The 250,680-nt window shown below is 37.3% G+C and overlaps 13 protein-coding genes across 19 annotated transcripts; 6 read left to right on the top strand and 7 right to left on the bottom strand.

Moving 5' to 3' along the window:
- Positions 1–5,851: 5,851 nt before the first annotated feature.
- Positions 5,852–13,639, bottom strand: LOC121656752 (LIM/homeobox protein Lhx9-like). Of its 2 annotated transcripts, XM_042011852.1 has the most exons (8): positions 13,535–13,639; positions 13,363–13,426; positions 12,316–12,448; positions 10,892–11,094; positions 10,685–10,793; positions 10,478–10,607; positions 7,211–7,449; positions 5,852–6,821 (listed from the first exon to the last, which is right to left on the bottom strand). In XM_042011852.1, exons 3-8 carry the CDS (start codon positions 12,439–12,441, stop codon positions 6,420–6,422), a joined length of 1,209 nt encoding a protein of 402 aa, XP_041867786.1. In that variant the 5' UTR covers positions 12,442–12,448; positions 13,363–13,426; positions 13,535–13,639; the 3' UTR covers positions 5,852–6,419. The 2 variants fall into 2 exon arrangements, with proteins under 2 accessions (XP_041867786.1, XP_041867787.1); XM_042011853.1 differs by lacking the exon at positions 13,363–13,426 and having other exon boundaries at positions 13,535–13,627.
- A 2,625-nt stretch (positions 13,640–16,264) lies between these two features.
- Positions 16,265–78,826, bottom strand: LOC121656751 (tenascin). 2 transcript variants are annotated; one of them, XM_042011850.1, is made up of 19 exons: positions 78,759–78,826; positions 70,676–71,046; positions 68,290–68,344; positions 67,969–68,178; positions 61,424–62,419; positions 55,647–55,762; positions 30,939–31,092; positions 30,037–30,306; positions 24,122–24,244; positions 22,488–22,631; positions 21,933–22,052; positions 21,525–21,674; positions 21,237–21,373; positions 20,972–21,110; positions 20,736–20,887; positions 20,324–20,420; positions 18,914–19,069; positions 18,619–18,782; positions 16,265–17,935 (listed from the first exon to the last, which is right to left on the bottom strand). In XM_042011850.1, the coding sequence occupies exons 2-19, from the start codon at positions 70,808–70,810 to the stop codon at positions 17,837–17,839; spliced, it is 3,417 nt and encodes a 1,138-aa protein (XP_041867784.1). In that variant the 5' UTR covers positions 70,811–71,046; positions 78,759–78,826; the 3' UTR covers positions 16,265–17,836. The 2 variants fall into 2 exon arrangements, with proteins under 2 accessions (XP_041867784.1, XP_041867785.1); XM_042011851.1 differs by lacking the exon at positions 78,759–78,826 and adding an exon at positions 76,230–76,308.
- A 40,569-nt stretch (positions 78,827–119,395) lies between these two features.
- Positions 119,396–136,138, bottom strand: atf6b (activating transcription factor 6 beta). Its single transcript, XM_042012633.1, is given in 18 exon segments — positions 119,396–120,432; positions 120,434–120,558; positions 120,707–120,791; positions 120,901–121,000; positions 121,512–121,579; positions 121,820–121,919; positions 123,237–123,344; positions 124,053–124,259; positions 124,746–124,828; positions 125,459–125,638; positions 126,085–126,254; positions 126,828–126,992; positions 127,719–127,926; positions 127,995–128,071; positions 128,178–128,237; positions 129,046–129,127; positions 131,808–131,887; positions 135,822–136,138. Coding segments are annotated over 18 exon segments (2,163 nt in total). The 5' UTR covers positions 135,895–136,138; the 3' UTR covers positions 119,396–120,240.
- Positions 136,139–145,155: 9,017 nt separating this feature from the next.
- On the top strand, positions 145,156–149,973 carry LOC121656371. Its single transcript, XM_042011422.1, has 7 exons — positions 145,156–145,216; positions 145,957–145,983; positions 146,541–146,792; positions 147,124–147,246; positions 148,042–148,074; positions 149,430–149,470; positions 149,759–149,973. The coding sequence occupies exons 1-7, from the start codon at positions 145,156–145,158 to the stop codon at positions 149,873–149,875; spliced, it is 654 nt and encodes a 217-aa protein (XP_041867356.1). The 3' UTR covers positions 149,876–149,973.
- Positions 149,974–151,339: 1,366 nt separating this feature from the next.
- Positions 151,340–179,984, top strand: LOC121628318. Its single transcript, XM_041967338.1, has 11 exons — positions 151,340–151,419; positions 152,279–152,557; positions 153,086–153,337; positions 155,181–155,459; positions 156,184–156,435; positions 176,077–176,355; positions 176,879–177,130; positions 177,862–177,969; positions 178,283–178,348; positions 178,637–178,693; positions 179,769–179,984. Exons 1-11 carry the CDS (start codon positions 151,365–151,367, stop codon positions 179,822–179,824), a joined length of 1,935 nt encoding a protein of 644 aa, XP_041823272.1. The 5' UTR covers positions 151,340–151,364; the 3' UTR covers positions 179,825–179,984.
- A 4,427-nt stretch (positions 179,985–184,411) lies between these two features.
- Positions 184,412–191,275, top strand: LOC121656370. The gene is made up of 10 exons (XM_042011421.1): positions 184,412–184,546; positions 184,900–185,023; positions 185,240–185,269; positions 187,037–187,339; positions 188,419–188,688; positions 189,045–189,113; positions 189,575–189,619; positions 189,730–189,843; positions 190,725–190,784; positions 190,867–191,275. Exons 1-10 carry the CDS (start codon positions 184,412–184,414, stop codon positions 191,022–191,024), a joined length of 1,308 nt encoding a protein of 435 aa, XP_041867355.1. The 3' UTR covers positions 191,025–191,275.
- A 1,676-nt stretch (positions 191,276–192,951) lies between these two features.
- On the bottom strand, positions 192,952–203,777 carry LOC121628128. 2 transcript variants are annotated; one of them, XM_041967042.1, is made up of 5 exons: positions 203,528–203,777; positions 201,774–202,139; positions 199,358–199,480; positions 195,544–195,602; positions 192,952–194,014 (listed from the first exon to the last, which is right to left on the bottom strand). In XM_041967042.1, exons 1-5 carry the CDS (start codon positions 203,559–203,561, stop codon positions 193,871–193,873), a joined length of 726 nt encoding a protein of 241 aa, XP_041822976.1. In that variant the 5' UTR covers positions 203,562–203,777; the 3' UTR covers positions 192,952–193,870. The 2 variants fall into 2 exon arrangements, with proteins under 2 accessions (XP_041822976.1, XP_041822977.1); XM_041967043.1 differs by having other exon boundaries at positions 199,358–199,477.
- Positions 195,768–198,345, top strand: LOC121628127. Its single transcript, XM_041967041.1, has 2 exons — positions 195,768–196,488; positions 197,036–198,345. Exons 1-2 carry the CDS (start codon positions 196,168–196,170, stop codon positions 197,543–197,545), a joined length of 831 nt encoding a protein of 276 aa, XP_041822975.1. The 5' UTR covers positions 195,768–196,167; the 3' UTR covers positions 197,546–198,345.
- On the bottom strand, positions 198,674–230,115 carry vps52 (VPS52 subunit of GARP complex). 2 transcript variants are annotated; one of them, XR_006008102.1, is made up of 22 exons: positions 229,862–229,972; positions 229,317–229,398; positions 229,186–229,238; positions 228,245–228,320; positions 227,427–227,494; positions 226,817–226,992; positions 225,909–226,059; positions 225,384–225,484; positions 225,005–225,137; positions 224,823–224,880; positions 224,146–224,279; positions 223,866–224,021; positions 223,614–223,732; positions 223,002–223,125; positions 222,791–222,886; positions 222,349–222,456; positions 222,039–222,104; positions 221,163–221,274; positions 220,057–220,175; positions 216,637–217,131; positions 208,221–208,226; positions 198,674–198,685 (listed from the first exon to the last, which is right to left on the bottom strand). XR_006008102.1 is itself a non-coding variant. In XM_041967037.1 (20 exons), the coding sequence occupies exons 1-20, from the start codon at positions 229,955–229,957 to the stop codon at positions 216,985–216,987; spliced, it is 2,175 nt and encodes a 724-aa protein (XP_041822971.1). In that variant the 5' UTR covers positions 229,958–230,115; the 3' UTR covers positions 215,643–216,984. The 2 variants fall into 2 exon arrangements, 1 of the variants encoding a protein (XP_041822971.1); XM_041967037.1 differs by lacking the exons at positions 198,674–198,685; positions 208,221–208,226 and having other exon boundaries at positions 215,643–217,131; positions 229,862–230,115.
- Positions 204,690–215,424, top strand: LOC121628125. 2 transcript variants are annotated; one of them, XR_006008103.1, is made up of 8 exons: positions 204,701–204,807; positions 205,600–205,643; positions 206,852–207,217; positions 207,691–207,781; positions 209,513–209,691; positions 211,705–211,873; positions 212,501–212,551; positions 212,817–212,905. XR_006008103.1 is itself a non-coding variant. In XM_041967040.1 (7 exons), exons 1-7 carry the CDS (start codon positions 204,782–204,784, stop codon positions 212,897–212,899), a joined length of 840 nt encoding a protein of 279 aa, XP_041822974.1. In that variant the 5' UTR covers positions 204,690–204,781; the 3' UTR covers positions 212,900–215,424. The 2 variants fall into 2 exon arrangements, 1 of the variants encoding a protein (XP_041822974.1); XM_041967040.1 differs by lacking the exon at positions 211,705–211,873 and having other exon boundaries at positions 204,690–204,807; positions 212,817–215,424.
- Positions 230,116–230,210: 95 nt separating the features above from the next.
- On the top strand, positions 230,211–233,931 carry rps18 (ribosomal protein S18). The gene is made up of 6 exons (XM_041967044.1): positions 230,211–230,305; positions 231,174–231,272; positions 231,379–231,465; positions 232,592–232,693; positions 232,867–232,958; positions 233,810–233,931. The coding sequence occupies exons 1-6, from the start codon at positions 230,303–230,305 to the stop codon at positions 233,883–233,885; spliced, it is 459 nt and encodes a 152-aa protein (XP_041822978.1). The 5' UTR covers positions 230,211–230,302; the 3' UTR covers positions 233,886–233,931.
- A 1,397-nt stretch (positions 233,932–235,328) lies between these two features.
- On the bottom strand, positions 235,329–241,228 carry LOC121628124 (E3 ubiquitin-protein ligase RING2-B-like). Of its 2 annotated transcripts, none has more exons than XM_041967038.1 (7): positions 240,927–241,228; positions 240,108–240,214; positions 239,020–239,180; positions 238,514–238,738; positions 237,653–237,973; positions 236,860–237,115; positions 235,329–235,789 (listed from the first exon to the last, which is right to left on the bottom strand). In XM_041967038.1, the coding sequence occupies exons 2-7, from the start codon at positions 240,183–240,185 to the stop codon at positions 235,622–235,624; spliced, it is 1,209 nt and encodes a 402-aa protein (XP_041822972.1). In that variant the 5' UTR covers positions 240,186–240,214; positions 240,927–241,228; the 3' UTR covers positions 235,329–235,621. The 2 variants fall into 2 exon arrangements, with proteins under 2 accessions (XP_041822972.1, XP_041822973.1); XM_041967039.1 differs by having other exon boundaries at positions 238,523–238,738.
- Positions 241,229–242,954: 1,726 nt separating this feature from the next.
- On the bottom strand, positions 242,955–247,786 carry LOC121656369 (mucin-19-like). Its single transcript, XM_042011420.1, has 2 exons — positions 247,750–247,786; positions 242,955–247,622 (listed from the first exon to the last, which is right to left on the bottom strand). Exons 1-2 carry the CDS (start codon positions 247,784–247,786, stop codon positions 243,277–243,279), a joined length of 4,383 nt encoding a protein of 1,460 aa, XP_041867354.1. The 3' UTR covers positions 242,955–243,276.
- Positions 247,787–250,680: the final 2,894 nt, after the last annotated feature.

The raw sequence follows: 250,680 nt of genomic DNA, 5'->3' as shown, positions 1-250,680 counted from the left end.
TTTTGATCGTTTAAAGAAGTTTTATTATAAAACAGCACAGATTCTGATGGAAAAATTCTGACATTTTTATGGAAATCGTGTCCAATGGGTCTGAAGAAAATGGAATGAACTTCAGATTCAGACAGAATTTTTTCTTTAGAAGTGGTGTAAATGCTCAAGATGATATGATTTTCCTGCAATTTAATGTAATACCACAAGGTGGTCCCAATTTTCCTTATGTTAATATTAAGCTGGTCTTGAGCATTACATAAGCCTCTTTCACATATGAACTACAGTCTTGAAAGAGATGTTCAGGAGTGGTGGTAGCCTAGTGATTAGAGATGTGGGCTTTGGTTCAACTTTCAAACTCTGTTGCTCTTTTCTTTTTTACATCCCTTGTACTTGTACAGCTTTTGTACTCTCTTCAGAATTTTTTTCAAGACAAATATGTAAAACTCCAAAGTTAGCCACATATAGTCCAAGTTACAAACAGATATTATAAGCTACATGGATTAATTCAGCTATTTTGGGAATTTAGTCCTTTAAGAAAAAAAAAAAAAAAAAAGGTACTTTTAAGTACTGTATGTCATGTCAATATCAGACAAATAATTTACAATCATCAAATCTATGTTGGGAGTTTAAGATGATAGTCTGAATCTCTATTTTAATAACTATTTTATACGAAACAAATTAGCACAGTTTTAAATTCCTGCTGCCAGCATGTGTATATCTCAGTGCATTTGAATGTGATGTTTACCATACATTCACTTTTAAACAATCAAGCCAATATGATGCATCCTTTTCTTGTCTCTCTATTTGTGATTTAGAAGCTGACACATGAAATAGATGCATCTCAGAAAAAAACTGATGTTCAGGGTTGAATTAATACATGCACATATTTGTTATTGCATATTTTCTTTGGATATTTTTATTCTTAAATTCAAATCATGTGGACATTTGATTATAACACAGTTTATTTTCTTAAGGACACTGCCCAAAAAACAGTACACCAGGTTGGTTTTTTTTCTTTCTTTTTAAAGGCAGTGATGCACATAGCAACTTGTCCTGCACCTTTTGACATCCATGATTCACATTATTTGATTTTTTTTAACTCTGAAATGTTTTGGTCATTGCTGGCTGTCACTTTTTTTTTTTGCCAAAATAATTTTGAAGTGTATCACCAGTTTGTTGAGTCATCTCCACAGTTTCACACTTTCTTTCTTCCATCAGTCTCTTCTCTCATCTCTCACTTGTTGCTATTACTTGGTGTCCTCTGTGCCCCTTCCTCTCTCTTTTCCTCTGCATCCAACCTTCCCCCTTCAGTCCTCCTTTTCCTTCCAAAGCGGAAACCAAATCCCCCTTTCTCGCGGCTGACAGCTTGGAGTCCTCCAGCCATGGAGGTCAGAGCATCATTTCTCTTCCACCCCTCTTCCCCTTCTCCTCCATTCTGAAAGTGCATGTTTTCTAAAGAATTATCCCCAATGAAAGGGGAGAGTGGCAGATCCATGAAGTCTCTCTCAGCCCTAAGCAGTATCTCTTCTTCCCATGGCTCATCCTTCTCCTCTATCTCCTCCCCTGGCTCCAGCAGGGTTGAAAGATGGTCTTGAGGCCATTCTGGTGTCGTTACAGGGTCCTTCAAGTCCTCCAGAGCAGCTTGAAGATTCTGCAATGCAGACTTCAGCTCAGGTTCGTTCACAGTGGGTAGAAGAGCAGTGGATGACAGGGGATATGTTGTGACCAATCGTGGGATGGGGCAGAGGAGGGCGAGGGAGAGGAAGGTGAGCTGTGAGGCCCCGAGATGGAAAAACAGTCTCATCTGGAAACGGAGACAAGTAAAAATGAGGATTATTACTTGATGAAATCAATTCAGATCTTATTTGTAAAGCACTTTTTATACAAAAAGCAACACAAAGTTCTTTACATTTTTACAGGAAATGTTATGGTTTGAGTATTTACTGGGCTGTTCTGCATCATATTGTCATGGTGTAAGTTTGAGAACAGCATCCAAATGCAGTACCAGGAAAGAAGATAAAGAAGTCATGTTTAATGGTCGAAAGCAGGATACCTGGGGTGTCTGTGTTTTTATGTGCAATGAACAGCTGACTGGGTTATTTCATATTCGATGAGAAACTTCATCCATGGCAGGGCAGTGGTGTCTGTGTCTTTAAGAACCATGTAGACATGTGTATACATTTACACAGATCCTCGCCACAAATTTCTGCTTTATTTTTGCCCACGTTAACCGCACCCACCTCAAATGTCCGACCAATCACAAAAAAATTTCTCAAAACTCCACAATAAGAAAGTTTTGCTTGGCTGATGTGTTGAGAACAAGCCACAAGATGTCCCCATTTACGTCCGCGAGAACAAAAAGACTTAATTTTATTTTTTGTGGCCTCGTGAGCAAGAAAAAGGTTCTTGCTTCCTGAGGAGTAAATAACAGCTTTAATTAGAGATGTGACGTTCATGAATGAATTGATTCTTTTGAACGGCTCTTTTAAATGAACGAGTTACAGCTGTAAGCAATTCATTTGTGAGCTGTTCGTTTTATATACAAATTTTCCACACTGCCTTCATCACATTTGTGACATCATAGAAGTCTGATGTCCAACACGCTCCATTCATGTGAAGCATCTATGAGCAGAGAGTATTGTTTGGAAACAAATACTGTGAGTTCTATCCAAAACATTTACAAGAATTTGCACAGACTTCTCAGGTTTATCCTTTTATTAAATCTATATTTTTCCTATAATTTTTTAAATTTTGTATAGTAGATTTTTATATAGGTACTTATTTTGATTGTTTGTCATTGTTATATATTGTGAAACTTTGTAAGATATTGTAAGAACGAGCCAGTTTTTTTAATTGGCTTTTTGAAAAGAACGGCTCCTCAAGATCCAGCTCTTTTCAAAGAGCCATAAATCCCATCACTAGCCTTAATGACTGGAAACAGGGAATAGGAAATAAAGCAGACAGAATACACAACTCTGCAAAAATAAAACAGGACAAAGTTAAAAAAAATTACAAAAGACAAGAAACTAAACAGATCACAGTATACTAACTAAAACCCACCCAAATCCACAGATGAGGACACATATAAAATAAGTCTGATAGAGAATGAAGCTGATAAAATAGTGTACATTTTAACAATAAAATGATTCTCAGCACTACAACAAATTAGCTTAGAAATGCCTTAAAACAAGAAAAGAATTCTTGTGGAGTACCTCTATTGAAGTAAAGTATGTTTGAATGCAGTTTTGCGACCATGTACACTACTATTTAGCTACTCTGGACAAAAATACACATATATACATACATATATTAGAAAAAAACCTCCAATGTATATTTCATATACAGGAGGAAATCATTTACTTACAATAAAAGCAATAAAATAGACAATAATATTTAGTCACATCTTTTCTGCCACTTACCTTGTAATCTTTTTGTACTGACTTTTTGTATCTTCTCCAGCAATTGTCTCTTAAGGCCTTTTTAAAAACTGCCAACCTCCCCCTACCACCCATCCGTTGCCTATTGGTCCCTCACCTTCTTGACGCACACGAAGATTTGCATCAAACGCCACAAGCATCATTCTTTAAGCTGAGAAACGTTGGCACAGTTCAACACAGAGGACAAGTAAGTTCACGTCATTGTGGCATCTTGAGTGCGGGAGGAAGGACTCAAATAAGTCATTAAGATGTTTCTGAGATGAGAGAGTGTCCAGGAGGAAGACATCTTTGTGCTCTTAATGAATTTCGTCTCGCAGGGATAACACAGACACACTGGAAAGAATGTCATAATCATCCAGTGACAAATCCACACCTCAAAACAAATGGCACCACTAGCTGATTTAAAATACCTCCAATTATACTAAAGAAAGACCCACAGGGCCGGATTCATCACAAGGTCCTATATTTGGATAACTTGAGATTTCCAGGTATTTTAATATTGAATAAAAAAAACAAAAAAAAAAACAAAACAAAAACAACAACAACAACAAAAAAAAAAAACACATTTTAAGATAATTCTTTCAGATTACTCATTGCTGCACAGGTAACGGTAAAGAAAAAAAATATTAAAGATGGGAGAAGTGAAAAACAGTGTAAACAGCTTTACTCATGCATAGTGTGTATGTATACATATATATATATATATATATATATATATATATATATATATATACATATATACATGCAATTCCTGGTGTCTGGTAAGTGCTCTGGTGCCCTTGGTGTCTCTCAAGTGGGTGGGGGTGGGGAGGGAGTAGGTTGGAGATGTGGGAGGGAATTGGCTGGGCGGAGGCATTGGACGGATTGGAAGGTTGTACGTGGTTGGGGTGTAGGGTGGTTGGGTAGGGTGGTTGGGTGGGAGGGTGGATAAGTGGGGCTGTTGGGTGGGTTGAAGGACAGGTAGGGTTTTGGGCGGATGGAGGGGTTGTTGGGGTTCGAGTGGGTGGAAAGTAGCCTGAGTGGGCTGGGGAGGGATGGCGCTCTTGTGCTATGTGGCGTGGGTGGGGATGCGGGATGCATGAGTGATCATTAGATGTATGTTTGGGAAGGCAAATGTATATGAGTGTTTGTATATGTGTATGTGTGTTTATAGGGTATACATTATTATAATGATTAATTATTATTATTATTATTATTATTATTACTATTATTATTATTACTATTATTATTATTACTATTATTATTATTATTATTATTATTATTATTATTATTAATTTTGGGGAGCATGCACATTGCACATGGTGTGGTGGAGGGGGCCTCAGTTGCTGCTTCTGCTGCACCCTGATGCCTTGGTCCTCAGTTTTAATCACACATAGTCATCTTTAAATAAACAAGGCGAGTGAGCTGTGTTTTATATGGTGAATGGGCCCCTTTGAGAGGTCTTCCTGGAGGGCTTCGCCACCAGAGCTGCACAACTGTGTGCTTCTCAATTTTATCAATTTTAACTGCCCTCTCGGTCTGCCTCAGATCCTTGGAGGGAGTGGGTTGCATTTGCATGATCACTCAGCACAACTCACCCCTAATGTTTAGTACACAGACCTACTTACACTCCCACACCCCTGCACACAGACACATACACACATGCAGACACACACATATACTTGTTGCTGTTGTGTTTGATGCAGTTCATTGTTTTTACTGTTTTTCTTCTCATTGATGTTTTTAAAAAGAGGCTTAAGACCTACCTTTTTAGCTTAGCTTTTAACTAAATTTTATTTGATCTTAAGCTATTTTTAAATTTTATATCTTATTTTATTTTCAGTTCATTTTACTTGACTGTATTTATTTTATTTATTTGTTTATTTATTTATTTACTTACTCTTAGCTTATTGTTTCTTAAGGTTATTTGTTATTTGTTTTAACTCCAGTGTTTTCCTCATGGGGATCCTCCATGCCGGGGGCTCTGCCTGCTCAGTTTGGGGGTTGTTGCTGTGGTGATCGCCCTTGTCTGGGTGGCTGGGGCCCTACACCGCAGCCTTATGGCTGTGGTGTGGGCCCCGGTCTGCCCTGATCGGGGTGGTTGCCGGGATGGCAGCCTCTGTAGGACATGGGTGGACTAGCTCCTGGTGTGGTTGGATCCCCATGATCTGCTTTGTGTGTATATATGCATGTTCGTGCGTGCAACTGTAACTTTTTTTTAATGTAGTTTCTTTTTTGTTTTAATATGCATAAATTGATTTTTCATGTAAAGCACTTTGTGTTGCCCCAGCATGAAAAGTGCTTTGTAAATAAAGTTTGATTGATTGATTGATTGACAGGACAGGTTCAAATAAATAAATAAATAAATAAAAGTTATTTATTTTTTGTAGAATAGATAATAAATAAAATTAATAAAAATTTTTATGTGAAAAATATGTTTCACTTTTTTTTAAAGAATTCATGCATGAAAAGGGTTAAAGCAATTTTAGGATGCATTATTAGCAAGGAAATATACATGCTTACTGGATTTGTGATAACAAATTTCCTGAAGCAAAACGTTATTACAGAAAGTACATTTTGTCTGATTAATAGTTCATGAACCCAAGGAAAAATGTGCTAAATTAATGGATAAAGTAGCAAAAACAGACTTTTTCTCTAAAAACGTTATTACACTCTTACTGCTGGCTCATCTCCACCCGATTCACACACACTGTGAATGACAGAAAACTTAAAAGAAGGAAATTAAATGAATGTGCAGCTGGTTTATTTACTACTCAAATGAAACTGTGACATCTCTACTATACATTTATGGTATTTCATTAACCTTGATGGTATTACAAATCCATTAATAATGAACCCCACTGTTCTCTGTTTTCACCTGCATCTGTACTATATAGTAACTATACGATATAAGTAAAAATTCAACAGTTCAAGTAAAGTTCTTTTCACATTAACTACCAAAGCCTAAACTATTATCTAAATTTAAAAAACTTGTTTCTGCATAGCCCTCATCTAACAATAATCCACCCTAAAATTAGCAGGATCATCTTCCCCTTCTACTTCTACTACTGCCTCCTCAAAGTCCCCACGGTACTCTAAAGAGGAGATACACCCTGGTACACCCTGGGAATTGTAGTCCAGGTAAAAGTTAGGACTTTGCAGCAGCTGGTGCACTGGCTGATCGACGACTGGGCTCATAGATGGCTCACTGATTGGAGTGGTGAGCAGGGAGAGCTGCATCTGGTCGATGGTGCTGGTGGGGAAGGGCTGTGGCTGGTCCAGCGGGGAGCAGGTTGGCGACAAGGAGCTGGTTGGTATGGTAACAGCTCTAGGGAGAGCAATGGGAGAGTTGACCTGAGAGTCGTCAGAGTTGAGGGAACGCCTCAATTTGGCCCGGGCATTCTGAAACCACACCTAAGGGGATAGAAAGATCAGGTAAAGATGAAAAAGAGTTTGAAAATAACAACAATCAGACATAATAGCCAAGAAGATAAGAGAGATGCAAACAACCAAAAAAAAAAAAAAAAAGCTGGAAAAAGCAAGTACATCTAGCAACTGGACAGAGAAACTGATCAGAAACAGAATAAAAAGAAGCATCAAACAAATAAGGAGATATTAAATAACCACAAAGAGCCACCCAAAACAATATAGATTCACCCAGCTTTTTACTGTTCTCACTTCTAGCCAATGTTGTTTAGCCATCCCTAAACATATGCAGCACATATTGGCTGCTTTATTTTGACATGAAAGTCCCAAGGCATAAGGTTATCCCTTTAACATGAGGAATATTTAAGATTATGTACCTGCAGGACTCTCTTTGGCAAGCCGGTTTTATGTGCAAGAGAGGTCCAGTCTTTTCCATCGGGGTTGTGCTTCTGGGCAAAATATGACTCCAGTGCTCTGAGCTGCTCGCTTCGGAAACACGTCCTAATTCGCTTAGTCCGCCTGCGGGTCCGCCCACCTGCCACCCTGTCGTCCAGTCGTGGCTCTGGACTGCTGACAGAGTCCTCTCCTTCACCTGAGACCTGGTTTTGACTTGTCTCTGACATTAAAAATGCTTAGTTAGATGAGTGTGCCTTTTAGCCCCTTTTAGCACATTGTTTTGGTTTTACAGCAGATTTTCTGACAGTTCAGCTAGTTTTCCAACAGCAGCTGATTAGGATAAGAACTGAGAGCCATCCACAAGAACCTAATAGTTTCTTTCTTACCTGATATTATGAACTAATTGTTAAACTGCATTCCAACTTTTTAATTCATCTGTGTTTCAATCCTTGCACTGAAATTGGTCCTGACTGATGGTTGTTAATCTCTGTCATGAATGGTGACCTGTCCAGGGCATACCCTGTCAGCTGGGATGGGCTCCAGTCCATCTGGCCCTGAAATGGGTCTCAAAAATTGATATATGGAAACTAGACATCCTAGACATCCCAAATTCACCACAATGTCTGTATCCTTGGCCTCTTGCAGATTCCTATCTGTGTATTTTGTTTTCTTGTTTTAGCCTCATTTATGGGAAACCTAACCCTGCCAATGCACCCAATTAATTTATTTATTCATTCTATGTAAAAATGTATCAGGTTCATTTTCAGGTCTGTTGTCTAATCCTACGTATGTACTAATGTAACTATAATAATAATCAAAAGTGAAAAATCAGGTGTGCTTTCACCAGTTTAATGTAGTTTTATGCCCCCTACAGGCCAGAAACAAATGAACATATACAATTAAGATCTACTGGAAGAAAATACATCATCTACAGCACAAAATATGGACAAAATAATTGACAGCCAAAAGCTAAACATGTGGTCATTTGCAATTATAAGAAATCATTTAAAAAATTTTTGTGATATCCTTTGAGTTTTTACCAATAATATTGCCAAAGAGAAAGAAAATATTCTCTGTAGGTATACTGCCAAAGGACTTTAAGGGAAGAACAGTCCACTGTTTTGCTTAAAATCATATTTTAAAGCTTCTTTGAAAGTGTATTCTCAACTTCCAACTTGTTACTGATTTGTCAAGGGCTCTTTGTGCCACGTTTTGATGCATGGGATAGCCTTTAGTTTCAGTTGCCAATTATTAAATAAACTGCTTTACAGTTTCTGTGGCAGTAAGTGCTGAACCAGCTGTGGTATAGCTGCAACCCCTGTCAAAAATAATGGAATTACCACACTGGGTAGAGGTTAATTTAGCTTTTATTTTGTGATTAAAATGAACAGAATAGAGCACACATATGACTCAAAACAAATTTATTTATTTGCTCAATATTCATAGCTGATAAAAATTTTGACTATGTTTTTGTATTTTTGCTATTTTTTCTGTGAGATAAAATGGAGGAAAAATGATGGAATCAGTCATGACCAAAATAATCTAGAAGTAAATTGTAATTTACATTTCTTAGTAATACCTGCAGTTTAAATATGCACAGTTTAAAGCAGGCTCTTGAAGACCTTAAGTAACACTTGCATCTGGCTGGTTGGCAAAAAATATGACCCAAACAAAAGAGCCATCACTGGAAAGAAATGTAAGGATGACAAGTCTCTTAAACAGGCAATTCAACTCAGTAAGTGGATGTTTGCCTTTCCAAATCATGTCTAAAATTAGCTGAAAGTAAAAACAAAATTGGAAAGTTGTAAGAAAAGATAGACTTCGAGTCAGCCACAAATAATATAGGAGCATCAGGATGTAAAAATCAGTCATATCCCTGAAAATATACATAGTAAAAGAAATAAAAAACAAAAAACAAATGGGCAGACAGAGGCATGATTCAATGTTTGTGACCAAACTGTAAGAAATTAGTTGAAGGAAATGAAATTCACATGCAGAAAAATCAAACATATACCATCAATAACAAGGTGACAGAGGACTGAGAAGCAGTTCTCGGCTATGGATGATAAAATGGAGGATATTCAGTGATGAGTCACCAATTAGTATCATGCACAAAGATGATGGTGCAACTTTGGAACTTTGTTTTTTGGTGCAGGACACATGGCCTCATCACATCTACAGCACATACACAAGTTTACATTAAAACCTTGGACACTTTGCATCAGTCAAAAGAAGGATTGGTGACACGGAGGTCATAGCTCAGGCTGACAATGCGTATTGCCACAGAGCAAAGAGTGTTCAAATCTTTCCTCAGGAACAAAAAACCTATTGATTTAATAACACTGCTGGCAAACAGTCCAGATTTTAACCTGAACAAAAATTATTGATCAAACTCAAAAAAAAAAGGGATGCATGACGAGGCTCTATCCTGCAGCAGAACTGACAACATAAACAATAAAACTGGAGCCTAAATAATGAAGAAGATTGTTTTTCATTTATTAACTCTATGCCAGAAAGATTTCAGGTGATAAAAATCATAGGAGCTGAAACAAAGAACTGCTTTTATTTACTTTTTATGGTTCTTGACTCCATACTGTTTCTTTAAAATTGGGTGATTTTTTCCTCACCTTTAATTAAATGACAAAAACAACAAAAAACAGCAAATTTCAAATTTTTTTATTTAAAGTATGCTGCTTGTCTTTAAAATAAATAAATAAAAACAAATACAAAACTAACTGAAGACCTGTCATGTGTGGTGATTTCCCTATTTTTTTCCAGGGGTTTTAAACAGTGACAGGAAAACATGTTTGGTAAAAATGCACTAATAAAGACATGGTTGCAATAACCTTTGGTGTAATTTTTCATGTTGGTTCTACAAATGTTATGTTACCAGCTTGGAAAACGTGCATGTCCATATGTGAATTTATTTTTTTTTCCAAAAGTGATTCTTTAGCTGAACCCATTAAATAAAACCAGAGCAGTAGGTCCTTGACCAAGTGTCAGAAGGTTATATGATGAGTTTTACAGATAGATTGAAACCGGACCCCTAACAAGCATTCAGATCCCAGAAAAATTAAAAATGTGTAAAATAAGAGAAGAAAGGCAACATTTATGAACTAGTATATAATTTATATTTTTTAGATTCCCTCATTTTTCTAGCATCACTAATTAGTTCTGTTAATTGGCAATGACTCTTTTTCCATAAAAATTTTCCCTTTCTTTGTAAAATCACAGAAAAACTCACTCACCTTCGTTCAGATTGAGTGAAGGGTCTTGTGGTGGCAGAATGCCCCCATCATTGTAATAATGTGACTGGCAGTAAAGATTTTGGCCCTGCATGCAGTACAGGTTCCCTGGCATCAATTTCATATCACACTCCTGCAAAACATCATGAGAAATATCTGTATTTATTTGACATTTTGTAATTAAAAACAGGTGGAAGCTCTTAAACTAACCTGGCAGGAGAAGCAGTGAGGATGGAAGGTCAGCTCGCCAGATCTCATGACCAAAGCAGAAGGCGGGATTGGCTGGAAACAACGAGCACACTGACCACCTCCGAACATCCTGGTCATCAAAAGCAAGACACAGATGTCAGAGATTCAGTTGATGTGTTCTGATTAGTTGGGAAGTAAATTACTTCAGTGTGGAGAATCGTTTTTGACCTGCAGTAATCCTGCTGGCAGTAGATGGTTCCATCTCTCCAGTAAAGGGACGGGTGCATCTGTAGCTCACAGTGACACTGGCTGCAGCGAAGACAGACGCTATGCCATACCTTCCCTGCTGCCAGTAAGAAGAAGCGGTCGCATACCTGCTCACCACATCCAGCACAGATCATTGGTTCATGGATGGATACAGCCGTTGTAGCCTAAGACAAATACACTGCCACTAAATATAACAGGACATTGTGGCAACATCCAGAAATATACTTAGTTACTCAGACATCAGAGCATTATAACTGTTGATTTTAGTTTAACTGGTTTTGCAAACATTGTTTGCTAAGTGAAGTTAATTATTATTCAGCTAGTGAGCTTCTTAGCAGGGGCAAAGCTAGAGGGAACAACTAGGGTGATTCTAGCCCCATCTGAAATATGATCTGACCCCCCGGGTGACACCTCCAGTGACTGACTAGTTAGTACAGAAACGTCTTTTCAGGCATGCATGAGTCACCAGTGTCACCACAGCGGTTTGCAGTAGGTTTTAAAGTGGTTTCCTAATTAGTCATCCTTTAGAAATATTGAAATTTGGCTGGAATATGTCTGGAAGTACAAGTACAACTAATGTTACGTAAGGCTATTAACCTAATGAAGCCAATCAAGTACTGCTATGTACCTAATCCAGTGCTACCATTATATGATAACACTGGTGTAGCTTTAAGATAATGTGAGGAAACCATGTCATGTTTGTTTTGCAGCGAGTGTATCAAGGGACTTCGCAACTAACTTAATCAAGATTTTCACATTGGAGCTGAAAAACAACTATAAAGATGCTCAAAGAGAATCTAAGTGTCCTAGATACTGAGCACTAAGTTAGAGCTGCACGATCCAGTTTAATTTAAACAGGAGGCTAGCAAGGCTGCTAGTTGATTATAAAGTAAGCTACAGCATGAAAATGTGGAGAAATATGTCTTGTAATCAGCCTTATTTTGTATAGAAAGATATAAGAGTGAAGACAAAGGAAGATATTTCTGACTTTTTTTGTAAAGACCACCACCAGACAGTAGACCAGAACTGCAAAGGGTATAAGCCATTGATCCCTCTACAACTACATCAAGCACCAACACTGTTTCTATGGACCTTTTTGAACTTGTTGAAAATTTGGCCATTTGGTGTTCCATTTTAATAATGTAAACATGTTTTATTTCTTATGTCTGCCTAATGTGACCAAACACTGTCAATAATTACCTTTCTTAGTAAAAGGCCCTGCAGATAAAGTCTTGCTAACCCTCTGGCGACCCCATGTAAAGTCTAGCTCTGCCACTACTTGTGAGAAAACTAGTATCCTACATTAGCAGCGCATTTCTTCCTGCAGAAGATTTTTTCTTTAAATTTTCACATGGTTTGGGTTGAAAATACGGTCACACAATCACATTAGCTGCTGCAGAATTTTCCTCCACAGCCGCTGGGCTGACGTCTAGCTCCGCCCCTTCCACCTCTTCACCGAGCTCACTGCCGAACAACAGGTCCTCCAAGGCTCGGTCATCTGGAGACATCATCGTTTTCCTGAAAAGCAGTGGGAGTAATTAACTGTCCTCTTCACAGTTATACATCTCTTCAGAGGTTTGAAAAAGTCACATTTAATGTTTCTATCAATAAACAACAATTTGACAATAAAATCCAAATATTGTGTGTTAAATGTAAGAGTTGAATAAAGTTTGTAATATTTTGTGTGTAGACATGACCAATTTAAAAGGCTAAGAATATTTTTTATTCTCCATAATTATACAAGGGTTAATATTAAATCTATTTTTTCTTTTATTAACTCTAATGGCATGTTTATTTATTTCTGTACATATATTGTGAACAGAGATACTTCTATTAGTATTGCTATTGGAATTAAAATACCTCTACAAAAACAAAAGTGGTCTAAGCATCTGTATTTTGTACACAGCACTTTTGTTGTTTAACACTTTGCAACCAATTTGTTTTAAAAACTGCAAAGACTGGGTCCTTAAAAATATTGGTGATTTATACCACTTCTTGCATATCGGCTTATTTATGAAGAGTTAAAAGCAATTAGTTGCATCAGAGCTACACAGTGCAAAGTTTGGTAAATAGGGGAAACATTAAACAAATTTTCCACAAACATGATTCCATTTTGTCATGGGTTACAGAGATTTGAAAGTTGACTATCAACAGTGTGGTGAGAATAAGCATGAATGTCTCAAATTACAATTTCTAGATAAATCCATTCATACATTTAATTTATATAAAAGTATTTAAACTTACTTATGTGCGTGTGTGAGCAGCTTATTACAGTTTTGAGTTATTTAGACATTAAAGGATGTATAACTGAAGCACTTCACTATAAATCAACAAACTTAAGTAGTAGACAGATAAATGAATAAAAGTAATTGCAGTCCTAAACAACTCAACTAAAAAAAAAAAACACGTTTAGGTCTGAGAAGAGAACTTACCAGTACCAATTAGAAGCTCGGTTGGCTTTCCACTGAATGTGTGCTGAGCTCTATAAACACCAGCCTTTAAGAAGTGGAAACTCCAGTTTTATAAAGTCCTGCACTTTTGTCCTGATTTTTAACACCTTCTCAGCATTTTTACATCAACTGTAAATCACATAAACATTCTCACCTTTTCAGGTGTCTCTGCAGCCTCCTGTCTTGTGGTTTTGGGATCAGTTTGCTCAGCCTGAGATCTGCCTCTCCACCTCATGTTCAGCCAATCACTTTCACAGCGTCAGCCGTCCCAGGTGACACACACCTGTAAACAAGAAGACCTGCAGGTACAGAGAGGTGCACTGTGATTGGCTACTTGGTGAGCAGGTGGGTGAGTGGGGTGTGGCTGTACCCTGGGGACCAATTAAAATACAAAAGCTGTTTAAAAGGACATCTGGGACCTGCGGTGGGAGATGAAAAGACACCTTTACCACTGGGTCTGCTCCTTTTCAGTCAGCTGCTCAATGACCCAGGGAGAAGTGTTCACGAGCGGTGGGAGGAGTTTGCCGCTTATGTGGAGGGGAAAGGGTTTGTACTGATGGAAAGATGGTTTACCAAAACAAAGAAGACATGGATCTTTGAAGTTGATCATAAAATAATAAAAAGTTAATAATAAAGAGATCAATTTTCATGCATTTGTTTCAGGCTCTAGTCTGCCAGGGGCAACAGTGTCCAATAAAGCAGAAGTTATTTGAGGAATCATTTTAATATGCAGTTATCTGCTGAACAAGGAAAGGCAAGTTTATTTGCCACAAGGTGGTTCAAAGTGCTTTACGGAAACACTGAAAAAGAAAATACCAGAAAATAATAACAAAAGAGAAAAAGAAAAAATAAAGGGCAAACATTAAGACTATTTATCAATTTGGAACATTTTCTAAGTTTGATTTGTTTGTTTCACTCATGTCATTAAAAAGAACAAGCCGTCAGATCTGAGCGGGTTATCCGGCTGATGCCCCGGCTGATTGCCCGGTTTAAATGGACGGAAAACCCTGCCCACCCGGCTGATCGATAGTTGGTCCAGGCAATAAATGGTGGGGACCCACTGATTCCACATTTGAGCCAAACCCTCCATTCATTTGGTTTTCTCTGTTGAAGAAAACATGGCTGATAACTTTTTACAAAGTTATTAAATGAGAATATCGTCGGCCATCTAAGATCAAAATATATTTTTATCATCATACATCCCTATATATTATACTCCTAAGAAACAACTGTAATAAAACCATATGCTATCCTTTAATCAATGCATAAACCTCTCAATCTCCATCCAAACCCATGGAGTGTTTAAAACAAATGTTGCTGCAGCACCCCCTAGTGGTGAACAGAAGTGTTTTCAGTTTCTTTTACAAGCAAAATTCATTAAAAGAAAGTTGACATGACCACAAGTCCGTATTAACCAGTAGTTACTCTGAATTATTTCATCATTTATACCTCACCCCCCCACCCAAAAAAAGCACAATTGATATTTTATAAGTTGATGTTTTATGCTTAATAAAATGAGTTTACTTGTAAACTAGTTCACTTAATGTATGTAAAAGACCATTTATATGTAAAAACTCAACATTTCTTGCACCACACAAAAATCATTTATAAACAGAACATTATTAACCAGTTGCATTAATTTTAGTTTCATATGTTAATCTGGCATCACAGAAAGGCTAGTCTGAAAAAGGTTCATTATAAGCAAATAATTTTCCAAATCACTGTCCTCATCCATTAAACTGTTATTGTTAAAAAAAATGTAAATTAATGTCCAAATATACAAGGTAATTAATATATACATCTGCAGCAGAGCTAAGCCTGTACGGCAAAACATGACTTACTGGTACTCGGCAGGCATCTTCTTCCTTTGCTTCCTGTAAAAAAATGCCTTAAAAACTTACAAATACTTTTACCTAAATGTAGTTAATTACTTCTTAATCGGTATTAATAAGAACTTTCACTAAAACCAAAAACAAGAAAGTGGTAAATTTAATAAAGGATTTACTAGAGACAAATTTTAGACACTTTACTTTGGACGAATCAGTTTGTCTCAGCTTCATTAAGCTAATAAAATAGAAATTGGTAGATTAAAAAGTGAAAGTTTTATTGTATGTGCAGTAGATAAGAGTGATGAGTTTAGCTGAATATAATTAATGCATTAAATACATTTTAGAGTCGATGCAATTAAGATTAATAAATTAACCCATTACTAATACTCAGCAATCAATTCAAAATCCTAAAAAACAGCAACTTTTCAATCTTCTAAAACAAAATTAGAAGAACCAAATACCATAGACTTTTCATGAATAAGGAACAAAAAAAATGAGCCTTTTTTACAGTTAGAGAATTGTACATTACAACATGAGCATTTAATGTGCTTCATTTTTCATAATTTTAGTGAAAAAAAAGACCACTGTGGTTTTCCGTTTCATTATTTTTATTGTTGTATTCTCTTAGGAGCACCATACATAGTTAGGAAAGAAAAATGTTTACAAATAAGACAACAAAGCAACACACGGACAAATGCTGCAACGATGGCTGACAGCTGAACCACAACAGATGCAAACTGCACTACTCACCTGTCACCACATATTAACTGAGAAGCCATGGAGCAGCTGATGTGCCTCACAATGAACAGTGGGGGGCGCTGCTGAGCTTTCAAGCTGAGCTGAATAGCTTTGCTAACAAATGGGGAGTTCAAACAAAAATGGACTCACAACCAGGGTCCTGTGCTTGGTTTGATTGTGTGCAAATTAACCAAAAAATAAAAGATTTTTCACCTACTTATATATATATATATATATATATATATATATATATATATATATATATATATATATATATATATATATATATATATATATATATATATATTCATGTCTGACATGAAATGACAGAAATGTTTTTAGCAGTTTCCGAAAATCATTATCCAAATAATAATGAAAATAAACAAAAACAAAACATGCATGTATGAACATAAAGTTTTCTCTAAGTTGTAGTTTTGTTTCATTAACCAAAACTACGATCAATCAGCTTATTCACAAGAAACAAAAGGTGTATGGAGCTCTCAAACTGTCTTTTAAAACTGCAAACAGACCACTGAATGAACAAAACCACATCAACCAACCAACAAGTGGAGCTTTATTGACAAACTTTGCAATATTTTTTTCGGTTGACCACATGGACCAGATTTTAGCAGTGCAGAGCCAGAGCCACCTGACTCAGGGATGGCCCTGAAGATAGTGTTATTTATTTAATACAGTTGGTTAAGCCATAACCAAATGTGTCAGGAATTTAGTTTGAGTGACAAATCTGACAGATGGATGAGATGTTCAAAGTTCTCCGGAGTTCATCATAAATTTGTCCGTATGTAAAATAGTTTAAAATGTGCCAAACTGAACAGAGGTCTGTAGACTGCGAATATCTATTTACATAAAGAGATGATAGATGTACAGACATTTCAAAGTAGCTTTGTAAAATCATACTCTCCCTCAATACCCATACTATCTAAAGGTAGCCCGAGTAGTTGAGATTTGTCCGTCGTACATATATTTTTATCTTTCACAAGTATTATTGAATTTTTCAATAAAATATCCTGTAACTCTGTAATCCTTGAAAGAGGCATACATTTCTACCAGAGTGTACAGATGAGCAATAAAAAGCTTGAGTTAAAAAAACCTTGTGTTGTTTGCTAAGCTAAGCTAACTAGCATTCAGTTAGTTAGCTTCTGAGAGACGCAACAGTAGTAGCTTAATTATGCAGCTTCATTTAAGTTTTGTGTGTTATTAATGGTTCACTGGTTTAAGGAATCAGTTCTTGGCATTGATGGGGTCCAGATTTAACTCTGTCTAATCAGGTTTTATGCATAATGTCTCATTTTGTTGCTGTAGGTCTACATGTATGCAACTGGAACACATGGATCATTTTCTAACACCTTCTACTGTCGATGCAGGACTTATTTCTTATGAAAAGTTGTTTTCATCTAATGATCTGATCTTCTATGTGCTTTACAAAAATAATAATAATAGAAATAATAACTAATCATTATACTTTGTCGTCTGTATGTGCAGAGAATATGCACTCAAAGTACTTTTTAAACAGCATTGTGGGTCAAATCTACGCTTTTTTTAGTCAGGTTTTGCATAAGTTGACTTTGGATTTATCCAAAGGTACAATTTATGTTTAAAATCTCTGAAACTATGAGCACAGAAAATCAGAGTCGGCTGCAAAGTGAGAAGCCAATTGTAGTGAAATCTGCGAGACCTACAACTTTACATACTGAGAAAATCACCCTGTCAGAAAATGCTGCTGAAGGAATCTGTACAATCTACAGTAACATACTGATAACTGACTATACAAATGAAAAAAAAGGTCTTCATATCTTAAAATGTGTGTACACACACACGTTGAAACACAGCTGTGTGTGTTTAACAGTCCATCATCATCTTTCTCACTTTTATCCTGTGGTTGGAGGCCTGAAGGTTGCTGGTCTCATCTTCATCTCAGTAAACTGGATTGAATGCTCTTTTCCTTTCCATGAGGTCCAAATCACACCCTGACACACACACACACAGTCACACTTAAAACCATGTCATCATCATCATTAAAACTTTGTATGATTAGTGCTGATTAATGTTAAAGTTTTGTCTTTTTTATTTTCAACTAAAATATCCAGGATGGCAGAACATTAAAGTAGACTGAGTCAGCCTGGCTAATTTTCCATCTAATGCGCTATGAAGAATTTTACTCATGAAAACGTAGCTTTCTCCACTTTCTTTGTAATTAGAACCAAACTTTGTAGGAATGTCCTGCTAATAAACTGTAATTTGCACCTAATTTCAGGAGTAAATTTACACAGAAAATTTGTGTTATTGCTGCTCTGCCTTCTTTCTTTATTTTGAGTCATGGAAATTCAGGCCTATCTCCACAGCTCTGGACCCACATTATTCTGGAATAGGGCAAGGAAACACTCCGGGTTAACTGTGGTGGCACTAGACATAATATAGGCTATGAACTTAGCATAAAAAGTAAGAAATTTGTGTTTGGTTGCTTATTTCTCCCCTTTACTAACATAAAATGTTGTTGTATTATACATCCTTGGAAACCCTGATTAGTTACCTTTACGACAAGGTAAAACTTGTAATACTTGTACTTCCGTGAAATGAGTCACACACACTCGCAGCATGAACACATCAATATAAACACAGTCATGTTTCCAACTTTGTCTGATTAGGTTACCTGATGTTTGACGTCGATGCCGTAGAGGCCGTTCAGGTTTGCCTCATGACAGTTTTTGTACCACCATCCTCCTCGATAAGACATGGCACAGCGGGTGATGAAGGGTGTTGGGTCTCGGTCTTTGGTGGAGAAGACCCGGTTGTTATGGTAACTCAGAGAGTCACCTTAAACCATGAGACATATCAAAAGCAAAGAAAGAGAAGATGAAAGTGAAGTTTAAGCCTTTATTTTGTAGTGGTGTTCCTCCTGGTTAGCATGAACAGTAGAATTTTCCATCTGTTCATCTTCGTCTCACCTGCAGTGCCGCTGTACCCGCCCACAGTCAGCTTGTAGTTCCTCTTGGCCACCTCAAATGTTGAGTACTTGGCAAAAACAGTCTCGCCTTGATCTCGTAGGTCAACACGCAGCATCATCTTCGTCATCCCTGTCAGATTGTGGAGTTTCTCTAGACCTGAAAGACCAAAATCAAATTTGTTTGAAACTTGCAAGATTTTCCATCAGAAGCCAGTATTGTTGCATAGAAACCAATAGCCATAGAAGCCAATATCATGTTGCATAGAACAACATATATGATGGCAAAACTTCCTGCATATCTTACAGAACCAGGTTTAAATGTTTACTTTCAAGTCACTTTACAGCTCGCTGGACTGTTGACATTATCTTTTACTTCCTGCCAAACAATCACAGTTCAGTTGTGGAAAAATAATCACTAAACTGATTGTTGACTGCTTTTTTTTTTTTTTTACCAGCATGTGCAACATGGGCCAACAAGTCCCTGAAATCTATTCTGCCCTGACTAGCAAACTCTCAGGGCCGATCGTATAATATCCATATCACACTGCACACAGTCTGCAGCACATTGACTTTAAAATGCATCCACTTGTGACTGAATCCAGCCTTTTAATCTACTCTTTATGGTATCTGAGTACATTTTAGCCAGCAGAAAATGGGAAGTTAATGCCAGATTTCAGTTTGTTTAGACACCATATTGTACCCTCATTTGCCTTTTGTATGGATAGATCTTCAAAGATAAGATATTTCTATGCTTAATCTATAGGATCGATCTCTAAAGTCATAGATCAGTTAATGTTTAGTTGTCATAACCAAATGTTAAGCGTATTTGGTCACTGCATCTAAAGGGAAAATAATATTGAATCTCTATCTTAAAACACGTCTTTAATATCAGTCAAGCGCCTGAAAATTCCACTTCACATGACTCCATAAAAGAAAATCATTCCTGAATATATTTGGAAGTATTAAGATTTGCTGCAATAAACTGGCTACAAAAACAGGCAAATATATTCTGTGGTGCAATTCACTTACTTCCAGTAAAATCTGTATTCCTTCTCTGTTTGTCTTTCTCCATCTTTTCTCTGCTTCACTAGATTTGACTGTTTTAGCCAAACAAAAGAAAGTCTAACCAGGAAACAAGGGTTGTATACGGAAGTAGTGGGAAAGTGTTCTTACATGAGCAAAAGACATAGCATGATATAGCTTTTTACTCTCTCCCTTTAAACAGATATATGTATAAAGATTTACAGTGTTTAAACATTAAATTTTTCCACCAACTATTAAGAGATAGCAATACTTATTTATTAATTCACTCAATTATTTTTTAAAAGGTGACCCTGCCATGAGCAAAAACTATTTTGTGTATTCTCAAAGAATAAATGTGTCAGTGTCACGAAGACTCTCTTTCTCTCACCGAGCCAAAACTCTCCATTCAAATCTCCAAATCCATTCAGGTAATCTTTCCAACCTCTGAAGAAATCCACTGAACCGTCCTTCCTTCTCTGGAAGACCTGCATATGAGAAATAAAACAGACACTGAAAACCTCAACAACACAACAGAGACTAAAGGGCTGAGACATTTCAATTTTAACTCATCAAGATATGCTGCAACTATACAGCACAGAGAGCAAACTCATTACAATACATGAAATTGAAACTTTTATTTGTCTTGCGACATTAAAGCTATAAACAATCCATGATGCACCAGTCCCTTCAGATAAATGTAAACATGTAATTCCTCCAAAGCCTGAGTATGACAGTTTTATGCATTCAGTATGTTTGCTAGAGCTCAGGGAAACATGAAAACTCTCAGATGTGAGTTGTACCATCCAGCCTCCACCATCAGTCTCCATGTCACAATAAACCATCATTGATGCTCCAAGTTTCCCCTGAGGAAAGATCTCTACTACGCCTGAAGTGTGGATGCCATTCAGCAGCTCCTGAGTGCAGTCAGTGGGGAAGGGGTACCTCAGTGTGCCTGGGATGGAGAAGAAAGAGGAGAAAATACTGAAGAACTCTTCCAGTTAAAAGCTGTGACATTCATGTAAGATCAGAAAAGTACCGGTGGTGAATTCAGTGGAGATTGTGGATACATATCGTCCTCCTCCTCTTCCTCCTGCCTGTAGCTGCACTGTGTACAGGGATCCAGGATGAAGTCTGCTCAGGCTGTACTGTGTTAACGTGCCGTCCACAATCACTTCCTGTCACAGATAATACAGAAGAGTTGTCAACAGAAAAAGGTGAAAATCTCAGGAAATAACATTCCCATCCAGCTCTGGTATCCTTCGTGAAAAAAAAGAGTAGTCAAGAGAAGTAACTTTTCTCACCTTTATTTCTTGGCCCTTAGTCTGATAGGTCAATATGTAGCTACCCACAGGCTGTGATGGTGGTTTCCATGACAACATAGCAGTGCGAGGGGTCACATTACTGGCCTGGAGGTCTCGTGGTCCATCATCCCTTGAGCCTGAAGAGGAAAAGTAAGTTTCACTTTGTGATCAGTTGTTATTTTAATATTGACATTGCAATATTTAGTGCTTAGATACATTTATTCATCATTAACAATGTAAAAGGGAAGGCCATGGTGTGATTGTGTGTGCGTGCGTCTGCATGCTGACCGGTGGTTGTAGTGAAGCTGGTGGTGGCTGGGGAACTCTCCAGATTGTCCAGCTGGCTGGTTATGGTGACAGTGTAGGTGGTAGATCCTTCCAGACCGCTCAGCTGCTGCTCGGCTGCGTTTCCAGACACTGTAATTCTCATCTCTGAACCTACACAGACAAAAACACAGACAAACTGCACCTAAGTACCAGCTTTCTGCAATTTACTGTGATCGCCTCAATGATTTGGTGCAGAAATTATGGTTAGAATTCATGTGAAACAGCCAAAGAAGAGCACTAAGTAGTTGGACTAGTTCCTCTTAAGTTATCCAAAAAAGGAAAAATGAATCTAAGAGAACCGGCACAGTCAGGTTGCAGAAACATTTATTTAACAGTTGAGAAAAAAAGCTAAAAAATGTCAGTGCTTACCTGTTCCCGAGCCATAGACAATGGCGTACTTATCAATGGTAGCCAGTGCTGGCCGCCACAATAACAAGGCTGTGGTGTCAGTGACGTTTATGGCTCGAAGGTCTGTGGGTGGGTCAGGGACTGAGGGGCATATTAAAAATGAGGAAAGAGCAGCAATTTAATAAAAACAAATAAATGTTAACTGAATGGAATTTGAATATAAAAAAAGAGCCAAAACATCCAAGAGAAAGGACACAGTAGAGTTAAAAAAACAAACAAACGTATCTATGATGGGAATTGTCTGAACTTGTGTAGCTTTTGAAACAACACAAAGCATTGAAATGTGTCCAGGATTAGTTCCCCCGGAGAAAGCTAAAATTAAAGCTACTCATCCTTTCCAGATTCACCAACTGCTACATACATTATGAAACATGCAATTTACTGCCATGAAAAAAAAACAAAAACAAAACAAAACAGCATCGGCTGTCCACAGTCCTAACATTTTTCCATGTATTTTTCCAAATATGCATTAAGGACTCCCTGTGCTAAACTCCAGAGGGAATCTACAGAACTCACGTGTCATGACAAAGTCTTTGATGGGATCACTCTCATCCAGTCTGAGGGTAGAGATGATGGTAACCTCATAAGTGGATCCAGGAGAGAGTCGAGACAGGTCGAGACTTGAGTCCTCCGAGTCCACGGTCACCGACACCGGCTCACCTGTGTGAGAGCTGAAGATTAATTTAGGTTTCTTTACACTCTTTGGGCTTCATTAGGATTTAAAAATTAGCAACACATGATTAGATTAAAATATACAACCAGGTTTTGTAATTAAAGAGAGATTTAAATTTTAGATTTAGAGCCTTTTCAATGAACTCTTCCCAAATGTTTTGGGCTCAAAAATAAACTGAGCAACAATGTGTAGCTTTAAAGTTACTTCATGAACCAGCGAGTCAACTGTGGCTCAAAGATAAGAGTTGCTAGTTAGATTTAGGCAAACTTTTATACTGTTGTGAGGAGAAACAAAGATTATACAGGCTCGTAATCCCTTATCAGCTTCTATAGTGTTTAAAATACTGAAGCTCTAACTCAACTAAGTCAAATTTGATCACATATTTCTGATATGAGATAACACACACACAAACAAATTTATATATATATATATATATATATATATATATATATATATATATATATACACATACACATTTTTATTTGTTATAAAACAGACACACAAACACAATTTGGGACCTGGGAAAATAGATTCTTAAGTAAATGTAAGCTGCACATAAATAATAATAATAATAAAAAAGAATCAAACAGCTTTGTGAAGTGTTCACAAGAAACCTAGAAAATGCTGAACAGAATACAGCTTGTGCAGGTTGTCCAGCATATTGTAATATCTCTGGTGAAGAACGGAGGTCACCCCCCTCTCAAACATGGAAGGTGCTGGGTAACATATATCACAAGACAAAACATTTATAAATACTCAAACATCAGATTATAAGGGTTCAAAAATGTTAACAATGAAGAGAAAAAAAAACTACATGATGGCTTATGATTTAGGTACGTATGTATGGCTGCCAGTGGAAGTGCTGATTTCACTGCTGAAAGTTTTATTGCCTGTTATAATTTCTCCATGTTATCAACAAGCAAAATATACAGAATCCCCAGAGGATGCAAATTCAACTAAAATATAGGCTTCAGTTAAAATTAATCTGAAAAGATGTTTCTGGATTTATATCACACTACCTATTACACTAACTTTAACTCTCTAAGGCCCGACCCATGAAAAAATGGTGAGAAAAGTCCAAATTTCTTTTAATATGAGGTCTTTATTTGACCCTTTAACAAAATATAACAAAAAAAAATCCATTTCTTTTGGGGGGATATCGACCATTTATTATCATGGGATAGTTTAAAAATATTATAATGTGGTTATCTGCTTCTGGTTATCTATTAGGGGACAGAAGACAAGTCTCAGATTGTGTTCAACAGGATTTTGAGCAAAGTTTATACCATAAATTGAAGCATAATGTCTCAGAAACTGTATGTAACAAATATGTCACATCAGGCTGCCCAAATATACATAAAAAAGATTTTAACTTCAGTCATAGACAGGAAACTGAATATGCATTCTTGCCAACTTAAAAGGCTCTCTAGCTGATTAAAAAAAGGAAATTAAATAAGATTACTTTTTTTTTACTCACCATCATCTGCGTGGGTGTACGTGACTTTAAAACCACTCACAGGACTCTTTGGTTTGGTCCATGACACTGTCAGAGAGCTTTCTGTCACCTTACTGAAGACTATGTTAGTTGGAGGCTCTGGGCCTGGAGGGTAATAAGAAGACAATGAGAGTGGTATTTAAAATAAAAGAAAGAAGGGAGAAGGATAACTGTAGGATGAAATAAAAGGAACAACAAAAAAGAGAGAAATTGAAGACATACTATATACATAAAAGAAAAAGAAAAGAGGCAAAAAGACACGAATTTCAAGAAAAAGACAATAATAGACACTGAAAGAGTGAAAACAGTGTGTGCACATTATTATTTATTCATCCACACATTTGCTATTAGTGCTCCAGTGAGTTTATGTGTATATATGTACAGTGCAAACATATATACAGTATACAAATCATATACAGACAGTGTAACAATTGACTGCAGGTAATGGATCCTGGGTAGCAGCAAATGAGAAAATTAAGGCTTAAAACAGCAGTAAGCTGGTCAGTCAAACCTGAAAATGAAGGCACAGCAGGAATAAATGATGATGAAACAAAAGAAGAGATTATTTACAGTGAATGAACACAAATATGTTTAGGATATTAATTGGATAAAATAATAAAAGCTGGAAATAGAAATTCACATTTAAAGCAATGGAAGTTATTTTTATTGTTTGAATGACTTCGTTTTTTGGATACAATTTTTCCTAAGAATAGACTAAAACTGTAAGAATGGTCAAATATCACTGGACAAGTTAAACCGTTTTACATATTTAGAAATGTGTTTTACAATAATCTGATTCTGTAAAGTCAAATAGTGTGTGTACTACACTGTTAAGCTGAACAGCACTGGCACACACTCATATCTGACAATATACAAGCTAATCTAGTAAGAAAATAAATCAACTCGTTGATTTATTATTGTCTTTTAAAATTAGATCAGAATTTCCATGTTTTGTACTTCAGAAAGATGGGGAAAGACAGATCAAATGTACAGAGACCAGCCGTGGTCTTACCCTGGTTTGGGTGAGAGGTGAAGGGGGTGTCAGTGAAGCTGGCTGTTAGCTTACCCTGAATGAGAGAAGACCAGAGCAGCAGTGAATGACTGGCGTTATGTTGTTACTGTTGGTTTTGATGTCAACTCAGTTGACTGTATAAAACAACTGAAGAGATGTGAAACTGGTATTGGGTTTGGGTCAGTCCTACTCTCAGGAACTGCTTTGTGTGAGTTATCTGAGCAGACTGTAGTGTGGAATTCCCCAAGGCTCAGTTTAAGGACCTCTTCTGTTTGACATTTAACTGCTTTCAGTACTTTCAATAGAACCATTTTAGCACTTAATAAACTTCATATTATAACATACCTAAAAAAATGACAACTTTAACTGGTTTAAAATGGTTTACATATTGTTCCCACAGCTCTTTAAATTTATGCTTATTTGTACATATGCTATTCGTAGCCCCACGTTTGGCCTCTACACAATGCCTCACCCTTGATCTTAATTAAACCATAGACTGGATATAAAAGTTGGATTTACCCACTGACCCACTGACATAAAACTAAGTCAACAAAAGGCCAGCAATACCCTTGGCTGCTAAATGCTAGCTCCAATAAGAAAATAACTAAATGCTTCCCACAAGTTTATAAAATGCGATTTACTGGATTTAGTTCTCATAATGGTTTTAACAGGCAAATATCTCCCTCCAGTCAACCCAATATGGGCACTTCCGGCTCTGAAAAGACCAAGATGGCTTATTGTTAAACTTCAGGGTACAAAATAGAAACCCACAATCAAAGGTCTCGCCAGATTAAAGTGTCAACTTGCATCTGAGGTTTGACATCAAATTACAGTGTTTACAATAAAGAATGTACAGCTTATTATGATGCGATTCATGAATATGAATATTCCACATATTCATGAAAGCTGAAGAATGAGCGCACAAATACAGCATTAACACAAAACAAATCTTCATGGGGATTGCTCAACAGCAACATGTGCGGATAAACAATGAAAACAGACATGTCAGTAAACATGTTTAGATTAGACAACACACGAGAAAACACATCTGAAACAGAAAATAAAGCTCACAGCTTTCAAGAGCAGAGGAGCACTTGAGCTATTGAAATTGAATTTCAAGAAGCGTTTAAAGGAAAAACATATATTACCAGTTGTACTAAAGACAAATGATTAGTTAACACCTGAATGTGTGTTTAAATCAGAACAACAAAGAGAAAAGGCATGAACAACCGTTTTACCTTGAACAGACTGAAACTTACGGAGGGACGAGATCAAGAGGAAGGCGACAAGTTTTCTGAACAAGACGTGACAACACTGAAAGCAACGTTGCAGCATTGCACAGCAGAAATTCATGTTGTTCTACTGTCGCAATGGCTTGTACCTGTACTGATGACAAGCTTGTGCAGTCTGGACAGAAGACCAGGACCCTTTCCAAGCAGGGTCAAGGTGTATTCAGTCTGCGGAGGAAGACCTTCAAACTGGAAAGAGCGAGCTGAACCGGGAAGCACTTTTTTAAAGGTTTTATCTGTCATTGTTGGTTTGACTTCTTTGCTACTTTGGATCTTTGGAACCTGAGTGACAGAACTTTCAGATACTGTGTTATCATCTTCAGGACCTTGAGTTTCTAATTTTGTTTTTTTGGTACGTTGATCTTCATCCTGTTCTTGTTTGCTTTTCTCATGTCTCGGCCTTTCTTTATTCTCAACTTCAGTTACATTCACAACAAAGCTTTTGTACTTCCCATCTGGTGAGTCCCATACCACTCTGAATCCATCAGAGGTCCGGTTGGTGACTCCAACAAAGTCCAGAGGTTCTCTGAGGGCTCCAGAAGTAACATTTGTTGCTGTGTCTTTTGTCTGGTCAGTTTCGGTGTCAAATCCACGTTTCTCTGTAGGATTTGTTTTTATATGCTCTCCCTTTTGGCTCTCACCGACACTGTGGATTCTGGGATGCTGTGTTGTGACAGTTCTCAGTGGTGGTTGTCTCTTTGCAGCGATGACTGGTCTTGAGGCTTTTGAATCAGATTTGATGGATGGTGTATCTCGATCTCTAGTACCAGTATTTTGGCCAATATCGATTCTCTCTTTATGGATGTCAGAATCTGAGGTTTCTTCTGTTTGGATCAGATTGTCATCTCCCTTTCCTAATTCATTGTTCTTTGCGTTGCCATTCATTGTGTGGCGATCTGTTTGGGCACTTTGATTAAGTTTTGGCATTTGATGCAATTCTTTTCCAGATTGATTAATTTGGGACTGATGAGTAGACCTGTGTACATTATACTGTCCTGATTGGGTTTCAGGGTTGTCAGTGGTGCTAGCCTTTTCCAGTTGATTATTCCGACTTCCTGTAGGAAAGCGGCTGCCTGCATTTAGCTTTCCGGTTGTGGACGGCTTGTGCATGGGACCTCTTTGTGGAGGAAGTCTGATGTTGGTACGGGTTTTGTTATGGAAAAATCCTCCATATGGTTGGGGCCGCCGAAAGTGTGGACGACGGGAGAAAGTCACTCCACCATCTCTTGTGGTCTGATTAAACTCATTGGATAAACTTGTTGGAGTGATCCTTGTCCTGTTTCCTCCTCCTTTCCCATTTATCACTGGCACACTACCAGATGGAAGAGAATCTTTGGAAACGGGCAGTTCAGAGGGAAACACCTGCTCTCTTTGTGTACCTGCTTCACTTGTTGAAGGTTTAGAGGAATGAGTCAAACTTGGATCAGATCGATTCGGAAAGGGGCGACGTTGGAAACCCCCTTTTGGAGGTGGACGGCGAACAGGAATCCGTTTTCCTGTCATCATCCTCTTTTGGTTTTCTCCAGAAGATGCATCTGTACTTATTAGGTCTGCTTCCCTGCTTGTCTCCTTTACAGGTGCATATTGAAGTGAGGATAATTCATCTGAAGCAGATGAAGATGGTGACAATGATAATTCCCCTGTGGACAAAAGTCTGGTCTCATTCTCTCTTCTTGGGATGTGGTCGAAATGATTAGCGGAACGATGAGGAACATTTAAATTTGAATGGGTTTTGTTCAGCTGCAGATGATGTATGTGTCCACGTTTTGGAGGTGTGTGGCGCAAATGATGTTGATCAGATGCTCCTGATGGTGGAACTTCACTGTTTTCAGGTGATCCAGAGTCAATAACAGTCTTGGTTTTATCAACATCCAGTTCATTGTTCCCAAGTGAATCAGATTCATCTGAGCTGGAAGAGGGCAGAGCCCGAACAGATGAAGGAGGTGATGAGGAAGGTGATGGTAATGATAAGGCTGAAGATGAAACTAAATATGTTAGTATAGATGTTTGTTTAGATGCAGTTGATGTAGGTGAATCCGAGGTTGATGGTTGTGATGATGACTGTGATGTCAATAAGGATGATGAAGAGGATAAGGATGAGGACAGTGGCTTTAATCCCCCTAAAATATGCCTCCTTACTGCTTCTGCATCTCCTGAAATGGTCGAAGGTTTGGACAAGTGAACTGATATTGTTGTGATATTTGAATTATCAAAAGTGTCTGTTATGAGCTTATGTAAAGGATCTGTTTTAGAGACAAGGCCAGTTTCTCCATTAGGGGGTGTATCACTTGGGTCCAAGCTTAATGTATTTCCTTCCAGCTCTGCCCCACCCTCTTTACACCCATTTCCTCTGTCCTTCAGGGGGAATCTGAAGTGTGTCACTTTAATTCTATTCATACATTTCTTGTTTTGGCTTTGAACAGTCCCAGTTGGCTCTGAAGACACTGGATGAGTGTCATTTCCATGCTCAGCAATGCCAACATCTGGTTGTCTTTTTGAGCCAACAGCAGCAGTTGGTTCCCCTGAGCTCTGTTGCCTGTTTGTTTCTGAATCAGTCTCAGGAATTACAGCTGCAGGTTTACCATCCATCCTTTCAAAGCTTGAATCATTTACATTAAGGTCTCTCACAGAGTCTCTAATATTGAGGACATCTGGTTTCAGTTTTTTCTTTTCATCATTTGTCACCACCACTGTGTCTTTTTTCAAAGGGCCAGTGACAAACCTTTTCCCTCCAAACAAAACTCCACTTTCATTGACACGGAATGAGCCTGGGACCTTTGGTCTTGACAATATAGGCCGTCTGAAGACTCTAGTGCCATTTCTTGCCAACATTTTGCCAACTGATGGCTTAGTTCTGGCAGTCCCAGTGACAGACGAACCTCTATCAGGGTCATCATAACCTCTGCCTCTTGCAGGTTTAGCATCAGAGGAAGGATTCAAATCTTGGTTCATGCTGCCAGCATCTTGTCCAGGTGCTTGTGTGACCTGCATGGGTAAAGCCTTTGTGGAAGCCCCTGGAAATGTCTTGCCTAAAGATGTGAAGAGAGTGAGCATTTGGTTTAAATGTTAAGGTCATCATATGAAGCTGTTAATAATCCAGAAGATGTTGTATCTATTAAAGGAAGAAAAGCAGTTTTAATATTTACAATTACACTGTAAAGGAAGCCATATTTAAGATGGTGTGTCAGTTATTAAACAGCAAACAAATAAAGCCAATGGTATCCATGTTAAACCTGTGAAGAGAACATTAAAATATTATTAATATTTTAGTTGGTCGGACTTGGAGTTTGTGTCACTGGTAAGAAGGAAACATCATGCCTGAGCTCAGCAGGAGCAGATGGGAAACATTACTTCATTAACTTTAACAGACTGCGGTGTAATGTGTTTTATATGATGTGATACAGAGAATTATGAGGTGTTGGGACACAAACGTTCACTAAGCAGCACCGAATGTGTATTCACTTGCATACAGCTAGAGCAAGAAAGACTTTAACTGGACTGTTTTGTGTTTATTTATTTCATTCATTTTCCTTGTGAAATTGATTTTGAGTCAGAAAGTGATTTTAGGTTGTTTAACTAGTATGTTTACTACTTACCAGGAACTGCCTGTGTGGTTGATGGTTGGCTCTGTCTCATTCCCTTCTCCGCAACCAGTATGATGTCATACAAACGCCCGGCCTCCAGCTGCTGAATGTGGGCAGAGTTTTTGCCAGCTTCTATGGTCATTTCTTGACTTCTCCCTGCTCCGTCATTGGGTGTGATGGTCAAACGGTACCTGTCAATCTCACCCATTGACTCCTCCCATTGGACCACTGCTGACGTTGTGGTTGTCTTGACAACTTGGAGGTTTTTTGGACCAGAAATGACTGAAGATAAAGATGATGCAGAGAAAGAAAATGCAAAATACACATTATGGTTTTTACTCTCTGTGTTCTAACTGGTAAGGTAGCTTTCGGGGGGACTCCATGGGGAAAAATAAACACACTGAGATCCATTCACATTTTTAATTTATCCTGCACGCTTGGCTCAGCTAGACTCACAGCCTCAGTCTTCCTCTTCCCTGCAGCTGCCACAGATTACATCTTTCACAGGAAGGGCAGCAATGAGGATGTTTAAATCTTGCTGCCAATTTGTCATTTGAGCTGCACACATGTGCCAATGTGTTGGTCAGAGCTCTCGCTCCTTACCAGCACACTTCAAAATTAAATTTTTTACATTGGAAGCTATTTACATTTTTAAGTATTACTGCAAAGTGTTTTTTTCCTCTCTGATTTCAGCTTTTGCTGTAGATGAAAATGCCCCTTATTTCACAAAATGCACACGGTGAAACAGAGAGGCTGAAGTAGATTAAAATCTATCATACTGCTTCAGTATGATAGCATTAAAACTCCAGTTTCAGTCTAATCTTTATGATTTGGATCATATGACTGTTTTGTATTTCTCAAAAAGAAAAATGTAGGTGTTTGTCATTCTGAAAAAACAAAGGCAAGAATCTCACGGGTCATAAACTCAGTGGAGCTCTCGGCTCCCCTCTGGCCATCGATCAGCCCGACAATGGTGGCGGTGTACTCCTGACCGGCTGCCAAGCCTGTCTGGGTGAAGGTTGTCATGCTGCCATCCACCTGCACAGATATCTGCTGGTCGCTCTTCTTCTGCAAAGTCAAAACAGACAAAGTCCTGTCAGTTAAATGCTGCTAATATTAACCGAATGAGCAACTGTTTACACCATGTCTGGGGATTTAATCTAGTCAATCTGTGGTCTAAAGTAAGGCCAGCAGCATTTTCAATTTGCCATAATAACCATGCATTATGTATGCATCTGTATTGTTGTTTCCAACATTTTCACTGCTGTAATATCAACCTCCTCAGACGTTGATGTGAAGTCTGCAGAATTCTACAAAGAAAAAAATCAGCTTTTAGTCCAACTGATCTCTGCCTCAAGAGTGGAAAAAAAAACAACTGTTTGTCCCTTCAAATGCATAAAGTACTGTACAATAGTTGTGATGTGCCCTCTTCTTTTCTCAATATTGAGCTTCCTAGAAACCAAACAAGCTTGTAACCTTTTAAAAATGGTCCTTCAGGCCTTCTGAAGGTCGTTATTTATTTTCATTCTAGTCATTGTACCTGACAATTTTCAATAACAATCTTTTTGTTTATTTATTTTTAGGTTATGTAACTTCAAATTGGCATATGAATCATTTAAACATAAAAAGGCATAAAATATCTACAACACATCAGTGTCTACAAGTGATATTTTAAGAATAAGAAGAACAAAATCCTGCAAACACCTGACATGGGACCTGAGAGGTGCATCTGGCCTGATGAAAGAGCCCGGATTGCAACATTATTGAAGCAGAGTGGACAGAGAACAGAACAAAAAGCAGAATCATCCAAAGAAGAGCTTTGGAAAGTCTTTCATGCAGCCTGGAGAACTATTCCTGAAGACTTTTGTCAAACAAATTTCAGTCATTCAAAAGGTTGACTCCAAAGTTCATTAAATTTGTGCAAAATCTCATTTTTTGCCTCATTTATTGCATTTCATTTAAGTTTTCAAAGTTGATGCTGCCGTGTAGCTGCTGTAGAAGAAGTTCTGTACACACTGCAAGTGGCTTTGAAGGGATCACAAAAGCAACAACTGCGAATGCACAGTGATGATAAATCAGTTTTAAAGTTTTGAATGAAGAAAGAATCACAAAGATGGCCTTATGTAAAAAAACTAAATATGTTTATTTACAGTTAAATTAATTCCTACTTACATTTTAAATCACTAGTTAACTGCTTCTGTTATCTTGTGATTTGACGTTCCCTCTGGGTTTCTACCGTTTAATGAAATGTGATTTACTCTTTTAATTTAAAAGTGGTGCTTCTTCTGATTGATGATGGTTTTTTAGCCCAAATGATGACAGAATATTTTGAGTTCTGCACAATAACCAGCAGATGGCAAGTTTCCTCCCTCATCAACCCTGACTGATAATCAGACACATTTTTATGTCCGTCTGTTGACTTGAGTTCAAACAAACACATTCCCTGAAATAACAGCAGAAATAATCCGGATGTGATCACCAGCCTGATCAGACTGAATGGAAACACTGCGCTGTCTGCAGGGCATCCACATGTGGGTGGGTCGACAGCACAAACACACTGATGTTATTGTTTCTCTTTTTCCTTTTTGGGGTTTAACAACCTAATAGGATGGAGGAAAATCATTAACCTCGCAGAAAGTTTTGAAACTGCAGTTTTTAACCACACTTTGGAGCATTTCTATCTGTTTTTGTATGAAACTAAATGAATTCCTTTTACTGCCACAGTTAATATTCACAAGAAAAATTAATTTAAAGTTTATATGTACAAATGTTTTGTTTTTCTCAGTCAATGAAATCAAAGCAGCAGTTCTTATAAGCTTTGAATTTAAAATATTATATTGTATTTGTTGCCCATTGGTTCTTATGTACAGATAAAATTCAGTCCCTTGGTTGAAAGTTATATATTTTATCCTTTTTAAAGTTAGATTTTGTTTTGTAACACTATTTTGGCTTTCAGGTATTTTAGAAATGCTAATGATTAGAGTTTCCCGTGTTGTATTTTTCCACTAATAATGAGGTTAACTTATTTCTTCAGACGAAAGACATCGAGATATATAATGCATCACTGCTCAAATGCAGTGGTTGGCAAGCATGTTTGTTAACTTCTAAAAATATAAAAAAAGGAAGCAATTAAATCTGAATCTGTTTTAATTCTGTTTTGCAGTTTACTGTGTCATTTCCCACTAAGGAGATGTTTAATTCAGAGGCAAGGAGTTTAAAACTGATATGAATTAGCAGCTAATAGAGGAAGAAACTCAGTCTCCAAAACTCTTTGGTAAAATGATCATTTTGGTACACCGTGCATTATTTTTTCACAAGCCTGCAAAGGTACATTAGTCCTAAAGTAAAGAAAAGAGAAAGCACCAAATTCCTATTCTTCAATTTATGTATTATCAATTGTGAAACCTGCCATGAATCAAAAGCTGCAGCTTATTAAACTGTTACCTAGCTGAGAGTGCAGAGCTTTCTAGTGAATGGATACCATGTTGTAAATTAAACAGAACACAGCTGGTTGCCATGTTGATCACTATGCTGGTTGCCTGGATCAGTGTCCTCATGTCAAAACGCTTCCATTCATTTCCATATAAATGAGGGTGACCTCATTATAACTGAAACTTCCAATAAATTCATGCCACACTTTAAAACAAGCCGAAGCTATGTGGCGTTCAAAGCTGTGGATGATGAGAAAGATGAGGAGAAGTGACCAGGTCATGCAGTGACTGAATCTGCACGTCTGTGATTGTTTCCTTCTTGGAATATAAATGTCATTGTGAAAACCAGACTTTCTCTGTGCTTCCAGCTAGCAGAGGTTCAACTACTGTACAGACATTTCAGTAGTAGTATTTAGGTAATAGATTAAAATCCTTCCAGTACTGAAATATTAGAAGCAAAATAATTGATTACTTTTGCTTTATGACTGGGAAATCTTTGTTTGGGCAAAACAAATGGAAGTGAAAGTAAATTATTTGCCTGTTAAATGTAGTTAAGGTTAAATATTAAGTTAAGGGAAGTGGTGTCTTTTTTTTGTCCTTTCAGTTCCTTTACACACATCAAATAGAGTATGAGCTAATGATTAAGTCTCACTTTAGATGCATCAAGCTAATGTGCAACTACAGCCCAGAGTTAAACTGACTAAGTTATTTAATTTAGAAAACACTGCAACAAAGATGGACGCAATCTGATAACAATGGTTGAATCAGAGGTTAGACCTCAACACCCTCATCTCAGCAAACAGGGACATGCAGTAGAATGCTATTTGGTAGATTTTAGTTTTGCTTTCAACACTAGCTATGTTCACATGGACACAAGTATTTGGATTAATCTGAAACTTCTGATCCAATCACACTCTCTGGGATCAAAACTTCATCCTGGTCGAGGCAGGTGGGTTATGCCGGCCCTGATCGACGTGCATGAAAACACATATGCCGAAAATCAGGAAGAAATGATCTTTACTGTACAAGTCTGTTTCATCTGGTGTACCTTAAAGTAACTTATACCCCACTTTACGTTATGGTTTGTGTTGCACTGTTAGTTTAGCTCAACAAAAAACCAAAATGTTACAGCAAAAAAAAAAAAAAAAAAAAAAAAACAGTTGACACTATTTTTGTCCACCAATTACATTGCTTGAGACTGTAAAAGAACTTAAAATTATTAAGGGAGGAGAAACTGCAATGGGTCTTTGTCTTTAATGTACAATTAGCCTGGTTATTTACTTAAAGTGTCACTACATTAGCTACTTATTGCGTAACTCAACCCATTATCAAATTTAAGATAAAATAAGATAATATAATCCTTTATGTGTCCCACAGTGGGAAAAGTTTGGTGCTACAGCAGCAGCATTATAGAGATAAGAACAAAAACTGTACAGAACAAAAACTATATAAAAAGTTTTTATAAAAATCTATGTGAAAAGCATATATGAATTTACATTATTGCACAATAATAATATTGCACATCTGTGCAATATCGCTGGCCTGTCAGCAGCTCTGGAAAGCTGTGGCGACTCGCAGCAGGTTGTGGCAGCTGCAGGAAGTGCCGCTGTATGTTGTCGTTGCCACAATTTGAGCTGCTGTCTGTCGCCAGGATCAGCAGGTAAAGAATAAAGTCCTGTGTTACTTTTGCACCCCTCAAAAGCACAAATCCATCCCATTGCAGCAATATTTTTTCAAAGGCTCCATGAAGAATAGAAGTCTGAAACTAGTAAATCTACACCAGATAAGTTCACATATGTACATATGCATTGGTGGCCTGCAAGGCGAGGACCCATCTATTTGCATCTGAAGGGAGAGGGTTGTGAGGTTTTTAAAAATTTCTCATGACTAAGAGAAGCAACAATAGGCAAAACCTGGTTTTACCCTGTAGGGGGCGTTATGAGACATTTTTACCCACAAAATCCCAAGTTTTTAAAAGAAATAAAAAAAATACAAATTGTATCAACAGTATAAGTGGTTTTCATCACAATTAAGTAATACTGTGTTGTTTACAGCTCAAAAACACATTTTTGGGTGCACTACCCTTTAATGAGAAACATTGTCCGTGGCAGGGCGGTGTTTTACACGTGTCTTTATAGTCCACATTTTTTCTATCTCCCTCGTCGCCTTTATTAAATGTAAACTATCCATTTAACCTTGTTGAATCATTTGCATCAGCGGAAGAGACAACTTTCCCCTTCACGCTTTTCTGTGTTAGCCACGCCCACTTCAAATTCCCAACCAACCACACAACTTTTCTCAGATGCCACACACACACACACACACACACAAAGTTTCTGCTTGGCTCGCAGGCTTAGAGGACATTTTCAGCACCTAACATCTGTATGGAACCTTCTTCAATACATCAATCTATTTCAACTACTTCAATCTGAAGGTGCTACAGATTTTTCTTGCATGGAACCAAAAATGTAGCCCCAGAGCCATATCACACTTAAGCAGTCCATAAAGTGGCTCCCATTAAAACTGTTCTGGATATTCTAAAAATAAATAAATACCTCAGTATTTGCATGATCATCAATATATTTCAATTTGCAAAATTTTATGCTGCCACTGATGGAGATGTTGCATTTTGAATCCAACTGTATTGTATGTACAATAACAAAGGAATACAGTTTCATAATGAGTCAAAATAATACTGGAAAGTGTCTGCACTCTCCAATTAAAGTTTTTAACCTCACACATGAGCCAATAAGAGGCTTCTAGCTTACCAGTCTGGCCTTCATGTTGCAGGGCCTGCTGCAGATGCTCATTAGTGCTCCTTGGCTCACTCTGCCAGCAATTTCCAGCTTGGCTTAAAGATTTTATTTTATGATGCTGTCATTTGTTAGTGAGACTAACCTTTAATTTTGGGGGAAATTTTACAAAACATGAACCTCAATGAATGAAAAGTTCACAGTGAAGTGAAAACAGTCCAGCTAGAGATTCTTAACTTTAGTTTTACTCACGTGTCTTTATAATGGATGTCTATGGGCTTATTTTTTCACATTGACTTAGTAATGCAATTCCACTAGTGACCAATGGCACAAACCTCCATTGAGTAAATTGTAAAAAAAAAAAAAAGAATGACCCGCCTGAACTGCAGTGGCCTCTAATTTATTTTGACTAATTTAGCTCATATGATTCATCCACATAAACTCAAAAGCCTCCAGTTTAGCTCTATTTTGTCTCTACTTCATACAGAAAGCCAGAATCTAACCATTGCTAAGCAACAATGATGGCTGCACTGGAGGCTGATTCATGTTTCCCACTGACATAAACTTACTTCATCCCCCTAAAGAGGTCATGCTGGACAGATCTTTTTACCCACATCTATATAAATGATGTGGGTAAAAAAGATCTGTATGCATGTGCTAATGTTCTGTGGGGCAGAACATAAGCTCATGTGAAGTCATAAGTATGGCTTTTTTTCTGAAAAGGAGAAATAATTGATGTTCTAAAATTATTTAATGCTGGTTGGAAATTATAAATCAAAAGGATGTTAACCCTATGAATGTTGGCTTAGCTCAGTTTAACCAGCAGGAGTTTCTGGAGGCTTCCATTGTGTCCTCTGCTGCCACGCAGGACGTGGATGAATAATAACTGAAAACGAGTTCATCAGTCAGTCTCATGATGTCTTGCCTGCAAAAATGAAGCTGGGAAAACTCCAAATGGCCAAGAGTTACAGCTGTCACAGAAGGTGGGCTCAGAGGGACAATCTGAAAATACTCTCAGAGAAAATGATGCACAGAGGGGCTGGTGGCTACACCCACACAAAAGATGACCCACATACAGATGCACAGTGTAAGTGAGAGGAAATTCTGGTCAGCAGCTACAAGCTGTTGCTCTCGTAAATGATTATTGCACAGTTTTTCTCCCGGGCAGCAGAAAACAGCTAAATTTTGATCAGAAATCAGAAACCTCTTTATTAAGCCACATCTTAAAGGCATTTCAGTATTTTAAATTCATGTGCAAAAGAAAATGTGTGTAATTTTATTTGTACATTTGTATTTTTTATAGGTGTTTGTGCACTTATATACATGCATGTATATGTGTACATATGTTATACATATAAAAAAGTACATATGTTATTTTTTAATGAAAACTAAAGCTAAACTTAATAGTCCTCTCTGTGTTTTCTTTGGTCTTTGATTGTAAATATGCTGATTTTGTTTCGCTTTGTTGTTGCTTGGCAATAAGAACCTGCTTTATATGGATGATTAGAACACAAAGAAAACTGAAAGATTTCTTATCAAAATGTGGCTATCTTGATGTCTTTGACTTGCCAGTGTGGCTCAGGTGTTTCTGTTTTCTCTCACTACACAATCTTTTTCTTATATCTGCAGTGGTGAACACTGATAGCCACAAACTGTAGACATTTAATAAGTAAAGTGAAAAGCAAAATCCCTATTAATTCAATATGAAGCAAATTTGCTATGAGAATGACCTCCTTCTTGGACTGTATCTTCAGCTTTCACTATCTTTTTACTGAGGGAATATTTCCACTGAGAACAATGCTGGATGTCTACAGTAAATCTGTAGCCTGATGTATCGCTGTTGCTAGTAACATGTTGTTTTGATAAGTTTAAAAAGAAAAACAGATTGAGGCTGTAACCTGGAAACAAACTGTAAACACAATATATCACTTTCCTTGTGGACAAAACTGTTTTTTGTATCAGCCGCATCATCTGCGGACTGACACAGAAATCTTCCTTCCTGCTGATAATCTGCTGTTGCTCCAGCCGCTGTTGTGACAACCTGTTATTTATTTGTTGATTATCTTCTGGTCTTGATAACTCTTGTCTGTCTCGCCTTCTCTTACGGTTTGTGTGTCTCTTTCTGTCACAGCTGCTTGGCAGTGATGTCATCCTTCTGGCAGTCACCATGTTTTTGACAGTGTTTACATGTTTCCATAACAACAAGCATCCCACATCTGCATCTTCTTCTCTGGACCTCCAAGAATTCACTTCATTTACTTCTCTTGTGTTTTGACTGCACCGTCTCTCTAAATTTAAATTCTTAGCCCTGTTTGTTTGTTATCTTACCATCTGTTATAATTGCTGACTATATTTAGAAGATATGAAAGAAACACAAGGAATCCTGTGGTCATCCTTTTAAAAACACTGTGGAAACAACAGATACAGTCACTGGAGACTAATTTAGACTCCTTGAGATCTAAGACTGTCTAAAGTCTGAAATTTGAAACATGATTCTGGAAGTTTGACCAGGGCAAAAAGTCCCAAACCACACAGTAAAACACTGAAATTGGACTTAATTTGCTAAATTACATAGCTGAAATTTTCTCATGTGATGGCCTTACTAACAATGTTTTTTTTCTTCCTGAACTTCTTTATTCTTTTTTCTTTTATATGCATTAGAATGTGTAACCTCAGACATAAGTTTGTTTAAACATCACACAGCATAAAGTGACAGCCTCTACAATCAGCTTGGAAGCCTCTTCTATTCATCATAATGAAATGTTAAAGGAAAAAAAAAATCTTAGAAATTAAATGGAAATTGGGATTTGCTCTGGAGGGAGTCTAAGGGGGGATAGTTTGGTCATTTACAAAGTAGTTACCATTTCCAGACTATTTAATAAGGTAACAATTTGGCTACAGCAACAATACTGAAAACAGCAATTCTTGAACAAAAAAGTTTCAGTTATATTAACATCACAAATAAGAATTTGTTAACCTTTACAGTCACCACCATAATAGAAGAGTAGGAAGAAAATACATTTACTGTAGTAGGTGTTCACCAAAGGAAATGGGGAGAGATGCTATTTAGGAATTACTTTAATCTTTAATTTTATGTTGGAGGAGAGGCTGTTTAGCTATTTTTATTTGTTGGTGCAGACCAAAAACAGGTGATAAAACACTTGGGATAATTGTTTTGCCCGATCAGAGATGATTTGCTAAGTTGTTCATCTGAGCCTGAGATTAGTTGCTTTGGTGATCTCTTTTAAAAACCAGCTGAAAACCCATCTTTTAAACATGCATTTGTTTAGTTTTTGCTATGTTTTTATATGGCCAGGATTTCTCTATTAAAAGGTGCTATATAAATAAAATGAACCTTTAATGAAAGTCAAGTGTACTCCAAAAAAAACAAAACAAAAAAAAAACAAAGAAAAACTAAACTTTTCCCCTCCCAAATTGTTTATTTTTCTATTTGTTTAATTTTTTCTCACTCAAATGTCATAAATACAAATCAAATAGAACAATGAAAGACAATAGAAGGGAACCAAATAATGAATAAAAAATTAACCAAAAAATGAATAAAATATTTATTCACATTTCAATATTTAATATCACTGTGCAGCTTCTTAAGTCCGTACTTTCAAATATGAGGGCACAATACTTGTCTGTCCTAACAAATTAAACTGAGTTTTTTCTTAGCTTTATCTAAGTGGAGAACAATTTTCATTTCACTTCTGGTTTAACTCATATTCACACAAAGGTCTTTACAACATAGGATGTGTTTGTCTTTTAACATGTGGCTTTCAAGCTGGGATTGATGCATCTTTTTTAAGTATTGGTGTCATGTGTGAAAGCACAGAGGCGTAATAGGGAGCTTCAGCTGAGCTACAGCTGCATCTGTTTGGCATGTGTGAATACCAAAAAGGAACAGCGGCGTTAACAATGACATCTATTTTGCACATTTTGATAAATCCCAACCGATATGTGAAAACGCCTCTTGATTGAACCCTCTTTATGTGCTGCTTCACTAATGCATTTGTAACCTGGTGGTTCGAACTGCCACTTAAACCCAATTATCAGGTTGCATTATTTCATTCATCCTTGTTTTTATGCACCAACAGCTCCCCCTTGTGGTGAAGCTGTTAAGCTGTGTCAGTGGATGCGTGCGTGATGACGTGTTGAAGCAGACGTTTTTTAAAAAAAAAAGCTCGAGTAGGGAGAGAACGCAGTCACCACGTTACACAGCAGAAGCAAAGAGTCGCAGCTCATACCTGTCCAGAGAAGCGGAAAGGAGTTGTCAACCTTAGAAAAATTGATCCATGACTCATAGATGAAGTCACTGATCTGCTGAACCACAGAAAAGTGCTTGTTGGTCCAGATTAGCGCCAAGCTAAGAAGCTACAGGGCAGCCACGGAGTGTTGCCTCGTGCAGCAGCTAGCTAACAGCTTAAAGGCAGCAGCCGAGCATTGCCTCGTGCAGCAGTAGCTTTGATATTCCGGTGAGTTGACTATTTACAATTATTATTCATAGTTACAGTGAGTTTATACCTGAAATGAAGAATAAACCAGTCGGAATAGGATTATTTAGGAAACTGGGTTAGTTAATATTTATTGTGTATGTTGAACTGTTATGTCAAGCTATGTTAATGTAGGTATTATTGCTTATTTTGAACCCATTTAATTGTTATGTGCCATATGTTGTAGAAAAAATGTCTGTTATCCGTATAGCTAAGCCGGAGATATGTGGTTGTATCCATGTAAATCAATCGTATTTTTCGTTATGTTGTTAAAAAAAAGAATGTAAGTGGTAGAAATGGACAATAAGTAGTTCTTCTGCACATTTTGTGCAGGCTGGTTCTTGTTCACGGTTAAGATTCCAGACCCTCCGAGTCGCCACCACCTTCTGCCTCCTGGTCGACATCTTCATTACCATCATCCACATCATGCCACAGGATCATCACTTCAACTCCTCGTCTTCATAACTCATCTGTCGGCAGTCATCTTTCTGTGGATCCAGGATGGACAGTTTTCATTCTCATAGGTGATGGTATGGTCTGCTAACTGAACTGACTGTAAGAAACGTGGACTCTTCTTTTGTGGTACATGGTGCTGAGTTGTGCACTGTTCAATGTTTGCATACCAGAATGCAACATAAATTTAAACACATTATTGCAAGGGGATTCAGTAGTTGGTGTGTGGTTTTGTTTTCCCATGAGGAACACACAAGGTCTGCAGCATTTCCAAAATAAGGAATCTTAAGGTCTTCACTGGTTCGTTTTATACAAAGTCTCCTCATAGAACCTAGGATCTGCTGATACACCTGCTGGTTGAGCTTAAGCAGCCAGTGGGGCTACAAAGTGGCGAGCCAGCCAGGAGGCATTTTGTGTTTATGGAACTAGTTTGTCCAGAATTTTGTAGATCCACACCAACACTGAATACCCAATTTTGTTTCGTTCATTTTTTGTCTTTTCTTAAGAGTTGTCTAGACATGTGGTAATGGATCTTTGTAACAAATACAACTTGAAAGGACAGAATAGCCTTTTTGTAACAGGAGTTGCAGTTACATACACAGAGAAAGAAGTATCTGACTTTTTTGGAGTCAATGGAGAGATAGCAAAAGTGGTCAGAATTCCAGATGAGCCAGAATTACCCTCTGGGAGAGTTCTGATAGAATATGCATCTGATAGAGCCATTCCAAGATTAGATCCTGCAGCTTTAGGTGATTTACCAAGCCCTCAAAACCCGAATGTACTTTGGCATGTGGAAACTATCCGTAGTATGTGTCATGATGAGTTGGGCAAGGAATTAGCTCAGAGGTATCTAGAAGAACTGCAAGCTTTACATGGGGCTAGTAAAGCGAGCTTTTACACTGCACTTCAAACTGAGCTCCAAACTTTTCATAGTGGCACAAGTGCTCCCCAGCCAAGTGAGGTTCACTTACCTCCTCAGCTGTCTGCTTCGAACCAGGCGTCAGCAAGCATAACCGGTAACATTCAGCATGAGGCTGAAGGTGCTGCATTAGGCCCTGCAGGGTCACTCAACCATTCGCCACGCATCGATGAGTCTGTTTTTAACCCCCCACAGATCCAAAAGGTGGTTGTTGAACATATAATGCGTAGCGAACAATCTCCATCCAGTTACAGTCAGAGTAGGGTTCGCATATTTTCTGGCAGGCATCCGAAACCTAATGGGGAGGTGGATTATGATGCATGGCGCACGCAAGTTGAGCTCCTTCGCTGTGACCCCACACTTTCAGAGAACCAAAAGGTCAGGAGAATATTGGAGAGTCTGCTTAGCCCCGCAGCAGATGTTGTAAGATCTCTTGGCACTCAGTCTTCACTTGAGTCGTATCTCGTTCAGCTCGAAGCTGCATTTGGAGTAGTCGAAGATGGGGAAGAGCTCTTTGCAACCTTCTTAAGCTCAAATCAGAATGCAGGAGAGAAACCCTCTGCTTATCTCAACAGGCTTCAAGTTTTGCTTACAAAAGCCATATCTAGAGGGGGAGTTTCACCCAAAGATTCGGACAAACACTTGCTCCGCCAGTTTTGTAGGGGATGCTGGGACCAGGATTTGATCGTAGGTCTCCAGCTTGAGCACCAAAAGACTAAACCACCATCATTCCCAGAGTTACTACTTTTGCTTAGGACAGAAGAAGATAGGCGCACTGCTAAACTTGATAGGATGAGAAAACACTTGGGGAGTACCAAGGCTGTTTCTCATGCTCACTCAGTTTATGATTATAGCAACTCTGAGGTGGCATCATCACATAAACAGGACAGCACAGGAAGGCTGGAGAGAGAGGTGGCTGAACTAAAGAAACAGCTGGCATCTTTGACACAAAAAGATATTCGTGATAGGCAGGGAACTGGTAGTCCCAATAGACCAGCTGGAAATGAGAGCAGCGTGCAAGGGGAGTGTCTAGTCGCTTATGCAGGAAGTTCGCAAAGGGTTCCTAAAGCTTCCTCCGCTTTAAAGCCATGGTTCTGCTTTAAATGTGGCCAAGATGGCCATATTGCAGCTAAATGTGATAATCCAGAAAACCCTGCCCTTGTACGAAAGAAAAACTCTGAGCTTAGGGCCAGACGTGAGAAACATCAGAGTAAACAACAGACTTCCCAGGAGACGTTAAACATGTGAGAGCTTCTAATGCGGGACGACTAGAAGCTGATGATGAGAAATTGGTAAGTCCCAGAACGTCGGTTCATAACCTGTATCATGAGTCCCTGACTTCTGGCAAAGAGAGTGACTTTAGTCCTCCAGATGGTCTCATTGGACCACGCTGTTCTGCTACAATAACCATTGAAGGTGTGCCCTGTGAGTCAATTTTAGATACTGGGTCACAAGTTACGACCATTTCTGCAGCTTTTCATGCTGCACATCTCACTTCTCTGCCGATGCACTCTATTGATTGTCTGCTTGAAATCGAAGGCGCTGGAGGACAAATGGTGCCTTATCTTGGCTATGTGGAAGCCAATTTGAGTTTCCCTGAGACTGTCACAGGTAGAAAAGAAGAGTTGACTGTTTTGGCTTTGATTGTTCCCGACTGCCATTTTAACAGTAAAACACCGCTGTTGGTTGGCACCAATGTTCTGCATCGGCTCTACCATCATGCTGTGGAACAGGGTGAAACCAGATTCCTTGAAAGATCTGATCGGTTTGCACAGCTTCTCCAACACCTGCGTTACAGCAGCTGGAGTGAACCAAAGCCTTACCCTGTTAAGCTTTTCGGTAAGAATGCTGTAACCATCCCTCCCAAACAGAAAGTTCAGATTTCGGGAAAGGTCCGGTTAGGCAAAGCGGACCGAGGCCCCTTTGTCCTTGAACCCTCGGAATCGTCAAAGCTTCCTGGTGGCCTGATGATTGAATGTGCTCTACTAAATGTTTCTTATGGGTCTACAAGTAAGATTCCAGTGATAATCCAAAACATGACGGAGCGCCACATCACCTTACATCCGAAACGGGTCATTGGGGATATGTCTCCAGCAGACTCTGTTATGTGCCTGAAGGCTAATGTGCCAGAGCTGTCCCTTGGTGAGAACCACAGCGAGACGCTCGGCGAGAAACTTTCTTTTGATCTTAACAATGAACTCCTTAGTGACGAGTGGAAAACTCGGATTACAGACAAGCTTAATTCCATCCAAGATGTTTTTGCCGTAGATGAGATGTCCCATGGGCACACTACTGCTGTTAAGCATCACATTAAGCTACGGGATGAAGCTCCTTTTAAGGAGAGACCCAGACCGATTCATCCCAGTGACAGAGAGGCTGTAAAGCAGCATCTGAGAGAGCTCCTTGACTCTGGCATTATAAGGGAATCTGAAAGTCCTTTTGCATCGCCGCTAGTTTTGGTCAGGAAGAAAAATGGGAAAATAAGACTGTGCGTTGACTACAGAAAGCTTAATGCACGTACAATAAAGGATGCTTATGCACTCCCGAACATTGAAGAGACATTCTCTGCTCTCAGCGGTGCTAGATGGTTTTCTGTGATGGATTTAAAATCTGGTTATTACCAGGTGGAAATGGCAGAAGAGGACAAGCATAAGACAGCTTTCACATGTCCTCTTGGCTTCTGGGAATTTAACAGAATGCCACAAGGTGTGACAAATGCTCCCAGCACCTTCCAGCGCCTGATGGAGAAGTGTGTGGGAGATTTACATCTGAATGAGGTGCTGGTATTCCTGGATGACTTAATAGTCTTTTCTGAGACACTTGAAGAGCACGAGACCAGGTTAATGAGAGTGTTGCAACGGCTCAAGGATTTTGGCCTAAAATTGTCGCCAGATAAGTGCCATTTTTTTAAGTCATCAGTGAAGTATCTAGGCCATGTTGTGGATGCCAGTGGTGTACATACTGATCCTGACAAGATCTCTGCTTTGAAGAGTTGGCCTCGTCCTAAAAACAGAGAAGAACTTGAGAGGTTTTTAGGATTTTCGGGCTATTATAGACGCTTTGTAGAAGGCTACTCGCTGATAGCCAAGCCCCTGAACGCTCTCAAGTCCGGGTGCACCCATCCCCGTAAAAGAGGTAAGCGGTATAAAAAACACTGTCCCAAAGGGCCTGTAAATTTTCGGGTTCCTTTTGGTGATGAGTGGGCCATTGACTGTGAAAATGCTTTCAAAACCCTTATTGAGAAGTTGACATCTGCACCAGTCCTTGCATTCGCAGACCCCAAGCTCCCTTATGTGTTGCACACTGATGCCAGCGGAGAAGGTCTTGGTGCTGCTCTCTATCAGGAACAAGGTGGAAAGCTCAGAGCGATAGCATACGCTAGTCGAGGGCTATCTAGAAGCGAAAAGAACTATCCAACCCACAAGTTGGAATATTTGGCATTGAAGTGGGCGATCTGTGAGAAGTTTAACAGCTACCTTTATGGCTCTGAGTTTGTTGTCCTCACGGATAACAATCCTCTCACATATGTGCTCACGTCTGCCAAACTGGACGCAGCAGGACACCGCTGGCTAGCGGCACTGTCGACTTACAACTTCAGCATTAGATACCGGGCAGGTATTTCTAACAAGGATGCAGATGGTTTGTCCAGGCGGCCACATGATCCACCTGAAGACGATGTTGAATACCTGATGGAAAAGGAAAGGATTGAAGGTTTTAAAAACCAAGTGTTGAGCAAAGAGTCTGAACTGTTTTCCAGTCAGGCGATTCATGCACTCTGCCAACATCATTGCACAAGTCCAGGACTGGATGTATCAGAACATCCTGTTCTAGTTGAGTCCATGGCTTTAGATGCATCTGCCATACCTGAAAGTTTTTCTCATCCTGGGCAGGATACTTTACCTGGTATCCAACAGAAAGATTGGTACAGGCTTCAAAGGGAAGATCAGTCGATTGGTAGAGTTATATCTCTTCTTGGAAAAATGAGCAAGCCACATTCCAGGCAACTGAGCTGTGAGCTGCCTGAAGTTAAGCTGCTTTTGAAAGAGTGGAAAAAACTGGAATTTAAGGAAGGAGTGCTTTACAGGAAATATCTTGATCAGGGCTGTGAAGTGTTCCAGCTTGTTCTTCCACAGCAGTTCAGAGAACGTGCGCTAAAAGGCATACATGAGGATGTCGGTCACTTAGGGGCTGAACGTGCCCTCAGTCTTGCTCGGGCCAGGTTTTACTGGCCAAGAATGGCCAAAGCCATTGAGGATAAATGTCGAACATGTGAAAGGTGTTTCAGGAGGAAAGCATCTCCTCAGAAAGCTGCACCCATGCAAAACATACTGACCACCTATCCATTAGAACTTGTGTGCATGGACTACTTGACACTAGAACCTGATTGCCATGACACAAGAAATGTGCTCGTCATTACCGATCACTTTACCAAGCTTGCTGTGGCGATACCCACAAAGGATCAGAAGGCAAAGACCATTGCCAAAGTGCTGTGGGAAAATTTCATATCTGTTTATGGTTTTCCCCGTCGCCTCCACAGCGATCAAGGGAGGGATTTTGAATCCCATGTCATAAGGGAGTTATGCTCTGTGATTGGAGCAGATAAGGTTCGAACTACACCTTATCACCCTCAAGGGAACCCCGTTGAACGATTTAATCGTACGCTTTTGAGCATGCTTGGGACCCTCGAGGAGAAAGACAAGCTTCACTGGAGAGACCATGTCAAACCTTTGGTTCATGCGTACAATTGTACGAGAAATGACACCACTGGTTACTCACCTTATGAGCTGATGTTCGGAAGACAGCCATCTTTGCCAGTCGACCTTATTTTGGGAACCAGTCCCACCTTGAGTTCCCATAAGAGTCAATCCGAATATGTCCAGAAGCTAAAACAACGTCTCCAGGAAAGTTATGGGCTAGCTGCAGAACAAGCTCGAAAGCGAGGAAATCAAAACAAGGCTAGATTTGATGCAAAGGTAAGGGCAGCTGAGCTGGTTGCAGGAGATAGGGTACTAGTACGCAATGTCAACATTCGTGGGAAACATAAGTTGGCAGATAGATGGGAGAGACCTATTCATGTTGTTGTGAAAAGAATAAATGATGGACCTGTCTATGTGGTCAAGCCAGAAAGTGGCAAAGGCCCCTCTCGTACACTCCATAGAGATCTTCTCCTTCCATGTGGGTTTTTGCCCATTGATGTAGTTTCAGAAGGAGGGACTACCCCCATTACAACAAAGCGAAAGGGTCTGAGGAGCAGCACAGTCCAAATTCAGGGACCGGGCCAAAGTGATCATGAAGAGATCACAGATGATGAGGAGGAAGATTTCTATTTCACCAGAACAGTGGAGGTAACAGCAGGTCAGCCAGTCTTGTACTCTGTAAGAGATGAGCAGACAGAACAGCCTGTTGTTGTTCTTGACCCTGAAGCCAGTGAATTTGTTCCTGAGGTTCCAGGGATCATTGAGGTTCAGCCACAGTCTCCTTCCAGTCCCTCCGACTCAGTAGCTGAAAGGCCAGGTGACTTTCAGTGCTACCCTGAGACAGCCATTGATCATGTTATTATAGATATTCCTGACACAGACTCTTTCACGCAATCTGACGAGCAGACAAGGACGCATACTGAGTCATCTGATTCAGAAGTAATAAACAGCATTGAGCCAGAGCAGTTACCAACGAGTGCAGCTAGCGAACCAAGGCGTTCTTCGAGAGAGAGGCGTCTACCTCAGAAGTTTACCTATGACGAGCTTGGTAAACCACTCATCCTGGCTATAGGCACATTTTTAGAAGGGTTGCAGGCCATGTTTCCCCAAACTTCAGTTCTTTCTGATGGATGCACGCATGCAGGGACGCACGCGGTTTAGAGGGGGAGAATGTAACCTGGTGGTTCGAACTGCCACTTAAACCCAATTATCAGGTTGCATTATTTCATTCATCCTTGTTTTTATGCACCAACAGCTCCCCCTTGTGGTGAAGCTGTTAAGCTGTGTCAGTGGATGCGTGCGTGATGACGTGTTGAAGCAGACGTTTTTTAAAAAAAAAAGCTCGAGTAGGGAGAGAACGCAGTCACCACGTTACACAGCAGAAGCAAAGAGTCGCAGCTCATACCTGTCCAGAGAAGCGGAAAGGAGTTGTCAACCTTAGAAAAATTGATCCATGACTCATAGATGAAGTCACTGATCTGCTGAACCACAGAAAAGTGCTTGTTGGTCCAGATTAGCGCCAAGCTAAGAAGCTACAGGGCAGCCACGGAGTGTTGCCTCGTGCAGCAGCTAGCTAACAGCTTAAAGGCAGCAGCCGAGCATTGCCTCGTGCAGCAGTAGCTTTGATATTCCGGTGAGTTGACTATTTACAATTATTATTCATAGTTACAGTGAGTTTATACCTGAAATGAAGAATAAACCAGTCGGAATAGGATTATTTAGGAAACTGGGTTAGTTAATATTTATTGTGTATGTTGAACTGTTATGTCAAGCTATGTTAATGTAGGTATTATTGCTTATTTTGAACCCATTTAATTGTTATGTGCCATACCCATTTAATTGTTATGTGCCATATGTTGTAGAAAAAATGTCTGTTATCCGTATAGCTAAGCCGGAGATATGTGGTTGTATCCATGTAAATCAATCGTATTTTTCGTTATGTTGTTAAAAAAAAGAATGTAAGTGGTAGAAATGGACAATAAGTAGTTCTTCTGCACATTTTGTGCAGGCTGGTTCTTGTTCACGGTTAAGATTCCAGACCCTCCGAGTCGCCACCACCTTCTGCCTCCTGGTCGACATCTTCATTACCATCATCCACATCATGCCACAGGATCATCACTTCAACTCCTCGTCTTCATAACTCATCTGTCGGCAGTCATCTTTCTGTGGATCCAGGATGGACAGTTTTCATTCTCATAGGTGATGGTATGGTCTGCTAACTGAACTGACTGTAAGAAACGTGGACTCTTCTTTTGTGGTACATGGTGCTGAGTTGTGCACTGTTCAATGTTTGCATACCAGAATGCAACATAAATTTAAACACATTATTGCAAGGGGATTCAGTAGTTGGTGTGTGGTTTTGTTTTCCCATGAGGAACACACAAGGTCTGCAGCATTTCCAAAATAAGGAATCTTAAGGTCTTCACTGGTTCGTTTTATACAAAGTCTCCTCATAGAACCTAGGATCTGCTGATACACCTGCTGGTTGAGCTTAAGCAGCCAGTGGGGCTACACATTATTTTATCATTTTTATTTAATGTCTTTAGTTATTAATTCTGATGATACAATTAACAGGCTAATGCTTTGGGCTCCAACCCAAACAACCCAAAACAAAGTGTAAATAAACCAAAATGTATATGTTTTTGTTTTTTTTTCTCATTCCCTTTCCTCTTTGGTTTACATGGACTCTAGCAGACAAATGTATCTCTATGGGTTATCCATCCATCCATCCATCCATCCATCCATCCATCCATCCATCCATCCATCCATCCATCCATGTCCTGTCTCCCTGCAGTTGTATATAATTCCTGGTGCTTTTCCCACTCAAATCTCTTTTAGAGTCATTAGAGTGTCCTAATCCCTTAGTGATGTCATCACAATGACATTGTTGGCATGTTTTGTTGAAAAGAAGAAAAAAAATATTACAATATGAGGCGACCATAGTGACTGTTGGTGTGTGGGAAAACATGAGGGAGAACATGTGCAGTGACGCCATGATGTGTCCAAAGTGCACACAGTAATCCAAGCAGTGTGGCGCTTTCTTCTTTTCTCAGCAACAGTTTTGAATCCAAATGATTTAGAAAGAGAGGTCAGTGTTTTCTTTGTTGGGCTGACTTTTCTGTCTCAGTTTGTCTCCTAAATACAACTCAAGAATACCAACACAATTAGTCATTTTCCACTTCTTTAAGGTCCTCTGCTGCAGATTGATCACACATGTTTGGAGCAGAGGTTAATCTAATGGAGAGTTTAGTGATTAGAAGCACAACAAGCCATTGGTGTGCAAGACAGACTTCAAAGCCGACTTTTGTTTTACACAAATATTAGTGGTAGTCTGAGTCATGAGGGTTACTGAAGATATTCTTAATCTGGTTAATACAAATGTAAGTCAGATGATTAAACTGGCTCAGAAATTCCACACCTGACCAAAGCAAGATTAGTGAGTTATTTATCATCATCACCTTGAAACATGAAGAAATTTTTATTTCTGCTGAAAATTACAGGACAGGATAAAATTTAACCAGATTGTAGTAAATCACAATTAATCCAAGTTGTCATTAATCTTTAGAAAACTTACAAACATTGACTAACACTAATCCAATATTTTTGTTTTTTCTTTGAGAACAACATTCAATAACCTCATAAACCCTCTTCCGTTTATGAAAGCAAATATTACATGTTTTTTAGCAGTTGTACAGTCTGTTACAGTCTAGTTTTGTGGGATATGTGCATGAAATTACAATGACCAAACAAACCTCATACAACAATGAGAGTAGGAGGTAGAGCAGAAGGTTGTTGAACTTGGCTAGTAGTCCATTTCATGAAAGATGTTAAAAGACTATCCTTGTGCACATTACACAACTTCCTATAATTTCTATACTGTTTGGCCTATCATGGTTCTTTATGTGCATGTTGGCCAACAAAAAATTCCAGAGCCACCTGGATGGTGCAATTTGTAATGAGGAGGTTTTCCAGTAATTGGCGAAGTTAAATGGCGGCTCATGTTGTTCTGTGTGTGTCGTAAACAAATGACTTCAGTGGTGCCTTTGATGATTCTGCAGGCTTTGCTTTGGCAGCGTGACCTGTGTATGTCTTGTCATGGGAGGGGGAGACGGTTGATTTTCTGAGCCGCGTTTGCTACTGTTTGGAGAGAGCAGCCCTGTCTGCTTTTATGCGGTTGACAAACCATGATAAAAAGGAAAATATAAATATGCTTTCTAAAGAAGAATGGTAGAAGGTTTCCAGCAGACCTGGGGAGATTTTCTTCAATATCCTGACACAGTCTCTGGTGGGTCTTCTTCACTACAGCAGCAGTGTTGCTGCCCCAAGTCCCACCTTACTAAAGATTCTGTCCTTTATTTTAGGAGTTTTTGTAATTTACTTTTCGATTTCTAGCTGTTTTAATGGCTGGGTGACTCATGTTTTAAACTAAAACAGCTTCCAATAACTACTACACCTACAGATGTGTATTTTTATCTGTAATTACCAGGAGAATGACAAGTTATTTCATCACTTATGGGCACAGAACACAAAAGGTCAAGTTTTTAGTGATCCTAATGGACTAAAACACCCCCCAACAAAAGATAAGCAAACCAAAGTTTGTCTTGTTACTTAACCTCTCTGACAGCTTGAGCTGGTCTGCCTGACGGAGACTTTGTTGCTATGTTGGTGTTTGTTTGTCCATTACAACCAGAGTAGCAGATGCTTTGAATTTGTGTGTGTTGCTAAAGCAGTCTCTAACAACTCACTCTCTGCCTGCTGAGTTTTTTAAGGTTCCTGTGAGGAAGGAAATGAAAGTCTAAAAATCTGGTTAAAGAAGAATTATTGAGGAAATGCAACATGTGTGTTACAGGCGAAGATGAGGTGTCATCGTCATCCACAGGGGTTCTGTCTGTTGACTTCATCCCATTGGAGATAGCTCAAGTCTTGTCTTGGAAAGATTATTTAAAAAGAGAAAAGTAGAAAAAAAGACCAGTTCCTTTTCCACCTGCTGTTATTCAGCTCAGAGAAAACATTCTGTATAATCTGTCCTAAATCCAAAAGGTTTGACTTTTTGCAACTGAGCACAAAAAACAACAACAATAACAAAAAACTGTTTGAGGTTTTGTTTTCGTCTCTATGTGCATTACAGCTAAAAGCCAAATGAATCCCCTAAAAATCATAATTAATAAAATGAGTAATCAGAAATAAAAAATGCTACAAACAAATAAAAAAGAACAAATAAGTTTTTGCCATGGAGCGCTCATTAAATGGCAATATATCTCATACAGACTATTGTTTAGTTATGAATAAATCACAGTTTTACTTTTAAACAAAAACTAAAGTTGGGGTCACACAAACGCTGCTCTCAAAAGATAGACTACAGAGACTTTTGTGCTTAAATAAATATTTATCTATTGAAGGAATGCTTCATTGAGTATTCAATGTCCCCATTACTAACATAAATTGTGTTTAAACATGTAATACAACAGTCTCTTCTTCAGTTTAAGCCAATAACCATCATCAAGTGATATTAAAGTGTAAAGTTTTTACCATTAATGCAGGAATGTTAATGTAGAAATAATGTGAAAAGAAATAAAAAGCATACCTTTTAGATGGTTTTCTTTTTCAGACCTTGTGATTAAAAGTTTTGATGTTTTCAATCAAATCTGTTCTGAACTCAGAGTTTGTCAAATAAAAGTTGTAGCAGTTTAAAAAGACCCTAAAAAATACAAATAAAGCTATCTGACATTTCTCTGCTTATGTTAAATTTCTGTAATCGAGCTTCTTCTGATTCATCTTGAGCTCACATGCAGGGAAGTTTCAATTGCAAGTGGTGGTTTACTCCCAAAGATGCATCCACTTAACTGTAATGTCATAAAATCCTGCTGCAATTTTCTGTTCCTTAAAGGATTTGACTTAGTTTCACACATAATTTTGTTTCTAGTGTGTCATGGAAATTACAAACTGCTCAGTTTTTCTTTCTTTTTCTTCAACATGTCCTGTAACTGAGATGAGTTTCCCCTCAAAAACAAAGAGCCCAAACTAGTTTGAAATGCTTTGCAGATGTTAATATGTCCTTCTTTAAGTATCTGTTGCAAAGAGATTCTTACAATAATATTTTATTCTAAACTTGCTGCTAGATAGTTACAAAGATACAGTATATAAAAAAAACATTCACAGTTTTAATTAAATAACGTAAAGCAGAAAACAATCTGTTTAAACTAAATAAAATGATGCCTGAAGCATCTCTGTAGCTGTTTGAGATAAACACTACTTGTAGAAAACCTTAATGGAATACTACAACGTCTTTGAAAACAAGATCTTTTACAACCTACAGCTTGACATCATGCATTTGTTGTGTGGACTATATGTTATGGGGATTATCAGAGACTATCATGTTGAATCCTGGATATTTACTGCATGATTTTTTTCAGATGTGCTGGCATGCAGTGTGAGAACACACTCATGGATAGTATGTCAGTTTTGTGTGGTTCTGTGATGTTTCTCTAATATCATTTTGTGTTTCACTTTAAATTTAAGCATCAAGTAAGAACTAAATGTTCAGTCTTCCTTCCAATATATGTCAAGAAAATGGTAACTACTGTTAAGATCTGCCACGTTTTACTGGAATGACCATTTCTATTATTTAGAGTGATAAGCCACAACCTTTCGACCACTAAACTACTGAGTAAGGATCGATAATGATTTTATAATTTTTGAATAGTCATTTAATTGTAAATTAAACAGTTTTTAACAGCAACTAATAGAAATCCCAACCAGGAAAAAGCAACATTAGACGATATATCGCCTGGCTCTGGTATAAAGTATGTGGCACTGTGAGATTTAATAATAATAATAATAATAATAATGGATTAGATTTATATAGCGCTTTTCAAGGCACCCAAAGCGCTTTACATTGTGTGAATCCATTATTCATCCACTCCTCACTCATACCTGGTGATGGTAAGCTACGTGTGTAGCCACAGCTGCCCTGGGGCAAGCTGACGGAAACGTGGCTGCCATTCTGCGCCTACGGCCTCTCCGACCATCACCGAACATTCATCCACACATTCATACACCAGCGATGCCAACACTGGAGGCAAGGAGGGTTAAGTGTCCTGCCCAAGGACACAACGACAGATGACTGTGGGAGCGGGAATCGAACCGCCGACCTTCCGATCATTGGACGACCTGCTCTACCGCCTGAGCCACTGCCGCCCCAAAGACAAAGTAAGATTGATGTTAGGCATGAAGAGCTACGTAGTGGATAGTATCTCATAGGTGATAGTTCAAGACATCCTTCCCATCAGTTTGTTGTAGGTGAAGGTTTACAAAGTTTGATGGAAGAGCTACAGCATGTGTACACAATCATATTAGCAACACAGTGTTAGCGAACATCAAAACCTGATGATAGGAGGGCATGGAAGGGGGATTTGAAACAAGGTGGAATAATTCTACATGATTTTAAATTGTATTTTTGCTCAAAATTCCCATTCTTAATATCGAGTTAGCCCTAATTTTTCTGATTGGCATTGGTAGAGAGGATGTAGCTAGCTTCTTAGCTTCAACTTTGAAAATGGGAGATTCTACCAGCACCTCTAAAAACCCTGAAATTGTGACAGAAATGACAATTTATGGAATTTTCTTTTGATGAAAAAAAATGATTTCATTAACAACATACTTGTCTACTGATGCATTTCAGCAACATGTTTGTTATTTATCTTCCTGTTTGAGCACAAAAAGTGTTACATTCCATTGTGAGGAATATTTATCATCAGCAAGCTTTTGGAGATTTATAGTTTTTCACTAAATTTTAAATATAAATTTCAGACAGTGTCTTTCCAGTGTCTGCTACATCATGCTAAGTATTTATCCATATTTTATTTTATGACAATTGTATATATAGCCCTTCCCAAAAGGCAATCACACACCTCAGTGCAACTTACTCTGTTGATTTATGGCTCTAAAACAATCCAGACTTTATTTATTGGACATTGTTTTTGTTTTTCTTAAAACTGTATTTTTACTTCAGGAGATTTGTGGAGCTGCTGAGGCTTTGCTGAATTTATCATCCTGCTTTCAAGGTTTGTTGAAATTTTGTGGACAGTTTTTCTTGCTCCTGTTGTCATGAAAAAATACTCTACTGTGAATCATTTTCCAAGATGATCTGCACAGAGAGCTGCCACAAACTCTTGTCCAAACCCTCACACAGAAGGGTTTCTTTTCTTCTCTTGGATGTTCTATTTTCATTTTTTTTCTTGTGGTCTAATGTGCAGAGCATTAATTGTAGAACTTATGATGATGAGATCAGAGGTCAAACTTTTGTGTTTATAATCTTTGCATGCAGCGAAACTTCACACAGCAGTTTTATGGATCTGTCTGCAGACCTCATCTCACATCAGACACATTTTAAACCTCCCTGAGGATCCTGTGAAAACAGCTTTTCCTGCAGACTTCTCCATGCTCTCAACATGACCTGGCAGAGATTTTAACCCCCAGAGTTCTGGATAAGGGCACAGTGAGGACTCGATGAGAATCAGCTTTTTGTTCCCCCCTTAATGTCGACAAATACATCTGCTGTCTGAATGACCTCTAAAAGTGTGTGTGCATTGAATTTAGCTTTGATAATATTTTTTTCTGTTGTTACACAGATTGTGAAAGAAAAAAGAAACAGTATAAGAGAAATGTGAGAAATGATAAAAGAAGATTACAACAATTTCTTGAGATATATGCAAACTGTGAATTGCAGAACTGTACCTGGAGGAGACAATGTGCATTCTTAAGCCTCATATCCTCATTTCTTTAATGCAAATAAATATTTAAATCGGCCCAAAAGTTTGAGCATTAAACATTAAAGGCACCAGATTGCTAAATTAACCTATTATATTACATACCTTGCTGGTGAAAGTGATTTCATACATTTCATACAGCACGGAAGGTGAAGTCCAAATCAGAGTGGTAGACGTCTCTGTGATGTCCCGAGTCCTTAGCTTAGAGACACCCAACATGGCTGAAAGAGAGACACAGATATCAGTCGTTCATATTGCTGCAGCCCAGTCAGCTTTTAGGATGGTTAAAATGGAGAGGCTGAGTAGTGAAACAATGACTATATGTGCAGTATTTCTGTTTAAACAGAAGTACAGTCAAGACAAAGACAAAAAAAAAGGCACAAACAACATCAAAGAGGCAAAACGAAAACAACTATCACAATAAAAACAACAAAAGAAACAGACAAAACTTCAGGGACACAAAACAACAGCAAAAATGTACAAACTTTAAAAAAAAGATCCTAACAAACAGACAGAAAACAACCAAATATTTGAAATGACTATGAACAAAAACAAACCACCGAAAAAAACTACAAAATGACATACAAAGAAGCTGTAAAAAGACCCAAAAAGACAAAAAGAGCACTAAGAGAAGAAACAATGAAGAAAAGGAGACATGAAGTAAGTATGAAGAAAAAACAATTACAAAACAGGAACAATTGCAATGAAACACAACATACACAAAACAAGAAAATAACATAACAAAATTGTAAACAACCACAAAAACCCCCAAATGTATTAAAACAAGCCAAGAAAAAACAAACAAGCAGAAAAAAAGACATTTCGCTCCAACACAAAATGAAAACGGAGCTACAAAGAAACCGCTAGCAACCAAAACATCCTCAAAGAGACGAAACACAAAAGACACTTTACACTAAAGACATACTGTTAAAATGTTCTAGAGATGTTCTGGCAGTACAGTATGTGAAAATGCAAATATCTGCAGCCTTCATTCAGGTGTTTAATGAAATCTCTGGAACATCAATGGGGAATAATGTAAAAACATATTGGTAAATATTCTAGAGTATTTCCAGTCACTGTGCACGTGCTGATCTCTGTACTGCTTTCTGCTTGTTTCATGCTATTGTGGATGAGCAGTACACATATAATCAGAATAAGGAGCCTCATCTGCTGTTTTAAACATGTTAATTTTCACAGCTGAATTAGCTTCTTCCTGCACACTCTCAATGCTAAACGGGCTACTTGGGTGTAAAATCAGCAAACATGTAAAGCAGTTACAGACTGACATAAAGTCATGCACAAGGACTATAAAAAGACAGATTCACACAGTGAGTTGAGCTTTAATAAGGTGATAGAGGTCTTAGTAGAAAAATGTCATTACATTCTCTGCTTTTTCATTTTTGTCTTCTAAACCTGAAATCCAGCAGGATAGTTTTTACAATGAAAAAACAAACTATGTTTTTCTCCAGCAGAGTTTTATTCTTTTACTTATATATAAACTATCTCAGTTTCCAAAATCTTCTTGCTAATGGAGTACAACAGTTGGTGAGCGGAAATACCAAATCTTTTTAAGATTTTAGCTTCATCTGCAGCTGTGTCATGCACATGGATCTGATAAACAGATTCTGCCCTCAAGTGTATTATTACAAATCCATGAAAGGCAGTATAGGGTAATAAATGAGGTAATAAATTAGGTCTTCCTCTCTCTGGCAGCCAACTGTAGTTTTTAATGTCTCCTTTTCCTTCTTCTCTGATTGAAACAGTGGAACAAATGGACCAGCAGGCACCCATTTGTCATTTCACTAATTTTCTTTCCCTCTTGTGTAGATCCAGTTGAGATGTCCATCTTAACAAACGTAGAGTGATGTATCAGAATTTGCCATAAGCCTCAATCAAATCCTAAACCATCTGCTCCCTGGCACCTCAACAATAAAAACAGACCGTTCAATGTGACATGTTGGATGAATGATACAGCTTAGATGACAAGGGCTGGTTTTGTCATCAAGAGCCATATTTAGATTTATGATTTGGGAGCCACAAGGTCCTGGTTTTAGATTAAATTGCCAACATTCAGTCTTTAAGATGAATCAAGCTTGAAGTACCCAGATAGTTTTCCCAGGAGCTGGTTGCCACCAAATCAGAGCTAAAAGAAAACTCAAAGCTGGAGTTTATTGGGTGGACACAAATGGCACGTCAATGGGATGATCATGGTGCTGATGGTGAAGCATCAGCAGCTTCTTGCCTACATTACAGTCATTTAGCAGACACTTTTTTTTCAGTGGTTAGGCTGAAGCGTTAAGGGTCTTTCCTAAGGACCCAACTGGAAGTTATTAATATTTGCCCCTCAGGGGGACTCAAACATGCTCCTCGACAATACCGAAGAATGTGTGCAATACTCAACATAGTCCAACACAGAACCTACCAGAATCATAGCTAGTTTTGGATAAGACCCTAACACATCTTTGTTGGTTGAAGAACTTTGAGAATTAGGTCAATTCTTGCAAATGAACAATTATCTGTCAACTTATTAAGTTCTGATTATATATAGAGTTTATTTATAAATGGATGTTTTTAGAGAATGGTGCCAAGTTTCTGAACTCTTTATGACAAAAAGAAGTACTCCAACAAATGTACCAAATGACTAATAATAAAAATTATATATAAGGCCAATTTCAACCTTTTATTTCCTATTTCACATCTTACACACAACAGTTCTTTCCCTGTCGTCTGTCAAGTCCTTTTACTAGTTCAACAACCCAGCATAACTCAAAATGTTCCTGTTTAAGTCTGGTGGAGCCACACAGCTGACAATAACTGTCCATAATGACGACCTACTGTGATAATAATTCACAGGTTAGTTTTACGGCCCCAAGTCTCTCATAAATTTAGTGCTGAAAAACACACCACTAGCTGAGAGCATGATGTAATATTCCCGTAAGCAATTACCAAAATCCAACACGCATGTCACACAAGCACTACACAAAGACATCTCCTTTGACCAGACTGCCTTCAGAAAAACACAGTTACTCAGCTTTATCCCATCTTTTGCATCTGTTGATCTTAAATAGCAAACAAACCACGTTGCTGCATGTGCAAAGAATAAAACAAAGAAAAATAAATCATTAAAGGAGGGAAATCTAAATGGTTTCCATTTACTATTTCAAAGACTTCTTAAAACTTTTCAGACAATAGTACATTTTTCTCCATGTAGCTAAGGCAAAGCTCTTTTTTTTTATAATTGAACATGGTTTTTATTAAATTTATGTTTCTTTATGATCATTGGAGACAGCCTCTAAAGGTCATGCTGATGTAATATTCTCTGTTTTAGTAGCTTAGGAGTTGACTAAACCATTAAAGTCTCCAACTATGCATGCAGCCCTGTGAGCCTAGTACTAAAGCACAGCTGTTTGTTGAACTTGATGCAGGATGCTAATTTGCTCACAGTGTTGTTGTTTATCAAGCATAAATTTGCAGTATATTACATTATAAAACCAAATTAGTTCATCAATTCAAACATAATACACTAGATAAAAAGACAAGTGTTCACTAATGATATGTAGTTAATCCAGAAGTGAAAATTACTTACATTTAAGAACATTTAATCAGTTGTTGAAACACGGCAGAGAAGAGTAAGATTTAAAAGTGTCCCAATGAAAAGACAGCATTTATTTATAGAAATAACTTGTCAGTTGATAAAATGTAATTTAGAGTTTTAACTTTTTCTTGGCGTCTCGTCTCACTTTTCCAACAGGGGAAAAGTAGTGCATTGCAGAAGTTTGACTTTATAATTTTCCAAATTTCCTTTCAATTGTAAAACTGTCAGGACTGCATAAACTAGAGGAAAGGATGACAACTAAAAACTAAAGAAAAAAAAAAGTTTTTTTTTCCATCAAGCTTTTTTTTCTGCATCGTTTAAACAGCATTAGTTGTTTTCTCATTTAAAAGCATCACAGCTGAGGTCTTTTTGCACTTATTCCAAATGTACAAAAACAGGTGGATGGAAAGATTGTCAACAGTTTTTCCTGCTCGCTCCATTTTCTCTATGAGACTGAGGACTGTGGGACATACCTCCATCAAATTCAATAAGTGGTTGGTTACATTTGGGGAAACACTTAACACTCTTAAATACAGATGTGTCTGTTGTGCGTCAGCCTCAGGCAGCTGAAAAAAAAACATTACATTACACAGCAGTCTGAGTGACTTTTATGGTCTGGGTCCTGTTTCTCTGTTAATAAAATCGTACCATCACTAGAATCAATGCTGCTTAAACCGGCTCCAAACTGCAGAACTGATGCTAACAAACACTGACAATAATGATAGTAACACAAACAACAAGAAAACATAGCTGGGAGATACAGTATCCTGATTGATGCTGCAAATAATGATGTATTAAAAATAACAAGAAACAATAATCTAATTAAGATTTAAATATAACTGTTACATGACTTACAAGTAACCTGAAATAAATGTTTTTATATAGAAATAAACTGCATGCTTGTGTGTGATTGTCCTATTAAATTATTGTGATAAAATACAATACACCACAGGACAGCATTTGTAATTTGAACAAATGTTAATGTTCTTCTTGAGATTAAAAACCACCAACACATGGGAAAAACCATAAAAAAATGAGACAAAAATATAACAAATCTCAAAGAATGTATGTGCCTAAGTTATATTGCACACAGATGACTGGTAAATATATGGTATACTTTCATACAAAATAAAGCATAGTGATTGGTAAAGTTTATGCGTATATAGACGTGTTTCTTAAAATTCTCTCTGACCAGCGAGGAAACAAGAAACACTTGTATTAAGCCAGTATTAAGGGTGTGTGTTAGCCTAACCCTAACCCTTAAAAGTTGAATGATCTGAAGAGCAAAAACTATATTGAAGCTTTTCAGCCTATTTATTGTGGTTGGAAATGGTAAAATTCCTGTAACACGAAAAACAGCTGTGTTAATATTTAGATATGTCAATTAGATGCATAATAAAATAGAACATGCAATTTAAAAAAATATCTAAAACACTATCTAGAGGAAAAATCTATTATCTAAACAATAGAGAATCCAGAACAGAACCTTGTGCACAAGTGAAATTACTTTTCATCACGGCAAACTTTAAGAAATGAGGGTTAACAGGCAGAAAGTTTCTTGATAGACCTATAAAGTAGTTTTTTTTTTCCTTTCTTTTTGAGAGATGAGACAGTGACGACTCATACACTGTTCATTGCACCCTCACACTACCCAACTTCAAAAAACACTATTTGTTGTGTTTAACATTTAATCTGCTTCAAACAATACATAAATCAAGGTGCTATTCAAACCTTTAAGCTCTGTGATTTTCTCTGAATTGTCAGATCCAGCACCTAGGTGTTTAACCCCAGGATCTTTGGTAAATGAACAGGAAATAATAATAGACGTAGAGATATAAAGATTAATCCAAGTGCAATAAAATATTTGAGATAAGGGTGCATATAAGTTCTTTATCACATCATTTATTTGGCACAGTTAAACATGTAGATAAAGGAAATTTCAAACTGTGTTCATCCCACTTCCAGTATTTTTGCTGCAATACTGTGCTGGTCAAGCTAATATGAGTTGTCATGGCAACATGACTTGTAGAAAGAAAAAAACTGACTTCATGCATTACACACCAATTTACACACTGTTCAGTTTCTTGTTTAATGCATATTAACTTATTTTTTAATTAAGCAATAGGGAGCACTAATGTATAATTTACCAACAGTATATCTGACTGTCAGAATAAGGTCACTTTTACAGACTGATGAAGCTACTAGTAGTGTATGTCTGGATGTACATGACTGAAAACATGATTAGCCATTGAACTAATCACAACATATTTTGGTGGATTTGACTTACCCATATCACAGTTGGGTCCAGTCATGCCCTCCTGACACTGGCTGCAGTCTTCTCCAGTGAACCCACGCCGGCATACACATCTTCCTTTGATGCATCGACCTTTGTTGCTGCAGTTGTTGGGACAGCCTTTAGCAGCACAGTCTGGCCCAGTAAAGCCAACTTCGCAAACACACTTTCCGTTCACGCAGTTCCCACGGTTGCTGCAGTTGTTGGGACAGGCTTTTTGAAAGCAGTCTGCACCAGTGAATCCTTCATCGCAAACGCACTGTCCATTAATGCAGCGCCCCCTGTTGCTGCAGTTGTCAGGGCAGGAATTCTCAGAGCAGTCTTTACCAGTGAAGCCACTGTCACACACACATTTACCGTTAACGCATCTCCCACGGTTGTTACAGTCGTTAGGGCATGTTTTCTCTGAGCAATCCTGGCCAGTGAATCCATCATCACAAATGCACTGTCCATTCACGCAGCGCCCCCTGTTGTTGCAGTTGCCAGGACAGGCTGGCTCAGAGCAGTCTGCACCGGTGAAGCCGCTGTCGCACACACATTTACCGTTGACACATCTGCCACGGTTGTTGCAGTTATCAGGACAGGCCTTTCTGGAACAATCTGGATCCATGAATCCAGGATTGCAAACACACTGCCCGTTAACACAGCGCCCCCTGTTGTTGCAGTTTCCAGGACAGGATTCATCTGAGCAGCTGGGGCCTGTGAAACCACTGTCACAGACACACCTGCCATTCACACACCTGCCTCGGTTGTTGCAGTTGTCTGGGCAGGTTACCTGGGAGCAGTCAGGACCAGAGAACCCAGGATCACACACACACTGTCCGTTGACACACCTCCCTTTGTCGTTACAGTTCCCTGGACAGTTGGACTCGCTGCAGTCTGGCCCACTGTGACCAGGGAAGCAGACACACTTGCCGTCCTTACAGCGACCCTGATCACTGCACTCATTGGGACATTCGGAAGTCTCTGGTTTAATGGTGCAACCTGCACCTGAAGAAAAGGAAAAGAGTCAAATAAGGTGGGTGAATATAAAACAAAACAAAGCAACATTTCACAATCACCAAACACCTACGTCATGTGGGTTCTTATGGAACCCTGAAAAGACCCTGCCTTTGAGTAGGAGCTAAAATGGTTATAGGAACTGAGGGCCGTGAAAAAAAGTTCCTTCAGTGGAAAAACAGCTATAAGCTCAACTCACCTGAAGTAATTTGCAGAGTTTCCTGGTTTAAAACGCCTCACGCTATAGCAGAGGAGTTGATCATTCCCTCTGCAACTGATATGGTTTTAACTATAGTTAATGAAGAACAGCCATTAAACTAAAGACTATTTCATGGCACATTTCTTTGTACATTTCTTTGTAAACATCGGGGTGCATGTGGTAGTGGGATAAGGGAGGGCGGGTAAGGGGGTACTTGACATTATTGTTGTTGATGAAAAGGGGGCCCTGCTGAAAAAGTTTGGGAACCACACATAATCTAACCACAATCACCAGCAGCTCAGTCAAAGTTTTAGGTCATTGTGGTTGGTGAAGTTTTGTAAAACATGTCTTGAATAAATTAGAACCAATCCCTTTTCCTTCATCGCCTCCTTTAGGTTGTTTTGGGGGGATAAAGATCTAATCCTCTCTAATTAGACCATAAATGCAGCCTAGTTTTGACTGATTATACCCATGTGGGTGTGTTGTTAGTGTTGTTGAGATGAGGGTGGAGGGGGGATTTGGACAACACTGAGATCACCGTTAGCACAGAGCTGGAAGCTACACACACACGCACAAACAGCTATGTTTCTAGCACTTCAGAGAATATTTATTTGCATCTATATCCTGAAAACTAACCCTAACTTAAATGATAACCACACTGGTTTTAATTCAAAGATCAAAACATTTTATACATTATTAAAAAATGTATTTCTATTGGTATCTAATCCCTTTATTAAAATAACTATTTTGTTTTTATTCTCTTAAAATGAGCAATTTCTATCTACCTGCTGTGGTAGCTGCCTTTTTTGTGCCACCATTTTTATTATGGTGTCTCTGAATGGACAAACTCTGTGGGTGAATTGAGAACTATCTGAGCTTTAAAACTGCACTACCGGCTTTGTTTGATAGATACTAGAGCACCGTTTGGGGACAAGTAACACCTTAAAAAGTACCAAAAGTGCGCAACAGTGCTCACTTTATGGAATCTCAGAGATTGTTATCAAAAAAACACAGAAAATCTCTGACATTATAAAAAAATATGAGCTCCATATTAAGCATTTTTATTGTGAAAATTTTCAAAGTACAAGTTGAGCATCTTTCTGAATGGGTTGTGTAATTTCTACATAATGTGCAAGAAGATATATATTAGCATGCAAAATTATGATTTTTATAAAAATTATAATTGATTATTTTAGGGCACATTATTGCACAAAAAGTACAAAAGAAGTAAATATTTGTGTTTTCCCACCGCATAAGTAAAATTACTTAAATAAAAAGAGAGAGAATCTTTGCTCTGAGGATCCGAGAGCTTGTTTTGACTGCTGGATTTATGTGTCACCTGACGGTGAACTGCAGATGGAGATCACGCTTTAATGCATGTGTGTGTTTGTGTTCAGGATGACTCAGTGCAACAGGAGGAGCATCTACGGTGAACTAATATTATGAACTCATGCAACTGACTCAAACAGAGGACATGTCCCCATGGTCTCTTTCCAGCTGTAATAAGGATATAGTATGAACTGCAGTCACTTTTATCATGGAGTAATCACATTACTTCACAGGCAAATTGTGCATGCACAGGAAGGAGGTAGGTGATTTGTTCAAGGGGAAAATTAGTAGTGAAACGACCAATATGACAATATCTCTTGTTTATGTCTTTTACTCTGAATACCCATCAGTTTATTTATCACTGCATTACATCAGAGCTGCAGTTAGAATCAAACATTTTATTAGGGTATTAAAACAGAAACCTCACTATCAACAGGTTTTGAATCCTGCGCAGAGTTTCTTTGCTCTTGATTCCTGTGTCAATATTCAAATAAATGCTAATGTATCTTTTACAGTTTTGTTAAAATTTGTGAAAACGTTCTTTATATCTAAAAGAAAATGTTGTAACCTAAATTGCACTGACGGCCAAAGAAGCCCCAGTGTAATTTGATGCTAAGTACAAGAGAACTGGTATTTAGGACCTTTAGGAGCTTTCAGTGGGCTTTCTTTGATAGATTAAGAACTTTGTGACAACTGATGAGCCAGTGCTGGTGTAATGAGTAAATATACAAAATTGAATTGTCTTATATGATCAGATACATCCAATTATCTTCAGAAATCCCATAATATGTTAAAGTAACTCCACCTGTATGCAATCCAAGTGTCACATGATCTCAGTATAGATGCATCTGTAAATATACCCCCCAGTCTGCAGCTAATAGTGGGTACCACCAAGCTGAGAAAAGATAGACCACCAAAACTCAAGGACCACACAGGCAGGACATTAATCAGGGGTAATAAAAGGCCAAACACAAGCCCGAAGGAGCTATAAAACTGCACAGCAAAATTGGAGCATCTATCCAAAGGACTGATTTAAACTGAGTACAATACCTCACTATGCTGGTCTTTAGAGAAAAGTAGACAGGGAGAAAAATGATCAATTTAAAAAAAACAAAACAAAACAAAACAAACAACAAAAAACAAGTATTAAAACATCTGGAAAACTCTTCAAACATGTGGAAGAAGGTATACCAAAATTAAATGTTTTGGTCATTTCAGCTCTAAAACTCCATCCTCACAGTGAGGCATGGTGGTGGGAGTATAGAGATGGGAGTTATTTACCACCAGCATAGACGGAAAATCTGGTTAGAATGAAGAGAATGATCGTACTATTAAATACTGACACATACTTGAGGAAAAACTCTTCCATGTATGCAACATGCTCTTCAGTTAGCTCAGGAAGTTTTCTTTTAATACAGTAGATAAAACTAATAACAAAGCATCGGACTTCAGATGATACTAAAGCAGAAATTCATGAGTAAAACAAGAAGCAAGTGCTTGGAGCATTAATCTGACCGTGTCTCAGCCTCATGGCTGCACACATAACTTATTTAGTGTTTTCACTGCCTGTTAAATTTTATACCTTCATAAAACAAAAATAAGTAGTTTAAGTGGCTCTAGTGTGCAAACATTTTGTTTGTATAATAGAGGATATAAAGTTTTCCTGGAGGGACTATATTTAATTCAAGACCAACGTTGTTGGAGGTCTCTTTCTGCTAACCACAAGTTTTTCCTGTTTGCTTAGTTAACTGTTAATTTCTGACAATAGTGATGGATTGTCTTGATTCTATGAGCCTTAAGATATGTTATTATTTGGTTTATGTAAAAGTACAAAAATTAAGTGTTAACACTTTGTGTGTGACAGTGAATGATTTCTTTCATCTATTTATTTCTTTTAGGTTGCTTTCTTACTCCTAGATCCTTCCAAATATGCTCTTCATCAATAATTTCATTATCTGTCCTTAAGTATAATAAAAATGACTACAGAAATAGTAAATTTGATTTCTCCCTTTTGCCCATCAATATAAACCAATTGCATCACTTTATTTAAACCTTGTTTATAATCTGATTCTTGTCTCCTGCCCCTGATAGAGACTTTTTGCACTACGTTAATTCTGGCCATCTTTACAAATGGAACATGAATGCAGATTTTTATTTATTTATTTATTTATTCATTTATTTATTTATTCATTTATTTATTTATTTATTCATTCATTCATTTATTTAGAAGGGCCAAATAAAGATTTCAGATTAAAACTAATTTAATTTTCTACCCATTATTTCTTGAGCCAGGTTTTTTTTTAAGGGTTAAAAAAATAAAAATGACGAGAAGCCTGAGTTGTGAGGGGTAAAAGCCCAAAAGCTTCATTCAGTGATTAAAAGTGAGATAAACTTATATGCCATGTCTGATCTTTGAGGTTTAATCAGATTTTCTGCTGCACATTAGCTAAATGCTTACTCATTCGAACTAACAGTTTTCAGATGTATATAAACTCTTAGCAACTCTTTTGGTTTAAACACATAAACCTCACTCTATTCTTTCATATTTCTTTTTCAGAAGTTACATTTTCTGTCTTTGTAAAATAAAACTCAGTCCAGCTTATTTATTTTCTTATCAACTGTTTAGATAATTTGTATATTTTTCTGGAAAATTAAGATGACAAGCTCAGTTAAACCATTTTTCATTTATAGTACAAGCATTTTTTTCTAATCAGGTGACTTAATGAGGCAAATAATATATTCTCAATTTACCTGCATACAGCCATTTTACACCTCCTAACCTCTAGAAATAAGGGGAAATTAAAAAATGTTAGTATAATCAGGGAAATAAGTTCCTGCAGCAGAGAGAAAGAGAAACAGGAGGTTTATTTCTGCCTTGCTCTTTTATGCTCACTGATCACTGATCTACAGTTTCTGTGCAATTAAACTGTTTGATCTGCTGTTAGTTTTGAACTATAGTTAAATAATCAAAAACTAAAAAATGAAACAAAGAAGAAGTTAAGGATTTGAACACAGCCAAAATAAACCCATAAGCCTCAGTGTGTGTCTCAGTTGTTTTATAAAAATGACATCATTAGGTCTTGAACATTTAACGTGGGCGGCTGTGTGTAATTTTAAATATGAGTCAATCTGATAATAAGCGTGATGCTGGCTTTTATAAGTGTGTCGAGTGAAGCCTCTTTTGAAGTTTTGTGGGATCATTGTATCACAAAACAGGAATTGAAATGCAGAAAGTTGAAAACATACGGGGGATTTTTTTTTTTTTTTTATCAGCCAAAGTGAATTCAGTCCAGTGTTTGTTAAACATGTTGCTGAAAAGCAGCAACATGTGTCATATCAGAGCATTTCACAAAGGAAATTAACTAAAAAGAAAAAAAAATCTCAAAGGAAACAAAATTTAATAAAAATTTCCACAAAGAAAGACTTTTGTTGTTGTGGTATTAATGTGCTCGTCTTGCAGCAGCTCTTTGATCAAAATCTACAAAATATTATGAGTGTTTATTTTCGTAATAATAGCATTGCTCATGTTTAGTTTTTAGTCTTTAAATGACCTGATTATTTAACTCGGTACTGATTGTCTTTGTGCTTAAAACATAAGAACAACATTCATGTTGCTTTGGAGTTGAATTTTGGCTGTTAGAGCAGCTCTGAAGAGTTGCCTGCAAGTCATCATCGGGTCTGCACGGATGACTTAACTCATGACTTTGGATCAATATGATGTAAATTTCCATGCTCCCAATGGATGAGAAACACACAAAAATCTTTCAAACGTTAAACCCAATTAGATTTTTCTTTTTTGGGCTCAGGCAGAAAAGCATGACATCACCTACTTATGAGTTCATGACAAACTCTTAGTTTGGGCCGATTTCCTCTTCCTGAGTCCTATTACAAGTTAAAAACAACCAAAAAAAACTTATATTTTACTCTGATCCTTCATTGCTTGCAAACAAGAAGAAAAAGTCTTAATCTTAAATCTTTTAGTTTTAAGAAAAACAACCATCTGGTTTTTTACCTTTGCTCTCAGAGGTGCAGCAGCTTCCATCAGCTCCTCCACACTTCTCCCGAAGTTCAGACACCTCCTTCTCCAGCCTTTCCAGACGTTCTCGTAAGGCAGCAAAGTCCCCCTCGCAGCCACAAGACCCAGACCCTGACCCTGATGGGACTAGTTTGATCTTGTGGGTCAGAACCAGAGGAGAACCAGGAGCCAGGTCAATTTCTTTACCTGTGGAATGTAGAGATGAGCTTTGGTGCTGATGGAGCTGATGAGCACGCATGGTTAGCGAGTTGATTGTGTGTTTTTCTCAAATGAAAATTTTATTTTATTTTTTGTCACCTTGGCTCACACCGGATGAATCTCCCTGAGTGGCGCATCCCTCTGAGATCACTACCTGCAACAACAACACAGAAGGCCAAGCATTATGTTTCACTGTATTCAGTAAGAACCAGGAAACTTTCTCATTGACAGAAATTCTGCTTAGGAATGGCTCACATGCTGGAGCTGACAAAAGACAACAGCAAAGGCAGACAAAAAAAATCTACTATAGACATAATTCACTTGTAATCAAATAAAAAGTGACTAGTGCAATAAATAAATGTTATTAAGGTAACTGTTACTAAAGAAGTGGGAATAAATTAATTTCTGCAGCTGTTTTTCTCAATAGTATCTTAAACATATCCAAGGATCAGATATATATGTCATATGTCATTGGGGCCAGTTAATGATTAAAAATAACTAACGTGATTAGTAAATAGCTTATCTACTTCGTAATATTCTGTTTTTGGAATACATGCTGTGTCCCATGGGAATGACTTTCTAATGCCCTGCTGTGAGGAGTCACCTGCCTTCAATTCAATGAACATGAACATCTGGGTACATCTGGGAGGAAGCGCATACTAAGTATTTGACAGTATTCAAAGCTTAGGGCTCATCAGAAGTTTGCTTTAGTCTGCAATGTTTTCCCGTGAATTGCAGTTCCACATTGTAACCTCACAACTTTTCAAGGCATCCCTTATCCTAAATACAGCCATCTCAGATGTATGTAGAAACTCTAAAAACTGGAGCCTTGTTGTGGCTTAACAAGATGGACACAAGATTTTGTTCTTAGTTAGGCTAATAGTTTAGCTATGAGAAACTGGTTTCAGCTCAAGGTGAGTCATGTTCAGTTCTTGTGGTTAAACCAGCTAAAACTGGAGAACCCCCATTGTTATGGCCCCAGGCTTGTCGACCTGCTGCTGTGTATGCAAATGCTGCTGTGCCAGTGCTTCCAGGTGATTGGCTGTGGGACCTTCACCTGTAGACCTCCCCTCCTCCGCCTGGATTGGTTGCTGGCAGTTCAGGACTCGTTGTGGCTGGCTATTCGGGAGGACTCCTCACCCTCAAATGCTGTGGATTGCCATCATTCAGGGCAGCTGTGGACTATTGGGACACAGCTCACCACTTTGGGACATAACTCTTTGTCTGTTGGCTGTTTTCTACCCGACGTGGGGTTTTTGGTATTTGATTCGTGGACAGATTGTTGAGCTTATTAGCTATTTGGGTTTGGCTGTTTTGTGTGTCTGTGCAAGACCCAGATACTCTACCTTAGTGGTGTTCTTTCTTTTGTTGTTATTTGTAAATTACCTATTATAGGACACCTTGAGTTACAATTGGTTTTGTGTGTAATAGAGCTTTAAGTTAAAGGCGGAGTGTTTTTTGTTTTTTGTTTTTTTTTTGTATGTTGTTGTTTCTTTTGTTTGGGATATCTTTTGTGTTTGGTTTCCAGTGTAAACATTGTAAATAGGACCCCATTGTTGGGAATAAATTTATTTTCTTATACACATCCTGACTCCATCTTGTTTTGTTACTGGCCCTTTTCCCCCTGCACTACAAGGCTTCATAACACGCATAGTTTAACCTTTTTCGTAAAGGATCTGAACACTCAGTGTGTTTCTACATTCAACACATCTTATTCTACACTTGCAGCTGTTTTTTCCTTTCGCGCACACACTTTTCAATAAATGGGCACATCAGGGACTTGCAAATGACTGAAATGGCTCAGAGTAACTTTGTTCTGTTATTTTCTTGTTTCTTTGTTCTGCCTTTATCAAGACAGTAACAGGAACACAGCAAGCTCAAAATAGGATTAAACACAATTTTGACAGAAATTTAAATTATTCTAAATACCAGAAAATTAGAGATTTTGTTTTGGGCTTCTGGAAAAATGATACAGTAATTTCACTCACTGTGTTGTTTTAATGGATTTATCAAAGACATCTTACTGAGTAAGATGTCCTTCAAATTTACAGGATGCAGTGATGCAAAAAATAGCTTCTCTGTGCTCACACACTGCACATGTAGTAGCTGTTGCTGTGTATTTGATGGGTTATAGAAGGAGCTGCCTGTTCATTTCCCACCACCAGTTTTACAGTCACTTTTGTGCAGCCTGAAAACTTTTTTGCTCTATGTGTTCTCCATAAAACCTGCTTGTAACATACATTTGTTTACAGATGGACTGTAAACAAACATAGACAATATGATATAGTGAGAAGTAGATAAATAAAACCATTAAATCAGGTTCTTTTGAGAAATGTCAGCAAAACCTTACTTTATTCAAACCTATCAAGTAATATACATGACTTAAATCAAATTTAAGTCATGCATCTTTAAGTTTGATTTAGATTTTAATATCCTTTGACCTGCCTTCACTGTGTTCATTCATCTTAAATAACCGATGAGTCACCTTAATGGAGTCCTGCTCAGCATTCCTTGGTGTCCTTTCCCCCCTGACCTGTAACTCACTGGAGGTTGTTGGGGTCAGGAGGGCTGGGCTGGCCAGGAGAAAGAAGAAGAGGAGGGAGGGGATGAGGGGCAACATCACTGAGATCAGACCAGGAGAAGTCTTCCTCAGGGAAAGATGCTGGATTGTTCAGGAAAACTGAGCTGATTGGTTGATTTGAAGCTGGTTGCGTTTCAGAACTTTCAAGCTGTTTTTAAGATGGATTCTTCAGTAGCACTGCAGTTCAAAGAGATCTGTCAGCTGCTGTTGCTTTGTTTCAGCTGGCTCCACATACGATGTTTTTCCTATCGCCTTTTTTCCAGAGATTTTCCCACCTGGAAGAAGAAGAATAACTCATTTAAGCTCACCTTAAATTTCATGTTAACTCAGCAGACTCCACTTTGGCTGCAATTAGCACAAATGAGGACCATTACCTGTTTATGGGCCTGTCAGTGTAGCATGTCAGCCAATAAACCCCATGGAAAAAGTAACTTAGTCTGAAAGAGTAGTCCAATCCAACAGCTAGTAACACATGGAGCAAAATTAAAGCTGGCATTATGGAATATTTGCTACTCTATTGTTGATTCTTTGGGGCAATTTGGCCAGTGTTATAGACAATTTAATGACATAGTTCCTGGTTTAGATTTTCCTTACAAATAAAAGGACAAAAACACAAGTAAAAAGGCTGTGTTGATGTCATGCTCAACCAACTCTTTTTGGCATGTATAAATCACTAGAGAGGAATAGTAGTGGATTAGTGTGTTTTGTTCCAAGAAGGCAAAATCTAAATATACATAAAAAAATACTATAGTGTTAATTCTTTCTGCCATGTTCATGTTAAAATCAAGCTAATATCATGTAAACTGTAGGGGGAGAGAAAAGTAAGGTGGGCTATTTTTCACGTATGTGGTCCCCTAGATAAGTGTAAATAATACAGTACACTTAAAGTATAGTACTTAAGGCAGCAGGAAATTAAAACTAATTAGATTACATAAATAGAACCCAAAAGCCACATATATGACACAAAATAGATCAATACCAAAAGGTTATAGAAAAGAAAAAAAAAAAAAAAAACATCTAATAAAAGTATTTCTGTGGTTTAAATTGCCCCAGGTAGGGGTAAATTGGTCTGAATCAGTGGGTACTTTACTGTCTCTAAGTAAGCCTGCCATTACATCTTTTAAAGATAAATTTCATTCTCAGTTTTTTGTTACTAAGTGACATATTTCTTCTCTTCAAACCGACTTCACCAAAATAAACCCATACAAGTTTAAGATAAGTCACTTGAGTTTGTGGGATTTCTAAACATTTTATCAAACATCATTGTTTTAACCTTCTAAAAAATAAACTTGACAGAAAGTTTGTTGGATAAAACAAAAAAACAGACCCTGGAAAAAAGACTGTTAATAATAAATACTTTAGTCTAAACGTTGTGTTGAACTCTAATAAAAACTGTTGTCCAAATTAACATGGACCTGATGTATGTCACATGAAGAAAATGTCCTTTCACATTCACAGCTTGACAAACAGTAAAATGCACAACGACTAGTCAACACTCAGTTCATTGAGGTTGAAGTGAAATGTGATTTACGGTTTTTTTTCCTGATTTAATATAGCTCAAATGACCACAGAGAATTTGACTCATTTTTCCCCAGTTATATATTATGAAAAAAAACTAATATATATATATATATATATATATATATATATATATATATATATATATATATATATATATATATATATATATATATATATATATATATATATATATATATATATATATATATATATATATATATATATTTAGGTTATTGTTTTGGGAGTCCCAAACAAATTGTGAAATCCCCAATATGACTGGCTTTCCCAAAGCCTGCAGAAATAATGCATGTTGTTTTCTCACACCTTAGTTCACCTGTGTCTTTAAACCAGTGTATTTTATTTATGTGGACACATGTATCTATCACAGGTTTTATAGGGAGACTGGGCTGGTTTATAGTTGCCATATTAAGACTGTCCTGCTGTAGTTGGTTACAGGAGCATTTCTGAGAAAATGTTAAAATGTTTAGTTAATATTCTCAGTTTTTTGCCCTGCATGTAAACTGCATGTTAAATGTCTCCAAAAGCCAAGGCAAGTTTATCTTTGCGGCACATTTAATATACAAGACAATTTGATACAAGTTCTACCTTAAAGATTTTATTTTAAAAAGGTTAAAATTATATCCTTCCAGAGTTTTTGTGATTTAATCTGACTCAAGCTGTGAAAGTCATCCAAAAGGTGATAAAAACACATGAAACACTCAAAGAACAACATTAACCTGATATTAAAGGGAAAGATAAATCCTACTGCACACACATTTTACCCCAACATTTCCTCCAAGACACAAACAGTAGCCGATCACATTTGAAAATATGACTCAGACACTGAATGATCTAACCACCCTAATCTCCCCTGTGAGGTTTACAAAGCAAAGCTGGTTAATACTCGAGATCTGCTGTTTAAATCCACCTTCAGCAGCAGCAGGTCTGAATGATTAAAGCAGCTGCTGAGAGTTCACAACAGCATAACGTCATTCTCCCTGCTGGTGGAGCAATAAATGCAATTTAGGAGGGGATGTGTACCTATTCATAAATGTCCCTTAACTATAAGGGCAGATTAGTTTCCTACTGTTATGTAGGAAGTTCTGTAATTACTTTCAATAAAATTATTTTAAGAGGGCGCACTGAATATGATCTACAAAAATTCTTTATTCAATTTATTGATGGCTGAGGAATTAGATATAGTTAATAAAGTCAGTGAAGGTGACTGACGTCGAGGTTTGATCCAAATAGATTCTTCTCTTAAAACCGAGAGTTTTTACAGTTTAGAGTTTCTAATAGAAGCTTCTCAATCTCAGGTCAAGTTCAGGTTGTCCAGTTCAGACCATGACTGATCAGTATCAAGGGGCCAAAAGTGTCCAAAAAGACAATCCCCCAAAACATTACAGCACCAGAAACCTAGACAGTTAACACACAAAGCTCATAACACCAGACTGTGTTTTTCCATCTTCTGCTGTTAAATGTTGGTGAGCTCGTGCCCACTTCTGTTCTTGCCGTTTTCTTCAGCTGTTGTCACCCATCCATCCACCTCAAGGCTGGACCTACTGCAAGTCATAAAGACTTGTTGTTCAGGGTTTTTAAGTTACTCTGTTTGCTCCAACCAGACTGACCTTTGGCGTTTCTATCTGCAAAACAGCTGCTCACTGGATGCTTTCGGTTTTCCACCATTCTGAATGAACTGTTAGGGTGAAAATCCAAGAAATCATCATGCACAGAAACACTCAAACCAGCTCGTCTGGCAACAACAATCAAACCACTGTCAAAGTCATTGAGATCAAGTAAAGCTATTTGTTTATACTTGTAGGATTATGAGTAAAAACAGTTGATACACAGATGTTCATAGCAGAGCTTTTGGATCAATCATACACAAAGTGTAATGTGGGATAAACCTGCACTTTCTTAAATGCTGATTTTGGATAAATTACAAAGTCAAACAACAATCAGGTGCTGAAGTTGAGGGGTTCAGGGTAGTCAACTAGATCAGAGCATCTCCAGAACAGGAGAGAACATAATTAAATGGGAAAACTTTCAAAAATTGGTCCAGGGAAGGACAACTAGTGGACCTACTGCAGGATGCTCTGCACAATGTTCAGCTGGCAAATTTAGGGTCCTCGTATTTGTTTGGATGTCCCCCTGACAAGTACCACACACCGAAGTATTTATGCACATGCTAAACTTTAGCAGTGTACACACAATAATTAAGGAATTGTCTGAGGAAGAATGGATACGATTCTAGACCTTGACTTGGTCTCGAAAGGCACCACATCTCAATTCAATAAAGCTTCTGTGGGGTGTGTTTAAAAAAGAAATCTGTAGCACGAAGGGCCAAAGTTACAGCTTAGAAAATCCCTTTATGGCCTCTGCATATTTTTTATGGTTTGTGCCTGAATTTGTGCTAACTCATAATAAAATGATCACTTTGCAATGATGCAGTTGTAGCTCTAGATCTCTATCAGATCAGATGTTGATATTATCTCTGCAAAGGTAGCCCTGATAAGCTAAAGCAGGACAGAATTAGAGAGGTTTCAGGTGAGGTCTCTAAAAAAGCTATTTTAGCAGAACTTTTTATCATCTGTTCTTAAAATCCACCAATTTGTGAACCTCAGATTTTAGAAGGTATTTGCTGTCCAACTGATTATTATTTTTAATTAAAAAAACATTTTTGCAGCATATTCTGTAAATCACAAATATGTGCAGGGCTAACACCCGAGTCAAATTTTTTTTTTTTTTTACTTGCACAAATGGCTTTGGGGTCATAGTCTACCACAGGAAGAGGCAAAGTCGCCCTCAACAACTGCAGTCCTGCAGGTTTTGGATATTTTCTGCTGTAGCCTAAATCAGATTAATTGATGAACATGATTGGGCAGAGCCTAACTATAAGCTGTTGATCAGAGTCATTTAACTTGAATCAGGTGTTTTAGAGCAGGGAAACATCTGAAACCTTCAGGACCCCTCTGGTCCGGAGTTCCCCATCCCTTTTTTAACATCAGCTTTCTCAACCAACAAAGCAGGTCTTTTTATTAGGTAGGCTGGGGTTGTGGGTGTGTTTCTGTCCACTCATTCTTGTTAAAATACCGAGTTATGGTCAGGGAAAAAAGATCGCTTGACCTTAAATACCAGCCCCGTCACCACATAGTAAGACGTGTGGGCATGGTGCACTTGTAATGTCTATACGGAAGTACTTTTTTTTTTTTTTTTTTGTAATCTTATGTACAGATTTATGCAACAATTACACATGTCAATGAATAACATCACTGTGGCTTTAACAAACCCAGAGGAAAGTCACACAGGATACAAATCAAGTGTGTGGAGACACTGGTGCAAGAACATTTCTTCTATACTCTGTATTCAGGCATTAGGCTAGCTTCCTCTGTGTTTTTAGGTATTGTTTAAGTATTGTATGTATTGTGTCTGGAATAAAGCATTATAATTATTATTATTATTATTTTATCCATTTCTGGCCTAAAGAAATAGCAATCTATTGGAGACTGGGCTGCATTTTAAGACTCATACCGATCCATTAACTGCAAAAAAAGAGGTTGTTTGGAAAGTGGATAACCAGTTTCATTAGCTGCCAAAAATATATTAAAAGAAATATCCAATTATGTTGCATGGCACAAAGATACTGTCTGAAAGTTTCTCTATCTCCTTAAAATCTAAAATGTTTGCATTCCAAACACGTCATCAGATGCCTCCAGCTTTTTAACTCTGTATTTAAATATCTTTGTTCTGTAAAATCATCTTTAAACTGCTGCATTTCAAAGGTAAACCTGCTACCTTTAACACCGAATAATACCAGTTCAATTTGACCTGCCACAAAGACAGTTCATCATCTGCTGTTTAATGTACATCTGTGAACCTCAGCCAGAGAGGGAACCTGCTCTACAGGCTTCAGTAGGAAAGACCAGCTTGTAAATACCTGAGTTGCAGGTGTTCCAGCTGCTTTATGGTTGAAGCTCAGGAGGGCAACAGAATCTTCTAGAAATCTTCCTCACTTGCTCCTCATCTTTACTTTTTCTTTCTGCTAGTGAAACCCTTTCCTTTTTACTTGGGTTTTAGCAGCCAAAATAAACTCCCTTTGACAGCCTCTTTAAACACAAACTTGGCACAACGCACCGAAACTCAGCTTAATCATTTGATAGTATTAACCAGGAGGCGTTCGTGAGATGTGGATGATGTATTCCTTCCTTGCACATAATCACTTCCAAATAAAACAGACCAATCCGAAAAATGAAACTTCATTGGTTAGATTTACACTTTTCAACAACTTATTAATAATTTTTCTCGTTAAATAAACCAACTCTTGATGTGTTTGTTCAAACTTTTTGCTTCCCTGTGGAGTCAAAAGTAGATCATAGAGGCTAATGTTGCCTGTAGTTTACTGTTCAGTTTATTGATAAAAAGTTACAACTCAAAAAAAACCAAACAAGTCCTATTAATGAGTAAAAAGTAAGCAAATATGTTCTAGAGATAAATGGGCAATAAAAAAAATGTTATTGCAGGATACATAACAGGAGTTCATTTACAATTTTACTGTTTGTTAAATCACAATCCATCCTTTCTGAACCATCTTTTCTAAGTTCCCATTTAACTGAGTGAGAAGTTTCCAGATTTCTCAAAGTATGACATAAGAATGTGATGTCTGTCTGTGTAGGTGCCAGTGCATACTGTACACTGTAAGATTTATTCACATAAAAAGATTGGAGGCCATTCTGTCTGAAATATCATAACATAAATGTCACAACTATTCATGTTTTATTCTACTGTTTGGGTGCCGTCAAAAAAGGCCACAAAACACCAGTAACAATTCCAACTGTACATGAAGATAATGCCAGTAGGAGCCTCAACATGAATAGAAGCTAATTCTGTGTTTAAATTTTAGACTGATCAAGGAAAACAAAAATGAAAATTAAATAAAATAGTATTAAAACAAAAACACACAAGTCAAAAGATGTCATGGATGCATTGATGTTTTGTGCAACACCTGGAGGCACACACCAATCTGGAAAATCAGTTTGCTCTAAACATCATATAAAGAAGTTTATTTCCCATCCATCACCCATCTGTTATACCTGCTTCAGCTTTTCAGGATTCGATGGGGGTTTGAAGTAATCCCAGCTGTTAGATTAAGAAGTGGGGTGCAATCCGGAGGAGCTTCCTGTCCACCACAGATTTAACACACACACACACAAATACAGACACAAACATGCACACTTGCACTGATCCTTACAGACAACTTAGAATCACCAATGAACCCAACATGTCTTTGTACTGTCGGAGGAAATCAGTCTGCTGGAGGAGGACATGCAAACACAGGACTCCATCCAAGGTGAATGACAACAAAAACAACAGCAGCACAGGACCACAAGAAAAGATATTTTGGTCAAAGACTCATGATTTGGTGCTGCAGCCCCATTACAAAGCTTTGATCAGCCAGTGATGTTGAGTTAATGAGAATGATTGAATGCTCTGCCTGAACCCTGGCAACCCGTGAAATCCATCACAGACCAGGACAAACACCTCCACAAGCCAAGCTCATTGATGCCACTAACTATGACATCTTTTTGCAAGAGACAAAGCCATGCAAAAACAGTCTGAAGCAGGACTGAGGTATCATTCAACATTTCCATAAGGCTCAAAAGGTTTCCCACGCTGCCACAAAATTTAATTTTGCATCAAAACTTTGTTTACTCTGTCATTTTATTTCATGGTACGTTTGGTGACCTGAGCTGACTAGTTCAGTGCAAAGTCTGTGAATGTGGGACTCTTCAGGTATCATTTGCCTCACAGTGCTGCAGCAGCCTGCCTCCCTCTGTTTTGTTTTGGAAAGCACACCCTTTTTAGTTAGTTCTGTGGGGAATAATGTAGAACAAAATCATTGCACTGTCTCACCAGTATAACTACCACTAGGTTTCTTAAAATATTCCCTTTTTCTATTTGTATGAGTGTTAAATATTGCATATCAAAAGCATTTAGAGGGTTTATGTTCAGTTGTATGGTTAACTAATGTTATTGAATACTAAAATGTAAACAGGAAAAAAAAAAAATCTATTTCTTTATTACAATAATGTGTATATGACCAACAGTTTAGACTGGAAAACATTGCAATTGTTTAATACGTTTTCAGAGTAATTTAACATTATTAGTAGTTTCACTGACCAAAATAATTGAAAACACTTCATAAATTTGAAAAATTGAAAAACTGGAATGAGAAAATGCTGATTATTTTTTGTTTGCTTGTTTTAAAATTTCTGCAGTCATTTTTACAAATGTATCAGTCCCACTAAATAATTTGCAAATTTAAGTTACTTCTCCATGCACATGTTGATGCAACAGGCACCATATATAAATAATCTTGAATAATGTATAATCCAAATGATCAAACATGCAAAAAAGAAGCATTCTCATCATTTTTGCACCTCATCGCAGACTGTTAAAAATGCCTTACCTGCTCAGAGGTGTGAGGAGTTTCTCTCCTCGCTGGGCCAGAAGTGTTTTTGCTTGTTTCTGTCAGGCTCTATGAACTTCTATGATCTGACCAGCAGCAAGAGAGGGATGAACAGAAGGAAAGAGGGAAGGAAAGAAGGAATGAAAGAGAAAGAGGAGGAGGAGAGCAGTAAAATTTTCTCATACTTGAAGAATTTTTCCTCCCTCTCTCCTCTCCTTCTCCTCCTCTCTTTCACTGTGATGTCATTCTATGTGCTTCACAGGTCCCTGCTGGGCGGAGGATTTGCGATGGAAAACATCTGATTTTTTAGATGCTTTTAAGGGGCCTGAAATCCTAAATGTGTTTTGAAGGGGTCTCTGTCCTCTACTGTTGGACAGAAAAGAGAAAGAAAGACAGTCTAATCTTTTTTTTTTTGTTTTTGTTTGTTATCTGGAGTCTGATTTTGATGCACCTCGGACAGACCTGACCGCCCATTAAGTGTCAGAGGAGCAACTCCAGGGTCTGACATCAGACACTTGGCAGCAGTCGTTCTTGTTTTGCACAGATAGAATGTAAAACAAATCCATGGCATGTAATGCAGCAAGACTTTCATTCATTGGGATGAGGTTTGTTCAGGAGCATATGCAAGAGGATCAACAACATCACAGGGGAATCACTTTGTAATTAGAAAATTGCAGCAGAATTCCAAATGAATCAAATGCATTTTTTATTTGATCGGATATAATAAAAAAAAAAATTGCAATAGTTTCTGCTGAACTTTATAACAGATGACTTAATATGAAGGATAATTCTTGGGTATTCAATCCTAAGTTTTGTCTTTAGTCTTTAAATATATATGTTTTTCTGTACAATGACTGTTGAGGTGACTGAGTGCTTGTTTTGTTAGACTGCAAAATGTCAAACATTCATTAGCGTCAGTGGGGATGATTTTCACGCTGTGCTTTGTTTTCAGAGGTCGAAATTTAGTAAATTCTGTTGCGTTGTGAATGAGTGAAATGACTTGAAGTCAGAGGTCAAATATGAGAGCTGTGAATCACACTCAGGGTGTGACAAAGGATTTTTGATGGTTCAGGTTGCCCTGTGAGAAGGAGGAAAACAAGGAGAAAAATGACAAACTTCATGATTCCACTACCTGGGTGGTTCCGGTTGCATTTACCGTTTGAATTTTTTCCTTTTCTTTTAGTCGTGGATAAAGTTAGGCAGACAATACAAAACGACCAACACCAAGTAACTCTAAAGGTTTCATGTTATCCTAAAATACCTTATACTGATTAATTTTGTTCATTGTATTTTTAGCTAGATGATGCATTTATAGTTTCATTAACAGCAACGTTTGAAAGTTTGAGAACTTTTCATGATTATCTGTGGTTCACTTGGTGTCATATTGGGGCAGATTAGTTGTGATATCACTCAGCATGGTGGAAATTAAAGAAAAGGTAAAAAAACAAACAAACAAACAAACAAAAAAACTTAAGCTGGAGTTATACTGGCACAGTGTCTGTGTCAGGTCAGGTCTGCATAGGTGACGCAGATAGATTGTGCGTATATACTCGAGCACAGGGTAACAGCCTCATGTTGCAGTTTCTTTTCTGGATCTAAAGGTGGCAGTAGGGCTGGTATCGGCTGGTAAATGCACAGGGTGGAGTTCTTCGATGGTTCGCTTCATTTCTGGAAAATAATTCCTGTATTAGAACAACTATGGCTGCCAATATGGTGCTGTGTCTTTGAGAGATCGTGGAAGCAGACGAAGAAATTATCCATTTGCTGAACATTCAGAAAAAGAGGAAGACATCGTTCTGCAGTCATTCAGCAAGAAGATCCAAAAATCTGGAAACACGTAATCAATCTGACCAACCACGATGGATTACTTCCGCGTCCGCGTAGCCGGACTATGCATCTGGTTGTGAGAGGGACACGTCAAGCATCCGCGGACCTATCGTGCCTATGTGATGGCGCAACCAACCTGATGCAGATGCCACATGAGTATAACTGAGCCTTTAAATGCAACCTGAACCACCCAGATAGTGGAATCGTGTTAAGTTTGTGCAGAAGAAAAAGTGACATCAAACGCAGCATGCTGTGTTTACAAAGGTAAATCTGGATGCTACACTTGTTAGCGTGTGTATCAGTTTCGAAGTTGCAGTTGTATTTAGCATTGTTCCATCCATCGTTTACATTTGATCTTTGAATTGTGATGGTCTGTCTCACGTCAATGACATAAAAGTCAGATGAAATGTGATATGACCGTTTAGACTATTTAGATTAATTTAGGAGAGAAAAAAAAGAAGCATCGGGACAAAATTAGTAGTAACCTCATCTTATCTGTAAACTAAGGTAGTAGTAGAATCATGGTTAAGGTTTTGTTTTCTGCATCTGAATAAGGGCATCTTGTCGTCACAGATTGAACAATAAATCTGAAATTATACCAGCAAATATACCAGCACTATTATCAAAGAATGTTTGTAGAACAACAAATGTTCAATGTTTAGAGTGTCCTGATGAAAACTTTTTCTTTCATCCAGCAGAAAACCACATCCTAAACATCTCAGAGTAAATACTTGAATACCAGGAATGATGAAGGAAACCGCTGCAGTTCTTACTTTACAAATGAAACTACAACACATACTGAGAGCAGATGTTCATATGATTAACAGACACAGTCAGGTGTGTTGACACAGTTATTTTCCCAATTAAAAAAGAGTAAATATATTTTTTCATGCATGTTTAATTGGTTTCTTTTTACCTACAGTCAGGTCTGTTTTGATGTATCTTCAGTTTTTAGTTATGAAGAAATCTACGAGACAAAACAAAGAAAAAAAAAATAAATAAAAAAAATAAATAAAAAAAACTACCAAATGCTGCTAAATTTCAAATAAACATTTTCTCATTTGCATCAGGTTCATTAAGAAATTAAACAAAGTAAACTTTGCTGGTCATGCCAAAAAATCAGCAATCAGTAAAAGTCTGTGAGACCTGAGTAGTTACCTTTATTTATAACCAGGTGAGTCAATTCAAGAGCATCACATCAACAGAAGAATTAGTAAATAAACTCAGTTTTTTTGCCAATATACATCAAATATCCAAGACAAATGTTTAAGAGACTTTATAAGCTGTAATTCCATTGCTAAAATGAAAGCAAAGTTTCTAAAATTTCAACAAAGTGCAATTACGATTTGCAGATGTTTCCACTTAATGGTGTTTAGCATTTAAGCCGTTATTCTCATAAAATCTCATCCCACGAGACTCCACTTTGAGGAGGAAGGAGATTTCTAATTCTTTTTAAAACTGCATTTACTTTTGTTTGCTATCAAGGATGGCAGTTATATTTATGTCTTTAATTATTTGTAAAAAGATTTTTGTCTCCCCCTGAGTCTACTCATACCGCGCCATCTTTAGTTTAAATGAACTGGTCATGTGACTCCTATGTCACGTCGGGGGACATTAAAATCCAATCAGTGTCCTTCCATTACATGTTTGCAATACACTTCTTTATCGACATGTTTGAAAAACTACCTCATGAGAGCGTAAAACATTTTAGTAATATTTGAGGTATTTTAAATTTAGATGTTTTCATTACTCGTTTTTTATTTGCGATTTTTAGGTTTTGCTCAGTTCTTGGGGTAATGGAAACGCAGCTACAGATTTAAGGCTGTTCATTGCCCCACATCAAACACAGCCCTTTTGGGTTGGTGGGTGTAGGGATTTTGCAGTAAGCACCTTACATATAGTAGGTTTTCATCATTTTGCTTTTGATTTTTGTACAATGACAATAAAGGTAATCTTGAATCTTGATATTAAGGATACATCAAACATCATTCAATAATTTACTAAATACTTTCAAGAGTTGTGTACAAGAATCCAGCAGGTTGCATGTAAATTGCTTATGAGACTTTGTTTTTAGGTTTTACTCTTTCTGTTACACATTGTGAGCCGTCCACTGCACTGACATGTGAACTGAGGTGGGTTCAGGCTAAGCAATCAGGGTCTAAAGGTCGAGCAACTTCACTATCAAGTTTATTACCTGGGCCCAAGGCCGAACAGACCTCCAGAGTGCTCTTCACTCATTGCTCACCACTCCCTTGAGCTCCTCTCCTGGCTGCTTGTGTGGCAGTGGCTGCTTCAGCAATGTAAATTGATTTCCATTTCATAAGATTTTTTTCCATTTTAAAAACTCATAAAGGAGGAATTTACATCTATACACATCCTGGTAAAACATTATGATGAGAATAAATGAACAAATTTCTACATTACTTTATTCCCCTTCATCCATTTATGAGCATTAATTCACGTAGACCTCATGAACTCATGAAAATCTTAAACTAATTCCCTATCCATGAGAAAACAAATAAAATGTTGAAGCCGAGACATTTAACTCTTTAACTGTCTGCTCTAATGTTTGGTGGAGCAAAATTTTCAGTTAACATAATAAAATCTGTAAACTTTCCTGAGTAATTTCTACCACTTGGTTTGGTTATGTAATTCATTTCTATATCTGCTTATTACAATGTAAGGTAATTTAGTGGACAAAGTTAGCTATTTCGGTATGCATCAGAGTGTTAATAAACGTTCTCACTATTCCAAACATACTGTATTATCTGTGGAAGTGACAGCTCAGCTTTAATGGTGCCTTTCCAGCAGTGCATTAATCTGTCTGCATAATTTTCTACTTTCACTCAGTCAAAATGGGTTTTTGGCCCTAAAAGGAGGACAGCATTGCTTGATCATGCTCACATATGGCTTCTTCTTTGCATTAATCCATATTTGTGGATGGCGTAGTGAACTGTGGTCACAGATGACCATTTTTACCAACTGGTTTTTGGCAATATAACATGTGTATAAAGATGTGTCCAAATTCTGCAAATCTTTTGATACTTTGTCCTGTTAATGATGGAATATTCAAATTTCTCTGTCATTTTATACTGAGGTTGTTGTTCTGACATTGCTCAAAAATTCATAGATGTACTTTTTTTTAATATATATATATATATATATATATATATATATATATATATATCCAGCTATATTGAAAAAGTGTTGCTAATTAAACTGAAATATTTTAACATTTCCTCCAGCTGTTTCTTTTTATTACCATTTTCAACTTCAACTTCAACTTTTCAGATGTGTCAAAATCATGACGAGCTCCTTTTTTTTGCAAATAAATTTATCATATTTGTCTTGCTTTAGCAGATGAAGGGGTGATCGCAGATTAACAATGACTGCAGGTTTGTCATCCTGGAAAACAAAGGTTGTCGTCTGTGAGTGAGAACCTTCTGTTCAGTACATGCGTAAACAGGCAACAAGGTCATAATGTCTGCACCTGATTCTCCTCACATTCTTCTATGTTCACATATTTAGGTACCAAAACTAATCAGAGCCACGGTTAATATAATCAGTTACACTGAGGGTTCTTCTGCTAATGTGAATCCATATGTTAGACACCTTTCTGCATATATCAACAGCAGAGTAGAAATACACTTTTACACAAGTCTTTAATGTGAAAACTCAGGATGCAGAAAAACAATGCAAACTGATCAGCAGTTCATACAGCAATCCTCTCACTGCTGATTAAATAGGTAACATTCACTGACTCTTTATGAAGACGTGTTTACTGTTACTCTGCCAGTGAGAATTCATGTGTTCTCCTCAATGTGATTCCAAGAACTGATGCGCTTAACTGTCACTTTTAACTACCAACCTCAAAGCCTTAAGTGTGCTCCTGAGACTCCTCTTTGGAGCTTTCGTGATCTCTGTGGGAGCTCCAAATGACTGAAATGCCTCAGAAACCAAGAACACATGCACAATGAAGCGAAAGCTAATTGTACCACATGTCAGCTGAACCAAACTGGGTCTGTGGTGTGCAACAGGCCAGCCAGAATATAACGTGTGGATCTTGTAAAGCTGGAAAATGCTGATTGAAACCGACACCTACGTCTTGATTGTACTGTCAATAACTCTGACAGATTGAGTGTGTGTGAGACCAGGAAACAGTCATTTCCACTGTGGGTCATTTACTTATTTTTTCCATGTGGAGTCTGGCAGTTTTTGACCTACGAATGACAAAGTGCAAGACCACAAACCACTCTGGTTTCACTCAAACCTCAGGCAAAGTGTGGATCACTGTTTTAGGAACATATTACTTTAATTCTGGTAGAATCACTTTGGTGTGCTTGATTAATATCACAGGGTATTTGTTTAGGTATTTGCCTTTCCAGTAAAAAATGAACAACTAGCAACAGTTAAAGCCTGGTCTAATAGTGAATTCATTTCTACTCTGACACCTTATGCTGGTGCTGAGAGGTGTCTGTACAGAAAAGTTAATGAGCTTAATGCATTTATTTCAAAGGAGATCACTATTGACAACCACAGTTATTGCATTTGGAGTAATTCTGCTTAATTTTGAATAGTTTTGCTGCCATTTTGCCTCTATCTGGTTCAATTATTTAATGAATGTTATATTTAAGGCAAAGCATTACATAATTAGCATTTGGCTCCTCGTAAGTAATACTGTGCAAAAACTATTGAGCTGAAATTCATGAAACTAAGAGAATTAGAACAATGGTGAAGGATGAGACAACTATAATTTAGATTTATTTTTATCAAGACTGCAAAATACACCATTTGCCTTGCTGAAGGTTCAGCTATATGATTGTAAGCAGTGTTATGTATGGGGAATTATTATTACTGTAATTATACTTAGTGCTGACATGACAATAGGACAAAGGAAAACTGTACATTTTGGTGCTGATCAGGATTGATAATGTGAATGTTCCAGCTGATCAAAACCACAGAAAGAGCCACCCTGTTCATGCACATGAAGATGTGTGTCAGTGGACATTTTGTAACAACAAAGTTTTACGCACATGGTGATCTTTGAACAACCTTGCCCACTTACTGATGACAGCATTAACTGCACATCAATGAGACCCCACTGCTTTCTCAAATGTGCATAATGTATCCCTATAAGATGAGGACAGAGTTTAACCATTGTAATAGTACAGACAATACTGCTTTCTTAGCGTGCTGAATGCATTGCTTTTGATACCGTTTCATGTTTATGTTCCTGCTTCCTGACGGGCAAGAGCTTGATTGGATTAGCCATAGTAATGCTCTTCTGTGATGTTTTAGTAAGTTGTGTAAAGGCGGATTTATGCTCGCGCAGCGTCTGTGTGCAGTCGGCTACGGCGTAGGTGACGCTGGTGAGTTTGCTCAGCACTTGAGCGTAAGGGGGTGTGCGTCGTTTTGGTGTCATGTCGCAGTTTCTCCTCCTAATCTGAAGGTGGCAACAGGAGTGGTATCGGCCAGTAAACTCACCAGGTCGGAGTTCTTTTGATGGTTTACTTCAGTTCTGTAGGTATTTTATGTTTTAAAACAACAGTGGCGTCCAGTATCGTCCAGTGTCTTTATTAGCTTGTGGAAGAAAACAAAGAAATAATTCGATCAGCCTCTCATCAACTTGATCCACTGGTTATTGTTTTAAAAACGGTGGTTCCCACACAAATTGAGATATCCGGCAACACGTGATCCCAAACTGACCAATCACAAGGGAGTACCTCCGCGTAACCGTCTGCGAAGCAGAGGTGCACGTCAGATCTGGAAGAGGTGCACGTTGAGCCTCTGTGGAGCTATGTGACGCCTACGGTGGTTATGCAGGACCAGATGCCGTGCGAGCATAAATCTGTCTTAAGTGTCTGCTCACATTTAATGCAAAAATACATGCTGTGTGATCTGATCACAAATGGTAACAGCAGCCTATCCATCTGTCCAGCAGCGTGGCATAGGGCTAGCTCCTATGCCTACAAAAGCACACAAACCAAATCATCAGGTTAACATGCCACTCTACCTGTAAGGACAATACCGTCTTACCAGTGTATCCCCTCCCTCAAGGAGGGAAAGGAGTTGATGAGCTGCCCCTGGCACCCAACTCAATCCAGCCAAGCAGTGCACCCCTGAGGGGAAACTGCCTGGCTTGCGGCTGTCAACATGGCCTCAACAGCCAGTGGACCGCAATGCTGCAGAGACATAAGCAGGTGTAACTACTCAAGGGCCGTCAAAGCCCCAGCAAAGAAAGAAAAGGATGGCACTTACGATTACGGCGACATTGCCACTAGGCCACACCAACTGCCAGCAAGCATGGCATACTAAAGCGCGCACACACACACCTACCCAGTTATAAGGGTGCTCTACTCTGCCCAGCAATCAGGTACAAAAAAGCCACACCTTGAGGTTGCTATGTGAAATGAGGAAATTGGAGTGAGAAAATCCCACCCTACCACACTATCTTTGGTACATGCTCCTCATGCCACTTTTAGGGGCAGTAATTCACAGGATGCAATTATGAGTTGCATTAACGACATGAACTAATAGCATTTGTGACTGTGCCAGTTGGGGAACTTGAAGGGATGCCACAGTGCCTTTTACCTTGATCCAGTCTCTCATCATTTTGTGCATCAATTTAATGGCATAAAACCATGAGCAAACAACGTGCAGTTTGGTAAATACATGAAATGTGCTGGAAATGACAAGATGCGTTAAACGTTTTACATGAGGCTGTCTGTGTAGATTTGACACAGTTATATGAAGCTGTGACAATATTAGATGCTGCAATATATTTGAATATCTTCCTGTTGGAACAGCTCTGACTATGTTTCAGTATCTCATTTAGTTTAAACTGAGGGACAGCTAGGACTGTGCTGACAGAAAGTTGACACAAGGAGCAGAATGAAACTTCAAGCAGTCACTGGTTTCAATCTGACTGTAAAGCTCATGTGAAACTGAGAAAAATCGCTCTGTGGCTGGTGGTTAATGTGAGGTATCATTGCTTAACTTCCTGTGCTGCATGGGACTCACTCTGTGGTGTTTAAATGAGTAACAGGCTCTTCTCACCTCAACCACAATACCACATCCAACATATGCAGACAGTTACAGAAAAAAAAATCCAGCATTTATGCTTACTGCTTATGGATAGACTGACTTTAAACAGTTATATTAAAGATGCAAACAAACTATAAACAGTTTTTGTGGACAACTGTGTTACATGGATACTTAAATAATCATGTTAAGTACATGTAATTGTTTGTTCTTCTATAATAATTCCTCTGTAAGTTGTTCTCTCTGCAGCTGCCGTGAAATATGACTTCATGCTGAGAATCTATTAGTGACCAGAGAATCCAGCTCGCTCCCTGTTCTCCGCAACACTCAAATCCAAAGTGACTGTAGCATTACATCAGGGCGGATCAGATTTTCATTGCAGATCATGTACAACAAGCCCATCAGGACCTGTCTATCTGTCTGGCTGCAGGCCTGCCCTCTCCTCAGCTTCATGCAACACGCAAAAAGACACTGAGGTAATACTACCACAAATAAATACATATAACTCATCTGTTGTGCCCCCCAGACTTCTCTTACTGAGTGGAGGATTAATAGACATAGCAAAGGTCTTACTGTATTTTTAAAGGACACAAGACGAAGTCTCAACCCAAACCTCAGCGCTAAAGAAGCAGACAAGTTTTTGAGCTGTTTACAAGGAGGCTAACACTAGACTGGAGTTTTATAGACTGTGGGACATCAGATACATGAGTTATTATGTCAATTATGTTATAATTTTGCCACAGAATGTTTCCATATGCTCATACAGATAAAGGTTTTCCAAGGTTCTTACAAAGTATTAAAGCTCATAGGCACAATCTGTTCAAATCTTCAGACAAAGCTTAAATTTCACATCTAGGCAGTGTGTGATGCACTTCACTTTAAAAGGTGGCAGTAATGAAACTTTAAGCTTCATTAAAGACAGAAGGAACACATAACAACCCCTAATCTGTCCTATAACATGGCATTTATTGCTGTCCAATGGGGAAAAAAATCCAATATGCTACTTATGCAATAAAAATAATTGGAATATGGTCAGTAACTGAGTAGGTAAATTATTGCTGTAGATTACTTTTGAATCCAGATGTCTTCTGGATTCAAAAGTAAAAAAAAAACAAAACAAAACAAAAAAAAAAAAAAAGAAAAAAAGAAAAAGGGAGAAGGATCTTCCACTACAAAGGTATATTATCTTCTTTTAAACAGCTATTTTTAATATTGTACATTGTGACAGGCAGCACAAGTGTCAACTCAAGACCATGTCACAAACAACTTAACAAAATTCAACAGGACAACATGAATTTCATCTTTTTCCTGTTTTTTTACTCTTGTGGCGACTGAACCACTGGATTCATTCACTCGCTTCAAAAACATTCATTTGTTTGCTGTTTACTTAATTTTCCCCAGGGTCTAATCATCAGCTAATAATTAGGCTTTTATTAGTCCTGAACAACTGCACAGTCTTTGTGTTTAGTTTCTCTGGACTGCAGTCCCACTTAACAGGTCAAAGGTCGATGGTCGAAGTAGTTTACTGAAACAACTCCTTATCCAGCGGTAAGAGTTGTCCGTAGCTGTGGCAAAATAACCAAACTAATAAAAGTAAATAAATAAATAAAATAGAATCTGCAACATTTAAACTTTTATTTTTTTCTACTTTTTTTTTATTAAATTAATTAGAATCTTTCTAAATTAAAGCAAGCACGTTGATAGGAACAAGTAACAATAAAATTGCATCTACAAGTCTCATTTAGCCAGAAAGTTTTTAGGTACAATGTCACAATATACCTCCACCTCAGTGAGAATAACAGCCAAGACACACTTTTAAGGCTCCAAAATGAATTTCTCATTGTTCCAGCTTTATGTGCAGGATTTCTGCTGTTTGTCCTCCCTGTGCAATGACCAGTTGTCTTTATAGTCTGCAGTGCAGGAAAGAATTCATCACTGTGTTGTGGGTCACTGCTGTCTCACCATAAATCCTCAGTTTGACACCCAGTGAGAGAAGTCACCGTTATGGGATATGCACCTTTAACATCTCTTCAAAATAAACAACACACACGTATGAGGGAAGCAGCTGGCCAGTTTTACACATCTTACACACAAGCTGCAGTTGAACACATGTTAAGACTTTTCTCTTTAAAGTAGCTACAATTGTTTGGCTTTATGAGACTTGTCTAAGTCTATGTTGCCTTGATCTCAAGGCAGACACAAATTTTTTTGGGAATTAATCTCTGTAATAAAATGAGGCATATTCTATCCAACAATTCTCTTATTTGGCTGTCAAAACATTTTAGCAAGTCAACATAATCCTCACAGTCATGAGTGGTTCTTTGTTCTCAGTCAGGAAAGAGATGCTGCTGCCCTAGAACCAGTTCCAGTTGCCAAATAACGCAACTTTAGTTTTAAAAACCCAAAGAACTGCTTTGAAATCAGGCACTAGCTTCAGCACTGGAAGTACCCCAGAGAAGAAGAGTAAGAGCTGAACTTTTCAAAAGTTTATAGGCAAAAATATTTAAACTCTTGCCATATTAAGTTCTTTTTTTTATCTTCCAGAAAAAATAAAGGATCTTATTATATAAAGATATATTCAATATATGCCCTCAATATGTTGTTTTTTCCATGTGGTACTAGATAATGTCTCATATACATGTAGGGGTGATTATGTTTCTCAACATGACTGAATGAACTGTAATCCTCTGTTAAATTAGTGAGTTTATATTTAGTACACAGTAACATATGAGTGGCAAATGGTCATAAAGTAGAAAGTAACAGGTCTTCTAATGCTCACTAAATGTGTTTTAAAGAGCAAAAAGTGCAGACCTCAGATACTATAAGCATTAAGGCGCATAAGCATCCCAGAGATGCACTCTGTGGTGCATGACCATGACAGAGGCAAACATACACTGGGTAAATTTCGGGGGCATGTGTCAGTCTGATTCTCTGATTCACAATTTCCACTGAATCACAATGGTTAAGTTTCAGGAACATATGGACAGTTAACATGAAATATCCTCTCAACTCAAATCCAAATACAACCCACATACACAGCACAGACGGAGACATATAAACCCATGTAGCACCGTGGGGGACATTTCTTCACCAATCTGCTGCCTGCCTCAAGGCAGATGTTGAGTTCCCTCTAATTCATGCCAGTGTTGGATTGGGAAATACTATAAGGTAGCTGAATAACATGAATATGTCATGAAGCATAAAACAAAACTATCACATATTTTGCCTTCATTATTTTTTTATAACCTAAAATTCAAGAAAATGCTTTCAAGTCAGGCTGATTGTGTCCTACAAATCCAGTAAAATCCAATAAACTGAGTTCGGACCAGAAATGGAATTAAAGTGGCACTACTGAACTTTAGAAGATTTTACAATTTGATACCCCCTAACAACTACCAATTTGGCATCCATCATGCCTCCCTTCTCCTCTCTGAGCTTTCTGTAGCCAGTAAAACTCAGTCGAACATTGACGTTGCTTTTCACTTTTTTTCACTTTTCTTGTCCTTGCTTCCTTTGATAATGTCCTCTTGGATTTTTTTGATGAATCGGCCATGGTGCACATTCATAACAGTCTGTTGATGTCAAGTTGCAGGTGTGTGACATAGTACTGTAAAGTGAAACAAAGTAGTCAAATCATACCCCAGGCCAGAAAAAAAAAGTGACATGGTTTCTTAGCACATGCTGCACAGCAACAATCACTCCAGAACTGTGATAATGAATGTCATGTGTGCCATCAAAATAAGTCAGGAGCACAGATTTAGGGTCATATACCTATGTGTTATTGCTCTAAATATCTGACATTATAAATGTGACGCACATCATTTGCACATTTTAGTTTATTTTTCTTTTTTTCTTCTGCGTCTTACTAGAAAAAAACATACTTGTCAAAATCCAAAATATAATTAATGTCACAATCCTCAGTTGTAAATTGTAAAATGGCAACATATTCTTTGCTGATATTTGTTATATTTAGAGATTTCACACATTTACATCCAAACCCCATGTACATTCATTTTTCCTCTAACCATGTTCTTTAAACTGCAACAGACCAGACAACAGGTGGAAATGAGAGGTGGTGTATGCAACTCAAAGAAAATGCTTAGCTAGTGCAGCTCACCCAGGATGGCACATAACTGCGAGCTGTGGCAAGAAGGTTTGCAGTGTCTCCCAACAGTGTCGAGAGAACAGAGGAAATACCAGGAGCCAGGCCAGTATACGAAGAGATGTGGAGGGGACTGTAGGAGGACAACAACCAAGCAGCAAGACCGCTATCTGCTCCTTTGTGCAAGGAGGAGCACCAGAGCCCCACAAAATTACCTCCAGCAGGCCACTAATGTGCATATTTCTGCTCAAACTGAAGAAACAGACTGTATGAGGGTGGTATGAGGGCCCAATGGCCACAAGTGCGGCCTGGGCCCACAGTCCAAAACATCAGGATTGGCAGATTGGCTGCTGATGCTCTTTGCTCTTCACAGACGAGAGCAGGTTCAGACTGAGCATATGTGACGGATGTGAGAGTCTGGAGATGCCGTGGAGAATGTTCTGCTACCTGCAGTATGACCAGTTTGGGACTGGGTCAGTGACGGTCTGGGAAGACATAACCTTGGAGGGCCACACAGACTTCCATGTGCTAGCAAGAGGTATCCAGACCATTAGGTACCAGTATGAGATCCTCAGAGCTATTGCTGGACCATACTCTACTGCAGTGGGACCTGGGTTCATTCTGATGCATGACAACGCTTGGCCCCATGTGACTGGAGTGTGTCAGCAGTTCCTGCGTGACGAAGGCTATGATGTTATGGACTGAGCATCCGATCGAGCACCTCTGGGACATCATGTCCTGTTCAGTCCACTGGAGGAATTTCCACAGATGTTGGTTCAGCCTGTGAACTGACCTTTCCACTTTTATTTTGAGTACAATTCTGAATCCTCCATGTGGCAATGATTTGGATTTCCTTTTATTGTTCTTAGGTTATTTGGTTTTCAACACATTCCACCATGAAATGAATAAAGATTTTCAACTGAAATATTTAATTAATCAGGATCTAAGATGTGTTGTTTAAGTATTCCCTCTATTTTTTAGCAGTGTATTATACAGGACTATGCCCCAAACTCTGTGGTTTATGAGCATTTATGACTAAATGTGCTCCCGCAAGATGCAGAGTGTGAATTACGATACAGAAAAGTATATTAAGATGTAACATGCTGAAATGCTGACAGATCAAAAACTCATCTGTGTAAGGAACAGATTAAGAAAATGTAATTATACAGTTTATTGTAAGATTGCAACAGTATTATTGGTATCAGACCCTTAATTGAAACGTATAGTTTTGATTAAATACATCTTGAGTTTGGATTACGAAACATAACCTCGAGGAGGAGCAGCCTGCCTCAAACACTGACACATAGAGACACTACAACTATATTAGCTACAGATGCTCTCACGTCCTTCAGGCATCAGATTCCTGGGGTTATATCCATGCAAAAACTAACTGACATTTACTTTTACTTCACACAGTATGTACTGAGCTGTCCAGAATTGAGCAGCAAGTTCTTATATTCATTTAATATTTACATTAAATATTTAGTCACTTTTCATGTGAACCATGAAGTGCATATTGATAAGGGTCTTCTAGGACATGCCTAAAATATATATGTTGTGTTATTCCTGGATTCATACAGTCTTTACTGTCCTTATGAGAAGCAGCTCTTTATTCAACTGTCATGGTTTGATTTCTTTTAAAATTCCCTCACCTGAAAGGACTTAATTGGCGTTTGCAGCAATTTTTTTATCCATCTTTTATATTTTCAATACCATCTTCACTCAGTTGTTTTGCATTAAATTTTGCATTAAGCTTTCCACTAAACGAATAAAACAAAACTTTTACTTAAATACTGGAATTATCAATGTCTGCAGAAGAACTTGCCAACATGGCGAGCAGGTAGGCTGGTTTGTCAAACATATGTGAAATAAACACAACTTCTTTACACACTATGGTTAATGTTGCAGATGGCTGTTGGCATTTGTTGCACCAATATGCAATTTAAATATGTGAGGATGTTAAAACAGAGAGTACTTGCAGAAAAAAGCCAAGTAAAAGATACTTCATGTCTCACGATACAGATTACTTATAAGTTAGACAATAGGCGCCATTGTGTCTGAAGAAAACTGATGTTCTTATATTCACTTATTCATAGTAAAAATCTGTATTCAACAGATTTTTTTTTTTCATGCTTGTTCTGTTTTCCTTGCTTTGGTTGTTGCACGCTTTCCATAGAGTCAACTTAAAACTCTGGTTTGTTCATCTCAAAGGAAGCCTGGAAGAACATCAAGAAACAGCACAGCTATCACCCCTCAGAGAGAGACAAAGGCAAAACGGAGATGCAGGAGCAGATTTTACAAGACAGACAAAAATCTCTGCCCACCTTCGTCTTTTCTCTCCCTTCTCTCAGATGTACCTTTTTTTCCTCCTTCCTCTTCCTCGCCTCTATCATTCCTCTACCATCTGGGGTTCCTAACCTTTTGTCTCATAAAAAGCTGAAGGATAGAAAGCTGGAACAGTAAAAGGTGGAAAACGTGACCTCTAAAAAAGAACAGAGAAATACTTTACCAAAAAAAGACTTTCATTAATATTTTAGTGTATGTGGACTTTGTGGTAAAGCTGAAAGGTCAGTTACAAAATGGCTTGATGTGTTAGAAATATGTGCATCAGTTTTTATTTCATAAGTAAAGACATGACTGTCAAAAAGGCAAAAGGTGATGATTTTCTAGTCATTCGGGGGAGCTTCTCTTTCCTTCTGTCCCATCCGTCTGGCTGTTGAGGAAATATTTAATTTACATTGTTAAAGGTTAACAGTTTCTCAGTGACAATGACATTCAGCTGTGGATCTGGATGGAGTCCAGCGGCGGGGGCAGCCTTTGTTTTCGCTGAGTAACACTCTGGAAAAAAAGCCCCAGTGGGCCGACAGACAGATGCTTGTTAAGTTATTCATATGACACAGAAACAGTCTGTTGTAGCAGTCAGCTACAAGAGTCAAGATATCAGCCTCCACTTGGACCAGATCCAAGGACAAAATTTTGTATTCATCCACTCACACCTGAAAGGTTACAGATTACTGAGAAGGAAAACTGAGATAATTCAAGCTGTGGTGCAGAGCAAGGAAATGATTGAAAAACACGTTTTCAGAAGGTCAAAATTACAAAGGGAGTCTCACACCTACCGTAGAGAGTCAAACTAGCAAGATGGACATGCAAACAAAAAATAAACTGAACGCAAACAACTGCAAAATCATGATAAGAGACAAAAATGACTGCAAAGAAAGGAAAAGATAAATGAATTAAAAAATAAATAAACACAAAAAGTGCAGTCTGTACTGAATGTTTTTCTCCAAACTCCAACATGAGTTGCTTCTAAACTACGTTTTTTTCCTTACATTCAAACTTAAATTTGACATTAAGTCAAACATATATGTGGTCCCTAGGTCTTAACTGGATTTTAGTTTTAGATTACTGTAATGGTCTTTTAGCAGGAGTTCCTAAAAAGAGCATTAAACAGCTGCAGCTCATCCAAAATGCTGCTGCTAGAGTTTTAACCAGGACTAAGAGATCTGAACACATCACACCAGTTTTTAAATCTTTACACTGGCTTCCAGTCAGTCACAGAATAGATTAAAACCCTTCTGATTGTTTACAAATCCCAGAATGGTTTAGGCCCAGAATACATCTGTGATATGTTCAGAGAATATAAACCTAGCAGAGCTCTTAGATCCAAGGTCAACTAGTCCAGACCAGAGTCCAGACTAAACATGGAGAAGCAGCATTTAGCTGTTATGCTGCAAACAAGTGGAACAAACTGCCAGTAGAGATTAAACTTTCACCAAAAGTAGACATTTTTAAATCCAGGTTAAAAACATTTCTGTTCTCTTCTATGCATGAAATCTGCACGGTAACTTTTTTTTAACTTATCTTGCTTTTAATCATTTTAATGTAATTTATTATTTTATTGTGATTATGTGTTGATGCCTTTTACTATTCTAAATATCTGTAATGCCTTTGTTTTATGTAAAGCACTTTAAATTGTCCTGTACATGAAATGTGCTATACAAATAAACTGCCTTGCCTTGCCTTGCCCTAGTTTGAATTTTCTTCATCAGCGTCTAGACAGAGACAAGTCTGTGAGGAAAATGACATCAAATCTCAGAGGTTGGCGTGGGCAGATAAAAAGCTATGTTCCCAGAAAGCTGAGGGCCAGCATTGTTCTGTCAGAGGGGAGGAAGAGGATTTTCCTTTATGTAATTCTAATTATTCAATTGCAAATGGGGGAGAGGGAGAATCCAAATTATGCTTAGATAGATATGCAGAGTGAGAGAGTTGGTGTAAGAAATAAGAAGTAGCCTGGCAAACTGATAGCAGACATTTTTTAAATGCAGCTCTTTAAGTGAGCATCTGTAAAGACCAGAATGTATTTTTTATTGGGGTTAATCTCATCCTAAAGAACATGGGCCATTTTAAATGCATTTAAAATGAGAGAAAAATGCAACATTATCTGCTTTTGTTTTCACTAATAACTAAAGATTTTGCAAGCAGCAAAATTGATGTTGTGAAGTTAGTGTCAGAATTATGGAGATAAAATGTTCAGAGCTCTTGAAGTTGGTGGACTCTTGAAGGAACAGTTCTGGTTCATGAAAGACTGAAACAGAAATAAAGAATAATTTAATAAAGTTTTTACTTAAATATCATCAAGGGATATTGGAGTTAAAACCCAAATGATGTTTGAAAGCCCTTTTCAAAATTTTAATACGCTGAATAAATGAAATAAATAATGAGTTATAAATAAATTACCTCCAAAATTAAACTTTTCACCCAAAAATGAGTACATACTGGAAATCTGGTAAAAACTCTTAACACACGTTCCAGCAAAGTTTAGCTGAATAAGGTACCTATTGGCTTCATGGCTGCAAACCTCCAAGAAATAACAACCCAATGATGTTAACTGTGCAAACACAGCCTTTTAACACCCTTTTGCCTTCATCAGAGACAAAGTGGACACAGAACACTGTGTACTATAGTTAACCTAAAACAGGTGTGCATATGTCACTGGAGAAGTGTTGAACAGGAATTCACAACTACTAGGCAATGAAAGGTGGAGCTTGTATTAAACGCCACATCCTCAACATCATGTCAGACACAGAGGTACAGATACCCAGCATAACCTGATCATCCTGACCGGAACAAGGTCATATTTAAAGTAAACAATGATCAGATAAAGGTATGTTATGTAAATGTGAGGAGATGAAAATCATAAAATAAACAAATTTAACAAGTCCAGAGGACCCCCAGGGTTAATGGAAAGGAGTAAAAGCACAAATGTCACATAGTCACTTTTGTCATTTCACAATTGTCACATATTAGTTGAGTGGTAGCCTCGTTGTTACCAAGGTGGGCTTGAGTCTCCAGGTTTGAGTCCCTGGAGTGCAACAGAGGTGAACCACTGTGGGCCCATGAGCAAGGCCCTTAACCTGGCTCACCCCTGCGACCTGCACCCTCCTGTCTTAAAGACAAAGACTTACTTCTACAGTCATGGAAGGGTGCATTGCAGACTGCATTGCCTTGTAAATATGAATGATAGTCCTTTTGGAAATACCATATTGTTTTATGATGTTATTTTTATGTTCATTAAAAGAAAGAATTTCTAGAAAAATCCCATTTCTGAGCGCTATAGCTTTTGAGATAGTTTCAGACTGAGACTGGGACTATCTTCATGACATTAGAAAACAACATGATTTCATGGCAATGGATAAGTAAGTAAGTGTTGTAAAAGAATGTGAATTTTGTGTCAGTTGCTTTCTGTGATATGTGAGCATCTGTATAAACTATGGAAGTTAAATGGTGGCAAGAGTAACTTTTTATAGCCATGTTTTATTTTAATTCTTTCGGAATTGTGATCAATGATCAACACTGCTGACAGGTGACAACATTTAGTCTTTTTCTGTAGAGTCCCAATATTTCTTTCGTTTTTTCATTTGGCTGAAATTGATACACAGCTGCACAATGTTCAAAACAGTTTCCTGATGTCAGGAATATTTGGCTTTCTCAGTCATCACATGCTCCATAAATGTGTATTGTGATTGAGGTCAGGTAACAAAGAGGCATTACTTGAATAATTTTTGCGAAGTAGGTGCTCTTGAATTATTTATAGAGAATATTTATATGTAAACATTTATTCTTCATTTTCTATTTTGTAGATTGATTCTACTACGTCTTGGTGGTCTAGTTCCACCTGTTGTTGGCTGATCCAGGTGCAGCAGGAGGGTATAAAACCAATAGTTGCTGGTAGAAATGTAAGGGTGTTGGTGTCTTTGAATTGTTAATTCATTTTGCCAGTCAAGCTTGGAAAAATCTCAAAATTCTTCATAGAAATGTGGTATAATTGACAGTCAAATTGACACTTAGGTTCATCCTTCAGTGACTGCCACATATTTATAACTATTTGTGCCAAGAGACCAAAACAGACTGCATAAGACCTTCTGAAAAATCTTGTGCAGTCTGCAGTCTTGTTGTAACTCTTGTCATTTTTGTGCAAATTCAGTAAATGTGAATAGGTTTTTTTTCTGTCTCTCACTGAACAAATATTGTACTTTTCTGGCCAATTCATCTTTGGATACAACTGATCCAGCTTTCAGGTATCCAGGAGGGTTATAGCTCCATACACTACCCACTCAGTTTATTATTTGATGCTGAAACAAAAACCCCTCTTTACTCTTAATAGCAATCTGACATCACTTAATACCTGTGCTATGATGGTGCTGCCTGAAACTCGAGGCAAAGCCAGGTAAACAGTGACTGCAGCTTGATTTACGCCTCTGATCATTCATTAAAATGTCAAAGTCAATGCCATCTGAATGCTGCCACAGTGGAAAAATATCTAAAAAATTATAGCATCTTGAAACAGAGTAATGGCTTAGTTTTATACAGGCATCAATCATACTGGAAAAACAAAATCAAACAAAATGTATTCTGACAAATTCATTTGTGAAACATCTACTGTAAAAATCAGCTCACAGTGAACTTTCATGGGATGGCTGCAGCTGAACATGTGGTGCATGCTGACTGACGCTCAGCTTCTTTAATGGTTCCAGTTTGACATCCAAACGTGAAATGCAACCCGCCATCTGAGAAGTGAGCTCGTTAAAAACACAACAGCGCTACTGTTTGCAGATGCCAACAGGAGGAGCTCCAGATCAGCAGCTTCTGAAGTCACATCTGTAATGTGAGTTTATTTTATCACCAGGGGTTCTGGTAACCACATATTTGAAGAGAAGTGCTTTTGAAGAGACACCACAGAAAAAAATTATATCATTCAGTCCCAGCAGGAAAGGCACCTTAATCATAATCACCATGGCCATCGTCATCGTCATCATCACAGGCACCAGACTTGGATCTTCTGTCATTGTACTGAAACTTGCAGGGAAATTTTTCTGTTTCTCGTAAACTTTTGGGTCAAACATCAGGGTTCAGATGCATAAAACTGTGGACAAAAATATGCAGATGATTTATATGCACATGTACGCCTTATTCTGTCTGATAAATCTCAGTTACGGTGGAACTGAAGTCTCATTTCCACCACTGGACGGATGGACGTTGAAAGATGCTTGAGCAGCAGCTGTTTCTGATCCATTCCCAACAGATTTAAAATACAAACATCACAGAGCCACAGTTACTGGTTTAAATTGAAGTGGACGCTCATAACATTTAGTCATGATTTTTATCAATTAATGTGGAATTACAGATTTTATGACCTGAAAATGTAACTCAGGTAACTCAAGCACCTTGAGTCATTGCTTAAACGAAATGAAGGAGGTTCTATAGGATATGGATTTTTTTTTTTTTTTTTTTTTTTTAGAACTCTGTAGGAATAATTAAAAAAAAAAAAGTCTGTACTTGAATTAAAAAAAAAAACACCAAATTGCCTTTAAAGGCAAAATAAGTAGCATTGACATCTAGTGTTTCAAATCAGAACTGCAGTTGAAAGAGAAAAACACGGAGAGCGATTAATTTAATGAGTGCCGAGAAATAAATTAGACTACAATCTTTGTAAAATCAAGATAAACTATTTGGTTAATTTAAGAAAAATTCCATGTTTACCTGTCGAGGAGAAACTTTGCCAGCTCAGACTTCTCCACCTTGCAAAAGATTCTCCAATAATGATCCTTGTTTTATTCCGTTTTTGGTCGTTTGCTTTTTTTAGCAGGATGCAGAGGCTTTTTAGTTTTACCTGAAACTATTTCTGGTCCGCTTCTTTTACTAGCTTCCATTCCTGCATGCTGCTCTTTTGCCGACATAAAATACCAAACGCTGCTTTGTTTTTAGTCATGCAGTCATATTATGACTGGTTAAAGGAACCAGGAAGTTGGAAAGAGCAACACGGAGCTCCCCAAGTTATTCCGGCACGTAACTCTTATTTTGAAGGAGAAAAACTTGACAAAGACATTGTTGATGTTTATCCATCGCAGCAAATGAGAACATTTTAAATCATTTTTAAGGAAAAAATCCCAATTATTCAGCCTTTAAATAGGTTTACACCATTGCTCAGTATAAGGTATTATATACATAAATTAACTGAACATGTGTGTTTTTACAATATTTTCTCTGCATAGTTTGACTGCTAATTTCTGCTGTATGTAGAATGACACAGTCGGTGGCTATGGGTGTAGCTTACGATCACCAAGTATGAATGAGGAGTGGATGAATAAGCACTTTTAATGCTGCGCAATATAAATCGAAACCATCATTACTGTTTTTATTAGATTATTAGTGTGTACTAAATTTTTAAAAAGCATAAGTGTAAAAATAAAAAAAAATGTATAAGAATTACATATATAAAAACAATAATATCACACTATATTAATGTGCTAAAGAATATATATATATATATATATATATATATATATATATATATATATATATATATATATATATATATATATATATATAAAATCTGTAGGACCCTTCAGCTAACAGGACTGAGGACCAGATACGGGAATGTGTGATTCCATAATATTAAATTAGATTTTTACTTTGTTTATTTACCTTAATAAGACAATGTTTCCTGGGAGACAACTCATAAAATCCAAAATATATAAGATATTAAAAAAATATATTAATGAGAATGTTGTACTAGGATCTTAAATAGAAAAAAAAAATTTTTTTTACTCTTTGTTTTCCACTTCTGCCTGTTTTAGGGCTAACTGGTTCATTCTAAAATAAATTTTGTACAGATGCGACTCAACTTTAAAGTTGGCTCCAACAAAGATAATTATTGCTATGCTGATAACTGTTAATCTGTTAAACACACTATTAATCTGGCTGCATAACCTTGATTCAAAAGTTTGTGTAACCACAATCCACTAAGTCATCATGACCTTGATTTGGATTCGACTAATACAGCTTAAGACCAGGTATCCAGGTTTTTATATGCCTTCAGGTCTTGCTTTGTGAATTTACGCAGCGTAGAAATGTGGTACATTTAATATTAGGAAAAACAAAGCACTTAACAATGTGTTTCTCATTCACCCATTCACACAGCCATTTTCTTTTATATATTTGCACTTCATGTTCTAGGTCCACCGATTCTTTTAATGGCTGCAAAAATCCCTGTCAAGGCCAAAACTCTGAATGTTTTGCAACTTGTGAGGCATGTCTGGATAGACAGCAGCATAGGTGCACTACCCCTGTAAGCTGCTAATGACTTATAAAGATGTATTGGTGTGACAGTGAAATTAGTTAAAAGTCTAACTGAAGCAGTTAAATCCATTTAAACACTGGTTTAAATTGTGTTTATTTACTTTCTGTTTTGTATTGGCCTACTGAATGTCCACATATCCATGTCATATTTTTAAATCTTGTTTAAATCTGGCATTAGGATAGAATTGAGAGGATAAAAAGACCTTTAATGATCATGTCTATGGCTTTCTGACACCTTTTCTTCCCACACTAACACGTAACATGGCATCCAACACCAACTGTAGCTACTAGCTAAGAAAACAAAATTGTTGCTGTTACAGAACCCTCACAGTATAAGGTCTCCAATACAGTCAGCACATGGAGCTGAAATATTATCTGACACTCAAAAACAATTTGGTTTAAATGCTGAGTAGTTAAAATTCTCTCCCAAATACCATATATTGTCTGACACCTTTTCCTTCATACATGTGCCTTTTTACACTTTCTGAAAGGTTTCTGTCATAACATATAAACATTTTGGCATTTCATATCAAAAGCACCAGTGTTTCCCTCCACAGCTCCAGTCTCTTTCTCAGCTCACAGTATGCCAAAGTATGATATTTTCAGTCATTTTATTTAAGCACATGTTTTCAAAAAGGAAATCAGAATTTCCTGCTTAAATAAGTGAATTAAAGCCGTGGCCAAGTATTGGTTTGACTCAACACAAGAATATTAATGTTACAGAGACAGCTGTAATTTGATTCAGACTTACAGTTTGGAGCTAAATTATTCAATCTTCATTGAATATTGAATTATTCTATAAATGTAATACTTTCCAGCAGTTTCCTTCAGTCATATCACAAAGGTCATGGTAAAAATAAAATCATTGTTAAAAGTTGTTTTCTCTAAAGCACCTGATTATCTTTAGTGATTGGCAGATTTTCTAACTTGTTTAACTCCATGGCAAACAATTGCCATTAAGTACAAATGTTTACATAATAAAACATTATTAATTTACTATTGCACAAATATTTAGAAGTGGCTTGTAAATGAACCTCAGCAATAGAGTTGCAAATCACCCTCTGAAAAAGTGTGCTTATGCACAGTGCATTTTAACTTATAACAGAGAAAAGTGTCATCCAAAATCCCAAGACAAAAGCTTATTGTCTTGTACAAACAACACAAAAGTCTAGCAATATAGTTAAAAGCATAATTCACAAGTTTATAGTTAAAGATACAATCACTAGACAAAATTTTATCTGATGGAGGACAAATGAAACATGAGTTGAAAAGAACACCTTGCCTACAGTGAAGCATGGAAGTGGCTTTTCCACTAGTACCTGCTTGGCTCTACTCTACTTAACACTAGATGAGGTTTGATCGTATCCAAATTACACATCCAAATTAATAAATGCAGAGCCTTGCGGGGAAATGTACGTTAATTTGATAAATGATGGCCAGTGTTACTCTGTGCTCTGATAGCTGCAGACCAACTGAGATGTTAGAAAAGGACAGCAAACTACAGACCCTCTGCTGAATCTGAACAGGAGAGACCTGTAAAGGAAATAGAAACAGCTGATATTTACAAAATGCAGGAAAGCATAATGAACAGCAAAATCTCTCCCTCCACACTTGACAACCTTTAACATGCTGTGTGAAACAAAAGGATGCAGTGTGAGGAATCTAAACACTTATTTTGTTTGAGGATTTAAGGGATTTCATCTAACAATGCACCAGTTTAGTATTTAAAAGACGTAGCAAAATGCAGAGAAAAGTTATTTAAAAATGGAGTTTTTAGAGCTACACCATGGGAGAGGTCCTGACCCCACCTGTCAGTGAAATTCAGGCAGATGTTTGGCTTACTGGTTGCATGTTTAAGACCAGATGTTGACCTGTATGTCTGTTTTTGTGTTTCCTGTCTTTTTTTTTTTTTTTTTTGTAAAAATCAACCCAGAAGATCTGAATCAAAGCAACAACTTTCAAGCTGCAACCCTATCTAAATCTGCTTCCCGTTTCCAAGCATGTCGACCGCAAGGCCAACTGGCTCTCTGTTCTGTCTGCAGAATTTGAAAACATGGATTTATGATGTTATAAATTCTTCTGATTCTTCCAGAGAAAGGATCTATGGTGTCAAAACAGTCCTATTATCTCCAATTTTTACTGACCAGAACTGAGCATAGTGGTGACGGCACCCTCTTTTTATTATCCCACAATAATACTGTCTCCTGGAAATCACATTTAATGTTAGCAAATTTTCTCTCTTGATTAGCACATTTGAAAAAACAACTTGGTAATCTAGAAGTTGTTTGTAAAGGTTATAGAAAGTTACAGGTAAACAAACAATGGACATCACACTAAAGGATTAAGAGCAACTAAATCAAAAACCAAAAAAAAAAAAAAAAAAAAAGATAATTCCAGACTTCTGTGACAATTTGTTTAATATCTTTATAGTAAATATAATCCGTAGATCATTTTATATCAATATATTGCACATTCAGCCTTTGCCAAAAGTATTTTGGTCTAAGTGAGGCTCTAGCAAATGATTTTAAGACTGCTTGGGAATGAGAATGCCTGGCTATAGCTGAGTGATGTCAGGCTCTGGAAAAGAAACTTGATGAGCATGACCCACCAACGCATCAGCAGACTGAAGCCTCTGGGTTAGCTTCCCCAATATTCCTGGCAGAGGTTGCTGATGTTGTCATGAAGCTCAGCAACCACCTTTAGTGGCAAGGTGCCGGGATGAATGAAATTTGCCCTTAGATGTGACTGTCTTGGTTGATGTGTCTTCATTCAGAGGCCAGAGAAAGAGGCAGACTGCATTAATGTTCTCATTTAGGAAAAATAATGCAAATATTTCTTTGCATTTTTTCATTTCAGTGGAACAACGATAAGAATATACATATTTTTTATGTTGTTGGGATAAGAGTGAATAATTTAGTAGCATTAATGATCAAAATTAAAAACTAATGGGAAGACAAACATACCCAAATAAAGTGGTAGAGATGGTTCAGCCAGGTTATTTTCCACATACTCTTAATAACATTCATTATAGTCACTGAAATATTTGCTCTATCAAACGGTAGAACACGCTGTGTAATTCAAGGTGCCGGAGAAAAGCCCCAAGTGATAGTGTCAACATGGATTTTGTCCAGACCAAGGAAAAGTGAGACACTTCTTTACCTTTGGGAAGTTCTTAAGGTGGTCATGGGAGTTTTAGCATCCAGGCCAGATGTAATTTGAGGACTTTGAGACTAGAGGGAGCACATTTTTGTTCCCTGGGGTCCCCTGTAATGTATATTGCAGGTAAATGTTACAGCACATTGTCACACAAGCAAAGTGAGAGCTGTGTTTATGTAACTGGTACAAAATCAAACACATCAGTAGCTGTTTGAATCCAGAAAAGTTGTTCACTATCTCAAATCGGTTTGTGACATTAATTGAACAAGATCTCGAGATGCAGTTAAGCTGCAGAGGAGTATCGCAGACTATCGTTCATGAGGCAATCAAATAGATCTGAAATCACTTTTTTTACTCAAATTCTTCACCTTAACAAATTGACTAAATCATCTAAGACATAGTATAACTGCCATTGTTTTAATTGATAAATAAAGGCAAATCAAAGAGCTTTATAGGATTCTTTAAAACATCAAAATACCTTCTGCATAGAGACATTTAAAACTACTCTCTATAAAATAAAAATCTACATAAAGCTGTGTAACAACTATATTAGAAGACAATCTAAGCACAGAAGTCAGTAGGTTCCTGTGTTAAATTAGTGATGCATATTTCAGTCACAACTGTTAATGCAATCAGTGGAAACCTGCACATCTGGCTGCAAGGAGAGAACACGTTTATTTGGGACACATGACTGCATCGCATAACCCTTAAAGACCCCCCTGACTCCTCTACCGGAAACACAGCTGTCAAATTAATGGTTCCCAGGTGAAAGGTTCCCTCTTGTTTGCTTCTGTTATTGTCCCGCAAACATCCTTCAAAGTTGTCAAAGCAACTTGCATGACCAGAGAAGCTTAAATCAAATTGAAAATATATTGTGTATAATAATTGTGTTTGCTTTAGGTTGTCTGGCCACCAGAGGGCAGAGCTGTGCAAGCTCTAGCCTCTGGTGTGTATGAAGGTGAAGAAAATAAAGTTGTGGGCATGGGAGCCAAAATGATACAACATGAATCTGAATCCTGTGAGACAAAACTGAAATACACAGATAAGAAGGTCCCACTGCACTGCGAGAACATAACCCTTTAAATCCTGTTCGTTGCAGGGTGGATTGTGTGTGTTCTGATACATTGTTGACTGAGATTATGGCAGAGATCTCAAACTTAAAGACTGCTGTCCTGCAAATTTTATATGCGTCCCTGCTCCAACACACCTGATTCAAATTAGATGGGTACAAGAGCTTGTTGTAACAATGGCTCATTAATTTGAGTCACGTGTTGATGCAGGGAAACATCTACAACCTACTGGAAATCGGCCCTTAAAGTCTTAAGTTTGAGATCTCAGGATTAGGGAAAGTTGGAGGCTGAGTTTACATCTTAGAGTTCTTTATTGTGTTTTTCTCAAAATGTCCCAGAGTAGTTTTTTCAGTATGGTGGAAATGACGCTGAGGACATACTGGACATCGCTGCTGGTAGCTGGACTGCTTATTTTCCAACAATGATTAGTTCAATGGTAAGCATAAAGTAAAATCTGCAGAAATAGTAGTACGAAAAGATTTTATATTCAGGAGATTGGATTCTAACATATTTGGGATCCTAGTGGATATCGTCCAGCCAGTAATGTAATTCCTCATCATAATCCCTAGCCCTCCGATTTAAAGAGATACGGTAAGTCACCTGTTGTCTTCTTGGAATCAAAAAATAGTGATCATCTAGCTACCCATACAGGCACCAATTCTCCAGCTGAAGGGTAAAATCACAACTTCTCCTTGATACCAAGAATAAAAAGGGATACCTCGTCTATGCTAACCCTACATTTAGCATAATTATGGTCAACAGGGCATTAATATCTGTGCTCCAGTGGGAATAATTGATAATTGGGTCAAGACTCCCTATTCTGTAGACTAGTCATTAGCAAAATTAATAAATGAATAAGAAGAACTATGTCATTAAAAATAATAGAGTTTTAAGTTTGTACCACAAATAATTCAGATTCTGGGCATATTTACATTGTGTTGTTTTCTGCATGGAATCAAAGAAAACTTCAACATGATTGTAGTCTGAGCAGTACTGACCAAACAAAACCCAGATGGCTTTTGTGCCAAAGCTTTTGCTCCTTATTAATGGATTTAGTATATTCTACAGCAAGAAAATATACCCAGGCTGGCACTGTGAACTCTTCATAAACTTTGGGCTATGCTAATAAATCAGTATTTGCAGAAATTCAAGGTAGGTTTTAACCATGAGGGGAAAAAAAGACATTATATATTTTTTTAGATAATAATTGAGTGTGAAGGAGCAGCAGCTGGAGCTGAAGTGGAAAAATAATATGGCATGGTTTTAAAAGAGGTGGTTGCAGTGGAATGACTTTTATTTGATTGCAGAGCCAGTTGCTCATCATTTGGAAATGTCCAACCAATTTTGGTAATGACGCATGAGAGAACTGCTGGTGACAACAGTGCTTAATAAAAGTTCAAAGGCAGGAATGGGAACTGACTGGGTAAATAATGGGTGGATTCAATATAACTATGAGCTATTCCATGAAATAAAGACATTTGTTCCATCGTGACAAGCAGCATCTGACCAGAATAAAAGGGATCAGCTTCTGCATGATGACAGGCTGAACGAGACAGAGTTTATTAGGGGTTTTAAGAAGTAGTAGGCTAATGGTTCAAATGGTTTAAATGAGCTTTCACTTCCATAAACTGACAGTGTTTAAGATAAACTCCTTTTGTTCAAATAGTGTTTTAATTTATTTATTTTTTTGCTATTAATTCACTCGAGCCTCCAAGTCTCAGTTCTCTATTAGCCAAGGTTAGCCCTGTTAGTTCACTGTTCTTCTTTATGGCAATTAAAGAGAACATTATAAACTTAAGGAATATCTATTAAAAGTCACCTGTGTTTCATTACGATGCATTTTCTTTGCGTCAGTGTAGGCCATGTAGAATAACAACTAATGCTGCACTGGTATACCAACCATAATTACTTACACATTAACACATTTAACTGCAGTCAAATATCTCAAAATGCATCAAAAAGACACCTGGAGTGATAAAGAAGTGGCAAACATTTAAGGATTGTTTGTGTTGTGCACAGAACAAAAATGGCTTGTACTTACATTTGAATATAGTCTCTTGCACTTGGAAAAACATTGGTACAAGGAGATTGTGCACTTTTAATGACTATTGTTATGTAAAGAGCTTTTATGTTGATAAAATATTGTTTTCATTAAATTTTTAAATTCTGTTTAATGTTGTATGTATTTACATTCTGTAGTTTTTGACCATTTTTTATATTTATTGTATTTGGGAGATTCATTTATATTGTATTAGTCAATGAATGTTTAAGTTCATGTTAATATTTGTCTTTCTGATCTATTATATATTTAAACGAATATTTCTAAACTTAATAGAAAACCATTCAAGCCTCTAATGTGCTTTTATTGTGCATACTAGCATTTTTGCAGTTAGTTTATTCTATGATGAAAACATACCATAACTGCATAGTTTTAGTTCAATCTCCTGCTTGTAAACTGATTAATCTGTTCTGAGAGGCAGGAGGGAAGAAAATCAGACTTAATTTCTCCTGCAAAAGCAGATTAACACCGTTTTACATGCTCACGCTGCCAGACATTCTCCGCCTTGTTTTCCACTGAATTTCTCTTTTCTCCCCCTTTCTTTCTCTTTTCTTTGTCTATTGACTTATTTTACTGCCATGACGGTGATATTTCACTTCAGCCAAAGAAAATGAACATAGTCCTTTTTCATTGTCTTTCACATTCTGCAACAGATCGACACCTGCCTGGCAGTCATGAAGTCCGGGGGTTTTCCACACTATAAGGAGTGAATAAAAAGCTGATCTTTTCATTGTAGCCAGAGTTAGATTTCACGTTTATTTCTACCTTGCATGAAATGTCTGATTGTCAGCAGGTTTGTGGATCCAGATCCAGGATCTTAAGTGTACTGAACACCGGCAGTAAAATGAAAAAGGTCCCAAGTGACAAATTTAAACCCCAGGTTGGAGGAATTACAGATGGGGGCGGATGATAAAATAATCTTTTTAGTTCCTGGTAATTTCAGTTATTGTTCCGAACGGAGTTTAACATTTTGCAGAGTTAAGAGTTTTTTGTGTTTTTTTCTACATTCATGTGACTGGATAATCCTAAATTAATAAAACAGAAAATCCATAAGTCCATTTAATCTACCTTGAAATCTACCAGTAAAAAATATTTACTGGTCGATCTATGTTCCTATCCTCACCTATGGTCACAAGCTCTGGGTAGTGACCGAAACAATGAAATTGTGAATACAAGCAGTTAAAATGAGTTTTCTCCGCAGGGTAGCCGGTTGTCCCATAAAGATAGGGTGAGAATCTCAGTGATCTGGGAGGGGCTCTGAGTAGAGTTGCTGCTCCTCCGCAAGGAGAGGAGCCAAATGAGGTGGCTCAGGCATCTGGTCAGGATGCCTCTTAGACACCTCCTTATTGAGGTGTTCTGGGCACGTCCCACTAAGAGAAGAACCCAGGGAAGACCCAGGACACGCTGGATGGACTACCTCTCTCAGATGACCACGAACGCCTCATGATTCCTTAGATGAGCTGGTAAATGTGGCAAGGGAGAGGGAAGTCTGGGCTTTCCTGCTTAGGCAGCTGATGGATGGATGGATGGATGGATGGATGGATGGAAAGTTAAAACTGAGGAGGGAAGACAGTATTAGTCATTATGCAGTCATAAAGCATTTGTAAAATATAACCTCACTTAAAATATACTGTAAAAGTGATAACTCTGCTTTTAAATGACTTACGAAATTCTGTTAGCTTGTTCATTTTGCTACAACTTTCCCACTTCATTTACTTGCTACTGAAAGTCAGGCATGATGCTTGTTGTACTAATGTACACAGCTAAGGAACAACAAAGAATTTGTTTTATCATACATGATTATTACGACTTCTTAAGACCAGCTAGCTAGTAAAAGTCTGAAGACAAAAGGAAACTTTTGTAATTCCATTTTGATTTCTACAATATTGCAAGACATTTGAAACATAAACTGTATAATAATTTAAGCTTTTTTACACATTTTTCTCAGTCCAATCCACTTCATTTATAAAACACATTTTAAAAATAAAAACACGTCTTCAAAGTGCTGCACATCAAAGCAATATTCAGCAATATTGATGAATAAAATTAAAACAATAACCAAGTGTAGCTCTTATCAAAACAATGAAATGAGTGGAAAAAATGAAATAAATAAAAAGACAGAGGACCACGCAACTCACGTGGTGTTAAAAGCCAGAGAATAAAAATGGGTCTTTAGACAAGACTTAAACTGTGGGGGCAGATCGGACATGGAATGGCAGAGCGATCCAGAGTCTGGGGCCAAGTACAGAGAAGGCCCTGTCCCGTCTAGTTTTAAGTCTAATCTTAGGCAACACAAGCTGGGACTGGCCCTCAGACCTCAGAGTGTAAATTTGGAGGCAGTTGGCAATGTATTGGGAGCCAGTAAAGTTAACGCATAATATCCAAAAAATAAAATCTTATAATCAATTCTAAAATGCACAGTTCGCCAGTGAAAAGAAGCTAAAATAGGGATGATATGTCTGCATTTTCTGGCCAGATTTAAAAGTCCTGCCATGGAGCTCTGTACCAACTGCTAACGGGAAAGTGTGTTATTGCAGATGCCAGAGTAAAGAGTGTTGCAATAGTCCAGATGAGAAGAAATAAAAGTGTGCACAAACTGTTCAAAAAGATTAAAAGATAGAAAAGATTTCACTTTGATAAAAGACAAAGGTATAAAAACTCGATTTTAAAACAGCAATGATCCGTTTGTCAAGTTTAAAATCGCCGTCCATAGTGACGTCAAGGCTGATGACTTTAGGACTCACATAATTTTGGAGGGTCCCAAGTCAGAGGGCATTTCCAAACAGCATGATCTCAGTCTTTCCCTAGTTCAGTTTTAAAAAATTTTGGGCTAACCAAGCCTTGACGTCTATCAAACAGTCTAGTTGTGGTGTCAGGAGGTAATGGTTGTTTTGGGCGATTGGCATGTAAATTTGGCAGTCATCAGCATAGAAAGGATAAGACATGCCATTTGTTTCTAAAAATCTGGGAGGAGTGGGAGAAGTTACAGAGCAAAAAGAATTGGCCCAAGGCTAGAACCCTGTGGGACTTTACAGTGAAGGAGCAGAAGATGAGGCGGAGTCTCCCAGCCTTACTGAAAAGGACCTACCACTCAGGTAAAATTTAAACTTCTTCAGAGCAGTCCCCCTGACACCCAAACAGTGTCTCAGATTAAGATAATAATGCAGTTAGGATATTTAACCTAAAAATACACCATCAGTCAAAAGTTTGGATGCACTTACCCATTGGATTTAATTGAAAAGTGTGTCCAGACTTTTGACTGGTACTGTATATTTTTCAGGTTGACCACCTGCAATCAAGCAGTATTCTGGACATGGTAAAGGCCAAAATCTTCAAGTTAATGATGACAGTTACAACATTATATCCATGTTTCCTTAATGCTGGCTTGCTTGTAAACTGAAAAGGCTAACTTGAACCTGCCATGGCCACATATCAGCACGACTATATGAAACTTTTTGTGTTAATACAGAACACTGTGTTTGTAAACGAGTAAGCTGAAGATAAGTCATATCTTTAGCTCATTAAATGCATGACAACTAATATCCACTATATCCAAAATTATGTATTGTGACACTACACCACATGACAGAATGTTGGCATATTATTATTTCTCTTATCCAGTAGATATGACTTTTAAATCCAAATTAGACAGATGAGCTGAGCTGCAGGATTTTTTTTTTTTTAGTGATAGACCTGTGACCTTACATCCGCTGCCCATGTTGTTTCAATCATTCAGTGAAAACAGATCTGTCTGCACATGTGAACCACGATAAGCCATAAAGAGAGAGAACAAATTATACTACCAACATATGAAAGTTGTTGTTTATTTTGACTGATCTCAGTGTTGCTGCTGGCAGAACAAAAGGCCTCTGGCTGCCATCACAGGGTTGGAATTCAGCTTTTTCTGCAAGATGACAATGCCTGTATATTTTAGGTTTACCCCACAAGTAGCTGGGCCTAGTGAGGACATCTGGTCTGAAGCTCTCAAATACCTGGAGGACCAGTGGCGGATAGCCATGAAATTGGCTATTTATATGCATGGAAAGAGAAGGTTGAAGAATACTCATGTTTTTGTTGACCAAGATTCACTTTGTCCCAGCAGATGGTAAAAAGGTACCTATTATTAAGACTCTGACCTAAAAGCAACTATACATTTTCATTAAAAATATGTATGGTGTGCAAAAGATAGATGTGACCATCTTCATTTTAACACAACTATTAGGACAAAGTGTGAACACAAGAAGAAAAAATTGAAAGGTTGAATTTATTCTGTTAAATTCATAGCTAAGAACATTAACCTTCTGATCCGAACATCCCCCCGCATTTACAAGCTTCTACCTTGTAAATGAGGTCTAGTAACACTGCAGACTTTTATTACAGATCAGTGGGTTTTTTATTTTAAATACACAAGTTTGAGGGGTTTTTTTTTTCAAAACATTATGAAGTTGTTACCAACCTTTAATCCCTTGACATCCCTCTACTTGCATCTAAAAAACACATTTTCATCTACAGTGAATATTGCTGTGGCTTCTGTTATGTGATCTACTTAGGTGGGATTCAGGAACCTGCATCTGCCTGCTAGTCTAACTGTAAGAGTGAACGTGTCTGCTACGCATGTTGTTTTGATCAAAAGTGCATCAGCTGTTCACAGTTGGGCTTTTATTACTTCTTCCAATTCCCTAAAAAGCACAAACATGCAACCCATGCCTCTATGTGTGACAGACCACTTTTATGGACTTCAGTCTTTTGCAGACTTTTAATAATAACATTTGTACATTTAATATTAGCAACCAAAGACAAAGCTTTATGCTGACCATATGATTGTTTTTAGGGTGCAGGAGCGTGGACCCTGTTTTGGGAATCATGGCAAAAAAACACCCTACAGACAGAAAGTCCAGACAATTACTTTTTAATATAGTACTTATGTAGAAAACCATTTCCATCCACAGTAAAGGAAGTTAGTGTTTAGTTTAGTTTAAGATCGTAGGAGAAAAGTAACAACGGGATAATTTTTTAATGGTATTTAAGCCTAATAATTCAATATACGATTACCTGCCATTTTATACAACCTGTTCAGTTACTTGTTAATGCAAATATATAATCAGCCAACCACAAGGTAGCAACTCAATGCTTGACATGGTCAAGATGACTTTCTAAAGTTCAAACTGAGCATCAGAAAGGAGAAAAATGAAGGCTCATATAGCCAAAAGTATGCAGAATACCATCTCTGAATGCACAACATGTCCAACCCTGAAGCAGATGGGCTACAGCAGTAGAAGACCAGGTGCCACTCGTGTCAGCTAAGAACAGGAAACTGAGGCTACAATTCACACAGACTATTCAGAATTAGACAATAGAACATGGAAAAACATCACCTGGTCTGATGAGTTGCCATTTCAATCAGTTATCCTCAATCCTGGTCATTGAGGGCCAGTGTCCTGCAGGTTTTAGAAGTTTCTCTGCTGCAATACACCTGACTCACACTCAGACTTGTGCCTGCAGATTAGTAATTTATTTGATTCAGGTGTGTTGCAGCAGGGAAACATCTAAAACCTGCAGGACACTGGTCCTCAAAAAAATGGTAAATGGTTTGTATTTATATAGCGCTTTACTGTACCTGGAATGATACCCAAATCACTATACATCACATTCACCCATTCACACACACATTCACACACTGAAGTGGAAGCTGCCATGCAAGGCACTCAACCACGATCCATCAGGAGCAATTTGGGGTTCGGTGTCTTGCTCAGGGACACCTCGACATGAGTTCGACAGGCCTAGGATGGAACACAGAACCTTCAGGCTAGAAGATGACCAATCTACCCACCAGGACTGAGGATCCCTGATTTAGATGGCAGGATCAGAATTTGGTGTAAACAAAATGAAAACATGGCTCCATCCTGCCTCGTATCAACAGTTCAGGCTGCTGGTGGTGTAATGGTGTGAGGGGTACTTTCTTGCCACACTTTGGGTCTCTTAGTACCTACTGAGGGTTGTTTGAAGCACCACAGCCTACCCAAGTATTGTTGCTAACAATGTCCATCCGTTTAAGACCACAGTGTGCCATCTTCTGATGGCTACTTCCAGCAGGACAAAGCACCATGTCCCAAAGCTCAAATCAACTCAAACTGGTTTCTTGAGCATGATGATGAGTTCACTGTACTCCAATGGCCTCCACAGTCACCAGGCCTCAACCTAACAGAGCACCTTTGGGATATAGTGGAATGGGAGATTCAGCTGACAAATCTGCAGCAACTGTGTGATGCTATCATGTCAACATGGAGCAAAATCTCTGAGGAATGTTTCCAACACCTCATTAAATCTGTGCCACAAAGAATTAAGACAGTTCTGAAAGCAAATAGGGTCCAACCTGGTACTAACAAGGTACACCTAATGAAGTGACCAGTGAGTCTATGGTCTCACATATCCCTACACTGTGTCCATGGGTCAGGCTCATGTTGTATCTTGTGTCCAAAACCTTAATTTCTGATGATTTTTGAACTCTTAAATTGAACGCTTAAATTTGCTATTAAAAGGCCCATCCTCATTCAGGTCCTCTGTCGTGCACTTTTGTGTATCCAACTCTGATTGTTACTTAATTTCTTCCTCTTGGGCCTTTTAATAATTACTTTCTGGAAACTGAAGAGCAACATGGAAAGTCTGGCCCCTAGCTATTGTTTTATTGAAAATGAGTTTTTCATCTGAGGCACGAGGGATGGATGAAGAGATGAGGCACAAGGCTGAAATATAGCTGTCCTTGTCAACATGCCGGCCTCACTCCGTCTATAAATGACTTTTATTCAGGAAAAGACAAACTGTTCTAAGTGGTTTAAATAGCATCTGTATAGCTGTATAACTGTAGTCATTAGCCATTTACAATGAATGAATGCAGTATAATATAAGCCTCCCTGCAGCAGATCAGTGATCTCACTTTTCTGACTTTAGAGGAAGATGTTATTTAAAAAGTCTAAATTACAAGTTAAGATGTGATTTTGTACATGCACCTCTTAGCTGTACTTTGCAAAGCAGGGACAATGTAACTATGCAGCAGCATGCAGAAGTAAATGATTTAAAAAGAATGGCAAGAAGTTGCAATTGTGGCAGTTTGATGTTTTATTTTCCAGATTTCTAAGAGCTTTAAAGCTCACAGTATGGATCAGATTTATAGCTTCTATCTGAGGGCCGAAGGTTCACATTAAAGTGGAAAGTTTGGTTTGTACTTGTTGCACTGCCTGCTGCAAACTGAGCCACACACAGAAAATATTTTAAAATAAATTCAATTTAAATATATGAATGATATAATCAATATTTTCTTGTACAAAACGCAGCTGATTCATTTATAATAAACTACATGTTTACAGAATGGTCATAAAGTGTTCTTCAATTCCTCTAATTGCTCTTCCCTGTTTATTACTTTAACAAGCAGGTCATTAAAGAACATTATGTGTTTACGAACACCCATTCAGGAAATGTCTTAATGTTTTAACAGATGACAGCAAGTTTTTCCAGATTATGTCTCAAGAGGCAGCTGTATCCCTCCCATGAGCTGTATATACAGAATCACTGTACGTCCATCTAAATTAATTTTCCATTGTAAAGGTTTTGATGGGAGTTTCACTAAATGAGCAAATAAACATCCAGGCATTGACTGTGTGCCAGTGGCCAGCCCTGACACCTTACTGGAGCATTCATCTATTTTTTTCCTTAATAAATTCAATCTTGATTTTAGAAAAACTGTATCACACCTAATTATTTCAGAAATTGTGACTGAAATGGATTTTTGATACAAAAGAAATAATCAATTTAACACTAAATAAATAAGTAAAATAAATAAATAAAACTGCAAAAGAACAAGAAAGCCAAAGATCATCTAAACAATCACATTTGTATTTATTTAGTGAGGATTTTGGCCTCCAATGACACAATAACTATAATGCTGCAATCTGTTTTATTTATTTAAAAAATGTTAATAAAAAAAGTTAAAACTGTTGATAAAAAGAAAAAAATAAACATACTGAAAATAAAAAAAAGTAGAAAGACTTCCATTTCTTCTGTTAGATAAAGATCTACTCTCATGACATGCTTATGAATAGTCTATTATAAAATATTTGCCTCGTGGTTTTGTCTTTAATGAACTTCCATGTGTGAGAGGGAGAGAAGGAGAGAGGGTTTTATGTCTCTCCAGCATCTGTCATCAGCTGTAGATTTAAAAGCTGCGGACTCTCAGAGGAAGAAAACTATCATTAACGCTGAGCAGTAAAACCAGACAGTGAAGTACACACCATGGCATCATCCATCACTCACTCTCACACAGAGGATATGACATCATGTAAGCAGCTCACTGAAGAATTTCCCATGCAGATAACTGATTGTAATTCTTCCATCTGTAGAAGATTTATACATGAACTAATTTACACTTTAAAAAAACAACATATTTTGGGGTAAATTCAGTTTACATTGAGGCTACAGTCAAACACAAAGCCTTAACTTCTTAATGTAAATAAAGTCAGTGTCATGTCATGCCATGAATCAGCTGTATAATATACAAATGAGGGAACACTTAAAAGCTCAATATACATCTCAGGCTATACCAAACAGAACAAAATATATACAATATATATATATATATATATATATATATATATATATATATATATATGTGTGTGTGTGTGTGTGTGTGTGTGTGTGTGTGTGTGTGTGTGTGTGTGTGTGTGTGTGTGTGTGTATAAACAAGTTGGACACTTTCTGCATCTTGTAAAGTTCTCATTCTTGGCAAAACCAGAATAGCATTAACTCTGTTTTTTTCTGTTCTGCAGGTACTTTTTAAAAGGACCAACCTAAATAAAAGGAGGGAAAGCAGCAATGCCACTTTGAGAATATAAGTCACTTTTTTTGATTGGGGACACAGAAAACATCGTAAACTCATTACACTCACCAGACTCTTTCTTCGCTTGCGTGGGAGTTTTTTCAGGTGTGCTTTATATGTGTCTTGTTTTATCTTTTAGCCCCGCCCACCGGGCATTATCACACCTGTTACTCTAAATCGTCTCTACTTCATCGCCTTTTCATTGTCCTATTCAAAACTCTCTTCCTTCCCCCTTCTTCCTCCTATTTAGTTCAAACAATCAAATGTTTAAAAAAAATCATTACAACCTCCCTGACAGTTCAAGAAATATTAGATTCTCCTGCTTCTTCTCAGACCAGTTTACTGCAGTTTCTGTCAGTTTGTAGTGCGCCATCGCCCTCTTGTGGCTGCTTAACTTACTGCTACTCATGTATATGGACGCAACATATTTTTTACATGTCAGTTTTATCTAATTTAATTCATTTTCACTCAACAATATTGGGACTCTAGTAGGAGTATGAAAAAGTTTATGGTATTAAAATAAAAATAAAAAAACTCTCATTCATATATATATATATATATATATATATATATATATATATATACTAATTACTACTTTAAATAACTCAAATAACTGATTTTGTTAGCAGAGCATTACAATGATTATTACCATGTTTATTATTTTTATTAGTTAAATAAAAAAGAGGCATACTGTTTATTTACACCGTTACCTTTTCAGCATTTTTTTTCCTGCATATTTCAACAGTTGCATTAATTTTGTTTTTTTTTTATCTTTAGACAGTATAAAAATATTACTTTCAGAGTAAACCATTTCAGATTCATGAAGTCAGCCAAATGTTTGGCATTTTGTTTTTCTCTCTGATCTAAAACTAAACATTTTCTAGAATTTTGACAATAGCAAATTATTGAGACAAGGAAACATTATCCATTATTTCTTTATATGAAAATTTTTTATTTTATAACATTTTCATTATAACAAGTTAGCTTACAGAAAAAAACTCATCTGCATCTTGTTATGAGACTTAGGTAGGACTGGTGTATAGATTACTTTATAAAATTACAGCTGTGGGCAAATGACCTTTCTTCCTTGCCTTGCTTTTATTTTTTCTCAGTTAATCTCAGTTATTATAAGTATTTAGTACTAATTACAAGACCCTAAGCTTAAACAAACTCACCAAGATTTCGGTAACAATTTAAAGTTTACCCATTTTTAATCTACAGACTTCATGAACCAGAAATCTGAACAGCAAAGACAAAACAGCTTAAGAATCAGTGCCCAGATGAGAAATGTAGCCATTATTGTCCCAGCAGCTTCATACACACCTTTAGATCGCAGCGTTTAGCGCTTATTATTGAAAAAAAACATAAAACACATTTCATGCCCACTTTTTCTACCTTTGAAATTTCTTTAAAGAGGTAAAACAGTATAAAAACTAACTTAAAAAAACAAAAATAAGTAGCATGTTGGTGTTATTTTCTTTACAGACTCAGTCTTTGACCATCAGTGGAGTTGGCACTGGCAAACGCTTTGCAAAAATATGGAAGGAAATCATGCATGTGGCCGTTTCAACAAAAACACATTTTTTAGACTTTGGTTGAGCCATTTGTGTTTCCACAGGTTGTTGATTTAAAGGAGTAGGAAATTAACTGTAGACAATTTCCACCTAGTCTAAAAACTAAACACAAACCTCGATCTGGGTTGATTCTTAAAAGCCAAGGGTTAGATAATGCAGAATATTCCTCTGCATTTCTATAACTAATAACTGATTCTGAATTCACCGTTAAACTCCACTGAACAGATATGTCAGGTCAAAGTGGCTTCTTAACCAAGTTTTCAGTAATCGCATTTAAGTTATTTATATACACGAGACCATTTATCATAGGACAGATCATCTGACGTTCACACTTCAAACAAAGCATGAGTGAAGCTGCTTGGTCCACTTACCCAAACACGCAAATACAAAACACTGGAATTATATGACAGAAAACAACTCCACATTTTTTTCTGATGTTTTTACTTTTTGTTGTGAAAAGAAAAATATATGTATATATAAAAAAATTGAAACGGTGGCAAATACAAACAGAATATCTACACTCATATTTACAACTATTAAATAATAGAAAAAAATTACATAGATAAATGCGACAGCTGAGACGTGAAGCAGGATCTTTGTGAAGCTTCGGAAGTGGTTTTATGAACAGCCCAAAAAATAAAAAAAATAAAAAAAAACAAAACAATCAAAAGTCTTAAAATGAATACTTGTGCTTATGCTACCAAAATGATGAATTAATTGTAGCAACATGTAATCAGTCTAATGCAATTATTTTTTAGCTGAATCTATTCACATCTTTTAGTCATCGCATGATGACCAAATTTCTGCAACTGTTTCTGCTGCTAAAACCATTTTAAAGATTTCACATCAGACAAACTTTTGCCAAAAGTGACTGAATCAGCCATCTGAAACAAAGCATCTCAATCAGGTTCATATGTACACTGTAAAATGTGCTGGTCTGAATCAACTTATATACAGTTTAAAAAAAGTACATTAAAAGTGATCGTCATACACCTAAACATTTATTTCAGCCAGTCTCTCAGACAGCAGATGAAATTTACTTCGTTTTTTTTTTTTTAAGCTAAGATCCTCCGTCATGCAGCAGCTGTCAGTATTGATACCAACCAACACAACTGTACGGTATTATTTTCTCTACTGAAAACACTGCTGTCAAAGACACACAAATAGGAAATAGTCTGTTATTGTTTTTATCTTTACAAAATAAATGGAGCCTTTATTAAAAAAAAATAATAATAATAAAACCTACTGCAACTAAAGTCCTCTTTTTTTAAACCTGGTATTTTCAAAAAATAATGTGTTAAGTGGATTTTTTTCTAATATCTTCAAAAGTGTTTTTTTTTTTTCTGTTTTGTTTTATTCATTCGAAGTTGGGCAAATTTTAGATGCCTAAAGACCTGGCATATAGGTGACCTTTCAAACACATGTATGGTCCAAACATGCAAGCCCAAATAGAAACAACTTTTAGAAATGATCCCCTAAATTCAGGCTAAATAGTCTGCCTTTTCTTTTAGTGACTACATTGTGCCTCTGAAGATAAAACAACCAAAACACGAAATTACAAACTGCACAGAGACCTTGACTGAGAAACAGTCAATATTGATCTTTCTAAAATGTCTTTTCTTTTAATCTTCTTTAACCAGGACTGTATGGAGCACCAAAATGTGTAGCAACTGTTTGTTAAGCAGCCAAAATAAAAGCTATACTCTCTTCGCCCCGTCAGCACTTAAACACACCGGCAGCTCTGCTCTACTCTGCATTCCTACTGAACATTTTCACTACTAAATTTGAAAATGCAGCACCGTTTGTGAGTGTGATGTGCTGCCTTGTCTGTACCAGACTCATTTTTAGAAAAACATTTGTATATATTAGAATATTGTTTTGCAAAGAAGCTCTTGTTAAATTACATCAGTTCCAGAAAATTACTGGATAAAACTACAGATTATTTTCTTCAAGTTTCCACCCTCTCAGGAGTGGCAGGGAATTTGACTCCGGTATAGATGGGATTTACAGTTGAAGGCAAACTGAAAGTTTCTGAAGGGACGATGAGTTATCTTTAGACATTTGATTCTTAGTCCAACAGCCTGTAACCACTGGACTCGTCATTCCCCACCTCTTCTATGTGCACGATTCCCATGGCAACGCTTATTCAAACTCCTTCTGACTCGCTGATAAAGTATCCGGATGTCCGTCTACGGGCTGGTAAAGGCTGCCTTGGAGGAGCTGATGACGATGAGGAAGAAGAGGACGAGGAGGAAGGTGGCTGGTGGTGGCGGCCTCGGAGCGAGGTGTTGTTGCTGTGGTGATGGTGGGTGTTTTGGTGGGAGGAGGGTGGAGACTGGGGCGGGTCGCGGAGAGATGGAGGGACGGCAGACGACTTGATGGGGACGATTCGAGTATCCATGACCTCACAGTCGACCTGCATCATCATCTCGTAGCCCTGAGACGAGTTATAAAGACTCTCTGAGGAAGAGGAGGAGGGGAGATAGGAGGACATCAAACAAAGCAACGATTTGATCATCAATAATCACTATATTGAAGCTAATTTGCATAAAAATGGAACATTTATCTAAACGGTTCTTTGGATGGTTCCATGTCCAGACCGACTCACCGTTAACAGACATGGCCGGCATCACCAGAGACATTTTGGGCCGACTGGTTTTGTTGTGACTGATGGCGGGAAGCAGCAGGTGGTCCTGCAGGAAGCAACACGGGAGGAATTCAGTCTTTTATTATTTGGTTTTCAAAAGAATCCAAAACCACAAAAAGTGCCATGAAGCTTGGTTGCTGTATGAGATGTCATACCCGTCTGAAAGAGACAACGTAGAACGTGTCCTCTCTGCGGTCAATGGCGTCCAGGAACTCGCTGTAGGTGACCTCAGGACCAGGAAGCACCTGCAGCTGACTGCAGGGTTAAAAAAAAAAAAAAAAAAGAGAATTTAGGGTTGTTACTGAATTTACCTGTAAACAGGTCAAATACATGATACATACTTTCAAAAATAAGTTTGACTTGCTGGAAGAAATTAGTTTATCTGACTACAAAATAAATAAGGAAACCTGCCGAGGCTTCAAGTTAATTTTTAAACCTTTTTTCTTTTAGAAAGAGATGAGACGTAACAGCTAGCAGGAGGATAACTAAATAACATCTCTGACTTTCATCGTTAGACATTTTTATTTTGAGGATTCTGATATAAAATATCTTTAAGGCTTTGACATCATGCATCTGTGCTTGACTTTTCAGACTGACAAATATACTACTTGTGTTTCATTTTTATAATTAAAGTTATAAAGGATGACTCCCTTCTGTGGTTCATATTTACACTTTTCTTTTTTTGTGTGTATAGAAGAACACTTTAAAAACAAGCTTGTTAAGACTTTTTTTTTTCTTTTTTCAAAGCGCTGTGAAGCGCCTGTACCTTTCGATGGAGCGGTGAGACTGGATCGGCAGGTATCTGGAGAAGTTTGTCTTCCTCAGTTGAGCTTTCTGCTAAATATGACAGTTAATACAACATATAAACATAAATTAATAAAATCTAATGACTGATAAAATACTAAAACAACTCTTTTTATTCACTTCTGTTCATAATATAATTATAAACATGCAAAAACCCAGGTGAGCCTGGCTCATGGTTAGAACTGCAGATATGAAACGTGAACGTCAAACTTCTGTGTGATTATTCCTGTTTGTCATGTTTAATAAAAAGCTTCTTTAGAGTTTTCTGACCTGGGCAATCTTTGCCTTCTTGACATTCTTTGGTTTTCCTCCGGACTTCTTCCGGTCGATCTGATGCCGATGGACCCAGCCTCTCAGCTCGTCAGCCAGCCTGAAATAAGAAAAAAAAAACTTGCTTCAGTTCATTCAGCTTGCAATTCAGACAGAGAAAAGCAGCTAACATTAAATTCAAGATAAGATTATTGTGCCTGGTTTTGAATGTCAGAGGTTTGATGTGTTCATTTTAATTCATATCAGAAAATGAACTGAAACTGATAAACATGCTACACCAGTAAGAAGTGTTTCCTTCCCTTTTACTCAGAAGTTAATGAGGCATTAGTAATGAACACACATAGGAAAAGGTGGCATGCATGCAAAGCAGTCGCCCTGTGCTACTCTACACCATCCTGTTTACGAATCAGAGTTTAGCCTTTGTGGTTCTCTGGACTTTGGGGCAGCTCACACTGGGTTGTGTATAAAGACTGGAGCTGTGTTTAGTTTCTGTAGAGGCTAAATGTAGAAGGCAAGGTAATTTTATTTGTATAGCACATTTCATGTACAAGATAATTCAAAGTGCTTTACATAAATCATTAAAGGCATTACAGCAGGGTGCAGAAGAACCAAAACAAACTTTAAAAAGAAATTAAATCATTTGAAGACAAAAAAGCTTGAAGCAACAACTTTATCATAATGTGCTTTTTCCCTTCTTGCAATTGATTAAGGTTTAAAAAACACTCAGATAAGATAGCCAAGAAGGCTGGATAACCTTGGTTATCTTGGTTATGTTGAAGGCCAAGACCAAGAAAATAAAAGAACAAAACAAAGAAGAATAAAGATTTAACTTTAACTTAAGGAGCTCAGGGAGGGGTAGAGTCTCTGTGATGCTTTAGTGGAATCTGCATTATACAGTCTTCCATTTGTACTGTCTGTAGACTAAAAAAAAAAAAAAAATAAAATAAAGCCCAGGATTCATGCTGGTTTGGTCAAATGATTTGAGCATAAAAGACTGCTACGAGTTTCCAAATTACTGCTAGTTAACACGCTGTGGATCATCTTTGTTCAGCCGTCAATGGAAAAAAAAATGCATTAAATTAAAATGCAGTAAAATAAGCAGCACAGAGAGGTACAAGAGGCTTAACCAAGAACTAACAAAGCTAAACCTCTGCAGAGTGGCCAGTTAAGTAGCAGCAATATTTTATTTTAAGTCGCTCCCAATTAAGTCACTTAATAAAACAATGACAAACTGCAGCTTTTAATGTAAATAAATAGCTGCAGACACATAATTTCTAGTATCAAATAACGAATGATTAAATCTTTTGACCTGGAGAAACAGGATCGGCTGCAACGTGTCAGAATGTAAGAGGAAGATGAGAGGAAACAATCTTGCAACCAGCATAAATCTGTGCGTTACTAAGAGAACCTGACTGACCTGAGAGACTCGGAGCGGTTAAACTGTCGGCAGTCTGAGGAGGTGAAGTAACGGTCGATGTCCTGCAGGACCAGGTCCTTCATGTCGCTGAATATGTTGCTCAGGTTTCTGCACATGAAAACACACAAACACATGAAGATGATGAGGTATAGGACAAGCTGCTGCAGAAGAGCTTACAGCAACAAACAAGGAGCTTTGTTTATCTCATCATATCAGTCTTTGAAATATGTCAGAAAACCACCTGCAGACAAACTGAGAAAGTGAGCCATGAGCTGAAAAACCAGTTCTGTTGAATGTCTAAATATTTTTAGTCAGGTGTGAAAGCGCTCAGTGAAAGTATCGACTTCACCTTGTGTGGTGTGGAGTAAAACTTGAGACAGCTACTGAGAAGCAGTTCTGTACCCTGCAGGTGTGTTGGGGCAGGGACACATTGAAAACCTGCAAGACTGCGGCCCTCGTAGGGCCAAACTAAGTAGCCCAGCTCTAGATATTTTCATACAATCCCAGAGTCTCTCCTTCCTGAACCCTGAAGTAACCTTGATCAGTTTTACGATTTGAACGACTGGGGAAAAAAAACAGCCCAGACATGAGATATTTTCCTGTGATCAACAACACATTCGGTAATGGTGCACTGCTCTACAGTAAGCTAGGCTGACCACAACTTCACGCTGTACAGAACTAGTGGGATGGATGGGGCATCACATGAATAGATGCAATTTCTACAACTGATGAGGGAAGACTCAGAAGACCTGTATGACGTGTTCAGCTTAGCATATGCTGTCTGTGTCAGCTGGTCTGAGGTCCGAATCCTCCCACCTGAACTGATAAGATTCTGGAGTGTATCTCTCCGCCTCTCCTCTCTTCCATCGTTCGTCCCCTCCATCCTCTTCTGTCTCCGTCTTGTCCTCAACTCGGCTGTGAGGCTGAGCTGCCGCCTGCTGCTGTTCAATCTCCAGTAGCCGCCGTCCTGTATACGACATCAGATCTTCCTGTAGATCCGTCGGCAACTTCCTGTCTGTGATGCTGCAGAGATAAAAAAAAAAAACCCATGCAGTTAAAATCACGGCTGGATAAACTGTCCAAAATGATACTTTTGGTGGTTTAAAATTCAGGAATAGTGATTTATTTATGATCTGAAAAAAAAGTTCTTGTATTGGGATATTACTTTAAAAAAAGTAACTGAGAACTAACACTAATAGTTCCACTGATAATGTGCTCTTTCCATCTTTCACTTGGTTTGCATCCCAATGTGGCCCCTCACTAATGGAAAAACTCCTTGATTTTTGAGGAATCTAAACTCAAAGCTTTTCAACACCATCTTTTACTCTGCTTTGAACCCTGTGTGTGTCACAGGACTTTTCTAGAGATCATAAAATCTGAGAAAATGTTTGAAGGTTTAGATAATACTTCAACGTAAAAAAAGTGAACACATCTTAAAAATGCCATGTAAAACTAAAAAGGAAAGCATACGTTTGTTTAGACAGCAACATTTTATCTGAGGGGTCATACCTGACGGGTCCGAAGCTGAAGGTCATGAACAGCAGGACAGCCATGACACACACGGCTCTCTTGTTACTTGTAGAGTCGCTCCCCTTTAACAACACAAACAAAAAAAATATTTAGAAATCCTCGTCGTTCAAACATACTTCATCTCCTAAATGTATAAAAATATTGTGATTTTTGGATTTCAGCTGTTGTTGGATTTTGGTGCCATGAGTGCTCTATCGGTTAGTAAAGTTACGTTGCAGGCTCACTAGCTGGAATTGTCTTACAGGTCTGACAGGTTCAAACATATTTGCCTTCATATTTTCTGTGTGTTCCTGTTTCTCCTGTCTGAAGTCTTTTTGTTGCCCCTATCAACATTAACTAAAACTACTTCCTCTTGTTTTAGCAGTTAATTTAAAAGCAAAAGTCCCACCAAAGTCTGTGCAATCAGTACCAGCTCATACTAAACATTGATACTTATAAATGCTGTTAGAAGGTTTCTGCAGACAGCATCTGTTTACGTTGTCATTTATTGACAATAAACAGCCACAACATTAAAAGGCACTGACATGTGAGGTTGTGTCTTAAAATGCAAAGCTCTGCTAATACAACCCATGAGAAACTACCTTTGTCTGTATTTTCTGCGAAACTTCAGCTAAGAAATTAATCTTAGTAAATCTACTTTTAACCAGTTTGCATTTGTATCTACTCTGATATCTTCTCTCCTAACCCCTCACCTCCTTGCCGGCCAGTCTCTCCCTCAGTGCCTGGTTCTCCCTGCGGAGTCGATCGTTCTCCTGCTGCGCCTCCCTCAGCTGAGCCTCCAGATTCTGCAGATACTCCTTCTTTTTCTTTCTCGACTGGCAGGCAGACTCGCGGTTCTTGATCATCCTCTGCTGCCGCTTTAGCACCTTCATCTGCAACAGAGGAAAAAAGGGGGACAATGAGGTAAAATTGAGATGAGAGGAAGGGATGAAGAGGGCAAAGTGGATGAAGTCCAGAAAACCAGTGAGGAGGAGATGAGTTAAGAGGAAAAAAAAAAAGATCAAGCTGATGAAGAAAAGATGGATTAAGGGACAGGAAAAGGCATGTGAGAAATAATAGTTCCACCTTTTTTAGTCATAGATGACTTGAAATTTAAAAAGGTGGCTGATGTAACCAAACCGCCTGAGGGTGGCTATGTGCTCAGATATCAATTTCTTTATGTAAAATGTGTCAGGAAAAACTGCTTCAGCGAGATGTTACCAAACCAGCTGCTGTCAAAGTCGGTAACCATGGGAACTGACTGATGGAAAACACGGACATTACAGAGTCCTAAAAACATCAAGTAAACAGAATGAGTCACTGCATCCAGCCTACGCACATCAATGTCACTGGAGTTGTTGCCGGGTAACGTTGTGGTCGCTGGGACGATGGGTTTGCTGGTGGTAGAGGCAGCTGGGCTGGAGCAGTGCTGGGGGATGCTGGGAGAGACAGGCTCCATTTTGACGATGGCTGGAGGTGAACCGAGGCAGACAGACGGTGAGAGGACCACTGGAGAGGAGAGATGACAGGAAGATGCTCTGAAGCTACAGGAAAAACAGTTTCCATCTGCTAGATCATCTGTGGGGTTTATACCAGCTTTTCTTTTGTTTCTTATTTTCTACTTTTAGTCCACCTCAATTCAGAGAGAACAATTAAAAAATATACTGTTACATTTATCAGACAGCTCAATTTGTTTTCTTTTAAGTAATTTAGTGCAAAACACTTAAGATGTATCAGATTTGTACTTTAAAATTACTTTTTTTTCCCTTCTAAATAATGTACAAGTACTGTGAAGGTTAATATTTTAAAAGCAAAATTTTTTAAATAAGAAAGTGGGCAAAGTAATCATCACAATAAACCACAACAACCATTGAGTGCAAACTTTAGAAAACTTGCTACTGATATTTGAATAATATTTATTCAGAACATTTCATTCTTTTTAACATTGTGGAATTTGTATTTTTATTTCATTAAACTGACTCTTGATCGGTCTGAACACATAATAAACCATTATTGTCCCTATCCATCCATTTATTTACATGAAAAATTAAACAAACACTCCAACATGATTTCTACTCCTACCAGGTCTGGTCTGGTCCATGGAAGGGAGACCCTGCAGTATGAGGGTCTTGGCTGGCGTGGGGTTCTGGGGGACGGGGAGGGTAGCGACACACAAAGGTCGGGGCTGGATGGGAGGTTTGGTGCTCAGAATGGTGCTGGCCTTTAATGTTGAAGAGCTTGGCAAGACTGAGGGAAAGGCGGCAAGTGTTAGCACCAACTGTAACGGTAGTGAATTTTAACATCGTGGGCCATTTTAACATCTTTGTGCTGATAAACTCTCACTAGCTCTATATAATGAAACAAGAGAAAAAAACTGTGGTATGCAAATAAGATGGAGCCCACCTATCACATGCAGCACAGTAGTTTAGCCGAGTCGAATCATTTGCATATGCAAAAAAAAAAGAAACTGAGTTTTGAAGAGCTGACGTGTGTGCTGAGGTGATTTTTTCCATCAGAACAGAGAAAACACCTGTTTTTCTTTAATAAAAACGGAAGCAAACTAGATATATAAAATTAAAAACTAATAAAAATTATTATGTAAAATCTTGCTAAAGAGAAGCACAATCTCTCACTGCCGCCTGAATTGTCATATTTTTCTTGATTAAAAGAAAGGTGAGGGTTGGAACCTGGGCTGAATGGTAAATTAAGATCTCTCCCACTTGGCTTGGCCATGTCAGCTCACAGCAGAGAAGTGAGGTGACAAAAACATTTGCACGAGACGAGTAAGTGTCAACATTGAGCATGAACGGAACTTTCTATTCCTCTTTATCAACAGCTATGCTATAATTATCAGTGGTGGCATTAGACTGCATTAGTTTCCTTGTCTGGCATGAGTAGACTGAACTCTGTTTGGTCTAATACAAGAATGACACCTGATCCTAGATGGTGGGATGGTAACTTCCATCCGTTTACCTGCAGCTTGTGTCTGAATTCCATTGATGACAGCTGGGACAGATGTTAGCGGTGCCTGTAGCTGTGTCTGTGTAACTGTAGGAATCTGACTCTGCGGTGGAGGTACTACTGTCGTTGCCACGGTTACCTCCATAGCTCCCAGTGGAGGCGACAGCACGTCTCCATACATGTATGGAGGAGTTGGGGGGTTTTCACCTTTAATTGTAACCTGAGCAGAGAAAGGACAGTGAGACAATTGTTGTGAAGTGAAATTTATACTTGTCTTGACAGACATACCTGTGGGTCAGGTGATGCGGAACAATCAGACTCCAGAGAGGATGCAGGAGAGGGAGGTTCTGCTTTTACCTGGAACACTGGTCAATAATAAGCAAACATAGCAGTAAAAAAAAAGAAAAGAAACAAGACAAAAAGCACATAACATTTGGAAATTTAATATGAAATAACTCCACATGCGCTTACACATTTCCACAGGTAACGGTTCCGTTATGGTCACTTCATTTTTGATCACAGGCGTGTCTCCTAAAAAAAGAAAAGCAGAAAAAAAACATAGAAAAATGAAGACAAAAATGTAAATGTTAAAAAATGAAGTTTCTACGGTGTGAACAATGATCCTACTAAAGACAACATGTTGACATTTTTATCCTGGAGGAGCATCTCTGTCCTTCGGTCAAACTAATAAGTAACTGATGACACTAAATGTTTAATGTTCAAATAGTGTGACTATACAGTGTTGGTGATGGTTTACATCAAATATTTGGATCAAAACTGGTTTTTCTCAAACAAGTACAAAAGCAAACACTGTAAAATAATAACTAGAACCCTGGAGGCATCAGGTTTTTTTTTTTTTTTTTTTTTTTTAAAGAAAATATTCAACTGTCCGCTGAATCAGCAGCGAGGATGAAGAGTCTTGTTTTTCACAGCTGTGGGCTTTACCTGCTGCTTTTATTCAGTTGCTGTTTCATGGTACATAACTTACTCTACTTGGATTTGCACATTATCTTTTAAATTATGTTTTTTTTTCTATCCTTATTTAAAACTTAGATACGTCTACATCTTATTTTATACATATTTTCTTTACTCTATTGATTTGTATATATTGTTATAGACTTGTATTTATTATTTTACATATACGTACATGTATACATACATATATACATGTATGTATGTTCTCTTTGCAATTTTTTAAATTTGTTTGTTAATTTGAGTCTGCTTCAACACTTGCTACTGCAAGCCGTAATTTCCGAGTTTTAGAATCAATAAAAGATCCATCCAACCATCCATCCATCCATCCATCCATTCAGAAGTGGTTTAGCTAGCTACTTTGTACCTGTGAGAAGGTTGTCGTCAAGGTGTCGCCATGGTGATGTGCGGTTGTCAGGATCAAGGGTGAGCACAAGATCATTGTCAAACTGCAAGGGGTTGGAAGAGAGAGAGAGAGAGAGAGAGAGGGGTTGGAGAAAGACAGGGTGGATGAAAACCAGGTCAAGCAGAGGCAGAATCAGTGATTAATAGTGTGTTTGTGTGCCTGCTTCACTCAGCGAACAAATGTTATCTTCTGACCCATCAACTATGTTTGTTGCTGGGTGGAAAACATGACAACAGCCAACTAAATGAGAGCACATCAGAGAAATAGTTACAGCTAGATAACCACAAAGATGTGCACAAACTCTAAGCTAATGTCCATCATTGTTCAATGAAACAGATCAGCAACAACTTTTCTCTTAATGTAGAGAAAAACAAGTGGATGATCCTAACATCAGAAAAAGAATAATACAAGGAAAATAGGTGGAAAGGACCACAAGATAATTAAATTAATGTGTCCAAACTAAATTTAAGTAACCCCACTGGGACAGAAAAAAAAACCTGAGCTGATCAGCAAACCACACAAGCAGCGACTATTTCTCAGATAAGTGAAGATGATTGTCGTGGACAAGAACATCCTCATTAGCTTCCCCAGCGGCCTCATTCACAACATCCTAACCACCTCCATCTTGAGCTGTCAAGACCACAGACATGATCAGCCAGGAACCACCAACATCATAACAGGACATTTCCTCAGGAGAGTAAACTGTAGAGCCCTTTGCATGATCCATGATTCCAGCCTTTTGTGCAGCCTTTTTACACTCTAGCCCACAGGTATACTGGTAGAGGAGTGAAGTGCAAAACACTGAGTAATAGCTTCTATCCTAAAGCAACCAGAAATGTCAGCTCCTCTAAAAGACCATCCTCCCACCCCGACCTAATATACACGACTCTATGAACAATCTGCACATTTCACACTATTTCACTGCATTTGAACACATCTCATCTTAAATATTGGAAAATCTCTTTTTACCTTCATCTTTTATTTTAGCTCCTATTATCCTTTTGTGTGCTCCTTATGTGTGGATATGCTGCTCTTTTTTACAGTATATTTTTTTTTAAGTGGAGAAGTGTAGAATTCATGCAATGAAGCATCATTATTTTTTTGTTTTGTTTTTTAAATATCCATAACAAACAAGTATAGAACTAAAATAATTTCCTAAGCTTTTTGCATCCAAATGTAAAACAAAGAAAACAAAATGCTTTTTTTCCCCCTTATCTATATAGGAGGTAAATATTTTACAATACTGAACACATGAACACGTCAGAAGTAAGAGTTTATCTGAAAACAGGTTTAGTCTAACAAATATTAGCACTGAACAAACTTTTCGACTTAACTTCCTGATATTCTTCTGTTTTTTTCTGGTCCAAGTCCTGCAGATCAACAAAGCTCATCCTGTTATCCTGCAGCTTCAACCAGGAAGCAGATGTTCACACATGATGTGCTGACTAGAGAAATTAATTGACATTCCTCAGCTATTCGTATGCCTTCATCTGTAATTAAATAAGCCTCAGGTAATTTCCAAAAGTAGATTTTAGGAGTGCTAACATTTATCATTCCCTGTACATGTGGGTATGTTAAGACAGCATTTATTGAGCCACTTCTTAAAGGCTAATTTAGATGGATCAACTATCAGATTTGTCTTCATTAAAAATATATATATATCAATATTAATATCTAAATACATTGTGGGGACTTTAAACAGATTCAGGTGGTGCTAAAAAAAACAAGGAATATTAATCTTTTTTTCTTTGAAACAGAATTGAGCATTTCCAATGTAGTCTTATGTAATAGCCAGCTTGGACAAAGGTGTAGACTAGCAAGTTATCTCCATATGAATAGATGTGAGCTGCATAAATCTGCAGTGTGGCACCTTCTCACAGCATCATGTGGAGATATTTGTGCTCTGGAACATTAAAACTGCTATGCAATTGTTAAATAAATTATTTTTCCTCTAGTTTGAAGCTTCGTTCTATAACCTGCTGCATTTTAGCCTGATGTGTGTGTTTAACTGGTCTACCATCCTTGAAAGTATCACATTGTCCTAGTATACATGTACATGCAAAAAGGTTAAGGGCTATTTGCTAAAGTATGCCCGATGCCACAACACTGGACTATTTGTAAAAAGACATTCTGCTACTTCCAACTTTCTCTGTGGTAAATCATTGTACATGCAAGTTTAGCTGAATTTAGTTTCCCCAGAGACTTAATGAGCTGCTTTTCAGATTCAATTTCCAATACATTTAACCATTTGACACAATTCTTAAAAATATGCAAATGAGAGTAGCTTACTTGGGAATTTGGCAGTCTCTACATGCGCTAGGACTTTACGCTGATTTTACACAAAAACAACCTAAACAACATGGTGGTGTTGCCAGATAGAAAAGTGAAACAATCACTGTTCTTTAAGAACCATGGATGTCTGAATTCCTTTTCCAATTTATCCCAAGTTTGTTGCTATTTTTGGAAAGTTAGCCGAACAGATAGAAACTGATGTGCATCATAACCCCTCATCTAAACTCTGTCTATTTTCATACTGATTTTGACTGAAACTGTAGCACTGAAATCTTTTCCTCAAGAGTTAAGACAACTTTCAGAATCACAAAGTGAATTTTCCTGCCAACTATGGGAAAGTGTCTGAGTGCTGAATACAAAGTGTCAGTTACAATCTCAGCCTTACACAGAAACAGAGCTGTGAACAGTCTCACTTTCTTTTGTGTCCATACCGTTGTGTCGTATTTCATCCCTCTGCTGAAATCTCCATCCTCTCCCTCCTCCATGCTCTCGCACTGATACAGGCAGGCATCTGCAGAGGAGAAAACATGTTAGTAGGAAGTAGAGCGAGAAACTTTTAAGGAGATGTAAAAATGTATTGAACACCACCAAGTTCATCAGCAGCAAATTTAAAAGTTAAAATGATGAACATTACTCTGTCTTCGGCAGCTGTCAATATGTCACTCTTAGTTTTACTTTGTCAGAAAATACTATAACACAACTCAGCCTGTAAAAGCAACTTGCTGTGTATGTTGTTGTGGTGTAACATGAATTCTAGACTATTTGTGACCATTGTATGTTTACAAATGCAACTCTGTACCAAAAATAATCTGCATATTCAGCAATTTAGGAATATCTTACTGGACCACATCAGTATTGAGGCAATGTCTGCTTCCTCAAAAATTCAATTAGCTGAATTTCACTCCTTCTAGTCCCCTGTGATTAGCTCCATCACTTAGGGGCCGTCCCCATGGAGCCGAATTACAGTAAAACCGCATACGTATATGTTCTTTTCATCCCCACGAACCAGGGATTAGCCTCCATGAAACTGATCATGTCTGAAACCAGGTACCAAGGTGGATAGGTTTGAAACCTCTACCTTCCATTTGGCAGAAAAAATTCCGCCGATTAATCGGTTGTCTGAATTTTTTCTGTCAAATGTCGGCATCAGCATCGACCTCAAAGAATCCATATCGGTCGGGCTCTACTGAAAACAGACTTTAAACCAACTGACTCGTATGTAAAATGAGGCACAAATGCCACCGTAGGCCTACAATTTTTAATACTATGTAATCTATGTAATAGTGTTCTTGTTCAGCTAAACGTCCCCCAAATATTTTCTAAGATGTTGGTCCTAGACACCCAGATTCTTTCAAATCGCTCAAACCGAGAAAGATTCAGTTGTTGAACTTGTTCAACAACTTCATCTCTTGCCAGACAAATGGCTCACAGAAGCTAAATGAAGCATTTAAAGCAAGAAGCTGCTGTCATTACAGATCACTCTGTTAAAGTGTAACACCGTGCAGGTAGCAGGTTTTATCCCTAGTTAGAAATGGGTTAATGAATGTCAAAGAGTGGTGCTGCTACATGTGGTAAAAGCTCTCCAACACCTCAGCCGAGCACTAATGTGCTCTTCTTCTGTTTTGATTATTTATGGCTGGGGTTTTTAGTATCACAAGCCCCGTCTATCTAGTTTTAATGATGGAAAAGGGCACATTTATATAGGTGCGATCTGGATTATCGGTGCAGTTTGCAGACTCATTCTGCTACTACTATTAAAAATACATATTTCAAAAGTTTGTGTAAAAAGGAATTTGGCTGACTGCAGATATGATTAAATCCTTCTGAATAAGTTTTTTTTTTAACCAAACACTGAGGATTATGAATCTGTGAGGTGGCTCATTCATATTCAGCTGAATTTTAGCAGTGGTTTCGGGTCAAAATGAATTCAGGATCTTCTGGTTTGTTATGAACCAAAGAAATTCCTCAGGTCATCAGGGTCAAATCTAATTTCTGTTTGCAGAGTCAGAGCTGAACATGGAGAGACAGTGTTCAGCTTTTATGCTCCTCACATGTGGAACAAACTCCCTGAAAACTGCAGGTCTGCTGAAACTCAGCAGTTTTAAATCAGGGTTACAAACGTTTCTTTTTGCTGCCTTTTACCAAAAAAAATGTTAATTCCTCACGCTGGGAATTTTAATTTTTGCATGTTATCTATTTTTTAAAGCTTTTTCAGTTGTTATTCAATTCCTTTTATGTCTTTTTAAAATTTGTTTTTACTTTGTACATTTTATTGCATCCCGCACCCTGCTGTAATGCTGTTAATGTTTTAAATAAAGCACCTTGAATTGTCTTGTACATGTAAAGTGTTATACAAATAAACTTGCCTTAAGATCACCACAGACAACAGAAACTCAAGTCAAAGTTTAACAAGGTGTGTCTTGTAACATCTGCATTTACTTCACCGATGGGACAAAACATGAACAATTTCTAACTGCACACAAATGACTTAAATAAACCAAATCCTATCTGCCTTCATGAGGTCACCTTAGCACATTGTAAATGGGTATCTCATGCTATGACGCACTCATACTGATTACAGCATAAATCTATTTAAATGCTTCATTTCTAGGAAACCAAAATGGATTGAACCCTTATTTTTCCCATCATGCTGCAATGAGCTGAACTCTGGACTTTGAAATGGAAACAAACGGATCACTGGGGCTCTTTTATGATTTCTCATCCTCTCAAAGAAAACAGGTGTTTTACACAAACACGTTTTCGACCTAGTATTATTTGATCCACTTTTTTTTTTTAACCTTGTTTATCAAAATATTTGCAGAGTGATTTCTTCATTTTGTGTTGAAAAATCTGTAAGATTTAGAAATGTGACTGAAATGTGAGTGTAAGGCGAGTCTGTGGACACAGTTTTGTTAGTTTCATTTTGCCTGTTATTGTGCTTTTCTAATTTTTTAATTTAGTAAATGAGTCCCTTATAAAAGCTGTTGAGGCTGCAATGACCCAGATCTCTCATGGGGCTCATTTACTGTTTCATCTAATCTGACCCAATCCAGTTTATTGCCTGACTGCAGAAAACAAGGAACTGGGCAGTAAAATACTTTTGTCCTACAGCCACAATGGGTGATAAAGCCCACTAATCTCACTGTTTAATGGTCACATTTACTTAAAAACTTACAGGTTTTCTGCGAAAAATTTGAAAAACAAGCGTTTATTGACCAAGACCAACAAGGTGGCTAAGAAACTGATGAAAACAAGATAAAAACACATAGCAGTCTACAGGACAGTTTTGTTCTGATGGTTCTGATCCCTGCAGTCCAGTCTGAAGTAAATTATTTTTCCTCAAGCGAAAACTATGATCCAAAACAGATTCATGTTGTCTGCCATCTCTTGTTTCCTGCTCCAAACTACCATCATTATTTGAACCTGTCAAAATTCACAGTTGACTGTACAATCTTTAAAAATTTGTATAGATTACCACCTTTTCTTTAATATATCAAATCTCTGTGTCAGAAAACATGAGAGGTCCTTACAGGGAACATCTGAGAAATTATTCTGAGATCCTAAATCATGACAGATAAATAATCTAGTTTTTTGTTGTTTTTGTAGCTCCTTTAAGTAAAATGAATACATAAATAAAAACATTGTTTATAGGATGAAAGACAACAGAAATCTAAAAGAATGCAATTATTTATATTTGAATAACTTATCAAATTTGGTATTTGTGCTAAGAAGAGTGCAATTACTATTAAATATGCTACCATGAATAGCAATACTATGATCATTTCAAGCTCTGGTGCAGCTTTCGTCTTTGTTGAAAATGCATTTTTCATGTTGCTTTAAAGCTTTAGGTTGCACTTTAAAACTCTAGATAATTTTCCTTATGAAAGTTATAAAACAGCATGAGAAATACTGCTGAAAAAAACAAGGTTTTGAGAGCTGTCTGTTGTCGGAGTGACTGGGGGAGTCCACCTTAACATGGAGTCTGCAGATCTGAACCACTCAATCGAGGGGGAAATGGGTAAACCACAAGCAATTTAAAAATAAAATAAAATAATACAAACTCATATCTTGTTGCCATTCTAATTGTCAATAATAAAAAGCAAATACGGTCAATGGGGTCAAGGGGTTCTATGAAACATGCAGTCACGTATCCATTCGCTGTGTTGGTGATAATCAACTTTTCATATCCGGGTTTGTCTACCCGTTACATTTATACTACAACCGCGTGCAACGGACATGACACACATAACCCAACTGAAAATGACTAAACGAAGGGTTTTCTGCTCCAAATAAAAACGCAACAGAAGAAAATTGCATCTCCCGAAGACGATGTAACACCCCGCTAACCACGCATGGCTCGGCGCATCCGTCATCACATTAGGGCAGCTGTGTAGGGTTAATTTGACTTTCGTTTCACTTATACAATTCTTTACATGTTAACTTACCCCAGTCCTCGCTTGTCAGAAGGTTATCAGCGAAGAATCGACTTTCCAAATCAGACAGTAAATCCACAGTCATCGCCGCAAAGGCGTTGTATTTAAAGAGCAGGATCTGCAGTCAGATAGCGGCGTGATAACAGCTAGCTAACAAACTAACAAAGGATATTATCTCTGGCTTAAACATCAAGGTAATGCCCACGTATTACGCATGAATATCATCGGTAGTGTAAGCTGATGGATGAACTTAAGTGGTCGGAAAGTGATATTTATGTATTCTTTAGACGTGCAGTAGGTCCTTCCTTTGGCTTCGCATTGACAAACAAGGAAACGGGTTTTCCAGAAGGTTACCGCCTACTTCACGAAGGACGGCCAATAAGGTTAAAGAGAAATGCGATTGATACTACATTAAACCAATGAGATTACTAAAATACTGCAATTGGTTATCCATTGAGCCTATTGTTAAAGGGGCTTATCAAGGAAAACCTCTAAAGATGATTCGATCGAATAAAATGGTTACATTTTTGATTGACAGAAATATTTAACTAATGAAGGCAATAACAGCCAATAACAGGCCAACTCAGAAACATTTTCTGTTTTGGGAAACTCACGTGGATTCGAGCGTTGCATTAGTAGAACCATGTATTCACGGAAACGTGTGCAGAATTTAAGGAATTTAAAAAGCATATATAAAAACCAGGCGAATAATATTCATTATAGTGATGATTTAAAAAAAAAATTATTTTCTTACCACTCTGACCGTTTTTTGTTTGCTTTATTTTTTTTTAATGGGGTAGGGGACATTACATAACACAATGTGGGGTGAATGTAACAGCAAATTGGAACTTTGCCAGTTGACTACATCTTCAATGTCGGAAGTCTTTAATTTAAAGACAACTAAAGCCATCTTGAGGATGGTCTAGGAATTGTGCGCTCCACAGCGAGTATTTGATTAGATGATGAGAGACATCAGCTGGTTTGCAGTCATCTTGTATGTTCAGATAAGCACACGTGTCCATTCTCTAATATAACCAGTGTTATGTTAGGGAAAAAATAACTCTAAACTTACTGATACTTTTAATCTTGTGCTCATAGCTGTAATTACACTATAATTGTTGACAGTTCATCCAGGAAATGATGTTTTCAACATTTTCACACTTCTCTTTGCTGAGTATAATAATGTTTTTTTTTCTTCTTTTTTTCCTTTTGTTAATTTATTTGCTTTTATTTCCTCATTAGTTTGTCTTGTGTGAATAAACATCCTGGGCTAAACAGAATTATTTTCAACCAGAAAATCAAGAGATCTGTGACACCAAAACTAACTTTACGAGATGCACATGCCACATTTTCACACGTACACACTGGCACATTGGTTTCCTTTTCACTGGTGGGTGGAAAGTCTGTTTTAGATGCGGTAAATATGTGGCTTTGCAAGAACACTTGTGCAAAATACTGTATTGCACAGTTTCTAACAAGAAGATGGACACCAGGCCAATGCAGACCAACAGTCCACTGTAGGCCTTTAGGTTTTTAGTGTGGACTCTGATTTGGCTCTCTTATAATCTGATCTAACAACACATTTTGCTGTGCAGAAATGATGGTACAGCTTTAAATTTTCTCCATGCATCATTTAAAGCGGTCGCTAGCAGGCTGGAACCTGTTTTGCTTTAAGACCTGCTTCATGGCATGAGTTCACCAAGGAGTTGGAAACATTTGGGCAACAGGGCAGGATAGATCCATGTTTTTTGATTGTTTCTACCAAATCTTAACTCTACTATCTGAGTGTTGAAGCTGAAATCAAGAGTTATCAGACCAGGCAGCACTTTTCCAATCTTCTATTGTCCAATTTTGCTAAACTTGTGTGAATTTTAGTTTCAATTTCCAGTTAGTGGCACTGATGTGGCTACTTCAGATCAAATCAAATGCTATTTATGAAGCACTTTTCAAGCAAAAAGCAGAACGAAGTGCTCTACATAAAAACACAGTACAAATAGCAATTCTAAAAACACATAATCTCTTTCATATTCATTTAAAAAACACACAACATGCATTCACCCCATACTTCTGTCTCTTCAACTGCATATTATTAAGGAAGTAAACATGCTTTAAGGGCAGACATGTTCAAAGATGGTATTCTGCATGCTGTGGTTGTAACCTGTGGTTATTTGAGTTATTGCCTTTCTAACATACCAAACCAGTGTACCCATTCTTCTCTGACCACTGACATCAACAAGGTATTTTTGACCAGACAGCTGCATTGGACCTTCTGTGTAGGCTCAATATAAAGCCATAAAGATTTTGCAGCTGTAAATGAATATTTGGAAATAACTTCGGAGTTTGTATTTGTAAAGTAACAGTCAGGCCTTAGACACTAAAATCTTCCCCATTCTGTAAATCACTTCCCCATTCTGATGCTCGGTTTCAACTTCAGCAAAGAATCTCATGTCTATATGTATAAATGCACTGAGGTGTGATCTTGTGACTGGCTTCCTGTGTGCTTTCGAATTGATCTTAAAATAATTTAATTAGTTTTTAAAGCTCTGAAGGGTTTTAATCCTGAGTATTTATCCAACTTGCTTTAGGTTTACAAGCCTCCCAGGGCCTTCAGGTCGTTAGGGACTGGTTTCTTATTTATTCCTAAGGTGGAGACAAAATCTTATGGAGAGGAGGTCTATGAGGTCTAAGGGATAAGATGGTTTCTTTGTTGGTGTTTTTTATCACTTTGTTTAGCAATATGTTTGTGCATAAAATGCATTATAAAGCACATTGATTGAGTAATTAATCGACTGGCTGATTAATTTGTATGAACAAACGGTGGAATAGGTGGACCTAATATAGTGGATGCTGAATGTATAAGACTTGGCTACACTTACAGCTGCTTTAATGTTGATTACATTTCAGTAAAGTCACAGTTCTGCACAACAATATTTTCCGCTGATTAAGTGACATACTCGATAGGGTCACATCCAGTGAAACATCATCACACCAGTGTACTTACCATATGTTTACAAACTTATTCTGTTTAAGTTTTTATTTATTACATGTATATACTTTATACATTCTAAAAACACTTGTTAAACATCTATTTTATATTTTGCTTGTATTTTTACTCTTATCTTGTACCTATTTTAACTTTTTATTATCACTACTTATTTAGTTACCTTTCTGTTCTTTCATTATGTACTTAGAGGCTGGAGAGTGATTCACTTAACATTGCATTGTATGTTGTACATATATAACAGAGCATGTGACAAATAAACCTCTTGAATATGAATGTTTGTTCCTCTTCTCAGTTCATATAGAAGATGAAGTGATGTTATTCTGAGGACAAAATCTGTCAGTATCACCATGCGGATGCTTATCTACAGCTATCTGTTAGCCTTTGTACTGGGATTTATAGGTAAGAATATTTCATATCAATAAATTCATTATTATGAAGGTAATTTGTGCTGCGTTCATGGATGAAAAGTGCTCTATAAACAAAGGATGACACACAGATTTTAAATGCAAGTAATCAAATGGTCAAAGTAAATGCCCTCTCATTGCATCTCTGAGCAAAATGTATAATTTTAAAAAGAATCTTACTGATTTAAGTGGCTGAGAAGCAGTTAGATATGCTGCAAATCATCACACCGCAGGCAGGCAAATACTTTAGATAGATGTTTCTGAAGACTAATCATTTACTTCACCCTTTATAATGTTTTCTTTCAGTGTATTTATATGTACACAATGAAACTAAAATGCTCCTTTAATTAACCATTTAAATGTAAATTGTAATTCCACACAGAACTCATATGGCAGTTTCTGTATATACAAAAACTGATTGTCATGGAATATTTGCAGATCAAGGACTTTTCGAGCCAACTACAATCCCAAATGATAAGTACGAGCATGAAAACGATGGAAGTGGGAATTGGGTAATGTTCTTGATGTTTTTTAAATAAAAAGAAAAGCTATAACTTGTCAGTGTTGTATTTATTCATTTAATACATTAAATTTTCTGAATGATGCAGGTGATACGTTCCATTTGTTTCATCAATGTGGACAGAAGCATTGTTTGTTATTTGCATGCTGTGAACCACCTAACCAGTGTCCATTTAATTTGCTGCTTTTTGTGGTATTTTAAATAACTTTTCTTCCCTACATGAGATGTTTCTCATTGTGCCATACCCTAAATTAAGACTTTTTGAAACACAGTATTTGTCACATTGAAGTGGTTTAATTTGTGATAAAGTAGTTGCTTATCCTTTAATAAACAACTAATGTGGTCCTGCTGTTTTTTCTGATGTTTAATTTTAGTTACAAATGATAATTTCTTCTTTTAAATTAGCATAGTTTGCTTTTAAAATAAAATTTATTGTTTAAGTTAATAGAAAAGGTATTTTCTAACTTGTAATAGATTTTATTTCTGTTTCACTCAGTGGGCCGAAACTACTCCAGAACCAACTGTGCTGCCATCAACTGGTAAGGCAAAAATAGATTCAATTTTAAGCAAAATTAAAAGCAAAATCATTAACAACAAATATAAAAATAATAATACTGCAATTAATGCCAACAACGTATGAGAAAAATTTGGGCCTTAGACACAACTTTAGACAACATAAAAAAGACAGTATTATGACATTACAGGATTCTGCTGATCTGAAACTTCAAGTTTAGCATTTTACTGTCTATCTTATAAATATCTTTGTGATACGTTGTCTAATCATAAATTTTTCCTTCTCCTCCAGCTTCCAGATCTGCTGATCTTTGGCAAATGAGTGTTTGTATGGTGATTGGACTGCTCTTCATAATCACCATGACGATCATAATTTGTGTTACCAACAGAAAAGGTGCATCACCCTAAAATGTTTAGTAGTCCTGCATTGTGCTATATTCTGATAGAGGGCTCAACAAAGCTATTATTTATTGATATCAGGGTTAACTTGTTTTTAAATTTAAACTAGGTGACGTGTAAATGATACATTATCGTAACATCATTTTTTAAATTTTTTCTTTGCAGTTCATCAGATTGAGAAACAGCAGCGTCATGCAGCAGAAGCTGAAATGGATCTTTAATTCTTCATCACACAGAAACAAGGCTGAAATATGATCAGCACACATCCTTAAGAAGTCCAAATAATACAAACTGCTAATAACAGCAGAATGCACCATAACTAATTTTACTGAGTTATGTAAAAAGGCTTTAATTAAATGTATTTTATTATTATTAATAAAGCGGTGCTGCATTTTAGATAGAATAGAGGAACAATGTAATATATCATTATAATAAAACAGTTTCTATTAGTAATAAATCACTTTGCTAAAATAACAATTTTGTTGTTACTCTATGTTATATCTTCCATTATTATATTAGCCATGTAAATCATCTTGTCACGGGTCCCCATACATGGCAGCCGCCACTTTTACTGTGGTGCCTCTGAATGGACAAACTGTGCATGAAATAAAGACCCTCTGAGCTTTAAAACAGCAGTATCGGCTGTGTTTGTGTCAGAAGAAATAAAATTTGTTGTTTCATAGTTATAATTGTTTTCTTCTTAAGACCTTTGCAAGCATATTTTGTGAATCATATTCTGTAGTCTTATAGTGTAGCTGCGTCTGTGTGTGAGTATATTGTCAGTAGATACATAGCGCATTTTTCTCATGGGAAAGCTGAACATGACCTTACTAAGAAAATAATGCAGTTTTAACACTGGTGCTGAACAATTGTATCCTCAGTTACATTTGACTCACATTCGGTTCACACCTGACTGTACATTGTCCACAGCTTGTCTCTGTCTTTGTGTTGAATTGATCTCCTTGCAAGTAAATTTTACTTTACCCAGATTCTGTTCTGGTCTGTCGTTCCTGAGTTAAAGTCTGAGATTATTTTTTATCCAACAGTTTGATAGTTACTAGGCAAAGTTTGGGATAAGTAAAAGGCGCATAGAAGGAGAAAGAACAAATGTATAGAATTTTTCAGTAGTTACACTGCACCTGAGATCACTGGATCCAGTCACAGACTTGTCTTGAAGAATTTGGGTCACTGATGCCACCTTCCGTTTACAACAGAGTATGGCATTTGAAGTAATTTCTATGTCCATCCTTACCACTAGATGTCAGTAATTACATACACACACATACTTACACACTGCATCTTTGTGTGCATTAACAGTTCAAAATACAAGTTACAAAAAATTTCACACTTTTTTCACTGTGCAGCTTACAATTACTGCTAAGACAAACAAGCACACACTCAAATGATGAGCCAGACCTCTGAAAACCAGCAAACAAGTGACTGGTTTCTACAAAGAACCACAAAACCTTGTGATCTTATCAATGACATTCTAAGAAACCACCCGTGTTATACTTGGCCAACAACAATGAGAAATAAATCTGTGGTTGAATGACAATATGTTTCTCCATTTCTTTGAAAAACTTAGTGGAGGAAAACATACAGTATATAGGTCATTTAAATGTACGTAAAAAGTGTGAAGATACTGCTGCAAGCAAGTAAAAGATTTCACATTAATCACTGTGTGTTAAAAAGTGTAGGTCTACAAAAGTTAAACTATACTTAATTTAACCATTCACCACATTACAGACAGTATCCCTCACTGAGGGTGATACCAGCTGTTTATCAGTGCTGTGTTTGTGTGTGTGTGTGTGTGTGTGTGGTAATTACATTACACTGAATAAGCAAATGTTTTTTCTTAAGTGACTTACAGGTGAGGAGTATATAATTAGCAGCTGCTGCATTGAATGAGATCGCGAATGGGTTTTAGTTTAGATGACTTAGCTAGCAGTGATCGGAACTGAGTGCTGCAGATGTCATCTATACTATGAAAAAAAAAAACAAATATATATATACAGCGTCTTACAGGTACAGTGTGTAAACATTACTGATATTTAGTGATAAAGATGGGCTTAGAAATTACTTCAAAAGTGCAGTTTTGAATAGATGATGGCCATTATTCTTCCAACCATTAACATGTTTGCCTATGACTGCACTACAGGTAAATAGTAATTATAGTAATCCCAAATGGAGTTCTAGCTCCTATCAAACAAAAGCAGTTCACACACAGAGATTGGTCCATGCTGAGATACTGCAGTAAAAATGGTGGCACAAATATGTCAGCTACTACGTATGTAGACCCAGAGCAGGTATAAATGACTCAATCTAAAACAAGAAATAAACAAACATAGCTGTTATTAGTAAAGTGATTACATATCAAAAGAAATAGTTTTTAGTGTTTTAATATTTTATATATTTGTAGTTTTTTGAAGATTCCAATTGTTTTCAAGTGTTACAGATAGTGTTAAAGGATTAGTGTTAAAATTTCAATGTTATCACACTAGAATTGATCTATATCGGTACCAGTGTGGGTATCGATTTATGTTCAGCTAATAATGTGGTACCACCTGTTTATCGTGTTCTGTATTTTGCGGCTCAGATACTACAGATACTGCTTTACTGCCAACACAACTTCAGCTAATGCCACTGTGTGTATAGCCTACATATACATAAACATGCATCAACAGAACTGTGAAGAGAACTGTGGTAGATGGACACATTTGCTTCCTGTCTCATCTGTTCCTCTTTCTTGTGTTGTAATGGACACAGATACACTCTTAACCTCAGTATTTCAGATACTTTAGTCATCCTGGTCAACAGGAACTGGCTTTTTCTATGATGAAATGAACCATGATTATGATGTCTTTCTAAGGTTGCATGTGTTGACTTTATTTATATTAAGGTCTAACTGCACAACTGGCCACCAACAAGTGCGGATTTTTTGCTGCAATCTGGGTCTGGATTACTCGTTTGTTATTGATTATTGATATGAAGTTGTTGGAACTCTGTAACAGCAGAGCTATATAGGCTAAAAAGATGATAATTATTTGTTCACCAGCCTTATTGTACAAGAACAATGTGGTGCTGATATGTAGAATTTAAATGATGTAGAGCTGAAGCGGTGTGGCTTTACAGAAAATGTATGGGTTAAAAGAACGGTGAGTCTTTCTTTTCAAATGGAAGACCGTTCTCGACTGATTACTTATCTGTCAAGGATGGAATATAAGTTAATTTCCCCAGTATTCACAGTACTTACAGTCACTGATAGAAGAAGAAAAAAAATATCTTCTTGCAGTTGAAAAAAGTCATTACAGTGTCTGGAGGGAAAATATTTTCTGCAGTGTAGAAAATAAAGGGTTAAAAACGGATACAATGTTAATATTTACTACAATAAGAACAGCATGGTTTTATATGCCTGAATTATGATCCTGAATAACTGGAGGATCATATAAGTGCTGAAATACAGTGTCAGTCAAAGGTTTGGACATCTCCACCCATTAGCTTTGAGTATGCATGTCCAAACTTTTGACTGTACTGTATGTTTTCAGGATGATTCAAGTAAACAGGAAGCATTACTCAAACAGAAGATGTGATGTGGGATGACTTACATATACACCCAGAAAAATGTTCCTGTTCTTAGATCAGATATTAACTGTGGTCACTCTGTTTACACATTTCAGTCTGTCAGAATGAAATTAAAAATCTTCTCCTGCCTGCTGGCTTTTGTTCTGGGTTCTTATGTCACTGCAAGTAAGAACCTTTTTGAGTTAATCCTGTGATAGACTTAAGTAAGACTTAATTACATTATCATGATTTAATGAAACTTAAACATGAAGTCTCAGAACAGAAATAATCTCAAGGAAGTCAAGTAATGGTGTAAATGAAGTGAAAATGAGTAGATTCTGTCACAATGCATTGTTAATAATTTAACAGATTAGACCTACTTGTGTTTGTTTATTCTTAAATTTTAATAATGTGTTGAAAACATATTTTATTTGACCAACACTCCAAAATATTCAGTCAGCTTTTTCTTTTTTTAACCCCTGGGCTCAGAACTTAATTAAAAAGTCACTCATGCAGAAACTGAAATGAGAAAATACAATAATTAATTGTGATTTCCTTTGGTGACCCGAGAATGGGCTCTGCACAGAGATTCTAGTTGAGGTCAAAACCTATAAGAAGTGGAAGGCCCAGGAAGCAGTAGACCAGGTTGAGTCATGGCAGCAACACAGCGAGCTGGTGGGGACAGTGGCATCTGGACGAGCAGGACTCGGGGGAAATCCACAAGGCCCAGAAAAAGGAAAGGCAGATAAGATAAGATAAGATAAGATAAGATAAGATAAGATAAGATAAGATAAGATAAGATAAGGACTGGAAAGTCCACAGAACTGGAAACTGAAGGCTCAAATTCCTGCAACATCGCAGCAACCATACTCATGCCAGACATTGTCCTGGTGTTGGAAACAACAAGTGATCCTGCTGGAGTTGACTGTTCCCTGGGAAGACCAGATGGAGGAGGCCTTTGAGAAGAAGAGGGCCAAGTACAAGGAACTGGCAGGCGAATGCAGAAGTAGGGGTGCAGGACTCGGTGCAACCTCATTGCGGTAGGGTGCACAGAATTTGGGGCCCTCAAGATCCAATCCAATTTATTTATAAAGCACTTTAAACACAACACTGTTGACCAAAGTGCTGAATAATGCTCGTGGTGAATGGACTGCACATCAAGAAAGCCATCAAGAACACCAAAGACACTGCTGGAAATGCGTCAAGATGGCTGTGGCTCAAGCTGGGGGGATCCGTGGACTACACTTGCTACTCAAACATAAGACAGGGCTTGATCAATCCTGGCTGGGTCACCTGGGCGAGGGTGTATGATCCCAATGAACCCAGGATATGTGTCTGAGCTGTATGTTAAGATCTAAACAATAGTATCTCTGTGCTAAAAGCTGCACCTATGTTTAGCATGAAAACCTGTTTACAGAAAAACACAATGATAATACACTCTCACACTGATGGCCTGATTTCTAATTCTAATTAAAAAAAATGTTCATTTTGCAGATTTAATCCATGATGTTGCTGAGGAAGAGAAGGACATGACTCTGCATTGTCCTCAGTCTGTGTATGATAATGTTGTGAAATGGAGCAGAGAGATTAATGGAAATACAGTTGACATATTTATATGTTATATTAACATGTGCAAAATACGCATTAAGGATGCATTGCAACATTATAGGCCATCAGTCAGGTCACTGTTTATTATCAGAGTTAATGTTGCAGACTCTGGAAGATACTTGTGTAATTATCAACCAGCTGTGGAGCTGACAGTGATCCCATCAGGTAACTTCAAGTTTGATAATTTTTTTTGTTTTGTTTTGTTTTGTTATTATTATCCTTTTTCTTTTTTAAATAATATCTTTGCTAAATATCTTTGAGGAATTGTGATGAGAAAGATTGGCATTTTCCAAATGTAAACATGATTCTAAAATTACAGTACCATTTAAAAACCCATCCCTACCTAACTAGCATAGATAGTAACTTATTTTTCTCACTTATCTTTTTTCTTTCTTTTATGATATTGTATAGTTTAATTTTGAATGAAAAAAATAATGATTGGTTTTAAACTTGTTAAAATCTTTTAATGTTCTTTATCTCTACATTTGCTAGCAGAGACTGTACACAGAATATATAAAATACTAACCTATAACACTGGGACAATGTAGGAATTTATCTCTGCTCTCAAATCAGTAATAATATGAGGAAATTGTCGTGTGTCAACCAATCCAAGTAATTTAAAGTTTATATTGGAGAAAAAAATACTATATACATATACTTATGATGTTTTTTACATTGTGCCACATATATTTTGATTTGCGCTGTTTGTTCATTATTTACAGGAACAAAGATACAGAACGTTGCAGAGAGGAGTACCATCTCTCTGAAATGTCACCATGAATTTGATGGCTCACATGTTCCAACATGGAGCAGAGAAATTGCTGGAAAACAACAACACATCAGTCCTAATGCTTCTACCTTGGACAAGAAGCTGACTATAAGAAATGTTCAGCATGGTGACTTCGGACTGTACCACTGTGATGGAAAACCAGTTATATATTTAAATGTGACCAAAGATGAGAGATCTGACAGAGGTGAGACAAAAAGTTGCGACAGAGAAGTCAGTGTCTTTTACATACCTGTATATAAATCATGTATCTATCAGCTTGTATTTCTAAAACTGGAGGGTAGCACATTGGCAGTGTCTTTTGGGTAATAAGAAGTTATCCAGTTGTACATCTAAGTGTTCCATCGTGCCACTTGCAATGTTCTTAATGTATCTAAACTTTTACCAATTTTTTTAATTCACAAAGTGTCTCAAATATATTCTGAAGTCCTTCATAGCATAGTAAGGCATAGTAAGGAATGATTATAATAAATAATTCCCTGTAGCTTTATAGTAAATATGCATATTTTCTGTTTTAGGTCACATTGATGATGGTGGAAGGGGAGCTGTCATTAGCGGTGTTGTAATTGTGGTGCTCTTGGTAGCGATTTGTGTTGTTACAGGATTAGTGCTTTACTTAAAGAGACGACAAAAACAGCAAGGTAAGTCTCTATATAACATTTGTCCTCATCACTCCCAGATTGTGTTTTATATCCTGCCAGAGAACATATGGCGCATTTTATTAAAAAACAATCCCTTTCTTCATTAGGATTTTAAAAAAAGAAACTATATATTTTGTATCTGCAGTTTTTGAATCCAAAATGTGTAATTTTAGAAATTAAAATCACGTGCAAGAGGTGGAACTGTTGAATTATCTTTGTTGATCAGCAAGTATCAAAACTGCCCATCATGAGCAGTTGTGTAATCTTTGTTCATCAAACAAAATGAACAATGTTGAATCAAAACTGTTGCTCACACAGCTTTTACACGAGTTAGCTGTAGATATAGTTCCCTGCTTTAAAACAAACACTTCTTAACAACTAACATAAAGACACAAACTGATGCAGTCTGTATCAACAGGAGGTGTTTCCAAAGGTGGAGCCAAAAATGGTCAAAATGACATTTTGGGAGCCAAGAATGAATTCTTTTTTTTTGTGTTCACAGATTCAGTGTCTAATGTCTCCTAAAGTCAATCGAAAGAGACTTTAACATAAACTATACAGTAAAACTTTTAAACTTCTGGTGTATTTGCAGGGTACTAAAATACGTGATTATACACAGGGAGTGTGTAGTAATCCCGTACCCCACTAAAACTAAATAGGCTGAGAAAACGTTTTTCAAGTGTAAAAATAATCCACCTTTAGTGTCTCCACATTTTTGTCAGGGCTTCTTCTGACTTTATTGCTGTGTTTTAATATTTAATTTTTAATTTTATGTTTTAACTTTGTCTTTAACAGCTGGAAATCCTCTCTCTTCAGTCACCACATCAAGTAAGTACTTTATTTTTTTTTCCTCTATGGATTTTGTAATGTCTGTTCTTCTCCATTTCAGTGTTATGTTTCATAAAACCACATTTATGTGGGAGGCCAGTGACTCTGTGCAGGTCATCTAATAACTGGAGTTTGAATCTTGACTTGTTGAATCCAGCTTCATCCTTGTCAATTTGTTGTTTTGTCCTTGGGCAAGACACTTCACCTGGCTTCACACACTGACTAAGACCCGAAACACAGGCAGGATCAAAGTTTGAAAATGCTGTTTTGCTTGTTTCTTTATTTGATTTTTTTCATTGAAGAATGGGGGGGAAGACTTCATATGTCCAGGACATCCATCCTTCCATCTATCCATCCATCCATCCATCCACTTCTACATTCAGGATTCAGTCATGTGAGCAACTGTCTCAGGAGGAAAATCCAAACATCCAAACATCTCATGACATTGTAAGGTGTTTTTAAGAACTATACATCATCCCTCTAGGGTGTCTCAGTGGAAACATGATCTTGAATATCCTCCTAAGTTCCAACAAGAGGCAATCTGGAGGCATTCTATCACATATCCACACCACTTAGCTTATCTTTAGGTGTCTACCAAACTGTCAAGATCATAGGTTAGGGTTGGAACAAAGTCAGACAAGTAAATCGAAAGCTCAATTTTTGTTCTCAGTTACTCCTTCACCGACCCGCTTTATCCTCTGCAGCTTAGCGTCAGGCGGCGGGTTATCACGCCGCTGTGTATAAAAGGAATCCCCGACTAGTTATGCAGCCTGCAGCCTCAGCCTAACGGATCCGGGGGCTTGATGAAGAGTGCACCCTGCAGCAATACCCGGTGAGTCTCTGCAACAATAACCAGAGTGAGCAGCACTGGAGGGACAAACAACCAATTTGCAGCAGCGGCTGCTACCCTACCTGCACCATCCAAGAGGGGGAAATTACGGATACCAGGAACTGACGTAACCCAGCCCCCAGGAAGCAAGAGGCAGCTAGAGGCAGCCTGCACGCCCTGCTTGCCTTTTATATCATCGGCCTGCTCAGTAATTAGCCGACCAACACATACGGCAATCAATGAAACACATAACATCCGTGTGTCCTGCTACATAAACTTATGTGTGTATTTGTGGCTCTCCTTTGATGCTGTGTTGCCTTACTGTTTGAAAGTTGCCACCGAAGAAATAATATTTGAAGTTTCTGATTTTCCCTCACTGTCTTTGGTCTGTCAAGTTTCATCATTTCTTTACTGATGTCATAGTTGTTTTTTTATTAGAGTAATTACAGCAGTTAATTCTTTCAGACTCATCTAGACTGTGAGTGATATCTCACTGTACTACAGTAAAATACTGTTTGTTTTACAGGTGTGATGGATAGAGGAAGGTCAGATGGCTCAAACATGGAGGTGATTTCTTTCTTTTAATCCTTGCTTTCTGTTGAAAGTTTGCTGCAGGAAAGATTAAATTAATCTGTCACTGTGAAATGGAACAGATTCCAGTTTTCCATAAATATAAGACATAATATTATAAGATATAAGACAGTAAAGTGAATTCAGATAACAGAAAACATGAATAACATGGGAGACTGAGATGTTCAGAGCGGAAGGTTGTGGGTATTTACCACCATGTTACTAACGCACATCATGTGTTTTAGGTTGCATTTTTTTAATGATCAAATCAATGTTTGTATGTAGAATATGGTCTATGAGAACTGCACTCCCTCTGCATGTGAAGACTCAACGTACGAGAGCCTCAATCCTGCCAGCCAAGACCACAACCAGATCTACTGTACACTCACAGAGCACGCATGAGACTCTGGATACAGAAATTTGTTCTGTAAAGTGGACATTATAATCTTCAGTTTGGTCTGCTTTTATTCTTTCTTCTAATTCTTAATTTTTCATAAAGATTAATTAATGTTTCAGTTGTGGGTCAGTATCAGAAGAAAAAAGCTCCTGATGTAAAAACCTGGAGAAACTGTTTCGGGTTTCTATCATTTTTCTCTAAAAAGGTTTGATTTGAAGAATCTATGGATAAAATCCCAAATTGCAGTTTGGCATTTCATTTAGACAGTGAGTTCACATTTTTTAAATCCAAAAATTTTTATTTTACGATCAAATTACATAGATTACAGAGCTTAATCAGGACATGTTCCACAAATGACCACATGAGGGTACTGTTTCCACGGTTCTTCAGTTTGTGCAGATATTACTAGATTATAGTTAAATTTCTACTGTTAATGTTAAAGATGATAATACAGCTGCTTTTTGCTGATCAAAAACATTTTTGGCTAACAATTCCTAGCTGCATTTTGTATTACAGTAGGCTATATTCAGTCTGTGACACTGTGACACTTTTAGATCTAATTCTACTTTGAAAAAGTCTGTTTTTTATTGTTGTTTGTTTCCAACATGTGGTAGGTCTGCTGTCTGTTTGATATCTTTTCAGTTTGTGCTTTTACATTTTGCTAATTTAATTTAGATTACTGAATTTTTATTACAAAAATGTAATTTTATATAAAATATCTCTGTTGCGTTTATTTACTTTTATTTCAGTTTAGAAAATTATGTATTTAGTGTTTAGTGTGTGAAAGAAATTTAGCTGCATATGGTAATCACTCATATATACTCATAATAATCATAATCATGAATAATAATGTATATTCAGTTTCTTTATTAATTTATTATTGTTAATCCATTCACTTCTACTTTTTCATATTGCGTGTTCTCATTCTACAGAATACTGAAGTTACAGTTTTCATGCGTATGTGAGGTCAGACTGACCACTTTCTTCCCAGAACTCGGATATGGCAGAGTTGAGACTGGTTTTCGACCTGCTAGATGGCAACAGTTGTTTGGGAAATAAGCTTGTTGCGGTATGTGGGCTTTGTCTGAAAACTGGCAGAAAGTGGTGTCACTAAGTCTTCTATTCCTCATTTTATTATTTTGCTGTTTGACCTTCAGCTGGGGACCAGCTGAATAAAACTGTTTCTCTCTGATGAATCACCAAAGTCCCGATTTCATGTGAGTGGAAAAGGCCACCGGGTAAGAGTGGCCGAGTAAACTGATTATTCGGGTCCGTGAAGACGTTCACGAACTTGTCTGCTTCCACCTACGTATATAACTCAGATCAGGAACTTATTGCATTTAGTTTGTACAGTCAGAAAGCTTGAGTCACTGATGCTGTATTTTTTTAAGTTCACAAGGAAATGTGTCCACACCCAGACTGTAGAGTTCCTGTTTCTGTGTCAAATAAAAACTGTGGTTAGCATTGCTGTCAGATAGTTCAGTCACTGCCATCATGAGGACGAACATCTGCTACCTCCTGGCTTTTGCTCTGCAGACTATCACTGCAGGTGAGAATTTTTCAAGTTAATCTTGTAATTTAATAATTACAATCTTAATTTTAACAGGACGTAAGTGAGAGAAGTTTGTTTAAATGGGATTTCAGAGTTTATTTGAAAGAAATTAATCAAAACACTGTTGAACTTTTCTCTTTCTGTAAAAATAATGGTATATGTAGGCAAATGGCTTATAGTCATTTATAAGACTAATTGACCAAAATGATGATCATCATTCATCATGATCAACCCTAAAAGCTCACTTTCCTGGTTTTAGATGTTTCCCTGCTGCAACACACCTGACTCAAATTAATGGGTCAAGAGCATCTTGATGACAAGCTGTTGTACAAATTTTTAATTAGAATTAGTTGTGTTGCAACATCTAAAACCTGCAGGGAAGTGGGTCTTGAGGACCAGTGTGATCCCTAAGTGTCAAAAATATTCAGCTGCATGCAACAAAGATCAGCAGTAAATGCTCAGTAACATATGATAATAACAGCTGATAAAAATGTTACTGTGTCTTAATTTTTTAGTAAATTCAAACAGGATCTTTGTTGCTGAAAGGCTTCAGTTATATTTTGTCAGTTTAACCCAGAAACATGTGAGCACAACAACTGCACCCTGTTTAAAGGCCAGCTCAGGTCGGGGTTAAGATCCAGTGAAATTACATTAATCTCTAAACTCAGAAGTTCAGTCATTTTAATTAATGCAGCTACATAATACAATGAACTGGGAAGAAGGGATTTTTTCTGCATAAAGGTACATCTGCAGTTGGTGTAAAAATGTGATTATAAGGTGTTTTATGAATGTTTATACCCAATGTTTCTGAAGGTTCAGGGATTTTATAATAAGTGAAAAAATGTTCATTTTGCAGATTTAATTTATGACGTAGCTGAGGAGAAGAAGCACATCACTCTACGTTGTCCACACTCTGGGAAGGGTAAAGTGACATGGAGCAGAGAGAATCCTGGATCTAAAGTTGACATACTTACATGTGATGGTGATAAAACCATAAAACATATAAAGGACCCACAGAAACATTACAGTACAACAGCAGACAAGTCACTGTTCATTTTCAGAATTAATGTCTCAGACTCTGGAAGATACTTATGTAATAATCAACCAGCTGTGGAGCTGACAGTGATCCCATCAGGTAAAATCAGACTTAACTAGTCTTTCTGTTTTTATTTTCTCTTTTTTTCTCCGCTAGATGTTTGCTGATTTCTGACTGAAGAAATATTAATAAAACAATGCAAACTACATTTTGAAATCCCAGTCACGTTTTTAAAAGAGATTTTAAATCATTTAAGGTTCTGGCAGACCTCACATAAAGAGGGAGACCATTCCAGAGTTTCAGGGCTACTGAGGACAGTGATTAGAACAAGTTAATAGTGTATTGGTTAGTTTATTTAATCTTTCAGCTGCATACTAAAAAGATAATCAATCCTGTACAGAAGTCTTACTTAGAGAAGACATGAAATTATGCCAGTATAAATACAGCTTTAAGTTTATTGTCAAAGAGGAAAACAACTCATTAAATGCTATAACAAAACAAAATAGATGCTCTTTTTAATGTCACCTGGTTACTTAGTTTATCAAACATGAGAAAAGTTTACAATGTTTTATGACGTTATACAACTTGTAATTTTGGTTTTTATTCTGTATCTTTTGTTATTTGCAGGAATAGAGATACAGAACGTTACAGAAAGGAGTAAAATTTCTCTGAAATGTCCTCCTGATGTTGAAGGATCACACGATCCAACATGGAGCAGAGAAATCGCTGGAAAACAACGACAAATAAGTCGACATGTTTCCGCTGTGGACAAGACACTGACTATAAGAAATGTTGAGCGTGATGACTTTGGACTGTACTTCTGTGATGGAAAACCAGTTATTTATTTAAATGTGACCAAAAATGAGAAGTCAGATGAAGGTAAGAAACATGAAGTCACTAATCTACACAGAAAATAATACAAGTAGGTAATAGTTTGATAGTCTGCTTTTTTAGGAGATGGCTAACACTTTCACATCTGTACATTTAAACATCTGGTATAAATAAGTTAATATAAACACTGAATAGAAACATTTATCTTAGCTAAATCAAAGAGTAAGAATTTTTTTGTTACGTACCGTTCTTCATTTATTTTACTGACAGAGAACCACCACCTGCTATTTTTCTGCTGTAGCTGGAGCAGATGAAGACTAAGATGGATATTAACTCTATTTAAACATACATATGACAAAAACAATGGAATAATCTGGTTTAGGTTTATTGACAGACTGACAGACTTTAGGTTAAAATCAGAAAATGCTACACAGTCTCGAAAGCTGGACTGAGCACAGAGAAGCTGAGACAGTCGGAGTTAGTTTATATCCATCTTATAAGCTGCATTAGACTGGGAGGAATATACACAGCTGGTCACTTAGACAAATGTGTGTCGACCTTAGGTAGGGATCATATGTATCTTATTTGTCAGTATTTGTCTTAAGGTTTACTTTTTCTCTTGCTAGAGTGTCCTAGCTGAGACAGGCAGCTGCTCAGAACAGAAATACTTGTACAAATAGAAATTACATGTACATATATGACGCAATAGAGAACAAAATTATAAAATCTATTAGCAGTAAAAGTAATAAAGCATCATAACTTTACTTGTCCAGTCATCATCTCAGTTCTCATGTTGTGGCAGAATGCAATGGACGATTCTGCACACTCTGAACAACTTAGTGATGAAACAACAGGGTGTGCTCAGTCAGAGGCTTCTTCAGGTCCGTCCATCAGAAACAGGGGTAGCCCAAACAGTCCTGTGATGTCGTACATTTGCTCGGATCTTTAAGTGAGAGCAGAAAGTTCAATTAAAATTTTCCTTACAGCCACAAATAATTTACAAAAGGCAGAATAAAAATAAATGTTGACAGGTATGCTGTTTCACGTTCAAGTTAACCGTGCTGATACTCTTACTTTGTGTTATTCTTCTGTCTTTTGTTTTGTTTTTAGACAGCCACCTTCTTCATAGTTCCCTGGTTGGAATAAGTTCTCTTTCTGTAAAAAAAATTCATATCTGGAATGAAATGTTATATGTAGGGAAATGGCTTGTAGTAATTTATAAAACTAATTGCTTAGATTGACCAAAATGATGATTATCAACCCTGGTACCTAAAGCTCACTTTCCTGGTTTTAGATGTTTCCCTGCTGCAACACACCTGACTCAAATTAATGGGTCAAGAGCATCTTGATGAGAAGCTGTCGTACAAATTTTTAATTAGAATTAGTTGTGTTGCAACATCTAAAACCTGCAGGGAAGTGGGTCTTGAGGACCAGTGTGATCCCTAAGTGTCAAAAATATTCAGCTACATGCAACAAAGATCAGCAGTAAATACTCAGTAACATATGATAATAACAGCTGATAAAAATGTTATTGTGTTTTTATTTTTTAGTAAATTCAAACAGGATCTTTGTTGCTGAAAGGCTTCAGTTATATTTTGTCAGTTTAACCCGGAAACATGTGAGCACAACAACTGCACCCTGTTTAAAGGCCAGCTCAGGTCGGGGTTAAGATCCAGTGAAATTACATTAATCTCTAAGCTCAGAAGTTCAGTCGTTTTAATTAATGCAGCTACATAATACAATGAACTGGGAAGAAGGGATTTTTTCTGCATAAAGGTACATCTGCAGTTGGTGTAAAAATGTGGTTATAAGGTGTTTTATGAATGTTTATACCCAATGTTTCTGAAGGTTCAGGGATTTTATAATCAATGAAAAAATGTTCATTTTGCAGAGTTAATTTATGACGTAGCTGAGGAGAAGAAACAAATCACTCTACATTGTCCTCACTCTGGGAAGGGTAGCGTGACATGGAGCAGAGAGAATCCTGGACCTAAAGTTGACATACTTACACATGTTGATGACAAAACCATAAAACATATAAAGGACCCACAGAAGCATTACAGTACATTAATAGACAAGTCACTGTTCATTTTCCGAATTAATGTCTCAGACTCTGGAAGATACTTGTGTAATAATCAACCAGCTGTGGAGCTGACAGTGATCCCATCAGGTAAATTCAGATTTTACTAGTCTTTCTGTTTTCTCTTTATTTGTCTGCAATAAAATAATGCAAACTACACTTTAAAATCCAATCAGATCTGCCTGACATGGACAGCGATTTGTTTGTAATATTGGATTCCCTTTGTAATAACTAATGGACCTTTTATTGTGAGCCACCAGCAGTCTGATACACAGTAGTGCATCTAACAGACCTACCTATTGATTCATTTTTAAAGAAAATCTATTGAGTGGTGTTTTGCAGGTTGACATATTATACATTTTTACATCTTCAAACCAAATGAATCAATAACAGAAACTGTAAAATAATCCCTTATAAACTTTGGACAGTGTATAAATCTATCAGTGCTCTCAGATTAGTTATTATAGAATTAAACAGGTTTATATTTAATCAATCACAGGCCTTTAGAACAAGTTAATACTGTATTGGTTAGTTTATTTAATTATTTAGCTGCATACTTAAAACATATAATTATTCCTGTACAGAAATCTTACTTAGAGAAGACATGCTTGAAATTATGCTATTATAAATTTAGGATTAAGTTTGTTGTCAAAGAGGAAAACAACTTGTTAAATGCTATAACAAAACAAAACAGATGCTCTTTTTAATGTCACCTGGTCACTTAGTTTATCAAACATGAGAAAAGTTTACTATGTTTTATGACGTTATACAACTTTTAATCTGGTTCTTATTCTGTATCTTTTGTTATTTGAAGGAATAAAGATACAGAACGTTAAAGAAAGGAGTAACATTTCTCTGAAATGTCCTCCTGATGTTGAAGGATCACACGATCCAACATGGAGCAGAGAAATCGCTGGAAAACAACAACAAATAAGTCGACATGTTTCCACTGTGGACAAGACACTGACTATAAGAAATGTTGAGCGTGATGACTTCGGACTGTACTTCTGTGATGGAAAACCAGTTATTTATTTAAATGTGACCAAAAATGAGAAATCAGATGAAGGTAAGAAACATGAAGTCACTAATCTACACAGAAAATAATACAAGTAGGTAATAGTTTGATATTCTGCTTTTTTAGGAGATGGCTAACACTTTCACATCTGTACATTTAAACATCTGGTATAAATAAGTTAATATAAACACTGAATAGAAACATTTATCTTAGCTTAATCAAAGAGTAAGAATTTTTTTTCCTACATACCCTACTTGAATTATTATTTGTCTGCTGTAGCTGGAGCAGATGAAGACTAAGATGGATATTAACTCTATTTAAATGTGCATATAAAAATGAATGGAATAATCTGGTTTGAGTTGTCCTGCTGATTAAAAGAAGGCAGCTATTGGAAGGCGAGCACTACCCACAACTGTCTACCTAAAGACAGCAAGTTTAATTAAAGTTTTCCTAACAGCTACAAATAATTTAAGACTAAATTAAGATATCAAAATAAAAGTAAATGTTTACAGGTATGATGTTTCACGTTCAAGTTTACTGTGCTGATACTCTTACTTTGTGTTATTTTTCTGTCTTTTGTTTTTTTTTTTAGTCATCCACTTTCGTCATAGTTTCCTGGTTGGAATGAGTTGTCTTATCTTCTTGATCATTATCATCATCATCATCTACTTTACCCGCAGGTGCATATTTAAATCACGAGGTGAGTAAAGTCAAATTTGACTCCAAATTTGACTACATAGATGTAAAGCTTTCTCATATTCAAACAGGAATATATATTTTTTATTTTTCAAGAGAGCCTGGGTTCATAATATCCCCCTATCCATGTTGAGAAAACCAATATACATTTATTCGTTTTGGCTAAAAAAAAGTTATTGATGACTTTAACTTAATGAGAAAAAGTGCAGCATTACATAGAAAAGATCATCCATTCATTTGGTCATGTGGGCAACTGTTTCAGGAGGGAAATCTAAACATCCCTTTCCTCATTGCCACTTCTCAACTCCCCATATGAGATTGTAGTGTTTTTAAGAACTATACATCATCCCTCTAGGGTGTCTCGGTGGAAACATGATCTTGAATATCCTCCTAAGTTCCAACAGGAGGCAATCTGGAGGCATTCTATCAGATATCCACACCACTTAGCTTATCTTTAGGTGTCTACCAAACTGTCAAGATCATAGGTTAGGGTTGGAACAAAGTCAGAAAAGTAAATCGAAAGCTGAATTTTTGTTCTCAGTTTCTCCTTTACAACAACATGCTATTTCAACAGCTTTATTACTGCTGATAAAATCCTTCTGTCCATTTCCTGCTGCAAATTCCAGAATTTGTGAACAAGACCCTGAAAACCTTGAGCTTCTCCACGTTAGGCAGGGTCTTATTCCTGACTGTGATGGAGTACTCATGCAATTTTTAATCTGAGGACCATGTTCTCAGACTGATAGGAGCTTAATTTAACAACTTTACAGTCAAGTGTCAGTACAAGCTGAAAGTCATGGCTGGAAGAAGTCAACAGAATCATCAACTGCATAAAGCAGAGATGAGAACCTGAACCCGCAATCCAGACAGCCTACCCAATGCTACACCTAAAGGTACTGTCCATGAAGTCAACAAACAGGATTTGTGACAATGAGCTGCCCTAGCAGAGTCCTACATGCATAGAAAAGAGCTTGATGTTGCAACGATGATCCAGACACAGTTCTTATTTTGGGTAAACACATACTCAATACTCCACAACGACTCTGGTACTGCATACTCCCACAGTACCCCTACTGAATCAGTCTGGGATTGTGGTCAGACTGGATGGTCAAACACCAACGAACCTCCCAGTAACTCTGTAATGATAAACATCTGGTCCACCGTTCATAACCTGGATGGAAACCACACTGATTCTTTCCCTCAATGTCATACTTCTACCTGTAGCCTTTGACAGGACTGGATCTGTGTGTTTACATTGCCTTTTTTATTTCTTAATTCTTGTAAACTTATGTGTGTATTTGTGGCTCTCCTTTGATGCTGTGTTGCCTTACTGTTTGAAAGTTGCCACCAAAGAAATAATATTTGAAGTTTCTGATTTTCCCTCACTGTCTTTGGTCTGTCAAGTTTCATCATTTCTTTACTGATGTCATAGTTGTTTTATTATCAGTTAATTACAGCAGTTAATTCTTTCAGACTCATCTATACTGTGAATGATATCTTATTGTACTACAGTAAAATACTGTTTGTTTTACAGGTGTGATGGATAGAGGAAGGTCAGATGGCTCAAACATGGAGGTGATTTCTTTCTTTTAATCCTTGCTTTCTGTTGAAAGTTTGCTGCAGGAAAGATTAAATTAATCTGTCACTGTGAAATGGAACAGATTCCAGTTTTCCATAAATATAAGACATAATATTATAAGATATAAGACAGTAAAGTGAATTCAGATAACAGAAAACATGAATAACATGGGAGACTGAGATGTTCAGAGCGGAAGGTTACTAACGCACATCAAGTGTTTTAGGTTGCATTTTTTTATGATCAAATCAATGTTTGTTTGTAGAATATGGTCTATGAGAACTGCACTCCCTCTGCATGTGAAGACTCAACGTACGAGAGCCTCCATCCTGCCAGCCAAGACCACAGTGAGATCTACCGTACACTCACAGAGCACGCATGAGACTCTGGATACAGAAATTTGTTCTGTAAAGTGGACATTATAATCTTCAGTTTGGTCTGCTTTTATTCTTTCTTCTAATTCTTAATTTTTCATAAAGATTAATTAATGATTCAGTTGTGGGTCAGTATCAGAAGAAAAAAGCTCCTGATGTGAAAACCTGGAGAAACTGTTCCGGGTTTCTATCATTTTTCTCTAAAAAGGTTTGATTTGAAGAATCTATGGATCAAATCATTCATTTAGACAGTGAGTTCACATTTTTTAAATCCAAAATTTTTATTTTACGATCAAACTACACAGATTACAGAGCTTAATCAGGACATGTTCCACAAATGGCCACATGAGGGCACTGTTTCCACTGTTAGCTTAGCACCAGATAATAGAATAGAACTTTATTGTCATTGCAACAAAAAGAGAAACGAAATTAAATCACAAATAAAAATAAGATACTAAGAGTATACTGAGTTAAAACCTTAGAAGCTGTTTGTTGTTCAGAAGTGAACAAACCAGTTTACATGTTTATTTCCTTTGTCTGCTCAGTAGCTGAAGATGGAGAAGATTTAACAGGAACAATAATGCTCAAATTAAAAGTAGCTTTCATCTTTTATTGAACAGGAGCAATCCTCTTTTTTCAGATCTTCAGTTTGTGCAGATATTATTAGATTATAGTTAAATTTCTACTGTTAATGTTAATGATGATAACACAGCTGCTTTTTGCCGATCAAAAACATTTTTGGCTAACAATTCCTAGCTGCATTTTGTATTACAGTAGGCTATATTCAGTCTGTGACACTGTGACACTTTTAGATCTAATTCTACTTTGAAAAAGTTTGTTTTTTTTATTGTTGTTTGTTTCCAACATGTGGTAGGTCTGCTGTCTGTTTGATATCTTTTCAGTTTGTGCTTTTATATTTTGCTAATTTAAGTTAGATTACTGAATTTTTATTACAAAAATGTAATTTCATATAAAACATCTCTGTTGCATTTATTTACTTTTATTTCAGTTTAGAAAATTCTGTATTTAGTGTTTAGTGTAAGACAGCTATATTGTCTTCATTTATTCATTTATTAACTGTTAAGTGGATCAAAAGTATTTCTGATCCTCCATCTGACAAAAGAAAGAAAGAAAGAGCAAAAGCTGAACTGTGGTCAGTGTTAGTCTTAAGTGTGAAGTGAAGTGAGTATCTTGTGGAAAAAGATCGTACTACAGACATGTTGGTGGCCATGACCGGCATCCCTGCAGACGTCTTCATTTATTTTTCTTTCTCCAGCATTTTTCTTTTCAAGTCACTTAAACAATACATTTCATAATAAAAATGTCAATTTTTCTAAGTAAATACTACATCAATAGCCTTTCCCTACAAGTCATGACGGTGTCATTTGTTTGATTTGCTGCTTCTGGCTGGTGTGCTGATGGTGGCATAATTAAACAGACATTAGGCCACAAAGATTCAAATTTTAGTCCAATCACGTTTGAAGTATAACTTCTGCTTCACTCCCCTCTCTAAATATTGTCACTACTGGTTGAAAAAAGAGAGAAAACTTGTTTAAATATGCCAGTCAAAGTGACCATATTTACAGATTATGAACCAAAGACAAAGCTAAGAGCAGTCAAGGACACATCAGCAGGAAAAGACCAACCTTGAAACCTTAAAGAGATTGGTTCATATTCATGGTAGAGAAAGTGTTAGTTCATCTAATAGTTTTAAAAGTATTTTTAACAGTGACACTTTTAATATATATTTGTGACTATGACTAATTTGTGTCTCTGGTTGTGTATATTTGGTGTATTTAATCTCCCATGATACTGTTTGCTTTAACCATCTTCCAATAAAAGACTCATTTAACATTGTGGTGAAAACTTGACTATTTACTTACTTGTAATGAGTATTAGCAAAAATGCAAGAATAAAACATGCACATCTTTCACATAAGTCCTAAAGTTGACTGGAACATAAGCCCACACACTGGAATTCATGCTGCAAAAAGGTTTATCTAATTACTACCTCAACGTATGGTGACAATTTAAGCATGGACTCAAAATCCTATTTTAAGTCCAAACTCAAGATGGTCTCATCTGACCACAAAAGACACAATTAATTATAGCAACAATATGGTATTGACTTTACTACACTAATGGTGACACACTAATGGATGATGGAAAAGCTATGCCCAGAGTACCTCGTTATAGCATTAAATGACCCCATTGATGTGACGTAATATTATCTATGACTGGTTATTCAGTTTCAATATTTAGGGATCAAAAAAAGAAAAAAAAAGTTTAAATAATTCCAGATTTTTCTTGGTATTTTTAAGTTGTTATTCTGTTGTGCAGTGACAGGTTACACCTACCATCCACCACACACATCCTTCCCTCTTTCTATTTGTGCAATCTGGGGCAAAAAAGAGCTAATTTCTGCTTTTTATTCAGTTTCATTTTTAATCATTTTCATGGTCTTACATTTGTATTTGTTTGTCTCTGCTGACCAAAATATCTGCTTTTATGATTATTTTCAAGAGATCCTTTATCTTTGTATGATCAAAGCTTGACACAGGTTCATTCAGTCTAATATCAACTCTATACTCCACAAGAAAGTTGCTTGAGAAGAAAAGTAGTTAGTGTAAATATAATAAACTTCTTTCTTGTCTTTCTTGTGTTGTCACAGCTTCAAACATACTGCAGTGATAAACAGCTGATTGAACTCATGTCAAGGAGTCACCATCTGTAATGGAAAATGAAACATATACAGTAATAGCTGCACTGAGTTGGACTGCACTGCCTCATGCAAGACTAAAAATACCACAAGTTGCATGAGAACAATTTTCAACCTGATGGTGGTGCTAAAAGAAAAGTTAGAGAATCACACGCGTTATCAAAGTTCTCTGTCTAGGATTATGAATGTCAGCAGTGGCAACTTTGTACTTAGCAGTGGTGAAAACAAAGAAACGGACGCTGCAGTGGTGAAGAATAAACATATGGGCATGATGCTCAAAAAGTCTTGTAACTACACAATAACTGAAGCTTTTAAGTATGATAAATGTCTTCTTTCAGTATCAGTTTGCTAATGTAAAATTTAACTAGGTTTTAAACCCTCATCGTTTACTGTAAGTGATTGATTTTGCCCCTTTTTCTTATCAAATATTATATCTTTATTTTATGTGTCTTCAAAATGTTTAAAGTTAAAAGTTGCTTTATGTTGTAATGCGAGTTAAATCAGCAGAACTCATCCCATGGTATTCATGTTTCTAATCTTTGAGTTGATGCCTTTGCTGCAGCTACATGACAAAAAATAGAAAGTAACACTTAGCTGCATGTTTATTCACACTTTTCCATTATAACTGTGACACTTGTGTGTGCTCAGGGGTCATCTATGTGGTAGTTCTGTTTTCTCTTATTTCCTTGTCTATACTTTTTAATAACTGGTAACTGTTCAGAATCTTAAATTTGAAATTTGGAAATGTGGTTTGAACTTTGTAACATTGTTCGGGGTCATTTCTCCTTAATTAATCTGAGTCTATCAGTTATGCTGTGTGCTCTCTGTTCTAGAAGTTATATTGTATTAGTTTACTTTGATTAAAGGAATAACCTGCTATTTTAATAACAGCAGAGACAACAGATGAAAGTGAAGACTTTCGTTTTTAAATTTATTTAATCAGGCCATGTTGCCTACTAACAAATAAAGAAATAAAATTTAATTTAAAAGTTCAGGTTTACTGCAGTAATGTCAGCTTGTCTGCTTCTACCTATGTAACTGAGATGTGGTACATGAAATTGCTTTATGTTGTAATGGCTAGAAGCAGTATTTGCACATGTATCATACCGTCTACCTCATGACAGTTCTTTTTTTTGCACAATTAATCATTCAATGCTGAATGTTGCACAGTTTATGTAGCACGCTGCACATTATGTACATAGATTACTTTACTTTACATATATTTTACCTGTAGTTTATATTTATGTTTACTCTTCTGCATGCTTTTCTTAAATTAGTCTTTTCTACTTACTCTGAATATTTATGGCATTCGGTGTGGACGGCAAAGCAAGAATTTCACTGTACAGGGAAACCTGTTTCCTTACTGTGCATGTGACAATAAACGCTTTGAATTGAATTGAATTGAATTGAAATCAGCAGAACTTATCACATGGTATTCATGTTTCTAATCTTTGAGTTGATGCCTTTGCTGCAGCTACATGACAAAAAAATGGATCGAAAATAACACTTAGCTGCATGTTTCTTCACACCTTTCCATTATTAGACTGTGACACTTGTGTGTGCTCTGGGATGATATGTGGTAGTTCTGTTTTCTCTTATTTCCTTGTCTGTACTTTTTAAATAACTGGTAACTGTTCAGAATATTAAATTAATTAAGTTCAGGTTTACTGCAGTAATGTCAGCTTGTCTGCTTCCACCTACGTATATAACTCAGATCAGGAACTTATTGCATTTAGTTTGTACAGTCAGAAAGCTTGAGTCACTGATACTGTATTTTTTTAAGTTTACAAGGAAATGTGTCCACACCCAGACTGTAGAGTTCCTGTTTCTGTATCAAATAAAAACTGTGGTTAGCATTGCTGTCAGATGCTTCAGTCACTGCCATCATGAGGACGAACATCTGCTACCTCCTGGCTTTTGCTCTGCAGACTATCACTGCAGGTGAGAATTTTTCAAGTTAATCTTGTAATTTAATAATAGCAATCTTAATTTTAACAGGACGTAAGTGAGAGAAGTTTGTTTAAATGGGATTTCAGAGATTATTTGAAAGAAATTAATCAAAATACTGTTGAACTTTTCTCTTTCTGTAAAAATAAATTCATATCTGGAATGAAATGGTATATGTAGGGAAATGGCTTGTAGTAATTTATAAGACTAATTGCTTAGATTGACCAAAATGGTGATCATCAACCCTGGTACCCAAAGCTCACTTTCCTGGTTTTAGATGTTTCCCTGCTGCAACACACCTGACTCAAATTAATGGGTCAAGAGCATCTTGATGACAAGCTGTTTTTTAATTAGAATTAGTTGTGTTGCAACATCTAAAACCTGCAGGGCAGTGGGTCTTGAGGACCAGTGGGATCCCTAAGTGTCAAAAATATTCAGCTGCATGCAACAAAGATCAGCAGTAAATGCTCAGTAACATATGATAATAACAGCTGATAAAAATGTTATTGTGTCTTTATTTTTTAGTAAATTTCAAACAGGATCTTTGTTGCTGAAAGGCTTCAGTTATATTTTGTCAGTTTAACCCGGAAACATGTGAGCACAATAACTGCACCCTGTTTAAAGGCCAGCTCAGGTCGGGGTTAAGATCCAGTGAAATTACATTAATCTCTAAGCTCAGAAGTTCAGTCGTTTTAATTAATGCAGCTACATAATACAATGAACTGGGAAGAAGGGATTTTTTCTGCATAAAGGTACATCTGCAGTTGGTGTAACAATGTGATTATAAGGTGTTTTATGAATGTTTATACCCAATGTTTCTGAAGGTTCAGGGATTTTATAATCAATGATACAATGTTCATTTTGCAGAGTTAATTTATGACGTAGCTGAGGAGAAGAAGCACATCACTCTACATTGTCCTCACTCTGGGAAGGGTAACGTGACATGGAGCAGAGAGAATCCTGGACCTAAAGTTGACATACTTACACATGCTGTGTTGCCTTACTGTTTGAAAGTTGCCACCAAAGAAATAATATTTGAAGTTTCTGATTTTCCCTCACTGTCTTTGGTCTGTCAAGTTTCATCATTTCTTTACTGATGTCATAGTTGTTTTATTATCAGTTAATTACAGCAGTTAATTCTTTCAGACTCATCTAGACTGTGAATGATATCTTATTGTACTACAGTAAAATACTGTTTGTTTTACAGGTGTGATGGATAGAGGAAGGTCAGATGGCTCAAACATGGAGGTGATTTTTTTCTTTTAATCCTTGCTTTCTGTTGAAAGTTTGCTGCAGGAAAGATTTAATTAATCTTTCATTGTTTTAGGTTGCATTTTTTTATGATCAAATCAATGTTTGTTTGTAGAATATGGTCTATGAGAACTGCACTCCCTCTGCATGTGAAGACTCAACGTACGAGAGCCTCCATCCTGCCAGCCAAGACCACAGTGAGATCTACCGTACACTCACAGAGCACGAATGAGACTCTGGATACAGAAATTTGTTCTGTAAAGTGGACATTATAATCTTCAGTTTGGTCTGCTTTTATTCTTTCTTCTAATTCTTAATTTTTCATAAAGATTAATTAATGATTCAGTTGTGGGTCAGTATCAGAAGAAAAAAGCTCCTGATGTGAAAACCTGGAGAAACTGTTTCGGGTTTCTATCATTTTTCTCTAAAAGGATTTGATTTGAAGAATCTATGGATAAAATCATTCATTTAGACAGTGAGTTCACATTTTTTAAATCCAAAATTTTTATTTTACGATCAAACTACACAGATTACAGAGCTTAATCAGGACATGTTCCACAAATGGCCACATGAGGGCACTGTTTCCACTGTTAGCTTAGCATTTGTGAATAGAATAGAACTTTATTGTCATTGCAACAAAAAGGGAAACAAAATTACACATCACAAAAAAATAAGATACTAAAAGTATACTGAGTTAAAACCTTAGAAGCTGTTTGTTGTTCAGAAGTGAACAAACCAGTTTACGTGTTTATTTCCTTTGTCTGCTCAGTAGCTGAAGATGGAGAAGATTTAACAGGAACAATAATGCTCAAATTAAAAGTAGCTTTCATCTTTTATTGAACAGGAGCAATCCTCTTTTTTTCAGAACTTCAGTTTGTGCAGATATTACTAGATTACAGTTAAATTTCTACTGTTAATGTTAAAGATGATAATACTGCTGCTTTTTGCTGATCAAAAACATTTTAGGCTAACAATTCCTAGCTGCATTTTGTATTACAGTAGGCTATATTCAGTCTGTGACACTGTGACATCTTTTAGATCTAATTCTACTTTGAAAAAGTTTGTTTTTTTTATTGTTGTTTGTTTCCAACATGTGGTAGGTCTGCTGTCTGTTTGATATCTTTTCAGTTTGTGCTTTTACATTTTGCTAATTTACGTTAGATTACTGAATTTTTATTACAAAAATGTAATTTTATTTAAAATATCTCTGCTGCATTTATTTACTTTTATTTCAGTTTAGAAAATTATGTATTTAGTGTTTAGTGTAAGACAGCTATATTGTCTTCATTTATTCATTCATTAACTGTTAAGTGCATCAAAAGTATTTTTGATCCTTCATCTGACAAAAGGTAGAAAGAAAGAGCAAAAGCTGAACTGTGGTCAGTGTTAGTCTTAAGTGTGAAGTGAAATGAGTATCTTGTGGAAAAAGATCGTACTACAGACAAGTTGGTGGCCATGACCGGCATCCCTGCAGACGTCTTCATTTTGTTCTTTCTCCAGCATTTTTCTTTTCAAGTCACTTAAACAATACATTTCATAATAAAAATGTCAATTTTTCTAAGTAAATACTTCATCAATAGCCTTTCCCTACAAGTCATGACGGTGTCATTTGTTTGATTTGCTGCTTCTGGCTGGTGTGCTGATGATGGCATAATTAAACAGACATTAGGCCACAAAGATTCAAATTTTAGTCCAATCAGGTTTGAAGAATAACTTCTGCTTCACCCTCCTGTCTAAATATTGTCACTACTGGTTGAAAAGAGAGAAAACTTGTTTAAATATGCCAGTCAAAGTGACCATATTTACAGATTAAGAACCAAAGACAAAGCTAAGAGCAGTCAAGCACACATCAGCAGGAAAAGACCAACCTTGAAACCTTAAAGAGATTGGTTCATATTCATGGTAGAGAAAGTGTTTTTTTTTTTTTTTTTTTTTTTTTTTTTAACCTGTCTTGTCCAGCATCGTTGCAAACAAAATGATTGTCTGGCTGCTGTCTGGTGCTGGGCAATTTTACTCTATCAAGCAGGGATTTATACTACATGTATAAAGTCCCTCTTGATGACATGAAAAACTTTATTAAATCAGACTCTTAATGCTGGACTCGACCGGAGGGGACAGAGAGAGAGAGAGATAGAAAAGAAAGTAGAGCGAAGAGGGAGGGGAGAGAGAGGGACAGAAAGGGTGTGGGGAGTGCGGATGGGGACTTAAAACATTATACAGAAAACCATGTAATCCATACTACTTACAACATATATAGCTAAGATCATCCTGGCCAGTAGGTCATTACACAATTAGTTGATAATAGTAACAATAATAATAATAGTAGTAGTAATAATAATAATAGTAGTAGTAATAATAATAAGAGTAAGAGTAATAATAATAATAATAAGAACAGAAATAATAAAAAAAAAGAAAAAAAATATGATAATAGATATAAGTGAAACTGCTGTATTCAAGAACACGCGCAGAGAAACCTGTGTGGATATGCTGGAGAACTCGGCCACACGGCGACGCAAAGACTGTGTGGAGACGTTCAGGGACCATGCAGAGTGATCATGCAGATGCCACCTCACTTGAACAGAGGCCAGAGTCAGGCCAGCGGTCCCGCTACAGATCCCGACCGGTCCACAGAGACGACCACTCGCCCGCCCAGGAAGGCAGCAGCAGGAGACCCCAGCAGGAGCCGCCCCGCGGACACAGGGCACCGGCCCCGGCAGGCCGAGGCCAGCAGTCCCCGACCCCCCCGGGCACCGGCCGCCCGGGACAGACGGGGCAGAGGGCCCGGGCCCAGGAGCGCAGGGACACCCCCCACCCCCACAGGCCAAGGGCCAGCACGCCACCCGGGGGGACCCGGCCCGCCCAGACGGCCACCGCCAGAGGCCAGCCCCACACCCCAGCGCCCAGCCGCACACCCCGAGAACCAGTCCTGCCCCCCCCCCCCCAGACCAACACACACAAACACACACACTCTCCTTCCACTCCTCCATTCATCCTCCCACACATACACCATCCCACCCTCACATACTCTGTCCTCCCACACACACACACCATCCTTCCACCATCCATCCTTCCACACACACACCGTCCTTCCACCATCCATCCTCCCACACACTCACCATCCTTCCACCATACACTCTCCCACACCTACCCCATCCTCCCACACACACATCATCCCTCCACCACTCATCCTCCCACACATACACCATCCTCCACCTTCACACCTCCCACACACACACACACACACACACACACCATCCTTCCACTACCCATCCTCCCACACATACATCATTCTCCTACACATACACCGTCCTCCCTCTCCTACACCAAACATCCACCTTCACGTACCCCATCCTCCCACACACACACACACCACCCCTCCATCACCCACTCTCCCAAACATACACCACTCCCCCACACACACACCATCCTCCCTCCCATACACCATCCATCCTCCTGCACACACACCATTCTTCCACCATCCATCCTCCCACACACTCCCCATCCCTGCACCATACATTCTCCCACACATACCCCATCCTCCCCCACATACATCATCCCTCCACCATTCATCCTCCCACACCCACACCACCCCCCCTCCCACACACCACACATCCACCTCCACACACCCCACCCTCCCACACACACACACCATCCCTCCACCACCCATCCCCCCACACACACACCACTGTCCCACTCACCCCCCCCCCCCAAAGTTTTCTTTGCGATGCATAAGACTGTATTCCTATGTTGGTGTCACCCAGGTCGCCCAGTAGGCAAAGTGTGGGGTTTGCAGGAAAACTAGTTTTAAACCATTTTGAGAGATCTTCACACACCTTAATCCAGAACCTTTGGACAGGTGTGCAGGACCACAGCGCATGGATGTAGCTATCAGAGGTGTTCTCAGAGCAGTGTGGGCAGATATCTGATGGTGAAAGGCCCATCCTGAACATCCTGTGTCCTGTATAATGAGTTCTATGGAGAATTTTGAATTGTATTAGTTGTATATTTGAATTCTGAGTCATTTTAAACGTGTTTAAACATATTTGTGACCATCTTTTCTGATCAAAGTTATTAGATAAATCATCTTCCCATTTTGAAGTTGGGAGAGATATCCTGTCTTCTAGCTTTGCAAGTAATCTATATATTTTTGATAATAATTTTGGAGTATTATGATTCAGGAATTCTGCTATTCTGACAGGAAGCTGCAAGTCTAACTGTACAGGGGTATACTTCTTACATATAATTGATTTTAGTTGGTGGTACTCTAAGAATTTATTGCTGTTGATTCCATACTGTGAGACAATTGTGTTGAAAGATACAAAGTTTCCATTTTCTATTATCTGTCCTAACTGTTGTATTCCTTTAGTCTTCCATTGAGTGAAGTTTATCATCTTTTTGTTCTGCAGGATGTCAGGGTTGTTCCAGATGGGTGTAAGTCTACATGGAAAGAGGGAAGATCTGGTTATCTTACAGAATTCCCACCAAGCCATTAAGGAAAAACGGATGTTAAGGCTTTTAAAGCACTTATATGGTTTAATGGTTGAGCTGATGAACGGCAGGTCAGAGATGACTAAGTCCTCACACAAAGCCTGCTCCACATCTAGCCACGGCTCATCCAGATAACTGGGTTTGAGCCACTTGGAGATGTACTGCAGCCTGTTAGCTATAAAGTAGTGATTAAAGTTTGGTAGGTCCAGTCCTCCTCTATCTTTAGTCTGCTGTAAGGTTTTAAGGCTGATACGTGACGGCTTGTTTTTCCAAAGAAACTTGGATATGAAAGAGTCCAGAGATTTAAACCAACTGGTGGAGGGTTTAGTGGGTATCATTGAAAATAAATAATTAACTTTAGGTAGAATCATCATCTTAATGGTGGCAACTCTCCCCATTAGTGAGATGGGTAAGCGCCTCCACCGTAAGAGATCATCTTCTATTGTTTTTAGTAGCTGAACATAGTTTAATTTTGTTAAATCTGATAATCTGGGGGAAATATTTATACCTAAATATCTAATGTTTCCTGTCTGTATTTTGATATTAGGGATGTTTTGTAGGTCACAGTTGATGGACATGGCTGTAGTCTTAGACCAGTTAATAGAATAATCAGATATTGATGAGAACTTATTAATAACTGTGATTGTCTCAGAGAGTGATGTTTGTGAGTTCTGAAGGAAGAGTAATACATCATCTGCATAAAGACTTATTTTATGTTCTATATTTTTGCCCTGGATTCCTTTAATTTCTGTATTTTGTCTAATAGCAGCTGCTAACGGCTCTATGAAAATGGCAAAAAGTGAGGGGGAGAGTGGGCAGCCCTGTCTGGTGCCTCTCTGTAAGCGGAAGCTTGGAGAAGTTTGATCGTTGGTTTTCACACATGCATTTGGGTTATTATATAATATTTCAATCCACTCTATGAAAGAAGGTCCAAACCCAAATTTGTCTAGTGTTGCAAATAGAAACTTCCAGTTTACCCTGTCGAAGGCTTTTTCTGCATCTAGAGAAATGATTGTGGATTCTAGATTATGTAAAGTAGAGTAATCAATGAGGTTAATTAGTCTACGTGTGTTAGTAGATGAATGTCGACCTTTTATAAAACCTGTCTGGTCCGGATGTATTATAAGAGGGGTTATTTTTTCTATCCTTCTGGCAAGAGCTTTACTAATTATTTTCAGGTCTACATTTATTAAAGATATGGGACGGTAACTGGATGGAAGTGTGGGGTCTTTGCCTGGTTTTAGCAATAGTGTTATATTAGCTAAGTTCATATTTTGCGGTATTTTTTGTTTTTCCTGTATTTCTAACAACATATTATAAAATGTAGGAGCTAGCGTTGTCCAGAATTCCTTGTAAAATTCTGCTGAGTAACCATCTGGACCCGGGGCTTTATTGTTGGGCATATGTTGGAGAGCTTTGTGGAGTTCATCTACAGTAATAGGTGCATCTAAATTTATTTTATTTTCATTTTTTAGTTTTGGTAGATTAATGTTGTTTAAAAATTGTTCAATATGTTCATCTGTTGGATTAATCTGTGATTCATATAATGTTTTATAGAAGCTCCTAAACGTGTCATTTATCTTGTCTGGGTCATGGCTGATGTTTCCGTCTTGATCTTTAACAGAGGAGATTGTTGTTTTCTCCTTGTTTGTTTTTAGTTGATTTGCTAAAAACTTTCCAGATTTGTTACTGTGTTCAAAGTTCTCCAAGCGAAGTCTTTGCACTAAAAACTGTGTTTTTTTATCTATAATTTCTTTAAGCTGCAATTTAGTTTTCCTTATATTATTCATTGTGTGCTCTTCGGGGGAAATGCGGTAAGCCTCCTCCAATGATTTAATCCTGAGTTCTAATTCTAAAACTCTTGCTGTTTCCTTCTTCTTATGTGAGGAGAAGGAAATTATTTTCCCTCGCATTACTGCTTTTCCTGCTTCCCAAAGGAGACACGCTGAAGTTTCAGGCATGTCATTTTTTTCTATATAAATTGACCATTCTTTTTTAAAATAATCAATAAACTCAGGATCTTTCAATAAAGAGGTGTTAAATCTCCAGCTTTTACCAATCGGTTTATTATTTTTGTTTCTCAGAGTGAATGAAACTGGTGCGTGATCGCTGATGCTGATTGGATGTATCTGAGTCTCTGAAATGTCGCCCATTAGTGAGTTACTATTTAAAATATAATCTATTCTAGAGAAGGAGTGGTGAACTGAAGAGAAGAAGGTGTATTCTCTTAGTTTAGGATGGTGAGAGCGCCAAGCATCGCAAAGACCAAAATCCTTCATGTACTGTTTGATAGTTTCTGACGACTGCCAGACTCGATGACTGGCTGATGTGCTGCAGCGATCTTGTTCAGTCAAGACTACATTAAAATCACCAGCTAGCACTATTCTGTTATCTGAATAATTCTGGAGTGTAGCAAACAGGGAGTGGAAAAAGGAGGGATCATCTGCATTGGGGCCATATACATTGGTAATACATAATTTGATATTACAAATAGATAATAAAGTTATCAGAAATCTGCCTTCCGGATCCACTACTGTGCTATCTATGTCAAAATTTAGTCTCTTATTAATAAGAGTAGCTACTCCTCTTTGCCTAGAATTGTAACAAGCTGAGTAAACATGAGGAAACTGAGCTGTTTGAAGAAGATCTATGGTTGAGTTTGTTAAATGAGTCTCTTGTAGTAAGACAATGTCAGCCTGCAGCTCCTGTAATTTATTAAAGATCTTCAACCTCTTCTCCCTGGAACCGGCTCCATGTACATTCCAACAGACGATTTTTAACATGGTTATTGTGAACGGTTTAATACTTCATGCGTGTTACTGACGCGTGTGTCTTTGTGCGCCCCTCTTGCGTGTTCGCGCGTGTTTGCATGCAGCCTGATTGCGCGCGTTTGTCCGTATGTTAAATGTCCGTATATGTACCTTAATGCGTGTTCTCTCATACATAAAAGGCGAGTGTTTATATTTATCATGTATGGTGCGGCTGTGCGTCCTGACGGTTTTCGACCGGCCGCGTGCGCTGCTGATATTACGAGCTGGATTACAATTAACAGTGAAAGCGTGAAAGATAGTGAAAAGTGAGAAAAGTATTTGTGTGAAATATAAAAACAAAACAGAAAAAAAATACATCGATCTAGATGTAGAGGCTGTGGTGAGACGAGCAGTGTGTTCTACTGTCAGTGATCTATAATGGCGAGTTAAGAGTGATCATTTGGAGAGATTGACATACAGCACCTGGGATCAGAAGAGCCACGGAGTGACGTCCGGGTCGCGGTACAGTTGTCCATTAATAAACAGTTTATCCACCGCGATGACAGCGCGAGCGCCATTAGCCATAGATTTCCTTCTGATGGGAAACAGGACTCTCCGTCGGTCCAGAATCTCTCTCGAATATTGGTCGTTTACTCCGAAGTTGGTCCCCTTCAGTTCGCGGCCCTGGTTCTTCACCTGCTCCTTCTGTTTGAAGCTGACGAACTTCGCTACGATGGGTCTTGGTCTGCTGGACCCGGGTTTCCTCCCGCCGAGCCGATGGACTCTGTGAAAGGAGATGTTTTTCACCGTTTCCTCTGGGAGCTTCAGGTGGGTTTTGATGAAGTTTTTCACCGTGGTCTCGGGGTCCTCCTCCGTCTGCTCTGGAATCCCTGCAAATACCAGGTTCTCTCTCATGCTCCGCGCCTGCAGATCGATCACCGTTTCCTTAATCTTCTTATTTTCATCTGAGAGACGGGTCAAGCCCTCGGTGAGGGATTTTACCGTCTCTCTGAGACCGGCATTTTCTGCAGCCAGACTTTCCACCTGCTTCTGGCTGAATTCTAATGATTCACGTAGCGCCTGGAACTCTTTGTGGAGAATTTCTACCAGACTCAAACGCGCATCAAAACTACTGAGTTTCTTATCTATAGAGATCAGAACATCTGTTGAGTCGTTCCCCGGTGGTGAAATAGCTCCAGGTGAATCCTCATTTCGCTGTCTCTTGGATTTAGATGAGGTGGAGGGGGTGGAGGTGTTGTTTGGTTTCCCCATGACGATTCTGTCGTAACAACGATCTATAAAATCTGTCAGGCTGGCCAAATCCTCCCCGCTGTGCTCCAGAGTGTACCTTTTAAAGACACTATAGTCCTACTTTAAAGAATATTTTAATTAGGTTGGCACAAAATACAATCGAATGAAAGTAGAAATGTTTGGGCGCGCCTAGTTTGAATCTGCCGTCTCCCCCGGAACTACGTCACCTACAGCATTAGCGTCACTTACCTGCCGCCAGCGTCACCCCACTCTCACTCCCCAGACACACCCCCACTCATCCTAGCACATGCATATGCATACTCTGTCTAGGATTATGAATGTCAGCAGTGGCAACTTTGTACTTAGCAGTGGTTAAAACAAAGAAACGGACGCTGCAGTGGTGAAGAATAAACATATGGGCATGATGCTCAAAAAGTCTTGTAACTACACAATAACTGAAGCTTTTAAGTACGATAAATGTCTTCTTTCAGTATCAGTTTGCTAATGTAAAATTTAAATAGGTTTTAAACCCTCATTGTTTACTGTAAGTGATTGATTTTACGCCTTTTTCTTTTAAAATATTATATCTTTATTTTATGTGTCTTCAAAATGTTTAAAGTTAAACGTTGCTTTATGTTGTAATGCTAGTTAAATCAGCAGAACTCATCCCATGGTATTCATGTTTCTAATCTTTGAGTTGATGCCTTTGCTGCAGCTACATGACAAAAAATAGATAGAAAGTAACACTTAGCTGAATGTTTATTCACACTTTTCCATTATTAGACTGTGACACTTGTGTGTGCTCATCGATCATCTATGTGGTAGCTCTGTTTTCTCTTATTTCCTTGTCTGTACTTTTTAATAACTGGTAACTGTTCAGAATCTTAAATTTGAAATTTGGAAATGTGGTTTGAACTTTGTAACATTGTTCGGTGGTCATTTCTCCTTAATTAATCTGAGTCTATCAGTTATGCTGTGTGCTCTCTGTTCTAGAAGTTATATTGTATTAGTTTAATGTAATTAAAGCAATAACCTGCTATTGTAATAACAACAGAGACAACAGATGAAAGTGAAAACTTTTTTTTTAAACATTTATTTAATCAGGCCATTTTGCCTACTAACAAATAAAGAAAAAAAAATTAAAATAAAGTTCAGGTTTACTGCAGTAATGGCAGCTTGTCTGCTTCTACCTATGTACCTGAAATGTGGTACATGAAATTGCTTTATGTTGTAATGGCTAGAAGCGAGTTAAATCAGCAGAACTCATCCCATGGTATTCATGTTTCTAATCTTTGAGTTGATGCCTTTGCTGCAGCTACATGACAAAAAATAGATAGAAAGTAACACTTAGCTGTATGTTTCTTCACACTGTTCCATTATTAGATTGTGACACTTGTGTGTGCTCTGGGATCATATGTGGTAGTTCTGTTTTCTCTTATTTCCTTGTCTGTACTTTTTAATAACTAGTAACTGTTCAGAATCTTAAATAATAAAGTTCAGGTTTACTGCAGTGATGTCAGCTTGTCTGCTTCCACCTACGTATATAACTCAGATCAGGAACTTATTGCATTTAGTTTGTACAGTCAGAAAGCTTGAGTCACTGATACTGTATTTTTTTAAGTTTACAAGGAAATGTGTCCACACTCAGACTGTAGAGTTCCTGTTTCTGTATGAAATAAAAACTGTGGTTAGCATTGTTGTCAGATGCTTCAGTCACTGCCATCATGAGGACGAACATCTGCTATCTCCTGGCTTTTGCTCTGCAGACTATCACTGCAGGTGAGATTTCTTTCAGGTTAAACTTGTAATTTCATAATAGGAATCTTAATTTTAACAAGACGTAAGTGAGAGAAGTTAATTTAAATGGGATTTCAGAGATTATTTGAAAGAAATTAATCAAAATAGTGTTGAATTTTTCTCTTTCTGTAAAAATAAATTCATATCTGGAATGAAATGGTATATGTAGGGAAATGGCTTTTAGTAATTTATAAGATTAATCGCTTAGATCAACCCTGGTACTAAAAGCTCACTTTCCTGGTTTTAGATGTTTTCCTGCTGCAACACACCTGACTCAAATTAATGGGTCATGAGCATCTTGATGACAAGCTATCTTTCAAATTTTTAATTGAAATTAGTTGTGTTGCAATATCTAAAACCTGCAGGGCAGTGGGTCTTGAGGACCAGTGTGATCCCTAAATGTCAAAAATATTCAGCTACACGCAACAAAGATCAGCAGTAAATGCTCAGTAACATATGATAATAACAGCTGATAAAAATGTTATTGTGTCTTTATTTTTTAGTAAATTCAAACACGATCTTTGTTGCTGAAAGGCTTCAGTTATATTTTGTCAGTTTAACCCAGAAACATGTGAGCACAACAACTGCACCCTGTTTAAAGGCCAGCTCAGGTCGGGGTCAAGATGCAGTGAAATTATATTAATCTCTAAGCTCAGAAGTTCAGTCGTTTTAATTAATGCAGCTACATAATACAATGAACTGGGAAGAAGGGATTTTTTCTGCATAAAGGTACACCTGCAGTTGGTGTAAAAATGTGATTATAAGGTGTTTTATGAATGTTTATACCCAATGTTTCTGAAGGTTCAGGGATTTTATAATAAGTGAGAAAATGTTCATTTTGCAGATTTAATTTATGACGTAGCTGAGGAGAAGAAGCACATCACTCTACGTTGTCCTCACTCTGGGAAGGGTAACGTGACATGGAGCAGAGAGAATCCTGGACCTAAAGTTGACATACTTACATGTGATGGTGACAAAACCATGAAACATATAAAGGACCCACAGAAACATTACGGTACATTAGCAGACAAGTCACTGTTAATTATCAGAGTTAATGTCTCAGACTCTGGAAGATACTTGTGTAATAATCAACCAGCTGTGGAGCTGACAGTGATCCCATCAGGTAAAATCAGATTTTACTAGTCTTTCTGTTTTCTCTTTATTTCTCCGCTAGATGTTTGCTGATTTTTGACTGAAGAAATATTAATAAAACAATGCAAACTACATTTTGAAATCCCAATCATGTTTTTAAAAGAGATTTTAAATCATTTAAGGTTCTGGCAGACCTCACAGAAAGAGAGAGACCATTCCAGAGTTTCAGGGCTATTGAGGATAGTGATTAGAACAAGTTAATAGTGTATTGGTTAGTTTATTTAATCTTTCAGCTGCATACTAAAAAGATAATCAATCCTGTACAGAAGTCTTACTTAGAGAAGACATGAAATTATGCCAGTATAAATACAACTTTAAGTTTATTGTCAAAGAGGAAAACATCTCATTAAATGCTATAAAAAAAAGAAAACAGATGCTCTTTTTAATGTCACCTGGTTACTTAGTTTATCAAACATGAGAAAAGTTTACTATGTTTTATGACGTTATACAACTTGTAATTTTGGTTCTTATTCTGTATCTTTTGTTATTTGCAGGAATAAAGATACAGAACGTTACAGAAAGGAGTAAAATGTCTCTGAAATGTCCTCCTGATGTTGAAGGATCACACGATCCAACATGGAGCAGAGAAATCGCTGGAAAACAACAACAAATAAGTCGACATGTTTCCACTGTGAACAAGACACTGACTATAAGAAATGTTGAGCGTGGTGACTTTGGACTGTACTTCTGTGATGGAAAACCAGTTATTTATTTAAATGTGACCAAAAATGAGAAATCAGATGAAGGTAAAAAACATGAAGTCACTAATCTACACAGAAAAATCAGAAAATGCTAAACAGTCTCGAAAGCTGGTCTGAGCACAGAGAAGCTGGGACAGTCAGAGTTAGTTTATATCCATCTTATAAGCTGCATTAGACTGGGAGGAATATACACAGCTGGTCACTTAGACAAATGTGTGTCGACCTTAGGTGAGGATCATATGTATCTTATTTGTCAGTATTTGTCTTAAGGTTTACTTTTTCTCTTGCAAGAGTGTCCTAGCTGAAACAGGCAGCTGCTCAGAACAGAAATACTTGTACAAATAGAAATGACATGTACATATATGACGCAACAGAGAACAAAATTATAAAATCTATTAGCAGTAAAAGTAATAAAGCATCATAACTTTACTTGTCCAGTCATCATCTGAGTTCTCATGTTGTGGCAGAATGCAATGGACGATTCTGCACACTCTGAACAACTTAGTGATGAAACAACAGGGTGTGCTCAGTCAGAGGCTTCTTCAGGTCCGTCCATCAGAAACAGGGGTAGCCCAAACAGTCCTGTGATGTCTTACATTTGCTTCGGATCTTTAAGTGAGAGCAGAAAGTTCAATTAAAATTTTCCTTACAGCCACAAATAATTTACAAAAGGCAGAATAAAAATAAATGTTGACAGGTATGCTGTTTCAGGTTCAAGTTAACCGTGCTGATACTCTTACTTTGTGTTATTCTTCTGTCTTTTGTTTTGTTTTTAGACAGCCACCTTCTTCATATTTCCCTGGTTGGAATAAGTTGTCTTATCTGCTTGATCATCATCATCATCATCATCTACTTTATCCGCAGGCGCATATTTAAATCACGAGGTGAGTAAAGTCAAACTTGGCTCCAATGTTATATAGAAAGCCTTTCCATATTCAAACAACAGGAATAATATAATGTTATTTCACCTCAATTGAGAATTTTTAATTTTTGTGGATAATCAGGGTTTTCCTTGACACATTCAGATAAAGCTGACTTTTTTTACTTTTCAAGAAAAAATTTAAGCTTGGTGTAATGATGTGGCAGTACAGTGAACTTTGATTAACTGTGTTGTTTTAGCAGATATTATCTGAGCAGCCTGTCTTTCAGACTGTGAGAAAAATTTAAGTTTTTTAATATTATGAAATTTTAATGCAGAAACGAAAATGCAATACCACATCTATGATGAGATACAGGAAGCGGAAAGACTTCAGCTTGCAAATGGTGAGAAAAATTAAAATAAAAACATCTTACTTCCTTTTTTTGATCACAACTGAGTTGCTAAAACTCCTTTTTTTAGTGTATTTCTGTACATATATTGATTATTATGACACAGAATTAATTTCACTGTAGCTGCAACTGTATTGATCAGTGTGTTTGAATGTTGTTCAAATAGTTGCAAACTACATACAGTATACAGTATTATTAAATTGAAATCACAGACAATGCAACCGTTTTCTCTAATTACTTATAATTAAATGTGTTGCTTTATATTTCTGCTTGTATTTCCAGCAGGTATTATACCCTCTGTTGAACAAGATTCTGTGTACTGCCTGGCCAGTTTGTCAGGTGAATAATGATTACATGTTCATCCTACATTTCAGAGAAACAGACAAAAATATTTTAGTCTATTTTAGTTTGAGCTAAATGCTAAAAGATATTTATTTTTAAGCTAAAAGAACTAATTACATTTTTTAAAGGAGTCTTATTCTACTATATTTTTAGAAAGAAATGCAAGTGCAGTCATTTATTCTTTAATAAGTTTACTGCATTATGGTTGTCAGAGTTTCCATATACGATGAACCTCTTTCCAAGCCAGCTTTACTTTCTGCTGCTGCGTAATTTCGCAGATCATGTGACAACGTGGAGTCAGAGAAGTTGTGACATTATCTGTGTGGTGGAGAGTGGTGTAGACAGTGTGCACCTGACATATTTCTCACTGTTCTCAATTCTCAAACCCATTTTGCCTTAAGTTTCACACGATGTAATGCAATATGACCAAACAATATGAAGGTATTTAGACGTGTTCTGTTATTTGGGAAGTTGTAGGATTTAGCGCTGATTGTTTACGCTATTAAATCCTGACACATGCTTGTTGCTTGCATCATGGATAATTTTGGTATGATTTTTACTGGTGCCTTAGCAGTGAGTTAACTTAAACACCCCCATTCCACCTCAAATATAAAAAGGCCCTAAACTTTCCTAGGAAACTAGTATCTTGTTTAGTATGGATGAGTCATCAAAACAACAAAATGAGAAATTTCTTCACAAAATACCTAAAATATAAGATCATATCTGGGAAGATTCCAGTCAGTCATGTAAGTTTGTTGTTTGCCATTTAAGACCAGAATCAACCGTGTCATGATTTTTTTTTTTAGATTTCTCTTTCACATTCTATAAATGCAAATGAAAAACAATACAAATCTTGCTACTGCATTGTCATCACTCTCCTTGAACACAAAAAGGAATTTCTTTAGATGACACTCATTTATTTGTTTGTCTCAATTTAAACGCTTTGATGTATAAATCCCCGTAAAACTAGTGCAAAAAAATGTAATCGGTTGTCAAATGCAAATGTGTACTTAACTCAAAACTGTGATAAAGTTTAATTTTGGTTAAGAATTATTGTTATCTGTTTTCGTAGGTGCATCAAAAGAAACATACTCCACCATCACTGGTCTGAAAACCCGTAACTCCTGAGCTGTTATTAGCATTCACAATAGTAGTTTACTTAATTGTTCTGAATAAATGTTTATGCATGCATTCAACATATGTAGTTTCTTCCCACAGAAGAAGTTGACATATTCGCTGACTGGTGCTACGTTTGCATTTGGAAATAATAAAGATATTTTTAATTATTGGCCTCTTATTTTCATTATAAATTGTGTCATATGAAGTCTAATATTCAAAGAATTTCTAAAAAGGCAAATTAAATTTGCATTGTACCATACATTAAACTGTAATACATTAATTGTACATGGAGCTACCTGAACAGCCCCACCTGCCAGACACACACGTAACACACACACTATCAATAAACAATAATCAGTTCAATATTTAATATTTTATCTCATTTCCTTTAAAGTATAAATCTATCTAACATAGGTGTGTGCTTGGCTGTGTTAGATTTTACAGTCGTGTCAATAGCAAACCGTATTAAAAATGACAAGTAATAAAAATAATATAATATGAAATAATAGCAAACAATATCTAACTGGAATAGGCTGCTGTTATCAGCATGTTTCATTCTTCAGCTTGACCTGGTTGATGTGAGACTGATAAATGTTGTCTACTTTTACTAGCACATCCAAAAACAATACTTTTGGGTACATATGTGATCAGCTAATCACTGACAGCCTTCATGATTCACAACAGGGGAGGGAGAGAGGGGGAGGCTGCCGCAGACACAGACAGGAAAACAGTGTTGAACCCTCTAACCGGAAACCTCAAATTCAAACACAGTTATCTTTTTACATCTTGCCTGTAGACACGTCTGTCTTGCCATCATAAATGACAGACGCTGTGCATGTGTTAAAAGATTTTTCCCAATTAATTTAATAAATTAGATTATAATAATTATATAATAATATTTATATATATATATATATATATATATATATATATATATATATATATATATATATATATATATATATATATATATATGTGTGTGTGTGTGTGTGTGTGTGAGTGTAGATATATATGATAATTATTATATAATAAGTTACAGTTCAGAAGCACTGATATTTTAATAAGTCTACACATTTTTAAAAGGTATTTTCTGCTTATTCTGTGTTTAAATGCTGAGGGTGAATGCATGAGCTGTTCACACAATACACACTGTTTGTGTGTATTAAGGTCTGCCTAACCAACCACCACCCTCTCTTTCTCAATCCTACGAACCAGGCATTTCCTGTTGTGTTTACCTTTAGCTGTAGTTTTTTTTTTTTTTTTTGTAATGCACTTGTAATTCTGGCAAATGATAAGGTGGATGTGTAAAAGAGGAAATGAAACAGTGACTATACATTTCGTTAGATATACATATCAAGAAACTTTTGTTTCTTAGAGAAATCAACTTATCTAGACTTTAATGCAAACTGTCAGTACAAACCAGATGCCATTCTAAATCTTTAAACTTAAATGACTTATAATTGACTCAGATACACCATGTAAGGTGCAAAAACAATTAAGTCAGCCATATACGGCTGAAATAAGCCTACTGATGTCAGGAATGGTGACATTTTTGGTAGATCTGTGCCATGGCACCTGAAAAACTTTCCTTTTTATTCCAGAGTAAAACGTTTTTCTTGATTTAGTTAGAAATCAATAGACACAAGGCGATTCCTTGGTGGTTAACAAAGCTTTTAGTGTACACGTTTGATCCTTGCTATAAGGTTAGAAGATATGTTATGACAAAACTTTCTTGGTTATCTTTTTGTGGCTTAAAAGCAATCATGCTATTTCCTTCAAATATAAACCAATTGTATATGAAGTCATTCAGCCTCACAATTTATTGACAGCCACAGAGAGAGTTTGAAAATACCTTACCATATCAAATATCTGCCACTTTAATTTTTAAATTACCTTTTTATTTTTTAGGTAAAATGTCTGACAACCAATTACTATTTGCAAACATGACCCAGCTAATAGCTGAGTTTAAGGACTTCTATGCAGTTTTATTAATTTTAATGCAGATCTTGCAGATGCTGTAATAAGACCAGACAGTCACAGTCTCCAAATAAAAGTATTAGTAGTGTGCACTGTGAGAGGGGCTTTTTGAAAAACTCGTACACATCAAATTTCCTGCTCTCAACCCAAAGAGTAAATGTGGTTATTTCAGTTGCTGTCAGTATCTGCAGCAGCATGGGCTCTACAGGTTTTATGTCTTTACAGATTCATTGGAAATTTTTCAGTATGTTTTTGGTATGAATTGTCTATTGACAAACCAAAGAGCAAAAAAGAGTACACATTTTTGCACCATACATCTTTATTAGTCAGTATATGTGTGACTGATGAAGAATAAATTAAGCTGGCACATTGGGCTGATTAAAAGTTTCAGGCTAGGAGAAAAAAAAACATTTAAAGGATAAATAAGAATACCCCTTTGGAATGGTGCAGCGATAGCTCTAAATCTCCATAAAATCTTAATACAATATATGAACAGCATTTCTACAAAGGTAAACTCTGATCAAGTGGAGCAGAATAAAATTAATACATTTATTTCTGAAAAGCGCCTTCAAGTTGCTCAAGGGCATTACACAATGAAAAATAGAATAAAAACCACAATTTAACACATATACAGGGATAAAAATATGGGACAATGTAATTACAAAGAGTGTACTATCTTAATGAGGTGAGTTTAGATTTAAAATTAGACTCTCCAAAATGGACATTTTTGCTGTTTGGCACCATCTGTTCTCAGTCCCTTAAGGGATCTCAGGTTTTTAAAGGTTAAATTAAATGAAGAAGCCTGTCACTCTGTATTATTTGCAGAGAAGTAGGAAAATTGCTCAACAACAACCACCAATTAGATCAAAGTTCAATAATTGTACTCTCTTTTTAAGCATTTGTATTTTTTGTCTCTGCCAGGAGATATGTGTCCCCTTCAATTAAACCAAGTACCTGCTGTATAAATAAATAATGACAACTGTACTGACATAAGAATGAAAGTATGAGAATAGAAAATCAGAGGTTAAAATACAACTAAAGGTCATAAAAGGCAAAAAAAAAAAAAGTAAATACAGTTGCACAAGCAGGTGAGATGAGTGTTAAGCTGGGGACAAGAACTAAAGAAACTGGAGCCATCTGCTGGAAAGAAACAGACAAGACAAAAAGAAAAAAAAAACTGCAAATGACAGAGTAAAAATGACAAAAAGCAAATACCATAATAAGTCGATCAAACCTAGACGATGATACATGCTCCATCCTCTGTGATCCTCCAGCACTTGAAATCAGAACTAGAAAAAACAGAGTTTATTCTGATAATGTGAGTTCATTGAGTCATAATCTTGCTTGGCTTTACCTAAGATACTGACTAAGCCTTGATTATATTTTAAGTTTTAAAATAATAATTGTTGAAACAATATTTGCAGCAATGGAGAACAATTGATTAAGGGTCTGATAGCAGTTCACTATTACTGTCTAGTATCTAAGTCCTTTCTCAATTCACAAAGAAAACAAAACTCTAATATGAACAAGGTGGCACTTGGTCAGAAAATTCACACATATTACACATGATAGCTGGCCAGTGAAATTAAAGTAAATAGAATGTGTCAATAGAGCTCTATGTGAAATTAGGATTTTGATACAAATAATAAACTGTTACAGAAGAGAATCACAAGATAGCCTCTGTCATTCCCTCGACCCTAGTGTAGGTAAAATGAAGAGTCCTCTCCACCCCTACCAGGATAGCTCAGGAGAAGATTGGTCACCTGTCAACTGGAAGGTTGGTGGTCCGATTCTGAAAGTGAGTTGTAGTGTAAAAGTGCTTTGAGTGGTCAACAAGACAAGAAAAGGGCTTCATAAATACAGTTTATTTACCATAACATTACCATTTACCACGGAAACAAAGTAATTGGATTGTGTTCACTCTGTTGCAGTAACAACTCGGTAAGCATGCTCTTAAAAGAGTAACACTGTGTTTAGATTTAAATTAGCATGTCCACTGCTGACTGCACTGTAATACAAAACACATTCCTAATGAATACTAAATGTTATGATACAATTCTGGCAGCGCAGTTCCTTTTGCACTTTTTTTAAAGACATTTTTTTCATTATCAAAATGTCATTACCTTTCTAAGATAGCAGTGATGTAAAAAGGACAGATATTTGTTGGTACAGTTTAATTAAATACAATAATAAATTGATAAAACAACCAAAGAAGTGATTTTGTCATGAAAACAAACTGAATATTTCCATCTATCATTATCTATTATCACCATTAAAAGCCTGGTTGATGGTGAATGTGTAATTGTTGTGTAAGAATAAATGTCTTTAGTACAGACAAACCTTTGAAGATGTATGAAGAAAAGATGAATGAATTAAAATATATTTATGTTATCATGAGAATATCATGGAGGATGGGAGATGAGTGTGTGTTTTCCATGTTTATGACCATTCGATCAATAACTCAACTCTAATTCGAGTCAGAAATTCATCCTTCACCTGATAACATTTAATATCTGAACTGTTTCCAAGCCAACTTCTGATTCATGTTTTAATTTTACACTTCAGATTTAATTATATAAAAACACAACAAGTGATGTTCTGCAGGTTTACATGAACAGAATGGATGACCATGATGGAGTAACCATGCCCCTTCCAGTGTTTCCACCCCACTCCAACAGCAAAGAGAGTGCCATCAGACCCCCGGAGATAAACCCCAATAGGGTTTGCAACCAGAACACCCCCAAGAATGATCTAGTACATTTTCTGAGGCAACCTGGTCTTTGTAGAAGGAGGTGAATTTCTGTTCATCATGACCACTCAGAGCATCTCTTGCTCCTCTATCAGTGAATCCAGACATTCAGTCTGTAGCTAAAGGACTCTGGGCTGAGAATGAGGAATAATGAGCAAACACTTTGATTCCTTCAAAGTCCTCCATGTCCAGAGCAACTCATACATTTCCTCTGAGTGATGTGGAAGAGACTCCAGGTTGATCCAGAAAGTCTCCAGCAGCACTCCCAAAGCCCATGTTGATACAAAGGCCTGTAGAAGTTCACTAAGTCATCAATCCTCCTCTGGAACATCATCTACTGTCCTTCTAGAGAGTCTAGAGAGTCACGGAACATCGGAGCAGCAGATGTGGCTCCGATGGGATAGATGGTGTAAACCTCACTGGGTTTGCTGGTATACTGGTTACAGAGGTTGCTGCTTCCAGAGGGAGGATCATAATAAACAGTAAGTACACTCCATTTTCCTTGACTCTAAATTTAGCTCCACATCAAGTTATTGTTTAAGGAAGAGGAAGAAGAACTGTAGGGATCTGTGGAAAAACTGTGTGACTGTGTGTGGTTTAAATTTCAGACCGATCAGCAGCAGCTCTGCAGTCCTTTTTATTTTTCCTGAAGATGCTTAGTTTCGTGGTTTTTTGTCATCTTTGGTTGCATTTCACAGACCTGGCCTGCTGTACGGAAAACTCCACAGGTACAAACCAATATTATATTTATTTAAATAGATGTTGTTCTTATATGAATACTTGTAATGATTTTTGATTAATTTGATAACATTTATATGCAACAGTCATTGAAGATGAAAATTTGTTTTATTGCTTTTAATTTGTACCTTGTTTGCACCATAATTAAATGTGGTTTAACTTCAGCAACTTTGACATATTCACATGATTTTTCACAATTCTCATGGTTGAATATATTTCTGAAAATAATATTATATATATATATATATATTATTTGAAATTAAATCATTTAAAACTAATTTATCAAATTATGAAGTGTTATACTTACTCTAAAAGCATGAAAACGAACTAAATTTCCACTTTTTTTTGCACTTTTATAGTTTGCCTTCATTCATTATCTGTACCGCTTTATCCATTACGAGTCGAGGGAACATAGGTGAAAGGCAGGGTACACCCTGGACAGGTCACCAGTCTATCGCAGGGCCAACACAGAATCAGACAAACTACCAGTCATACTTAGTCCTAGGGAGAGTTTAGAATGACCAATTAGCCCAACATGCATGTCTTTGGACGGTGGGAGGAAGCCGGAGTATGTGAAGAGAACCCACTCATAACACGGGGGAGAACAGATAGGCCAACAATAAATATATATATATATATACACACACACACACACACACACTATCTATGACTGTATATACGTCATTCCGGGGGAGTATTTTCCATTGCAGTTGTTATTTCGGTCTGACTGGTTGGCAGTGAGCATGTTTCCATGAGATAAAAGAGGAATGGCAGATAAAACAGGAAACAAGGCTACAAACTGAGTGTTTGATATGAGTGTCACAGCTAACATGAAATACAGAAGACAATTACATATTAAGCCAAATTTGTCAAAAATATATTTAAACAGTGTTGTTTTTTTTGTTTTTTTTAATAGTATGTTTTTATTAATTGAATGTTTTGGGGGAAAAACAAAAGATGTATTGTTACGACCTCTCGGTAGTCTAGGGGTAAGAGGGGTAGCAACAAATAAGGCCGGAGGCAAATACTCACAATATGAGTAATTTATTTACAATAATAAAATAAATGTACCAAACAAGGTAGGGTGCCGATACTAAAAGTCACCAAAAGAAAAAAAAGGCACCAAAACAACATACATTTATTATTAACTCCGACCAACAAAAAGTGTGACTCGTTTAACACAATGGCAAACCAACTTAGATTGTCCTGCAATCAGGTAAAGCCCAAAAGTGGCAACTTAACAAAAGGGGAGAACAAAGATACAAAACCATAAACAAAAGGAGAGATGCCTTTCTGGAGGCTTAAAGCACTCAAACCTAAGATTACCAAATCTAGTCACACAAATACCGAACCCCAAATCTCCACTAGGTAACAATGATCAACCAAATGCACACACAGGTGCAGTCACTAGACACACGGAGGAGGTGGTGAGCTGTGCTGTAATCACACACAACTGCCACTAAAGAGGGCAGTTCCAGCCTTTTATAGGAGCGGAGACATCATTGTCCAATCCTGACGAAGGAGGGAGGGAACAAAGCCGAAGGAACCCCAGCCAATCACCTGCAAGCACTCACACAGTCACATTTACATATATTCCCTCCAGCTGACAGGCCTGGGCCGTAACATGTATTAAAATTAGTTTTTTCCTTTAAATTTATTTTTAATATTAAAATCTGGAGCAAATCTAAAGGCTTTTTCCGCTTTACGTGCCCTAAAACTAAAAACATAAACAAACAGATCTATTATTTCTAACTCAGGTCTTCAGCAACAGAGCTTCAGATACGTGGACAGGTCTTCTCCAGCAGTGACCCATTTTTCAGTCCCAGAGGATCATCACATCTGTCTGTTATGTGATGGCTCATTCAGCTCAGATGTTGTCTGGACTCTTCAGGACAGGAACGTACTTGTTACCCGGCAGGGCAGCTACCAGACCAACCAGGACCGCCAGCGCTACCTTCTGCTGACTGATGGCAGCCTCTGTCTGCTAAAGCTGTATGACTCCGACAGAGGAGAGTACCGCTGCAACCAGAAGCTCGTGGCTGAACTGCAAGTGCTCTCAGGTACAAGTGGTTCATTATAGGACGGAGGGACAAACTGATGTATCAAAACATTATAACCAGCAAGGAGTATGATACAAAAAACTATTGCAGGACATGCTGAAAATAAATTAATCCATCCATCCATCATCTTAACCTCTTAGTACATTTTTGGGTCACGGGTAAGCTGGAGCCTATCCCAGCATTTTAGCAGGTGAGGGGCAGGGTACATCCTGGACAGGTCACCAGTCTGTCGCAGGGCCAGCACAGATATGGACAACCAACCATTCACACACACACACACACACACACACACAGGGAGAATTTAGAATAACCAATTTACCTAACATGCATGTCTTTGGACGGTGGGAGGAAGCCGAAGAACCCGGAGAGAATCCACGCATACACGGGGAGAACATGCAAACTCCACACAGAATGTCACTGCCCCCTGTTCAAACCTTCCCCCAGCCAAGGCTTGAGTCAGTGACCTTCTTGCTGTGAGGCTGCAGTGCTAACCACCACACCACCATACAGCCCATACATTGTTTCATCAATGATTCATATGTGTTAACTCATACACCCACTAATATGACAAAGCATCCTTCAATAGCTTTGATTCTTAAAATGTTACCCACATTCACAGTTGGGCTTTATTTTAATCAGCAGGTAATACTAGAGAGCAAAACCTGCTAGGCTAATAAGAAACTGTTTAAAATATGTTACACATTTTCAAAAAGCACAAATGATACGACCACACTCACAGAGCAAATTTATACAAAAGTGACTAAATAGTGACTAAGGAAAGATGAGGTCTAATATGTTTCGTGAAATAGGATGTTGAGGGCAGGGTGAAAAGTGGAGGCGTTTGAAATAAGGAAATTATGTTCCCACGTTTTAATTTTGTTCCATACACATCAGACTTTTTTAAATACTCTGTTACAAGGAAGAAGGGTGCATTTAAAATGTTACCAAAGTGAAGATATCTTTGAGATAATGTATTTATAAAACTATTGGGTCTCTTAAAACTACAGTACAAGGAAAAATCCTCCCATTTTTGCAGCTCAGTGACAAATATCCATCATTCTCTGTTTCTTCGCCCTCAGGCCATGACTTCAAAGTGTCTGCAGGCCGGACACTGCTGCTCCCCTGCAGCGGCTCCTCCAGACCCAAACAGAGGTGGTTTCGACAGAGAGAAGGAGAGAAGCGAGAGGCCATTTTCACCCTCTTTAGAAATGGTACAGAGAAACAGGAGATAGACAGGAGTCAACTCAGCTACACCAATAATGCTCTGCAGATCCAGAACCTGCAGCCAGAGGATGCTGGAGAGTATTTATGCAACGGAGTGCTGCAGGCCAAAGTTACTGTCCTCACAGGTTGATATACTTTATTTACTTTTAGTCTTTATCGCTAATGCTGATTATCTCTTTTTTCCAAAAGAAAGAAATAGTAAATCAGTAATTGATGAACCAAATCAATTAAAAATACAGGTTCATACTTTGAGTTTTTTCATCTTTTATACTTTTTTGTTCATATACAAGGAAATTTGTTTTTATCATGAATTATTTACGTCTTAAAAATACAAATGAAACAGTTTAAGGTTGTATTAACTTGCAACTGTCATCACTTCTTAATTGTAATGTGCAAAAAACTCATCTGATCTGTTGTACCCTTAAATAATACCATGATGGACCTGATTTATATTTAAACCAACAAATGTTTCATGTGCCAGTGCAACCAGATGCAACCAGCATCGCATCATCCACCAATACAACGCCAGTGTCTGCTGTGACAAAGACAGGTAGGATTTAATCTCTAACAGCAGTGATTTTCCTTTTAATGTGCAGTTGTATTTAAAAACATCAGTAAAGGAATTGAATTAAATAAGAGTTAATTTTAGGGATTTATGGTGTTTTAGACATCTTACATTTTTGCTGCAAACTTAACAGTTTTGTGGGATTTTTAAAAGACTTCTTTGTCATGTAGTTTATTATGTAAAAATTTTCACATACATTTTTATTATAGCTATTTATTCAGACACTTTATTAGGATTTTTCTTCTATTAGGATTAAGTCACAGTGAAGAAGAAAAAAAAAAACGCAGCACATGTATTTTTTAAGACATTTAAAAGCATTTAGCTTAGTTTCACTGGAATGTTTGCATGTCATGAAGTCATGAAAAATTAAGAAATAAAAGATAATTTTGCAATATAACCACAGTTTGAATTCATGTCTTTCTTGTTGTTATTCTTCTCTTTATCAGATGTGGATGAAATAAAGAACGAGACAAAGAACAGGCCTGAAAATGGTTGGTCAGCCACTGTACCTGCTACAAACACTCACGTTCATCCATAAATCACATCTGTAGGTTCTTGTCGGGAGAAGTTGTTAATCAGATGTTTTGTTTGTGGCTCTCAGCTCTGCTGCTGATCGCTGTTGTCGGTTTGGGGTTGATAATCATCCTCATGGCTGTTGTTTGCGCTTTACTCACAAGCATGAAGTGTAAGAGGAAGAGGAAACACAAATATGCAGGTAATATGAAAGCAGAAAATTGTTTGATGATTTTTTAATTTAGCTTTAATACTAACAGTAGATTATTGAAATTGAGGTGGAGGCTGCTGATAGAGTACATCATCACCACAACCCTGAATTGGACTAAGCGGTTTAGAAAATGGATAGATGGAAACATCTGCTACACAAAATATTAAACCTTTTAAAAATAGTCACATTCACATAAAATCAAAGAGTTTTTTTCTCTCTTAATTCTTTAAAAGTTGTTATTTTAAACATAAACATTTTCTCATGTCATTATTTCTTATTTATTTCATAGTTACATGTTCGCAAATTGGTAAAGAAAACATTAATACTGTTTTTGTTAAGAGATTTCAGTTTGTGTACTCAAGTTATGGATGTACTAGATGTATTAATACTGAGAAGTAGTAATTAATTCCCACCGCTATGTGGTGCAAGTTCATCATGTTCATGTGTAGTGAGCACACCCTGAGTTTCCTTGGTATGAAAGATGTTAACTTTGTGAAAAACATGTTTGGTGCTAAACTTTACAAATAAATATGCCAAACAAGCTAAAGGAGATCATTGCCTCCATTACATTATTTCTCTGAGTTCAGCGCTGGTGATGCTGCAAAGCTCAACACTTACCAAAAATATTTTACAGTTATAGATTCTGTCCACCAGCGAGGACAGGCTGCTTTATTTTCACTCAATAAAATATCTCATTTATGACTTCTGAGTAACCAATAATAAATATAAAAATAAAAGTGTAAATATCAAGCCTATCTTTGACAAATCCTTATAACCATCTCTTTTTCTTTTCTATAAAGCAGTAAGGCATGATTACAAATAAAAGACCGTTTTTTCCATTCGTGATCACCTCTTTGCTGTTTTCTCTGCAGCAGTACTGAGACATGAAGACACAGAGATGCAGGTGTGGAGGACGTCCAGCACACAAAATGGTAAAGCTGCCAGGAAAGTTCTTGTATTCGTCAGATCTGTTTTCAAAACTAAAATACCTTAATATATTTTCTTTGTTTGCAGAGGCGATTGAGAGTCCACCCCTGGAGGAAGAAACAATCCACTATGCCTCTTTGGGCCGACAGAACTGGAGGGAGAGACCCAACTGGTCCCCACCTGATCAGAGCCCTCTCAGTGTTATTTATTCCTCTGTCATCGCTAGAACTGCAGCCAGAAACTAATCCCCTGAATCTATTTTAGTGCTGTTGACATCGCCTTTGTTAGTTAACATATTTACTTGGAGGACCGAAACTGCTAAAATTAAAATAAATACAGAAACATAAAAATGATTCAATAAAAAATTTATGTCAATAAAATTATACAAAAACATTTTTAAAATGTTTTTTTTCCCATTAAGAAATGTTGCAGAGGACCCAATTACCCCTATTAACCAGGTGGTCAAGGAGTTGCAGGAAATAAAGACCATCTGGACAGAAATTAAGACAGTAATAAAAAAGCATTGTGTAAGAATAAATAAAGAAATAAAAGGAAATCCACCTCTTGTGTGCTTTATAAGCGTTACATCACATCTAGACCTCCAGCCTCCAGTCTGCATCCTGCTGGATTGAAGGACCAAAGCTACTTTTCACACTGACTACACACTGGCAGCAGACTGTCCACCTTATTTAGCTGGTTGGATTTTATAACACGAAAGTTTTGTTTCACAATGACAGAACATATTTTAGTGGTTGAGGTTCTTATTGATATCATTTCCCTTTTTCTTTAAAATTCTGTTTGTTTTTTTTCCCTCCCGAGCGTGCTCTCTTAGGAGAATTAATATAGAATGTGCCTCTTTATTAAGTTCTGCAAACAGCTTTGATATCTAACATGTTGTGTGAAAAGTAATAGTGGATTGTGCACAAATGTCTCACATTTCACATCATTTCGTTTTTATTCTGTACTGTTGGTGTTGCTGTTTCCCTTTTTTCAGATGATGTGCGTACACTTGGAGGTAGGAACATTTCCCCGTCATGTTTGGTTTTCATAAATCCCAAAAATGGACTATATTTGGCTTACGCTGGTTTTTGTTCTCACGCTAGCTTAAACGAGGCCCCTGGTCCCTGGGTGCCTGCCTCTAGGCATTGGGGGGAAGGGCCTCTGCCTTGGGGGGTGGGTTGCTCTTGGGCTCCTGGTGCTCTGTCCATCTCTGCCTGGGGGGTCGGCAGTGGACGTCTTTGGCTTCCCTTGGCCTGTGCTGCTCTGCCTGGGGCCTTCCTCCGCAGCCTCTGGGTGGCTGCTTGGTCAAATAAAGTATTCTGCTTAATTTCTTATTTTAAATTCTTATTTTATTTAAACATTTATTTAAAAGACACAAGCACAAAGGAAATTATCTACATTTCTTCCATGCCCAACTATATTGCAATAACAGAATGTAAAAAAAAAAAAACTCAAATATAAACACAATATTAAACTTGCATCTTTTCTATTTAATCATTTTGAACAAAGGAAACTTTTTGCTGGAGTTTTGGAAAAGAAAGCGCATCCATTTTTGCTGAATATTTCAGCAGTTCAACCTCTGTCTGGCTGTTGTGTAAATCTCTTCCTCATAAAGCTTCACACATTGTCAGTGGGAGAATTTGTGGATTGCAGGCAGACCAGACAAGCAAAATCTCTTTCTGTGTGGCCGCGTCATTGTAACATGTTAAGAATTAAGTTTGACATTCTCCTGCACAGGCTTTTGCACATTTCTTTGTCCTCCTAATCGTAGTGATAGCAACTAATCTAAAACAAATCAGCAACAAAGAGTAAAAATTCATTCATGGAGGTAAAGCAATGGTGGTTCAGGCATTTTATCAGGATCCCTCCTGGTTGCATTCCTGTGGAGGTATTTGGGCAACCGGGGGGGAAGCCCTGGGGCAGACCTAGAGTTTGCTGAATGGATCAAGTCTCCCTTCTGGCCTGAATACACCATAGGATCCCTCAGGAAGAGCTGGAAAGTGTTGTTATGGAGAGCGATGTCTGGGATTCGTTCTTGGCCCCACTGAAATATATATACAGTATATATATATATATATATATATATATATATATATATATATATATATATATATATAAAAAACCCCAGTGATGTCCAAATCAGTTTAATGGGGGAACATGAACCTTAAACAGTACTGTGTAACAGGAGTTTAATACAAAGGTTATACATTGCTCTACATAAACATTATTTACACTGCCAATAATTTTGGTCTGCATACATTCATACAGCAAAGCTGACGGGTTACATTCATCATGAGAACATTTGTGTACTTACAATTCTCAGTACAATATACATACACTGAGTTTAGTTCTTGCAATAGTTGACTATACAATATATACATAAATAATTTCTTTTTTTCTCTGCATCCAACCTGAATTTCCTGAAATTTGCAGCCCTAAAAACAGCAGCAGGGAAAGCTTGTTTCACTGTTTCTGACAGCTTGACAGAACATGTAAAAGACGCTCAGATCAGCAAAAGCAAAATATTTAGTTACATTCTGGCTGCATTTCATACAGAAACCATTTAAGAAATGACAGGCATGCTTTACTGCACTTTATAAAGACTAACAAGAAATGCTGAACATGAAAAAACGGCAGTACTGTATCTATTCTATCTAATATTCTGCATATCACTGCATCAAAGTGACCAGTTACTTGTGGTGTGTGAACACCAACACTATTTACATGTGTTTATATGTGAAAAAGCTTATTTTGTTTACTACCTTGGTGTTATAAATGTGAAATTACTGGTTTACATGTGTACTGTTTCTTTGAAATGAATACAAATATCTTTACAAATGTTACTTTATCATACAGCAGAAAGCTACTTAATTAGTTATATAAAAACTTTAGCATTTTATTGGCCAAAGTTACTTTTAAAATCTAATTCTGTACTATATTCATATCTATTTTATCTATTCTATCTATCTTTTGTTGTTTTTCCAAAAGTCCAGACAAAGATTGTTCTAAAAAGTCAGTGAAACGATGATCTGACTACAAAGCTGTTGTACTGACTGAATCGATCAACAACAAAACACTCCACAAAAGTTTATCAGTGGTCATGCAATGCATTTAAGTTCTTGCGACTGGCAACCGTGGAGTATGTGACAGGTTCTTCTACCAGTTTAGGTCTTCCCCTGCCAGCTGGGTGGAGCTTGTGTGGATGCCTCAGACTAGAATACTGCAAAGACTCTTCCTGCAGAGACAGTAATCAGATCACACTACATGTTTACACTCCTGAAAAACCTTACAATGAAAACATTAAAAAAAATAAGTACAAAGTGTGTTTTATTGTTGACAAAAATAAATATGTTATAATACAAAAATTGTTAACTGTAGCCTAATTAAAATAGTGTTAATGAAATCTAAATAGTAATTATTTTTAAATAAATCTTTTTTTTAATAATACATTTTTTTAAATAAAATTTATCTTTACCTAAAATCTTCTATTCACCGATGAAGAAATTTTTTCCTAACGCACATTAAGGACATGATTTGACTATTTTCAATACTATAAAATCTAAAAACATCTATTATATTATTTTTTTGTCAAGTTTGGATTACAATAAACTATCATTGTCATATGCAATGAATAATACAAACTTTAAATATTGTAAATTAACTTTAACATTTTATCAACAATAGATTTGTATCTAAACTGATCACACAAAGTAAGGAAATTCCCCCTTTAATAATATTAATTGGTGTTATATTTTATATAGTTGTAAAACCTGATATGTCACGTATGCAACCAGGTCAAACCTATAAGGCTTGTGATTCTCTGGCCATGACCAACACACCAAAATTGTGGGTTGCACCTCAAAAATGTGCAAAAATCCCTCCCAATATTCTCATGTCGGCATACACTCTTGTTTTGTGATTAAGGTGTGTATGTACAGCTGTATGACTGTAATCTGACTGGCACCTAATTAATAGACAGACATATCTGAATGTGATTCTGGAGCCAGTGGCGAACCCAAATTTCCTTACTACCGAACCTAAGTCCACCCTCGAGGATGACAACAGATCTTCCACATGCTACTAAGGTCCCTGACAATCAGAATACTTTCTTAATCCCAGAGGAAACTGTGTGTACACAGTTGCTCCTTACCAAATAAGAAAGGATAAGATCAAGATAGTAATCGCAATAAGGAAATTTAAAATCAGCAGGTTGTGAAGCAGGTGGGAGGTATTGTTCAGTATTTTCTTTATTATGGAAAACATTCTCCACCACTGACACCACCGTCAGAGAGTCCAGCTCCATCCACACAACAAATCCAAAATTAATATAGTGTAAGAATAGTCAATATGAGTGTTTCTTTTCCCCCTTTTTATTGTAAATCCAACAAGCAACTAAAAACAAGAGTGAATACCAACAAGACAAAATTTTGCAGGAGATCTTGGCACATTTTTGGGGGGGCACTACCCATAATGTTTAGTTGTGTTGCTCAGTCCACAAAAGCATGATCCTTACAAGTTGTACCTTACTGTAAATGTGACTAATCAGGCTCTCTGTGAGTAAAAAAATAACAATTGGTATTATTAAAATTTAAAAGGTAAAAAGGTAATTGACCATACACACATTTCCTTACTTTTTGTGCACAGTTTAAATAAGACTTATACTTAACAACCTGGACTGATTATGTGTCTCATAGAAATGATCAAAATATTACAAGAGCTTTTAGAGAAGGAAAAAGTCAAAATGTTACATGGAAATCTACTGACCTCTGCAACTCTCAGGCTGGCGCTCCATCCCGGATTACAGCTGCAAACAGCTGGTTTACCTGAAGACAATGCAAAGAGAGACGGGGGTAAAGGACGACCTGAAACTTGGTCTCTGGTTAACTTTTAAGTAGAAGAAATCAAAGTGAATGAGGGGGGGGGCAGCAATAATAATAACATCGCTTTCGGCTTCCGTACCAGCTGATCTGCTGGGGGCAGTATGTTTTCTGTCAGCCGGTAGTTTCTAGTAGGGGACAAATCTTTTAAAGTGGGGGTCAAAGGTTTTTCATGCACACAGAGATTCATTCAGCGGTGCTACTTGAACGTGATTTTTTGGGGAAGATTGGCGAGAGAAAATCCGTATTAAACAATGGTGTTTGTTCGCACTTTTCCAGAACACACCCATCTACAGTAAACAAAACTGATTTGCAGAAAGTGAGAACGAAAGTGAAACGGTAGAGTTTATGTAAGGCGCAACTCAAGCGTCTTGGTCTTCCGCTCACTTTGCCACACGAAAAATCCTCCTTTGTAAACTCAGCGAAGACACAGATACTACCGTCCCACATCTCTCCGAGGGAGAAGATCATTTTTTCTACCGTCCTGCGTTTGACTACCTCTCCCAGCACCATGCCGAACCCGGACCTGTGTCTCGAGGCCCTGTCTGCTCTTACCGGCTGTAAAGTTGAGTCGACGACCAGAGTCTCCCAGCTCGGACCGCAGGACATTGTCAACGTTGTGGCCCTCAGGGAGTTTTACAAACAGGAGGGCTTGAAAGAGCTGGACTATCCGAGTATAGGAACTTTATCCCTCGAAAACGTGGAGACGATGGACATGTACAGCTCTCCCCCAGCACTGCCTGAGCCTGAAGAGAGCTATACAACCTCTGTGAAAATCAACATCCAGGACTTCTTCGATCCTCAGTATGATTATGACTTTACCAACATAAAGGTGAGTGGAAATGAAGCCCTTCTTATCTGGTTATGAAGGGTTAAATGTGACCACACACAACAAAGCATGTTTAATTCAGTCGGGTGATGGTACAATTTAAGGTTAATGACATAGAATTGTCCAAAGACATGCATGTTAGGTTAATTGGACACTCTAAAATTCTCCGTAGGAGTGAGTGTGTGTGTGAATGGTTGTTTGTCTCTATCTGTGTTGGCCCTGCGACAGACTGGTGACCTGTCCAGGGTGTACCCTGCCTCTCACCTGTTAAAATGCTGGGATAGGCTCCAGCTCACCCGCGACCCGAAATGGAATAAGCGGTCAAGATAATGGATGGATGGATGGATGGACATAGAATTGTCTACATGTTAACCTCTGACCCGAGGGTCTTTCTATTCTTTGTAGACAACAGACTTAAAATAAGTGAAGTCAGTGAAAAACACGATTGTTTTTTGAAAAAAAGCATGATTGAGTGAGGAAAGAGTATTAGTAGGCCTACATCAAAATCCATGGTTTCAGTTTTGACTGTTAACCCTTTGTTTACTTTCAGGATGGTGGCATGACGTTCATGCGTGGTAATGAGCAGTATTTTCGTCCTTGTGGATGGAACCGGGCTGCCCTGCATGTCACAAAAAAGTATGACGGTGGGGACCGCTGGCTCGGGACGGGGAACGATGCCTGGCCTGTCTCTTACCAAGGATACAACATGGATGGTGCCCAAGGCATCATCCTCGCCCGTGATAAAAACCCAGATGACGAGCCAAGTTTCCTGGAAGCTGGTGCAGCTTCTCTGGTCACAGAGAAGACGAGGGGCAAGGGTGTGTACTCTACTCCAAGCATCCAGACAGCAGAGAAGTACTGCAAGACGTTCAAGTCCAAAGTGGACGGGAAGAGATACAAAGTGCTTCTTCAGAACCGCATCAACCCTGAGAAAAGGAATAAGTGCCAGAGAGAAGATGTTTGGGTTGTGTACATCCCTGAAGGAAGCACCGACATCCAGAAGAGGGCCATCGTTCAGGAGTCCATTCGTCCATACGGGCTGCTGCTGAAGCAGGTGTGAGCCAAGTTTCCACAACACATATTAAACAACATTTTCAGGGAATCAACTGAAAACTGTTAATATAAGCAGGACAATATCCTAAGAGCTCTTCAAAAGCTGAATATACAGTGAAGCCTTAGATTCTTGTTTATCAGACACAAAACTGCCTCGTCATCGTTCACTGAAAAAATTACTACTAACTGCTGATCTGTACTTTGGGAACTTTGGGAATCTTGTACACAAAGGCATCACTGCACTATGCACTTGCAGCAAGTATAACAGTGGAAAGAGAAAGCAGGGAAATCCCTTATAAGGCACTCTGTGTTTAAGAGGCTGATGCCATCTAGTGATATTTAGTGATAATTTCCTTCTAATTTAAAGGAAGTAGATCTTTCACGGTGTGGAAATGGTATAATTGCAGCAGTCTAATTTATTTTCCTTTGTTGCACATAACTGAGCTGACTTTGTAAACGAGAAGAGGCGAAACATATATCATCCGACCTGAAAATGTTTTTAAAATGACATATTCAGTTCGTTAAACATAGATTTCATGTAATTTGATTCTTTGAATTGTTGCTGTGATGTATGATGACATTTTCTGATGTTTTTCACAGCATTTTTGCTCAGTTTGTTTTCCCTCCATTTTTAGTGCTACTTAAGAATTGTTTGCATGATTTAGGTTCTACCGTCCACACTGATCATTTCTTTTACTGAATAGCTCTTTAGCACTTTGGCTAATAATCCTACCCGATTCTCACTGTTTTTCCTTGTATGTGCAAAACTGTGAATAAATGTAAATGGAAATAAAGTGAATGAATAGATGCTGGTGTGAGAAAGAGCTTCATTATTTAATTCTAGGATTTGACCAAGCAATCTGTCTAATCGTTTTGTGTTGGTACATACCATCGGCATTAAGCTAGCATGGATGCTTTTGCAGAACAAAATTCATTGTTTTGTATTGTACTTCATTCCAAAGCTGATAAAGCTGGTAAAACGTGTTTTCAATTAAAGTGGCTCTTAAGTAAGAGTATAATAGTAAAAGTGGTTTTTATTTGTAGTCGTAACTTTCTTATTGTTCTGGATTTAAACGTAGTTCCAAAGTTTTTAAACTGAGTTCAAGAGTTGAGATGTTTTTATTTATTTGAAAATAGAAGTGAAATGCTGCAGAAAAAAAAAAAACATGCATTCAAAAACTTTTTATTTCCACTATTAACAACTGTAAATTGCAGCATTTTCAACTTGGCAAAAACAGGCATAAATGTAGTAGAGCAAAACGTGTCTGTTATGGATAGTCTGTCACATATACCTTCCACTACTATATAACTATATAATCAATTATCTAAACTTCATATGATTAAGTTTTAGGTGAGTGTGCCAAATACCTGTAGGTACCAATAGACAAGTGTGTAAATCAGGGGTACCCAAGTCCAGTCCCAGAAATTAACCATCCTGTAACTTTTAGATGCATCCCTTCTCCAACACACCTGAATCAAATGGCTGAATTCCTTCATTGGCACATCATTCAGCCTTGTAACGAGCCATTAATTTCATTCAGGTGTGTTTGAGAAGGGACACGTCTAAAAATGGAAGGATGGTAGCTTAAAAAAAAAAAATAAAATACAAATTCTTTTGCAATTACTCAGATCCAAAACATCCCCTCAAATTCAGAATAAATTTTTAATATTAAAACTCCAACAAAATCCTACATATATTAGGTCAAGTATTAAAATGCTATTAAAAACATCTATTCAGTGATAAACACATGCTTCAGTGGTTGTACTGGGTAGAACCGGCTTGTCATGCAGGTGCAGTAAGACACAACCTGACACCTACCTGAGCACAGGCAGAGTCCAACCACGATGATGAAACAAAGGGCAAGTACACCTGGAAGTACGCAGATTCCCAGATTCCAACACGGCTGACTCCTTCTATTTACAGTAGTCTCCCCCTCACCTCCTGGAAACAAAAGAAAAACACATACAACACAGATTAATAAGAATTCTCTCATTTAATCACTTTCTCCAAGACAAGGCAAGTTTATTTCACATACAAGACTATTCAAAGTGCTTTACATAAAACATGAAAGCATTACAGCGGGCTGCAGGAGAATCATTCAAACAAACTTTAAAAAATAAAAGAGCTTAAGTAAAGACAAAAAGCTAAAGTAAAATAAGATAAAATGCAAGAAATAAAATTTACAGTGTAAGCTGCTTTGATAAAAAAAATAAAAGTGGTAAATATAAAAGTTTTTAACCCTGATTAAAAACTGCTGAGTTTCAGCAGACCTGCACTTTTCTGGGAGTTTGTTCCACCAGTGAGGAGCATAAAGACTGAACGTCGCATCTCCACGTTTAGTTTAGACTCTGGGAACAGAAAGTAGATTTGACACCGATGACCTGAGGGATCTGTTTGGTTCATAACAAACCAGAAAATCCTGAATGTATTTTGGTCCTAAAGCATTCAGTGCTTTACAATGTTAAATCTGATAACTTCACATTGATGCAAATGGAAATTACTTATTTTAAATGCAAGCAAACACATTATTTTTAGGTTAACAATTGTTCTTTTTATAATTGGCACAAGTATTTTTTCTTATTTGTTCCATATTCTGAAAGCTTTGCCCTCTTTGTGTAATCAAAAATGTATTCAACTGGTTTTGATCAGTTATTTCAATTTAAACTTAAACAGCAGTTTCATAATTTACTTAAACTAAATGATAACTTTATTTAAATGACACTGAGTCACTAAGTCCAAATAGATACTTTTAAAAAATATTGCTGTGTTGTAGTCTGTTTACACTGTTTACACAGTCATTCATACCGTCACCTTATACTGTTATTGTTTTTATGTTTATTGTGTTATATTTAATTCTTAAGTTTATCTATTTATTCTTTCTTTTTTCACTTTCTCTGCTTTGCTGCTGTAATAAGTGAATTTCCCCGTCCGTGGGATCAATAAAGTTTAATCTAATCTAATCTAATCTAATCTAATATGATTCCTAGGTTATTGTTAAAAAAATAGCTGTTTCTGGATGACCAAATCCTTTTCATGGTTATCAATTTTCAATCAGTTGATCTTATTTTGAGCTTATTTTTATTTTTGTTGGCATTCAGCAAATTTATTTAGAAAATCTTTTCTTTTTGGCTTAGAGAAATCATTTTTAATTTAGTGTATAACTAGCTGCCATGCTGTAGGTTGCTGCAAATGCTGGAGTGGTTTCTTTTACAGCGCTTCTCATTGACTATGGGTCATCATGTGAAAGATGTTCAGAAAGCAACAGCAGACTGTTGTTACACCTTCTAAACCAAAACTAGTAGGACTTTTCAAATAACCCTAATATGTTTTGTGGATTTATTTGGGCCATGCAACACAGCTGATATAATAAAATCCTGACAGGCAGGGGTGTGCGAGGCTAAAGAGCCAAAACACCAGCTGCAAATCTAATCTATGCTTATCAGTCCAGCATATGTCAACCTGCCCCTCCGGCTGATTTTATCTGGTAGCAACAAAAGCAAATTAGTCATCAACAAGTCTAGAAGCTGTGGTAAAAAAAAAAAAATAGCTTTCCGTCTGGTCGGCTTTACTGTTTTCTGTCTTGCTAAAAAGCTGAAAGAGGCTTTAAGATAAACAGCATCCAAACAAATTAAAATCATTATTGTCTAAAAGCTTTATTGGAAAACAGATAATTTTTTTCTCCACATACAGTGTGAAAAAAAAAACAAAACTTAAAATCAAACCTTCTTTCCTGTCAACCTGAAGCCACAAAACAAGTCTGACATAAGATGAGAAGCAAACTTAGCACCTCTGAAACCACTGCTTTCCTCCTAAACACCTCACTGACTTAGATGTCAGCTGAGCGAAAATTCCCATTCTCAATCTTTATCTTGTTCTTATTTTATTTGGTTGTTGCTAATAGGTAAATAATTGTGTGACAGCAAATAGTAGTTTAATTTAACTATTTATGAATAAAGAGTTGAACATCAAGAAAAGAGTTGGAAGATAAAAAAAAAAGCCTTCAAAAAGTCAAACTGTTCAATCTTTGGGACAAAATAATTAGTTAATATACTTTAGAAATAAACAAACAAACAAAAAAAGGAAAAACAAAAAAAAGAGAAAAGAAAAGCAATATTTCTGTAATTTAATTTAAGTCCAGTCTGCTGAAGTGATAACCGTTGCTATATAAGATTAAGCTTATTTGGAAAAAAAAAAAAGATAAATAAAAACTTGAACACAAAAAATAAGTACTTACCATTCACTTTCAGGTGAATTCCCTTGTTAACGTGCACAGTATCTGCAATCCGCCCAGCACAGAAATACAACCCGGCATCCTCCTCCTCTACTGCCAGGATCTCCAGACTAACCAGACCACCCTGCAGGTCTCCCGACCAGCTGATACGACTTTTGTTTGCGACGTGAAAAGATATCGAGTCTCTCCCTATGAAGTTACTCTCCTTTATTGTGAGCAGAGGCAGCAGCTGGTCTGAGCGCAGCAGGTACCAGGTGATCTCCGTGCTGGGTGTTATGTTGCAGGTCAGAGACACATTCTGACCTGTCTGGACCACCAGGGCAGAGCGGAGAACAGGTGAGGGTGACGACAGGTGACATCCTGCAGCACCTGGCAGTATGGACAAGAAATTCTAATGCTTATCAGATGCTGATCAACTACCAAGATACCTGGTAGTTAAAGTAAATATGTTCAGATGTACATAGAAAATTTAAAAAGACTGTTTAAAAGCATGAAAATGCTGTTTATCTGGTTTATTTTTTATATTTATCATGGGAAATGTTTTTTATTGTTACATTTATTGTGCCGTTGGTCAGCAAGAGCAAGCAAGATGACAAATAGTGTCATTATCCGTCTTCAAAATAGTTAAATCTGAGAGAAACAAGAGCTAGTTATAGACTCTGCAGATATAGATGATGATACTCAAGGTGTATGGCATACACAATCTTTTATATCTGCTTTGTCTATAGATTTCCACATTCTAATGTGATGTAGGCAATGATGACAATGTAACTGAATGTTAAAAAAAATAAGTTTATTTATAGGCATATTTATCTTTAGAGGAAATGCTGAAAACATTGTATTTTACAGCAATTTTCCTATGGGATTGATAGAGTCATTTTAATTGAATTTTTCCAATAATACAATAATTTCATACTGAGCTTTGGATATTAACATCATTCTGCTTCAGAAGAAATCCCCCTAATGCTATTTTAGGCCAATGCCTTCACAGGAGTCAGAAACTCCACATGACACTTTTTTTTTTTTTTAACAACTTTTTTATCTCCATCTGTGGTTTCATGCTGTCAAGAATAAAAACTCCTCAAACTTAGCTCCAGCTGACTTTAATGCTTTGAAAGGAGTTACTTTCTCAATGGGTGGGGTGTTCTTAATTGATGGGTTGTTGGGTTTATTGTTGATTTCTGAGCTGGTAACCTTTCTGCGACAAAGGGAACACTTGGTTTGAAGGTCTTATCAAGATAAAGAAAATTCTTAATTCTTTATAAGGCTAACCCAGTGACAATAAAATCTTTAATGTTCGACTAAACGTTTCAGAAAATCTGGCCCCTAATCAGTTAAATTTGGACTGTATTCTGGGATTTTCTTAACAAATAGAAGATAGCAAGCTTACTACTGTCAAACGAATGCAGAGTGACTGATGCATGCTCAGCTGCATGGAGATCCAACCATTATTATTACATTGGAAAAATGTTCAATGTCATAAACAAAACCCTGTTTGCAGATTTTACTGAATATTATACGTGATATGAACTTTGAAAAAGAGCCGACTGATAGAGCTATCTTTTCTGCGCACCCTCAGTTCTTCACTCCTGAGTGTTTTCTTTCAGTTTTGTGGTGGACCTCACTAAAACCACGAGATCGAGATAAGACAAAATACACTACTGAAAGTAAACAAGGACACATAGGACGATACAAAAGTGTGTTCATAGTCCTGCCTGAATTTATAAACACTAAATAATGAAAAACAAGTAACTTACAAATTAAAGAAAGGATCCAAGGGAAAACTGCCATAATCCTAATGTTTCCAATATTCTCCGTGTGAAGTGCATTAACTGAGAGCAGCTCTTCGACTGACAGAGTAATTCATGAGTGGACAGATTTAGGTGAAAAACAAATGAGTGGGTGTTTATTATGTTTTTATTCTCAGGACAGCAGACCGCAACACGTCTTGTGTCGCATAAAACGGAAGACAGAACATTTTCCCCTGAATATACAAACACTTATATTCCTGACACCTCCTCTGCTAAGACCGCTTCGTCCTAAGTTTCGTTTCTTTGCTGCTTCGTCAATGTGTTAACAGCACAGCACGTGTAACACCGAAAACGATTTCAAAATAAACTTAGCAAAAAAAAAAAAATCGTCGGTACTTATCCTCTTTAAAAAATACCAACTGGTGTTTTATTGTACATCGTTAGAGAGCCTGACGAGTCACATTTACTACGAGTTTTTACTACAACTTATAAGGATCATGCATTTCTTGAATGAGAAACAGCCACAAGTGTGGTGTCTCCAAAACATGTAACAAATTTCCCTAACATTATAGTCTCCTGTTGGTATTCACTCTTGCTTTGTGAATAATTGAATGATTGCTTTAACTGCTTATCTTTTGCTGTGGATTCCAATTCCTTAACCAGGAGATGGTGAACAGATGGCTTGGATTAATGCCAACAGGAGAATATTGCAAACATTTCAATGACAATGTGTTTCCATTTATGTATCACCAGTCATAAAATCAAAGGAAATGAAACGCTTCAGTAACTAATCTGCTCAGCAGTTATAGTGCATTTTGTGTTGCTTACATATCTAAATGCTTTTCAAAACCAGTCAAGCTCTTATTACCAGCTAAACCTACATTCGTTAGAATTGATTTGGAACTTGCAAAGTTTCATGTTATACAATAATTCTTTTGGTTAATAATAAAAATGATAAAGCATAGACTGAAAAAGAGAATTAAAAAGTAAAATTAGTAACATCAGTCTGCAAATGTGCATATCTGAATGCTTATTTGAAAAACACACTAAAAGGGTTAACAGGATGTTTTATAATATGGGGATTAAAAAAAATAGAGGCAACAGAAGAGTTTGTGCTTTTATTTTGGAAAACATATCTACCGGAAATCGAAACCTATGCATCCTTAAATTCTGGTTTCAGCTAATTGAAAACACACACTTCAAACAGCACAGCGGAGGACAGAGAAGAAGATTGAACTGAATATCCAAGAAGTGGACACAATGAAAAGAATGAAAATGCGACTTCGGTAAGAAACTGCAATTCATGAATAGAATAAAGAAAAAAAAACATCTGCATGTGTTTTAATGTTTTGCATAATTACGCTTGTTTATTTGAGGTATTTCTAATATGACAACACATATTATACATCATGCATTTTACTAAAGAAACATTAAGTATTGCAGGAATCTTAGGAACTGTTGTGCAGGCTTCATATATGTGCAGAGAAAAGCAACATATTGATCAGACTGTTGCTGCTGGAGAATCATCCACAGGGTGGCGCGCGATGCAGCATCAGTTTCGTTTTCTAGGAAGTCATCACTAGACATAAAGCGGCTTTACTGTTAGTTTCACTTCTCTTGATTGATTATTGCAGTAAGTAAATAAAAATGATAATTAAGGAAAAAAATAAAATAAAAGTAAAAATAAAACAAGTGAGTTAAAACTAAAAAGCTAAGTCTTAGGGACATAGAATCTATATTTTTATGAGAAACCGACTAAAATATAATTTGATCCAAAGTTTTTGGACTTATAAACAAAAGTTAAATTCCCACTAATGGGTAATTAACGGTTTGCTTTGGTTCAGATAATATTGATAAAATCGGATTCAGTTGGTAGTTGTAGCTATATTACATTTAGTATGTAATATAAATATTATTTTGGAAATATTTTACAAAATACAGAAGTATAATCTGACCTTTAGAAAAACCTTAAGGCTGAAGGACACTTCAGCCTTAAGGTCACACAAATCATATATATATATAAATGTTTTTGTGTCTCTTGTTTGTCTGATTTAGTGTTTTTCTCCTGTTTCTTTCAGGCTTTTCATACAACTACAGTGTTTCCTGATTGGCTCTTTAGTTGGTGAGTACTATGGTCTAAGTATTCACTTTTAAAATCTGTCTTCAAATTAAGTCAATATTTTAAGTTATATGAAGCTGAGGTGAAATTATTTAAATAAAACATGAGTATAGAAACATAAACCTTAGAATCTTCTTTATATATATATATATATATATATATATATATATATATATATTCTTTATATATATATATATATAAAGAAGAAAGAAACAACAGGGATCATTGCCACACTGAAGCCTCTTATCTTGAAATTTCTTCACTACCTGTTTTGACACGTTCTGCTGGGGAACTCTTCTAGTCAAAACAACACAGCACTCATATTTTGTCAACTTGGGCTGTGTGTTTAACATCAGGGAGCTCGTCGGTTATGGTTTCTCCGTTGGAACTGAAATATTAGATGAAATAAACCAATAAAAAAAGAAAATAAAGATCAGCTGCTTCTTAATTATACCCCCCAAAAATATTAGAAAAAATGATAAAATAACTAGAAAATTACTATTTTGATTATTTTCTTTATTTTGTGGATTTATAAAATTAATATTTTATTTAGACAAAAATATTTTTTAGTCCTAACATGTGGAGTGTGGTGTTATATGCAACAATTCAACTTAAAAACCCTTTTTTTTTAAAAAAAAAAAAAGGGGGAAAAATTAAACTATCCATAATAAATAAGTAAACATTATGATCAGAAATTATTAAATGTAAGTTAATTTAACCTATTATTTATAGTTTTTTTTTTAATTAACAGAGTAGCAAATATTTAATTAGTTCAGTGTCTGAAACATGAAGATTGACTACTGTCCTGTCAGCATTGTAATAATTTACAGTTTAAAATAACTTTGGCAGTGTGGGGGGATTTTTCTTTAACTATTTAGTAATTGAGGTTTTTTTTTTTTTTTTTTTTTTTAACTATTAGAATATTTTACTACAGTACATCAACAATAATAATCTAATATCCAAATACTTGCTGATTCAAAGAAGAAACTCTTTTTAAAAATAAGAAATCACTTTGATGGTTACAATGAAGAAGAGAGAGGTTATGATGTTTCATTTTTATAAGCTTGACATTTCTGTTCATTTTTAAAATGATTTTAAATTAAATAACAGCTAGGGAGCTTACAAATTCTTTTCTCTTAGAAACATTTTTCATGTGGAGAATTTGAGCAGATAAGGATGCAACACCTCCTGCACTTCCTTCCTTCTTTCAGACTCCTCTATTCTGCCCTCCGCTGCCCGTCCTCTGTCCATTACATCCACTGCGGGGAGCCAGGCAGTTCTTCCCTGCAGCTGGAAGACCAGCCTGGGGGAGGTGGCTCCTTCCGCCTGCCATGTCCAGTGGGACACTCCACCCAAGACCATCTTCGAAAGGTATGGGGATGCAGAGTGGCAGGCGGCGGAGTTCAAGGACCGGGCAGTGGTGCCTGAGGAGAAGCTTGAGTCTGGGGATTGTTCTCTGATCATCAAGGATGTTCAGATCGGAGACACAGGGAGATACGAGAGCTTCATGGTGGTGGAAGAAGGGAGGTCCAGAAACACCCGGGTTTTCATTCAGAGTGTCAAACTGTATGTGACTGGTTAGTATGAAGAGATTTTTCGTCATCATCATCATCATCATTATCATCATCAACATTTTTTATATATATATAACTTTCACTTTTAATTTGAAAATGTAGTCTTTTTTCATAATTGGTGTTGTTTTTAAGTATTAGCATCTCTGAGATAGATTTTTTTTTTTTTCAGTCATTAACACTTTGGATCAGTTTAATGTCTTTACTCTGGAAATCATTTCAGCTGTTTTCAGCTTACATTGTCCCTTTCATTTTCTACCATCTAAAACATATAAATAAATAAAAATAGTTAAACTTATGCATTTTTTTAGTCAACCATTTTTTCTCTCATTTAGTTTACTCACCATTCACACTGTTTTAATTTTTTTTTCATTTAATATACAGTTTGATGTCTTCTGTGATTCTTCTCTTTACAGATCAACATGTTTCACTGATATATTGTTTCTAATAATACTGATGATTTTTTTTCTCCCTCTCAGACCACAAATCCCAACATTTTCATCGTCCAGGTGAAGACTTGGTTTTGGAGCTCCACACGCCCCACTCATTCAGAGTGGTCTTCCAAAGCAGGTGAGCCTATGTGGGGAAAAAAATCCAAGATAAATACAACAAGGTCACTTTTTTAAACAAACTAAACACAACTGGAGACTTTTGTTGAGTCATTTTTTTTCCTCTTCTTTGCTTGTGTGTTTTCATCATGATCCCTTTGTTAGCTGCATCTCTGTTTCCACCCTCATGCTGCTTACTTGCACCAGTTTTTCCTTCCAAAAGAGCTCTATTAAAGAAAAACGCCTCCACTCTCATAAAATTACCATGTGCAAAACAAAGAATACAACAGGCTGCTTTTGCAGCCGTGACTCATTGTATAAAAAGATCAAATCATGTCGTATGAGTGGGTTTGGGTGGAAAAATACTTCCAGAGGGTAGATCTGATTTGAGAATTAAACCTATAAATCTGCAATTGAACATGAGATAAGATGAGATAAACTTTATGGTCCCAAAGGAAAACTCATGTCTCTAACACATATGCTGTTAGGTTTACTTCTGTCAGGCACAGCAGACACAGTGGCGCAGATGTACTGTTTACACATCACACAGCTTCCTTCAAAACACTTATCAAACAAGTCACTTCTGACACTTAATTACACTATGCAACAGGACTGCTAAGCTGCTGGCACTTTTCTTGCTCTCCATATTTTCCTCTCAGTTTGGTGTCTTTTGTAACAAGTTCACAGATTTTTCTCAGTTTTATCATAAATTACTACACATTGATCAGCCATACCGAATACATCAATCCGCAGATATTACAGATATTACTCAGCCTGTGAAATTTCTGAAGATTCATGTTTGCCTTTCACAAGCTGCTAAAGGGTTAAAGTACAACTGAGAGGAGAGAAGATTGTGGAGTATTAAATGTCCAATAGCCGTGAGTTTCAAGAAGCAGTTTAAGTTACCATGGTAACAGTGTGACGTTTAATCTCACTCAGACTGAAAGTCAGAAAGTTTCATCTGAATCACTGTTTTAGAAACACCTGAAACTCTTGAGTGACACCATTTTGCTGTGGTCAACGCGGGAAGGCTTTTCAGTGAAAACTCGTCTGTATTTAGATTAACGGGACATTTGTGGGCATACAGATGAGTTCTGGTTTTCACTGGACGTACTGTGGTCTGCAGGACAGATGAACTTGTTGTCATTTATCTAGCTCATAAAGTTCAACCTGGGAAGTTAGATTTAGAGAGGGATACTAATTTTCCTGTTTTTAAAGAAAAGAAAAAAAACAGATTTAACTAAAATGAAAACTTAACTGGACAGAAGCTAAAATAAATTTTCATATGATTCAGCTAAACTGAATCATTTTAATAATTTAATTTAATAATTTAATTTAATTTAATCATTCAAGTTTAAACTGCATTTCTATGACAAAAGGTGCAGGATCAGTAGCTTTGCTGAAGCTTTATTTCATTACAACATATAGTGTAACTATACTGTAGTAATGCCATTAAAAATGTAGCTGTGGCTCTGGGTTGCTATTTTGCACCAGTAATATATTTTTCCTTATATCTGATTAGTCTAATGTTTTGTAAAGACAAATACCTCCTCAAAATATATGAGAGTAACAGTAAATACCACAGTGAGGAGATCAGACACATGGCTTCATTAGTAATGAAAAATATGCATATGGTCCTTATTTTAGAATTGTGTTAAAGATACTGAGGAGTTCTGTAATAAACTGTGGAGGTAATGACACAGATACAGTGTGCTTTTGTCTTGTTTTAACATTTTTTTAATTTTCCCCACAGGAATAGTTCAGAGTGGTCAGACTTGTGGATGAGGGGGGATGAAAACAGTCCACGTCTGGATAAACATCCCATCCTTGAACAGTTAACATTAAAGAAATTAACCAGCTCAGATGAAGGAACCTACAAAGTTATAGATGAACAAGGCCTCGCCGTCAGCACCGTGCAGCTCTCTGTGGAAGGTGAGATACCGGCTTCACTCCCTGATGCTGAAGCGTTTACTTTATCTATTACTTAGGCTCCAGTTTCTGAAAACTGATCCTTTAACAAAATAAAGCAAAAACTGCCAAACAACCTGGTTCTGACTCAAATATGAACATTTTCTCATCTTTGTTTTGTTGTAAATTTAAATGTCTTTAGATTCTAAAACAACTTCAAAGGATTAAAAGATTATGTTGTCTTGATTTTCATTGGCTTATAAACAAAAACAACAAAAAACAGCATCAGCAAAACAACATGGAAAAAAAAAGAAAAAATCATCATCCCTCAAACTGCTTTGGCAACATGTAGTCATCAATATCGTTCCAAAATTCAATATGCAACCTCTTGTACTTTTGCTTTTGGTCCTGTTCTTTGCTCAATGTACAAAGAAATAATGCACATTAAGCTGGTTTATTTAACATTGTGAAATTCCGCCTGCATGCACAGCATGAAGCAGCAGAAATGAATAAATTAGAGATTTAGCTGCTTGAATCATGAAGGTTTTTGCCATTAAGACAAACATATTGATTTGGTTGGACTTTTGTTAGGGAGTTGCAGGTTTACTTAATATATGCACATTATTTATTCAGGGCTTTGTCTATGAAGCACATATGATTTGTAGTTTCAGGCTGTCCTGAATAATAATGGTTTTGAGTGTTTTCTGGAATCACCACAATTAAATTTTTGTTGATCGTCAGTCTGACTTCTGTCCAGTACAAAACATCATGCTCTTATATTGTCTTCATGTCAGATGACTGACAAAGACCATTGTTTAATAACTGAAGGTAGCAAACCCTGGAAGTTCCTACTTCCTGATTATGGTTAACAAACCTTCACCTGAACTTTGTTTTCACATTGATGCCTCTTTTTTTGCCTCTTCATAGACCACCTTTGCCTGGTTATTTGAGCTCAACTTTTGTTTTTCATCTTATGCCTGTCAATCCTCAGTTTGTGTGCAGCATAGATTGCCTCCTGATACTTGCAGGAAATAATTTTGGAGCCATCAGCTATCAATCTGGCAGGAATAATTTTTCCTACGGACAGATTTTAATTCTTTACTAAGAAATTTTGCTGAAAGCCTAATTGGCTCATCATTCATTGATGAAAATATAAAGGTTGTTTTGAACTTGGAAATTGTCAGGCCCTGGTTGTTGAAGGCTCTTGGGAACTGAACCATTGTCAAGAACTGAAGTGACTCACCTTTCAGTGAGTTAAGAGTCCAGGAAATTTTTTCAGACCCCATCTCTTGTCTTAAGGCCCACTTATACTCCCTTACGTATGTAAATGCTGTCATATGTCCCAGTTCTCATAATTCAACCATCTTTTGCGTTGCCATGGTTAAGTAAATTCCTCCATTATTGGGCAGTGCTGATTTCAGAGTTTTCTCCCTCGAGCCTACGTCAGTTTCAGACACCATTTAGCAGCGGTAATTCATCGCTATAAAGTTTTCTTCCAACTGCCGAACACACCCGAAACCCTCGCGTATAATCATTCTTTAAAAGCTCGTGTAATTTCTACAGTTGTTGTGCTCATCTTCTGGTTCCTGCAATAGTGTCAGCTGCAGCCAACATCTCGCAAGACCCAGCCTGCATCTAGCCCTGGATTCTGCCATAGTCTTCATCGGAATTGTTGACCTAGCCTTCAAATCTCACCAGTTTTTGCCTGAACCTACACACTTCCTGGCAGAATCAACATCTGATTTTGCACGTCTCACCAGAGCCTTCCCCAGATCCCGAATAGATAATTTCCAGATGTTTTAAACACCTAGTTGAACTTGACCTGCCAGCCGGTCCCTTATCTGACCTCCAGAGAGATCCTGCAGTGGGCAGAGAGTATTCCCATCTCCAAGCCTGCCTTCAGCCTCTCAACCACCCTCCAGGACTGCCTTAGCTGTTGGCCCACCCTCTGCATGGATCAGCAGAGCCTTCTGCTAACCCTACTTCTGCATACATCCTCCAGAGATGACATGTCAGACTGTCCTGCCCTTCTTCCAGGTCATCCGTTGTGAGTGGTCTTGTCTTTCTGCTCAGCCTGAAGGCTTATCTGGTTTACCACCATCCTCTCCACCAACTGTTTCCTGGACTTCGGTCATCCTACCATCAGGCTGACTACATGAGGTCTACAGTGCTTCAGTTATCCTGCTGCTGGACCATGTTTGCTCAGGTCTTCCATCTTGTACATCTCAGTTACTTTTCCCTCCTGTTTGGTACCTGTTTATAGTTGGTTAAATCCCTATGGTCACCTATACTTCCCATCTCTCCTTTGCGCTCTTCAGTCAAGAGTACAAATGCATCCTAATTTAAATTTATGACACGTATCTTTTTTTATTTTATCAGACACAAATTTAGTCAATTCTGTCTTTTGCCTGCTGTTTCTATATCTGAATGACTGTCTTTACCTTCATGTTTGACTTGCTACCAATAATAAACATTGATTTTTTAATGTTTACCTGCCTGTGTCCTGCATTTGGTTTTTCCCTTACCTCTCATTGCACATCTGTGTTGAGAAGCAAGTCCATACACTTAATTTGCAGCAATTTACTATGAAGGATGACTTAAACCTTTTAAAGACTAAATTCAGAATTTATTCTTGTCCAGAGTCATTGAAATGGGACTAGTAGGTGGAAAACACGAGTTAAACAAAGCTAAATACAGTGTCATTTAAGAAGTACATTTAATCAAATAAGACATTTGCACATCTTATTTGACTATGAAAAGTGTAACTGAATGTAATTTGTTTATTATGAGCTATAATATGCATAACCTTGTATAAAATTATTCTTCTCCACAGAAAACCTGCCAGCTTTCAAAGCCCATCAGACGCTGTCAAACATCCCAACAGGTGAGAATGTTTGATTTCTGAAAGTAAAACAACAAAGTGAAGCTGACATTAATACTTTTTAAGCATTTGAGTTGGAAGTTTTTTTTTTTTTTTTTAAATGGACAACAGGTCAAAATTTTAGACTTTTTTTTCACACTACTGTGAAATGACTGTTAACACACTTGAAAGGTTTTGTTTTGGCTTCTAACTGAAGCTGAGCTAAAGATTCAGGTGAAGAGAAAACCTGACCTCTAATAACTTTGTCTCTATAATGATGTCATTTCAGATGATGCTGCCAAAAGCAGCTACTCAGCTCTTCTCGCCTTGTCTGTTCTTGTCTCAAGCTTTCAAATTCTTCATCTTCTCTGAGTTTCCTTGCAGAGAAACTGTACATATTGTAGCCATGAACCTTGCACGCTGTGACCAGCAGACAAGTGTGAATAGGATCTTAATCTGTGAGATTATGTGTGCTTACAATGTGTGTGACTATGTGCAGAATAAGAAGAGAAATATATATTATTGTTTAAATCTGAAACACATTTGCAAACGTAGCTCGGTTTGAAGTTTTGAAAGTTCTTACTTACACAAATTACCGGCCCTGTTCGACTTCTCATTTGGCATGATTTTCCAGTTGTAAGAAGTTATTCTAGTTATGATATATTATTTACTAATGCTTAGTACTTTACTTATTAACAAAGAACACTGAGTTTCCTGATGTGAAAAATATTCCTTCATAGGGTCACACGAGTCTTTGCTGCTCTACATTTCATTATAAAAACCCTTCCAATCAACTGTTTGGCCAGCTTTTTGAGGGGAAAAACCTGCTAGACATTTGGATTAAAACACACATACAGTACCAGTCAAAAGTTTGAACACACAGGAAAGTGTGTCCAAGCTGTTTGATGTTAGTGTATAAAACTACCCCATGACATTTATAGCTGCAGAATTGACAAGAAAAGGATTAAGTTCTTTATAAGCTTTAAAAAATAATGTTTCTTAAATACTTTTTCAAAGTCATTTTTTGGGATTCTTGTAAATTCTTTTTCTGGCAAATTCAAAAGACTTAAATTAATTTAAGATGTCATATATATGCATTATCAGTTATAAGTTTGGACACACTTTCCCATTAAATCCAGTGGTGACCACTAGTGGTAGTTTAACCCACTGATTGCGAACCCTGGTCCTCAAGGCCCACTAGCCTGCAGGTCTTAGATGTCTCCCTGCTACAACACACCTGATTCAAATTCATGGCTCATTAGCAGACTTGAGAGAGCCATTTAATTTGAATCAGGTGTGTTGCAGCAGGGAGACATCAAAGACCTTGAGGATGATGTGCTTGAGGACCAGGGTTGGGAATCACTCTTTAACTGTATATAAAGACATTTTGGTTGTTAGAACAAAGCAAATACAAACAAGTGCAACTGACAAATGATTACTGTGTTTATGCTTTTGGATTGTTAATCATTGAGTCACAGTATTGTAGATCAGTGGTGTCCAAAGTCTGTCCTCCAGGGCTGCAGTCCTGCAGTTTGAGATATTTCCCTTCTCCAACACACCTTATTCAAATTAAATGGCTGTCTGCCTGAGCATGTTAATGACCCTTTAATCTGATCCAGGTGTGCTGCAGAAGGGCACATCCAAGACCTGCAGGACAGTGGCCCTCAAGGACCGACTTTGGACACCACTGCAGCATATATGGACATTTATATCTGCATTAATACTGAAAATAATCATAAACATGGAAACCTCTTCAATTAAAAGAAAAAAAAAGTCACAGTCGATTCGTTGTCAAGAAAAAAAACATATTGTCAGTGACGGGTAGATAATAAATAGTTATGCAGCAGTTCAGAGCTGAACTTGTTACTGAGGAATCGTTTCTCAATCCTGGTCCTTGGGAACCACTTCCCTGCATGTTTAGATGTCTCCCTGCTTCAGTGGCTCATCAACAGGCTCGCAAAGAGCTTGATGGCAACCTGTTGAAAAAGTTAAGAGCAGGGAAACATCTAGAAAATGCAGGGAAGTAGTTCTCAAATACCTGGATTGAGAAAAACTGCTCTAATGGATTTTGGGGCAAATGTAGTGCAGCTCTTTTTTCAAAGATGAGTGGTCAAACAGTCAATTTGAGTTGCATCTATTATTAACCAAAGACGAACTAAAATGTCACTATGAAGGATTTTTAAAAATCAATCTAACACAGTGTTCTTCATAAACTGCTTCAGAGTTAATTCTATTAGCCATTAGTAAAAGATTTGACTTTGATAAGTGATTTACAGCTTATAAACATTTATGTTATGCCTCATGAGAAGGAAGGTACTACTAAAAACTGGGTTATTGAATTCTTTCGGTTTCCAGATTCTTTATTTTAAAAGTTCTAAGTTTCAAGATGTCAAAAATTTAATGTTCGATTACACTGGAAGAAAAAATACATCAACCTTGGTAACACTGATTTATGTGTTCCATTGCTTAATATTCATTTTTAATTTTCAAGTAAAACAGGTTCATGAGCAGTCACACTGGAGCATTTTTTTGGCTTGGCTTATAAATACACAAATTTTAGCTAATTATCTGTCAGCTGGGAGTCAGCTTGAGTTGAAGCTGGAAATATAAGGAGCTTTTTTTGCTTATATATTCAATTTAAAGTGATCCAATATAGCTGTTAAAGTGGTGTTTTTTTCCATTTTCCAACCTCTAAAACACAAATCACTAATAATCAAATAGTATTTAAAATATTCATCTATCAAAATTAACATTTAGTCAGTTCCTGTTCATTTCTATGTTGTAGCGCCACCGTTTATTTAGGATTTGGCTGAAATGCCACACAGCCTGTGAAAAAATACCTTCTAACTCTGATAGTTGAAGCAGAATATAAAAATGTTATCACATCCCAATAATAATTATCATTACTTAGTCCAACATATGAGCTGCAGAACAAAAAAATGAGCTCATTTCATTTTCAAGCAGATATATCTGGATTTAGCTTTTCCAGTGTTTAATAAAAGTTATTGGATTAAAGAAAACAAATTTTACCTGCAATTATCTTTTATTTTTGTTTATGACACTTTCTGACCAATGGGTTTAAAAAAGTATCTACATAAAAATATATATTTTTTTGGCTTATCAAAGTAAAATGTGGCTTTCAGGTTTCATCTATACAAATTCAAATCTGACTAAAAGCTGAATAAATGTTGTAGTCATAGTTTATTGTTTTGATTTGTTCTTTTATTTATTGTTAAATTATCAAAGAAACTAAATAAAGTAATTCAAATAAAACAAGCAAGCATCTGTGTCGTATTTTCACTGATCATTGTTAAACTCCACAGAATGTAAGTGCACATGGGAAAGACTTCACAAAGAAATGCAACACAGTCGCACAAAAGAGCAAAAGCACACAACGTAAACACTCCGCATTAGATTTTTACCACTCTGAAGGAGCCCAGCTTCTACAGGATCATCTGTCAGCAACTCCCAATAAAGAGAAAACAAATTAACAAAATTAAACATATAGCTTGAATTTTTGTTATTTTTAATGAGTCACTGTTGTACAAAAAAAAAAAGCGTTGAATGTAGACGGTTGAAAAAAAGACAGTGATCAGCAGTTTTTTAAAGATGAATGTTTCCAGCAGGAAACAGCATTAAGACCCCCAAGCAGAGACAGGAAGCCAGTCTTTAGTTTCGAGATTCTTCAACGCTGCTGGTTTTAAATTAAATATAAGATTTGCTGACATGACAAAGAAAATGACCCTTATGGTCAATGTAACCTCTCCTACTGAGTGAGTGCTCAGCTTTTCAAGTATGCCTGTAAGAGATTCTCTCTCACTGGTGCAGTGTTGTAAATCACATGAATAGATACGGTTGTTTCCTTTAACTGGACAAGAAAAAAAAGAAGACTTAACATTTTCTTTGACATACAGGTAAACATTCATAATTTTAGCCAACAAAATGCTCAGTTTCTATTTAAATAAAGCAAAAATGAGGAGAACATTTCAGTGTTTCATGATTGCACTTTTAACTTTTAGGAAGGAGATTTGCTGTTGCTGCTTTTAGTAGCTGGCAAAAAAAATAAAATAAAAATCTGATGGATAATTTAAAAGTATGAATGTAAGAACTAACTGAATTGTCATGCAAGCCAGCATCTCCTGAAGTCTTGTTGCTCACTCTACTGATATCAAAGTATCCAGAACACACATATACTCTTTATTTGTTGGAATTTGTTTATATACATCATATATATATGTGATTTATATGGAATGAAGATCAGAGGAGCAAAATGACACAGGTAATGTCCAAAGTAAAATAAACCTTCTGATCCAGATATGAAATCAGGTCCTCACTGATGTGTGATGAGTTCTACAGCCGGGTGAGAAAAATCTCCTGTTACTGCTTTGCAAACTTAAAAGACTGAGAGAGTAAAGAAGATTGAGCTGGGGGGAATCTTGTCGCTGAAAAAGCTGCTTTTAGAAGTTGGGTTTGTGCTTCTTGACCTCAACCATGAGGTGGTGGAGGTTGATGAGCTCAGATCGGACCGCCAGGCTGCGAAAAGTCGGCTGGTTCAGAACCTTGTGGAAGCCGTGATAGTACTGGATCAGCTGTGTCAGGGCGCCCTGCAGGGAGGTAGATAAAGAGAAAGAGTTGTTATGGAACTTTGAGCATCACTTCTTAACTTCATCCTACATGAGGATGGTGGGCGCTTCAGATTTGCTTTAAACGTCTTTTTTCCAGGACAGATCACAGCATGTACAGTCAAAAGAAGAAGAAGGGTGAACATGCACGGTAGATTCAACTTCAGTTCTCTAAACCATTAGCAGCTACCGACATTAATCATTAAACCACAGTTTCAGACCAAACCTTTAAAAAGCGCATTTAGTGGTTTATGCCTGGTCGGAAACTTGTGCATCTGATGTTCCTATGTGACCATCTCACAATGTATAGAAAAAAACATGGCATTTAAGCTCTAAGGAAAGTGGAAATTCTGCTTGACATTAAAACATCCTTTATTAGTAATAATTAGTTCAAATGTAATTAAAACTCAAAACTAAAAAATAACCTCTGACTGATATGATCTCTCACACTGTCTCAATGGAAATGTTCTAAAAAAATGATAAAAATCTGTAAATAGGACATTTTTTCCAGCTCCTTCATTCATCAGGCCAATTGTTCATCAACTGTCTTGAGAGCATAAACAAAAAAAGTTGAGTGATCAGGCTTCCTCAGAGATTACTCCTAAAAGTGAAACAAGAAACTTTGACATGCTTTTCAATGGAGAAGACATGAAGATCAAGTCTAAGAATGGTTCAGACAATCCTCATGTGCTTTCAAATTACAGAGCATACAGACAAAAACAAACATAAACAAAAAAAAAAAAAAAAAAGATTTTAGGAGTGTGCAAATACTTTTTGTTTTATGAATTAAATAATATATATATATATATATATATATATATATATATATATATATATATATATATATATATATCTATAACACAAAAAAATCCATCTTATTCTTGTAAATCCGACAACTTGTGTGAAGACTAATCAACTGGTTTGCTTTGCAATAACAAAATTTGATGGCATTTGATTTAAAAAAAAACAAAACAAAAAAAAACAATGCATCTGGTACAATTTAAAACCTTATTCAGTCTAATTTGTGTCACTGTGTTAAAATATGTGATGGAAGTTTAGTATAAGTCTGGATGTCTGCATACAAATGGTTTGTATGGAAAGGAGAAACATTTTGACTTCTGCATCAGGGAAAATATTTCTGCTCACATTTGTTACGGTTCTCACGCGCCTGTCCTGAAATGTTCAGACAACACCTGCTTCACACAAAAAAACAGCGACCTCAGGCACAGATGTCTGAACAGAGTCTGTGGATAAAAGTTAGACACATCCTCTGTTTAGTTTTATTCTGAAGCCCTGTGACTCTGTGATGGCTCTCCTTATGCACAGGATTTCTAATAAACCCGAGTGTGACCTCCACTCTATAAAACTATTTTGAGTTTTTTTGTGTTGCTTTGTAGTAATTTGTGTCCTCCCATCATCATATTACAGTTCTCTGTGGTCATCTTCAATTATTTTGTTGTTATGGGCTGTTCATTGTATTTTAAACAATTGTGCCTGTTTCTATTGCCTACAGATATTTTGCATGATGTTTTTCCGTTTTTAAAAAAAGTTTTTTTTTTTTTTTTATCCTAAAAGCTTAAATAAGTCAAGTGGAGTTTGCTTCCTTGGTTCTTGATGTTTTACTTCTCATCTAACAGGCTTCTTAAGCTGTAACTTGTTAAAGGGAAGTTTCATATTACTGTAAAAGTTGTTAGAGAAACTTTCACACTTGGAGGGTTGTCACGGTGACGTGTCTGACTAACCACTATTGTATGACATTGTCATCTGAGGAGGTAGAGGAGGGTAGAGGCTTCATTTCATGTACTAGGAAGGTGATACCCGAGGTCACTGGTCACAGGTGGTTTTTCCACTTTTAAGTTTGATAACTCTTTCTTTGCTGTCGGAAGTGAATGTCAAGAGTGTCTCTTATCCTTGAGATGCAGATAGACTGCAGAGTCCTGACTTGAAGAGTTGGCTTTCCTGTGTTGTGTCATGTGTTTACACTTGTGAATTTAAAGGTCTGGGCACTGCATTGCATAAACAATGCCACTCTGCTTGTGTTTGGGGAGTTCTCTTTCTGACAGAACCAGCTTTTATCTGAGATAGTTGTTGAATTTCCAATTTACCAAAAAAGTAGGTACTGGTCTGTGTGTGTATGTTCCTGATAAACCTTAGTGTTGAGGCTTCTATCCTCCTCAGTGTGAGCTACGCAGTTCAAAAGAGGACAACTTGTCTTTTACATCCTCCCAAGTGACATAGGTGTTGCTGTTCACACAGCTAATGTGGTGCATGAAGACCTCTACTTCTTGTGTTGGTAGTCAGTGCTTTTATTCCAGGTCCTAGGATTACCATAACCTGGATGACTGAGAATCTACACCAACACGTCCTCTTTTTATGGTGATTTTACATCTCTGTGGTCATTTGCGATTATCTTGTGTCCCCTTTTGGTCATTGAATACCTCCCTGTGTGTTTTTGTGACTGTTTTTTGTTGGTAGAGATTTTACATCTAAGTTGTTTTTCCTGTCCACCATAAATTTCATGAGTCATTTCACAAAAGGCATTTTCACATTGTTCCGCTTCATATCTAACTCAAACCAAATAGAGGAAGTTCAGTCCCGCGTTGAAGTGTCCGTTTATCAAGTCGGCGTGACAGAATCAGCTGAGTGACAACAGCAGTGACACAGATGATCCATGACCCACATGCCACTTCTGTACTTTCAGACATGACATGATAAACATTGAAGGTGAATTGGTCCCGGCTTGAGAAAACATATGTGAAAAGACCGAAAGATCCTAAGGCAGAGATTTCCAAAGAGGTTATTTGATCATCTCATACAGGTGGTGCAGTTTTAGCTCACAGCGGTAGGAAAGTAGTACTTAAAAAGCAGTTGTATGCAATTGTGTCACATGCCTGCTTGCTGGCTCACCTGTATGATGCTGGTCCCATTTTTAAAATTAGTGAAGGACCTCATCACATCTTGACTCATCGACTCAACAGATTGTTTCCATGTGCTGGAAAACCCCCGAACGAGCTGAGTGATGCGAGCTGCACAAAGACACATATAGACATGTTTTACACCGCTCACTGTCAATGGGCTGAAATCTGTTCCAGTAAAAAAGGACTCAGTTTGGCTTTCCTCTGTTTCATTTCACTGTTGGGGCTGTTTTCCTGTGTGGTTTCATTTTTAGGCGAAACAAGCAACCCTGAAGACAAAATGCGAATGTGGACGGAAATCATGACAGCAACTTAAAAGATTAAAAAGGATGTGGGAAGCTGAGATGGCGATTCTGTAGCACCAGACTGAGAACAAAGAAACAAAACTAAACGGATGGCTAAAAACCTTGAAGGGAGTGGCTCATTACTCTGTAAAACAAAACTTAACTCTGAAGTGTGAAAACAACCATTAGAACAGGAACACTGTGAAACCAAAGACAAAGTGTAATCTCTAGCAGTTCTGTGATGTTAAAGTATTCAGTGAGAATTCAACAATATTCTCATCACAATCCTCACATAACAGAAAACTAATAAACTATAAAGCCTACATGTTTATTTGATCACAAAGACATTGGTCCTGTTGCTGCTTTGTGTGCCAGTTTTATCAAAGACAAGCAATAGCATAGATGGCAATTTATTTTAAATAAAGTTTTAACTGGCAAAAATAAATAAATGAATAAAAAAAAAAAAATATATATATATATATATATATATATATATATATATATATATATATATATATATATATATATATATATGTACTAAGGTCTGGGTGAATACTCGACTCTGATTGGCTGGAGGATGTTGCTAGTTCAAACTGCAGGACAACATCTCTGTGATGGAGGTTATGCCAACTTTCTGGAGGTTGCATATCATAAAGAAAATCTGATTTCTATAAAACTTGCAGAAACAATGGTTAAAAATATCGGGTCGATCATTCACCTCAAGTAGAGTCTAAAAAAAACACCTGAAGCATGTTGAGTCATACACTTCAACTCTCCATAAAGGCAGTAAACAATTTTCAATCCTTTCTCTCACCTTCCTCATTCTTCAGTCGGTCCAGCTGCCCTTTCTCCATCAGTGTCTCAGCTTCCTTCACAAAGGCAATCATTCCTCCAAAGGGGGGAGACAGAATCTCCTCAATGAACTCCTGGAGGGTGGAGATCGAAGAAAAGCAGAGATATAATAATACAACAGGAATATCTCACATATCATTATCTGCACAGACTTGGCAACACTGAAAATAACTCCTTTTGGCATTATGTTGATAAACTGGTGAAACTGGCAAAAATTATGAAAATGGATTAACATTTGCTGTATATGATGAAGACATGATGAGGATGAATAATCTTTGGAAAAAAGTCACCAAAAAAGGCCTTAAAGAGAAAAAGTGTGATTTTCTTTTGAATGGGCCCCTAAGAGTTAAATTGTTATTTTATTTCCCACAATATCATAAATTAGAACCAACTTGAATTACAACATGAGTAGTTTTTAAAATCCTCTTCCATTTAAAAGGCTGCGTGGTGACAAATCCATCAGCCCTGTGGTTGGACATTTTCATTTGTGATTGACATGTCACCATATAGTGAGTTAAGATCGTGAAGACAAAGTCAAAATTCACAGCTGCAACTTTAAAGTTTTCTGCTTTGCATCTCTGAAAAGAGCTATGAAAACATTTCTACTTATTGTCTTTATCCTCACTTTTTTATTTTTTAACAAATACAAATCTTATTTACACATGCATCAAATCACATTTCTAAGGCAGCTCTTCTTTTCACAGAGCAATAAAGCTTGATTCACAACTACAAACATTCATTTACAACCACAAAATCTTTATTACTCTTATTTGAGCCCATTATGCTTTTTCCTGTACAATCACAAATCATCTAAATAAGTTATTATGATCAAACTGACCTGTGTTCTGGCCAAGAGCAACTGTTGAAAACCTTCAACCTCTTTGCTGTCATCTGCTGCCCTCTCCTGGACAAATATGAGAAAAACAACCAGAATGCAAGATCAGCAGAACAATTCTAGTCAAAATCATTTTAGTTAATCACAATTAAAACAAACCGTTGACAGACAAAAACAGATTTTCTAATAATTATACTACATTACAGTTTACAGTGTGTACTGCATTTAGGGCATTTTTCAAGCTTTTAAGTTAAAAACAGCATCCACAAACTTGCACCGTACATACACTGTCACGCTGATGTAAAGTACTCACCATCAGTACGCTGAGCATCATGTCATAGTTGTTAATGAGGAAGATGAGCTGGTCTCTTCTGGAGGGAAACTCTGCAGCCATCTTCAGCACAAAGTTTTCCACCTCAACCTGGACATTAATATTCACATTCGGATTTACTGAGGCAGACTAATAAGAATTAGGGGAATAATAATGGTGACAGACGCACACTTTGCTTTAATCAACTCTGAAAACAAAACTGATACAAAATCATTTGTCTTCATGAATTTGTTCTTTTCTTATGAATTTCAAACATGGCGCTGACAGGAGTGGCTGAACGATGAGGAAACCATGAATGCTTTATTGAATATAGATTACAGATTTGAATATTTTTCACGTATATAAAGACCTCAGCACAACAAAACTGAATCAATTTGGCAACAAACTACCAGAAGATGTAGGTAAAAAATAGTGGGTTTGTCACCTGTAGCTGTCCTAGCAGAGCGTTTGTCCTCTCGTTGGGAAACGTCTGGTTGATGCTGACGATGGCTGATGAGAACTCTGCGTATCGGCGAGTGATCTGAAATCAGCAAACATGCACTCACATCACTGATTGCTTTACATGATCACAGCTATTACCTAAAACAGACACTGCAATCGAAGACATGAATGATTTTCACTCTGAGTAAACATACGTAGTGTGGTCTGGTGTCCAGCACTCCCAGTTTCTGGGGGTCTGTGTTTCTGATGCTGTGGATGTTCATCTCCAGAATCAGTTCAAACCTGGGCCACAGCAGCTCCAACACGGCCTCCCAGTATCTAGAAAAAACACAAGGCTTCAGTTATATCTTCAGTCTTTAAGAGATGGCCTTTTCTTTTCTGTTGGGTGACTTGAAGCCTCCTGTGAAATATGCAACACAATGGAGCTGCTTTCAGCTTCACGACCACTCTCTCACAGCCTCTCGCTCTGCAGCAGGCTCCTGATTTTAGAAAAGTTATTGTACAATACCAGCTTAGACTATAAACAGCAGTCTAATACATTTCTAATTTGCCACTTCTAAATATTTTTTTCCATTCAAAACAGCATCACATCTACTGTGAATATTTTTCTTTTCTAACATTAATTCACTTCAGCTTGTAATTAGTGGGTTTTTAGCACCATCTAGTGTTCAGCTGTCATCTTTTATGCTGCTTCACGCTGTCCCTAGCTTACTTTGGTTATAATAAAGAGATGCTTGCCAAGAAGATCATAACGAAGAGACTTTAAAGGATCTTGGAAAGAATTCTATATACATAAAGAGACTGACTTGTCAAGAGCAGGGATGTTCCTCTTTGCTGTGATGGCTCTGAACCTGAGGATGATGTGGATACACAGGAAGATGGCGATGCTGTCGTAACAGTCTGACACATAAGTGGACATGCTCTTCTGCAGGAGACAAAAGCAGGAGGGATAAACATGATCTTGTGCTAGATGAATAAACCTGACTTCAACTGAATTGTCATTTGAACAAGCATGAAGTTTTACAGACTACAACATTCAGAGAAGAATGCATTCATACCAAGAACATGCTGAGAGTTTTTCCCATGATACTGTTGAAGAGGTCGAGGGCAGAGTTTCCCGCCACCATGAAGAAGTCAGACAGGAAGAGATATTCTCTGCAGCCATTGTCCAGCAGAGCGTAGTGCTGACTGCGAAACAGCGTCTCATAGGGATACTGAAAGACACAAAGACTGATCATTCAGAAGACCACTAGCCCCAGTCACAGGGTGAGACTGTAATGTCTCTTCTCTTTGTTGTTACTCTGCAGTTTTTTTTTCTGAACGTATGTCAGATCTCACCCTGCTGTCTCCTCTCTGAGCCGTATGTGGAACCAGGATGGGCCCCTCCAGCTCAGCAGGGCTCAGTATGGTCCCCCTCTGGCCCAGAGTGAAGATGGTGTTCCTGCTTTTCAAAGACGGTTTGGAGAAGAAACCTGCACCAGTGAGTCAAGGAGCATCACACACACAAGCTCCATGTTTCATCACTAAAATGAAAAAAATGTTTTGTGTATAAATAGTGAGAGTTGGACATTTGTGCACAGCTTGTGATTCAGTATGAATTAAAATGGATTTTGGGTCTTTTTGTTGTTAGTTAAAGCAGCACTGCTTGAAACCTGTGTGCAACAGCCCTCAGTCCTCAATTTATTACCAATACCATGTAAATACCACAGGTTAAGGATTAATAACTAAGACACAACTAATGATAAAAGATGAAACCTGCAGGTGCAAGGTCTAATTAAGAAATCCAACTATCCTCAACTCAATGGAAATTTTCATATACACTCTAAAAAAGAAAAAAAAAATAATAAAATCCAGTATGAATGTAATTTATTAAAAGCATGGGCTGCATTTTTTCAGCTTTGTTCTCCCATCTGAAATCATGTTTACTCAATAAATATAACATGAAAAAAAGTGTGTAACAAAACCTTTTGGATCATTTTTTTAAAAAAAAGGCCAAAAGAGACATTAGAGGATATCTTTCTTGGCTGTGTCTTCTACTCCCATCAGGTCGTCTTTATCTGCCACCTCCTCGTACTGCAGCAGGACAGAGAAATATGATTTAAAGTGATGCTCTCACACATGGACACATGCAGAGTTAAAAATGTCACATATGATGAAACAGAAATGAGCTCATAAAAAAAACAGCAGACCGACTGACCTGCACTTTCAGCAGCCTGCCGCTGTATGACTTGAAGTAACTGTAGTAAATTTTGCTCATAGTATCCACGTAGTCGTCTCTAACTTCCTTAGCAACTGTTCTCTCATTGGCCAAAAGGAACTGATAAAAAAATCTACAGAAAAACAAGCAACAATATTAGTTTTTATCTATAAATGATCTCAAATACGAGAAATCACTGTTAACTTCTGTTACATCTTATAATAAATTAGTAGTACACTGTGATGATGAAAGCATAAAATAGAGGTATTATAAATGATGAAACTGCGTTATGGGTTTAATTCTCACAAAGCTGGAAAACACAACTACTCAGATAATTTATTATGTACAACATCATTGGGAGGTTTACACCAGCACACACCTGTATTTCAGCAAAGTGTTCTGTGGGATCTGGTAGTTTGTCATTGGTTTCCTGAAGGAGTAGATCTTCTGAAGAATGAACTCTCTGATCTTTGAAACTGCCTGAAGTAAAAATTATTAACATGTTATTTTCAGCTTGACTATGCATAGACCTAAATGTGCACAACCTAATAATCTGAAGACAGAAGCTGATTCTTTGGTTGTTGTTTTAATTCTTATTTGTTGCTGGATGGTTCAACTTGTTAAACAGATCAGTCAATTTTCCTTTCTCTTTCTATTTTAGTGCTAAAATAAAATAAAATAAAATCAGTAATATCCTGTTAATTCTTCTATATAAATATTTGTCACTCTTAATACTGGCTCCACGTTCACTTAAATATATCTCTCAGTGTGCATACATCTTTATGATTAAATATTTTAAATATATATAAATAGTTTTTGACTGATTAAAACTTATATTTTCACACTATATATTCTTAATTAAAATACTTAGTAGCAAAAGCTCCTGGTTGTCTCTCAGAGTTACCTTCAGTTTTAAGCGGTCAACAATATCCTGAATATCGGAGCAGGCCAAAGTCTCCCTGAAGCTCAGCTCTTTGGCAAAGTTGATCTTGTTGTTGAGCTCGTGGAGCTGCTCCAGAAACTCCTGCTCTGTCACCGGACTTTCCAGGATGGTTCTGAGAGAAGACAAGACAGCAAAGAGCACAACACATGAAGCTCAGCTTCTAATTTATTATGTGCTCTTGTCTCAACAGAATCTGTTTCTATAGAGTAAAAAAAAAAAGGAAATAAATAAATAAAAGCTATGATTAGGTAAATTTTGATGTTTCTACATTTTCTTTTTTCCACTTTCTTAAATCACTAAGGACAAATATTATAAAGCACTAACAGTAGGTTTGTTTATGGAATCATTTAACATTTTGTCTTGCTGCAAGCAGCAAACATTCACCACATATCAGAATCATTCTCAACAACGTTAGATAAAAGTTTTAACTTCAAAACGTAGTCAGAATTTTGGTTAAAAAGTTTCTGCCCCCAAAACAGCAGTGATATTTTTAAACCCTTTATTGGGCAAAGAACCATATTTGGTCATTTCATTGGACATACAGTCCATAGAACCATATGGAGTTCTCCCCACTCATCAACAACCAGACTACATCCCAGGTGCTTGAAAATTGGTTTTCATCTAAAAAACCTTAAGTATTGACAACTTACTACAGTAGAACTTCTGTTATTCTGGAAAAAAGTAACCAAGTTTTAACGTCCTCCAATAAAACAATAAAACTCTTCTCTGTGGTTGAAATGGAAAATTCCCAAGTATTTCAGTAAGTGGCCAATAAAAAATAAAGCAGGGTTGCCACAAATATCACTCAACGAGTTTTCTCATGTATTCAGTGCAGTTTTAGTTACTATGTTTGCAGCTGTTACACTTACGAGATCATGGCTCCAGGCACGACCAGCTCGTCCACCAGCTGGCTGAGGTGGCTGCGAACAGCCTGCCTGTTCTTCAGCCGGATGTTCATGCTGACCGACTGTTGCTGCAGGGTCTGGATCTCACTGCTGATGGAGGACAGGTCACTCTGGAAGCCGCTCAACATGCCCTCCATACGCTGGAAAAACAATAAAAATAAATAAATAAAACACTGAAAATCTCTTCCTTGCTCTAACTTATCATTTTTGGTGTTTAAAATAAAGAAGAGAAGGTTTGAGTAAAGCTTTTTAGTGAATTGGGGAAAGAATTAACATAGCGTACAAATCACCCACAGATCTAATACCATGTCAACAAGTTAATAACTGAAAAGTTTTTTTCACTGTTCTGTTTCTCTTGTCAGAGCAGAGCTTGGAAAGCTCCACTGGGAACTTCTTTCAGCAGAAATACAAGTCATTCTGTATCTGTGATGTTAATTGGAATAAAACAAGGTTTTAATTCCAACAAGTCTTACATGAAAGAATATCGGTAACAATAATCTATCACCAGTTAAAACAAATACTGACCTTGACCTGCGGTGGAAAGAAGGATGAGTGTAAAGTTGTGCTGTCTTACCTCCAGTATTGAATCGCAGGCGGTGATCTGGTTGTGCAGAAGAGCGATGTTCTGACTCTCTTTAATGTCTGGCATTGAGTGGTCAGGAAAACTACAACATTTCTAGATCTCACTTGAGTTCACTGTGTGCCACATACAATACAGCTTACAAGTAATAAATAAAGCTGCATCACACAGTCAAAGAATAAGAAACACAATATTGCCTTTAAGTGCTTTATCATTTCAATCAATTTTAAAGTGAACTGGTAACTGGTTTTTATGTATTTGTGTTAGTCACACAATCAGTTTAATGATCCCGATGTGGAGCTGCTACATATATACTTTACTGCTTTTCTGGGACTGTACATGGAAAAGTATTACATAAGAAAATAATGAAATTAACTGTTAAAATAAAGGTTTGATGCTACATTTCAATGATGTATTACCAGCACATCTCACCTGGTAAAAACACCTAAGTGTGTCAGTTTTCTCCAGGAAGAGATCTAGCAAATAAACTGCCAACAGCACTATCACCAACTTACTCTTTAGGACTGACTTGATTCAGTTCATTAATATGATAAAAAACCTTTTCAAATGATCTGTTTAAAAGTCCATCCACTGATCTGAGTCTACTTTATAACTGCTTTAAAATGATGAAATATAAATCTTGTTTGAGGCTAAATGCTTTAGTGAACTCATCTAACTTACAGAAACAAAAGTTGATGACAAGCAAATCAAGTAGCATCAATGTCCAGTTTTTATGTATTACAGGAAACTAAAAATTCTTAATGGGTCATAATATGAAACATCAGGTAACATCAGTGGGCTATAAAGGATACAGTCTTTGATGGAGGCCTGTTCAATCTTCTGCAGCTCTGTCTCCACCTGTTTGGAGTACTGACGGAGGTCAACACCCTGACAACATACAAGAGGAGATTTCCATCATTATAGCTGAGATATAAATACTCAGTAGAATACAGTGTACAACATGTTTTGTGTTTTTTCTTCAGCAGTGATTCACAAATATTAAAGAAGACAATATAAGAAACAGCTTTAGGGATTTTACAGTTGTGTGAAAGGTTTGGACACACCCTCTTTATATAACATCTGCACTGTTGTTACTATGTTAACAAATTTCATTATGAAGTCACAGAGAAGTGTTTATGTAAACAGACAAGCTATGCCAAGATAAAAGTTGTGTAATTTCTTTCCCTTCTTAATTAAACCACAGTATCGCTGAGCCAGGGTATTCTGGGTACACTGCAAACACTGGCTTCAATCTATTATGACAAAAACCCTCAAAGTAAAAGACAAGTCAATCTTACATTTCTTAAAGACATGAAAGTTTCAAGACATTTCAACAGCCGAAACCAGTGAGATGAGAACTGCTCGACAAATGACAACCTTCCCAGAAAAGGAAAAATGAAAGTTCCCACTGTGGTAAAATAGTAATTTGTTTAAATTACCAGCCTCAGGAATTAACGGTTAATGACATTTCAGATAAAAACCACATTTATACATTGCATTGTTGATGCAGTGGAGACATCTTAACATCTTGTTGTGATGAGACTGAGGAAATCAAACCTTAAAAAGAAACCAACAGCTGAGGAAGACCGAGAGAAAGAGCAGAACTGCTTGCATAAAGAAACAAAGATTCGTTGAATTTTTTAACTTTAGTGTGATGAGTCCAAATTCTACAATTTAGAAAACACCACTTTCACCTTTAAAATGAAATAAAATAAAAAAAAAAACATTTACTGTATGTTTGTGCTGTTTTTACCGTTTTAAGTGCCTCCTTTACAAGATCATCTTCCAGATTGGCCTGAATATGAACTGCAAGAAAAGGAGAAAAAGGAATATAAGAATTTAGGAACTCTTGAAAATAGATTGTTTTACTTAGTTTTAACTTACTATCCACTTCATCTAAGATAAACTCATCGGTGGTGAGGTCAAGTTCACCCAGGTTTAGGTTAGTGATGTCTCCATCGGTCCTCTGGAGACAGAAAAAATAAACAAACGAAAGGGGAATAGGCCACACACAAAGGACCACAAACAAATAGTTATTTCAGAAAGCTTCCGTTTAATTTTGTTTACAGTTACATTTACATCATCTAGTGAACGTTTCAATAAACTACAACAAAATTAAGAGGTTCTGATAATACCATAGATTGTGGTGCTAAATTAAAAGACATTTCCAGCAGTTTTATTTATACCAAACCATTAAAATTTGCAAATTAACGCGTAATAATTATACATGTTTCCATTTACCATTAGAACTTGTTTTTAAACACCAAACTATATGTGTTTGTAAAAACATATCCCACCTGACAAATCACCAGTAATGCTAGCCAAGTATATTAATGCTAAGAGGATGCAGCAATAACAATACACCAAAAGAGCTCAATGCTGAGCTTTTTCCCCACAAAAGCTCTCAGACCGAAAGAATTAATTGGTACCTCGTCTTGTAGATACGCCATAGCAGTTTCTGTTGGGTTAGCAGCCATGTTTACATCGGAACCAGCTCCAACAGTGACTGCTACACCCTCCGCCATTGCGACTACTTTACGCTAACGTAGAAAAAAGTCAACAAATCATAAGTTCCACCCCGTCCTCCTCGAACACGAAAATTCCCTTTAATTTTTCATGTACACAAAACAGGATGTCGATATGACTGTTAGCTGTATAGGATAAATATGTATACTTAATATTAAAATATGCCTTTATTAAATATATATTTTGTTAGTATTTATTTAACTATGTATTTACTTCGTTTTTAAACCGTTTTGGTAGTTTTTGTCGGACAGATTTTAAGTGAAGGACTGATTTCCGTTCCATAATGCATCCAAACTCTCGCGAGAACGTTACATCTTCCTCTTTGCACGGGACCTGCTTCCAAGATGGTGAGTCCGTTTTCCACCAACCTATGATTGTTTTAAAATCTGTAATCATCCAGCTTAAATCGCTTTGGAATTTGCTGCTAATATGTAAATAAAAACATAATAAGCGTATCTGAGCAGAGTAATGCTGAATTGTTCAGATATTATGGATACAATTTAAATAGCGTAACTTGCTATTAGCTCCTACCTAACCTCGGTGACTGAAGCGTGAGTGCTTCGATCAACTTCTCTGCTGCTTGTCATAAAGAAATCGCGCCTTGAGTTACTCCAGATTTCAAAGTAGGGGTTTAGCTGGTCAGCGACTTTTACATCGGCATGGTTCACCTTTCAGAGAAGCCTTCAGAAGTTCAGGCGGCTTAGTGTAGATGCTAACTCATTTTAGCCTCTGTGTTGCAGTTAAGTAGTATCACCAAGCTGGGAGGGTAATTGTGGATTTTCGGGTATAAATGTACAGTTTACAGGATAGCCATAACGCCCATGAGCTGTTCTTTTCTGCAGTTTGGTTAGCTTCACTACTGTGCCAATGTGGCGGTCTTTTCAAAGCTCCACGGCACATCGAGCTGTGCTAGAGTCAACTTGAGCCAAAATGTGATTTTGGAGAGTCTGTACATGGACTCTGAAGCAGATACGCGCATTATTGCGTGTTACTTGAGCAGCAAATGGTGTTTGTGTATTATGTGAGCATTTGCATCAAATCATGTTCAAGAACTTAAGTTTTAACTGTATACACCATTTATACCAACCACCATCTTAGCTTGTTGATTTGACTATAAAAGTGTCCTACATGTGCTTCTGTTCTGTATTTGTCTTTATACATATGAAATGCTTCTTCAGACTGATGCAGTTATGATATGCTTTTGTGCATCTTCAGTCTCTGGTCATCCCTGAGAAGTTCCAGCACATTCTTCGTGTTCTTAACACGAATATAGATGGTAGGAGGAAGATTGCCTTTGCCATCACTGCTATTAAGGTAAGCTTGCATTCACAAACAGTTTAATAGTTTAGCATCAAAGTACTGTGAATGGTGATTCTGTGTTCAATTTTTAAAATTAACCTTGCGCTATGTCTGGTTTCAGGGTGTTGGCAGACGTTATGCTCATGTCGTTTTGAGGAAGGCTGACATTGACCTCAACAAGAGGGCTGGAGAGCTGACTGAGGAGGAGGTATGGAGAGAAAAAATCTAAGTTAAATGTGCTTTGCAGATTGATGGCTGTAAGTTATTAAAATATGTCATTCAGTTGAATAAGAATAATGGTGCCTGTTGTCATAACTTTGATTTAAAGTTAAAAGTGAACTACACTGGCACAGACTGCTTTCTGATGAGTACTTTTTCATGATGGTGGTAAATGTTTGTCACCGGCAAGAAGTGGCTGGTTTTACGATCATTGTCAAGATGCAGGTTATTACTCCTGTTGCTGTTATTCTGTAGCGTAGTGATGTAATACATGGACTTTGGGGCTAGAGGCATAAAAGATCTATTTTCTACTTGAATTAAAAAGTCTGTCTCTTTTAGTTGACTGACCTGAGAAGAAATAGATATAACTCAAGTATGGAAGTGAAAATGAAAACTAGTATTGATGTCAATGTGTGTTAGTCTTCCCTGTGTTAGATATTTTGAAAAAGCCAGTCAGCGTGTGTCGATGATGTTAACTACATTAAAAAATGCAGCATTACTACACTGCATAACAAGTACAGTTTAAAACCTGCCTGGAAATGCTGGGTCAGAAAGCCTTTAATAAGCACAATACTATCACTGCCTGTGAATTTGGCCCCATGTGCTGCATTAAACAAGCAAACTGTTGATAGGAACCAACTGCTGGTTCTACTTTTTGTAAAACCCCCAGTTGTGATGTGAGGTAAGGGCTGTGAATCTTGATTCACACATGATGGCTGTCATTTCATTAAAAATGAACAATGATTCCCTGTACTTGGATCTTGATGCATTCAAATGCTCACTTACATTTACCTTACAACAATTCCTAAGTTATACAACTTGATTTCTCCTCTGATCCCTTGTCTTCATTACCTGTCACATGTGATTTACCCTGCCAGTCAAAGGTTTGGACACACTTAACCATTGTTATGTCCAAACTTTTTACTGGTACTGTATATTTTAAGGCGGTAGACTCAGCAGCCAGTTCATATGGTGGAGTTCAAGAGGCATAGAATCACCAAGTGCTTCTCATTTCCTCCAGCACATCATATTTCTTGTCAGTTGATCTTGTGTTGCCACTTCTTTATTTTGCAACGTTAATTTAATGTGATTTAACTCCTGTGTTTGTTTTACAGGTTGAGCGGGTTGTGACCATCATGCAGAATCCTCGCCAGTACAAAATCCCAGACTGGTTCCTGAACAGGCAGAAGGACGTCAAGGATGGCAAGTACAGCCAGGTAGGCGGTCGCTAGTGATGAGCTTTGTTTAACAGACATAAAATCAAATGTTAAACCATTTTCATAACACAGTATTTGAAGGGCTGAGCTTGTTTGAGGCAGGCCTCTCAGGATTGCTGTTGCTTTTTTATGTGACATAAGCATCTGTTAACCATTGTTTCGTCTTGATTCAGGTCCTCGCCAACGGTCTGGACAACAAGCTGAGAGAAGATTTGGAGAGGCTGAAGAAGATCAGGGCTCACCGTGGTCTCAGGCACTTCTGGGGGTAAGATCTGATCACAGTCTGTCTGAGGAGGATATGTGGTGTAGAAAGAGCCTGTCCTGAAAAGACTTGAATCGTTTATCTGAGAGGTTTCCAAACATCCTCAGATAGTCCATGCACTGTCCACACTGAACTTCCTGGTTTGTAAACCTTAGCTCTTCTTCAGAGAACATTTCTGTCCTAAAACCTAAGCTTTTCTGAAACAGCTGTGGGTGCGTGAATGTTTGGTGTTTTGTTGGGTCCCATGAAAAACTGGGCTTTATGGAAACATGGTGACAGAAAAGCTGCACAGTCTGGAATATGTTTAAAAAACAAAACACAAAGACAAGCCGATCATTGATTTAGCTTATACAGAAAATCAGCCTATTTGAGAAAACGGTTTTGAATCCAATAGACTTTCTGCTGTATTAATGTAGGTAATTGTAATTAATATACTAAACTCTGTACAGGTATTAATGGGTAGTCCGCGATCATAAAATTAAGCCAATGAGTTAATCATGTCCAAATTGTCATTCAGCATCTGGCACCATCCAGACAAACATGGTCTGGTTCAAATTGGTATTTACGGTAATAAACTGCAGGAAGCTGCCATGGAAACCAAGTGGTGTTTTATCATGGCTGTCCCGTCTGCATGGACAGCAACATTAATGTGGATGGAACCATTTACAGAAACACTTAAAACACCATCTCATGGACATGTTTACACATTAGGATTTAAATTCTCATTGTCTTGTCTTACCATGCACTAATCAGAATTAATTTAGATTAAGTATAATTTGCTGTATAATTTGGTTTAAATGGTCAGAACAGTTTGTTTTAAGCATGTCTTAACATTTGCCCTTTTTCTCCTGCAGTCTGCGTGTGCGTGGTCAGCACACCAAGACTACTGGCCGCCGTGGTCGCACTGTTGGTGTGTCCAAGAAGAAGTAAACTCCCCTGCTTCCCTTTGTTCAATAAATACCACAGTTCACAAAAATGTGCTTCTCCTGGAATCATTCTTTGCTAGGGTTAAAGACCTGCTTCGTTTTTTCCTTGAAGCTGTTACATTGGGATAATTTACTTATTTTAAATTTACCTGCAGAATTTAAAGAGTTCTTAAAGTGTCGTAAATGAAAGGAATTATGGAGAGGCACAAAAAATAATTCAGAAATCTGAATTTATAGACATCTTTTAAAACATTTTGGCTTAATTTATTGCTTTGCACTGCTCACATAAAAGGTAAAAATTTGTATAACTGAAGACAAATGCAGTTGTATTAACGTACAAATATCCTTTAAACTGAATGTTGGATGTTTTATGGCTGCAGGAAATGTCAAGTGCAAAAGAAAAGCAGAAAAGAGTTGAATACGTAGATTAAACCTTGTTTAGGGTTTTATGGCTTTTACAGAGAAAAAAAACTGCAAAAAAGGAACATGTTTGTTCCAAACTTGATTTAAGGAGAAAATTGAATTTAATGTATAATTACATATTTAAAGTCAGAAGGTAATCATGTTACAAGCAAGTTCAATTTCCTGACCATGTCTAATCAGATTAAGGATATGTACAAGAGAAATCAGCAAGGTACATGGACATCATCTGTATGTCAAGCGTAACAGGAAAGTAAAATGATACACTATAATCTCTAAAAATATTTTGCTTCAAATAAAATGTACAGCCATGCCTTCTCTAATGCATGCTGTTAAATAATCAGCTCATTTATTAAACAAGTATAGCATAACTGAATTTTAACTGACATTTGCATTTAAAAGTATAAAACTAATGGACCAGTATTAACATTAGCATTTATGAGGTTTATAAACTCAATTTTAAAACGTTAAAGCAAAGAAGACATTTATGCATAACTTTTAAATGTCTATCTGGCCAGATGATCCAGTTGCATTATTCATTCATGTTCATTTGCCAACAAATCATAGCAGGAAGGACTATTTACTAAAATTCATACATTATAAAATAGAAAATTAAACAGAAAAATTTAATACTAATATAATTCAAACAAAAATAAATAAGCTAAGAACCAGGAAATAGCAGAACTCAAATACATTTGACAATCTAATTAAGAAAGAAAAGCACAGGTTTATTGTGCTCTAAGGTCAAGGACAGCTAAAAAACAGCCTTATTCAGGAAAAATGTCGAGTGTTTGCTCATCAAATTGTTACCACTGTTCATTTCACTGATGGAGATGGGTTCCACAAATATTATCTTTTAAACAATTTGGTCAATTTATTATGTTAAGATGTGAAAAAGTGTGAAAAAGAACAAAAGCACTGACAAAAGTTTTTAATTGAAATGAAAACAAAACTAATTTGGAATTAGTGCTCAAATAATTTACACCAGTTTTTTAAAGCGTGAGAGCAATTCAGCTGAAAATTTAAAAAAAAAAAGGAAAAATGAGCAAAAATCCACTTTATCTTTTTGTCCAGCAGCTATAGATGGTAATCCGGTAAGCCCAATACTGACCTTAATACCTTACAAGCAAACCATCAGAAGAGGGTTGGGATAATAATAAAAAAAAATATAGTTTTTAAATTAAATAATTCAGACTTAATGCTAGTTTATTAAGAAAGAGATGCTCGTGATATTAATGCAGCAGCTGAGAGAGGATGTGGTTAATATGTGTGATGGGTTGGAGGGAAGAAAGAAAAAAAAAAGGAGCCCACTGCTCTGCCTCATCCTTCCTTCTGTGGGGGAGGGGACTTCTGCTGGACCTGCTGCTGCTGCTGTGGTGCTTGTGGCTGCTGCTGGTCCTTGGTGGGAGCATAGTAAAGCTCCAAAGGCTTCCTGACCTTCCAGTATTTCTCATTGACCAACTCCAGAGTCAAAGAGCCATTGAGTGTCTGAGGGAAGCAATGAGATAAGCAAGTAAATGTTATTTTTGTAGCACTTTTCAACAGCAAATGCCACAATGTGCTTCACAATAACGACCGGTGTTGTGCATGTTATTTTAAAAAAAGTAACTGATTATAGTTAGTAGTTACTTTAAAAAAAAATCTTATTTATCTTTTTTATTCTACCTGCTTAAAGCCGCTTACAGCCAAAAAACAAACAAACAACTTTGTTTCTGGTCATGATGAACATTTTTCATAATGTTCTTGTCTTTTATCTCTGTGAGGTAAAACCCTTCTTTTTTTTATTCTGGACTCGCTGTTACTACAAGCGTCTCCTGGACGTTTGTGTGTGTGTGGCTGTGCACACTGACTGGGTCCGCTCCTTTAACGTCAGCTGGGCAGTGACCCGGAGAGAAGTGATGACAAGCGCTGGAGGAGGAAAGTGTTTGCTGGTGGAAAGAGGCTAATGGGACACACTTTCCCATTAGATTTAATGTGTCCAACTTTTGACTAGTACTGTATAATAAAGCTTGGTATGCTTCAAGGTGAGGGTATATTGTAACTGGCTGACTGTTTGATCAGGTAAATTAACTACTTTCATCATTTCAGAAAAACAGTTAGATAAAGGCAATGGATTTATGGTTTGAAGATAGTTTTTCCTGAAATATAAGTCGTTAGATTGGTAAATTAATCATTACCAGTTTCAAATGCATGCATGTTACTCAGGCCACTGGTCCTGTAGATCTTCCATTGTCTCAGTGAACCAAAATTTGGTTAATTTCTATTGTGAGTTTGGATGGTTTAGACCAGGGGTGGCCAACGTCGGTCCTCAAAAGCCACAATCCTGCAGGTTTTCCATGCATCCCTGCACCGACACACCTGACTCCAACTAATGAGTCATTGTGCAAATCCTTATAGGCTGTTGGATCCATTTAATTTGAGTCAGGTGTGTTGTTGCAGGGATGCATGGAAAACCTGCAGGATTGTGGTTCTTGAGGACCGACGTTGGCCACCCCTGGTTTAGACTTTTAAAACAATGACAAAAATAGACCAAAGCATAATGTGCTTTCATAACCCACCGAGAACTGTCCTCCCCTTGTCGTGATGTAGATGGTGTATTGTTTCTCGCTGATGTTGCTAAGGCTCGTCCCCTCTCCGTTTCTAGACGTTCCTCCAGTTTCACCTCCTCCTTCTGCTCCTCTCTCCTCCACTTTTGCCTCCTCCCTTTCTCTTTCCTCCACCTCTCCGTCAGTCCGCCTATCCTCGAGAGCGATGCGCAGTGCAAGGTATTTTGACAGATGGTCCACTGTGGCGTTGGCTGTTGTCTTCACAAATCTAGAAAAAGGAAGAAATGATAGATTTATATATATATATATATATATATATATATATATATATATATATATATATATATATATATATATATATATATATATATATATATATATATATATATATATATACATGAAGAGGGCAGATGCAAAAAATTCCAAATGGAAAAAACTTTTAGTTTGAAATAGATTTGGTTTCAACCACAAACAGCTGATTTTTTGACCTCTAAGAAGTAGCAGAGGCAAACTGTAAACACATTTACCACCTTATAAGTTGACTATATAAAGTGATACAACCAGTGAGCTGTCACCCACTGTTGTGAACCCTTGAGTTTTGAATTTGAAACCCATTATTAGTTTTGGAGCACAAAGTGGCATTTAAGGAATGTATCTTACTAAAGACATCATCTACAGTGGGTAACATAGAAAGGCAATCAGCTATCACTCAAAGCAGAACTATCCACAAACTTGAAAATCAAGGAAAATAACAACTCACATATACATGTTTTTCTTTATTTAATGGAAGAGTTACCCGCCTTACCTAGTCTGGTTGTAGTCCTGGGCCTGGACCAGCTGTGGGTGTGGTCTAAACACCAGCTCGATCTCTGACACCGGCCCCTCTTTATGGCGTCTCAGGGGAGGAGTCGGGCTCTCGCTGTTGGCCTCGGGCCCCGAACCGTCATCAGAAGCGCGCTGGCGCTTACGACTTGGCCCTGCTTCAGGGGGAGTTTGACCGCGGGGGTGAAGGGTGTTTGAGGGGGCCGAGTCATGGGACAGGTGGGAACGGGAGTCACCGTTATCCTCCCCGCCGCTAAAGGTAGTATTGTCGCTCTCCTGAGTGGGCTTCTTCACCCGGTGGTTCCTGCAAAGACACAGTAAACACAGATGAACAACCCTACTTCAGAGATTATTTTTTTATTTTAACAGATCACTGTGCTCACTTATCAATCACTGTATGTATTTGAGGCTTGTGTTACTACTGAAGTGCATGTTTGGTTACATCATTTTCAGTACTTCCAGTGTTGCTGCACAACAGCATGAACATTTGAAGGAGAGCAGAAGGGAAGGGAGTAAAATATTTAAATCTGCAACAAGAATTTTGTTACAAATACAGGATATAAGAACTGACATTCAGCAGGCTGTATTTATAGGAATAAGAATAAGGAATTATTCACATTATTAACCAAACTAAGTAAGATCATATAAATCAACCAGGGATTCCTCTATTTTTTGCTTCTTTACAAACAATTACGCTACATCCACACAGAGATGAAGATGACTTTGTTTTAAAAGATTTTTTCATAAAGAACAATGATTTTAAAAAAAATGTCCAATGAAAACTGCTTAAAATGCTGTGGTATGTGTGCCAAGCCTGTGTGAGAACCCAGTTTTCCTCCCCCACCTCTCGGACCTGTAGCGGGCCTGCTGCCGGAGCCCCTCCTCGATGCTGGAACTTAGGGCTTCCTTATTGTGCAGCCTGTTGAGCCGCTCGAGGACGCTGCGCTGGTGGGCTTCGTACTCGTCGCGACTCGGGTAGATTTTTGAGATCAATGCGTCGAAGTTGGAATCTCTGCGCAGTGAGCGTCGGGAGACCAGTTTCTTCCTGCAGGTTGGACATTCTTTGTTCCTGAGGAGGGAGAAATCATTCTAAGCTCTCATCTTTTTCACCGTCAAGCACCAAAGATTTTCACTGGATGTCATACATATTCAGAACAGTCCTGAAATCCATCTGTTCACAACATCAAAAGGACCTAACCTCCAGAAAGCTTCTCTTGTGTTTCTCACATTATCAATATACTGCAACATTTTTTAAATCACAATAAAATTTATAAATCCTCAATAACACTTCTAAATATATTTCTAAATTACACAGCTAATAATGGTTTGTGATTGCGGCATTGTGCTCACCCGGATCGCAAAGCGGTGACGATGCATTCTGAGCAGAAGCGGTGCAGACACTCTTTGGTGGTCATCGTGTTCTTCAGCATGTCCAGACAGATGGGGCACATCAGTTCGCTGTGCAGCGAGCGGGGAGATACTGCCACCTCTGTCCCATCGACGATGGCCTCCTACACACACATTATCAACATATAAAACTTCGTTAACAGCCTTGGTTTACGTTTTCTAGAGCCGATTCAGTAAGTCATTCAGTTTCAAATACAGGAGAATTAAAATAGGCAGTTAGTTTTCCAAATCTAACACTGGTCTGATGATGTGATACTACAGAGACTCTTAATATAGTTAATTTAGCAACATTTTTCAGGCTGTTTATTCATAGAGTTTGATTCATTATTAGTCCATTGTCATATAAAACAAACTCTTTGAATGTTGAGTTTGTCACAGGCTCTCCAGCACCGACTGAGCACTGGACAACAAATAATAATTTGACTGAAATTTTTCATTTTGTTATCAGTTCCAACAAAGAAACTAAAGGCCTCTATAATGTAAAGCGATTGCATGTCAAGGAAAGTCTTTATGTGTCAAGTAAACTTGGATCCTGAATGCTGATGTCAAGTATGAAGCGTTTTTCACTTGTCATATACATTAATATTCAGTACTTTTCATTAAATCATGACTATAACAAGAAAGATGATTATGAGACTCTATGTCTAACCCCATATGATACCTTTAACACAAAGTTTAAACTATTAAGACTGGAACCAAGATGTGCACGTTTCCCATTCATACCCGTGATTCCCTTATTACACCAATTTGAATGGATAAACCTCCAGCCAATCAAATGGCTTCTTCCGTGTTTCTTGTTGTTTCAGAGGCTAATAAATATAGACTTTTGTACACAGTAACAAACATTTAGGTTTTAAGAGGCTCTTTTTAATCAAGGTTGTAGTTTTAGAACATTCTTATCTCTCTCATTTCAACCACCTACTTAGACATGAATCAGTTAACAGTCTTTTGAAGCTTCATCTATAAGTGAATGTCCTCAGTGTAAATCACTCTAGGGGCCTAAACTCAACCTAGTCCACATGCAGGTTTACCTGAGGGCTCCTGTGTAGCTCGTACAGACTCAGCTCCCAGGTCTTACTGGGAGCCTGGACGTTGACAGGAGCTGCCATGACCGTCGTTTCCCACAACCCTCTTTAGACTAAGAGACACAGAAAGGAGTCACAATTCAGAATTTTTCATGTTTTATACGTCTGGTCTGAAGTGTTTGTTTTACATATTCCTTATCTGATAATATTCTAAACCTTCTTAATCTATTGTAGCATTTAAAACAGATTTTTCCAAGTTTTATCTGAAAGCAGGCAGGAGCCATGAGACTTTGGAGCTATGATCTCATTGGTTTGGTAAAATAACAAAAAACAGAAAGAACCAAAAATATAATATTTTTCCTTTATAATGAACTGTACAGTTATTCCAATTCATAGCCAGTTATCAAAGCGTTATAAATTAGTTATACTTTATAGCATTCGTTAACATTGGGGATATGAAAGAATCTCAGGGTATTTTAATGTCTGTGAAAAGCATTAGCTGTTTTAAATATTAGTAATCACTAAACGGATTAGAAATAATTGGAGCAACCAGTCACACCTTAAATAGAGGTTCAAAGATAACTTCAAAACATTTCAACAACATGATAAACTATTTAATCGACTAAGAAGAGACGAACTAACATAAAGGTGAGGATTAAACTTCAAGCAACTAGGAAGCTAGGACTTCATCACGATTCTCAGCAGTTAATAAGTTTGTAAACTTTTCTCCACCATAAAATTAACATATTAGGCATAAAGAATTGTGTCATTAGTCGATATTAACTTATTACTTGGGATACGGACAGGATAAAGGTAGAGACTCACCTGGCGTTTATCTGACTGACAGCTGACAGGAGACACGAACCCCTCCCGCTACACAAACACACACACACACATACACAACCTTCTGCAAAATTACTCACTTAATTGATCTAACAACACACACCGGTGCTTACGTCTAGACTGACAGTTTACAGGGTCTATAGAGGGATTTCTTTTAAGTTTTAAGCATCAAATTATGAACAGTAAAACGATCAAGAGCGTAACATTTTTCGATTATCAAAGCTAGTTATCATTAGCTGTAGCCATCTTTCTTCGTCATCTTCTCCCCGGAACAACTCTCCTCCACGCCGGTAGTTACTTACCCTTTCTATGCGACACTGACCCCTAGTGGTCAGCTTCTGTATTGCAACATAAGATGCGCTCAGACTGGGCAGTATTACATTTTTACATTTTTAATGTTGAACAGGCCTTTATTCCATTCAGACCCTCGTTATTAGTTTGATTCCTAAAAAAAAAAAAGTATTGTATGCATTACCACATTTTCAGGTAATGAGCCCAACAAATGTGAAGCTGTTACTGTTACTGTTATATATATATATATATATATATATATATATATATATATATATATATTAGGGCTGTCAGAAATAACGCCTTGACGGCTGTAACTACTTTCTGTAATTAATTGCTATAAAATTTTTAACCCATTTAACTCATGTGTAGCATTTATGATGGCGAGACATGGTTGTGTCAAAAGGTAAGCTGGCTGATGAATTTGAGGGCATCATAACCAATGGGAAATGAAAATGTTTTATCATAGTTTTCCTGGTGAGAAGGTTCAACACCCACACTTTTCCTGCATTTTAAAAAAACGTTTAACACAAACGTTTGTCTACGTCTCTGCTGCAGCGCAGCACAAGAGCCTCTTCCCCCTCCATCTCCAGTTGTGAATCATGAAGGCTGTCAATGATTAGCTGATCGGCTTTTCTGTTGTCAGTACTGTCTATCTTGTTGTGTTTGTTTATACTGACAAGGAAGAAACTAGCAGTTCGTGGTTCACACTATTTACCCAAAAGTGTTGCTTTTGGACTCAATAGCAAAGTACCAAGATGGGGAAAAAAAGCTGACGTTGAAGCCACTTCACTGCAGACCACCCGTTAGTATCCACAGATACCCAGTATGTTTCAAACTCTGACTTGTGAGTCAGAGAGCCTTGCAGCTGGAGCTCATTTTTCTCTAAAGAAGCCTACCTTCATTTTTTTTATTGTAAACTTAACAAACTTCGTTGATTTTAGAAAAGTGTGAGCAATTATTTTTCTTGTACTTTTTTACCTTTCTTTTTGACTTTCTCTCAAGTAATTTGTCAACGTGTTTTAGTGACATTTTATCGTCACTTATATTGTGTTATTTGCATTATCACAAATTGTAATGGCTAAGGTTGCATATTGGGAATGTTTTACTTTTCCTCCAAAGAGGGACATGGTAGAAAACGTTTGAAAACTACTGCAATAAGGTAAAATTTAGGGAAGGGTGCAACTTTTTTGTGTAGCTTGTGAATCTTGACAAATTGTGTGGCCTGCTGTAGATATGCTATTTTGTCACATCTACCTAACATTTTTAGATATGCAAAGTAACAATTTCACTCACATGATCAATTAAGTATATGCTAATATTTTAAGACCATTAGTTTATATTATGGTTGTGAAGATGCTGTGTAAATAAGGGTATTTTAAAAAGTAAGTTGCACCAAAAACATATTGATATTGTTAGTTTTTTTTTTTTCATATTTCCTTTTCTTTGTTATAAATGTCTGCTAACTGTATAATGTTTGTTTTTACACTTTAGAAATAGCTTTATGTGTCCACATGTCATCAAAAGATGATCAAGTTTGTTTTTGCATTATACCAAAACAGACTCAAGATTAGTGAGATTAGTTCTGTTTATTTTAGTAATACTGTTAAAATATAAGGCTTTCATTGTTCACAATTAAATGAATGTTATAGAAAAATCACCAATGTGAGCTGCACAGTAAATACATTACATTTTGTTGCTACAAAAGGATCATAGCAATTTGAAAACATTTGGGTTTTAAATATCTTTGACATAAGTAAAGCTGCTCATATTTTGTGTCTGCTCACTGGATCATTTAGTTCTGTATAAACAATTCAAGGAATTTTAGAAAGTTGATTGTACAGTTTTTTTTTATCAAAAGAACATGCAGAAAGTCTGTATGAAGCATAAGCATTAAATACTGCATTGAGAATAGCATTTTAAATAAGCCCAAACAAACATGTAAAACAAACTTACAAAGATAATAAATAGTTATAAATTAGTTTAGATTTTTAAGTCTTTTTTTATAAACTACAGTGTGGAAAAGATGAAAGTCCAGTTCTTACTTCCACAGAGTAATTGTAATAACTGCTGTGAACAAGAGGAAGCTTGTTTGGTTAATTACTGCTGAGGAGGCTATGGTTGTTTGATGAGATCCTCCTGTAGTTGTTGGAGCAACCGTAGTTGTTGATGAAGAAGTTGTAGTTGGTTGTGTAGTTGGAGGAGATGTAGTAGATGTTTGGGCAATTGTGGTTAATAATGCTCCAGCTGTGGTTGTTTTGGGGGAAGCTGTGGTTGTCACTGAAGAAGTTGTGGCTGTTGTTGAAAGAGCAGGTGCAGCTGTTTGGGAAGATACGGTTGATGTTGCTGTAGATGCGCTTGTTCCAGCTGCATTTGTGTTCGCAGAAGTTGTTTTGGTTGATGTTGCTCCAGTAGTGGTAGTTATTGGAACAGCTGTGGTTGCTGATGTTGCTCCAGTTGTTGGGGAAGTTGTTGCTGATGTTGCTTCACTTGTGATAGTTGTTGATTCAGCTGTGGCTGATGTTGCTCCAGTTGTTGGGGAAGATGTGGCTGATGTTGCTCCACTTGTTGGGGAGGTTGTTGCTGATGTTGCTCCACTTGTGATAGTTGTTGATTCAACTATGGCTGATGCTGCTCCAGTTGCTGGGGAGATTGTGGCTGATGTTGCTCCACTTGTGATAGTTGTTGATTCAGCTGTGGCTGATGTTGCTCCACTTGTGATAGTTGTTGATTCAGCAGAGGCTGATGTTGCTCCAGTTGCTGGGGAAGATGTGGCTGATGTTGCTCCACTTGTGACAGTTGTTGATTCAGCTGTGGCTGATGCTGCTCCACTTGTTGGGGAAGTTGTTGCTGATGTTGGTCCACTTGTTGGGGAGGTTGTTGCTGATGTTGCTCCACTTGTGATAGTTGTTGATTCAACTATGGCTGATGCTGCTCCAGTTGCTGGGGAGATTGTGGCTGATGTTGCTCCACTTGTGATAGTTGTTGATTCAGCTGTGGCTGATGCTGCTCCACTTGTTGGGGAAGTTGTTGCTGATGTTGGTCCACTTGTGATAGTTGTTGATTCAGCAGAGGCTGATGTTGCTCCAGTTGCTGGGGAAGATGTGGCTGATGTTGCTCCACTTGTGACAGTTGTTGATTCAGCTGTGGCTGATGCTGCTCCACTTGTTGGGGAAGTTGTTGCTGATGTTGGTCCACTTGTGATAGTTGTTGATTCAGCTGTGGCTGATGTTGCTCCAGTTGTGATAGTTGTTGATTCAGCTGTGGTTGCTGTTGCTCCACTTGTGATAGTTGTTGATTCAGCAGTGGCTGATGTTGCTCCACTTGTGATAGTTGTTGATTCAGCTGTGGCTGATGTTGCTCCACTTGTGATAGTTGTTGATTCAGCAGTGGTTGCTGTTCCTCCACTTGTGATAGTTGTTGATTCAGCTGTGGCTGATGTTGCTCCACTTGTGATAGTTGTTGATTCAGCAGTGGCTGATGTTGCTCCACTTGTGATAGTTATTGATTCAGCAGTGGTTGCTGTTCCTCCACTTGTGATAGTTGTTGATTCAGCTGTGGCTGATGTTGCTCCAGTTGTTGGGGAAGTTGTAGGCGATGTTGCTCCACTTGTGATAGTTGTTGATTCAGCTGTGGCTGATGTTGCTCCAGTTGTTGGGGAAGTTGTTGCTGATGTTGCTCCACTTGGGATAGTTGTTGATTCAGCTGTGGCTGATGCTGCTCCACTTGTTGGGGAAGTTGTTGCTGATGTTGGTCCACTTGTGATAGTTGTTGATTCAGCTGTGGCTGATGTTGCTCCAGTTGTTGGGGGAGTTGTGGCTGATGTTGCTCCACTTGTGATAGTTGTTGATTCAGCTGTGGCTGATGTTGCTCCAGTTGTTGGGGGAGTTGTGGTTGCTGTTGCTCCACTTGTGATAGTTGTTGATTCAGCAGTGGCTGATGTTGCTCCACTTGTGATAGTTGTTGATTCAGCTGTGGTTGCTGTTGCTCCACTTGTGATAGTTGTTGATTCAGCAGTGGTTGCTGTTCCTCCACTTGTGATAGTTGTTGATTCAGCTGTGGTTGCTGTTGCTCCACTTGTGATAGTTGTTGATTCAGCTGTGGCTGATGTTGCTCCACTTGTGATAGTTGTTGACTCAGCTGTGGTTGCTGTTGCTCCACTTGTGATAGTTGTTGATTCAGTTGTGGCTGATGTTGCTCCAGTTGTTGGGGAAGTTGTTGCTGATGTTGCTTCACTTGGGATAGTTGTTGATTCAGCTGTGGCTGATGTTGCTCCACTTGTTGGGGAGGTTGTTGCTGATGTTGCTCCACTTGTGATAGTTGTTGATTCAGCTGTGGTTGCTGTTGCTCCACTTGTGATAGTTGTTGATTCAGCTGTGGTTGCTGTTGCTCCACTTGTGATAGTTGTTGACTCAGGTGTTGTTGCTGTTGCTCCACTTGTGATAGTTGTTGATTCAGCTGTGGCTGATGTTGCTCCAGTTGTTGGGGGAGTTGTGGCTGATGTTGCTCCACTTGTGATAGTTGTTGATTCAGCTGTGGTTGCTGATGTTGCTCCACTTGTGATAGTTGTTGATTCAGCTGTGGCTGATGTTGCTCCAGTTGTTGGGGAAGTTGTTGCTGATGTTGCTTCACTTGTGATAGTTGTTGATTCAGCTGTGGCTGATGTTGCTCCACTTGTTGGGGAGGTTGTTGCTGATGTTGCTCCACTTGTGATAGTTGTTGATTCAGCTGTGGTTGCTGTTGCTCCACTTGTGATAGTTGTTGATTCAGCTGTGGTTGCTGTTGCTCCACTTGTGATAGTTGTTGACTCAGGTGTTGTTGCTGTTGCTCCACTTGTGATAGTTGTTGATTCAGCCGTGGCTGATGTTGCTCCAGTTGTTGGGGGAGTTGTGGCTGATGTTGCTCCACTTGTGATAGTTGTTGATTCAGCTGTGGTTGCTGTTGCTCCACTTGTGATAGTTGTTGATTCAGCTGTGGCTGATGTTGCTACAGTTGTTGGGGAAGTTGTTGCTGATGTTGCTTCACTTGGGATAGTTGTTGATTCAGCTGTGGCTGATGTTGCTCCAGTCGTTGGGGAAGTTGTTGCTGATGTTCCTCCAGTTGTTGGGGAAGTTATGGCTGATGTTGCTCCACTTGTGATAGTTGTTGATTCAGCTGTGGTTGCTGTTGCTCCACTTGTGATAGTTGTTGATTCAGCTGTGGTTGCTGTTGCTCCACTTGTGATAGTTATTGATTCAGCTGCAGCTGATGTTGCTCCACTTGTGATAGTTGTTGAGTCAGCTGTGGCTGATGTTGCTCCACTTGTGATAGTTGTTGATTCAGGAGTGGTTGATGTTGCTCCAGTTGTTGATTCAGCTGTGGCTGATGTTGCTCCAGTTGTGATAGTTGTTGATTCAGCTGTGGTTGCTGTTGCTCCACTTGTGATAGTTGTTGATTCAGCTGTGGCTGATGTTGCTCCAGTTGTTGACTCAGCTGTGGTTGATGTAGCTCCATTTGTGGTAGTTGTTGATTCAGCAGTGGTTGATGTTGCTTCAGTTGTGGTAATTGTTGGAGCAGCTGTAGTTGATGTTGCTTCACTTGTGGAAGTTGTTGACTCAGCTGTGGTAGATGTTGCACCAGTTGCGGATGTGGTTGATTCAGCTGTAGTTGATGTTGCTTCACTTGTGGTAGTTAATTGGGCAGCTGTGGTTGATGTTGCACCAGTTGCGGAAATTGATGATTCTGCTGTGGTTGATGTTCCTTCACTAGTGGTAGTTGATGACTCAGCTGTGGTAGATGTTGCACCAGTTGCGGAAGTTGATGATTCTGCTGTGGTCGATGTTGCTTCAGTTGTGGTAGTTGTTGGAACAGCTGTAGTTGATGTTGCTTCACTAGTGGTAGTTGTTGGAGCAGCTGTAGTTGATGTTGCTTCACTAGTGGAAGTTGTTGACTCAGCTGTGGTAGATGTTGCACCAGTTGCAGAAGTTGATGATTCTGCTGTGGTCGATGTTGCTTCAGTTGTGGTAGTTGTTGGAACAGCTGTAGTTGATGTTGCTTCAGTTGTGGTAGTTGTCGGAGCAGCTGTAGTTGATGTTGCACCAGTTGCGGAAGTTGATGATTCTGCTGTGGTTGATGTTGCTTCAGTTGTTGTACTTGTTGGAGCAGCTGTAGTTGATGTAGCTCCATTTGTGGTTGTTGTTGACTCAGCTGTGGTTGCTGTTGCTCCACTTGGGCTAGTTGTTAATTCAGCTGTGGTTGCTATAGCTCCAGTTGTTGGGGAAGTTGTAGGCGATGTTAGTTCACTTGTGATAGTTGTTGACTCAGTTGTTGTTGTTGTTGGTTCAGGTGTTGTTGATGTGTCTCCAGCTGTGGTTGTGGAAGCATCTGTGGTTGATGTTGAAGCATTTGCTGTAGATGAAAGTGAATTACATTTATAAAGTTTAACCATCATTTTAAAAATTCAGTTCTACATTAAATTTATAATGTCACAAGATTAGTTTGCTGTAATGTATTTAATTTGCACATTCAAACTTACCAACCAACAGAAGCAAGATGGCGTAAATCTTCATCATCTTTCTGCAGTCTCTGTTGCCTGTTTTAAATATTGTCTTTAATTAGATGTATTTTAATTTCATTTATAAAATCTAACAGCTGTAGATTCTATACTCAACTATGTCTACCATAACTCATTAATTAATAAAAAAAAACAATTCTATAAATTCTAAACATAATACTCTTTAAATTTTTATTACATGAAGAACTGCACAATTAAGGATATCCAATAGATGTACAATACATTTTTACCATCTATTCAAAAGTAAAACATGTATGTTATATTTCATATTGCATTTGCACTGTCATTGCTATAACAAGTTTTTTTTTAACGTATTACCTTAAATATAAAAACCACAGTATATAATAAGGTAAAATTAACTTAATCACCATCATATTTCTAATGTTTGACACTTATTCAAGCTCAGAAAAATGGAAGATGTATCTAAATGGAAATTTTCTTTAGTTACTTCGGAAAAAAAATACATAACCATGAAATGGAAGTCTTTATAACAAATAAGAAATCATCTATATTTTATATCGATTTTTAACCACTAATTAAATTAAAAACAAGAACAATTATTTGCAATGACTAAAATGAAACAAATAAGTATTACTTACAAATTTTGTCTGGTGATAAATTGTTTCCAGCAGTGATTGAAGTTGAGATGCTCACCGATTCTCTCCGTTTTCTGTTTGACTGTAAGTGTTGTCCAGCATCAGGCAGAAGCTTTTATATCCACGCAGTTCAGGTACAATGACATCAGGGCTGAACAAATATTCATTTTAAGGAGTGGCACCTCTGAAAAAGATTTATTAATTGCTCGTGCTTAGTAAAAAACTGGTTACAACTAGTCGAGCTGCATTTGTCACTGTGCTAGACATAAGTATATGACGTTGGATTTGTGATGTTTTCTGTCAAAACATGGGACAATATTTTGACAGAAAACATCACAAATCAATTATTTATTTTCCTTTTTTTGTTTCTGATGGTTGACTTATAGTGGAAAATATTTCGCAAATGTTATTCAAACATTTACGTCACTGGTCTTAACTACTGCAAAACAAAGTCATTTGTTCTTTTCACTATTCAGATTTAGAAAATGTATTCATCTGATACGGACAATTCATTTGCAACTTACCACAGACTCCAGTCAGCATTTAAAGTGCAATGTGTCAGACATAATCAGAACACAGAACCCATGAGGTCCTTGGAGGACACGACAAATAAATACATTAAATGATAATCAATAAAACAATGAATACATTATACCAGTACATGCTAAGACACCTGTTAGCTGAGCTAACATAAAGCAATGACAGAATAAATGTCATTTAAAATTACTTCTGTCAGAGTTAAGAAGTGTGACAACTATTCTTATTTCTTTACAGAAAAGGCAGTGCTCTATTCTCAGAGTCTGATGTGGATTAGATTGAAACATTGTGGAAGTTTACCTTATTGTATTTATTTATTTGTTTTTATTTATTTATTTTATTTTGTTTACCTAATTTTAGACAAAATAACAAATAAAGCCTTTTTATGCGGTGGAGTGGAGCACAAGTTTTTTTCTCACAAAACTGCTCAACTGTAATATTATTATGATTTATTTATTGTTGTTCGTTCCTTTCTTTCTTTCTTTCTTTCTTTTTTTTTTTTTTTGTGGAAACAGGGCTTTTGTTTTTTGTCTTTGTGTTTGCCCTGTGATGAACTGGCAATGTGTCCATGGTCTCTCGCCTTGTGGCTGCTGGTATAGACTCCAGCCCCCTGTAACCCTGCACCCACACAATTAAGTCGAGAACGAACTTGTGAATTCAACTGAACTACAAGGAGATATTAACATATTTGCATGTATTTAGGATTTTTACCTTTCAGCAACACTTTATTATCACAACATGTAAAACACTGGAGGATGTTTCTACTTCCCAATTTATATATATAAATTTATATATCCCACTCTGAATCGCGGCGCAGAGCGTTTTAGCAGACTACTCGGACTGAACACTTGGCTCCAGCATACTTGCAAAGCTTTGAACATTGATTTTATCGACAATTTTAACGTGTTCTGGAACCGTTCCACTTATTACACATCGGACGGTCTGCATCCGAATAGATTAGGTTCCCGTATTCTAGCATTCAATTTACAGTACACATTGCAATCAGATGCACACTGACTGTTTACATCTGACGTCCCCACGTTCATTTCTTCCTCTGTACAACCACAACCAGTATCCGATTACCCCGTGCTCACTAGCCCCCCCATCCGATCCCTACAGCTTGATCCACCATCCAATCAACAACCGCCATCATTAGATCCGGACAAAACAGACAATTGTTACATTCTTTCATCTATCCCAGTCATATCCACGAATAGAAACACATACAGACAGACGAAAAGAACAAACCGCACTCTTAAACCAGTCAACATCACTGTAAACAAACTCAGAAATAAAGCTTGCCCTACATCTCTGAGCATGGCTCTTTTAAACGTAAGATCTTTAGTAAATAAGTCTTTTATTATCAATGATTTAGTTTTAGACTTCAAGCTTGACTGTATGTTTTTAACTGAAACTTGGCTGGGTGCAGATGCGACTGCTGTCCTTGCTGAGGCCTCACCGCCTAATTTTAACTTTGCTTTTTCAACAAGACATGGTAAAAGGGGAGGTGGCACTGCATCAATAACATCAAAAGCTCTTGCCACCAAACCTGTTTTATTTAATCACTATGACACTTTTGAATACCATGCAATCATTCTTAGCAGTCCTCCCATCCTGATTATAACCATTTATAGACCACCCAAGAAATGCTCAGCTTTTATTAGAGAATTTTCTGATTTTTTATCTATTATCTATAATTCTTATAGTATGATTGTTTTAACTGGTGATTTTAAAGGCAGAATCTGTAGGATTTCACAGC

The sequence above is a fragment of the Melanotaenia boesemani genome, chromosome 17 (assembly GCF_017639745.1).
Source record: "Melanotaenia boesemani isolate fMelBoe1 chromosome 17, fMelBoe1.pri, whole genome shotgun sequence".
NCBI lineage: Eukaryota > Metazoa > Chordata > Actinopteri > Atheriniformes > Melanotaeniidae > Melanotaenia > Melanotaenia boesemani.
This window is presented reverse-complemented; position numbering and strand designations above follow the sequence as displayed.

Bases quoted from the DNA above. Each gene is read 5' to 3' on its own strand.
- LOC121656752 (XM_042011852.1), bottom strand. From the start codon at position 12,441: ATGATGTCTCCAGATGACCGAGCCTTGGAGGACCTGTTGTTCGGCAGT. The intron at 7,450-10,477 runs GTGAGTGAGTTT...TTTTAATGTCAG, and splicing joins TTCACTCAATCTGAACGAAG to AGACAAGTCAAAACCAGGTC. The intron at 6,822-7,210 runs GTACATAATCTT...CTATCCCCTTAG, and splicing joins TGCCAAAGAGAGTCCTGCAG to GTGTGGTTTCAGAATGCCCG.
- LOC121656751 (XM_042011850.1), bottom strand. From the start codon at position 70,810: ATGTTGCCCCTCATCCCCTCCCTCCTCTTCTTCTTTCTCCTGGCCAGC. The intron at 31,093-55,646 runs GTATGTAATATA...TTGACTTTGCAG, and splicing joins AAATCACTTTCACCAGCAAG to AAGAAGAGCGACCAGCAGAT. The intron at 22,632-24,121 runs GTGAGTAAAAAA...GCTCTCACACAG, and splicing joins GTACACCCACGCAGATGATG to GTGAGCCGGTGTCGGTGACC.
- LOC121656371 (XM_042011422.1), top strand. From the start codon at position 145,156: ATGGAGGAGGCCTTTGAGAAGAAGAGGGCCAAGTACAAGGAACTGGCA. The intron at 145,984-146,540 runs GTAACTTCAAGT...CATTATTTACAG, and splicing joins GCTGACAGTGATCCCATCAG to GAACAAAGATACAGAACGTT. The intron at 147,247-148,041 runs GTAAGTCTCTAT...TGTCTTTAACAG, and splicing joins GAGACGACAAAAACAGCAAG to CTGGAAATCCTCTCTCTTCA.
- LOC121628318 (XM_041967338.1), top strand. From the start codon at position 151,365: ATGAGGACGAACATCTGCTACCTCCTGGCTTTTGCTCTGCAGACTATC. The intron at 176,356-176,878 runs GTAAAATCAGAT...TGTTATTTGCAG, and splicing joins GCTGACAGTGATCCCATCAG to GAATAAAGATACAGAACGTT. The intron at 178,694-179,768 runs GTGAATAATGAT...CTGTTTTCGTAG, and splicing joins CTGCCTGGCCAGTTTGTCAG to GTGCATCAAAAGAAACATAC.
- LOC121656370 (XM_042011421.1), top strand. From the start codon at position 184,412: ATGGATGACCATGATGGAGTAACCATGCCCCTTCCAGTGTTTCCACCC. The intron at 184,547-184,899 runs GTACATTTTCTG...TAGAGAGTCTAG, and splicing joins ACACCCCCAAGAATGATCTA to AGAGTCACGGAACATCGGAG. The intron at 189,844-190,724 runs GTAATATGAAAG...TTTTCTCTGCAG, and splicing joins GAGGAAACACAAATATGCAG to CAGTACTGAGACATGAAGAC.
- LOC121628127 (XM_041967041.1), top strand. From the start codon at position 196,168: ATGCCGAACCCGGACCTGTGTCTCGAGGCCCTGTCTGCTCTTACCGGC. The intron at 196,489-197,035 runs GTGAGTGGAAAT...GTTTACTTTCAG, and splicing joins ATGACTTTACCAACATAAAG to GATGGTGGCATGACGTTCAT.
- LOC121628128 (XM_041967042.1), bottom strand. From the start codon at position 203,561: ATGGCAGTTTTCCCTTGGATCCTTTCTTTAATTT. The intron at 202,140-203,527 runs GTAAGTTACTTG...CCATACTGCCAG, and splicing joins TTGGATCCTTTCTTTAATTT to GTGCTGCAGGATGTCACCTG. The intron at 195,603-199,357 runs GTAGGTGTCAGG...CATTGTCTTCAG, and splicing joins TGGACTCTGCCTGTGCTCAG to GTAAACCAGCTGTTTGCAGC.
- LOC121628125 (XM_041967040.1), top strand. From the start codon at position 204,782: ATGAAAAGAATGAAAATGCGACTTCG. The intron at 209,692-212,500 runs GTGAGATACCGG...TCTTCTCCACAG, and splicing joins CGTGCAGCTCTCTGTGGAAG to AAAACCTGCCAGCTTTCAAA. The intron at 212,552-212,816 runs GTGAGAATGTTT...ATGTCATTTCAG, and splicing joins GCTGTCAAACATCCCAACAG to ATGATGCTGCCAAAAGCAGC.
- vps52 (XM_041967037.1), bottom strand. From the start codon at position 229,957: ATGGCGGAGGGTGTAGCAGTCACTGTTGGAGCTGGTTCCGATGTAAAC. The intron at 225,138-225,383 runs GTGTGTGCTGGT...GTTTTTCTGTAG, and splicing joins AACACTTTGCTGAAATACAG to ATTTTTTTATCAGTTCCTTT. The intron at 222,887-223,001 runs GTATGTTTACTC...TGCTGATTTCAG, and splicing joins TGGACACCAGACCACACTAC to ATCACTCGCCGATACGCAGA.
- rps18 (XM_041967044.1), top strand. The intron at 231,273-231,378 runs GTAAGCTTGCAT...GTCTGGTTTCAG, and splicing joins TTGCCATCACTGCTATTAAG to GGTGTTGGCAGACGTTATGC. The intron at 231,466-232,591 runs GTATGGAGAGAA...TTTGTTTTACAG, and splicing joins GAGAGCTGACTGAGGAGGAG to GTTGAGCGGGTTGTGACCAT.
- LOC121628124 (XM_041967038.1), bottom strand. From the start codon at position 240,185: ATGGCAGCTCCTGTCAACGTCCAGGCTCCCAGTAAGACCTGGGAGCTG. The intron at 239,181-240,107 runs GTAAACCTGCAT...ATGTGTGTGTAG, and splicing joins AGCTACACAGGAGCCCTCAG to GAGGCCATCGTCGATGGGAC. The intron at 238,739-239,019 runs GTGAGCACAATG...CTCCCTCCTCAG, and splicing joins GTCACCGCTTTGCGATCCGG to GAACAAAGAATGTCCAACCT.
- LOC121656369 (XM_042011420.1), bottom strand. From the start codon at position 247,786: ATGATGAAGATTTACGCCATCTTGCTTCTGTTGGTTG. The intron at 247,623-247,749 runs GTAAGTTTGAAT...TTTCATCTACAG, and splicing joins CATCTTGCTTCTGTTGGTTG to CAAATGCTTCAACATCAACC.